The 254,527-nt window shown below is 41.7% G+C and overlaps 6 protein-coding genes across 10 annotated transcripts; 3 read left to right on the plus strand and 3 right to left on the minus strand.

Annotated features, from left to right (window-relative positions):
* The first annotated feature begins 14,244 nt into the window (after positions 1 to 14,244).
* igsf21a (immunoglobin superfamily, member 21a) lies at positions 14,245 to 188,332 on the plus strand. Of its 4 annotated transcripts, none has more exons than XM_020096487.2 (11): positions 14,245 to 14,347; positions 23,138 to 23,336; positions 79,302 to 79,414; positions 116,522 to 116,643; positions 125,921 to 126,039; positions 157,166 to 157,281; positions 169,719 to 170,199; positions 176,114 to 176,214; positions 179,067 to 179,259; positions 182,490 to 182,528; positions 187,003 to 188,332. In XM_020096487.2, exons 2-11 carry the CDS (start codon positions 23,198 to 23,200, stop codon positions 187,077 to 187,079), a joined length of 1,500 nt encoding a protein of 499 aa, XP_019952046.1. In that variant the 5' UTR covers positions 14,245 to 14,347; positions 23,138 to 23,197; the 3' UTR covers positions 187,080 to 188,332. The 4 variants fall into 4 exon arrangements, with proteins under 4 accessions (XP_019952046.1, XP_069388385.1, XP_019952048.1 ...); XM_069532284.1 differs by lacking the exon at positions 14,245 to 14,347 and adding an exon at positions 22,866 to 23,018; XM_020096489.2 differs by lacking the exon at positions 14,245 to 14,347 and having other exon boundaries at positions 22,866 to 23,336; positions 176,114 to 176,199.
* A 147-nt stretch (positions 188,333 to 188,479) lies between these two features.
* klhdc7a (kelch domain containing 7A) lies at positions 188,480 to 194,081 on the plus strand. The gene has a single exon (XM_020096622.2). It carries the CDS (start codon positions 191,075 to 191,077, stop codon positions 193,355 to 193,357), a length of 2,283 nt encoding a protein of 760 aa, XP_019952181.2. The 5' UTR covers positions 188,480 to 191,074; the 3' UTR covers positions 193,358 to 194,081.
* Positions 194,082 to 194,273: 192 nt separating this feature from the next.
* cfap107 (cilia and flagella associated protein 107) lies at positions 194,274 to 197,524 on the minus strand. The gene is made up of 4 exons (XM_020096550.2): positions 197,268 to 197,524; positions 196,029 to 196,139; positions 195,510 to 195,684; positions 194,274 to 195,286 (listed from the first exon to the last, which is right to left on the minus strand). Exons 1-4 carry the CDS (start codon positions 197,376 to 197,378, stop codon positions 195,030 to 195,032), a joined length of 654 nt encoding a protein of 217 aa, XP_019952109.2. The 5' UTR covers positions 197,379 to 197,524; the 3' UTR covers positions 194,274 to 195,029.
* Positions 197,525 to 197,838: 314 nt separating this feature from the next.
* On the minus strand, positions 197,839 to 202,585 carry aadacl4 (arylacetamide deacetylase-like 4). Of its 2 annotated transcripts, none has more exons than XM_020096925.2 (4): positions 202,411 to 202,585; positions 199,341 to 199,566; positions 198,794 to 198,857; positions 197,839 to 198,691 (listed from the first exon to the last, which is right to left on the minus strand). In XM_020096925.2, the coding sequence occupies exons 1-4, from the start codon at positions 202,531 to 202,533 to the stop codon at positions 197,908 to 197,910; spliced, it is 1,197 nt and encodes a 398-aa protein (XP_019952484.2). In that variant the 5' UTR covers positions 202,534 to 202,585; the 3' UTR covers positions 197,839 to 197,907. The 2 variants fall into 2 exon arrangements, with proteins under 2 accessions (XP_019952484.2, XP_019952483.2); XM_020096924.2 differs by lacking the exon at positions 202,411 to 202,585 and adding an exon at positions 199,987 to 200,502.
* On the plus strand, positions 202,546 to 210,801 carry dhrs3b (dehydrogenase/reductase (SDR family) member 3b). The gene is made up of 6 exons (XM_020096927.2): positions 202,546 to 203,241; positions 207,483 to 207,626; positions 207,957 to 208,076; positions 208,522 to 208,760; positions 210,074 to 210,199; positions 210,305 to 210,801. The coding sequence occupies exons 1-6, from the start codon at positions 203,047 to 203,049 to the stop codon at positions 210,387 to 210,389; spliced, it is 909 nt and encodes a 302-aa protein (XP_019952486.1). The 5' UTR covers positions 202,546 to 203,046; the 3' UTR covers positions 210,390 to 210,801.
* A 28,622-nt stretch (positions 210,802 to 239,423) lies between these two features.
* Positions 239,424 to 252,019, minus strand: lrrc38b (leucine rich repeat containing 38b). The gene is made up of 2 exons (XM_020096616.2): positions 250,968 to 252,019; positions 239,424 to 239,809 (listed from the first exon to the last, which is right to left on the minus strand). The coding sequence occupies exons 1-2, from the start codon at positions 251,593 to 251,595 to the stop codon at positions 239,562 to 239,564; spliced, it is 876 nt and encodes a 291-aa protein (XP_019952175.1). The 5' UTR covers positions 251,596 to 252,019; the 3' UTR covers positions 239,424 to 239,561.
* Between the last annotated feature and the right edge of the window lie 2,508 nt (positions 252,020 to 254,527).

Here is a 254,527-nt window from a genome sequence, read left to right on the forward strand (position 1 = left end):
GATAAAGGTTTTGGAGAATATGAGGTTTTTTGAGTTGTGACTGGTTGAGGAGGGTTTAACAATGTAATTTAAAATGTACAAGGCAAACACTTCTAATAATCCAAGAGGATGTCCTAAATTCATACAGGCAAAAGATTATAACTCGTGGGATTTGAAAAAGCTCAAACACACACACACACACATCTCCACGTTCGGGCTCATACACATGCAAGACACGCTCCATGTGGATTCCTCAGGTTGAGGAGGACGAGGTGAAATATCCAAGTCAAAGTCAATTTAACCCATTTCTGGATGACCCGCTGTCCTGATGTGGGACGGCTGAACCTTGGCTAAGTGCACGGGGCGGCGCTGTTCAAGCTGCTGAGGGCCAGTTCCGTGTGTAGCCGAGCACTGATGCCACGTTGTCCCACTTTCATAGATGGCCTTAATCTCTGCCCTTAGCTGAGGCAGATTAATCCCGACAGTGCTGACATTATCTCCTGTTCTACACTGTGACAGTGGACACAGGAGGAACTCCCCACATCCCGACTCCTCTAAGCTCCACCGCCACCTCCGACGCTGCCGGGTCTCGATCCGAAAGCCAAAGTATTAACCACGAGTGTTGGTCACAACCGTGCATCTCTGAACTGTATTTATGCACAATATTTACGTCTAAGAAGTACAGTATATTTGATTTATGGTCGCAGCGAGTAAACTATCCATTGTGCGGATTGAGCTTGTGGGTGGACTATTGCGTGTCATCGAAGCCTTTCAGAGTAATGGCACTGTAATTACTCATGGGAACCACATTAATGTGTCAGATGCATGCAATAAATGGAATTTAATGTAGAGTCCAGTATATGCTTCTCCTTCCACCCTGACTTGTCCACCGTGTTTTCAAACCACAATGTGCACGTCAAGCTAAGATGATTAAAGGTGCTGGGTGGCAAATATTTACCGTGTTGTGTGACTTGCCCTAATGATGCCGGGGCTGGAAACAAAGCAGTGGACGTCGGGGGTCCGGCTGGTGCTCCCCGACAAACATTTTCCCATTAATTATCTTTGTAATTTATAGGCCAGGAGCTGTTTGATGTACCGTGACAGATTATCATAATAATGAGGGAGTGCGGTGGACGGCAGCCCAACACGTCTTATCAGAAGAACGAAGGTTCTTCCCTTTTTATGTTGCGTTATCCTTGGCACAGTCTTCACGTCCCATTGTTCCAGAAGCTGCAGAACCGGCACATGCGCATGAGTGGATAAGAAGTGTCACAGCAAGTTCAAGGTTTTGAAATAAGTTTTTAAAAAAATGCTTTTAATTCAAATAAAACAAATGCATGAGAATTACATCAAACAAAGTTGTTTCATGAGCGACGTCACAACTTAAACATTGATCTTATGTTTTATCCCTCGTTGCCCCTAATCCTGTTGTTAGCGTCAGATGAAACTCGATAGACGTTATAGTCTCTTAATGTTACCAGCTGTCCAAGTATTTTGGGAAGTGATGACTCTGCAAAGCCATTACTTTTTTCTCAGCTAAAGGAAATGCAACTTATCTCTTGAACAATAATAACAGCCTGTCACACTCTCGCAGAGGGACAATGCAAGACATCGTAAGTGCAGTGAGCCATGCACACGTTTTAAATCTACAATCGTGTGAACAAACACACTTCTTCTTCTTCTACTTCTTCTTCTTTATCATTTCCATTTGCATCTCTGCTACTTTTACTTTATTTCAGTTTAAGGATTGTGTGTTTTCATGACCGAGAATGGTCTGCAGCATTTAAATTGAGTAGAATTGCTTTCACACCTTCCCACGCTGTAACATTTGCATTTGCATAATTTTTGGAGGAGGCACAGGCAAAATGTTTTTATTGTGTTTTTTATTTTTTCCGTCATTGCTCTTTTCTTGATTAGAGCGCTCACAGCTTGGATATGATGCTTAAGATATTCCAAACATGTGCACGTCTGTATATTAATGCAACATTCCCTATAATGTAAATCAGCATGGCCTTTGTAATTGTGACTGACTACAGGAACATCACATTTTTAGAAATGGTTTTAATCAAATCGGTTGTCTTAGACAGAGCTTACATTTATTTTTACCTGCTATGGATTTACAGCAGTTAGTTGTTATTCATAACGTAGCCGGAGGACAACCCCACACCCCACCCACCAAAATAAATTAAAGCTACTTAAAGATATGGTGCCACCAATTTTATTTTTCAGCGCAAAAAAATTGCAATTGGATTTAAACATCGAATCCTTTATTATCACCCAAATACATTGTGAAACTATTAACATTTTTAATCTCTTTAAAATATAACTTAGATTCTGAAACTTTTAATGGATCAACAACATAGAACAATAAATGATTGCTTTACTTTGACTTTGTTATTGTCTTTTTCTTTTTAAAAAGTCTTTTTTAGATTTTATTTGTATTTATTTGCTTTTATGTAATGTCTTCTAATTATTCATATTCTTTGAATCTCAGTTTACTGCTTTTGTGTGATGCTGTCCCCTTATTGCTTTTATGTCTTATTTGTTTTTATCAGTGTTGATGCATTTGTTGAGCGATCCTGTGTCTGATTTGTCAGTCGAAGCACTTTGTAAACCTTGTTTTTAAAGGTGCTTTTTAAATGAAATTATAATAATATAATAATTATTAGTTGCTTGTTCAACGTTATTTAAAATGTTTTAAGTTCAATTTAATTCAGTGTTAGTGACAAAATAACATACATTATCTCAAGGTACTTAAAATCACCAGGTACAGATCTTACATTAAAATCCCTTTCAACAAAGAAACCTCCTGCAAAACCAGACTCAGGGTGGGCGGCCGTTTGTCGAGGTGATTGCTGTAATAATAATAATAATGATAATAATAATAGGGAGAGAAATGGTGGGGCCAGGAGGAAATAAAAGGTCCAGCGGAAACAAACGAACAGTTGTGGCCCCTCAGTTTCTTGCTGTCCCTCTCAGAAGGTCAACCTTGTCTTTCTGGGCAAGCATTAGGTCAAACTGTGGCTTTTGTTGTATCTAAAATTGATAAATGGGGTGAAGGGCTCAAATGCTCCTCCTGATATCTTTCTATCTGTGGAGCCATATGGAGTCGTCCTGCACCATCCTTCACCAGCAGCAGGCTGTGGTAATGAAGACGCTTGTCCCCTGAGGAGCCTCCGTCTTTGCCATCGCGTCTCAGATTGAATCACAAACGCAGCTGTAGGACGCTTCCCCGTCTCCTCGCGGCCACAAGACCATTTCTGTCGCTGGACCGAGAGATAACTGGCTTTGCCGAGCCTGTCCTTTATGTGAATGTCAGCTTTACCATGCAGGGGCCATGACACACCAGCCCGAGCCGCCCGAGCCGCTGCCGTCTGCAATCAACCCTGCCTCGGTGGTGAACCGCCTCACAGAAGAGGAACCTTGTTCACCGTAACTCTGCAGGGAAAACAGAGATGACTCACTCTGCAGTCGAAGATCAGATCCTGAATTCTATGTTTGTTGTTCCTTTAACAATTATTATACAGCCACGTCTTTTCCTGATAAATCCACTTCATCATCTGTTCCAGATATTTCAGTAAGAGACTCATCGTTCACAGCTCTTCTTCTTAAGCTCAGGTTGTTGCTGTTGACTCAGATTGCTCTGTAAGCACTGATACAGTGTGTGTGTGTGTGTGTGTGTCACTTCATCTAAATTCCTATGTACGGCCAAGTCTGTCACTAGAGATGAAGTCAGACTTCAGTGGATGAAATTAATTGCTTTACCTCTGCAAAATTGTCTGCCAATAAATCACATGGTGAAAGGACTAATCACACACATCATGTTCATATTAACAGAAGTTGGGCTGTCATGCTTTTAAAGAAAACTGCTTTCTGTGATATGAAAAACGCAAGAAAAAGAAATACACGAGTACATGTATGGAAATACTGCGATGCAACGGCTTGCATCATGCAGCTGTGTGTTCAAGTGCTCCGTGCTGCAGCTGTGCCGCTAATATTAGCCCCTCCACACACCCACAGTCTGACAACAGACACAATAAAACTGTTTGCAATTTACTTCCACGGAGCGATGTGCGAGTTCATCCATATTCTGGTTGTGCTATTGTTTCAGTAACATCAAAGAACAACGGAGGGGGAGACAAATATCACTTTCCACTTTCTTTAAATTCTCTAAAGCCACTTCATCTATATTCACTCGATGTTGTAAGAGACGATTCGAGCTTCGTCTCGGCAGCTCCGAACATCAAGGTGGTATTAACAATCCATCAAATGGAAAAATAAAAACTGAAAGGGAGCTCTGAAAGCACATATCACCGCCATATCATCTAGTCAAAGCAGCGTGTCCCATCCAGTCTGAGTTTTCAGTTTCATCATGCACCAAAATCATTTTTACACTTCTGATAATGACATGAGAGAACTTGTGTGGGTTGGGTGTTGAGCTCTGTTTCTGAATTGTATAGCTGTGTTCAGCCTTGTGCTATCATCCATAACGTTGTTACCATCCACACAGACCGTCAGATCTGATAGTTTCAGCTAGAGTAGTGAACTTTAGAGGCACACAACGGAGTTCTCTCTCTCGGGAAAACTTGTCTTTCACTCTTTGGTCCGTGCACCTGTCGCTTGGAATCGAATTAATTTTGTGGGAAACACTGCAAATAAAGTAAAACCAGTTTATTTAGATCTGCACCGAAATGTACCAGGATGAAAGCCAGTTCAGGTTTGGCTCAAGGTCCTGTCCTCAGTAAGTTGGTCCGTTTAGAAAGAATCCCTATTTTGAAAAATTAAAATAACAGTCAGGCAGGCATGTCGATTTCTGTACTATTCAACTGTGCATGGTCCAGAGGAGGTGGAGTGTATTCATGCTAAGTGGAGCTGTAAAAACCTCTGACTTGAGCTCACCCCTCTGTCTGCCGATAAATATTTCAAAATACTGACCCAGGAGGTCATTCTGAAAGCATGCATGCATTTACATTCCCTGTGACAGTGTTTTAAACCACCAGCACTGGGTTTGCTGTCCAAACTAAATTACCATTCTCTTCATTTAGATTCACATTCTAACCTGTAAGCATTAGAACATAAACACACACACACACACACACACACACACACACACACAGGCCTTGTCCACGTGGACTAGAGGCTCAAATGCAGAGGAAAAAAGTTGTTCTGTAAAATATCTGCTTTAGCGCGAGTCCCTATAAAATTGACTTTGATGGAGACTTTGATGATTGATAGAAAACTTACTAGAACCTTAGAATGTTTAATCTCAACCTAATATTTCACAAATGTTTCCCAAACTGTGTCTTCAATTGAAATATAATTATTTACTCTTAGCATATCATTACTCTGACCTTGACCATAGTTACTACTTAACTAACCCCAATCTTAGCCTAAACCTCCACCCTAACCTTACTCTAACATTTGAAGATGTTTCCCCTGAATATTAAATCATTGAAATGATCCAAATCTTTCTTTTTGTCCCCATATTGTGACTGTTAATAAATAAATAAATGTCCCCGTCCCCTTAATTAAAATTTGACCTCGACCACACATACACGCTGCTGTCTGCCGTGTATAAACAAACATACTGTACAACATACAGATACGTTACTTTTGAAAGAAAAGCTTGTTGAATGCTGCAGATCGAGACGGAAACACAAAGCCAAGGTAAATGGCATCTTTCATTCGGCGAGCCCACCTTGAATTAATCCTATTCAAGGGTTTAGCTACAGCGTGCACAGCAGTATTCACTCAAAATAATCCATATCACTCCCACATACTTTTGCACACATGCATGCACATACACACACTTGTGGACATATCTCATGGAAACGCACACAGGTCCAATTTCTCTTATGTAACCAAGACAGAAAATCTCTTCCTTTGGATAAAATATTACTACTCTACATTTAGTTAATCCAGTTTATCTGCAAAAAGAAAAAAAGGGTCATAGATATTCTTTATTGAGACGTGTAATGAGCAGCCTCCCGTGGTCCGCAATAACAGTCTCACAGTTTAGACTTCTCATGGACATTATAATATTAAAAAAATATCAACAAAGATGATTTCTGTCTCTTTCCTTTTCATATTCTCTTCTTATAAATATTCAGCAGTCTGGTCTTAGATGTGGTTTCTGTCGGGGGGAGCACAGGTGGATAAGAATCTGTACATGAAACACAAATGAATGAAAGCGTAGCGTGACCGTCTCCAGGGCGCTATACGCACACCTTCAGCATCAACACGACCCAGGGGCAAAATGAGTGAGGGCTGCAGACTTGAGGAGTGCAAAGGAAGCTAAGAGGCGCTCTGTAAATACTCAAGGTTAAATTTCATCTTGCCCCTGAAACATACATTGTAGTGCAATGTGGAGTGGGTGCTGATGTGTTGCAATAACATGGACACAGCACAGATAACAATGGGAATATCGATATGATGTGAATCGCATGTGGTGGCTTTTACAACTCCCCAGTCCTCAACCTATTTGAGCACCTAGAGGGTATTTTTGTCTATAATGCAGTCCCCTTCACCACTGTCATCAAAATACAAATAGAGGAAATATCTGTTGGAAATATTGAGTTAAATCCCTGCGGAGCTCCAGACACTTGTAAAATATATGCCTGTGTGCATCAAAGCTGTTCTGGTTGCACACGGTGGCTCTGCACCTTACTTAGACACCTCATGTTGGTTTTCCCTTTATTTGTCGTCTGTATATTATTTGCTCAATTTCTTCGCCATTCGGTTTGAACACTCATGAACCCTGCTGTCGTTTACTCCTCGATCTTAAGTATATACAGTGAATCTGCATTTTTATGCTGCTCACTGGCTCTTCACAAGCATTTCAAGAAAAAAACAAAATTCAGTCTACTCACATGAACACTGTGGGATTAGGTGTTAGGAGTCGCCTGGTTGCTCTTGAGGGATGTGGCTGTGTTTTATTGTGTATGTTGCGTTTTTAGATCCACTTACCTTGAAATCTCTGTTAAGCTGTTTTCAGACATGACTTGCAGGTAATGTTCGAATTGGGTCCGGAGTTTACCCAGAGACAACATTTTAGCTAAACTCTATCAACAGCTATCTGCATAGGAATGCAGATAAATTAAAAAAGCGGACAACCAATTAATTTGACTATATATGTTCCGCCTCTACTCGGACTGTTTGCATGCAGGCAAACAAAGCCTGCTCAAATTTGATTGGTCAAACTACAGATAGAAACCAGAGGCCCCCAAAACTCTGTAAAATTATATAATTCATTTGAGTAATTGAAGATTTTTAAGTAAAACAGATTAACCTTTTGCATGGGTCGTCTTGTATTAGAAAAATATCATTACTCTCAGGCTCAGTTACCTCTGTGACAATAACATGAGTCTTAACAGTGTGTTCTATGTATTTAGATCCAACAGGTGCTCCAGGCTCAAGGATTTTGCTATAGGTGATGTTTCGATTAGATAATTCATCAGAGAAATTTTGTACTTATGTACTTAGCAGTGTAAATGTTACCCAACTCCTTAATGAGCCTTCTTGAATCACCTTAGATCCGAATCTCTGCTCGACTGGATTCTCATTTCACACCCAGATACAATCTTACGCCGGTGCAACGTCTGATCGCTTCAAAGATACTTCACTTGTGTGTGTGTGGAAACTCAAACTACATGTTTAGGCGAGAGATAAAGGGTCATGCAGCATTGTATTGGCAGCTCTTGTTTGATTAATAGAGTGGCAACATTCAATTTATCCTCCGTTCTACCTCATTAACTGACTACTGGATTTTCTCAGTGACTGTTCACATCTTTGCAGTTGAATGTCTTTTAAGAAAATGTACCAAGTTCAGAATGTCATTCATGAATAAAGTATAGACAATGATGCTGGACTTGAGAAAATAGAAAATGTTCTTTTATTTATCCTCTAACAGCTTTTCTTTGTCTCTGTGCATATCAACCAGCTGGAAATGTGCACATGTCACATTAAATCAACAGACCTACATTGTATAGATGCATATATCCACTACATGTTCTATTGCTATAGTCTTAGATACATTTATTATGATCCACTTTGAGTGTTATATCTCCACACCATTTCAATTTGGTTTTTAACCACTGCCCAACCACGTCCTAACTTAAACTTACTCAATGACAGGTGCAGTGTCTGTTCTGAACCTGCCTGTTTGGAATGGGCTGTTTGTTTGGCCTGTGGTGATGCTGGTTGCAGCTACCTAAGCTTCAGTAATTGTCCTGAACAAAGTACAGACCAGCTGCAGGACTCCGTTTGCAAGAACCAAGCTGCACCGCCCTTGCTCATAGAGCCGTCTATTTGAAGATCTGTGAAGCTCGACAGAACGCCACACAGCAGGATCCACGGATGTCATGTGGTCGTTGTCCTGATCACCAATGTCCCTTACGTCGATCAGCCCCAGGTGCCGAATCAATATTGAGCATATTTGACAAATTAGAAGAAGATCTCTGGAATTATTTACCTGTGCTGCAGATAACTATTATAATTTATTATTATCCTAATAAACACAACATACACAGGAGTAACATCACATGGATTGTAAAGTAGATTTAGCAGATTTAAATTTAACAGCAAATTATGCTTATTGTGATTGTGACAGTTTTCAGAATGAGCTGGTGAACGATACTGAACACTTGATCACTATTCATTCCTCTGCAATTCCATTACTCCCTCTGCCTCCAATTGAATTCTTGTAATGGCACATTGGATGCCATTGAAAAGACACTAAGTGTGCTATGAAATGCCTTTAATGTCGAGATGGATCAGCCAATTAGCCATTGTCTCCCACAGCTTGTTATTCAAATTCACCAGAGTGAAATCAAAATGGAGTGTGTCAGAAAACACCATCATTAAGTGCTGCAGCCTACCTCATGATTCCACACAGCGGCAAATCCACTTACAGAGCACGGATCATCGCACATCCTCTACTACGTCGCCAAGGAAGGAACATGAAGGTTATATGTGAGTGTTAGAAAAACACACGATGTTGATGTAGCACAAGTGTTCTGGGCTGCGGATGATATTTGGTTTCAGGTTCGGTCGCGTTCTCTTTGTTATCTGCTCGATTTTTATTCTGCACAAGACGGACAACTGAATGTTTGTCTGGTTTGGGTCGGACTTGGCTAATTTTTCTTGGTTGGGTCCAGACTGAACATTGCAGACGGAGCTGCCGTCTCTACTGATTGATGAATAGAATGAAGATTGAATCCCCAGCTGTGCCTCTACTCTCAAATAAAAGACTAACTCGGATCACCCTGACTTTCCCCATGATGCACAAACTTGAATTACTAACTGTCAGATTACAAGAGAATGAGTTGATTTGAACAGCGGAAGTCAAATAGCCTCCAAAGAACTTTCATAATAGACAATTAGCATCGTCTGTGTATCTGCTTCTTTTGAGAGCCCGTCTTTGGCCGTCTCCCCCACAGTCATGGAGCTTCAGGACTTGGCATTTGAACATGGGCCTTGGAAGTCACTGGCTAATTAGTTCCTGAGGAAGAAGCAAGAAGCAATCCATCTTTCTTAGGAAGGAAAGTGTCCACTTCTGCAGCTGTGGTCACTGCACTTTAAATTGGAATGTCTTAAACTGAGAAGACAGATAGTAAAGTAAAACAAATAATATATACTGCTGGGAAATACAGCTGGTTGAAGACCAACCAACTCCCAACTCAACTGACCAGTGAAACCCTCACTGGCTGAGGTGCTTCTCCTGAGATTCTCACATTAAGGTCGAATAATCAAATGAATATTGGGAATCTACTGGAATAACTTTACCTGAGGTCCGGACAATGGAAACTTGGAAAACTATAGATGCTGAAGTGCTTAACTGTTTTTGTTTCTGGACTTCTACATTTATAACATAAGTTAATATAACTTGGTGTTTTGCTCTGTTTCTGAATTGTATGACTGTGTGCAGAGCTTTTTGTTGCATGATGTTCGCACTATTGTCCATAAAGTCATTACCGTCCACGTAGACAATCACACCTCATAGTTTCTGCTGCATTTGTGTCTACACCTGCAAGAGATCTCGTCTCTCACTCCGAAGTCTGTGGACCTGTCAGTCAGAATGTGTTGTGGGAGAGAGCGACCTTACCTGACCAGGGAATTTGGTTGTGATTGTTTTCAATTGATTTCAAACTATTACAATAATGAAATTCAGCGCTTCAAAATTCTATCAGACAACATATTGTGTATTCTATAGTTTTTCCTTTAAAAATGAATGAGGCTCTTTTCTGTTTCTATTAAATGCAATTTAAGATACCATTCATCCTCTTCATGCTATTAAACAATAATGATTATGTTAATATTGTTGCATGTTAAGTGTGTAATTTGAGTTTCATTTTTGCTTTGATCATAATTTCATGTATTCTGCCACAGAATGAGGACGCTGTGCGTCCATTTAATATGAAAATAAGCTTTCCGCTTATTATATATGGAATAATATTATCTGGTTTTTCCAGGGCTCAAACAGAGGAAAAGAAAGATGAATATTTCCAGTGTTTTGTTCAGTGCAGTGAAAACACATTTTGTTATCTGCCGTTTACGATCATTACAAAGCCAAAGGCATTCATACTGTTAAGTTGTTTCACTGCTGCCATGAATTTAACACAATAAAATACAGTGTAAGTGAGCTGTGGTCAGAGATGCCATTCCTAAGTGCAGGGCAAGATGAAGCAATGGAGATCTGAGATGGAGACAAGCAATCAAAGGCATTAGCGAGTAATGAGTGAGTGGGTGGGGGATCTTCCCCCATCTAGAGTTATTGGAATTGGACGTCTGTGTAACTTCTAATCCTCAAAGTGGGAGTTTATAGAGGAGAAAATAAGTTTAGTGAAGAAAAAGTGTTTTTCAAGCGTGAACGTGAACGGCCTCTGAATGCAGAGAGGGGACTGCAGTGGGCCTCATCCAAATTACCTTCGCACCAATGCGCAGAAGTTAACTTTAACCGCTCAACCATTAAGCACTTAAAGGTTGGGTCTGTACGTTGTTTCTGTGTCACTCTGTAATCTAATCTGTTGAAATCCTCTTCACGTCCTGACAGCAGCTATCAGCAAGTAAAGTCTGAGAAGAGAAAGGAAAAAAAAAAAAACACAATCATTGCATTTGGTCCGAACGAAGCAGACGATCTTGAGAAGTTAGCGAGCGAGGTGTCAGGCAGTGAGTGTTCTTTTGATTTGGGGTCAAGCTCGAACTAGAGGGCTTATGGGACGGGGGTTTTGTTGCTGTTCCAGTATTACCAACCCCCGTTTTAACATCAAAGTGGGAACAGATAGAAGCTCGACATGAGATTTCATCCTGTTGTTTCAAAGCGAATATCACATTTAGCAAATTCTGCTTTTGTGGCATTAAACTAACAACTATCAGGAAGTTGCCAAAGTCTTGAATATCCACTTTGATAACCTCTCTATGACTTAAAGCCAAAAATTAGTCATAAATAAACTTAATAATTGTGTATGATTCAACTCTACCTGTATATATATATATGTGTGAGAGAGAGAGAGAACTATAGGGCTGAGAGCATAATTGGGGTAATTATAACTGTTACTTTAGTTGAACTGAATTAGCACATTTTTTTTCATTCTTTCTCCATCAGCAACTTGACACATACAAAATGAACTGAATTTAAATAAACCACTCAGAGCACTTTAAATTCTCCCATGGTTCAATATCTATATCTACCATTTTAGGGTTTGGTATCTCACTAAAGGACACTCTGATAAGCAGACTGGAGGAGGTGGGAATTGAACCAGCAACATCTTGATCAGTGGATGATTTGCTTTGCCTGCTGAGCTGCAGCCACCTCGCGATTGACTTGTTCCTAATTTGAGCGGTGACCCAGATGCTGTGGCAGCCGTCTCAAAATGATTCTGAAGACACTTGCAACAAAAAAACTGAAAATGATTGTGCCACATGCATGGGAGAGGAATTTCCTGCATTTTAATTCAAGAAACAGCTTCCAGATCAGTTTAGTTGTTGGAGCTATGAAGGTGGATGAGGACAGGAAATGATTATGAGAAGAACGGCTATTTTACAAAGCCTAAAAAGGTAGAGGGTTGTCTGCCTACAATTCTTAGTCTACGGTGATTACACACTAATGGAAACAGAATTACATCCATTTTCTCCTGATAGAGCCTTAAATCCGACACACTGGACCTTTAAAAATAAGTTACTTAATATGAGTTAATTAAAAGTTACTGAAAATTTAATGCTTTGTTAATTCAGACTCTTTCATGCTGTGAGGAAAAGCTCAGCTCAGCCTGTCTGTCACCGCACTGTAGTGGATCAGCGACGGGTCGGACTGAACCAACTCCAAGGGTGGTCCGAAACTTCCATAATTTATTAATACATTTTTTAATTTTCTTAAAAATAAGGAAAATGATCATTGGTGGGGGTGGGGACGCATTTGCTCCACTTGTTGTATTGCTCATGTGCCTATGGCTGCATGTATTTCTACAGGACAAATCTTATTTATCTTTCTGAAACTGTAAAAGTGACCTTCTGCAGGATTCAGTCAACAGAACCATGAAGCTGCACCACCGCTGCTGCACAACGAGCTGTTCACCTGTTAACTCAAAAATCCAGGAAGCTCGACTCACGGAACCCGGAGTACAGAATCCGTTTTTGTTGCTGTACTCGTGATCGACAACATCACTTCACGCGTCAATTAGTCTATTGTGACCGCCTGTTTGTTCAAAGTTCAATAAAGCTAAACCTATCACATGTTCAATTCACTGCCAAGTGTGAAGCAGATAACATGAAAGGTTCTCGAAGTACATGAGCGACACACGGGCAGAATGAATCTGGAATTATTAGATATATATACTCAATATATTTTTGCCGCATGTTACATTCACATTCATAGGAGACATCAATAGGAGACATCAGTGCTGCTCAGATGATCATTTTCCAGTATGTTTCCCTGAGCAACAGTAAAGGAAATTTAAATCGCGCCACAGTTCCTCATAATAACACACAGACCTCAGCAGGAACAGTTAGTTTCCTCAAAGTCTGCCTGCCAACTGTTTGTTTCTGCACAGAGGGACGTCTGCCACTGCTCACTGATGACTCGTGTGCAGTTGTGACAACACAGAGGGGATTAAAAGAACTTGGCTTGTGGGGGAATGTTCCACAGAAGCTAATTAGGTTGGAACCAATCTGTTCACAGGTTGCTACTGTCCACTTTTAATTTAAGGCTATATGTTTTCAGTTTGTCCTGTCACACTTTTGATTAGTCTGTGTTTGTACAGGTTGAGTCACGATACCTCCTGCGTTGTGTTGAGAGTGTTGTGATTATAGCCTCAGTGTTGTAAGGTTTGTGCGTCTCTATCTGTGTTTGCTGCTCAGCTCCATAGTAAACCCAGATAAACCCACACATAGTGCCGGCTCATGTTAGCTCTGTGCTCTGCGACCACGGGGGAAATAAATAAAGCAGAAATAGCTTGAAAGCATTCTTCAGTGTTTTTTAAAACCCGGAAAAAGACTCGACAGAATTGCCTGTTCGGTGCCTGAGAAATGTGGAGTCGGTGCTATGCTCGAGATCACAGCGGGGAAATATGTCTTATGATAAATTTGTAAAAACATCCATTTTCCAAAGTGACCATTCCCCAAGCGTGTTCCATGGCAGCGTGTGAATATGTGAAGTGTTGCAGAGCTTCGCTTCCTCTGAAGTGTTTCTGAACACAAAACATGCAAACGGCACAGAGAGACCCCGACCAACAGGATTTGGATCCCGGCAAATGGTGCTTGAGATGATTTAATCAGCGTCAAAGAAACACCCTTCCATAGAAAATATCCCATAATCAGCATTTAGCCAACATGTTGTCATGGATTTTGCCAAAACAAACAAAAAAAAAAAGGTGAGAGGGATTGTCTCACTCTCTCTTCACTCCAGCTCTCCTGTCAACAAACAGACACAAATATTTTAAAAGAAAATGTATCTCAGGGATATGTCTCATAACAAGCTGCTTATCTTAACATGTATACAGTCAGCTGTGTTTAAGTGACGAGGATCAGCCAAAGATAAGTTTATTGTGACACCATGGGATCACTCAGCCCCACTAAAGGAACCAGAGTGGTCTGACCCACCAGCGGGGGGGTTCCACTATTCACAATTTCTGGAGATACACGTTGGCCTAAAAAAAAAAACCAGGCAAATATTAATACTTTATACAACCCTGCTCACACATCATGGAGAAATCACAGAACCACACTTTTATGTAAGCGTTTGCCTCAGGAAACACTTCCCAGCAGCAAACGCTCCCCCGTGTTCCTGAGACATGTTGTAACCAGGAAGTATAAATAGACATGAAATCAACTGTGGACTCTTTTACCAGTTTTCGACCCCCGGAGCAGGAAGTAGGTGAGTAACGTGCAACATACAAACATTTCAAGAGTGAGAGCACAGGTTAGTGCTCGTTAACAGCAAATCTTCTGTCGGACAAATGAAGCGTAAACTGTTTTTCATGGTTCATCTTTTGTTTTATTCCCTTGTTACTGTTGTTGCTCCGCAGCTGAGCAGAGAAACTCTGCCCCTGGGAAAAACAACTGGTTTCATAGTAAAAAAGATTTGTGGAAAAGTTACCGCACGCAAACCAGGTTCACTTTTCATACGAGCGTGTGACTGAACTGTGAACCTGTGAGTTGGATGCACTCAATCAGCAGGAGTTCCAAATTAAACTACTTTGGGATTTTCCACCATTTTGTGGATTTTCAATCACCTGATATTTAGTTATGGTTTTAAACACAAAATCAAACATTACATTTTTATCACAGTTGAACATTTATAGAACAAAGCTATTGTTGGGGTATTTTATAGTCAAGTGTTTATCTAGGGTCATGTATGACATTAATGACCACGAGTGTTCTGCAAAGCCACTACAGGCTATGTCTCTTTTCAGTGAGTCACATGAGGCCAGTGGCTTCAGGAAATACTTGTGGCTGACAAATATGCTTTATTTCTCCCCGTCTACGTGTGGTGCAGATAAAGTGAAATTGTGCAGCTAAAGCATGTCTTTTGCTGGTTTCAACCTGGTCAACCCTGCAAGCTTGGTTGTGTCCCATTTTAAGAAGTCACCCCTAATCTCTGGTGATGGTTCAGGCGCACTGCAATGTGTTCCCCACTGGCAGACTTCTGTGCCGTCCCCCGTGCATAATATCCATGCAATTCTGCTTCTGACAGATATGTGTTGTAATCTCTTTGAAAATGAGCATTTGCAACATGTAAGAGCCTCAAAGCTGCGGGTCTGAAATGTGTGAGGGGGGGAAAGAAATGACAGAAAAACTAATATTTAAAAAAATCTCTGCCGCAAGTCTGGCAGTTTAGCCCTATTTTCCTGCAGAAAGATCTAATAGGAACATTTTTTACTTAAAACGATTCATAATGTGCTCATTAACAGTGGCAGCGGTCATTTAACAATTTAATGCATACTGTATTTATTCTCATATGACCAGCGGGTGGATTTCAACTATGCCTTGTTAAAAGAGTGTTTCAGTGAAACAGATGTGCAAACGCTGTGGAGCACGTTCAAGCCTCTGATTTTTTAAAGATGAACACAGCAGTTGTACAATAACTGTGCATACATCAGTTCCACCTGATATATTTGCAGATGTCAGTTTGAGAGATGGAATCTCTTAATCTCTGTTTGTGTTTAGGCGGATGCAGCTGAAGTCCATGGAAAGTAAAGTCAACTTTTCTTTCCAATATTTAATTTCTGACCAATAGAAACTGCAGTTTTTCTTAATAATTAGAAAAGCAATATTGATAATATTTCCCCCTCATTACATGACAGTGCAGAGCCAGTCACGTTCCACTAATGGAAATGTTGCAGTTTATATTCAGATGTGATTGTCTCATTAAATATTCCACACATGAGTCTAAACATGAAAGCCATTTGGATTCAGTAATGGAGATAATTAAAATCTACCATACCTCAGCAATCAAATTGGGCAAAATTGCAACACGGTTAATAGCTGACACATTTATATTCAGGTCAGGGTTCCAAATAAGAGGCAATTCCATCATCAGACATTTAGATATTGAGTAATAATTTCAGTAATGCACAGTATTAAAAAAGACGAGCATTGTTAAGCTGTGATATCTGATGTTCATCTATCGCTGCCGTGTTATTAAAAGGAATCCCCCCCGTAAGACGTGGATGCTCTATGAGAATAAGTTGATTGAGCTAGAACGCAGCTGCCGGGGTCTTTACACAACAAGTCGGACCGGGCTGAGGCGCCGGGTTGCGTCTGTACTTTCAACTCTGTCTGAGATCATCAGCTCTGATTGGCCCTTATCTTAATGGTTGTCGGCCGATGAAAAAAACACTTTTAGACTCTGTAATAAACGTTGTCATCTCAGGAGTAAAAATCAAATTGAAGAATATCAAGAATAAACTTGTTTGCGGCAGTTTGCTCTTGACGCTCGGCTCTGCTGCCCTTTCTCCTCTTGTCTCTCCGCTGAAAGTGCAATGCATGATGGTACATATTGCTCACTTAGTGACCATCTGGTTTACACCACTTTTCAAGATGCATTGTGAAAATGATGAGTGCACTATGTAAGGTCTAAACATTTCACAGAAAAATGGCCATCTCACGATACTGTGATTAGTGAGAGATTTTGGACACGGACCAATAAAATAGATGATTTATGTTCATAGTGCATCGCTCTATGGCGTTGGCTGTACATCGCCAGAAGGTTATAATATAAAATAACAGATTCTATAATGTCATTAAAGTTTTGCACAGTAGAAGAGGTAAAGACAGTCTTGCATGATCAAATTGTCAGTAGAAGACGTAGATCTGTAAACAATAGACACGTCATGTCCTGGTGAAGTTCAACGACGGTTCACCTATAAATCCATATCAAGCACTTCATCAATGACCCAGAGTGTGTGACTATTTTGTTATTTACTAATGTCAAACACTGATTTGTAGACTCCTCTGAATATACGAGACTCTGTGTTAATCACACAAGAGATTTCACCCAATTCACTGACACTTCATCATATCACATCATAAGTGATCTCAAATCACCACAGTGCATGTAGAGACGTTTTTGGCAGGTGATATAAAGACTCTAAATAAAAGTGTGGGCATTCACCACGTCTGCCATTTCTGCTGGAAGATACAGACCTTGTCTCCAGAGGATTAGGGATGCGATGCTTGGCCATCCTTGAATATCAGCTCATATTAGAGATTAGAGACGTTACACAGAATAAGGAATGATTTGAGGTCAGCCCTGTGCTCATTTCAATGTTCTCCCAAAGCCACAATGGATTTCTCAGTGACTAAGACAAATTTGTTCTCTGTGCTTGTACGACTGCAACATAAAAACTACAACACATTGCAATATAAGTCAGTGTGGACCTCTGTGTCCATTCAGCCTTTCTGTTTGCAGTCTCCCCTCCTCTGGACAATGTTCAGACTCCTCCTGCATGGCAGCTGTTCTTTCTACTCTGAGACCCGGCAGTTGTCTTTAGCAACAGTTCCCTCATGAATCCCCGGGTGATTTGCACTAATGCTGTGTGCAGGTGTGTGGCTGAGGAACAAACTCAAAGGTCACATCGCCGGCTTGTGTACACAACTCACCTTAGCCAGTTGATTCATGTCATCTCTGCGGCTGCTTCCAGTGACAGATGCCTCGTGAGCTGTTCCACACAGCCATGTACGTTGCAGCTGTCCTGAGGGGAAGCATTCTTAAAGGTTTATATACCAGTTGATATTTGCTTTAATACACCATCACTAAAGCTGTATATTATGTTGTTAAAGTCACTGCATGCCTAATTTGCCATAGGCAGCGTTCCCCCTGAGGAGAGAGGCAGAGGGAAGTACAGCAATTGTTCATCACTTTTGTTCAACACATTTGTATTAATACTGTTTCATAATATTTTAACTCAAGTAACGATGTTTTCAGCTGCATTTGTGGGGTTTTTTTTGTTTGTTGGCAGTATCACACAAAAAACAACTCAACCAGTTTCCATGTTATTCTGAGCAGGGGTGTGGCTGACCCACGGAAGAATCATTTAAATCCAGGTGTGGAACCGGATCAGGGGCGGATCCAGGAATTAACATTGTGAGACGGGGTGTTTTTTCAACATTCTCGTTGATTTCTCAGAGAATAATTCATCGATCTTGATGGAAAACAACAGGCATATTTAGGGGGCTGATACTTATGAGCCACTGCAGTGTAATCAGTGGATTAGGAGCTCTGCAAAAAGCAAGGAGTGATTTTTGCAGTTGGGGATACACAGGGATCCAGAATAATAGGATTTTATGGGTCTATATGTTTCAAGATCACAAGGTTGAGACGAATTTAACTTTCAAATATCAAAATATTGATATTTATATATTTAGAACTTTCTGACCAGTTACACAATCAATGGAGTTTACAAGCGCTGTCCAAGGTGCTGATCCTGTGACTCACAATCGTTGATGCACTGACTGAATTATCAAGACCGGTAATAAGACGATCCTAACCAACATAATAGGATTTGCTATTTTAACCGATAATTGCATTTTCAATTACCTGGCGGTGAAATCTGCTGTGTTCTTTTTTTGTTGTTTTTTTATTGTGTAATTTGTGTAAGGAGTGAGGCAAGAGGACAAAATATTCCCTAAGGATCCCAACTGTCTGAGCAACGACTGTAAGAACGATTTAGAAACATCCCCAAAAATATACTCAATTAAGGAGCTGAAGTGAAGCCTCTCATAAGTCGGAGAAGGTTCTGAAAATGTGTCCTCACTTTCCTGAGCCGTGAAGGGAGGAGAGAAGGGCATTGAGCTGCAACAATGCATCAAGTGTTTTTTTCTGAATCACCCTCCTGCCCCGTGAATGGCACTTGATATTAGGAACTGGTCTGAACCTATATACACTCTGTCCAGTCTGCAATATCGAGCCAATCGCGCTATCGGTGACATCAAGTGGGGCAATTCTGCATATAACAACGTTGTTGTGCAATCGCTGGATGGCATTGTCACTGAGAGATGCTCTTGAATCTGGATGGATGAAGTGTGGCTGAGGGAAAGAATAGACCACCGAATGTTTCTTTTACGATGCTGTATGAAATTGTGAATATCAACATTATTCGGCTTCTTTGCAAAGACAGAAATAAAAATAGTTTGGTAAATTGGTGACTTTGCACTCCCCCTTATGTAGCATTAAAGCTAAGCATGCAGGATAAAGGTATATTATTATTTGTTCTGTATTTACAGCAGCACAAACCTTTGCAGTAAAACTTGATGCTAATAATTCTGCCAACAGTTATTATTAAATCTCAGTTTTCTGTTTCTATCAGGTTACTGTAGTAAATTCCTGTTGTGTAAAGAAACCATTCATATAATAATTCCTATAAAATAAAAGCACTTTAATGTCGAGGCAGGGGGAAGTGTGAGTAATGCCAGAGGTTGACTAACATTAGAAAAATGCTAAATGAATAACTTGTATGAAACAGAGGAGGTTGACTGTGTTTCATGTTTATACAGTAGAACATGTTAATGTACAAGACGTAGAATCTAACTGTTGATTTTGTGAATACAATATTAATTATATGGGGCCGCACCCAAAGTTTAGAAGATTGTATTTGTTGTGTGGTCGAGGATATCCGTTGTCCTCAAATGCTGAGTTGAAGTTTTGCACAGAAGAGACAGGATTTGCATCATCTTCAAAATGCATAGTTAACTGTTGGCTGTGGCTCAGGAGGTACAGAGGGTTGTTCCCTAACTAGTCTGTGCGTTTGATCCCTAAAAGTGGTTCCAGCTCCCTTCTGAAGTGTCCTTGGGCAAGATAATGGATCCCAAATTGCCCTTAATGGCTGTGTCCGTATGAATGTGTTTGTGAATGGGTGAATGCGAGTCGTACTGTAAAGCTCTCCGAGTGCTCCTTGAGTGCAAACACTCAAATATAAATACAGCACATTTACCACTGAACTGAAATAAGAGAAACAACCACAAACTGTTGAGTTAGCTGTTCGCTTTCACTCATCTGTAATTTTCCCCATGCTAAAAATCAACAAGAGTATTTGTATGTTAAAACATCGACTCCGTGGCCTCAGGTTAAATGTAGCCTGCAGTTAAATGTGTGCTGTATAAAAACATGCAATTAGACAAGGTCCTGCTTAGCAAATGGATTCTGATGCTTGTACACAAACACAAAAGACCTGTTTCCACCGGGTTTACCCACGAGTGAGTGACCACTGATGATCTCTGCTAGTCCCCTGCGCCGTCCATGCAACACAGCAGTGCAAATCAAAGCAACAAATACTTAATGATAAGTGGAAGGTAGACGAGGAGAATGGGAGAAGACAGAGTAATCCTCTTAGATGGAGTCGCTTGTGTCTGTGTGTCAGGTTTCCTCTTCCTTGCAATTCCTCAGATTCTAAATAAAAAGTCCCCCCAAAAAAAGCAGTTTAGTGATTGGTGTCTATGGTGCAAAGAGAAGGGTAAACACACACAATCAGTGTGCACTGTACACTCGCACCAGTCGGAGAGCCCTTCTTTCCTTGCAGGCTAAGATGCCATATGGACAGCAACACGTTCAGCTCCGTTACCCCAATAAATTGTTGTTGACACTGCCCTCTAGAGATGTGGGATAGTGCATTAGCGCTGGAGACCTTAACCAAGGAAGCATCCTCTCCTCTCTGTCAGTGGAAGGAGGGAGTGTGGGAGTCTCAGGTTTCACATCGTTAGAGTAATATTTTAGATATCGTCTTATGAGGAACAGTCTGCTGGGTTTGCACTACACATCAAGAGGTCAGATTATGACCCGAGGCCTCACACCACCGAATCTCTACCTGCAAGAAAAAAAATGAAATAAAGTTTTCCCATGGTTCCTGCACAGGTAAAAGTATTACTGGGTCACTGCTGCTCAAATCAATACAAGTTTACGGCCTTGATATATTGAGTTGGCGTTGCTGAAAATGGGAAACCAATGGCTTCATTCAAGCGAATTCATATTTTTGGGAGAATGGATTTGGCACTCCGGTGGCTGTCTCCCTGAATAACTTATTGCCTGGGCTTTGAAAGAGAACGCATAGACCATTTCACAAAAGGCTTCTCGTGCTGCAAACATCATTTCACAGCAAAAAAGGGGAACAAACCTGGACTAACCCCCGCTAAGGGGATGCTGATGAGAATGATGTGGCCTCAGGCACCTGTCGAAGTGTGAGGAGGAGCTGACGATGTCTCTGACCCCATCACTCTTGAGCGCTTCTTCTAATTTTGGAGCTGACCGTAATTGTCAATAACACAACAATTAACTCTCTATTTTTTTGATTCTATCTAGACATTTATTCGGACAGTGGTGGTTTCCCCATCGGACATTTTCTGAATAATACTTTGAAGAATACAAGAAGAATGCACCTCCTGTAGTAACACGTGTCATCCTGAAGTCAAACTGTGCCGGTTACAAAAATTTACAAAAGAAATGTCCAGATAACAAAGATGATTAAATATATAATTTAATATAAATGAATGCAAAGGTCGTATAAAATAAAGTTCTTCAATAAAATATAAGTTAAAACACGAGCTGAGGTAACAAGGCTGCAAAGAGCAGACACCAGGAGGAAAAGAATTGATAAGTATGATAGATTATATGAAGATTTCACCTTGTGTTTGAGTGTTATGATAAATATGATCCAAGTATAAAGATGGTCACTTCCTCTCAGGTGAAATCCTCCTCCACACTTGAATGCACACTTGCCTGCGTGATGGACGCTGTTAAATGAGACCGACGATCGGTTTAATCTGGTCGATGAGCTCCATTACTCAGCTAATCATGAAGGTCAAAAAAGTGTTTTTAATGTTGCTGCTAGAAAATAATATGTATTTAATATGTTTACCCTCTGAACACACAGATGCTTGGAGTGGACGGGGCATTATGTAATAATGAGTCTTGATTTACTTTAAGGTGGTGGAGTGTGAAACAAATGTATGGAAGCTTGTTTCTGCCAGTGCAAGAAAAAATGTGAATGCTAAAAGAAAAAAATATGATTTCGATTTTTCAGAATTTTATATTAAATCGTGATTATGAAATGATCAGTTATTATTATGAGATAGAAAGTCATTATTTTGAGATTCTAACTCCTGCAACACAGGCTACACGGCAAAGAGAGGAAACTACGGCTCTAGTTTTAAAAGATATTAGCGAACTCCTAACATACCATTACTATGAAATTCTAATTTGTTAATCTGAGATTCTTACTCTTTATTTATTCTAATTTGTTAATTTGATATTCTAACTTCGTTATTTCAGGATTCTTATTCCCTTTTCAGATGCTAGCTCATTATTTTGAGATAGTCGTTGCTTTGCGTTAAATTGGTATCTAAAAAAAACCCCGATTTATTTTGAGATAGTATCTTAAGTCATTAGAAAGTAGTATTTTAAGGATTGTACGTCGGTGAGTTGTTATTTTAAAAAAGTTTGTCATTATAATTCTCTTGCAGGATTTTTTTTTTTTAAATCAAAGAGTTTGCTCTGGGCTTCTGTACAAAGGTGAACTGAGTCAAGCATCTTTTCATTTGCAGAACGGATAATTTAGAGTTTACCCTTTTTCCACGGAAGGCAGGTCAATCTGTTCTGATGATTAAAAACTTGATTTCTTGGTCAAGTGGACGAGCTCCGCCAGCTGCTGTCTGGATTCTTATAGATGTTATATAGACAAGAACCAATAGGATCTTTATTTAAAGCAAAAAACAAAAAAAACGTGGTTTTATGAGTAAAAGAATCCAACAGAAATAAATCGGCTTAATGGACAGAATTAGAGGGGTTTGAATCCAGGGTGGGATTAAAGGAAATTGTGTGAAATAAAAGAGCGGGTGATCGGGAAATGACTGTGCGTCTGTCTGGAGGGAGGGAGAGAGAGAGGGAGGGAGGGAGAGAGAGTGAGTGAGAGAGAGAGAGAGGGAGAGGTGACGGAGGAGCACATTTTCATCCAAACCTCCGTCTCCTCCAGAGCCGGATCTGCTCCTCGGCGCAGCGCAGCTCCCCATTGTTTAAACTGGGAGGTGGAAAAAAAATTAAAAAAAACACTCGCCTTGTGAGTCATTTTTTTTGGTGCTTTTTGGTTTTTTTTTTAATTTTCCCTTCTCTTCTCTCTCCGGTGCTCGATTCTCCGCCGCTGTATTCACTGTCAACTTCTCCGATTTCTCCTCTCAGACTTGGGGGCTGCATCATGAGTAGTTCGGGGGCGCCTCTCCATCGCCTGCTGCCTCTGGAATGGTGGGGATTACACGGCCGGGACGCGCGGAGCATGTGAACGCAGATGGAGTTTGGGATTTATTGCGAAATAAGGGAAAGATGACCGTCTTCTCGCTGTGCTTGCTCCTGTGCGCGGATCTGCTGGATTTCGCCGTCGGTGAGTCTGACCCTGTGCACATCCACATACCCCCCCCACACCACCACCCAGCCCCCCAACGCGCGCACGCAGCAGCGGGGGGGGGGGGGGGGGAGATTTGCAGCCACATCCAATGCACGCGAGCGCAACAATGGTCAAACTGTCAGTGCGCGTTGAGTGATTCATGTGTGACAGTGTAATACTAAGTGGCCATTAAACAGGACAGCCAGATGGAGGCGATCGGTGTTGTGCCCGCCTCATGCCAACTTTCCCCCCCATCTCTCTCTCTCTCTCTCTCTCTCTCTCTCTCTCTGTGGAGGGGAAGGAATCAATGCATAATGGTGGGATTCAGTTCAGGCTGCACGATGCGCGGTGATGGCGAGGGGATGCAAAGAGGAGGTGTTGCAGGAGGCCTCGTTATCTCTCTTCTTTTTTTTTTTTAAGTCTTAATTCATCCTCTTATATACGCCCCTGCGTGCAACATACATATTTTCTAGGCTATTGCAGCAGCTACTTCTGAACTGGCTGAAGCGCACTGGTCATCCTTGCGCACACCAGTTTGCGCCAGAGCTCAACAGATATGAAAGTTGCAGCCAACACCACAGTGCGTCTTTTTCCTTCTAATGCAGATTCCTGCCTTGTGCACGCTCTCCTCTGCGCTGCGGTGTCATCCGTGTTGCGTGTTCCTCTCCCCATCCTCCGTGTTTGGATGTGAAGGATGAACATCGCAACAAACACTGATCCTTTCTAACTCCTCTACGTAATGGATGTGAAGTGCTCTGAACATTCATGATGTCTTTTGAGTGTCCTTCCTCTTTTTTTTATTTGGGAGGCAGGGCTGGTTTTTTTTTTTTTTTTTTTTTACTGCAAATCAGAGCCAGACACAATCATCACCCATATTTGCAACAGATAAGGAGCTGGTGGAACAAATGTGCGCATGCTACCTCCCTGTTATGATATGGCTTGTCCTCACACATGGTCCCTGTGGTATTCTGCAGGGGCATGCTGCTCTCCGCACGCTGTCACATCATTAGGAGCTTGCATTACAAGACTGCATCGCCAGCACTTGCTCCCCGAAATGGGGACCGGCAGTGTGAGCAGGGCTGCTTCTCATGCAGCTGGAGTTGGGCTCATGCTCCCACTTTGGCGTTCGAAGGACTCCAGACGAGAGTTCACTCCTTCCTGTAACATCAGAGCGGCACACCTCCCAAAGTAACCTTTGTCTGTTTGCTGTGGATTTTGTAGTTTCGCAGTGTTTCTGACCTTCGCTGCCCCATATAGGAAATCATTATTTCAGTTGGGCTTAACATGAAGTTGTTATAAAACGCCTCTGGGTCAGCCTTGCTCAGATTAAGCTGGAACAAACACTGGCTTTGCACGGTGGAGAGTATTTCAGGTTACCTCTGTGATGCAGTCGTGCTCATTTGAAATGTTAGAAACAGTTTAGACGTCTGTGGTTTCATTATTTATTGCAGTTGAGGGACTGAGATCTTCCATGCTGAATTTAACATTGATCACCATGCAACCAAACGGTGAAAGGTACGATATAACGAGGCCGTTGGCAGGATGTGAGTTGTAGTGACTTGCGCGGTTGTTGCTGGCTTTTGTTGCCACTACTGTTTAAATCAAAGCACATCTATGCTGTGGATCGACCCCAGGATGCCACCTTTACTGTCAGCCCCCCCCCCTCCGAGTGGTTTTCTTTATATAAACCGATGGTCTGCTATCACCTTCACTTCACACCAATATTCAATCTCCCTTTGGGTTTTTCAATTTCAGTCTGGGAACGAATCTTTTATTTTGATTCCCAAAGAGAGGCAGGCCCATGGTCAGTGACTCTCATCTCTGTCTGAGAACGTCACAGGATTTTGTTTTCCACTGCAGTTTTCTTTCCTGTCAGCAAAACCTTTTGGAGAAATGATGCGTACACTGTCTGATTTTGGAACGAAACCCTGCGTGTCGTCAGATGTCTTCTTCTTTAGGAGACTTCTGCACAGCTCCCTCCTCCCATGTTACTGTTCTTACAAGCTAGCTGGTGGAACTCAGTGGTTCATTTATGTTTTTGGCAGCATCATGGTTTTAAGAACAGGTATCCAGTGACTGTTCTCCAGGATTTACTTTTATTTTTCATAGATATAAAACACATTTGTGCTCATAATACATATTAATGTCATGTTACAATTCCTCTCCCTTGGCCCCGACCCCTCGATATGAAGAGTCCTTCTCTGGGAGTGTTCTACTCCAAAGGAGCCAAAAGGGAGAGGACTGGAAATCCTTCACCTAGGAATTGAGACAACTGAATATATATATAAATAATATAAAAACTGAGAACTGGAATTGATTAATACAACTTGTTACTCTCAAACTGTTTACATGCTTGTTCTTGTTTTGACGGCGTAAATAGCGATTTTCCTGAAACGCTTCCCAAAGCGATTTAATCACATTATCATTTGCCACTGGATTAAACAAAAATAAAGAATTCATAGTTACTTTGTGTGTTTTCATACTTATATTCATGAACATTTTATCCACAGCGGTCACCATCTTGATTTGCTTCGCTGTTAGTCAAGTATTCCAGAGTTTTTGTCTACACCCTACACATCGTTTTTTGGGGGGGGTCCTGAATACTCTACGGTCGAAGGAGTGTTTGAAATGCAAGATGGCCACTACCCCCACATGACATATAGCAATGGGAAAACACTGCCCCTTCAAGGCCACGTGCAAAACAAAGGGGTGGGGCCAAGTTGTGGGAACAGAAAACACACAAAGTATTTTAAGTACATGTTGATGTTTTGCAGAACGTAAATGTGTACAACAGAAAAGCTCTTGCATCTCGTCTATCTCTCTTTACTTGTATGTCCACGTTCACAACCTGCAGCTGTGTCTTCACCCTCCAGTGCACTCGTTACGTCTGATTGACTTTTGCAGCATCACTGCAGACAAACCATTATGAGCATTGATCTCACTATAGAGTGCTCAGCCTGTAGGTCAAACATTCATACATCTAAATCAAATTCAAGAAAGTTAACAGGCATCGGATCCTGAATTGACAAAGATCACTGTAGAACTTTGGAAGATTGTAAAATCCACCCACCCAAATTTGTGAACTCCAGATGTGCTGGTAGATGTTTGTGTTGCTTTTTGCACAAAAGCATAAACCCGAACATGAAGTCCCAGAAGTCTGATCGGAAAAAATTAAGATAAATCTATATAATTATATTTTAGATCAACCGGGTCAAAGCAGCCATGCAGCTACATTGAGTGTGTCATGTCAAATTTTACATAAAAATAAAAGTGCCAGTTTTCTCAGTGTGTAACAAAATAATTATACTTTGCTAAGTCTCATTCCTATCTCATCGTGTTAAAGAATTTAATCCATTTATTTATTCGGATCTGTTCCAATGTATGTGTTAGTCCTTGTGTCATTCAGGAAGAGTGCGCACTTGTTTGCTTTCCTCTTCAAAGCTGAACCATTGATTTCACACATAACAGTTATTAATTAAAATGAAAGGTCCATGTTTAAAAAACAGACACCTGAATTTATAACATAAAAACCCCATCACGTAATGTCAACCACCTGTCAACAGTTCCCTTCATTTCAACCAACTTGCACCAAATTGCACAAATTCATACATATCAGTCAGATCCATGAATTATTCCCTGGGAAATGGGTGAAAAGGTCAAAAAAATGCAATTACACAATGTAAGATTAAAAAAATGGAAAAAAAATAAAATAATGAATCTGCCTCTTCGTCCGGATCCATGCCAAAATTGAATGGGTTCTTTCTTGGCCCATGTCCCATCCTCCCACCAAGAAATCTGTTCAGGAGTTGTGGGGATAAACAAACGGACAGCGGTGAAAACATTACCTCTGCGGTGAAGGCGATAACTGTCTGATGTCTTGATACTCAAATGTACCAAATAATGTGACATGCAGATGATGTTGCATTAGTTTATAGTTGGCTGTTGATTTCTGAGTAAGATTATATATATATATTATATTATAAAGAGAGTTACAGTGGTCGAGGCGAGAGGAAATAAGGGCGTGAATGATTTTTCTACCAGGTCATTATGTGAGATAAAAGATTTAACCTTGGCTAAATGATAAAAATGATTTGTGGGGGGGGGGGGTATTCATTTAAATTAATGAGAATTGAAATGAACAAACAGTGGTTATTTCCTGGGTTTGAGTCAAAAACGATTTTCTCTGCAGTCCTTTGCATAGGAGTTGGTGCATGTTTTTTTTTTGTTTTGTTTAGTGTTGTGTAAGGTAGATTGATTTAATGTTGTTGTGCTTATGGCTTCACAGCCTCCAGAAACAAAGAAGAGGAAACTTTGTACTGATAAAGGGACACAGTGTCTCCTCTCTCTGTGTTACAGTGTCTTTTAGGGAGGAACAGACTTGCTTCACTGAGCTTCACAGAGATTTCTTTAAGAGATTAAGAACTAAAGATTGGAGTGTTCAGAAATTGAATTGAAATTATATTAAATTGCAGCTTTTTGAAGATTTTCTTTTTCCGTACTTGCAAGAGCAGTTGGGTTGAATTATTATTATTTTTTTTTTTGTTACTGTCGGCCCAGATCATTTTACAAGATCAGTCACACCTAATAGATATCAAAAGTATCTCTAATACTTTCTCGCATTTCCCTTTTCTTTTCTTCAGAGCAAGCTGTGTCTCTCTGTGTTTTTTTTTTATTGAAAGCTACATGCATAATATCCCTTCTTGTTTACTCTGTGCAATCAATTCTGCATCTTCTCTGATATTTATGCATCTCGTTTTAATGTTTTCACAATCTGTTTTGCAGGGAATGAAATTAAAGGTTTTTTATTTTTTTCTCAGAGCAGCCTGTGCGTCGGGTCGACACCGCTGTAGGTTGAGGTCTGAACAGCTGCATCTGGGTTCAGAGAGCGACGCAGCAAAGTAAAATGTGCCCTGAGAGTTCGTGTAGATTAGGAAATGGAACGAGCGGCCTCTGGTGATTTGCTACCAGTCGAGTCCGGTTAGAATATTACAGGATAAGAAGTAAAATAATCAACGTTCATGGACTCATGTTTGCTGTGTCAGAGGTCAAAGAACAGCAGAGCATTATGGAAAAAGACTTACACACACACACACACACACACACACACACACACACACACACACACAGTATCTGTGTGTTGATCTGCTTTCAGAGAGAAAAGCTGTAAACACATCAATGATATTACAGCTACAGGTGGGAGTGGGGAGGATCTAAACGTGACACGGCATGTCTGCCGGTGACGTCCTGCAGGCTGGAGGTTTGGACCCGGTCATGTCACGTCTTGCTTCAGCAGTATTCAAGGTTGTCTCGTGGATTGTGGATCATAGCGTTATTGACGGATTTAACAGGCCTTGGATGTCTGTTGGATCTGACGGCGTCTGGTACGACACTGTGACTGTAGCGATGGCTGGTGCCCGCTTCCAGGAAGCGAGAAGAGATATTGGCAGGGAAGTGGGTTGTGGTTATGCTGCTATCTAACAATCAGCAGGCGACGCATCAGCACTGCAGCTCTCAGCTGTTATATAGGACAGATTAGGAGCCGTCGTCATTGTTGTGTTGGGCTGCTGTTTGCTTGGTCCTTCATTGTGACTCTTTAAATACATCTATATACAACATATGCACTTTACTTCCTGCAGGATCTGCTTTTACCATGTGTACTCTGAACAGCAGGAGGACACTCGAGAGTACATTATATACACAGTAGAACCAGACAGGTTGATGTCAATACAGATATTAGGGAGTCAAGATATTGGTAAAAACATTAACTTTATGATGTTGTTATAAAAACCCTAATGACAAAGACATAAAATAACACAATAAAAATATACATATTGCTGCTTATCGGAAAAACAAACTCTGATGACGTTATGTCTGTGAAAGGCTCACATCGGCCGTTTGGGATAAAGTTCCTGCACCACTGAATCTCAGGATCCCTTTTGTCTTGAATCTTTATTTAGTATTCTACTGATGTCTCTGTAACAATGGAGCCATTATTCCACACAGTGAGGTGTGTGTTTGCTATTTGTCTAAAAATATGACATTAATTGGTTTCGGGCGGCAAAAACAAAAGCACAGCTGACTTGGACCCAATGAGTGGAACATAAAACTGCTTTACATCTGTCGCTGACCTCTTACACTCACTGAGCACTTTGACCGGAATAAAGGGAGCAATCACAGACCGTGTATAGGGAGGACTCCTTTGTGAAGGTGGCTGGACTTCATCGAATAGTTTCTCTGAAGAAGAAGAAGAAGAAACTAATCCAGAGTCCAGGACTTCTCTGCACGGTAGCTTCTGTAGAAAACATGTGTACAACTATGGTCTCCTTCAGTGATCACCTTCAATTACAGTATAATTCCTCTAATACTAACCTTTAGTCTGGATCTTTTGTAACTTAAAATCCCATTTAATGTGTTGAAAGAGGCGTATTAAAACTTGAAACAGGTTGCTGACCCAGAAGCGAGACCTTTCTGTCGAAGGGCTTCAGCCTGCGTCGTGCATGTGGACCTCTGAGCTAAAAGTGAAACGACTGTTAATGAAAAATCGAAATGACCCTAAAAGGTGTTCGTGGTGTGATGTGTGATCTCTGTGCAGGACTTCAGAGAAATTCTGAAGTTTCTCATCTCATGTTTCAGAACAAGAGCGTTTTCAGTCTGTGTAATATGATGCATTTCTGAGTGCTGCTAAATATGGTGAAGGGATATAATTACAAGAGGGATTTAGTTGAATCTAGATTTGATTGGATTGCAAAAACAGGTGGGTGTGGTTGAGGGAGCTCAAAGCAATATGGAGCTGTTGAGGATTGTTGGCCTCCAGCCACACTGAGCCTCATCCAGTGGGTAGACCGAGGGATTCATAGAACCAGCACAGGCAAAATACAGTCAACCCTATCAGCTGCAAAGATGTGGTGTCCTCTGTTCCTGAACCAGGAGGCGCTGTAGAGTCAAGCTTTACCTTAATCATTACAACTATGTTACCATCGGTGAGTCCAGGTCTGGAGAAGGTGCCTTCAGTAACATCCTGTTCTCTGGTCACTCAGGTCCATCACAACACTGTCGACTTTCATAAGCAAGATCATTTGTTCTCTCAGGTCTTTGGCTGATTTTCTGTATTTAGTCTGTCTATTTGTGGAGCATGTTTCTTATTCAGCTGCCGTGTGAGTGTCGAGTGCTGTGTTGTACGACTGATTGGTTCATGGATGTGTGCTGCCTTGGATGTATGTTTCATTTTACAATATTCTTGAATTTGTAGTTGTAGTATTCACCTTTACATCTGTTTATATATATTGTCTCAGTGTGAAGCACTTTGAGTTTCCTCATCAATAGCAATAGAAACAACGTTCAATATATATATATATCAATATAATGATTGTTCACCGGGAGGAGGAAAACCACATCAGTGATCTACCTCAGGTTTGTCAGATGTTGAGTTTAAAACCAAACCTTCACTCAGGAGCAAAATTCTTTAAACTTAAAATATATAATAACATGATATTTATCAATATAGATTTTTTTCTTTTGATATAATTTTTGTCTGAATGTCCAGCCCTGAGTCATCTCTCTATCTGAAGCTGGAGTTGTACGTCCTGAGAAATGAGAAACGTTTCCTTTACTTAGAAGGGGTTTGAATATATTTTCGTTCTCGTGCGGCGTCACTGTAAAAGATCATAATCTTAGAGCATGTGATGAGCACAGACAACGGAAAAAGGCTCGGCCCAAATGTGGTCCGGCGTGCTCCTGTCTTTGGCTTGCGTGGGAGTTTGAAGCAACTCTGATTCCCTCGGCAGCTGTTGGTTTGCAGAGACAGAGAGAAGGTGGAGAAACTTTGCTCAGAGCGACTCAGATACATGTGTGATCCACAGTGAACACTACAGTGTTGTTTTCATGCATATATATCATTTTAACATCACAACCTTATTCTTCTGAAATTAGCTGCCACCATAAGCAGGGATTTCTTCACAGGCTTTATCAGCACTTTCACTCTATTCTCCTCTCACTTGTTTCTTACACGCCAATGTGGATTATGTGATTTTGCTTATCGTGTTCCAACATGGCTGCTGAGTAATAACAATTGCTCTTCCACTGTTTCCTAACATTAGGCTCCTTGTTAAAGACTCTTGAGAGGAGCCCCGTGTTCTGTACGTGACACTTATCTCGTGCATTCACGGCTCATCGTGAAGGGGGGGCTTAAGCTTCGAGGAGTGACACCGCTGAGCGATGATGATTTTATTTCATACCAACATCCGTTTTTGAAGTTTGGCTTTTCTTTGCAATCTATGAGCATTTGTTTTGGAGGAACGGGATTCTTCAGCATCACTTTGACCTCAGTTTGAAAAGATAAAACACTGAGGTTGTTTTTGTGCTGTGCTAACATACAGCATGTACAGTTTACCGAGGTTATATTCGAAAGAAACACGGATTGGTCAGCATGAGTCGCACTCGCAGTAAAATATCTGAGACAACATGAGAGATCATTTGCTTTGGCTGCTCACTGGAAAAGGGTCAAAACTAAAACTGCAGACAAAGCATTGAAATAATATACAGTAAAAGTAAAGCTCATTAGTGAATGTTAATGTACCTTTTCAGTTATGTAGAATTTTATGGAGAGATTTTATTTTGATAACTGACCAACCCCAGTAATTAAATGTATTATTAAAATATATGTAAACCCAGGATCTTTCTATCTTTCCTCTCGGGAATTACTTCTTGATATGAACAATGATTGAATTTAAAAGACTAGAAATCCCGTTATCTTACACCTAATATAATGCCCCCCGTTTAATACCTTCATATTTTCTCACTAGGTAGTAAATGCAAATATCCCAAATCGCTGCTTTTTCAGTTTTGATTTCAGCTTCTCACATCTCGAGCTGCTCGGATCCATCTCCTTGGCAGTGAATGCAGCGTCGCATAGGTTTCATAAAAAAAAAAAAAAAACCCAGATTAGGCGTGAAAAAAGGGACGAGATGGGAGAGGAGGAGGGGAAAGCTCTAATCTGCACATTGACGTCACTCTGGACGGGCTGTAGCTGTGCAGATGGAGTACGGGAGGATTGTGTGGGCTATGCATCTTATGACAGCAGATTATTTTCTTTTATGCACGCTGACTTCCTACACATGAGCCACAGAGGGACTTCCTTCCCCTCGGGGCAGCGTTTCTGCGTCTTCTACAGGAAAAAAAAATCATCAAGACATCAATCTCCAGTCAGGAGGAGCAGGTCTTAGTGAAGTTTCACAGACAGAGTCGGTCTGCGATAGGACAAGTCTTTGTGTTCCTCCTTTCACATCTGTCATTCATGATAACATTTATCTGCAAACCTTTTGATCTGCCGCAAAACTTCAGAGAATTAATCTCCTGAACACATGACATGAATTATACAATGGTGGAGCCCACTGCTGCATATGGATCACAGCCTCTCCTTTGATATCGTTGTTCTACTTCACTGTTTTTTTCAAAATGAAGCTTAATATTGCGAGGTTGCTTCATGTTTTTGGGCGATTATGATTTGCTTTACTTTAGCTGCTCGCTCCTTCCTCTTCATTGAACTCTGGACGTGATTTTTTCTTTTGTCTTAAACTGGTCCCTTACAGGAAGCAGCGCAGATGACTTCCCACCCTCCACGGTGCTGTCACATATGGAGAAATGAACCAGTTTTTTAAACGTAGTGTATATAATGTTGTTATCCTACATTTACAAACACCCATGCTTAACCTTCACATAGCAGCGTTAACGCTCATCGGGGTTATCTGCCATTTGTTTGTTTTGTTTCTTCCCCGGCCATTATCGCTGGTTAAACTACACCAAAGACTTAATTCTCCATGATATGTCTCTTAAAGGTTGTTTCCTCTCAGCTTAGGAAAGCTTATTAAGTGAAATGTGCAGAAACTGTTTGTAAACCCTTCTGGCCTTTGCTTTAGTGCGGCGGCAGGTACGGGAACGAGCTCCTGTGCTCCTCTTTTATGTTAAGCCATAACTATCAGCTCGTACAAGTCCTACAGTTTGTTGCCCCGTCAAAACACTTTACATAAAATTTTACCGTGCATGTTCCATGGCAGGGCACAGATATAGAAACCGTCTGCTGCATCTCTTCGAAGGTTTTGCGGACTCATGACTTGTAACCCCAGACGTGTCAAGTCACAGTTGAGGCTCTGTCGTCATAGCTCATCACATCATGCAGAGGCATGTGACAACTGTGCCACTAAATATCATGTGTGCTGTGTCATCGTAAGGTGTATCTGCTGCTTTCATTTATCACAAATGAAAAGAGTTTTATTTTTTCAATTATTCAATAATCATCTTCTGACGCTTTATCTGACAGATGCCCAGCTCTCTGTACCATCACACAAACCCTCCTGCAGATCTCATATCATTTCTAAATCATGTAATTTAATTCACTCTGGCTCATTTACTACACGCTATCATTTCATGTTGATTTATACTCCTGCGTTATTCAAACCATAGAACTGACCTTCATGCTTCTAATTCCCATATGGTGAGAAGGTATTTAACTCTAAAATAAGTGGTGCGGGTCATAAGGGAACAGAGTGAAGTGACTGTATCTGGAAAAAAGTTCTTAATACTCATTAGTCTAATGACTTTTTATCAGCTTAACTGTTCATTCCAATATATTTACAGCCACTCTTGATGACATTGTCACCTTCCACACTCCAGTTCAGAAGGTGGCGGTAAAGTTGTTTGCCAGTTCCCATAAAAAAACGGATTACTAGTTAAGTATTGATTTGTGTGCTATGTGTGTATATGTGTACAAAATAACTCCAAAATGCGTGGACAGAGTTTCACCAAACCTTCTGGGAGTATTACTTTGGATGGTATCTCCAGATGTTTCACTTTTGGAGCTGATTGGTCAAAGCTAAGGTCAATATGGTCCATAAAATAAATGTTTTATTTTTTATATGTGAAGTTACATCATGAAAAAAATCAGAAAATCGTGCGTCGTGCAGTGTGTGAGGTATCTATTGTGTCCAGAGTCTAGAAACCACAGAGAAATGATATTGGTTGAAAATAGTTTCATGAAAAATAATTACATCCTAAATTATTCAACATGAAACAGTTCTTTCATACAAAGTTGTCAAATCCTGGTGTGTGTTTTTTTTTTCCTGTGGAGAAAAGTGTTGTGAAATATATAATCTTGTTTCCCATGTGCTGATTGTCCCTGGACAATGGATGGCCAAGTCCAACCACTCAAGAAACTAATTTGTAGCTACTGTGTGTTATGAGAGCTGTCACTAGGTTTCAATTCTCCATATTCAGACTGGAATGAAAGTGATAAATGCGAGCAGGGAATAGGGGACTGGAACACGCACGCAAAAATCTTTGGCTCTGACGTAGCAGAGTAAAGTCAGCTCCCGGCCATGGATCAAGTTTGTGCTAAAACACCCCCACTGGATTGTACTTAATCAGACTTGGAGAGCAGCGTGGGGAAATGATGGTAATGGCGAACGATAGTAGGAGGAAAACAGCCTGGAGAGTTGTGCACTTTAAGTGTGTAATAAGTAGATTGGCATACTGGGAATCTCTCTTACTGAGCTTTCGTCATGAACTATAACTAAACTCGTGACAAAGCTAAAGGTTGTTGCTGAGAAAAAAAATGCTCTGATTGGTGTTTCTGAGGTTCTGCAGTGTGTTATTCTACATCCTGTCGTCGTGTATGTGAGGATGGAGGGAGATGTCCTCCACCGACATGTTCCTGACTGGCACAAATCAAGCTTCTTCTTTTCTTTTACAGATATAGTCTCTTACAGCCTGATTTGTTTTGTGCATGAGAAAACTGCACAGCTAAACAATTGGATGAGATTTTTTTTGTATTACTTGATATACACCGCGTGCAAAACAAGCATTGTAGAAAGTCACAATCAATTTATATTTATTATTGAAATGCTTTGCAGGTGAAAAGTCCCACTTATAGTTGAGGATTCCTTTTGAACCTCCGTAATTTTTATTCATGCAGGGGAGGAAGAGAAGCCTTTTCAGACCTTCCTGCCTCAGACTCTCAACTCCATCTTTCAATGGATGTTACATAAAACACCACAGGGAACCCTACTGTGTAGGTATACTTAAGCTGTGCAGCTGTGCTATATACCAGGGTGAAAAGAGACAAACTATGACAGAATATTTAACAATACTGGCAGATTCTTGAATATTATTGATATTAAAAAAAGCTGGTATGGGATTGACAAAATGATTTATTCGAAATAGATGAAGTCGGTTCTGACTGTGAATAAAGATGGATGCTGGATCTTTCCACTTCCCCCCCATTGAACAAATGAGGCCAGAAAGTCCCCGATTATGTGTCTGACGTCGTTTAGAGCCATAGTCTGCTCGGTGGTGATCCTGGTGTGGAGCTGTAGTATCAAGGTCCCTCTGATACGCTTTCGACCAATCGTGAATCAGTCTCAGCTGTCATTCATGACGAGAAAAGGGAGATCTATGTCCAATCCGCTAACATGGAGGTGGCAGGGTTTATGACATGTACTGAAGCCAGCCACCAGGGGGCAGCCAGGATGATTTGCCTTCACTTTTGGGGAGCAGTCACGCCGTCCTTCTTGTCTTTTCCAAAATTACAATTACTTCACTTTCATAATTTTTGCTCCGGCTCCTGAGGTTAATGCTCCTTTCACTTTGTGTCACTGTGTGTTTATGTCGTTAACTTGTCACGTCTGCGTTACATTTCTTTAAGTGTTGCTTGTACGGTGGCGAAGGTGAGCTGAATGTCTTAGTTATACTATGATAGGAAACGACAGTTCTCTGAATCAGTTTGTGGATTAAATAATGTTTCATCAGTCATGTTTGTAATTTTATCTTTTCGATGTTTTTCTCCAACTCAAGTTTGCACAGTGATGAAACAAAGAGGGTCAATTTCTGGGCAACAGAATTCTGCTTCAACAGAATTCATGGACATCTGATGCCTCAACAACAAAACAGATGTTATGTAATTAAAAATAATTTAATTATTATAAAAACATAGAGGGCAGTGTTCTTCAAACTAACAGCTGAGCACAAGTTATCAGGAGATTATTATTATTATTCTTAGTGCGACACTCGGTTTGAAGGAGGGGAGAAATCATTAGGGTTATGATGTAAGTCTTTACAGTCTTTGCAGAAGTTGTAGTCACATTTGCATAAAAAAAAATGCCACGAACCATACATTCAAATAATAAGTATGGTATAATTATTGTACAATACCTGTGATATTGTATAACATGTATGTAAAAGAGTGACTTTTTATGGTTTTCGATTGCTTATTAGAAAGTGCTAATACTTGAGCAGACAGACAAGTCACATTTTTACATTCAGGTTCAGTTAATTTAAGTCATTATCATTATTTTATTCTAATTCTTCTTATTAGTATTTCTTTTTTTTTTTCATTTTCATATGCAAAAAAAAAAAAATTAATCCGCAATATAAAATAAGCTTTTCATATCGGTACCCGGGTCTCAGGATCTCAATTTCTCCTCTGGCCATTGAAAACCTGTGTCCGCTGACCACGACAATACAATATGTAAATCATCTCCTTCTGGCACGATTCCTTCTATGAGATGGGGAAATTACTTTTTTTTTTAGAATAAGACTTTAGAATTAAATGGTTTTGTGAAGTACACATCTGTCACACTCCAGAGACGGAGCGAGGCGATGTACGTCTCATCCCCTCTATCCGTCCTCTCCATCCCATTCAGCCACTCTCCTGCTGGGACCATATACTGGCTGCTATCAGTGTTCAGGATATTAATCTCAGAATAAAGAGTAAAAGGAATCGTGCCAGTTGCAGGGCCGGCCTATTCATAATTCCTGCTCTTTACCATTTCATCTGAGGCAACACACTGGTTAATATTAATCCTATTGTTTAAGCTCCACCCATGAGGAAAGGCATCAGCTGATGAAAGGATTATACTTTACTGAGCCAGAAAAAGATCTGGCTGAAACAACACGTCCATTCTTTTGTTTATGATCATGCGCTTGTGGGACAGGAAGTTAAAATAACCCTAAAAGATAATGATACGTACACTGGAGATGTAAACAACACCTGCTCAGGTTAAATCCACATTCTGCCTCTATTTAAAATCTCAGTTTCAAAGACGAACTAAAGCTGCAGTAAACATACTCCTGGTATAATCATGTATTGCAGTAACTTGCGGGCATATCACACTTAATCATGTAGGTAAAGGTGGAAAAGTTATAAAGATTCACTGCCTCTCTTTCAAAAAACATGCGCATATGAAAATATTTACTTATTTCAAATTGAAGCAGTCTCAATTTCCAGTCGTCATTTCTTGAGAAATTGACGGAAATGTCAAAAAATGATTGCAGTGTAAACTAGATTGAAACTACTTTAAAAATACTTTCACAAGAGCTGCAACAAAATGTAATGGCTTCCTCCTCGGCCCCTTCCCCCATCCCTCCACCAAGTTCGGCACAAATTAGCTCTGGTACTTTTTTTGTGTAATCCTGCTGACAAATGCACAAACAAACCAACAGACAGAGGTGGAAACTCTTCAGTGGAAGTAATCAAGTTCACAAGTCAAACTGTTATTCTTCTGTTAATTTCAGTTCCCTTTTAATGGCTTTTATAATTCATTTAAGTGCAGAGTCCCCAGAGGCTATGATGGTAGATAGAGGAGAATTATAATGAGCAGTTTCAGATACATGCACGTGACTCAAGGGTCTGTCAGAGTTCATTCTGTAAAGTTTCTTTCAACATTTAAGAGAACTCAGATTTTACAACTAATTTTTCTTGTATCTAGTTACGGCCAAAATGTTCACTGTGTGAATACGGTGACCCCGAAGTGCAAATCATAAGAGCAAATAAGAAAACACATCATGTCACTGCAACAAATCTGAAAACACGACGGCAAAGACAAAGAAAAGGGGCAGAGAAGAAAACAAACCACCAAACACATGGAGTGCATCCATCCAATCAGAGAAGAGCCTTTTCAATAAAAAAGTACTTTCATTCCAAGTTATTACTGTTGTGATTTGTATTTTATTATAGTATTTTGCACTTCAAGGTGACACTAACAATGTGAAGTCAACTTGTGTCTGTCATTCCTGAAACGATCTCAGGAGGTCGATGTGACAGCAGAGGGTGTTGAAATGTAAGAACACGGTGGAAAAGGAGCGATAAGCGGTGGAAGGGCAGGATTACAACATGTGACCATGCGTTCACAGCCCAGTAAAGAGGGTTAAATCCTACAGTAGATTAAAAACTGAGAGCCTGTCAAGGACATAAAGTGAAGAGAGATGGAAAAAAAAAATAAAAATAAGTGGGTGTAATTATGAGGAGAGCAGTGAAGGCTGTGACTTTATCTCCACTCCCCCATGTTGTAATAAAACAAAACGAGCTTTGTGAGTTTCTTCGTACATGACGAGCTTCCTCTGAAAGACCACTTTTGCAAACGTAATTTCGCATCAAGGTTAATGAGTGTTTGTTTTGTCGCTGTGCAGAACCCGCTGCCTTGTGACCGTCCTAGAAACATATCTAATAAAACAACCATGTCACGTGTTTTTTTTAATTGTTCGATTAAATAGCAAATATTATGTGTGTAAATGTGTAAATGTGAAAACTATAATTTATACCGCTCCTACCACAGTTGCACATTTAGAGTGTCTGCATATTTACTTTTTTAAAATGAGAATTCTTATTCAATTAATTTATTCATCACATTGAAATGGTAAAAGCAAATAGCTGGAGAGCTAATCTAATGTACATTAGCAAATGAAACAGAGCATCACTTTTAAAATAGAGAGTGTACTCCAGACTGTTCTACCAGCGATATGTGTTCAGAGTTAAAGTGCCGCTGGTTTAAAGTGGGCTTCAACATCTGCCTTGGTCCAGATCTTCGGACCGAGTTTAGTGCCAACCACGACCTCAAGTGCTCTGTCCCTCTCTTGGAGCCGACTGTGCTGACGCAGCCATCACACATTCATTACATGTGAACAGCACATTATAATGATACCCATTACCGCAAGTACTGGCGTCGCATTTATTTCGAAAAAACCGCTTAGGTGTAATTTTTTCTGACATTTCTTTTGCTTCTTCACAAAAGGGTTTGGGGAATGAGACGTCTCAGTCGCAGAGGAACTAAACTGAACACATTTAACAAAAAAGCTTTTGTTCATTTCTTTTTATACAAGGTTATTATTTGGACGACTGAAAAGGATGTTTGGTATATATCATATCTTTATGTGTACGGTGCTATTATTGCAGTTTGCATTTGAACAAAATAGTTTTCATGCAATATTGCTTAATGTTCCCATTTCCTCTTGACTGTCAACGTCGGTTTCTTTTACCCACAATGACTAAGGATCCCTAAAATAACCAGGCACTTACTTTAACTCAATACTTCTCTCAGATCTCTCAGTAACAATAAGCAAGTGCCTGTTATGCTTAAACCTCCTCAAACCTAATAGGATAACAGGATTGTAAGAATGTTGAGTCGACGTGAAAACACATTTGTCATTATTACAAACATCATTATTATCAGGACCTGCAAACTCAGACTGTAAGGGTTTGATCAACATCCAGCTAAAGGCTTGTTTACGTTCAACATTAGATACGTTCATAGAATCGGACCAAGCCTTTTCTCTCTAATCTGTGTTTAGTTTGTCCGTATTTGTGCAAATCCTCTAAAAAAACACACGGATGCTGAAGAACATGGATCATCGGAAATCATGGCGGGGGCAGTGTAGCCAATAGCTCAATGGAGATGATCATCAGTGGCTGAACGTTTTGAGGAGAGACTTAAAGAATTGTTGAGCAGCTTCGGGCTTCTATATGATGTTACTTCGACCGGTCAAAGGGACAAACATCTTTCCAACCTTTTCCACCGTCGCAATTTTGTTTCCAGAAACTCACAACTCTGTGCCGGCCTTGAGTGGATGTATTGCTTAGCAACAGTGCCGACATAAAGGATGCATGGGAGGAAAGGTCAAGTTGTGGAGGTTGTTTGATTGAACCTTTGCCTTCGACAAATGGCCCCTGGGGGCTCCTAAGCACTGTTCTTACCGATAGTCAGCACTGATATTTATTTATAAGACTTTTATAAACCTTTCCAGGTTCCCTTTCAGGTTTATTGTCATTTTCACAAATGCTTTACACACACTCAGGGAAACGTTCCGGTATCACTAAGGGCCAGTCCGACCATCACAGTGGTTTGATCATGAAGCACAGTTCTTTGAATGTAAGGGGAGGGCCTGAGAAACGGTCTCCTGTTTAACTCACTGAAGCCAGGCTGCAGAATGTAGTTGGATATTTGTAAGTGTGCTCAGCAGCAGAAACAGAGGTTATGTTTTCATCACGTTTGTTTCTTGGTTATTTAGTTTTTCTGTGATTATGCAAAATCCACTGGATGGAACACACTGAAAGTTGCAGCTGCGAAAAATTAAATTTTGACTGTTTTCCCAGGGAATTATTTCTGGATCTTGAAGATACATAGTTGGGGAACTGATGTCTTGTGTGTGCTATTATGTGACTCGATTGATTTTCAGAGGACTACAGGACCTTGGTGGATCTTTGCTTTCTGCTCATTGCCTAGTTTTTACTTTATTTGCTTTGTTTATTACTCTATTTTCAACGGTAACACTTAGTTATAAATCCACAGGAACCTGCCAACATCTGGAAAATGTGTGGCTGTTTCACCATCATGACGCTTCTTCTCTTTATTGAGAGGCATTTTATCCGTTCCAGTTTTCCTCTCTTTTGGTTTAAGATGAAATAATGGATACGCGGCAGGATCTGAATGTTCTTCTTTATATCTGACTTGACCTTTTGTGCTTTATAATCACACTGAGTTCATGTTTGCAAAACAGTGCCTGACCTGATGGGTGGGTCTATAACACCGGATAAGGACACGGCTAAGAGACTCCATCTGTGTCAGTGCAAGGATAACTGCCGAGAGCTCATTTGAAATTAACCTTGTTTGTGTTAGAGGTAAGGAGAGTGGGGGGGTGGGGGTGGTGGGTGAGCATGCAGAGCCCAGTTTGGAAAATGTAGTCCCTCTGCACAACAGGGGGATAAAACATTGCGTGGTCACTGACGGAAGGAGAAAGCAGACTGTGTTGTCCCCTGTGAAGAGCAGGCCACATTCACCAGGCCTGCAGCACGGAGAGATGAGCACGTCATTTATCAAACAGCCGCATCAGCTGCAGGAACACTGTGCCTGTCATCGGAGGTGCACCTTGGCCTCTCATGTAATTAGCGAAGTGTGCCTCCTTCCTATTTTGCACACGCATTAAAAGAAGAGCTTGCACAAATGATGGGATGAAATTTAATAAACCTGGGTGATTATGCATTCTGGTGGATCTACCAGCACTAGCAATCTGCCTGGATTCAGTTTTGTGTGCGTGAATGAATCCAGTTGTCCCAATTCCTTATTCCGAGTATTTATTCATAATATTTGTTTGAGTGTTATCTGGTTGATGTTTCCACCTTGGTGGATTCCTCCACTACGCTGTGTTTAAGCCGTGACTCAGAGGAACAGTCTTTTAGTTTAATTAGATGCTGCCTTGATAAATTAGATGCAAATTTTTTGACACACTGTGGGCACATGGATGCTGTACTGTACAGTTTCATCTTTTATGTTCCGTAATCTCGTCCTTCATCTCACTTTATCTGCGCCGGTGGCATCAGAAACACTTTGTGCAGAGACCTTTTGATGGGAGTGTTTCTCAGTTAATCTGCTCACAAGGTCTGTGAAGTGTCGTTGTTCGTACGTAGATTTTCATGGTAGAACTTTTGTGCTTGTGAGGCCATAAACCAAAACTCCACTGAGCTCCTGTGTTGGTGATGTCAGAAAGAAAAATGTGAATCTGTGAATGTTTGTGAAGCAAAATAAAAGCAGACAAGTGGATTTTGATGTGTGGAATCGGGAGGTTATGATATCCCAATACTGAGAATAGTAAGAAAAAATTATTCTGTAAATGCTTCCATAATAATTTCATTTGTGATGCTGTAACTTTGTGGTTTGCACTGCAACCTGACGAGTATGAGTCATTAGAGTAGAGTTAATAATTGTTCATAAGCAAAACATTTGAGCGTTACATTAACAGCTGTTTGTACCTCTCTCTCTCTCTCTTTCCTCCCTATACTCCATTTCTTTATCACCCACTCACAAACAGAGCAGTCAGAGCAGCGACAAATTCCAGAGTGAGGACATTTTGTTGAAAGTGAGGACATTTTTGTCAGTCCTCACTTTTAAAAGGGCCGTTAAAGGGTTTCCCAGAAAGCAAAGGGACATTGACTCAATGCTGAAAGTCCATCAGTCTCATCATTGAATTTTCAAAGTAATATACCATTGAATCAATGTTGGTAAATCTTTGCTTTTTCAATGTTTAAATGCCAACATTGATTTAATTGTGATTTTTTTTTTTTTTGCTCTGCTCTAATGCATTCAACAGATTATATACAAATCTCAAATTGGTAGTTCGAATCTCTCCATAAGATTTGGTGAGCAAGCATGTACATGATGCTTCTCATGAGATGAGACTTGCTTTTAAGGTTAGGGTTATGAACTCAGTTGCTATGATGGGAGGGGTTAGACGGTGTACCTCGTGATAGTTAAGGTACAGTGTCCTAACTAAAATACAAGTACAAGAATGTGTGTGTGTGCGCCCACGTTGAATCACTACTGTTGTATGTGGGAGGTGCAGACGTGAAACTAGAGCCGGCTAAATTAATTTAGATTTCAATTTAATGCTGCTAGTATGGAGATTAACAAGCATCTTATAATTAATGGGAAAATTGCTCTATGGTTGCTCTGATCCTCATTGATCTCATGATCTATCCGCACAACACAGTGTTGGTATTAATACATCGAGTTAGTGTTAGCACATAGGGTCACATTAGTATTATTATTATTATTATACTTTTGGCTACATATTTTGCCTTACATTGAATTAAACCTTTTTGAAAGAAATTCTTGAAGCTTTCCTGAGCGAAGCAGCGTTCATCAAACAGTGAAACCTGTGCGATCCAGGCTGCCCAGGTGTCCACACAGCCTCCTCGCTGTGGTTTGATTTGTACCTTCTCTTGATCCACGTTCTTAAACCTGCTCTGGATTCATCTGGACGTGTGCGCTGCCTCGCTCCTACATTAGCGATTGCAGTTGTCACACAGCCAGACTTGGTGGTCACGGTGAGTTATCCTTATCAAGTAAGCAGAAATAATTAGTCCGTACCCACTGCTCTTTCATCTGAGACTCTTCTAAAGCTGCTCACACGGCTCACTCAGCGTGATGCAAGCTACAAAGTGGTTAATTTACTGTAAGGCTGGACCATACTGAATCGGCAGCATTGAAGCGATCGTGATAAATGACTATATTAAAAAGAATATAACATATTATTGATTTAGTTTCTATTATTATTACTGATATTATTACAATGATAACATTTCTACTATGTTCCTCATCTGAAAATGTGGTGTTAGTCTACAGCATCATTAGTTGAAATTGTTTATTGACTATTGACATTTTAAAAATGAGTCTGTGCTGTTGTTGTGAATGCTGTCAGTTCCATGTGAATGCAGGAATCAGTGTGTCCGGTGCGGCCCTGTTCTGACAATACAGTCAGAGCCTGTAAAACTGTAATCTCATATAAATTCCATGTTCCAAGGGCTCTGCCCAGACAACACTGTGATGTATGAAGTCACTGGCAGAGAAAAGGGCAGGTGACGAAGCTGCAGACTGTTTTATATTCAGAAGGCTCGGCTCCAGACTGACCTGAGTGAGTAGTAAACGCCCTTGCAGTTCAGTCACTAAGGGGACAATATACAATGAAAACAGTCTGTCCTTAGAGTAATGTCGGAATTATCTGATGTTTTATTAACTGAACACTTCCTCTAATACGTGCATGTATTAGACTTTGCCTGACAGGAGCGTTTACCGCAGTATTGACTTGAAAGTGATGTTAACCGTTTGGAATCCAGATTTTTGTCATTTAAGTGGTTTTTCCTGTGGCTTTATTAATTGGTTTTCCACTGACCTTGGCAGGACCTCTCCGCCTTAGAACAGGCGATGTCTCACTGAATGCCATCCGCGTCAATGTGGCCGCACTACTGAAAGGAGGCCGCGATGCTAGCGGTGTTATCTGAAAAGCAGGTTAGCGTTCACACTCCTTTGAAATCAGCGCACGTTCCTGAAGTTGGATATTCTTTAGGAAATTGCATAAGGGAGCAGAACAAGTGTTACTTGGAATGATGTGCTCAGAGTACAGGGAACACTCTGGTCTCCAGCCAAAGCTCTCTCCTGCTTTGGCTTCGTGTCACTGGAAAATGCCATCGTCGGTTTGCAACCCCCCCCCCCCCCCCCCACACACACACACACACACACACACACACACACACACACTAAAACGCTCCTCCATCACCAGATGTATTTCTGCTTTGAGCAGCACCCAGACAAAACCAAGCTCTTGCCAAGTGCTCTGCGGCTAAGAGTCAGCAATAGGTAATCAATAGAGATTCACAGGAGAACTTTTTGCCAGACGTCGGTGGGGGACATCACCGCTGACACTCGACTGCACAAACGGCAAAGTTCGGCGGTTACAGTCATTGCTGTTGGGGTGGGGGGGGGGGGGTTGGGGCGTCAGAGACACTTAGGTTGCTCTCTGAGGTTCGTTAACAAGTATAAAAGTAGCATTCATTTCAGTGCGTGGCTCCACGAGGCGAGTTCTTGATGTACTTCTCCTCAGGGCCACATAGGAAATAATTCATACGGCTTTATTATGCTTTCCTTGTTGTTGTACTGTTCTGCTGTTGTTCTCTAATCATATACTTATGAGGTCTTTCAGAAACTGGTCGGAGGTTGAATCATTGTCGCGGGGAGTAGCTTGACAACAGTATATTATGAGCTTGGGTGAGTTATGTTGCTACTCATGTGTGAGTGATCGTCGGAACATGTCCCAGGTCTGTTTGCTCAGGAGGGATAGGACCATTGGGGTGAAACAAGGTCTTGACGCAGCTCTACGCCATGGATTGATTCAATGCTTGATTAAACACTTGGTGGTGGAGTCTGGCAGCCTAATTTAAAATCATATGCAAATCACCTTGTTTCGTAGATTATTGCCTCTTGTGCATCCCGTCTCAAACACACACACACACACACATGCAATCTTATTGATGCATATTCATACACGCAAACTCTTGAGTATACATAAACCATATAGTTTATAACCATCCCCATTCAAACATACACAAACACAATCAAGCAGTTTAATTTCAGGGCAGAGTATCAAGTCCACACACAGCGAACAGATGCAAATTTCCTTTTTCTTTTTTTACCTGACGAGAGATGAAAAGTCTTCATTAGAGTTTTATATAAAATATCAAGGATCTATATGGATCCCTAAGGTTCTATATCATCGACCGAAGACCCATCTGTTTGATAAGGTTCCATAAAAAACTTGTGTAAGATCATAAAATGTTGCTAAACTCATTACGATTTTATTTGTTTTTATAGTTATCGGGGAAAAAAACGAACACAGGCAATTAAATTCAAGTCTTGTTTCAGACAACTAAATAAATAGCAATAAACTGCATGTAATACAAACAGTATGGATATGTGTGTGTACACAGTGATATATAAATGTGTCTATAGATGGATGGATGGGTGTTTAAATGATGCTTCAGTGCTGTGTGTGTGTTTGCAAACTGGAGGAGGCCACAGAGAAGTGTCATTAATACTGCCACGCTCCCGATCGGCAGGTTGTGTACGCTCAATATGTATAATCAATATAAATATGACGGCGGATCAGTGGCTCAGTGTTGTTGACCACAAAGTAGGACACAGAAAAGTTGCCTCACATTTATCTGCTAGCGATGCGTTGATGTAAATTACTCTTCCAAGGTCTGCAAGTCTTATTGTGGATCTTACATGTGATCTTTAATGCACCACTTTAAAAAGTTAAATTCATTGAACGCTCTACAGCTAAAATTCAATGTTTTGTTTTTACTCCTTTGAATATTGTAGTTAAAGTATTCTCTCAAAACTGAAAGATTCCAGTATTAAGTTTTTGATTGTTTTGCCAACATTGTGCATCGTTAACCTTGTTAACATTGTGTATTTCTCTATCAACCAATACAAATTGGGATTCTCACAAAATATATGTTTATAGAGTCAGGATATCTAGATCACTATTTCCAGTGGTTGATGACACTGGGGCAGCAAAGTGGCAGAAAAGAAGCGGCAACGGTTTCTATGTTGTCACATTTATCAATCTCCATCTGGATATAGATATTTTTATCCTGGTTACATTTAAACCTGTCATTAATACTCTACCAGTCAGGATCTCACCACCACTCTCGTATTATAAATATAATGGCCTATAGGAGTTCATTACTCATTCACAACCATCAACCTGATGCTGTGAATCGCCTCCTCGCTGAGAGAGCATCCATAAAGATGGATGGAGTCTCCATCACAAGAGGAGAAATGGATAATGCCACCGGCTCTGCTTCAGGTGTATTTCCTGTTTTTTTCTGTAAATTACCTCGAACACAGGCGATATTTGTTTGAAACAGGAAATGGTAAGAAAATGTTTTTTTAATGAAGAAGCAGCTTTAACATTGATGTCAATATGTTCAAGAGATTGTTTTCTAAATAAAAAAATCATCAGCCCATTAAAAGCTAATTTGTTTATCCAGGTTGAATTTAATTCATGTTTAAAATCTTCAATATTTATTGGAAAAATGTTGAGCAAAATGTTTTAATCTTAACTTAATTTGAGATTGAATTTTCACATGAATATATGCATGGGCTATTCTATCTGAATACTATTATGGTATATAAAATAGCTGCTTATTTATATTGTGTAGTTCAATGTTTTTATATAGTACAAGTACTTCTTGATGATTAATCAGTCAACAAAGAACCTTTAAGGGTTCTATTAATTGTTCCATCTGTGGAATGGGTTCTATATAGAACCTTAATGTTGGATACAGCATATGATCCAATGAGCTTTGTGGACCTTTAAGGGTCCTGTAGCTTGGTCGAGCCGTTTGAGGATCACAGTTTTCAGAGTTCACAGCGAGTCCACCGCCTCCGGCAGCATTTCCCAGCCTCCTCTCTTCCATGACACACTTTCTATGTTCAGCAGACACCAGGGATCCCTGCTCTCCCAGTAGCCACAAATATGTTTTTAATGTATGCCTGCATATAGTGTCGCTATATAAATAAAAGTTAATATTCCCATGCAAAAATAAAGGATTAATGATATTTGAATCAACAGATGTGCTGATTTAATAATATTCAACACGGAAAATTTGAAAAACATCAAAAAAATAGAAGCCAAAGACTAAGAAATGAATAATAATTGGCCACTTTTCATTGAATCTTGTCCAACGATGACATGGAAGTAGTGAAACACTTTTCATAAGCTTCATCAGAGGTAATTTCTGATGCTGTGTCACGTCACTGTTGTCAGTCTTGTCTCATTATCTTAGTCGGGATCCCATTCATGCATGTTTGATTTCCATTATCCCTGGTTTTCAATGCTAAGTGTTCGGATTGGCTGTTTGTCAGCGCCTGCTCTTCCTTTTCTTTCGAACCACCTGCTGTAATGAGCCACACTGCATCGCTCCTACCGAGAATCTGTGGAGAGTCATTAGCTTTCATTATGTGGTCTTAAGCAGCTGCATGTAAGGACAAGAAAATGTGATGACCTCAGCTCCCCCTGATGCAGCTACACATATAGGAAATCCTTTCATTTACTGAATCAATAGGTTTCTCGGCCGGAGTCGTCACATTCTGTCGTCTGCGTGTTGTCGTCAGGAGGTGCAGCCTTTTGTGGATAATGTTTTTCCCTTATGTTCTGTTTTTAATGTTTTGATTGAGGCAGATTTGTTATTTGTTGAAAGGTTTTGTATCCGGAGGCCCACCCACAGTTTACATGAACGTTGATTTATTCTCACCTCTGAGTTGCTGTCACTCAGTGTAATTATGAGTTGACACATATTTTGTTGCATAAGATTAAAAAAACATAATAGTTTGAAGTTTTAGAAGAATATTGCTTGTTGCTATCAAATATGCAAAGATTCATTTTCAGATTTCCACTTTCACATGACATTATTGGCAAAGTCGGAATGAATGTAGCGTCACACGTTCACGTTCTTATTAGTATATTTTAAGATTTACATTTTTATGATGAAAAATGTTTTGGCCATGTGACCCCGCCCTAGTTTAACCATCTAGTCGATATTCGTAATCATCACATTAAATGTCAAAGTACTATTTCTCAAGTTTATAGACTGATTTCAGAGGGAAGATTGGATTTTAAACTCTTAAATAAATCTGAAGTAGAATATTAAAACCAACTATGCCTGATACCTCCTCCTCATCCTTGTGCAGATATAATCATCAATATTCAATGAAATGTTGTTATATTGAAAGTTCTGTTGCGATAATTGTTGTTATTGATCAGCCCCAGATTAACTGTAGAATGTCAAGCCTCAGTCACATTTCTTTGTCTTTATTAACAACATCTTAATATTGATATCGGCATCAGTCCCCAAAAATCCATGTCCATCACTCTCTAGTATTGAAAGTTGCCATGGCAACAGCATATTGTAAAGATTGCTTTAACCATGGAATACGACACGTACACATGGAAACACTTTCAATGTTAGAAGTGTTATCACGCTCACAGGAAATAAGATGGAGGCAGTTTATTATCACGTAGGATAATTTTACACAGCACAAAAATATATTTTTTGATATATTTAATTTGATTTATTTAATCTTTGTCCACTTTCTTTCTGCACACGTCTTTCGAATTTGATCCCGTGCTTTAGAGGGAGAACAAGAGATAATGTGAAAAATCTGAGAATATATCTGTGGGGCCAAGATGGAGATGGATTTCTCTGAAATACAATGTTTAATGACTCATTATTGCGGTCAGCCACTGAGAATAGATGAGATAGACATTTTATCCTGATTAACGCGCCTAATGGGTTTGCCCATAAAACCAAACTGTACCTTCAGCGATGCGTGCTGAGACTGTCTCCCCGTCATATTTCCAGGTCGATAATGCATACACTAATCCATCAAGATTGACAGTGATCATTAGAATAATAAGGAGAGCAGATATTTAATATGAACTCTCTTGGTGGCTGTTGCCAGTTGAATAAAATTGCCTGAGACAAGCGGGCAACCTTGACAGCAGCAGCCAATAACTCGGTGAAATTCATCATTCACCCCCCCAAAAGTTAATCCCCCAAGATAAACTTTTTCATTTGCAAATAAATAAAGATAAATATAGATGTTTTTACTCTGGCACAAACAAGGAGACACTATCTGAGGTTCCTGCCCTCTGTCTCTCAGCAGAGGCACCTGAGACTCTGTAATGTACCAGCCATAAACAATCTATATTTACTAAAACGCTATGAACCCAGTGCTGAAGGCATAAACATAATTTGTAATGCAAGCAGCGAGGAGAAGGTGTGTGCTCGCCGCTGCGTGTCTTGTTTCCAGGTGTGAATGTTTGTTAGCAAATATGCATGTGTGTGTGTGTGCGTGTGTGTGGTTCAGAATTATGTGCCAGAGAGCTAACAAATGTTTATATATCTCCGAGCTAGTGTTATTTCAGAATCTTATTAAATATTAGTGAGGTGTACGCTTGCAAATCTGCTGCAACTCTTAGAGCTGGATTTCTCAACAAATTCTAAATACTGTGAATATTTGTGATGATGTGTGCGATTAAAAAATTAAAATAAAAAATGAGTGAGTGAGAGGCTACAGAGATTAAAGCCCCTGTGTTTTGATCAGATTTGTAATTTTGTAGGGCAGCCGTGGCTCCAGCGGCAGAGCGGATTGTCCACTGATGTTAATGTAGGTGGTTTGAGCCCTTGTTCCTCCAGTCTGCATGCTGAAGTTCCCTTGAACCCTAAACCGCGCAGCTATTCTGTCGGTGAATGTAATTTATAAATGTTCAGATTATGAATGTGAATGTGACTCGTAGTATGAAGCAGTGAAGACGAGAAAAAACTCTATATAAATGTATTTTTACCATCATTTTTATCATATATCATATATTGTTATGAATCTGTTGTCTGTTGTGACGCAACACTTTGACTGAGATATTGACGAACCAGTAATTTAAGACACTTTTCTTTTTATTTAAGAGAATTGGACTCCCTTTGCTGCTCACACTGAGCCTCTGTGACTCTGCCGAACTTTTACATTCACAAAAAGAGTGAATGAAAGGTGAAAACCCAGAGATGCATAATGTGGGCTCTTTATTCCCTGGGGAATATTACAGAGTCATTCAGAAGTAAAACCACCACCATCATTTCATGGCTAAGGTCGGCATTAGAGTTGCATTGGTAGCATAATGGAACTAATGAAACCAGTGTCCATCCATCTCTCGAGCACTGGTACTTGGATCAGCAAATGATGCTTATCGCGATGCAGATGTATTAATGAGCTGCGCTTTAACACGGTAAAATACTTTTCCAATGGGGTGTTGAGAATGGAGAGGTGAAGGACTAACTCTACCTCAGTTAGGGACGGAATAATACTGGAAGTGGGACATTTCTTCCCTTGAAAGAAAAGCAGGCGATGTGCTGTTCTCTGGCAGCGACGGCACGAGTGAACAGGAGACAAGTTGTCTTATAACTGCTGTAATGTACAGATACCACACGCACACGACTGGAATCACTGGAACTTACTCTTTTACTGCAGATTTGTTTGAAATGATGATTAATTTAATTTAAAAAAATGTACATATATAACAATTTAATTAAATTTGTTATGAATCATTTCGTTTTTTCTTATATTTAGCCAACGTTGTAATATGGCTCTGTTTTCTAATAAAGGTAAAGGGCCTATAACATTTTAGATTGTTCATATATTTTTAGAAAGACAGAAGCGGAATGAGCAGCTTCGTCACCATTACCGGTGGTGAGGAGAATTGCATTTCAGGTCACACACATTAAATCCTCTGGGTCTCTTGGCTGAAATGTCAAGCGAGACAGTGATTTAGTGTTGCTTTGAAAATTGATTTGCCAAATACAGTACTTTCTTGTTAAAATTAGCCTGTAATGTGCTGTAATTAAAATGACCCCCGTGTTAGTGCAGATAGCCCCCAGATGTAATTCATCACAAGTTCACAAAGTTTTTACACTACAGGCGGATTGTGTGATTTACGGGAGATGAATTTGGTACTAACTCCTCTGTAACTCCGTGCATTAATGGACGTAATCATTTATCTGCATGTGCATCACTGACTCAAGGACGATTTTATACGCACTTTATGCCATGACCTTTGAAATGACCTGGACATGTGGAAGCTGTGACTCACTGAGCCGCACTCATTACTACTTCATAATAGGAGTCCTCATTTACCATCTTATGTAAATGTTTATGTCTGGAAAAGTTAACCAAAACCTTTTCCTAACCAGGACCAATTCATGCTTGTAACCTAAACCTTGACCTAACCTCAATTTACATCTGACCACCAACCTTAACCAGGACCTCAGGAATGAGGCTTTGGGCTTTGGCCTCACCATCTAGCCCCCATGACGACTACTGGTCGTGACGAGGTTCGATGTTTGTACTAGAAATGGTCCTAATGGCGTTTAAAACGATGCTTCGTCGTACTTGAGTGTCTGGTAACAATCCCTTTTTACATTTGTGGTGCGGTTCATCGGAGAGAAGAACATTTAACTGCATTTAGCTTCAGCCAGATAGTTTAGCTGGATGTTTCCCTGCAAACTCCCTTTAAATTATTTTTTTGTGCCCATCACAAATGTCCACTGAGTATTTTCAAAAATTCACAAGCAGCTATATCCACGTACATCAAGACTATTTTGCAACGGTCTATAAAATAATCTTTCTGTGGAATGAATCTGAAAGATACAGTGGGAGTGAGGAGCTCTTGTCAGGGATCAGAGAAAACACAAACACTTCTTTGTGATCAATTGCATAACATTATCCCTGCAGAGCATCATAATATGACTCACCAACTTCATTTTATTTTTTAACGTCTACGCTGCTGATTGGAACTACAAAGCTTTTTAATTCCCTTTCAGCAACAATCACAGAGGGACGAGAATGAACTGGCCGACCTGTGCAAGAATCTCCAAACGATGCATGAAGAGAGAAAGAGTGATGGTTCAGATGGAGGTGACGTGAAGTCACTGTAGCTGCACCGCACAGTTCAAGAAACAACAACGCTGGAACATTTGAAGTTGCAAGAAATAATGGAAATATGAAACACAGGAATGCAGTTTGATTTACATGAGCTCTGCAAAGTTTCAGACAGACCTTTTTAAATAAGACCTCTTTTTACTTTTTTAACCTCGTTTTACTGTGAAGTGACCCAAGGATGAAACTCCCTTTTCACCATATGCCTGCAAAACCCGTAGTGCATCAGCCAGGGCTAAATATATTGCTCAAGGATACTTCCTCATTTATGGATGCACAGTGGTCAAGCTCTGGCCACTCACTTGGAATATATAGCAGCTCCACTCGCCGCTCGTCTCGGCAGAAATAACACTAAATAGGCTGATTCCTGATAACCAGGTTTAAGCCCATATGAAACCAAGCAGGATGAATGTAACCTTTCAGAAGGTTATTCACCGATACCAGTCCCATGGCTTTTTTAGAATATAAAATACAAAATAAAAGTTTTTTTTCATAAAGCACCCGTGGAAAAAAAACAAGTTACAATTTGAGGTATTTGAATAAATCTTATTCTCAGGGTCCACGTTCTCTGAGAAGTCAACAATTCATATATTCACTTTTTTTTTTTTGTGTCCTTATTTACATCTTTTTCCCTGTCACCCTAAAATACACAACATTGTTTTATTGTTGTTGATTTTGTTGGTAATAAATCGAGGACCGTGTACTCTTGATATATAATTTTCCTGAAAATGTTATGAAACCAGCAGTTTATATACAATGTGTGTCCTCGGAAAGACAATATGTTACAGATTGAGAAAAATGTCTCTACTTCCATGTATAAGGTGGCTGATCTTAGAGGCTGAGTAGGACAGTGAAACTAATTTGCACAATCAATCTGAGGCGTGCACACCCTTCCAAAAATCAGTGTTAAAAAATGTCAAGAGTCTGGAGAAATGGTGGAAAAGGCCACGGACGCCTCTGTGCTCATTGTTATCCAGCATCATTAGACCATATAAGCGCAGCGCCTGTCATGGCTGACATACATATGAAGCGCACGCGAGGGCGTAATTTGTGCTTGTGTTGGCTCCCTGTCTCGCTGTGACTGCCACCCAGTTTGGACCGCGGTAGGTCGGGGTCGGAAGTAGAATGCTGACCCTTTATAGAAATGATCGCGTCTTGACCGAGGTTTGTCATCATATCAGGACACGTCTCGGCCCGTGTAGGACACGAAGCTGGTGAGGGGATGCAATCTGATTGAGTGGCAGATATTTACGTGTGGTCTTATACCACTAACAGCAGAGTGGTCCGGCCGATTAGCTTCAGTTAAGAGTGACGTCCTTGGAGACGGTGAAAAAGCTGCTTTTTTGGCAACTGAGCATGCAGGCATGTCAAATGCCCCAATTAATCAATCCCAGTGCCAGATTGACGGCATTTGGAGTATTTAGTTTTTATCATAGCTCTCCTGCTGTTTTTCATTACATTTACTTTCACACCTTGAAATGCAACAGGAGGAGTCCCAATTAAAGCAAGAAGTCATTCTCTGCATGCACTGAGGGTCCATTAAGCTCTGCCAGCAGCACTTCAGGGTTATCTGAACCCCCGCTACATGTTCTGTGATATCTTAAACAGGTTATTATAATAGACCCCTGAACACGTGTGTGGAAAAAGACTGTTTCAGTGAATGCTGAGTGGCCAGTAATGTATTGCATCATTGTTTCTGACTGACTGCTCTACAAACACCAGCTCCTCAGATGCTGTTGGAGATATAGTGGCTGTTAGTGAGCTGAGCTTCAATGATCTCTTATCTCCCTCATTACATCCGTTTGTCTATTGCAGTGTAAACCCTGTGCACACCGGGACGGGCCTGATGGTATTTTAAATGTGCTGAGCCCAAAAAAAAAAAACAAAAAAAAAACAGAGTTACAGCTGTTTTAACCTGAGCCAGGGCACAGGTTTTAAAGCTGACACCTTTAAAATGCTGGTTCTGTGAACATGACGTTGCTGAGCTCATTCCTTTGCTATCTGACCAGTACGTAGTCAAGGTTTTCAAAATGAAGAACACTCCATGCAACTGTAATCTTCGTATAGACTGCTGCTCTAAATGATGATTATTCTATATTTGTCATGAGGAGCGTCTGACAGCTTAATCCATCCCTGAGTTCAAGCAGCCCACTCTCTTCCTCTAGTTTTCTGCCGGCCTTGATGAATCTTTACCACCTTTTGTACTTGCCTCATAACTTACCAGCCACAATGTCTGACTCTCATTCCACAGGCCTTTTTATGGTAGCCTCTGGTAAAGAATGTTCTAACACGGGAGCATTCTAAAAGCAACAGCTGTTCCTCACAACACAGATTCACGTGGCTCAGACCAAACTTTTAACACTCCATCATTTTTCACGCCAGTGTCTAATCCAACTGTTATGCAATCTGCAAACTTGTGTAATACTCTTGTTTTATAATCCTCGCTGTCACACTTTGTTTCTGTCTAACACTGGCGACAGATAGAGCTCAGCAGATTTTCAAATGCAAAACATATAGGTTAGATTTTCCTCTTCTTTTGCTTTAGCTTTTGATTTTCAAGAAAACCAGTGTTGCAAAGGTTTTTTGTTTTTTTTCACCGACACAAATTGTGTTTTGTACTGTCTTCAGATATTCTTTCTGCAGTGCCTTGCAACTTGTAAATTGTGATATGCTCAGTGTCACGGCAGAATGCACAGCGCACTGTGGGTGCCGTGGTTGGGTGGAGCTGTTGCTCAGTGGGTTGCTCCTTTAAATCAAAGAGAAAGTGTCCAAATCCAAAACACTTCAGGGTTTACGTGTCAACGTCTTTTCCAACTACATGGTTCAGTTTGACCTCACCGCCAAAACACATGCAGGTTAGATTGACTACAGACACCGAAATGTCCAAACTACATTAGAAACTGTCTCTCTGACGCTTCAAATAATAAAAGACGCATCTCTTCTCTTTGGCCAAAGGTTATTATCACAGATTATCCGAGGAGATTTTATTTTATTATCAATAGTATTTTTGATATATTACGTATTGCTGTTTTCTTGTTGTACCTTTTACTTTGTAAAGCACTTTTGTGTGAAACTTCGGCTTTACCGTCTCAGTGCCTCGAAATATGTTTATGTTGTGATTTGGCAACATTCAAATAAAATGATTCTGTATTTTGCTCTGTTTTAAGATAAAGGCTCTATATTCAACAGTGACACTGACTTGAAGAAGAGTTGACACCACGGTACCAGATGAAACGTTGGAAATACCGTTGAAATAAATTCATAAGCAAGGCAGTGCTGTGTTCATCCCTCTTCAAAGTGTGACACCTAACTGAATTATGTTAAACCAGTAATGCCCCTACTGTGGATATGAGCCCTGTTATTATGCCAGTCCAAGAGAAAAACCTTTTTCAGATATCAGGTGTGGTATCGCAGAGTGACAGGTCTAAATATCACAGGCTGCCAGAGGTGTCTCAGACTCTTGATATGATACTCTGCTCGGAGTGTGCAGGGAACAATGTCACTCACATTATTGCATCGGTGAAATATCTTGGAAACAAAAGTATTTTATGGCGCAAAGAAATAAGAGAGTGGATCCTTTCTGTTTGCACGGTGCGTCAACAAATCTGCTCAAAGGCATCGATTCTAATCTAGACTTCTTTCCTTAAGGTTTCTACTCACTCTGCATAGAAGGAATCCACACGGACTAACTAGCTATCCAAGACAATTGTGGATAATGAGCTGTCTGATGTAATTAGAGGCCTCTTAGGGCCCTTTGGCCCTGAAGGACTCACCGGAAGGCTCCCTCCTATGGAGCGCAGAGATGGACAGTGTCCAGCGTCAGGCAGAGGGATGAGAAGCAGCCCTTTTGCGTTCATCCATCACACCAACAACACACGCTTTTCCCAGCTCATTAGCGCTATACTCAGGCTCTAATGAGGAAGCAGGAGGGGTGTTGGCCGTGAGGTGGAGACATGCAGCGGTCATTTTATTTTTGTTTGAAGGTGACCATGGTATTTAATGGAGGTGCACCACTCCCAGCATGTGATCTGTCTCCCCTGAGTTCTTCAACTCTTAATTTGCTTTGTCGCTTTAGACTTATTGTCTCCTTGTGTGTCGTGGCTTCCCCGTCTCTCTCTCCCTCCTCTCTCTCTCTCTCTCTCTCTCGACTCCATCCTTCTTTTTGTCATTCACTCACTCGCGTTCTCTTTCGCTCCTGTGTCTCCTTCACCAGGGCCGAAGTGTGCGTTGGGAGCTCCTCTTATCGTGAATAATGCGCATCAACTGCAGAGGTCAAACGGAATGGGTTTTGTGAGATAATGACTGGAGTGATGGTACCTGGGCGCCACCAGATTGCGGAGAGTCTGAGCTCGTCATAAAACGACAGGGAGGAGGACGCTGGGCGCTCACTGTGTCCTTTAAGCATGTCAGTAAAGGCAATGTCAAAATAGTCCAGTTTTCCCCGCCCCTCTGCGGCTCCCCCCACCTCTTCATCCAACATCAACAATCCCTTCGTCATTTTCTTCCTCATCCAAGCAGAAAAACCCCTCAGTTCATTCTCGGGTCACATATCCATGTTCGGAATTTACAAAGTGGATCCGCGACTGAGCGGCAGCCGCATCGGACGGCTCCGTGTCATCATCCCACATCACATGCCACTCAAAGCTAATATTCATTGCATCTGTCTTCTTGTCATTGAACGACTTTGATGCCTCGCTCCTGCATTAGAAAGTCAAAGAGAGAAGATGCTCGATCCCTCTTCGGTGTCTTCTGCAGCTTTACAGCTCTGTTGACTGTTTCTCTTTCTCCGCTGCACGTTTAAAACTCAAGGAAACGTCACTTTGAGGGAATCGGGGGCATCATTCTGCCGTCTCCCCCTCTTTGCTGCTCTAAACACTGATTTTCAGCTCAAATTGCTTCCTATTAAAAGTCAATGAGCCATTGTCACATTATTATAGGCCTTGGACTTGACAGCTCACAAAGTAATCTATTAAAACCCCTGAGTCACTGTGATGTGTTTGTTGCTAACGAACAACAGTGAAATGTATATTTGGGACACAGGATATCACCTGTCACTGGGAGAGAGGGGCCCTCATTGAATAATAATTAACACCAAAAATCTAATGAATAAGTGAAATAAGAAGAGAGACTTGGAAATGCGGCACCATTTTTTATTCAGGCGGCTGCATGTGAACTGTGACTTTGCAGACAAGCAGAACAACTTGGGGAAAGAAACAGGTTGAGAACAAAGGCGGCGTGTGACAGGGCCTGTGTTTCTTCTGCTGCACCCCGGCAACCGTCACTGAGCTCGCACAGCTGCACACTTCCCACAGAGCAGCAGTGCTTGTGTCGAGATTTAACAATGAGGATTTGAAGGTGCAGTGTTTTTTTTGTTTTGATTTCAATGTGAAGTGATGATAACGTGATAATGCATGTGAGAATTGTATTGATTTTTATTTGAGTTAAACTGCAGCTTTAAAAAAAAAAAAAATCAATTTCTGAGCACATCGTAGCTTCTGGGGGGGGGGGGCGTCCAATACTTTGGGGCTTTCGGTGTAGCCTGTGGAAATCCAGGCCAAGACTCCCCACAGTTTACATAGTGTCACTAGTTTCACACAAGTGAAATGCTTCTTCTCACAAACAGTTTTTGTAAATGTTTTAGTTCCAGAAGACATTTTGGCTAATCTCCATTAACAGTTATATACATATGGATGCCGATAAATTAAAACGCTGATAGCTGATGTAACTGTCGTGCTCCACGGGGGCTGTTCACCTCAGTAGCCTGACTCCAGTGATGGGCTGTAACAAACATGCATTCACTTAATAACTGCACTTATAAGTACATCGTTCATGTATCTGTACTTTCCACTTTCAACTACATGCATTAGGAAATATCCGTACTTTACTACCTATGCCTGAATCTAACAGTGATTGGCAGTTACAAAGGTGCAGATTCAAAATGGCAGCATGATTCCTTCTCTGTATGACTCTGAGTGAGTTAGAATATGACACAAATAACACTTACTAGGAAGGAAATTCGTTTTTTCAGTTAAATATTTTCCTTCTCTTCCGGAAATAAATGTTCGTTGCCATGTTTCATTTGTGCAAACACGGTGTATTTTCAGAAACTATATTAAAGTCAAATGTGGTCGAGGCTAGTTACTGATTTTATGATTCTTACAGTGTAGGCAGTTAAAGACCTCAAAATATCTCAAACAATTACAGCTCCAAAATGGCAACATGGGCCCACCCTTCTCTTCGTGGCACACTCGGAAATTTGTATTTAACTGTAAGTGAAAAAGTTTCCCTCTCTTCAGGCAAGAAATATCCGTTGCCATGCCTCATTTGTGCAAACATGGTGTATCTCCTGAAACTAAATTAAAGAAACTGGACAGTGCTCCACTGGAGATGGTGTTCATGGTCCAGGCTCGCTGCTGATTTCTATAAATCTTGCCTCTTGCAGCTGTGTGGCTTGAACTGCTTTAATAAATTATATTGTCAGAGCTTTTCAGCGGCATGATCTATAGCATGTTGGTTCTTTGCACAGGGAAGGTCAGCGTTGGAATCATAGAGTTGTGTTTTCTTGTTGTAATACATCTGTTCCCTCATCAGACTCTTGACTATCAGCTTTTGCAATTCTCAGTGCCCGTGGCGCCGGAGCCGAACGGAAAGCGGAAGCTCCCACAGAGCAAATGTTCACACCTGATTGCGCCAGTTCCCCCGTGATGGCATCCCAGGGCCCCGGTGGGTTGGCTGACCTTGTGGACAGGTTCAGGGTTTTGCCAAGGATGCCTCGCGTGTTCCTTATTTAGACGGCTTTGCTAAAGTGGGAAACTGAGACGGATGAGCATCCTGAGTGAACATGCTGCCGGGACCCTGGGTGACAGCAGGGATTTCCATCATTTAGCTTTATGCCTCCGCTGCTCTCCCATCCTTCCCACCCCTACTGGCTTTTGATTAAACAATCCCACTTTCTGTTACTCCAAAAGATTTACAGTGAAGATAGATCAACAGTGTACACATGCAGCAATATCATACAATGCATGCAATCGTGATCCCTGCAACAGTAACAAATAAGACACGTGCCATTAAATAGATAACGGGCGTGCTGTGTCTGTCAATGAATGCACAGTTTTGTTGCATGAAAAAAAAAATACATACGTTCCACCTCAGTCCAGTTACGCTGATGGTCGTGTTATGAATTTATATGACGCGTGAGCTGCTTTGACTGTTGCTGCACCATCTGGTTTGCAGGGGGGCGGGGGGGGGAATAGAGCCTGTCCGTCACAGCGATGAGTAACGGGCACACATGGCACTAAAACATAGCGATGCTGAGCAGGAAGCTGACATCTTGACCTTCCCTGCAATTAGTATGGTCGCGGATTTGCTTGTGTGCATGTCAGTGGTTATTTAGACGGACTAATATTTTGCTCTTACCTCTGGCAGGTGTGTTTAGCGTTGCCTTTGAAACAAATTCAATTATTTTTGACGCACAAGACAAGAAAAAAAAAAAGGATAAATAACAAACACAAGTCAAAGAAAATAGCGGGAGAGTAACCAGGAGAAGAATCCATGCGTTTCACCGCCTCTATCTGTGTGACACATGTACCTGTCCTCTGCCGCTGAAAGTCCCTCATCGCACTCGCTACACACAATTATTGCCTTTCTGGAGGCGTGAAAGGAGCTGTCAGAAATAATATTGTCTTTTGAAGTTGTTTTGAAGAAAACTTTTAAGCTATTTTCTATTGACCAGTTTGTAGCCACACTCACCCGAGTATGGGACAGTTGCAGTTTAAGCTGTCAACTCTGTGATGATTTTCATTTTTATCACACCGTTACACAATTATTGGATCCAGGTCGTTTTGGGTCTTGCAGCCACCAGACCGTTTTGTTTGTTGTGTCTTAAAATATCTGCAAGAATAACCCATTGTGAATAAATAAAGGCAATATGTGTTTTCATGTATAGACAGCATATAGCTCAGTGTTACTTTTTATATATATATATATAAAAAGTATTATGATACGGCATAGCACCATTCACTACAAGTAAATTCATCTCGTGGAGTGAAAACAGAGAACATTTCACACCTCACAGTTTGACACTTAGTAGGCAACGGTTTGCTCATTGCTTCTTCTTCTCTCCCGAGGGACACCTTGTTTCTTGTACAGCCTCGCAGCACCAGACATGTGGCGCTCTGCAAGGCTCAACCTCTTCCGCTCCGCATCTGCATAGTTCAGATTTTACAGAGACGCATCCTTGGAGACGTGAATCGGTTATTTAACACGCAGCAAATTTGCAAAGTCACAGAATTAACCCCTGAAAATGAAACGGCATTTATTGACTTTACCAGATTCTTTGGTTCCCTCTCTCTATTGTTACAGTTTACAAAACAATCTGAGTCAGACCGTGGGTGTGTGTGTGAGGGAGTAGAACACACAAGTAAAAATACTGTAATTCTGCAGCCGTGTGTGACTGTTGCGTGGCCACAGGGAAAGTAAAGCTGTCTGGATGGCTTTCATATGACTTATCGATCCGTCTTCTCTTGTGTTTGACAGATCACTTTAACTTGGCTTTACTGAGAATCACTTACCTGCTCTGCAACAGGCAATAATATATTTATATACAATCAATGTGCTGTTTCATCGAAGCTGCAACGTTTTGTCGTGCCATGTTGCAATGTTAGAGAATCCCTCATCACTTATTGATGGGTTCTTTCCTGATCTGTACTGAATCCCTCCACCAGGAATTTGTGGTAATTTCCCAAGTATAGTTTTTGCATAATCCTGCGTAATAACAGACGGACACTGAAAAGTACCTCACCTCCTTGGTGGGGGTGATTACTCTGAGCCGAGAGGGATATGGATTAAAAACACCTGAGCAGTTTGTTTAGTCAAGTATCCTCAGGTCGTTCAATGTAGTTTGTCTTCCTCACAGCTTTGGAACAGTCTGTAAAACAGGAGCCGGTTTATTTCACTCAACACTGTGAAACACTGAAGTCACATGTAATGCTACTAGCAAAGTGTAATTTGCAATATATATATATATGTGTATATATAGTCAAAATAGTGATTTTCATTGAGCTTCTTGTCATTGAGAGTATGTTTTGCAGTGTGGCAGATGTGCACAGGGAATAAAATGCTAGAGACACACACACACTGTGCGTCTTCTTTGATCTCATAAACCTGACAGATGTGATTCATCCGTGCCTGTTTACAGCCATGCATTAATTTCCCCTCCCGTCCCTAACACAGTTTAGCCCAATTAACACAGTAGCTCTTTTACTAACAGTGCGAGGGGGAGATGTGCATGTGTCAGAGCGGCATTTGGCTACAGCCAAGCATCCAACGAGATCCAAAATGGAGGCACTGCTGTGAATACCAATTCCTTCCACTTCCCCTCTCTCAAGACGAGTGATAGGCTGCGCTCTCCCTCTCACTCCGTTTCTCACTTTCTTTTCCTCGCACTGCCTCGTTTCTTTCACTCGGCTACATAAACACGTCAGCTCAGAGAGGGAGATGAGGAAATGCAGGAGTGCACGATTAGAGGAATAATTGAGAGACGTAATGGAGGTGAGAATGAATGAAATTGTATAATTTTTCGAAAAATCGCTGAAATCCCCATTCAGTCTTTCTGCAATTTCAGGGGAAAACTTGAAGGTAATTCCATTACATTTTCTTCCTGCCTGCAAGTGATTGCTCTTCCCCTTAAGAATCAGTGCTGTTAGGTATAGTTGAGTCATTCCTCTATATTTGACCGCACCTCTGGGTATGAGAATTTCAAAATCCATGATATGCAGGGCAACAGCAGTAGCGTTAAGTTGCATTACTCATTCTCGCTTGTCATTGCAACAGACGGAGGGAATCACACCGATTTCCTGTAACTTCTATCATTTTATTTTGTGCCTTTAAAATCAAAAATATGTCTGATCTGATCAGATCCTGACGCTCATCTCCCTGCTCCCCCTCCCTCCTGCCGACTCCATGACTCCACATTTCCAGCCAGATCTGAAAACGACTAAAGGGATGTAGCCGCGGGACAGAAACACGTGGCTGCTTTGACTCGTCCTGCCTGCCACTCGCCTGCAGTCGGAGGGGACGTACATTCGGGCGGTGAAAAGACAGCAGCGTCACACGTGTGACACCAGAGTTAATGAAGACCGATTAATGCTACGTGTATCTGCAGCCACTGGGGAGCAATGTTGAGAGATGATCAAACCAGTATCTGTGTAATTAGTGGAAATACCCTTGGTTCAGTCAAAGATGACGGCAAACAGCCTTGGACAGAGACTGACGGTGACCGTCCCTGAAAAACACACTTTCAAACAAAGTGATAGAATGATGGAAGGAGCGGTGCTGAATAAGAGTCTGATATTATCCAGTCGATGTTCAGACATTTCGCTGACGCGTTTGTGTTTACAGACACAAGCTATCAAGGTTTCCTTTTGATATATTTGAAAATGTGATTCACTGAACAGAAAATAAACTTTAAATCAAAATCATCCCACACATAGGCTGTCATTAGTTCCTGCAGCCATCACGCCCAAAGTTAAAAGATGATTATAGAAATGTGTCGTCATTAAAATATAACGCAGGTTCTGTTTTTCCGTCCACCGCTGAGGATGAATCGCTCACCTTCATCATAAAGGGTGTTTGAGGTGAACAGTGTTGTATTTATGGCTCATTTTATCGCCCGCGTCGCCCCACTAATTTTAGGTTAATTCAGATCCCGGACACTCGGACGAGGCAGCCAAGGAGGTTATTTAATGGCCAGATTGTGATTGTGGCATGCTCTCGTCTGGACTAGTCAGTCGCCTGACCCAAATCCACAGGAGCAACTGTTGTGTTGGCTAAAGGCCACGCTGAAGAAAACAAGAACCTCCCAAACAGACATGACACGAAGATGGCTGCGGCAAAGGCCTGGGAGAGCATCACGTGACGAATGCTGAGATTTAGTGCCTTAACTTCATAGTCATGGTTTCATTTTACATATGAGACGACAATACGAATAGCAGGGGAGAGTAAAGTCTAAAATTTACAAAAAGTAAAGTTCTAAATGTATGAGAATAAAGTTGAATAATTAAATTACACTTTAGTTTCACAAATAACGATGTGTGTCAGGACTTTGGTAAGATTCATTAAGGAACTAAAAAAGATATGACGACTTTCCACTCAATTACAACTTTATTCTCATAATATTCTTCTCAAAATATCTGAATTCTTCTCTCCTATCTGACCCGTCGTCCAAAACCTTTGTGCACGAATACAAATTGCTATCGACTGTGATTATTTATAGAAGCTACATTCACCTGTTTATTCAGCTTGTTGTTTAATCTCTTTTGGATCCTTCTACTTTCAATGTAGTCGTGCTGGCGTTTTTTTGCACGATCCATACGATGACCTTAATATTTGCTGCGGTGCATGTGTACACCGGACAGGAAGTCAATGGGAAGGTCACCATTTTGGCCAGCAGGACACACATTTCCCCAGAACAGAGGAGAGGAGCTGCAGCGGCAGCCTCTAATCCTCTTTAATTTGTTTTCAGATGGGGCTTTGGAATACCAGCCTGCTCCCTAAGCAGAGATCACATAAGAACGTGGGCTGGGACAGCTGTCTCCTCTTCTGGCAGTTTTTAATACAGGTCTGCTCGCCACCACACCCCACTCTGCAATGAATAATTCTGCTGCTGAGCTGAGTAGTTACTTTATGTGGATGTTAGTCCCCAAAAACAAAAAGAGGATGCAATTCCACATCGTATAAAAGCATGGTGGTGTCAGCGCGGTGGTGTCTGGGAAAAAAAGGAGAAAGAAAATGAAAGTGGGTGGGGGTGGACATGTGTGTTGTTTTGTTTTCGTCTTTATCAGCAGTCATGTGGCCTCCTCCTCCTCCTCCTCCTCTTCCTCAGCCTCCGACACAAAACAAAGCTTGTAATTGGGTTTGGGGTGTGTCCCCTCTCTCCTTTGTTTGACGGTAAAGGTTGAATTATAAAAGGATGCTTACCTCACCTACATTCACACAGCCACGCAGAGGTGAACAGTATCAGTGAGCAGAGGACTGCCGCGGCGTCTTTGTAGCGCGTTGGTCAGAAGAAGCCGCGATTCCATTGAAGTGATGAAGCACGTCTTGAGAGACAGAGGGGGTTTAAAAGCCGCTGAAACAAAGCATGCAGGCAGTAGGTTGGCAATGCAGGCAGGGGGCTGGCAGTCCTTTAATCCTCACCGCAGCGCTGATAAATCGGCATGCGAGTTTCATTTTTATCCCCCTCACCAGTTTGCTCTTGAGTGATGAACAAACCCCCACTCGCCTTTGAGGCCTTTTGATGTAATATCCAAACCACGGATTACGGCCCCTGCGCTGGGGCCAGATTGGTGCTGAGGCACACGGGCAACAGGTGGAGGGTCGTAGAGTCCGGTTAGCTTTCAGACAGAGCCGTCAGATCACCGGGGAGAGGAGCGCAGTGGAGCTGATGCTATGTGTGCAGGTAATTCTCGTCTTGTAAATGGACTACAATGGATGAGGAAGCCGCAGCGTATGACTTGAAATTGAGCTTGATACGTGCGAGAGAAAAGGGAGAAGGAGCGAGACGAGCCAGAAGTTTCCTTTCAATTATCCGTCGGTTCACCCGCTGTATCCCATGAACACGGTTTCTCGCTGTGAATCTCCCAGAGCGATTATGTGCTTATGCTCGTGCCACTCTTTGAACTTTGGGCGATACAGAACATACAGTGATGAGTTTCTGTCGCTCTTCATCTGTGCGTCTTTTACGTCTTCTCGCTGTGTTTTTTTCTTTTTTTTTCGGTTAAGGTCACAACGTTTAAGTTACAAAAACCTTGAAAGTAAGATGGGAATAAACTGAAAAATAAGTTTTTATTCTCTGTAGGTTTCGTCCCTTTCCTAACTAATCCATCTCTCCTCTAAGTCGATGATCACAACATTAGAAAATGGTAAACTCACAGTTTTTCATTATATTTCACCATTGCTTGCTCGTTTCCCTTTAATTTTGTAAAGTCTCAACTTTACTATGCAAAGTGCCCTACACACATAAATAGGAATTAAATATAATCAGCATCGGAAATGCCTCCAATACTCAAATACAAAAATACTGGTACGGATATCAACGAGTTTAAAAAACGATCAGACCACGTCTTTAAAGGATTTTAGTTTCACTCAGATAACCAGATACACACTTATACACTTACATTAAAATTTGGAGGAGATGAGTTTGAAGTAGCAGTGAGACTCATTTCGAAGGCCATTAGTTATAAGAAATATTTCATTTAATTTGCTTAATTAACTTTTACATTTCTATGAAAACAATCACCGCTTCCTTAATTGGGGTCATTCCACTTGTTCTCTTTTGAAGAACACAACCTGCATCTCCTCTTGCTTTGGCCTTGACACTGAAATGGTTTGAATAAACTGCCTGCTGGCAATTCCATTTTGTGGTGTGGTTGACTCGGGCAAAGACGCTGTGAATAGTCAGTGAAACAACATGAAATAGCTTTGGTGTAATGGCAACAATTCCGCTATGATGAATTGACTCTGCAGTTTATGTTCCCCGCACGCTGGATGCGTTCTTCAAATCTGGCCGTTTGACATTCAGAATGGCCATTTCTCCACACCGGCCCCGTCTCTTCCCTTGTTCCCTGCCATTGCTCAGGACCTGTGGTGATGCAGGGTTCCACAGATTGAAAGCACAAACAGTGATTGATAACGCAGTGTGTCTGTCTCTGGGTTACCAGGACGACTTGCTTCCTTGGTAACAGCATCATGACTTCTTTTGAGGCCTTTATTAATATGATACCAGGTCCTGTGTGACATTTCACTCCTGTCAGCACTAGATTCGTTGTGTTTATAACTAAGTAGTGGAAAAAGTGAAAAATGTTTTTAAGGGAAAAGCCTCAAAAACAGTTTTTAGATCGTTTACCAGAGGAGCTAATGCATTCAAGATCATTTTATGATTTTACATGAACACAAACCTGTTCACTTCATGTCATGTTTCACATTTACTTGATGTTATTTTCTGAAAAGCAGCTCATGTGTTGTTGCAGTCACATGTTACTTCTTTATAGCCCAACTTCATTTTGAATAAAAATGGCACTTGAACCTGATTCAGTCCACAACATTCTTATTCAGTCCACCAAACTCCACCACATTTCACACACTCATAAATATCAGTCCCCTAAATGTGCCGGGGAAAAAAAAGCCTAATTGAATGAGTTCTCTTCTGACACACGTCGTTTCCTTTCACTAGGTTTTGTGTAAATCTGTTTTGTTGTCTTGCTTACAAACAAATGCACCAACAAACAAACAGAAGGGCTGAAAATATAACGTCCTCAGTGGAGGTAACAAATATTTCAAATATCTCTCATTCATCCATCTATTGTTGCTTGTGTGAAACATTATACATTGGACTGTGACTCCTCTTCAACTATAACAGTGTTTACTGGAAACACTAAAAACACCCACACTCGTTGTACCTCAAGCTTTTATGGAAATTGGGAATAAATAACAAAAGAAGAAATAACAGAAGATTCTTCCGTGTTATTTTAAAAGCATCACTTCCTCCAGTAGTTAAGACTCTTTGGATTTGAAAAATGTCTTCTGTGTTTCTGCTGCAGGTGCCTGCACAATTTTTCAGCCAAAGTAAACACTTGTGAGCATAGCGGACACTTTCCGCCTCAGTTCTTGTCTTGCAGCTGATTTACTTACACCAGATACACTGGATGGGACGTTATGAGTCACTCTCAGACCACCTTTCTGTATTATTCTCTGCTCGGTGGCTGCTCTCTATAATCCTGGGAACAGTTCATTCCGACATTTGTCACAAGTTTGTTTAAACTGCAGTGAAATTCATTCGAGCACCAAACAAACAGCGAGTTGCTCCCTGCAGTTGGCCTCTCAAATACAAGAGACCGGTCTAATAAAAAAACAATACAACTGCACCATCAACTCGGAAAAAAAACATTATCTCCTATATTAAGTGAAATGACAGATGAGCATCCTACACAAACTGCATAAACCCGCCTCCTGGAAATTATCTTTCTGATGAACGAAACCTACAGAACCAAATATGATGTGTAGAAAATGAAATTCATGGTCAAAGGCAACGGTTTTGTTTTGAAGCCACACATTTATTAGCAGCAGTGGATTTACATGGCGGCTGACGTTGATGGCAGATGCACACGTATGCAAATCTCCATCCACCACATAACCACTGCTTTAATCGTACATACACAGATTGAGTCTTAACTTGATGTAAACCTGTTCTGTATTAAACTAAACTCTCTTCCTAACTTTAACCAGGAGCTATGTGTACATATACATGTCCATTCAAAACGTAATTAACGGTGGAAAACTGTATTTTTCTGAAATGTTAAATATAAATATTACAAAATATTAGCAACATTTCCTGATTTTATGTCCACAAGTTTGATTTCTACTACAAGTGTTTGCTTTTACAGTTTAGTTGTACATGAACAGAATTTCTTGCAGACATGTTTGCCCTGCAGCACTTTGCCAGAAGGTTCTGCCTCCTCACTGTTCTGCACCACCCCGAGTCTCCTCAGTTAAATATGCAAGATGTGCAGGCTTCCTTCACAGCTGGGAAATGGTTTAGTCACTTGTTCATCAACTCCTGGAGATTATAGATAATAATAGATAACCTTACTTCAAGAGCACATCATTTACATTAATTGTGATGTACTTCAAAAAGTGTAGCTCGAAGGCCATGAAGGTGCACAGAAGATGAGGAATTAATCCAGACCTGTGAACACCACATGCCTCATCGAGGAACATCTCCACATATATCTGTGGATGCATAACTATCTGAGCACCTACATCTTTTGTCAAAAAGCGAAGACGCAGCAGAAGTTGGACGATTTCTCTCCAAATAGTTTGGCAGCCACATCGCAATGATTTCAAACCATTTCCAGCTGCAGTAGTGAATTTACACGATGCAGACGGATCATACTTAGGTAGGTGGAAATGCAGAGTTTCAATATTCAAGCAAAAGCTAAAATCTGATTTACTTCCTCTGACGTTTTATAAGGTTAGCTCTGTATCTATAAAACTTATGTCATTACCAGGCGGAGAGATGGGTTTAATGTGCGCCATCACCCCAGCACCACACGTGTCATTGTTTCCTGTGTATCGATCCAAAAGCTCGTGGACATTAAGACGACGCAAAAATATCTGTTGCTCATAAAAGCAAGTGAATGTAATTGTGCATTTACATCATCTCTGCCGGGCCTGCATGTCAGCATAGTTTCTTCTTTATTCTGCAGCTGTCACGTCTCATTGTTCAACAAGTCAACTTTTGATTTGGTTGTCATGCCAAACACATTATTCTCCTCCATATAAAGTTCTAATTTTCTTTTTCATCCACTGCTGTAAAAATCGTACCTTGCCATACCATCAACTATGCCTGCTGTGATCCTACCTCAGTGATAAAATGCAGAGCTCTGCAGAGCAGCCGGGCCAAGTTTCTAGCTGCTGCTGCTGCTGAGACCAGAGCATCTGTAATTCTTAAACTTAGCAATTTAAAAGATATATATATTTCACTCCAGAAGTATGAATAAACAAATGCATGCAGATTATATCAGGCTTTACAGATCTCCAAAGGAAACACACAGCTCAAGGAACATTTCCCTGGATATTCAAGTTCCCGGTTTGATCATCTGCACCAGACATGGCTGCGTGTATCATTTATTCTTCCTGGTGTGGCCGCAGAGGGTCTGGTCCTCTGAATCCTCAAAGATTCAAGTTGGTTCACATCAAACACTGTGTCTATTAGGACTGCAGCTTAGATGCATTATCAGCCTGATGGATGTGATAATTTAGGCCAGAAATAATCCAAGCAATTTCCTTAATTAAAAACTGGCGTTTCAGTTTTTTGCACTGAAGCGAGGAGAAGCCTCACCCTTCTCTGTAGGTACTGTTCTGCAGCAGAAAGCACTGTATAGGTGTAATGTATCAGCTGATGTGAAAACTGCTTAAACAACAAATTCCTTTACAACAAAAGCAATAGTTGGCTGTAAAGTATGCAACTGCTGCCGTTACAGTATAATGGGCCCTGTCACCGCAGCAGTAAACCACTTAGAGCCGTTCAGGAAGATTTAGGTGGCAAAACGACACCAACGAGGGTAAATCAGGCCTAAATGATTGTGAAGACATTGATCAACAAGAGGAATACATTATAGATGTGGGAGATCCCCGGTGGAGATAACATCAGATGAGAGAGAGAGACCGTGCCCCCCACAGCTTGAGTGTCAGGGGAGAGATAGCAAAACCAGGTGTGTTTTCAAATTTCGTGAATACAATGAACTCCGTAATGTGTTCTGAAGTGGTCTGTTAAATTATGTTGTGCGTTTGAAGTATCCTTCAAAAATGTGCTCTACGTTCCAGTGGCCCTTCTCTTCCAAAACGTGGATTTAGACGAGATATTCAGTTGGTTCCAATTTGCAAGCTCACTGCTAGAAACCTGTAAACACTTTTAAAGAAATGTCATACATCAGAAATCCCTGCACACACGTACATCAGACACAGTCTGGGCATGTATGGGGCATTTGCCAAGCTGCACCCCCGAGTACAGGGATACACCCCCTCAGGGCACAACGCACAACACTGCACCACAGGGCAAATCCCTCTTCACTGCACACACACACATCCTGGGGCACGTTCAACCTGTGTTCACCGTTTCGCTGCGGTTTCCAGGGTGAAAGGCAGGTTTCCTTGGAATGGTGTGCAGCAGGATTTGTTAATTGTGTGATTAAAAACCAGATGTCAGCCTGTGGTTTACAGTTGTACATGACGGTTGAGGTACAGTCATGCACAGATGGAGGAGAAGTGGAACACGGAAGGAGCAGAGGTTCGCTGCTTTCCAGGCCAGCTAACTGAGGCAGTGACACACACGCCACTGCATCTGACTAACTCCGTGTGGGCAGGCTGGCTGCATTTCATCTCAGGCTCCAACTCTTCTCACCAATGACATGATAATTCCACACGCCTAAGGCCCCACAGAATGAGGACCCACTGATAGGGTTCCTCGTGATTGCTATCCACTACAGCACCGTGGGCTTGTGGGAGGGCGGTGGATTACAGCGGACGGGCGCTGACACTCTTGAAGCTGAAGCGTGTCATTAAACAGTAAATCACTCTGATTGAAAAACGCATCAGCTCACCAGCTTTCTGTTTACAAAAGAAGACCTTCTCCGCAGGCGCAGATTGTGTTCTTGGCCAGAATAAATCAACAGCCAGTCATCCAGACTCTCCCTCCACGCAACACTTCCTGAGCTCAGCTTGCATGTACAGAAACAAATCACTACCTGCGACGTGTTGACTCTGCTGAACCCCCCCGCAGCGCTCGTTCATCCTCAGTAAATGTCAACACTGTTAGTTTGTTTAGGGTGATTTAATCGTTATGATGATACTTTACTTTTGCACCTTTAATCTAATTAGAGAAGCTGAATTATTGGAGCACGACGAATGTGAAAGTGGAGCAATTAATTAAGACTTAACAACAAACTATTTCAAAGAATACCGAGCAAACATCGTTTTTGGTTACCACCTTGACATTTGTGAGATGTGAGGATGCGGCGTCACAGGTAGACACCGTTTTACAACAGCGACCAATAAGCTGTCAAACGATTTGCTTGTGTGCCTGCGCTGAGTGCTCCGCCTGTAAAGCTTCGGCTGCCAGAGATGCCACATCTCAGCAATGAAGTAAAATTGCATCAAACTGAAAGGGATGAAGGCAAGAATAACAAAATAAGACCAAGTTTGGAAAACTGTTTTTTTTTTTTTACTTTGAAACAAAAATCAGATTTATCTCCCCCAAGGAGGTTATGTTGTTGTTTTGTTTGGCGGTCTGTTAGTTTGCAGGATTATGTAAAAACTATCCGACAGCTACCACAACGCTCGGTGGAAGGATACAAAATGAGTCTGGAAAGAGCAATTTAATTTTTGGTGTGCATCTGATGAAATGGGTGGATTTTGTTTCTCGTCCTGTGCAGTGTTTCAGGAGTGTGTATTCATGTCGCATGAAGGTCGCTCTCACGTGCGACAGATTCAGTGACAGGCACACATGGGAGGCGGACCAAGAAACAATTCTTTAACGTTGCAACTTTTGACATTAACACTAATTTCCTGCGGAATAATTCATTTGCATCTTGATGGAAAGAAATCCGACATATTGACTGTGAATTTATGCAATTAGGTGCAGCTCGACTGAATTAAAGGGGATTGAAGTATATACTCTGTTGAGTTATTGATAAAACATGACACTCATCGAGGAAACAATATTTTTCAGCCAAACAGTGTCTGAGTAATATTTGCACGAGTCAAAGGGAAACACTGACTGTCGCTGTCAGTCAGGACCTCCACCCCCCCGCTCAACGTTCTGCTCAAAATCCTGCTGCTCTTTTCTGCTGCTTCCAACATTCTCATGTAATATAAAATTTCATTAAGAAAGTCTCTTCATCTTCATTAATTTTTATTCACGTTCCGAGAAATAAAAAGGACGAGGCAGTAAAGGTACTTAGCTACATGATACCTGTCTGGCTCTGCGAGAGCTTTAATGGCCACTAAGTTCCCCACTTAGTGAATATTTTTTTTATGGGGAATAATGTGAATAAGATATATAACATGACCGTTCACAAAATCTATAGCCTTGTTTGCCTTAGGCTCTGTACTTTAGCGTTTCTCAGATGGGACCTGCAGAACATCGACTAAATGCTACGATTACAAATGGAGAGATTATTGCTGCCAAAACATGTAAAGCATTAATTTGTCGCACACCCCCTCACCCACCCCCATCTCACCCTCCCCCATTTAAAGCACATCTCCTGCTCACTTGCCGTAAGCTCCTGCCATGAAATCTCTCACTTGCTTTTAATAGATATAAAGTTATTAGCCCAATATATTGATCGTTATGTGTCCACACTGCTAGAGCTCCGTGCAGTCGTGGACAAAATGACTCAATATATTGTGTATTTAAAAAAATATGTTTTCCAATATAGACATTGACGCAGTTTGGCACGTTTGATTCATCATATCCTGTTTTTGTTAAAACACATGATACCTTCGTGTGTTCACTTTTTCGGAAAACAAGAGGTTCCATCTTTTCCTCAAACACACTTCTGGATGTGATAATGCCTGAATGTGTTTTAGACCAAATCAGCTGTGTTTGTTTACACACTGCTTAGAGGAAGAGAGCAAAGAAACTCTGCCGTCCATTTTTCTCATGCATTTAGCTGCACTGACATCTAAGCAAAGGTAGGCCATAGCCATAAATCACGGAGCACAATAACAGGCACATTTTGGGCCGGTCCATCATTGGCTGTGTTTTGTTTTCTCATTGCATCTTGGCAAATTGCTGTTATTAATGGAAGAAAGCATAGTTTGCACCCCTCATTAGATGTTGTTCCAACAGCGCCTCTGATGGATTAAGACAAGCCGGAGGCCTTGTCTGCCTCCACAACCACCTAATATGAGCCAATTAAATGCTATGCACTCTCTGGTCACTCCACACTGGCTTGTGCGCTCGTGTAATGATATCCAAGTGCTCTGCCTCCCTGCTAAATGACTTTTAGTTTCAAGACCAAGTGAATTATTTCAAGGATTTGCTGCAGAACCATAAGCTTAACTAAGCGACATCATGATCACATTACTGCTGAACATGACGTCTTACACCGGCTGCCCGTTGGAATCCACCTCGACTTTTATAGATCGGAGGATGGAGCTCAGACATGACAGCTCCCCAAAGGTGAAGCCAAAATCATATGGCTCACCCCCTGGTGGCTGGCGGCAGTAAATGTCAGAAAAAGTGTCATACCAAAAAGTCAGAAAACACTTTAATTGATTTTTTTTCTTCAAAGATGGTAGATAGTTTTTCCCACACATGTATTTTAAAAGTGTTTCTGGCTCAAAATTATGTCAAAACTGCTGCACCTGTATCCAGGATGTTTGGGCTCCATTTGTAAAGTGGGAGGAAGTGGAAACTTGTCTTCAGTTTTATTTACAGTCTAAGGTCTCGACTAGTGACCCAGACTATGCTTTTGCTGTTAACGCCTCCACACTGTGGAACAGTGAACCAATCAAAATCAGGCAACATTTTTTATTGTCTTTTAAACTCATCTCTAAACATTTTTTTAAACCATTTTTTATGGCTAGCTTTTATGAATGTTTTATTTCCTGTTTTATTATCCACCTGTACTCAAATTTAATATTTTCCTCTGTCTTCATTTTGTCCCCCCTCTCTTTTATGATCTCTGTTTTGTTTTTTAATTGATTGCTTTTTAATTCCCTTTGTTCTTTTTGTGAAGCGCTCTAACTTTATCAAAAGTGCTTCGTAAATAAAGTTTATTACGTATAATTTTATACCCTTATAATTTTATGATAACATTATCTCCCTCAATAACTTTTTTTCTGAGGATTTGCTGAATGTTTTCTTTTGATCGAGCAAATTTTAAAATCTTCATCCTCTTTAAATTCCTCCCCATGTGTGAGCTCTGCTGCCTCTACACCTCATGTGAGAGTCACAGCTGTGTTAGTGTTAGAATTCAAGGTAACGTCAGCCGAGCAGAATGGCTGATTCATGCAGAAGGAGCTTATCGGTAGGTGGCTGTGAGCACTCTACAAACATATCTGAAGCCTCCGTCACATGCAGGGCTTTTTAACACAGGCAGGGTCGATACTGTGCGGCGCTAGCATGAACCTGGAATGAAAGTCTATGCTGAATGTAAGCTCCGATAAAAAGACAGTGAAGAAACATGTCGGAGATTAGTGGATCTATTCGGCCTGACGCAACACTTTTATTTTCTCAAGAGGCTCAACGTGTCCTCTGTTAGAATACAATGCACAAACATGCATGTTATTGGGATTTTAATCTTGAGAGGGGGGGGGGGGGGTATTTGCTATAACACATGGAAGTAGATTAAAAGATGTTCATGTAAATGTAGCTTTTAGCTTCCAATCAGCCTGAGCACGGTGGATTAAGGGTGATGGGGTTAATGTAGAGGTGCTTTTTAATAGTTTGTTTCAAAGAAGACATATTGTGATTATAATCAGGTTCATCGATTTTATTTGAAAGGTTTACGTGCTCTAATTTCCATAAAACAAGTTGCTCTCCTCATACTGTCGCTGCAGCTCCTCCTTTCAGCCTCCAGAGAAAGCCTGGTTTGCTGTAATTGGTCCACTAGCCCACTCTGTCTTGATAGGTCTTGTAAGAAAAGGTCAGTCTACTCTCTCGCTCTATACCTGGCCTTGCTAGTGGGGCGAGTCAGACTAGCTGCTAGGTGTGATTACGCAAACATGAGACATTGTGACATCATAATGGTGCAAACGTATCGGCTGGACTACTGACGAGACGTTAAAGGAGCTTCTGGAGGGGAGAGGGGCTTATTAACTTTGCAGATCTTTTATATTGACAAAAAAAAAACGTATATAACACACAAAAAGGAAAGAAACAATGAAAAAACTTGGATTTAAGCTAACTTTATTGCAGGAGATTACGACATGGGTTAATACAAGCTGTGATATCGTCTTTTTTAATTGTGATCCAGATTTAAACCCATACGTTATCAGCAGAATAATTGAGTTGTATATTATCTGTTGAATTTAAGGAGCATCTCTGTTGGTTGAAGAAAATAAAACAGCGCACTGTGATATTTGTAAGAGCCTGCACAGTAAATAACATGTTGATCTTCAGTATCTTGAGTTGAGCCGTCTAAGTGTTGAATTATCATGAACGGATGCAGACTTACATTGACACTTTCACAGTGTTGATTTTTACGCTCCGGGTTGAATTGACACTGCTGCGTTTCCGCTGCTTGAATATGGCTCACATTAGCCTGCGTTCTCACAAGGGCACCAAGAATAACAACAGATCCTGCTGCATTGGAACACTTTCAACTGAGAATTGGCAAAAAAAAAAAATGTGTCTAATTTATGGAGTCATTTAATTGGCATCCAATGGATATTGAATTGTGTGGGAATTATGCCCTCGTTTCTTGGTATGTGCAGCCGGCAACTGCTCCAGTTTCTCATAGGGATTATATGAAATGTGAACTTCTCTGGCACAAGTGCATAACCCATGTAATTTGCTCTTTTAAAAATTCCTCATCCCTCCCTGCACGCTCCGGAGCGTTTCTCTGTCATTGGCTATGCTGCATTTCGCTCTGTGCCACATAGTCAATGACTTGTTCACAATTAATCCCTTCACCCACACAAGGAGACCACCTAGCCTCTTTGACATTATTCTGCATTGTGTGAATACCGTGCGCTAATTGCTAGCTACAAGATAGTTTTATTCATATTTATCAGTATTTAATATTTTGTAAAGGCTATTCCACAGTCTGTTGACATCAATTACATTTTTTTTTGTTATATGCATTTTCAGTTTCCACCACCTCTGTGGCAAACTCGCCAAGAGACATTCACAAGGCCGGGCTGCTCCTCTTGTGGGTTCATAGTAAGTGGTTAGGATTTTCTCTAAGAGCATCAGCTCTGTGTTAATGACATGCAGTCTCCGGAAAGGTTTATCCATTCAATTTGACTCTAGAGAGGGGATCTCTTCAGCCTGCTGATTAAATTAAGATTCTTTAATAAGCATATCTAGGTGCACTGACACGAGAGACACGCTGATCTGCGTCTACCAACGCAGATGATCTGTTTTAAAGGCGAGTAACACTTCATTTCTGCTCCTGGTTACGTAGCACTTCTCTGGTGATTATTCACGTCTGTTCTGCAATTTGTCAGCCGCTGTGCCACACGGCTCCACGACAGTACTGTGTATTGCCATATTCTACAATAAAAAGTTCACCTTGTGCAGTTTTTCATTTTCTTTTACGTTCCATTTACTACTACTATGTATACTTTTGAATTATTCAGTCAAGTCCCGTTCTACGTGATGCAGTATTTTAGATCCATCAACCTTTTGTGGGATGACGATAAAGTAAACAATCTAGACACATATATTCTTGGACTGAAGGTCTTCCAAAGGACAAATTGTCTCTTCACTGTGTCCTTCCCTGGTTCAATGTGACGTCTGTGGATGTACACAATACACAATCGACACAAAGAGCCAATAATGAATGACTGAATGTCTGAATGGACGTGGGTCACATTAAACGCTCAATTTTTATGAAAGACACAGGACAAAAGAGGATTGTGTGAAGCACTGTAGGGTTTCTTTAAGCTCTTTATGTTTGCTATTTCACTGAACCTATAACCTGTGACATTACTGCAGCTACGTGGGAGGAGAAGCTCACTACAGGGGGATTGAATCACCAACAATCAAAGAGAGCAGAGCAATTTGTCATAAAGATGTTCTCACACAAACACCACGTAATTGTGGGCGATTTTAACTTTGACATTCACTCTCTTTCAACCCATTTTGCAGTTTTTCACGTGATTTGCCTTTGATACAAACTCTGCTGGCAACAAGAAACTTTGGTAATCTTGTTTAGAGGCCATATGTGATGGACATGTTGGAGGGCAGGCTTTCAGTCTGTATCTACCCGTGTCTGCGTGAGTTTTCTGTGTCTACTCCAGCTCCCCCCACTGTCCAAAGACACGCAGATTGGTGTAAGTTGATTGGAGACTCTGAATTGTCAGTAGGTGCGATTGGTTGTCTCTGCATGTTGCTGTGCGCTGCCTCTCGCCCAGTGTCGGCAGGGATTGACTCCAGCTCCTCACCAGACCCTCAAATGAAGGATTAAACGATATGATGGATGGATGGTGCATGTGGCAGCTGATAATTGTCAGTATGCATCTGACATGTGCGTCTTGACTTTTTCAGTTGTCTACAGGTGCCTGCAGCTGGAATCATTGTGTCTTGTGCATTCATGTTGTGGCCAAACCTTCTGCACGTTGTTGGCTGAAAATGGTAAATCAAAGTGTTGTCTCCTCAGAAACAGAAGAAAACATAAATTATGTTACATCTATTTGAGCATAGCTACACACCTCCAGGTCAGTCTCTCCAAACGAGTGTGCCTGCACTGTGTCATCAGTAAAGACTCAGCAGACGACTCATTTAGTGTCAGTGCGGATTTTTTAAAGTAGAGTGCAAAAGGTTACAGCGTTAGAGGGACATGTTGCATATCAGTGTGGGTGCACGCTGTGAGTGCATCTTTCTAATGAATCCTAATAGTAAAACATTTCCATATGGTATCAGCCTCCAACTGGTGTGTTCAATCTCCTCAATTTCATAATTTCTATTCAGTTTATTTAATCAAAGAACCGCAGTGGGCTTCTAGAAACATACAAATCTTCTTGGGATTTTATCTTTTCAGTTTACAACCTGTACACCTGCTATACCCTTACTTTCTTATCAGTGAGATATTGTTGTCCTCGTAAGGTTTCAACACTTTAATTGGTCACAAGGTTCCACTTTACTTTGTTTTTACATTTACCATAAAATCCATCTGTTAAACGTGATACTATGAAAGACTGAATGTTCTGAAACTGCTGAAGTGTGTGCCGGAGGTTTGCTTGTCAGCCCACGCACCATCGCTGGCTCACTCAGCTTCAACCACATAAAGAGATGCTTTGTTTCCTCTTCTTAAATACATGTTTACAAAATGCTATGATAAAAATCTTTATGTTTTGAAACCTCACTGACCTCCGTCAGATCTTAAGTTACCTGGACCTTCATATGAATGTGTCCTCCATCCGGTTTTCATTCCACCTCTCAGGTTTCCTCATAATTCTTTGTATCCTCCATTTATTTGCTGGATAGAATCTCAAGCATACGCTGATTGTCCCCAGTTACCATTTCATTCATGTGAGTGTGTGCTGGGGAATAGTGGGACAATACCTGAAGGTTTCTGTGAAGTAGTATTAGCAGTAGCAGTACATGGTTATTCAAAGTGCTCATGATCGGTCTTAATGTAGCGAGGGCAACAATCCACATGGGACTCTGCTTTTTTAAATTTGCGTCTGTTGTCGTCGCTCAACAGTTTGTCCTCGAATCTGACACGTCTCCTTTTTGTGTCTTTCACTTTGTGTCTGTAGCTTTCATTGACGAAGACAGGTTAGATGCTGCTTGTTATGCTTGTCACCATAAAACCATCACCTGTAAAGTCCCACGAGAATCTAACAAGTTTTTTCATTTATTTGAAAATGAGGATGCTCCAGGCTTTATACAGCAAGACACGTATTTGACAGTAGATCCTCTGATTTCTAAATCTAAGAAAAATATGTGTACAAAAAAAAAAAAATCCACATTATGACAGATTCCCTCGACGGCAGCATTTCTCTTTGAAATAAATCTTCGTCCTGAACCTCACGACTTCTGTTTTGTTGATTTTGACATTTGTCATTATAGACATTTGCTGACACTGAATGAGAAATTATTCTCAGCAATTGTTAGAGTTGAGGTGGAGCTCAAAGGCCTCAGATGATAACTGGTGAAGAGATTATTTTTTATACAATCGAACATGCAGGAGAAATTCCATGCAAATATTTTAATGTGGGAAAGTTCTCTGTTTTAAGGAAAAACTGAAATTAGAGAACAACATAATCCATAATATTACTCATCATCAATAACCGTGCATGTCACATGGTCTAATCGTGATTAAACGTGGTTGCGAGCTTCTTTGTGTAAATCTCCAAACTAGCTGAAGAAGTTGTGCAGGGTCATGAGAAATGAATTTTGTGGCCTCGTTCAGTAACTACCACTGAAGTGTTATTCACCCAGATACTCCAACCCCACGAGTGTGAGGACCCCTCATGGTTCAGTCAAACGAGTCCCTGCTCTTTTATCGCAGCACAAAAACTTATGTGTTGTTCATGCAAAGTGTTTCTACTCACATTAAACTCTTCCATCTTCTCTTTCTTCCAGGATATTTGACAGTTACCATCGAGCCCCTGCCGCCTGTTGTTGTGGGAGAGACTGTCACACTCAAGTGTAACTTCAAAACTGACGGAAGGCTTCGAGAGATCGTTTGGTACAGGGTGAGTAAACCACATCGTCAGGTTCATTCAGCCCCCTGCGCTCTCCAGAGCTTTCGTTTCTCTGTGTTGGGCGTCTGAAGGAGGTCGGCGCCTGTCGTCATGTCGCATGTTTATGGCTGCGTTAGGAGAACAGCCACGTTCTGTCAATCTGCATTTGCTAGGAAACATGCTGTTATTTGGGACAGCTGTATGGGAGGCGTCAGTAGCGGTTGCTTGGGAATTTGATTTCTCAATCTGCTGGTCATCACCATTATTTCTTAATAGTTCACAGCTGGCGACTCAACACTTATCAGTTATTAAAATCCCAGTTGGCGCACTACGCTGCGTAAGTGCTGCCAATAATTAAATTACATGTTCAAGGAGAAAAAAACCAAAAAAAACCCTGTAATTGTAGTGTGTCTAAGATTTTCAGAGCTTGTGTATGATCCATAAAACTGGCAAGTTTTTTAAGAAAGTAAAATACTACAGTTAGAACCCATTAGAACTTGAATTGGGAAACAGAGGCAGCTGCTGCTGTCACGTCCTCGTCTGACCATTCGTTTTTACCCAAAAAAACAAAAAACCTCCCCCCGGGCAGATTTTCTTTGTGTTTGACTCATTTGACACTGAGTCGCTGAGCGGTGATTGGATTTGTATAATGTGGTGCAGGCACTGAAATGTTATCAGTCTTCTGTGAAACACTCGCATTCTCATGTGCAACTTGAAATACGCAAGAAGCAAAGTTTAAAGAAATACTGCATTAGAGGCAAAATCAGGACAACGATTCACATTTGTGTGCTGTGTTTAGATTTCGTATGTATTCATATTGTGTTTGGGATTTAAATTAACCTTTTGCACTTGATGCATTTGATGATTTTTTAACGTCCATAACACAACAACGTGGTGACATTCACCTCGCCTTCACCCGCCACCGTGTGCTGAAACACTGTTCATTAATGAGCGAGCGGCAGTTTATCGCTCAGGCAGGGACTCTGTCTTCAGAGTAGCTTCTGCTTTCTCACTTTTATTATTGTGAAATAAAACTGTGTCTCTGGACTCATCTTAGCAAATGCTGACCTTTCAAGGTGGGACAAAAAGAGATTTATGGCACTTTACACATTCACCTTAGCGCCATAGATCATTTTCATTGCTGTGACAATTTCATTTAATCAGGCAGGGATTGCAGAGTGTTGTTTTGCTTATATTCTGTCAGGATCCTGCAGCGTCTATTGATAGCTGTAGTTTAAATAACCACTCTAAGAATAGAGCTGCCCATATTAAGCGTTCTCACGAGGAAAGGAAGGAGGTTGTTACAGAAATCGGCCCCATCTCTCCGGTGGCCACTGCTCAGCACAACCGCTGATAAATTATAAATCAATTACTGACACTCGGCTGCCAAAGTTTCTTTAATCTCTGCCTTTTTATTTGACTAAATACTGTTGACTTCTCATTTTACCTCCTGTTCAAATGGAACTGGGGTTGATACTCACCTGGGGAATCCTCGTATCTAATCGAAACTTGGCCAATAAGACAGGGGGCTGAATTGGCTGAATATTTCAGCAACTGCTGAAATGTGCTACTAGATCCTGAAATATTCTCTTTGAGGATTTATTAATGTGTAACACTTCCAGAGTGGAGTCAGAATTAGCACGTTTTAGGATGTACTAAAGATAAATCTGATCATTTTAGAGAACCTTTCACACTAACTCAAATCCTATATCACAGCATATTCCAAACTGGAGATAAAAGTGATGGACTTGGTTTGAGTTCCCCTTGGTTTTTTTATTATATTATAACATTTAGTATTTTTCTTTTATCCCTCTAAATTTTGAATATGTTATTTTCATAGACTCTACAGATATGATCTCCGGGGGTGGGGTCATGATATTTTGGCGTGAAAGCCACACTTGCCCTTTTCAGTAAAATGTCCCCCTCAACCTTTCCATATCATTTGATATAAATGTTCCACACTGCACCTTCACCAATCATTAAAATAACCTAAAGACTAAAGTGGTGAGCTTGACTTTCACATCAGACGCTTTTCCTTAAAGTTGTGAATCACTTCTTGACAAATGTAACTCTTCTTTTCATTTCTATTGCTTGTCAAAGAAAACTAGTTAGAGTTCTTATCAGCAAACGTCCCTAAGGTTTAAATTAGAGAAAGTGACATAGCTTTGCAAACACCAATTGCAGGTATATCATAAATTAAAAAATCTGTAGAAAATTGTCTTTCCTTAGGCGGGTCTTAAAGAGACAGGAGCTAAAACCAAGTGTTTCAGACAGAGGCTGAAAAGAGGAGCTGCAGCATTAACCAGGATGAGGACAGTGATGATTTTTTTTTTGAGCATGGAAACATTTTCAAGTATTGACCCAAAATAAAATGATGAACCTGACTATGTTTCCTTCAGACTATGATTTAAAGTTACTGAAGCATGGAGGTGATACAACAAAGTTACAAACTGTACTCAGGTCATTGAAGTGCGGCACAAAGCTACAGGGAACTCTATTTGATGTGGCGACTGACGTGCTCTCATTTGTGTTTCGGGTCATTCAGGGCAGCTTAATGCGTCATCTGTCAATCATACTGAAATAATCCACAAAGTCAAAACAGGTCTTCTTTTTTTTTTTATTCGTCCAGATCAGACTGCACTTTTTATAAAGAGCAGGTGTAGACTGCACCTTTTTAAATCATGACGTCTATCTCCTGAATCTATCTTGGTCCAAGTGGATGATTGTAGTGGATGATGTATGAAACCATTATGATGCCTCTCGTTTTAGTTCGTGGAAGATGACACAAGATTAGCAGAGAGACAGGGAGTGGATGAGAGCAGCCCTCAGTAATGGATGTTGCATCGCCCTGCAGCTAATGCTTCAAGAGCAAATAAATGAAAGCCTCTAGAGTGTGTGCGATATTGCACTAAAGGCCTCACGACTGTTTTCAATGAACGCTGAATACTGGTGAGGCCATGGATTAAGCCCTACGGATGTGTAATGGCATCATGCTGTCCTCTCTGCTTTAATACCAAATAGTAATGATGGATCATTTGATAGGACGGGTGCTAATGCGCTGCCTGTTTGGGAGAAGAATGTCCTCTGCTCCTCAAAGACTCGCACACAAGCTCGTCTCACGCCGTGCTCATTTCAATCCGTGTCGTCTCAATGAATATATACATGTGGGACCGCTCCCAACGGGAAACAAGGTATGCCGTCTGACGGCGGTGGCACCAGTGGCCTCCCTGACGAGTGCCCCGTTCCGCGCTTCTTTTATTTTAAATCACTTGATCAACCAGCTCTGCTCTCCTGTTCTACTCCCCCCCCCCACTGCTCGCTCTCTCTGTCCCCATTACAGAATTCCTCCATCCTCCCCCCAACATAACTCTTCTGGGATCCTCTCTCTCACCAAGTGTCTTCCCTACAAGACACAACTAATTTACCACTGGCCTCTGCGCTATAGCCGAGCCGCCTCTCTCATATGCTCTCCCCCATCATTCAGCGGTGTCCACCTCGGTCCATTTCATTATTATGAGTCAAATTCACCTGTATTTATAATCCTGCTCTCTGCTGAATTGAGAGCTGATCTCCCCGCTGCATGTGCAGTGTGTCAGATTCACAAGGAAGCATCAACATCTGAAGAGAGAGGGAGGAAAATGCAAAATGAGGTGCGTGATAATAGAATCCACGTTTTGATTTTTAACTTGTTTTTCTAATAAGCTAAAAGAATGCATTTCACTTCGACTATTTTCATTCCCTCCCTGGAAAATAAATGACTGTGACTGTGCTGTGACACACTCTCTAAATAACTCGTACATGCTCCACTTGGCTACACATTCACTTAAATAATATATTTTGTCTGTGGTGGTGTTTTTTTTGTCCGAGGTAGAATTTCAGCTCGTGCGTGGAGAGCTTTGATTTTTAAAGAACAACAATCACAAGCAAATCACAGAAAGCGATAATCATCAGATCTGAAATGTTTTAAGACGCAGCGCTAAATGACAAAAGTGGTTTCAAGTATAATTAGCGTGAGAAATATTGAAACATCAGCTCCCGGCCTGCTTTTGAAAAGCTTACAAATTGTTCTTTGGGAATTGTCACTTTGACGTCCATTAGAATGAGTCGCTTGGATTTCCTCTCCTCCTGTGTGGGCGTGTTGGTGTTTTGTGGTGGAACAGAATCAGATCAATAGTATAGAAAGGACAATGACCAAAGACAGTCGTAAATCTCGATCATCAGCTCAGCACCATTGAAAGCTTGTCAAATTTTAATGAAGCCATCTGCCTCGACAGATTCTACTCAGAACATCACAAGTCAGATTAGCTTTACAACCTCAACCAATCAGTTGGAAAGCATTAGTTTAATGTGCCACAATTAATAGCCAACACTTTTATATTTGTGCATTAAAACATGCATTTCTTTACCTACAAATTCACCTGGTATGTTTCTGCAGAAATGATGAGCCTTATATCGCCTGACTTTAAATTTCAGTGAAGTCATTTCAGTGTTTAAAGATTTAACTGTTATTGTGTCAGCTGTTTTATTTATGTTGCATGATTTTACACCACCTGGGGACCTTTGCTGTTTCCTCTCTTGTAATTGACAATTAGTTTGGTTAAATTTAACCGTCACACACGACCTCCCAGGCTCCACCCACAACTTTCACTCTTTAGTATCGCAACAACTTCGGGGACAATCTGTCGTTGATGTAGAACAAATAGTAATCAACAAGTATGAATCCCATTAGAGAATAAGACCAGAAGAGAAATGCTCATTGGATTTACTGATTAAATCAATGCTGCCGAACATAAGATGAGAGGGTTACTTTAATACAGTGGCCCTGAGAGCTCTGTGCACCGCAACTTAAGAAAACACCTTCATCACATTAACAGCAGGTGAGCTGCAAAATCTCACAACGCAACCAAGGAGCGGAGCGCACTGGAAAGACCCACAACAAAATCAAATGCAGAAAGATGCTGGAAGTAACACAGACGACACTGGACTGTGTGACTTACACACGATATGAGCGGACGCACCGTCATCTGTGTTTCTGTTTAATGATATGTGGCGTTACAAAACCTTTTAGTTTATAGAATAAGCACAGCAGAAAATGTTTTCATTTACATTTAATAACTCAAGTTACATATATTATTGTTCTTTTATTTTCTGTATACAACTGCTGTATTAGGTTTATGACAGTATCAAGCCTCAGATCCATTTCTTTGTCAGATGGTTTGATAACGACATCTTAAGGATATTTCAGTATTAGTGTCTCCCCCAAATATCCGGTTGGTCTCTGTGATTAAATCTTGACTTTCAAAGTAAAGCACCAAGGCTCACACCTCAGACAGCAGTGCACAGTTCTTCCCTCTCGACGTATTGACATCATCTTAACAGCAGCGCAGCACTGTACACGTGTACTTAAGTGTTTGCCAGCTGTGTTTGGACACAGTCCAGCTGCCTCAGACGCTTGAGGAGAACATGATGTTTATATTTGGAAATGTGACGAAAGCTCGGCACATAAACCACTGACCTAATTACAACTGTACCGTCAACTTCCAGAGAAGAAACTTATTCTGGGATTAGAGTGAGACCCTCTGTGCCCACACACACACTCTGGACCTCTTCTTCGTCTAATACCCCAAACTCTCACAATGCCTCCGGTCGTGTTTCTCAGATTTACTTGTGGCCCACATTTTGACAAATCCCATTAAAGCTGTTGACAGTGTCAAAGCACAATATAACAGCTATGCAAATGACTTTTTTTCTTGTCACAGTCTGCCAAGAAATATAGGAGTGCATTACCTGAGGGCAGTGTGTCACTGGATTTACTGTTTCCCTTTTTTTTCCGGCCATATGTTCCCTTCAAATGCAACGGCAAAGAGATGTTACCGGATACTCCGCCGGAAAGTGGAGTGTTTTTTTTCCAGCCCCGTAATCCTGTTTCTTGACTGTGGAGAGACACAGGAGGCGTCATATGTTAAATCCGAGTTTAAAATCTTCAAGACAGGGTTGCCTGGGCAACTGGAATCTGTGAGCACGGAGGAAAGCTTGCTGTGAGTAGGTAGACACAGAGCACTCCTGCGAGGATTTCGGGTGTCCAACTTCCTGCTGTTTAATCCACTGGTGTAATTGTAGCGACTAGCGACATTGAATGACTGCATCATTCTTTGGAGGAATATAGAAATGTTCTTTATCAGTATTATTTCTTTCACAGGTGTTTATAGGGAAACATTTTCAGTTTGGAGCTTAGATTGTATCATCGAGTTAGATAATGTCTGAGCCGGCAAAAAAAAATTGTTTTGTATATAAAGGTCGACGACACATCTCCACTTCCTCCCGTTATCCAGAAGTGAAGCCCAAATATCCCAGATACAAACACAGTCATCTTGCACCCATGACATCATTTACATAGTGATCGAGAGATGGAGCGAGTGATCGAACTCCCGCCAATATTCACATTCGATCGTTTTTATAGCATCAAATGATTCGTTACAAATAAGTGTAATGTGTGTGTGTGTTTGATAACTACCTAAAACCATCTTAAAAATTGTTGATATATATTTTGACCTTTTTTGTCAAGTCCAAGTCCCATCTGCTAACATGGTGGAGGCAGGATTTATGACCTATTCTGCAGCAAGCCACCAGGGGGAGATCAAGGCTTTTTGGCTCCACATTATGTTATCCAAACTTTATTAAAAGTCTATGGTACAAACCTGTCCACGCAATAATGGATCTTTACATCCTCATGTATCCTCCAATGTAAATTAAACAAACAAAATAAGAAACTCCGGGTTCATCTGGTAATTTTCCACAACACTTAGCCCAATAAAAACAGTTTATTCATCTCTGTCCTCAGCTGTGCCTCAGTGAGCGTAGAAATGCACAAATCCTACATTACCACAGCTCCTTATCTACAAAAAAGGGCCATGGGTAGATCACTATCAGCTCCGTTAGCTAAGGTGCAGCTCAGGTTTGTGTTAAAAGGCGCCTCTGACCGTCGTGTGGCTCTGGCTCCTGCGGCATCTTCACATCCGCTCCATCATCTTCCCACAGGTCAATGAGTATTAACCTGCGTGATCAACAATGCTACACGCTGCTTATTTCCCTAAACCTTCTCTGTCTGGACATTCTTGAGTCTGCCCGCTTTTAGCTTTTCACATAACTTTATTTTCAGTGTAGGAAATATTTAGTGCGGTAACTATTTGCTTTTCCTTTGCTCTGTTATTAGGGCTCGTGCTCACTGAGTTATTCAGTTAGTGTGCCCTACTTGGCAGTGGAGTGTGTTGCTGTCGTCCGCAGACTGCTCGTTCGACTGCAGCATCATTAAAACGACAGACTGAACATTCCCCTGTCTTCTTGACTTTGCTCTGGGTTTCAACCCCTGATTATAAGTCCATCAGAAGGAGTAGCTCCACATTTATGTGGCCCTCGGAAACAGCCTTCGCTAAACACTGGAAATAGTCTCATAAAGTGAGTCAAAAGACATTGGGAAATTTGTCTCTGGAATCGGCATCGAAGCATGAACATGTAACTGTGACATATTCAGATGAATATATAAACAACACCCACAGAATGTAGCATTTGTGTAATTTAATTCAATTTCCAAGGATGAACTCTGGAGTTATTGTTGTGGTCATTATTTTCTCCATATATCTGTCCTCGATTGTCAACGTGGGGCGATTTCCCCACCAAGGCCTATCACGCTACATTCATAATAGAGCATGCTTTACATTCAGTCCAGATACAATGAAGCTCAGATTTCCTGCTTTCTGTATGTAAAACACATACAGCCTCTTTCTGTGAGTGAATATCTCCACATGGGACACACGACTGTCAAGAATTTAGAAATATTGTTTTCATATTTCATTTTAAAGATGCACTCCCTCTTCTGTAGATTTGAAAAATGTGGTCTGTCCCTTTAAACAGTGGCTCAAACCTCTGTCATCTTTATTAGCCTGCTGCTCCATGCTGAATTTGGTGCCCCGAGGGGAATGAGAGATAAGGGGATATGGATCACTGCACTGCAACCTTCCCCTTTGAGGATGTCACTGGGGCAAATAAGCAGCCTGTTATACATGGAATGATAATTATACACTTCATGTCAGCAAACTACTAGATGAGTCCCTTTTTATCCACAAATGCTAATAGCAACAAAGGGACTCATCAGTGTTGTGCCTGTCTGAGCGCGCGTGTTGCTAATGCCGGTGACGAGAGATTACAATGGGATATTTTGTCTCCATGCTGCAGCGAATGAATAATGACTGCTCATTGTGAGCATCTCCCAGAGATCCCCAGGTATCTATCAAAAGCATACTCTGTACCTAATTAATTAGGCAATACAACAAATGATTATATGGAAAAACTCTCCATGAGATCATTTGCCTTTTTCCCAACCGAGTCATTTTCTCTCCATGACAACAGGGTTAAATACATCCTAATGGTTGCAAAACTTTTTCCTCTTTATGGTAAATGTGAGCATCAGGGTTTATTATTCAAGCATCACAATTAGTGTTGCATGGTACATTTATTTTTCAATCTGTTTGTTTACTTTTCTAAATCAGAAACTGGTTAGATAACAGTGATAGTGGTGCTCGGATACTGGAGCAGATTCTATCAAATAATGAAACATCTTAATAAATTGTATATATTTCTGAATGCTTCCTTCATTGTATTTTATTAACAATGACCATCTGGCAGATAAAGAATTTAATTCTGATGCTTAAATCATCGCGTGTGATTCACTCCTCTTTTTTTTTTTTTTTTTAAATCTTCAACATGTCCTGAAAATGTATAATCTCCTGACCATAATCACACCAGATTTTTGAAACCCATTCTTCCCATCACAGAAGGATAACACCAGAAAGTGATTACTTGGCGATTAGGAGTGGATCAGAGTCTCTCCGTAACATTTGCATTAGAAGAGGAAGTCATTTCTATGCCAGAAGAGTCTTAGCAGTCGGCGCCCCCTGTGCTGCTGCGTCGCACCACACTGAGAGGTCCTCCAGGGGCACGGAGCAGGCAAAACAATTACGTATTTAGCTTTTATATATCTATTTACGTGTTTACTTCATTGCTTTTTTATTTGGATAGACTGTGATGAGACGAAACACCCGCATACCAACAAATGACATAATGCAATCCCTTGATTGCTTTGCAATTCAATTAACTCATTTATTTCTTTCAAGTTGCAAAGTCATAAACTCCAGGTCCATCAGTATTTTTTCTCGTTATCTATTATCCTATGAAATGACCGAAACCAGCAATGAACTGAACCTTGCGAGTAGTAGTAGTAGTACTACTAGTAGTACTAGTAGTAGTAGTAGTATGACATGCACTGAACTCAGAAGATCCTCCACAGTTTCTCTGGACGACGTGTGAGCAAAAATGTCAGAGTGAGAGCCTCCGGAGTTTCTGCGGACTTTGTCCACTTGACCCTTCAGTACCAAGTCTGCAGAAAGTCTGTAATCGGTGATATGCACTTACATTAAACTTTTATTTAAGAATAAATTTGTATTTTCATTTTAATAACTTAGATAAAGTTTGTGCTGAACCTGTAAAATAGCTAGACTGTTACATTTCTTTGTTGTAAGGGTTAGTGAAATCTAAAGAGTCTTATCTGCATTGGAACTCAAACATCCATTGTGGTTAGACTTTTAAAAATGTTCTTTCATGTTGTATTTCGTATTCTTGTCACGTCCTGTGTTGTATTATTCCATGTATTTAATAAAAAAACACCGTGTGACCCTGTTTATACAAGTGCTGTAGAAATACATAATATAATATTAATATTATGACATTCAGTGATTTCAGTTTTCGTGGGACATTCTTTGAATTTTATTTTTTAAATTAGTAGAATTGATGATTAAGATATCAAAACCTGTGAAGTTTATTTTTCTTATAAAAACTTGTTGAAGTACCACATCATCACTGCTCAGTCATTCAGTGAAGGTGACACTTAAGCTGAGACACTGCAGTTGTGAAGGTGACATGTTTTTATTCGTAAAGATAATTATATTTCAGCTCGTCCTGACCCAGTGCAGAAGCTTTATGTGACTGTGATGACACATCGTGTGCCTCAGCGTAATATCAAGTGACAGCCACTTTACATTTTCCACATGTACCGCTACATGCGTGTTTGCCGCTTCCCTCGGTATGATTACATTCACATAGAATATTAATAGTCCATGATGCAACATCTGTGTGGGAGCAGTAACCATTCATCACATTTCAGATGATATAGAAATAGGTCATTACAGCAATATTTGTGAATGTGAATGTTCTTATCCACACAACCTTCACAGAAATTATACAAACAAATCAATAAGGGATGAGGATAACCTAATTATCCACTGATTGACATTATCTAAATTAGCTTATGCTTTGCTAATTAGCAGATTGGTTTGAAAATATTGATTGTTATCTGCAAATTTAAATATCATCACTGAGCAGTGATCCGTATCTACATTTTTATTGTTACCTTTTATTTTCTATTCAGGATCACTGGGCTGGTTTCAGAAGAGAAACCCCCTGAATGTGTCAACACTTTGTCATGGGGCTAAATACAGGATCCAGTTATTCGCATTTAAAGGTCCAGTGTGTAAGATTTAGGTGAAAGGGAACTATTGTCAGAAATTTAATGTTTTTAAATACTTTATATTTACAATGAGAGGACCCTCTCTACGGAGGCTGCCATGTTTTTTAACATTAGTCCAGACTGAATAAACTAAACACCTTTTGAGTTTTTATGACAACTGAAGCTGCCACAGGTCCTTTTTCATGTTTGGAAGCAGAGGGTGAGGTGAGTGTGTGTAGCTGCAACATGAAATTTCAACACTAGATATCACTAAATTCTACACACTGTACCTTTAATAGAGACCTGGAGTTAATAGCTGTTATTAAAGGTTAAATGTACAAAAAACACTTACAGGACAAATTTCATCAGCATCCACCGACCTCCCGATATCCACAGCTTAATATTATTATTTAGCTTGTTATCATAACCATGCCACGCTGTGTCTAATAAAGGAATTCTGATTCTGATTCTATATCTTTACATTGAAAATAGTCATTGGGTGCAAAGATTACATATAATCTTATATTACATAATCTTCAAGGTCGTCCCGTAGGGCTGCATACACTGACTACATGGAGACACCCAACATGAGCAAGTGAAACTGAGACAGAAAATGCTTAGAAATCTGTAATCTTGAGTGACACATCTCAAACAATACATGAATATAATTTACTACAAAGAAAATTATTTATTTGCTTCTTTTCCAACTATGATGAAAACTGCAGCAACCTTATCTTTCTTGAACGTGTTCCCGCTAAATGACGAGGTTAGTCCGTGGATGATTTTTCGTTGATCCTTCAAACTAAGCTTTGACCCCATTGAACAGAAGCCTGGGGCCAAACTGTCCCTGCACAAAACCTCTCACTCTGTGAAACTGATTCTTGTTGGCAATCCATAATAAACCATCTACATTGTTATTCGGTTACACAGAACAACTCCAGGCATTCTCATCCTCGGATGAACATTTAACAGCATTACGCTGCCAATTTGAAAAAAAGAAACAGGGATTGAAATCATAGAAACTGAAGTTTTGCACAGTCGGAGCCCAACCCAGTTAATGGAATTACTGTATAAATTAAATATTAAGTGTTCTATTAATTGCTGCTGAGAAGTCCCATAATAACTTTTAATTAATAAGAAAATACAACAGATTTAGAGATATCCGGTTCAAATCTGTCTCCTATAAATTGCATTCGTATACACATTTACTTTTAGGTATGTATAAATACTTCATGTGTGGTGAAGAATTTAAGGTAAAGAGGATTATGGTTTCAAAGACATGACATGACAGCTCCCTTAAAGTCAAGCCAAAACGTCTTGATCGTAGGGCATAAATTCTGCCTCCACCATATTAGTAAATGGGACATGGACCAAACTAAAAATTGCAACACTGTCATCTGGCCCACACACCAAATGGATGAATGGCACTTGGACAGTCCGCTCCTGTTTGCCAGATCTGGGCCACAAGTAACCCATAGTAGCGTCGCATGTCAACCAAGAAGCATCCACAACTAGAACTGGACGAAATCTTGGCCCCAGTGCATTTTTATTCTGGCACAGATCCGGACAACCGCATCATCCCCAAATCATAACAGCATAGAATCCGATTCCAAATGGCATCATCAGTGCAAGATGGCAGTTATCTGCAATATTTAGGCTTCACATCTGGATAGTGGAAGGAAGTGGATATGTGCCATACAGACCGTGTATATATATATATATATATATATATATATATATACACACATATATACATATATTATGGCATGCCGTTCAGTAAATGAAACCTTTGAATATACTGAATGAAACTTTGAATATATTGAATGAAACCTTGAATATATTGAATCATCCAAGTTTCATTCCATATATTCAGACTTCATTCAATATGTTCAAGGTTTCATTCAATATATTCAAAGTTTCATTCCATATATTCAGACTTCATTCAATATATTCAAAGGTTTAATTTCCTGAACGGCATGCCATAATATATATACATATATATACAGTCTGTGGTTGCACTGTATTCTTCTGTACTCAACCCATACCTCAATATTTTCCAATCCCTAAACTGCGCCAATGTTTAAACATCATCTGAAAAAAAAAAGCAGATGTTCCACAGGAAGATCAAATATTTTGACAGAAAACAAATTAAATTCATACTCAGTGAATATTTTACACACACAGAGACTTTCAGGATCTTGCAACTTGCCATATTCTGTTGATCACCACCATGTTGATATGCTGATAATAACAACATTCATTTGCTGCTGCAAGTTGTTTGTTTAAGTGTTGGATTTGCCCTTTGCGCTGAGAAATCGCTTGCTTGATTTGTAAATACTAGATGATTTCAACAGAGCCGCCATTCACTGTGTGGGAGATAATGTAGTTTGGAATGAAGCTGCTCCTCCTGGCTGCTCAGTGCCCATGCACATTCTATATCCCTGCAAATTACACAGCAGATGATGGAGGGAGGTGTGGTTGATAAATGGGGGAGATGTGAGGACACTAAACCGCAGCAGTGTTTTGTATTGACCATATTCAGTGGTGCAAATTATGACATAAGTCCTAGAATGGTAAACATTCTAAATGACATGATGTATTGACAAGACAGTCAAACGTCACTATTGTATTTAATGGATTCATCTCTGCTTTTTACTTAGAAATGAATCACTTATCACCACCATTACCACCATTCACCATTGATGCTCTTTCCTTGTTGAACTATAAAAAGATGCTGCTGCTTCAGTGCAACAATTGGCAAGAGGAACTTTATAAATCTGGAAACGTGGAATGAATGAATTAGTAGAATTGATGATTTCAGAGTCCACAACATTTATTTACTTTCCAAAATTGTGCCCTTGATTATGATGTGAGTGCACAGAGCAGTATCCACCGGAAACACCCTTGAGTTCTCAGTGGCAATCGTAAACATCGTGGATCATACGTACCACTGCTCCCGACTAAAAAAAACAACAAAAAAAACATGACATGTTGTTTATGCGATATTTACTTGTGTTAAGGGCTTTATAGAAGTGGCCGAATCAGTGTACCTTTTTTTTTTTCCCTCCAACTGTGAGATTTCCTTGACTTATTCTTGATGATTGTGCAGCCAAGAAGAGTGTTAACAGATCAGAGATAGGCTGCGGAGTGGAGAGTTCAAAGTGACAAATCAAAGGAGGTAGCATCAGTCACTGTCCCCGCCTACAAATTCAAAAAAATTCAAGCGCGTGGTGTTAAGTGGTCGCGTAACGAAGGAGCTCGTCTCAGCCGCGTGCTTGCGGAACCGCGGTTGTGCACAAAGAGCAGGAATGCTCGTGAACAGGAAAGGTAACAGCTTCAGAGTGAAGTTGACCAAAGTGTTTCTGCCATCGTGGGTGTACGATGTGTTCTTCCTCACAGAGGAGGCTTTCAGCATAGTTCTGTTCCAAGACCTTCAACACTGGTCTTTGTTATGTGTTATGCTAAAACTAGCTAAAGAACATACTGACTACCCACTGTTATAATGTAAATGAGGCACATATTGTGGTTAACTGTCCTTAGCACAGAGAAACACTGTAGTTGCAGTTTAACTTTCTGAAAGGGAGGCCATCTTTCTTTTCACAGGCTGAACTTGAAGTAGTTCCATGTCACACCATCTCCGCCATTCAGTGGTGTTACCTGGAAACAGAACAACAGTTACAGAGGTGATAAAATTGTGTTCACACATCTTTGTTTAATTAGTTAGTTCTTTGAGTCATTTAATCAGATAAAATTTTGCTTTTAAAGAGTTTGTGTAAATAAGTGAGCCAGTGTTGCCTGATGTTGCCATCTGGCAACGCTGATCCCAGCTGATAATGGAAAATAGGTGTCTTACCCCCTGGCCACATCGTATCAGCAGGGACAACATACACAGAAAAACACCATTACACTCACTTTTACACCTATGGACAAATTAATGTCTCCAAATAATCTAAGAACAATTCTATGTACTGGGACAGCGGCAGGAGGTGGGAGTACTTAGAGAAAACCCAAGCAGACACGGAGTGAACAGGGAGATTCAGAGAAAGAAACTGGGATTCAACTACTCACTCACCACCATCATATATATTCAAATTAAAACTGGATTTGTTTTGCACAATCTAACATACAGGCATTAGAATGGTTTCAATGTCTAATGCTGATGCAAAGCCACAGCATTTCCACATTAAAAGAGACACTATGAATAATAGTATACTGTACATCGCAATGTTTAAATGATGGGTGTGAATGACCCGCTCACCAATCGGGGCAATAAAATGGACTCAGTTCGCTGATAACCAGTCCAGCTCTGCAGCCAAGGAAAACAATTAGAGAAGAGCTGCTCTTCCCCAGTGGCTTCAATGCAAGTGGAGAGAGAGATGGGTTTTGAAATAGATTTTTGTCTGTGTAAAATGAGATGCTGACCTCTAGGTCCAAGACACTCAAAGACATCAGAAGAGCGGGACAGCACACTCCCAGTGGGGCTAAAGGGTATTCATCCAGGACATCATTCTCGTGCCTGGTGTGATTCACACTACGAGCCATGACAGCTACTCTTCATGGTAGTTATCAGCAGAGAACCTCGGAGGGTATTCAGTCGAGATTGCATCTATGCAATCAAGTTCTCTCAAGTCCTTTTTTTTAAATGCCATGAGACCGAGGTAGTTGACACTGGCTCGTTCAGCCGCTGTGTAGGTGTTGAGATATAACTGTCAGCTTAATAGATTAACAACAAGGCACTTCTTAAAGATTGTCAGGTCTCGTTTAGAGAAGAAAAACATTTTCAGTTGTTTTTATTTGCCTGGTGAGTCTGTCGGGACACAAGGGACGTGTCCCAACAAATGTCAAGGTGATGGTGAATTGTCCCTGACAGTGAATATACACACCTCAAATGATCTTCCCCTTTTAACTCCCCACTGTGTTGCCAGTAAGATCGATGCAGCAGCTGTGAGCTTCTAGAATCCTGTGACTTCTGCAAAATCTTTATTACTGTGGTATACAAGACGAACCGGGACTAGTCAGGTGTCCAAAGAAGGTGTAGTACACGGATTTGGTACAGTTTGGACACATCACATATCTGTAGCAGCAGGGGAGGTTTCTGTGTATCTCAAAGATGAACTGACTCCCGAACAAGACATCCACTCATCCAGGCTTGTCGAGAATTAGCTGTAGCTAAAGAGCCAACGCCCCGATCAACTAAAGCCTGGGTGTGTTTTAGACAGGGACCCAAAATTGTGGTTTTCTATAAACTCTTGGAAAAGTCTTATCACGGCTGGCTGTATAGGGATTATCAACAAAGGGAACTTGGATCTGTTCGTAGAAGACGGTTGCTTAAAACTGATTCTCCAAATGTTTCTTCATTAGCCCCAGGAGTGTTACACTTCACCCAACTTTGTCATAAAGTTTAACTGCCGTTACACTCTGTAGAATTGTTTGTGTGGAGTTGTTTCTATGAGCGTTTCTCAAGAAAGCTGCGACCAGCCGCACCTCAAGTCAAACAAACGGCACATTCCAAACGGGCGGGTTGTGAACGGGCGCTGCACCGGTGGAGTAAATGTGCCACACTGTGTCCAACCCTTTTTGTCTGTTAATGCCAAGTATCATTTTATTTTGAAATCCCCATCAGCGGAAATGGCAGCTCACCTGTCTATTACAAATAGAAGATATCAGACAAATAACCACAAGTCCAGTTTTCTAGTTATATCAGCAAACACACAATTCGAGTAAACTTCCTGCACACTCAGGCTCTTGTGTACATTTGAACACTAGTCTGTCATTTTCCTGAATAAAATAAAAGAGACCCCATAAACATTTCAAATGATTTCATATCTGCTGCTGCTGCTCTTCATGTTCTCGAATAATCTCTCATGACTATTTGTTATTTCACCATTTACATTGAAATCATTCCAAGATGTTCGTTATTAAAATATATTCACTGAATCCCTTCATCTTGTACTCCGACCTGCTTTGTGTTAAACTTGTGAAAGGAAAACTCCTGAAATGTGAAAAATACTTTATCCCCATTATCTGAGAGCAGCTGGACGTCTGTGATATTGTACATTTTAATTTTGTCTGCACTTTAACTGTGATCTCTTTGTTCTATGACAGACACAGTAATGGACCATTATAATACCACCAACTGTGTCTATACCATTTTATACCTTTCCATCAAAAATAAAGTCTGGCTTTTCTTACATGTGTGAGGTGACGGTTGTTCAGGTTTTTATTTTATGAGTTGTGTGTGAACGAACTTATGTTGTTTTACCGTTGGAAGATTATTCCACTATGATGGTGAAAACATTATCTGTGTTATATGTCTTCAGTATTTACATTAGTTTCTATGTTTTATACTTTAAATGGATTCACTATTCATTTTTCAGGTTCATTTTGTTGATTGATGAAATCCAAATAATGATTTTGTGCTTGAATCTGTTCCAGAACAAAGGCTCCTTGTTTTTAACGGAGAACAGATGATGTTTGGTAAATCATCCTTTTTGTTCAACTTACCGCAGACTGGAGTTTGTGCAGTAATTTGTGTATTGACATTCTCAGTAGGACGGCATGTAAATATTTTAAATGCAATTTAATGCTAATGGCATGGACTGTTTAGAAAACAAATGATTTAGCCTTTTCTACATTCTGCACATTTACGTTTCTGTATTCCCACCGACATTAATCAAGTGCAAGAAGTCGCCCACATGCTCACCCATGTTTTTGCCAAGTTTATCCTCAAACCCAAATGTAATCAAAAATGCTGCTTATATTTTGTATTCTGTATATTTGACTCAAGTTATCGTTGGCCTGTTGCCATTTAGAATCACTGAACTTTTGTGCAGGGTGTGTGTGTCCTGCAGTGCACGTTCACTTTCAGCACTGGAGGTTTTTCACATGTATTAAACACTGTGGTGCCCCCCACCTCCCCCCCCCCCCCCCCCCTCCCCAACCGAGCTCCCACACAAAACCTTTCTCAAGTGCTAAACTTACATATTAATCAAGTCACCCTTAAGCCTATCTGTCATTTCGTATTTCTCAAAGCTCACATCCTGGCAGACAGACATGACATTAGCATAAAATTCACATGACTTTCTAACGCACCAGAGAAGAGACAAGGAGACGGTTCATGTTTTCTGTGAGTGTTTTGTTTACCATCGGTCTTAATGCAAGTGTGGAGCCATGTAGATAAACTTGAGCGATTAGTACATTACATTCATCTACGGCTTGAATAAATCTTTGCTGCCAAACCCTGGGAGAGCACAGCTACAGTATCAGCTCAAAAATAATGTAATGCAATTTGCAGACAATGGGAAAGTGAAGAATCTGTATGGAGCTGCAACCTTACTGATTTGGTAAAGGTGAATTCGTAGTTTCCACATCGTTGGGGTCTGTCATGGTCCTCGTGACAGAAATGAAGAGCCGGATGTTTTCTAGTTATGTTTGTGAGACTAAAAGTCAGAACGATGTCTCCAAATGAAAATCAAATGTTCCGATCACTAGACGTGTGCATAATCAATTTATAACACAATCTCCATATCGATGAGATGAGGTTTAACCTTATATAAGAGTTAGCAAACACACTCTGTTTGTTTTCTGCAGTCTGATGGGAGCAGTGAGTATCTGACCAGGAACCAATAGGAATGTTTATCGTCAATGAATATGGTCATTGTCTTATAATATTTCACGACGGAGAACATGTGACCACCAGGATCCACCAACTTTGCTGCCTTTGAGTTTAGAGTTTTAATAAGAGAAAATATCCTGTGAAGTCTTTGCTTTATATAAACGATCTTCCTTTTTGTTTTTCCAGGTTGGAAATGTTGTTTATGGGGGAAATTCTGTCTAAGCGGTCGGTCAATGTCTTCTGAGTAATTAAGTGTTTGAACAAGTAGTCGGCTCGAAGTGATTTGTGCAAAGGTTGATGTCCACTTCAGTTCACATTTCTATAACTCACTTGACTGTATCTACATCTACGGAACTAAATGGAGCATGGCAGTTAGTATTGGATGTTCTTCAGGCTGCTGCACAAGAAACCTTTTCATTCTACACCTCTTTCACAATACAACTTAATACAAGTGCACACAGTCATATATGACAAGTCATTTGTATATACACTTGAGTCTCTGCTTTGAAGTAGTAACGTGGATGTGAATTGTCTGCATAGCAAAGTCTTAACAAGTGCGTCGGCTGTAATGTGGTGTTTTATCAGCCGAGACACATTCCAGTAGCACCCAGCATCCCCCCCCCCCCCCCCCCCCACACACACACACACACACACATGCACCCCCCCACCCGCCTCTCACACACACTTTGTGCTCCAATACCTTCTGATTTACAAATTAAACACTTTGTTTAATCCCCTTTTATCCTAATGTGATCCAACCATTTAGAATCAAAAGCCGACGGAGATGTGTGTGTAATTTAGGTTTGCACAGCCTCTCCCTCTTCTGCTGATGCAGCACATGTGCGGTGGATCTCCATTGATCAGCCATGGAGGCAAAGTGTTCTATCCCTGGTCCCATTAAACAAACAGCAGCATTGACAGAGTCACTCACATATTCTCCCTCCACAGGCTAACGTTGCTATGGATCGTGATACAGTTTAAGGCCGTGGCTGCTTCAGACTGCTTGGTTGACAATGCAGCCGAACTTGACTGGTTCATGGGCTTGTCATTTATTAATAATATATTTATTATGGTCCGTGGAGTCTTGGTCTCATGGTTCTGTGTTTGTCGTTGTTCTTTACCTTCACCTCGTTACTCCTGTATTTTCCCTGCTCCGCTCTGTCGGCCCATTCGTTGATCTGTCGTCACTGACGTGTGGATGCTGCTGCTCATTGTGTTGGTTTAGTTTTCTATTTTTGTGATTGGTAGACTTTAACACCAAATTGCCTGGGATGAATTTAAAATTGAATTCATAATTTCAGTACAGTAAGATGGACAGATGAATACTAAGTAGATGGATAGTGGATTTTTTAAAGAGTCAACATGTTATAGGCCCTAGAAACATCTACAGTGAGAACAGGCAGCCCCAGTCACACAGTCGAGGCTTATTTATGTTTCCTTTGGCTCGAAAATAGATGTGTCTATTTAACAGATATGTAACCACCACTGGCCACATGCCACCTTGCATCCTTGACATTGGCATGGTTGTTAAGCAACACATCCACGGGAGAGTTTCTGACAACGACAAACAAGAAAGATGCAAAAGCCTGTTTGTCCAATAATAAGTCAAGACAAAAGTTTCTCACCAACTCGCAAAATCTCTCTGGAAAAAGTTCCACTATTGTTGAAACCGCTTCTTCGCTTCCTATGATCCTGTTGTTTGAAGTATTGTTAATACTTCAAACAACAGGACCCCCCCCCCCCACCTGTGATTTCCATGGGAACCGCTCTGTTTTATCCATATCGTCTTTCTGATTAAGATTTCAGAAGACGTGCACAAATATGGACAAACGCAGCGTGTGGAGAGAAGACTCTGTCCAGCTCCACGTCTAATTGTGATTCTGTGTTCCATGAAAAGACACAAAGGAGAAACTGTTAGTGAATAACTGTGATCTGCACCAAGCTGCACTGAAATGTCACGCTCACTGTGTGTTTTACATGTTGGCAGATGTAGAACATTAGAATATCTACAGGCCCTTACAGCAGAGTATAGATGTGTTTGTTCCGCTCGTGCACATACCTGAGAGGAAAGACTTTGTTGGCTTAAGGTGGGAAAACCGTGGCATGAATAAGGATGACAAATCCTGGTGTTGGTTTAAAGAGAAGTTCATACCCCATAGAGTAAAACTACTTCGAGGTGACCTAGTTAAGATAAAAGCGTGTGTTAATGCCTCGATTTTACATTCACCTAACAGTGGGAAGTTTTTCTTTTCTCTTCTCTTCCCTCTTTGTTGGACCAGAACTGCATAAAGAAGCCGAGCCTGGTAGATTATTGCTGCTTTACAGGCGAGTGACACAGGTTGCATCTCTCATATCCACATATTTAGATTTCCGTTTTTACAGTTTGATTTTACAGGTTGTTACCCTCGTCAAAAACCTGCTAAGCCCAAATCTCAAACTATGGAGTAGTGAGAGTGGCTGTTGGAGCGGGAGTGTGTATTCACACAGTGTTGGTGGTACACATCCCTCGAGTCTCCTTGGCATTAAAGAACGGGAGACATTTATTTTTTCTTTTGCTAATTCACTGCACCAATCAACTGTAAAATACAGTTCAGTTAAATGCCAGTATGTCCTCCGAGCTTTGCTTTCTTTCAGAGGAGTAAGAGGCTTTAGGACATTGCCAACTGATGCATTTTATAATGTTAATGAACTTGTCGGACTCTGGATGATGCACACAGAAGAAATAGCCCCCTTCACTGTGCCTGTCCTCCCTTACAACACATTGTTCTGCTAAACACTTCAATATTAAACATACCTCGGTGACAACAGAAAGGTGCGTATTAAATAAATAAGACGGGTTATCACAACAAGTGCTTTCATTAGTGGAGACTGAGATAATTAGCTCTCTGTGCAACAACAAAAGCTCCTGCTCTCTTTTTTTATTATCTTTGTTTTGGGCATTGCGCCATTGTCAACGTTTAAGCCCAGCAAAGACGTATTTTCTTTAAACTTTCAGAGGTGTTGCCTTGAAATGTGTTAAAAGTCAGAGAGCTCCCTTTCATCTAAGGTCTTCCTTATGATTATAGACAAAGCTGAGATGCTGGACCGCATTCGGAGGCCTGCATCTTAGCTGGGATTTCACACGGTCTGAGTAAACCGTTTCTCCTCACCAAAATAATAACTGAAGCATTCTGACTCTCTGAGCCAGGTTGCATCATGCAAAATTTAATCCTTTCATTTTAAAAGATGAAAACGTTGTCTCCCAAATATGTTTAGATTATTTGTACTTTGTTCTAATTTGTTAACAAAAAAGCTTTTGGAGCTCACCCCTGTTGACCGAGTCACAGCAGAGTGAGCAGGGCCACAAGTGCAAAGACTGCAGAAATCTAAGCCAAAAAACTGCCTGGCGGTGAAACAGTTTTACTGACCCCAGTCTCCATGTGAGAATTCTATTCATGTTGTGTTAGCTGTTCTTCAAAAATGCATTCAAGTTTGTGTCTGTGTCCTGTGTTAACTTCAGGGAGCTCCATTTTCAAACAATTTGATATAAAACACGATCCACGTGATGAGCAGGTCTAAGCACAGCATGTCAGATTCACTTCATTTTTTTTACCTCAGTGGAATAATCAGCGGCGACACCGTGAAGCGTGTGTTGTGTTTATGATGCGTCTGTGAGGACGTCTTCAGAGGAGCATTCTCAATTAAAAGCTACATGTTCTAATCGTGTTTGATGCAGCACTGACGTCGCCGCGCTGACATGTACACTCGAGCGGCAAATCACTCACGGATGGACTTACTCTTGATGCTGCAAGATACAACATGCGCAGCGAATATAAAGACCAGTTTTACTGCAGTTTCAAACCGAGCAGCAAAAAGAAAAAAACATTTTTAAGAATAATTTACAGTTAATTTGCACTCTTGTATCCACAGTATGGTTTGCAAGAAAAAATATGTGCATAAGCCTTATTTGAGCACATAAAGTGTATATCACTTTACTCAATTCAACCGAATAAACGCATCATTTTGATTTAAAATTACCTGGTGACAACTTGATTCACATGCAGCCGAGTGCCCTGCCAGTGCATATCAGGTATTTAAAATGTCGTGTTGTTTACTGGTTCAATTACACCGTTCAAATGGGCACATAAAAGGCAGGGATACATAAAAACCTGTTGGAATTTATGGCATCAGATAAATCTGTCAGAGCGTTTCTTTATGTATCTTTTGAAAGCTGTTAAGACATCTCTGTGGCAAGCCATTTTCTCCCAGTATCAGAAGAGCGAGCAGTGAATGTACAGCTCAAACAAACTCGCAGATAAATTGAGTTGAGAACAGTGACAGAGATAAACTGAATTGTAAAGCAGCTGCGATGCATTAATAGAGCGCTCCGACGCTCGCAGCCCTCTGCAAACATTTCCAGTGGGACAATTTTAAAAGATAGAAAATATGACTGGATCCATCAATGTGACTTAAACGCAGACTCAACCCCCAGCGAGTCTCCTCGGCCGTCTTGAATTTGATTGAAACATTTATGTACAAAAAGCAAAAAAGTGCCCGTCCATAACGTGGATGTTGAGCACCGTGCTGCTCCTGCTCAGTGAAAGTAAGTGTGTGGGCACTCTCACACACTGACATCCTGCGGCTCTTCCTTTGTTTCAGATTTGCTCATCAAACCTTGTGTGGCTGGAAAAAAAACACTGGGCCTCTGTTGTAGAAACTCTCGGTAGAAGGGGAGATTTATTTTCCTTGGTTTCACAGCCTAGCAACCGACTGATACATTTCTCTTTATGCTGACAAAGGTCAGAAATCTGTAATGCCAGAAAAGAGGCTGCATGTTGAAAGCTTTCCTTTCTGCAGGTTTTTTTTTTTAAATATCTGACTGTATTCAGGTAAGCGGCTGTCAACGAAAAGCCTCTTTTTTTCTCACTAACACCACCATATGAACGAATGCCATATAAGTCAAATAGCCGGTTTAATTTAAGATGCTCAGATAAGTCTCAAGTCTTGCAGACGTCCAACTGGAGGTAACAGGCATCGAATGAGCAAAGACCTGTGGTGGCTTTTTATTTTCTTTCCTCCACTGCAGAACCATCACAGGGATCTGAGAATAACTTTAGCCACAAGCATTTCAAGTGGCTCACGAATACGATTAACAAACTGCAGACATTTTCAAGGAGGGCTCTGTAAAACCGTTTTCTCACAAAAAATTCCTCGTGCTCCGCATCAGGGCCTCTAATGCACAATTAACACGAGAAACACACGTCAGTTGTAGGACACCAGCTCTAACCACCTATGAGACAAAAATACATCTTATTTTCCCACATACTCGTGTTTTTTTCTTCAGCAGCATTCTGCAACATAACTGTACACTAGGATTTTTTTCCCAAGGCATCTCTCTCAGTGAGGAAACAATGGCTTTTTTTCCCCCCCCACACACATGCATTTGACAGCTCTTGCTTGCAGCAAACTTCAAGAGATGTGCACAACACAAGGAAACAAACTAATGAGAGGAGATTTATGGAAGGGGGAGAGGGAGAGAGAGATGAGACGGATTCCTTTCTGCTGCACACGGCTCCCTCTTTGTCGTGTTATTATTGTCTGCTGCTTCATTAGCCTGTGCTGCTCCATCACGCAGCCTTCGAGTCCCTCAGCTCTCACCAGATGACCAAAGCCTTTAAACGTGCTTGATATTGCTTCTGTCCCCAGATGATAACACGGTCTCATTGGCTCACTAGCACTTTATTCCCCTTTATCTTTTGCAAAGCTTGCAAGCAAACATTTACACCCTGACACGCTCACATTGCTTCTTTACTCTAATGGAAACCATTGTCTTTGTTGACTGTAAAGACCAGTTCCTCGTGTGACGAACGGTGCCGATAAATCACTGGACGGCAGCAAGTGCACAAACGTTGAGGTGGCTCAGCTTGTGAGGGATACTCCACCCTACCGAGTGCTCTGTGCTGCGCTGCCGAGCTAAGATGCGTTTGGTGGTCGTCATTAGGGCCAGTTGATGGCTCATTGTGCGCAGAATGTGCCCAGGAGGAAAAGGACGGAGATCAAATGGGCAGCTTGTCTCTCAAGTCGTGTCTGATTAGTGGTTCTGTCCAGATGCCTCGCGCTGTGGGGGCACGCTGGGTCTGGCTCGCGTGTCCATCTCGGCACCAAGACTGATGCAAGGCAATGACATACACGTTTGGCACCCAGGGGCCATCATTTCCTGTACACTTGACGTCCAATGAGTACTTCACATCACAGGCCAACTGATCACAGCCAGAGGTTTGCTTCGCCACCTGCTCCAATAGGAAGCCAGCGATGGGATTTCAGTTGTTTCAGCCTGAGTGTTTCACAGATGTTGTCATGAAACCCAAGCCACAGAGGAGCTGGCTGGCCTCTGCTTGTGGTGAACATAAGTCAGAAGCAAATCTAAAATATCTGCGTGTTTAAATTCTTGGAATAGTGCGCTCGGAAATATCAGGATAAACTGTATCCATCTACTAATTCCAGAAATCTCTCCAGCCTATATGCAGCCGCACAGCAAAGCTCCTGGTTTCTGTGGACTGAGTCCTGCAGCTGGTCTTTACTCATCGTGGCTCAGTTACTGCAGGTCCCTTTTACAGATTCAGAAATTAAAGCCGCAGGCCAAACAAACAAGCAGGGTTAGACACTCCACTAGTTACATACCGTTTCAATACTTTAGCCATATCATCTTTTTTAATGTTTTTATCTCCATCTCTAGTTGAATAATGTGAATAAGAAATTATAAATATTTTAATATCCATCTGTATCATGAATCTTCTTCTCTTCCAAAAGGATAAATGCTACTCAAAACTATGCATATATTTTTTTTCAGACATTCACTCTAATTTTAGCTGTCGCCTCATGAATAACTGGATAATTTCACCTCTTCAGGCCTCTGACATTTATGCAAATAAATCTGGGAAAGATATCGGCGCAGTTCATGTGGCCGTCATCATAATGGAGTGAGTGACAATGCATCACAGGACGAGTTGTTTGGTTGGTTTGAGGGCAGCAGAAGTCACAAAGTGATCTCAGCTAACTGTCCATAACCACATGGGTTTTTTCTTCTTCCCCTCGCCCAGAGGATTAGATACTTCACCCATGGAGCAATTTACAATCAGACCTCTACCACTCGGTGTCCGATGCAACCACACCAGGGAAATGTGGAAACGGATGTGATGCTCCAGAAGGCAAACTGTTTGGAGACCATTTTATGTCAACAGAGCTGGAGTCAACATTTCCCTCTGGGGAATAATTTTATATTATAATTATTACTGCTAATGGTATCTGGATATGATAATAAGTCTTGATTTAAATGGCTAAAGAGACATTTATCTCTGGCTCAAGTGTGTGAGTGTGTATGTTAGGATGCGTGTGTGTGTGTGTTATAGCACAGACTCATCTGCAGGACTCCAGCAGATAATTGGCCTCTGTTGTGAGTGCATGGTGGTCCTGCTAACAGACACATTATAGTTAATTTCCTGCACTGCTTATCCATCTGACCTTCTGTTTACATCAAGGAAACATTAAGATTGGATTTATTTTCCTCTAATCAGCACCTTGTTGTTTTGCAAAGATACGTTTTCTATTCCCTGATGTCCTTGTACTAGCAGATGTATAGAAAACACACGGCTGCAATGAGAGTTCATGTTTATAGGGTTTTATATGTGCTCTACCTTGTTCCCGGTGCCAGTGTTGCTCATTAGCACCTTATTTGAGAATCATCAGGTCACCATTTTTTGAAGTGGAAGGCTTTTACTGTATCTCCAGCTAAGACACTTGGGGGGGAAAAGCGAGCTTTGGACGTTTCGCCCGTCTGCTACAGTGGAGTTAACTGGACAGATTAGAGGTTGTAAAACTATCACAGAGAATGGATTCACTTTAATTAAAGAGTTGTTGTTAGAAATATCATAAATCAACAGGAGTCACTGGAGGCAGCGCAGCAGATGTTTGGAAAGACGGTTTGTCCTCATGATGCACAGATATTAACAGTGTTGGTGCTTGAAACACTGAAATGTGTTTTTTGAGCTGTTATGTAAACTGTCATTGTTTTTTGATGAAACACATTAATGCTGTTTTTTATTTTCAAATTATCTAATTATAGCAATTATCTACGGTTCATGCTTATGTCTATGGCATGACATTTATATAACGACCTCTAATCAAAGGTGGACGGCCCCAAGCCACCAGCAACATATGGACGGCTGCACTTAACATCAAAACCATTCTGAAACCAAACCCTCAAACAACCACCATTTTAGAGACATTTAGACACCCCATCTGTCCCTCCGTGTCCTCCGAGATGCTGGTTCATCCTCGTCTTTCCCCCCACACACACATCGTTTGAAACTCTGGATGAGATAGTCGTCTGTGCGAGCTGTTGAGTCGGCTCAGGACGACCCTGCTCCTCAGACGGGGCTTAGCCTTGACTGTCTCAGCACTGGCCCCCTGTCGTGGGGATTCAGGCGGCTCGGGACGACTGTGGTCCTGGCTGTCAGGGAAGCTGCACTACATACATTTGTGTTGCAAAAGTGCGTGTGCTGCGACTGTGTGTGTGTCTTAACGATGTCTGTGTGGGGTTTTGGGAGAGAGAGAGAGAGAGAGAGATGGAAGGTGGGTTGGTATTTTTGGTATTTCCAGGGAGAGACACCAGCCAAAACCTAGGGTGTAGTTATGCGTTAATTTTGTGCCGTTGTTATATTTAAGTTAGGATCTAAATTAAGAGCGGCAGCACAATAAAAGTATCATGCCACCATCAAATCCTGTCTGTACCGTAGACACATGGAGACAAAGAGATAAAGCAGCGGAACATGAGATTAGTCATGTAGCGCAAATGAGAGGAAATAGAAGCATTAAATATTAAATTAGGATTTTTGTTCCTCAGTACTTAGCGTAGTTGAATGAGGAGACAAAGTCACCCTGGAAACAAGCATGGGGAGTAAATAACACAAGCCTCTGTCTGCTTCTTCACTTTCACTCGAGCATGGCTTATTAACAATGGGAGTCCATGTTACATTAAGGATTAGGAATCTGTCTCTGAGCATGAAATGAGCCCTATGCTGTGTACAGCACAGCACAGAGGAATGTTTTGACCCAACTCACACACGTGTGGATGTGCATGAAACATTAGAAGCATCAGTTCTGCATGAATCCAGCTCGTAGCCCGTTTAAACGCTGCTTCACACAGAGCAGCAAATCAGAACAGGTAAAACAAGACTGAGCAGATTGTCTAAAGTGCTCTCTCCATACAGGGATCAGTGCTGACATTAACTTTGTAAAGACTGTTCCAGTGATAAATCTTCTCACAGCGTGAAGACACAAAATGCTTTATCATAATAAACTAACTCGTAAAATGTATGAAGAAAGCAAAAAAAAAAACTTTTGTCTATTTTAGCATTCTGCCAAATTCAGCATTCTGTTGTGTGTTCACGACCTGCGTTATGATTTATGCGTTGAATAACACTCCCCATATATCCATCAACCGGCAGATGCAGATGGCGGCTCCCAGTAATCTGGAGGATGAGAAATAAAAAGCGAGGGGAGGAGGAAAACTGTGAAGCTGCAAACATATGCAGACTCGTTACGTCCACTGTGGCCCTGATGTCTTTTAACACCATCTGTTTTCCAACTTGAGCGCCCTTGTGAGCCAAACCCCATCTGTGATGTAAAGAAGAAAGTGGCAGAAAATGTTGTTGGACATCGGTTTGGTGGACAAAACTGCATCATTAGTTGGATTCAGGGTGAGGGAAATGTCTCTCAAGACGGTGACCAGTCACACTTTGCTGGCATGTTTATTGATTTGCAATTTTAACCAGATCACCCACATCATAAGTGGAACGGCAGCATTCTTGTAACCAGCTTGTTGACCGATCACACACTGATGTGCAGAAAGTGCCTGGAGGAGTTCCACACATCTCCTCGTATTAGCTGCACACTGCTCCCAGAGTGAGAGACGCCTGCTGACAACTTCCACTCAGCAATTATGTGTTGATTTCATTGTTCAGACAGTGGACAGTGTTACCCATTCTACTTCTGTAGACTTCAAACTACCACGGAGCCCAAATTTAACATCTGTAGCTCACATGATATAAGCTATATAGACTCTAACTGTACATCTTGAGCATTGAGTGCAGGTGTTCTTATATGCAATTAATATTTGCATTGGGAAGCACACGCAGTAATTAAGGGAAAGGGGCTCAGGGTCAAGTGCAGAAGCCTGAAGGTCAGATGATCCAGACAACAGGAGCTCAGAGGAGCGGAACAGAACAATGGAGGCACATGTAGTGACACATGCCTCAAAGTTGGACTGAATTCTGTATTGGTGCAGTAAAGGTATTGTGCGTTCTTGTTGTGTCGGAACCATCGTAAGAATTCGTTCCCAAACGTCGTTCAACAGATTTTGGTTTTACTGGTTACTGACATCAATCAATTATAAATTAACATAATTTTATAATTATCTTTTGCCACAGCCTATATCACACTGTTGTCACTTGTGAACTGCATGTCCATCTCTGATAATTGCTTCACAAAGTACATATCAGTCAATGCAGACGTTAACATGGACTAACATGCACATTTAAAATTATTGATATGGCTGTCCACCCGATTCTTTTTCTCTGCTCTTTGTTATCCTGCAGTTACTGGAAAAAGGTGTCATGGTGTCGTTTAAACGCTCTAAACACAAATACAACACGTTTTGTCTGCAGTGTCCATGTTGTTTTCCTGAATCCTGGCTTCACAGCGCAGGAAACAACGACTTCACAACTTGGGAAATTGGACCTTTCTGAGGAGCTTGTGAATTTGAACAGCATTTAAGGAAACTCCTTGATCCCTGTGTATTTATTTAAATGAAATGAAATAAGGTAACACTAGCTTTCATCTAAAGCATGTTGGAGGAAAGAGTATTTGTTCGCATCCGAACAAATAAAGTTTAAATATAGTTGAAAACTCTGGTTCCCTCCTACAGTCCAAAGACATGCCACTTAGTGTTAAGTGAACTGACCTGTCCAGGGTGTAACTCGCTTCTCGCCCAATCTCAGCTTGGCTGCAGCCCTGCGAGCCTTAAAGTATAGACAGTAAGGATTGTTGATTGACTGAAGATTGTTAGAATCCATTGGTTGGTAAAACAAAGCAAACCTTGTAAATCCAGAAATACACATTTTGTTTTTTAAACCGTATTTGTCTGGGACATGCTGTGTGATTTCCAGTTGATGAAAGCAACATCTGAATTCCTTAAAAATCTATTTATGCACAATATCTGTCAGGGGTCAGTCCCGATGCAGTTGAGTGAAATATATATTTGTTTCTTATTTGATTATCAAACCTAACACTTGTCAGTGGCTTGTGGGGAGTGGGAGAGCCTTTTATTACTCTACCGCACTTCCTCATATCTGTGCATTTTCAAATCTCTCTTCATTTTCCTCTTACCTCTGTCAGGCTGTGGAATAAAGACACTGTCAAAGGAAGATGTGAACATGGAGTCACTTAAAACACATTGATCAGAGAGATTAAGGACAAGCGGCCACAATGATGTTCTTCGCTCGGCGCTGCATCTCATTACCTGCCCGCCCTTGATGGAACCCTTTGATATGTAGTTGAAGTCACTATGTTACATAACGTGCCACTAATTGCTGGTTATGCAATCCTCTCTTGCACTTTAAAACTTTAAAATGCTCGGATGCTTTGTTCAGTTTCAGGTTAAATACCTGCTTTGCTGCAGATTCAAAAGATTGAATATATTTTTTAAGATCCACTACTAATAAAGACACATAGTAAATAATAATATAACAATATTTGGAGCAGAAAAGCATCTTCTTTATTTATCAGCATGGGGCATTTCCTGTGGTAATTAGAAAATGGTTAACATTTACAGCGAGCTGCCCAGAACACCCAGTTTTCTATTGTTTGCCAATCAGCTTCACTGAGCAATTTGGTTAGAAGTGCTTTGCTTAAGGGCAGCTCAGTGGTAATTGTTGAGGTGGATGAGTGATTTCTTGCCCTGATTTTCCAAGCCGCTTATGAAATATGAAAAATTCCTTAGCATTCAGTTTTATTCTGTATTTCTTTCTTTCTGAGAATCCACGTTGTAACTAAATAATAACTATTAATAGTTTAGTATAGTTTAAATCGGCAGTCTCCAACAAGTCCGACCCGTTTTGAACTCATCATCTCGTCAGTGTCATCCCACAAACATCCCTCAGAATGACAGCCATAATAACCAACTCTGGATGGCCTTGTCTCCGAGAGCTTTAGATAACACGCTTGCGTAACGCTTAACTGCCTGAATTTATACCCGCGCTGTGCCTGACCCTCACCCCGCTCCCTCCAGGGTGCAGCTGAATGCAGCTGGTCTCTTCCTGTCGGTGGCACCATTTTCATGAGGCCCCGGCTCTAATCCGTGTATGTAATCTGGCAGTTCCAGCAGCGTCCAATCACAACCTGTTTGTACTCTGTAACATTGGAATGAAAATGCCCGACAGCAGAGCGGGAGCATGTGACAGGCCAGAGAAAAAAAAATAGACTCTAATGATGATGTCCCTGCTTTAGCTTGTGTGTGCATGTAGAGAATGGTGCTGATTGAAAATTTGTCTTACACCGGAGACCCCGACATGGACACAGAGAGCCTCCTGATTGGCAAGTATTGCTACTGAACTGAAAAATTGTTATACTGACAGATTCATTTAAACATTAAACCTGATTCTAGGGATTCTAGGCAGTTATAAAAAAAATATGATCAGAGAAGTCTGTTTACGAGTTTAGAAGCAGTTTCCCTCTGGAGGTATCACCAAACTCTTTTCCTTCAAATCCGACATCCATTCCAAAATGACATAATATTGCATGACAAGCCAATCACTGCACCGATGCTAATATACATGTTTACACCGTCAGGTAGCTACCAGCCTGTATTAGCCGCGGTTTCCCGCTGAGAGTCGTGAAAGACAGAGGGAGGAGAGGAGTCTGTTGCTTGAAGCATGAAATCCCTTTAACCAGGTCCTCTGTCACTCAGCAGCCAGGATTGGAGCACAGCATGCAGGGCTGTAATTGCGCAGGTTAAGAGGAAGTGCCACCTACGCTGTGCACCAGATCTAGTGAATGAAGATCTACGTTTCAGTACATCCACACATGTATAGTCATCACTTACAGGCCTCCTCATTCCACAGGGTCACCTCAGCACCTCCCCTCTTAAGATCTAGCAGCTCTAAGTGCTGCAGACTAATAAAGTTAATACATGATGCACTTCTCTCCTGCTGCATTGTATTTTATTTGACTTATTAGACTTTTTTTTAAGTGTAACACTTGTGAAACCCTTTAGTCTGTCTTGTCACTGGTCTATCACACTTTGTGCTCCATAAAAGCAATGACAGAGAATTTCATCTCTTACCTCGCTGAGGCGTGAAGCTTTATTATTGAACCTTAGCACTCCCTTACCTCACATACAGAACTGTGCAGGGCTGCTGTTTACCTGTTTGTTGCAGTAGCTCAAACTCTAAGGCTCAGAGAGCCTGCAGCTTACTGTGCCTATGAATTGAACAGAAATGCCCTGCTGTTCCCCCCCAATGTCTCCATTTATCATCCCAAACTTGACTTGATCAAGATGTTTTAAACACGTTACCATTGAAAAGATAAGCCTTTTTGACATGCATCATTAAATTTTGTATATGATCCTGATGATACCTGACAAATGATGAACACAAATATTATAATGAAATAATAATATATTATAATAAATAAAGTAAAAGTCACTCCGTAGGAATTACATCACTAAGTCACTGGAAAGTACAACAACTATACCTCATAGATAAGAAATATGTCGGAATAATTATCGACGAGGGCACATAATATATCTAAGCTATGTTTACAAAGTGTCCTTGCCTGTGGCACATTGCACAGCCAACGCAGTATCCATCAAATCTGTGCTGAATCCAGGCTGCCTGCTGAGGAAGGTAAAAACTTTATACATGTTTTAATGAGCCACCAAGAAGGGCAGGATTTCTCGTGGTGTTGTTCTGTCTGAATATGACAGAGAGTGAGAGCGAGAGAGCTGCACAGGTCGACAGTAAGGCAACAGCTCATGACACGAAGTTAGAGATATTTTAACATGGTTGGAGTTATGATGAAACTGTGGCAGGGCCAAATTAAGACGGTGCCGCCCGAGTCTCAGTAATTAATGGACAACACTGCAGCGACGTCATGAAGCCATTGTGAAATGACATTTACAATATAAGAAAAGGTATTTTCCACTGCAGTGTATCAGCACACAGGGTAACCATGACCCCTCTGAATCTCTCGTTATTAATGTTTCTCTTGTGTACAGCAATTATTTTACAAGAAGGACAACGTCTCCCAAAGCTTCTGCCCCGTTTCCAAAAGACACTTTGTTGAATAATAATATTAGGCAAATTAGCTTGGATATGAAGAAAAGTGCCAAGCTGGTTCATGACAATGCTCTGATCATCTCTTTTGTTGCTGCTTGTCTAAGTCTTAAAATGAGACTGAATGGGAATTAATCTCATTAAGACATTATTTGAGAGCAATGCCGCTTCCCATTTTATGGAGTGTAAGACTGATAGATTCAGATCACTAAGAAATACAAGTGGAATATGAATGAACTTTTCTTGAAAAAGTACCTTTAAGACCCAAAGTGAAGGACGCTGATATTACTCAACCCTATCTTAGCATAACATTAAACTCCACGAGGTCCCTGATATCTTTGTGGGTGGAGATTAGAATATCCAGCTTGAAAAATGTGACACAAAAAGACTTGGCTGTAGTGATTTTCTGACTAGTGCCTGAAATTATGAGGCAGGATTCAGGTTAAATCTCTCACAGTTGGCCTGCAGTGTGTTAGCTGAATTTCCTCCAGTGGCTGCTGATGCAGCTGCAGCCTATAAATAGGCCCAACCCAGACAGGCAGCGGGAGGACGGCTTTGGTTAACCCCTGAGATCCAGTCCTAATCTGACCCCTGCATCATTAGAGTCAGCTCAGCTGGAAGGATGCAGGGCTCCCTCCATCTGGAGATTGTCTTGGCATTATCACATCTCAGGATAGGCACACGACCCCGGTTTTGAGCACCTTCAAACTCACCCCATTGTACTGTCGACGACTTTTCTTTTGCCCGCTGGCTGTTCCCTCAGCCAACCTTCGCTATCTGCCACAATGCAGACAGGAGAGTGGTAGGTGACTCTCCCACACCCATGTCTGTCTTTTCATATCTCCAGATGGCCGAGTGTTGAAGAGGTTTTGTGCCTCTGCGCTTCATATGCATCCCATGGCCTGGATTCAACGAGGCAGTTGTAGCAAAGCAAAGCTTCCCTGACGGTGCTTTGAATACCCTTTGATTGCAGCGAGGAGTATTCATCTCGCTCCTGCTCTCCCTCTTGTACTGCCATTTTGGCACAGAGTGGATTTTCCTTTTTTCTCTACCTCCCACTCCCTCCATTCTCACTGTTCTGTCCCTCCTGTAGTCAGTCACTCAATGCACAAACAGGTCTCTGGGGATAGGGAGACATCCACTGATGGGCAGAATTATCAGATTTATTACGCAGGGGTTTACAGGTCAGTCTTAATTAAGAGGTGAAATCATTAAGGGGGATAGATAAAGAGCGAGTGCCACAGAGATGACCTGTCTGAGGCAAAAATCTCCTCATGGCTTCCACACAACCACTTGCATTATCTGCCAGGTTTTTCAGGGGGACGATGGATCCAGTTCTAATGTCTCCAACTCATCTCAGTACTTCAGGGTCGGAGGATGTTTTCTGAATCTTTTTAGATCTCATGTTAACTGAAATGTGTAAATAAGTGCAGTCTTCAAACTACTTTGAAATACTGATGATGTGAATGTCACTGATAGTCACGTCTAATCAGAGCTAATGATTAATGATTCATTGGAACTAATGATCAATGAAATCATAAAACAACTACTATAGAATTCCCTTTAAAGAAATAATCATCAAGCATGTGGATATTTTTTACATTTCTTCTTCATGGTGTTTTTCCCCCTGGTGATCAGACCCTGACGTCTTTTCCTCTCGGACTGTGATAATAATGTTTGAGATGTGTTTCAGCTTCCAGGCTAGCAGAGGTAACTATGCAGTTAGTGTCCATCCAGGAAACTACTCTGGCATTATGTCATCAGTCTTGCCTTTCAAATAAAAGATAGTGATATAAAAGCTGTAAGAAGAGACAAGGTCACTGCATTAAGTCCCATCTAGCTCACAAACACAGCAGATATGTGTCACCTTAGACCTGAACAACTCCCACATCCGGACTTTGAACAACTTCCTTCAGGCCGTCGTGATAGTGCCCACTCAGATATTTACTGTAACTGCAACAGAAGTCATGCCCTTGTTATTAATAAGCATATTTATAAAAGTCAGTTGGAGAGTTGCCCATATGTGTTTTCATTCTTCAAACACAGAATGTATTGGTGCTAAATGTATAAGCAGTGCTGATGTAACATGCTAACAAGGTGCGCTACAGTTAATTGGTAACGAGTTGAAATTTGTCAGACCTGATTTAATATTTCAGCGCCATGTGTAAAATCCCACTGTCGCTTGTTCACAGCCTCTATTGCCTGAGGGCTGAACACTTCAGTGGCTGCTTTAGGTCACTTGATGGGCTGCTGTTGATTTGTTGAGTGTCTGCTTGCCCACACACACACTAACACACACTAACACACACATGCAGATTTACAGAAATATTTTATGATTGAGATATGTTTTGTTAACTTTATGCTTTGTCTTATTTGTAAGAAATGTCATCAACGCGGCCAGTCCTAGAGAATATCCGCAGCAACAGGACATTTGTATTCTAGTTTACAGCCTCTCTGGATAATTTTTACCCAGAGTTCAGCGCATGTGTCAGACAGAGACACAATAATCGTAAGGTGGAGGCTTAAATATTTGACTAAAAGAGAGGCTCCTATATGATCTCCCACTTTTTGCAGGTTTATAATACTTGCAAGAACAGATGGTGGCAATCCAACTGTTGACTTGCTGATTTCTGGTATTTACCACAAATCGTCCATCTTCTCAAACCTTGTTCTGCGAAAACGCTGCTTTTGCAGAGATTTCCTTCCGACTGTTTTCCTGATCATCCTTGTTCGAAGTGGTTCTCTGTGTTGCAAGTTTAGTGCTAATGTAAAACGTTAAAGTTATTATTTTAACAGCTGCTTGTATCTTTGTGATGCACAAACCTAGTGTTGGTGCTGGTGAACCAAGCAAGGAAATAATGAGCATTAATTAAAAAAAAAGAAGAAGGTTTTCTGACTTAAGTTGTTAATGGTGGCAAATTATTTTGGGACTGACAGAGACGTGAGCGGATGTGTTTTTAAAGATTGCAAATAGACAAGAGGGAAATGTTATCGTAGAGTGGAAATGCATTAATGCAGTTTTAAATCACCATTATTGTGTAAAATTGAGAAATATAGAAGAAATGAACCAGTTTCATTGACATTTATAAATGTGTGTCACTAGCTTTAATACCCTGTAGTTAACATCACTTATGTCTTATTATTGATCTTTAGTACATGTGCTGCTTTTTCCCACAGTTCCCATTATAGCTTTTAAAAGAGGAGGAACGTTGAGGCTGGTATTATTTTTAAACTCTGCAGAACGGCTCTTGCATCAGGTGTTTTACAGCCACATCAGACAGAAATGTCTCTCGCATCCCTATAGTGATGTTTTTAAAAGGTCCATTACTGTAACTGCACCGGTGGCCCAAGTCTGAGAATTTTCAGACACGGCTTTGCTTTTAGAGGCTGACCTTTCCCCATGTGTCTCCCTGTTCTGTGACTCAAACAAAGCCAAATCATTGCTCGGTGTGTACATCTTCGAGCTGATATTGAAAATACCTGCATGTCCGCAGTTCTCTCCGGTCCTTTACAAGGGTACCAAAACTTTTCTCAGCCCAGTGGCGTCACACACATCTGAAATCATTTGCTCAAGTGGAAGAAACGCCGTTGAAAACAAAAGTCTTGCAAGCAAGCGTCTTGACCTTTAATATTTTAAATCTGTAAAAATATTTAAACGCATCCCTCTTATTATTTGCAGGTGACAAAGGTAATTTATTCTCACAAACGTGCCTTTGGTTGTTTGAGTGTTGTCAACTCCCTGTGCAGTGCCAAGTGGCAAACTACGCCTGAAGCAATGCACTCTCTCTAGAGGCGAGAGGTTATAAGAGTTCCCCCACATTCCCAGGGAACAGTTGTTTACTCATATAAATACAATTTAGCTTTGTCTCTCCACGAGGTAATGTATACATTTATACATTGTACGGACTAATAATGAATTGCTCTGATGTTGTTTACCTCACTGGGGGGATTGGATCGGATCAGAACGATAGCATCTTCGCCGCAAAATGAAAGGAGAATCCCCGGCCCACCAACAATTCCCTTCTTCAAAGCGGCATTAGTGGCTCCATTAAAATCCTGTCACCTTCTTTTTTTATGGCTGTCTGTGGCTTCTGAGGAGAGAAGAAATCACAGTCATTCAAATGCTAAGTGACTTTAACTCTCCTGTGAATATTAGGAAGGGAAGAAGTGCTCCATCATCTACCATGCCCAGATAAAAATAAAAAGATGAGACCCCCCCCCACCTCTCTTCACAAACCATTACCTCTCCAGAAATCAGGCTGCTTGACACATACCTAACACCGCACTGTGTCAGTCTTCATTAAGACTCAACCATGTGCACGAAAAGAGACGGGCAGCTGTCTGTGGGACTGATGTTATCATGTTATCATGTTCAATCCCTTGCGTTTATGCTTTATAAGCAATGAGCTTATCCCGGCTGCACTGAGATAATTGAAGGCAGGGGTACTATCTCCTCTCCAGGCCATGAAACAACAGTTTATATGTAGGAGAAGCTCTGGGGGCAGACAGGGACGCCCTGTCCCATCCATCATTAGAGGAAACATCCATTAAGGCTCTGTCTTCTTTTTGCTTCACAGGTCACAGATGGAGGTACCATCAAGCAGAAGATCTTCACCTATGACGCTATGTTTAATACTAATTACTCTCACATGGAGGATTACCGCAGACGTGAGGACCTTGTGTATCAATCCACTGTCAGGTGAGCCTCAAGCTTCCATTTAAAACAAGACTACTCCTCTCTTTAACTCTCTATCTGTTATTTGCCAAACTCTAAGCTCACTATATAATCACTCCTGATGCTTTATGCACCGAGATGACCTGTCCTGCTCAGCGCCGCACAACTTCATTCCCAGCCATCTGCTCCCGGTCAGACCGGGCCAGGCGGGAGTGACCGTGGCAAAGGGGTCACTGCATTATTACATGAGGACAGGAGGCAGTGGCAAAAATCTAATCAGCAAGGATAAGACGTTCGATGTGAAAGATTTGGGCAACATCTGGCCGGGCTGGGTCTTATTCCAGCTGCAGCGGTGCATATATCAAAGGTAGCTCCACCGAGCTCAGGCACATTATCAAAGGCTCCATACACACCTGGTGTTAATATGTGGGTTTTGTGATCCGATCTCCAGTCGATGACTCACACAGGTGTGAACGCACTCAGGTCGGATATTTGAAGGCACATATGAAGGACCACCTACTCAGCTGACGTCCTCTGAGCCGCCGCAGTTTCACTATGAATCAAACCTATATTACACACACACACACACACACACACATACACACACACACACACACACACACACACAGACACAGTGTGTGCATTAACAGGTTTTACTGCGAGAGAGAACAGGAAATGGAGAAACTGTAGTAGTAGTAGGAGGTGGGGAGTCATCTGGCTGTGCTTGGCTTGATTACACATTTAAGGCGTCCTAGGGACCGTCTTCTTTTACTGCAGGCCTCAACAGTGTGGCTGCAGCTGTCTGCCCCCCCCCCCCCCCCCCCCCCCCCATTTCTTGGTCCTTTTCCTTTGGCAGATATCCGCTCTCTGAATGTACAACAACACAAAGGAAGTGCCGACCGTATGTCGCACCTACGACTTCATTTAAAACTGTAATGCGTCACACTTTGAATCCTTTTGTGATGATTCCGCTTTCATCACCTGCTTTCATCTCGTTTTTGTCCCCGTGCTTCTCTTTGATTCAGCTCATGTGCATTCCAACCTCACTGGGTTTTTTCCTCCCTTTTCGCTCCCTCTCTTTTCTCGTGTGTGATGTTGCTGCCCAGCTGAGGGTAATTTATCCGGACAATCCGACCATCCCTTTGGGAGAATAGGCATCATCACAATGAAATGGTGTACACACGTACATGCTCTCAGACAAGGAAACATGGCTGCATACACAAACAGAAACCCCCCCCCCATGCCCGGACACACACACACGCACGCACACAGCAAAAGTGACAGTCAGTCCAATACAACGCACCCAAGGGGAGGAATGTTTTCAAATGAACCAGCATCAGAGGCAGTTGTGTGCTACCTGCGCTGACCTGCATCCAGATCATGTATCACAATGCTTAGCCTGTGTTCGTCAACCTGAGAGAATCGTGCGCTCCCCCTGCCACAGTCTCACTGTTCCTCCAGTCAAAAGAAAAATTCACAATCCCACTTTCATGGTGTAACGGAGAAGCTCAGCTCGGCTAAGAAATGCAAAAAGCTGAATTTTTACTCAGCATAATCTCCCATTTCCACCTGAGAATGTTAAATCTTCTGCACAAAGCCCGAGCAGTCTGACAAATCCATTTGTACAACCTAAATGAATGCCTCAATATTCTGTATCTTTTATAAACTCAGCATTTTGTAGAGAAAATGTGTTTTTAGCTCCCCTCCCAACCTTTTGTAGAAAACATATTTCCTCACAGCAGTATTGATTATTGCGCTGTAATAGAGTAGCAATAATATGGTGTTTTTTCTCCACACTTGCCATCTTTCAATTATAAGAAAGTTTCTGAAATGACACTAATATTGACTCCGTCTCAGATTGCCTGGTTTTATCTTGACAGCTATTAGTCATCATCTTTCAAAAAATGGAAACAGCTGTTACTTGCTCTGCATTCAAGTAAATATTAAGGACCCACAGCATTCAAGCTCAAACCCCTGAGAGCGGGCGTCTCCGTTTCTCTCCCTCTAAAGATCTGTGGTCTTTAGTCACACACCAAGGTCAGCAGAAGTGGGAGATATTTCTTTAAATGTTTTGTTGTGTCTTTTATTTCCTCTCCCTTGCCTTTGGCTTTAATTCCACTTTTAAAGAAGAAGGGAAATGTTCTTAAAATGCAGCAGAATTTCTTTTGGGCATGAAATATTTCTGAAGTTGACACCAGAGACTGGAGTCCACATTATGTCTCCTGCCAACAGTGTGGTTTCTTTTAACAATGGCCATGGCTTTGAAGGCAGGAGGAAGAAGAAGGTAACTTTCTTGTGAGTATTTTAGGAAACGGCAGATTATTGTGTAGCATGTTTGAGGACTGTCCTTCACAAATTAATTGGTTGTATGTGCCATGGCCTATTTGCAATTTTAAAATATGTCCCCACATATAATGGTGCCTGATCATTTTAAGAAATTTAAAAATAAATTTCTTAAAGTTATAAGTTGTATTGAAATATGCTGGAAAACATATCTGGTTCTTTAAAAGTCTTTTGTAACCCACACTCATTGAACAGCCTGGCAGCAGAGATATTCCTCTCTTATGTTTTTGAGTGAGCATCGTCCTTCAGACCAATCACAGCTCTTTCCCACTGATGCTGTGCCAGTATCCAATCAAGAACTGGTTTCACACATTTCCAGCGAAAGAAGTCAGATGCCAGAGCCAAGAAGCCAGCAGCGCTCACTCGTCCAGAAGTTGAAACTACTGAAATCAGTGGCTATGGGAGGGGCTACCACAGGAAATTTAGATAAATTTCAAGGAGCAAGATGCTTTGGAAAACCTTCAAATTAAGGCCATGCAGAATATATTTTGTAGCACAAGATAAACACCGGTTGTGTTATATTAATATTGGTGGCTTCGCTGTGTCACAACTCCCATTATTTTTCATAATATCAATGATGCTTTGCACGGAATTTGCATGAAGTGAAAACAAACAAAAATGGAGTGAGCATGAAACAGAAAACCGAAAAGGAGAACTTTGTACCTTAAAGAGCTCTTACTTCATTTGCATGAAAAGGTTTGAAAAGTCACAGATCAGAAAACTGTGCTCTGCAAATTCTGCCTCAGACTGGTCAGCACGACAGGCTCAAACAACACCAACCTCTTTTACCACCTACGCATGAATCACGCCAAGCAGAACAAGGATTGTCAACAGATGAACCTCTAAGGTGATCAAGACAAAACCCAGACTCAGATGTTACTAAAGAAACTTTTGCCTGTGACTCACATGGCAGAGTCACAAAGATGAATGGTGCAGCTAATAAGAGATGGGCCCAGATGTATAGAATTATTGCTATTTAATTCTATGGACATTAATTGACCTATTTTGAGATTTTTGGTTATATTGCACTTTCCGATTTCATGGAGTGCAATTGAATCTTGTAGCTGTTGTAATTACCCAACATGCACTACATACCACGGGCTGTTGAAGTCGATCGCTCTCCCCCCACAGACTAAATCAGCCACATTAAATCCTAAAAACCAAAAGCTTTATTAACTCCCCGCTTCAAAACGGACAGAAAGCCAAACAACTAACTTTTTATAATCGAAAACTGTCAATCATTTAAGACAGAGCCCTCTAGTGGCTGTAGTTATTATGCCGGGAGCAAATAAGTAAAGCGACATTGTGTTATGATCATTAACCAAACTCTGGACTTTACCACAAAAGGACTTTAACATTTTAAAAAGTAAGAGTAAGCACATTTCTTATCATCGCCATGATGATGAAGCTTCTCTAACCTAAAGTATTTTAACGCAGACTACAACGTTTCTCTAAATGTACACAAAAATCATTTTTACTTAAACCTGCCATCTCCTTTTTGTGCTGAGCGTAACCATAAGGTTAGACTTTTTATTTGATTTTCAAAAGTGATTTTAGAAAGCCCTGACTCATCCATTGATGGAGTCGCATCATAGAACACTTCTGGGTCATTCTAGAGGTTTATTTAAAAAGACATTTTCGATACTCAGTTATTCCCTGTATATAAATGTCTCTCTGTCCATTTCCGTCCCTCAGCTCCCAAGAAATCACTGTGGAGCAGCTGAATACTTTTATGCAGCATCATGGAGTTAAAATGACAACAGTCATGTGAGATTTTAGAAATGACTAATCAAATCCAGTACTTGACACTGAGAGGGGCATGTCCCAAATGTCCATATGCAAACATCTCAATTTGCAGCATCTGTCAAACGCAAAGACTAAATTGACAAGTCTTGTCTCCTTCAAATTGCCTTTTGAGTAGTTTTTATTACTAAGGGAGTTTGACAGGTTGAAGGTGATCAGAAAATGAATTTATTCAGTTTTACCTCATTAGAGAAATGCTAGTGGACCTGTTATTTCACCCCTCACACTCAATTTGATGGACAACCCTTGCTTTTGTTAAACAACAAGGGACCACAGCTCAGGAAGGTGTTTCAGTAATTGATAAATATTTCCTGTGGGAAGTTGTATCAAGGATGTCTGTTTTGATTAGAGTTACAAATTAAAAGTGCTCCTTGCGAAATCTTCCTCCCCAGTTTTAGGCTAAAGGTGAGTGTGGTGTCCACTGAGGTTTCAGACGTGACAAAGACTGAATTTCCCTCTGCAGTTGGAAGTTTTGACACATTATTGTGATTTTATTTGACAAAGGACGAAAAAATAGACTTTCAAAGTGTTTATGCCAGTCAGTTGTTTGGTTGGTCGCTCCGTTCATCTTATTCTTGTGCACACAGTAGCTCTAAAAATTTGGTTAAAATGTTCAGTTGGACTGAAGGAAGAGCTGATTAGATTTTGATGGTTAAAGGTCAAGGTCACTGTGACCTCACAAAACCCTTTTTGGCCTCGTGAACACATTATTCTAAGATTGCCTCGAGAGAATTATTTAAAATCAGGCACCAAAGTTTACTTAGACTCACAGAATAACTGATTAGATCTGGATGGTCTCAGGTCAAAATCAAGGTGGCCTCACAAAACTTACTCACGAGAGATTTTTCCGGTTTTACCAGTTGTCACTTAGACTTAAAGATAGCCTGAATAGATTTTAGGGGTCAAAGGTCACAGTAACGTCATATTATTGCAAATGCATAATGACAGACCCCTGGTTGGAAGAGGCATAAGACCACAGTGTGATAATTCTTGTTAAAGGTACTGAAGGATTTTCTCACCAAGTTTATTAATGTGGTGTTTATGATAAATATTCTTAAAGAGGGGTAGGTAAATGATTTTCTTCTTGAATTGGTAATGAATGTTAAGTAATGCATAACCTATTTTATTGAACAGGGCTTTAGAATGACTGTGATCATTGAAGAGTTATTGTGATTCTTCTTCTTCTCTCAGCAAAGCCTCTGTGCTTTCTACCGTTTTATCGCTGAGCTCCCCTCCCTGCATCTGTGTGGGTTTGAATCCATGAATGCGGTGCTTAGGATGGCAAACAACAGCACCGCGGCTTTGTTGGATAAAAACAGAGAGAGATTGAGCCACATCAGCACTTCCTATAATGTAACCAGCCAGCACAAAGTCAATCACACCTCCCTTGGCACGCAGAGAATCACAGCATCATTTCCATCATTTTCTTTCATGCTCATTCCTTAAGGAAACACGGGTGATTACACACCTTTCTCTGCACGCCGTCCTCTAGGCAATTTATCTCTGCTTTCCATCAAGTGAACACTCAGTTACAGTCGAGAGTCCTCAACCATTCACCCAACATGGCTCAGGCCAGAAAGAATATCTGACAAGGTGCTAGTTAATCCGATGCAGAGATTGGACTGGACGGGCTCTCAGACACCGCTCCGTCAGGCGAGCTCTTTTTCACTCTCCATCTCAGCGCTTGCATTTGTAGGCAGGAGGAGTTCAAGAGGAAGGCCTACATAACAGGAAAGAGCTTTCAGATGCAACTCCTCAGGGACGATCGATCTCTCTTTGCGGTGTGGTGTTTTTTCTGCCCCTCCGTGGGGGCCCATTGCTATCGATCCCCACCGTGTATGTGCAGGTTTTCTTTGGTGTACAGGGGAGATTTTGTACTGTGTTGAATGTGGTTAAAAAAAAAGTCTGTTTATTCAATCACCCCTGCACTCGGTTGCTCATTCACCATATTTAAGCAGTAATATTCATTTCTGTTTGCAAGGCTGAGGGCGGTGTCCCAGCATTCACCTGGGCTTGTGTCACCGCTGATAAGCTTTTCATAAGTCACTGATTAATGAGGTACATGATTTGGAAACAAGGTAAAAGACAAAAGAACCCATGAAAGCAAACAATGAAACATGAAAAAATGATAAAAGAAGAAGCTGAGAGGAAGAAAACTCTTAACAAGAAAGGTTTCTGGGCCCAGAGCGAAGAGTTAATGGAAGATACAGAACGTATTGTCTGGCAAAATGAGGACCGTGAACAGGAGGTAGACTGAAGTCATGGACTCCACAGATAAATCCACTGCTGCTTTACTTTAGTTACAACGGGCAGGACTCAAACCACTCGTTAAAAGTTTATTAAAATGTGTTAAAAAGGTCTGTTTGTTACCACTGAATGTACTTTGTGATGGTCGCCTGCCAAGAGCTTTAGTCGCTGTTGCTTTTTAAAAGACAAAAGGTTATAAACATTAGCTGATGAACGAGACACAGCAGTAAAACGTGTGTTTGAGTCACGTGGTTTTTGTAAAGCGGTTCTCAACGGACCAGCACTTCTGAAACGCCTGACATCAAAGATTAGAGGGCGTGCTGAAAGATTAATTCCACCAGTCTTAATATTTAACAGGAGCCTCAATGTTAGGTGTTAAATCTTTCCTCTTTTCCCGCTCCTATAATTCTGATGGACACGTCTCGCTGTCAAACTTCCGGAGCAGGCGGCCCCTGAGAACTGCTGTGGTTGGGGGTTTCTTTGTGGCAAACGCTTCCACGCTTTGAATCATCTTATCTCTGTTTTCGGTTCTTTTCTTCGCGCTTGTATGGATCCACGATTGCAGGAGTCAGGATTGTGGACTGGGATTCTGGCTTTGTTTGTAAAAAACAAAGCAATGGGCCACATCAGCGTTTACTATAACAACATACCAGCCAAGACAAAGCCAATTACCTCCCACTGCCACCACCGAGAGACTCGCTGCGCTGCGCTTATCATTTTACCATGTGGCGAGGAAAAGACTTATTTCATGCTTAACCCTGAAGGAAGCGCTGGTGGAGACCAACACACTTTATATCTTGAGATAGTCTCATTTTTTTCATATAAACTTTGTCTAACATTTGTTTGTGCAGCAGAAACTTTACCTTCTCAATTCAGGTTGGAACTTTCCCTTCTTGGCACATGGTCCATCCTTTTTAGTCATGGTCAAACGTGTTCATTTTTTATTTAGACCCAAGTCAGGATAACAATGGGAGGATAATGGTGTCACTCCCAAAACACATTTGTTTAGGTTCTGTTTAATATTATATTTATTTCAAATAATTGCAGACAACCTGCTTCACGTACATGTCTGTGGTTTACCCACTGCCCAAAGACAAACAGATGGGGTTAGGATAACACTTTAAATTGAGGAGCTGTATGTTAGCTCTGTCCTGGACTGACCACCTGTCCAGCTAGGATTGGCCTCAGCCAGGGGGACATGAGGAGGGTAGGAAAAGCAGGCTATGGCCGGGGGCCCCAAGAATGGTTGGTCCACAGCATCTTGAATTCTTTGACTCTTCTATGGCCCTTTGTCATTATCTTTCTGCCAAAAGCTTCATAATTTTAAAGGTTTGCTTGGAGAAGAATGATTATCATGCATCATGTGTTCAAGATAGGGGCCCCCGCGTCCCTTTTGCCTGGGGCCCATAAAATCCCGTGAAATGGTCCTGGCTCCAGCCCACCCTCTTAAAGGTGCTGATTCAAAAAGTCCAACAAAACTACATTAGAAGTTAAAGAATATACGTGTGGATTAAAATGTTAAAGGAAACGCTAAGAAAAGAAACAAGCTGAAGTCAGTGTTATCCTTTAAGCTTTTCATGATAGGTTAAAGTGCCTTGCTCAAGGGCAGCTCAAAGACAGCTGTTGGGTGAGGAAAGAATATCCACACACACACACACATTTTGACTGCTCTCCAAAAGAGAGATCTACTCTTCTCAACACACACACACACACACACACACACACACACACACACTCACGCTCTCTCTCACTAACACAGCTGAACTCATTAAAGCCCGGGCGCTGCGAGCGCCCTGCTGCTGTTCCAACAGAGGTCCCCGTCAGAAACACCCGGGCGGCAAGGACAATTGTTCCTGTTTTGTGGGAATAAATCATAGGGGCTAAATGTGACCAGCAGTGTCTCACTTTGATTATCATTGTTGACATACCAGCCGGGTGCAGAATACAGATGGTGCTTTCTTGCTCTTTCAGAAATCCACTGTCACTGACTCACGACTGTCGTTCCTTTGCAGAATTTTACACAAACATCTTAAGGAGGAAAAAAGAAGGGACATTTATTTCTCTCTTTGTGGAACCTGAGGTTTTTAAATACGTGTAAAGAAACTTAATGAACATGAAATTAAACCTGGTTTCAGTTGTTTACCTGCTCAACCCACAGAGTTTATGTCAGCTAAAATATTGAATTAATTACTTTTTACTGTCTAATTTTTTATAATTTGAGTGATTTATTATAACACAATATCATACAGATTGCTTGTTTGGTCATCTTAAAAGACTTTTGGAAGTTTGATTTGTACAATGCTGCAAATCATTGTTAAATAACAATCATTGTTAACAATGATGCACTAATTTGGTAACAATAATTAGTTTAGGCCTAAAACTGCTAAATTATTGATAATAATGAACTTTTCCTTAATTTCACATGTGTTCATGAATAATCAATCAAGGACTCCTGTTCAATACTGGCAGTGTTGAATGAAGTTAGCATTAGAACTATAATTATAATTTTAATTAGTCTATAGTGTTATGTCATATTATTATCATTTATTTTGGTGTTAACCAGTTTAAAACCGGTAAATAGACCAAAGCCGTTGCTGTATGTGTAGAATTGTTTTTCTGACTCTCACTACTCTTTGTTGTTTTTTTAAAAGAAAGTCAAGCAGATAACAATGAACCCCAGCACATAAAGAGCATTGACACATATAATAATCACAATAAACACTCATCACAATAAAGTTTTCAGTTTAAATTGCCCCGTGACTATGGACACATTTTTCATTCAACATAAATCTTCATATCTGTTTAAGTTAACATGTTTTTCTTAATCTCTTTGTCATGTTTTCTCTGCATTACTGATAAATAAGTGCAAAGATTTGAGAACTCACAGAGTATTTCTTGTATCTCACAGGCTCCCAGAGGTGCGGATCTCGGACAACGGGCCTTACGAATGCCACGTGGGCATCTACGACCGGGCGACGAGGGAGAAGGTTGTCCTGGCTTCAGGGAATGTTTTTCTTACTGTTATGTGTGAGTACCAACTGCTGCACTGCATCACTATTTTGAAACCAAGGGAAGTCATGTTTTCGGTGAGGCCCTGCATTTAGCATTCAACATATTTCTGCCTAAAAGCTGGATGCTGGGGCGGGTACACGCGGAGAGATCGTTCAAAGTCAGCAGGCTGGACAGTGTGACAAAGACTGAAAAACAGGATGCGGTGCAGGCCTGCAGGCAGGAGCCGAACCCTCTTGATCACTACAAAAAGTGTCAGGTTTCAAGTTTTTATGTGCGGCACCGGAGGGAGGATGTTTCAAAACTGACACTGTGGGATGGATTCGCTGTTTTCCAACGCGTAGGAAAATATTCTGGTAGAAACAATTATAATCTGATGTATATTTTGTGTAAAATAATGCAAGAAGCTTTTTTATAGCTGATGCTAGTATCTGCAGTGAGCAGGTGGAGATTCACTGCCTTGCATAAAGAATGTGGATAGGTCAGCTCTTCACAACAATCTTTTTGATTATGAGTGCATCTCTTGTATCCCTGCGCTCTGCAACATTCGCCATTGTGTGATGACAAAAAAAAAAATGCATGCTCTGTTTTCTCCATTTGTGGAATGAAGCAGGAAAAAAAAACTTTAAAAAATGTTTAGTTAAGTTGATGACTTCCCAATACCAGTGATGAGTTGTTTCACACCAGCCTGGTGTGAATTTGAGAACATCCATCAGCTCTCTCTGCAGCGTGTCAAGGTTTTTGAGCGAACACATTTGAAAAATGATGTGTCACTCGGATGGATGTTGGCTCAGAGATGAAAACAATGGCACTCCAGGCAACAAGTGGATTAATCACCTTTGCCCAATGAATACCAAAGATATTTTACACAGAGGGGATTTCTCAGGTTGATATTTGTTATTGTTACTCACATTCGCCTCCTCCACGGCCGCTGCTTGTTTTCTCTTTTGTCCTGTCGTCGTGACTGTCTGAATGACAACACGAGTTAATGAACATGTTTCCTTGAAATTTAGCAGAGACAGATAGGCCTTGGGCTGCAGAACAACTGATTACATTTCAGCAGTGAGGTGGATCTGGAATAAGGTTATTGCATCCATCTATGAAATGACCAAAAATTGACTTGATTCCAAATCCTGAGGATATTTTATCAGGGGTCAAGGAATTGATGGGAATAATGTCTTTTAGCTGCAGCAGCAAATGTGGAGAAGTGTTCAGGTGCTGGTACGGGACCTCTGTCCGCCCTCCACTTTCCCAGACTTAGCCCAAACACACACTTTGTTCTTGTTTGTCTTAATCTTCTAGATCATATTTGATCTAACACTGACGAATTTTGCTTCGCTTTGCCTCTCTTGCATGTTGTAATGCTATTATCCAATATTCCATTCAATCACCGGAGAAAGTTGTGTGCCTGTAGCCCATTGCAGAGCCTGTGTTGTAATTATCATAGTCAGGTCCCTCTAAGTTCCAGCAGCAAAGACATGCTCTCCTCCATATGGTCCTATGGCTAATTAGCGGCAATGAAACTTTGCAGTGGAACACATGAGAGAGAGACACCGTGTGACAATATTACTCCATTATCACATTCTGTGCCTCTGAGAACTGCCTCAGGTTTTCATGTTTCTTATTTTTCTTTTAATTTAGATATTTCTTTCTCTTTGATTAAGCCCTTGACTGTTTTCTGCTCAGTTTGATGATCAAGCGATCCGTTTGCTGACGTCAGTGAAAGTCTTTATATCCGTGGGAGGGGATTACCCTGTTAACCGTTTCCTGTTCCAGCACCGGGTGAGAAGAGGTGAATGATGTAGTCACGGGATAGTTGGAGCACCCCTAACTCAGCTGGGTCTTAAATCACCACTCCACAAAAGAGGAAGACGAATGGCCCCTGGCATTGTGGCTAATTGCCGTCTAAACTGAAACAGAATTATTCATAACCTATTAGAGTGTCAAGTTCAGTGGGAAGTAAAGAAAAAAGTAGAGAGGAGAAAGAAATAAAATGAGAGGAAAAAAAGTTAATTAATAGGAAGCGGTACACGGAGAGTATTTTAATTTTTTAAAGGGCTTCATAAATAAGAATTACCATTTTAATGAATCCCCTGCCAAGAAATTCAATCATCCAGTTTTAAAAGGCTAAACCCTGAACTCTCGGTACCTGCGTGGCTGTCCTTCACTCGGGAAAGTTGGAAAAGTCGTTGCTTTTCTTCTCCCATTGCACAGGCATATGTTGACTTTATTAAGCCTGAGGGCACGAGGGATCTCTCACCCAAACGACCGTCATTGTCTTACTATGATGACCAATTTAGCTCAAGCTATATCCACTAATGAATTCAATAAATCATTATTATCTACTAATTCCCAGAGCTAAAGGAGAAGTGTAACGCACAATGTTTTCAACATTTACAAGCAAGGCGATATAAAAAATAATAATGGGGAGTAATACTTTTTCTTTGTTTAGGCTTTGTTTTTTTAAATGTATATCCCTTGTACAATGGCACCAACAAGCTTTTTACCCTGATAATGAGGTACATGAATATTATGAAGTAACAATACATGCTCATAACAAGGGCAATTTATTATGTACTGTGGTAGCTCAATTTTAGCCCTTAACCTGAATGAGCTGCTGTGGTGCTCCCTGCCTGTAAATGTAATTATTGTGGCATAACAGTGTGATAATTTATGACGAGGCTTTCAGGTTGTTATCGCAGCTTAAAAATCTGCATCTGAACCGAAAGAATGTGGACGAAGCGTTTACTGTGAGAAAACGCTGAAATAAACTGGTGGATGGAATCCGTATTGGGGGTATTGAATTTACTGTCAAGGCGTTCTCCCTCTCAGTCCACACAGGGTTCGTCCAACAAGATGTTAATACACACAGGGCAGAAAATTGACAATGTAATAGAGTTTGGCCTTTTGAACTCCTCCCTCTGCGTTACAGTTTGATCGAAGGGGGCTCAGCTGAACAGCGTCAAAGAAATGAATGTCCAGTAGAAAATCTAATGGAATTGTCATGTTCTTAACAAAATGCATGAACATCACAAAGAACTGTGAACAGTCTCTCATTAAGACGTCGACATTATGTTTATATTAACACATCTCAATGCTGGAGACTGTGGGTCTGCCACCAAAGTAGAAACTGGAATATTTCACTCAACAAGGTGTCGTTTCACTTCGGTTAAACTTGGAAATATGTTTAAAAAATTGTAAATCGCAGGTTGTTTATATTCAATATCCCCAGCGCAGGGTTACATAGCTTCCAACTTCATGGTCAAGTTCACACAAATTCATTTTTTACATGCAACATAAAGAGCAACTCTGATGTGTGCTGGAGGACTGCAGAGATTTTTAGCTGCAAAAAGTTTCTTCTAACAAGACTGCAAGCACTTTCTGTTTATCACACAGGGCAACAGAAAACGTTGATTTAAGTGCGAGAAATTATGGAAACGGTTCAGATCAGATTCGAAACAGCTGTTAAAGCTTTGGAGGACTATTAATCTGTGTTTTTAAATCTTTTCAATAAATCTTTTAAATGCATTTAATTTTATTTGTGAAGCAGTGGACCGGAAAGCAGCTGATATTTTGGATTTGTGATGTGATTACAGTGCAATATTTTCAGTATATTGTAATTCCAAATGTGTGGGGATAGACTTCTGACCCATCACGGATAAAATAAAACAGATATTTCATTCTGCAAACAGTGACATATCCATCCCTGTAAAGCTAAGGTCATAATTTCAGTCTTTGGCGGCTGAAAGAAATCAATACCTCTTTTCCCAACGGTGGAGATAGGGTCATTATTTGTTATTACCCAAACTGATTCCTATATGCGACGTTCCAAAGATTACAAGGAAAGGTTATTTGTCTCCTCAGAACAGATCATGACCTTGGGAAGCCAGTTCTTGGTTTGACAGTGCTGCCACTAGGATTTTCTTTCGGCAGGTTGCACTTAGTGGCCAGCCAGCGTCACCTGGTGCGCTCGGTGGCCAGTACCAACACCTGGCAGCTGGATATATGCACATTTTGCAGCAGCAGGCAGACACACAAGTGTCAGACACACGGCAGCAGGGGGCAGGTGATACGTGCCAAGGCTGCAGCCTCATGAGTAAGCCTATTTTCAGACAGAGGGATTGCACACCGCAAAAGAAAAATATGGGTCACATTGTCTGCTCATATTCTTGCAGAATTTTGACCAGAGATATTGTTTCTTAGCAAAGACCCTGGATTTTGTGTTTGCTCTTTCTGTGCAGGTTGATCTGCACGTCAGTGTCAAGCACAATGTTGATGTCTGTGTCAGGTAACCACCGGGTTGAGTAGAACATCTTTATAACACATCAGGTCAAGTAGTTGCAGAAATCCCTTTTTTCTCTCGTTTTGCAAAGGGTTGTAATTTAAAGGAAACCCGTCATGAGGCAGCAGGGCTGGTATTTATAACCCTTAGGAAGGGAGATGAGCGCTAAGGTGTAGAGGGACTAATTACCTTCTCATCCCATAAAACTAGGATTCGCTTCAATAATGGATGCCAAACTTTAATTAAGCGCTGTGTATATTTAGGTGCTCGTTTATAAATGAGTTGGATTAATGGCGCACTAGCCGAGCCCAAAGACAGCAACGCCTGCAGACACAGCAGTTTGGTGCACTAGTAGGAAGAGTTTAGTGAATGTGTGTGACTTCATGCATGCTAGTTTGCCTGCTGGTGTGTGGAGAGGCTTGTTTGGGTGGTGGAGTTTGATGGATTGCTCGGGAGCGGCCGTTCCCTCTGTGTCCTGCACTTGTTCGGGAAAGTGGAGAGAACATCTTGGCCAGAATCGACACATAAAGTGACTCAAACACAGCGGCCCCCCGATTCTCAGCCCTCAGAGAAGATGCCAATTTTGTCAGAAGCATCAGTTTGTCCTGAAGTGTTTGCCGTGCCATATTTTAGCATGCATCAGGTCACCATGGGGATTGTTGGAGAGTCCTCGATGTTATCCTCTATTACTCTCTCATTTATCCTCTGTGTCACCTTCTGGCTCATCACACTTCACGTCCTAAAGTGTGCTATCATGCAGAGGGCAACATTATTCTCAGTTTGATTTCGTGACAAAATGGTGCTTCAACTACATGGAATGGAGATAATCTTGCTGTACAGTCCTGGTCAAAGTTATCAACAGCACTGAATTTCAAGTACGTGACTCAGAATATCTGTAGAAATAAATGAACTTGTGTAAGACTTAATATAACACAAAATGTACCCGTAGATGCGACGATTGTCACCATTCACTTGCAGAACTCTCTGCAACAATCACCACCTGTAAATCTTTCTTGTGGCTTCTTGCACTCGTCTGCTGGTAGTTTGCTGAAAGACCGAAAACCTTTGCCTTGTTTTCTGACACCAGTTTGCTGATTTCATCGTTCTTCCTTTCAACATTCTTCCAACATGAGAGGAGGCAAATCAAACCCACAGCATGAAAAAACCTCCAACATGTTTCACTGGAGGTAGAGTGTATTTTTTTTCTTCTTGATGCACTTTGCGCTCCAAAAGCTGTACTTTGGTTTCCTCTATCCACAGAACACCTCCACTTAAAGACTGGAGCTTATCTATGAAAGTTTTTGAAAACACGTCTCGTGTGCTTCTCTTTCAATTCTGGTGTCTTTCTTGGCCTTGGTCCTCATCGCTCTGCGGGGTTTAGTGTGCAGCGTATGGTCTGGGCAGAAAACGCAACTCCGGATTGTTCCAGATCTTCCTGGAGCTCTTTTTGTTTTAATCTTTTTCCACAATCTATACCAAACCATTCGGAGACCTGCCTCATTGAGGATCTTCTCAGCACCGCATCCTTATGACCGTGAAACTTCCCTTAGAAAATTTAAACTGTTAGAACACGGATTTCAAGATCTTCGCTGATGGCCTTTTAGTTTTTGGAATATTTATTTTATTCATATTTCTCTGATAGCGCTCTAATTTTTTACACAGGCAAAGATACTAGAAGCAACCAACAGCTTTTTTCATGCAGTAAAACTATTTTTTTAAACTATTTTTTAATTCAGGTCAAGTGAAGTTATCTTGTTTGAGTAAGACATTTGAAATCATTTAAATTCAGTTTTGAAATATTTGATAACAAATATTGTATTAATGCAAATGTGGTTAAGTTGAATTGGATAAGCTAAATGATGTTCTCAAAATTCAGGAATGCCAATGATTTTGATTCACAAGACACAATTTTATATGGAAATGAACAACTCTTTCTTTTTATGGATGTTGCATGAGCCCCTCCCACTTCATCCCACCACCACCAGTCAGTTTTGCTGAATGGGAGCATTAACAACACGTTGGCTTGGAGCTGATTGGAGCGGCGGCGGGGCGGGGGGGGGGGGGGGGGGGGGGGAATGAAATGAATTCAAAGAGCGGATGAATTATTAAATGTTTGTCTTTGAGCTAAGCCCTGGGGTGATAATTGAGGCAAAAATAAACAACCTATGGGCTTCCTCAAGGATTTCTCTACCTAACATTGAACTGTTGGTCTGTGTGTGTGTGAGTGTGTGTTTCATTATGGAAAAAAATATGGCTCCATGTCTTTGTTCTTTGTGCAGGATGCAGTCATAAAACTTTATAGACGTGTACTTGAAATCAAAATGAATGCTTGAAGATGGGTGTGGCATGACCTGTGATACTGAGCTCTGATAGGTCGGACCATCCGCATGTTGACGGGCATTGTGATCCCATCACACGGTGGTCTCCAGTCTTTCAGATTTTTCACCCCAAAAAATGTTTCCCTTGACTTTACCCAACAAAGGATGGGGTCTTTCATTAATGTAGCAGCTGAATTAAAAACTTGATCACACAAACGGGGAACTCTGCTGCTGCCAGCGTGCTGCCAATGAGCTTCAATTGGGTTGCGGCATAAACTCGAAATCATATTTGCAGCCACATTGCATCTAATTTGAGGCTGCATTAACGACAAGCCATTTCGTACCCTCCAGCCCATTCAGTGCCTCGTTCAGTTGACATTCTCTAGGCACATATCAGCGGGGCAGTCGATACGTGGCAAGGCTGTAGCCTCATGTGTAAGCCATGAGACTTCACACTGCAAACAAAATACAAGCATCTGATCATCGACTGCTCATATTCTGTCCACTACGAGACCACAGGGGGCAATATTTTGGCCAGAGATGTTGTTTATCAGTAAAGACCTGGATTCCCTGTATGTTGGGGATTTCTGCATTGACATGCATGGTGCCATGTAGAAGTAAAGTTAAACCAAGTGGAAGCCACCAACGATCCATGGATTGCTGGCAAATCCTCAGTGGAAGTCCGGTGGGCATGAAGTAGCCACAGAGATTAAATTATTATGTGCAGTGAGCTCTGTAGAAGAGGTTTATATATTCTTATATGTCCATATCCATCCATCCGTCTATAATCTATACCACTTATCCTTTGAGGGTCACGGAGGGGGTGGATACAATCCCAGCTGTCATTGGGCGAGAGGCAGGATGCACCCTGGACAGGTTGCCCTGCGATATGAATGAGACATAAAGACAAACAGCCATATAGAGACAAACAGCCATTCACACTCATATTCACACCTTACAGGCAATTTGAAATCTCCAATTAACCTGCATGTCTTTGGACGGAGGAGGAAGCTGAAGTACCCTGAGAAAACCCACGCAGGCCCTGGACGGCCTTCAGGATCAAGCCCTGTTGGTTAATTTGCACCATCGTGCTGCACTTAATATTATATGTTCTACTCATATTCTGAGTACAGACGATATATATTCTTTTGGTTTGATCAGGATTGTTGATGTCCTGTTGTTTTTTGTTCTACATTCCAGCCTTTATAGTTTTATTTTGGTTTGGAAATCTGCTCTGTGCTTCAGTACATTATCCATTTTTCTTCCCCTCACTACACCCACTTCATGGCAAGAGACTCTGCATGCACATTAAAAGTTTGGCTTCTCACTTCCAATGTAGGCATGTCCTGAGTAGACCCTGCTGCTTCCATCACCATATGGTGCAATTGTTAAAGAGCACAAACGAGAGCTGTGCTCATTGCTGCTGCAATGAAAGTAAAACCATTGCGACATGGAGGGATGTTTATTAAACCCCGTCAGACACAGCATCTCCTGCCGGTCGTGCATTAATCATGTAGGAATGCCCCTCCCCTGGTACATAATCACAGTCATCGCGCAGCCTCAGCAGTGGGGGGGGGGCACCATGGAAAGATCAGTCTCTCTCTTCTATACGTGCTTATGGGGAATGAGGCCATTGAAGTCAATGAATGCCATCAAATAATGGTCAAGTCAAGGTTGTTATATGCATAAGCTCAAAGTTGTGGACGTGCCAGTTACATGGACACAGTGTTTTTGATGAGGGGAAAACTTTCAGCAAATCAGCATTTTTTTTCAAAGCACCACACTAAAAGGCAGAAGTATATGTCTTCAAATAGATCCAAGAGTCTTTAAACTGCTTTGGAACAACCTTGTGATGTCTTTCATGATTCCGCCCTTATTGTTTCCTTGGGCAGCCTTCCTTCCTTCATCCTGAGACGTGCATGTCTGATACCGAACACAGTGCCTTCCCTGATGTCTCCGCGTGGTTGTCTGTTCGCTGTGAAGTGCAGGTTTCAACCCTTGTGGCGCAGTCTCCCTCATTCCCTCTGCCCCCCCCGCGCCTCGCTAAGGATGTCTTCATCTCTTGCTGCGCTCTGCTCTCCACCAAGGTCCCTCCTTTTGAGTGTGGATGACTGAGGAGGCGACAGAGGAGAAACAGCTTTGCCTCCCCAGAGACGCGCTGCTGATTGTACCAAAGGATGAGAAAACCTCTTTGTCGCTCTTCCTTTTAGTTCAATATCACCTTGCTTGATAAGTCTCCTTTCCTATACCAAGCGATTCGTCTAAATATAGTTTCTGGCTTCACAAAAGCTTCTTTTTTTTTTCTTTTTTTTTAGCAAGTTCGGCAAAACTTACGAGAAAATGTTTCTTTTCCAGTGTAAAGGAATCGATTCATCCACTTAGAGAGGTTACGTGTTGTTTAACTAATTCATTTCTCAAAAGACTAACCCAAGGGCATCTGTAACTTGAAAAAAGGTCAACTAAAGAATCACTAACAGGATGTGAGGAGCTGAACCCCTCCCCACGTCTGTCATATCATCCCAGCCCTGTGGCGTAAATATATGATTTGATTTATTTTTAGTCTGGCCCACTGCGACGATAGGATTTTATGTAACTACAGGGAAATACATAGATGTGAGATCACCTGTCTGTTATTTATAGCCTATTTGCTTCGCTCTCATAACATTTATTTTGTGATGAATTTTCTTTAAGTATTCGGGCCTACGGTCTCTCCCCCCTGTGTGCTCTCCATCAACATATTTCATCATGTCAACTGTTTTGATGCATAGCTCACCAGAAGGGATCTTTTATATTATACCCACCTCCCCCCCAAAAAAACCCGGAGCAGATGACTTTTTCATTTCTTTTTAGACTTTCAAAAGAAAACATCGACAAGAAAACATAACAATGGCATTTATGGTACATTTGGCAAATGAGATCAGAACCCAGTCTTCAAACACACTGACCATCTGGACAAATGTAGTTTGAACATGACTGTGACTTTACTTTTACACATTTTTCTTGCATGTCTTCTTCCTGTTTATCTGCGAAACCTTTCGATTTCTGTCTCGTTGTCTTTCCAATTTGACATCTTCAGTGTCCTCTACATCTGTAGCTCCTCTTTTTCATCCAGAGATATTTGCATTTTCAGTTTTTGTCTTTTAAGTTTTACATCCATCACGTTAGAAACGTCATCAACACGCCCACTTGCCTCCAGTGAATTCTTCGGAAATGTTGCTGCTGCTGCTTTTACTACGGGGCTGAATGGAAAAACTTTAAGGAGGATGTCTGGAGTTCGGTGGCTGAAATGAAATGAAATAGTAATAAATGCCTCTTTTTCTTCTTTTTCTTTGTATATTCTAAGCATCTCCAACCCAGATGAGGTTTGTGAATGTCATTCAGTTTAGTCGATCTTCTTCAGTTTAGAAAGTGACTAATATTTCCAGAAGTTGTGCTGAGCACCTTTCACAGTGGTCTTAGCTCTTTGAGATTTGACACTCATCTTTTTCTGCTGCACAAAGGGCTGTGAGACAGGCGATAAATTTATGGGGAAAGAAGAAATACAGGTTTAGGCGCCCCTGAAAGCAGCCTGTGGGCATGGATCAAATGGATTTCTTCTCAGTGCGCCCATTTTTCCAAACTTGAATAGGAAACAAGAGGAGAGGAAGCTGAAGGGAAAATTGAAATGGGAAATTCATATCGTATCGGGAGTCTTATTCTGTCCTGTCAGAATCCATCAAATTAAGGGTGGGTGGGGATATGACAAAGTTGTTTTGGGATTTTCACTCAAGAGGAAAATATATGAGAAACCAGTCCTGATAAATGCATCACATTAGAACCTACCAACTACTTTGGGACATGGGCAAGTTTGTGACAATAGGCCTTTTTTTTTGTTGAAAGAAATGTTTTGTTGGAGTAATTGCAAATTTACAAAAGCATCGAAAAATAATTTAATTGAGTTTGAGAACCTTACACAGTCGGTCGCAGAGGGAGAAAACAGAAACACGTTGTTACAAGTTAAATTAAAGTGAACACTTAAAAGGTGAAATCTTCACAAGAACCAAATTTTAGTTGATTGATGATTTTGTTGTTTTGTAATATTTGTTTGAATTAACCACTAATTGGCACACTCTAGTTGTCGCCACTTTATTTCTCTCCCTCTTCTTCTTCTACGTATTATTTTAGTAGCAGTAATTGTACAAGAGGGATCTGACCCTCAAAGACTTCAGTTTCTTCATCTTATTTTATATAGGGATGGTTAACACATCCTCTTGTGTGAAATATTTGTAAATCCATTGATCGAAATCTCTCCAACAAACCCCCAGACAGAATGAAATATATGCAAATACTGTTCTGTGTTATTATGCTACTTTCACCTTGACACCAAAGCTGTCGTACATCACACACAGAAGCTATGTGGAGTTGGTTGTATGACTTGATGAGCTGTATAGTATATATATATAGTATATATATAGTATATATACGTAGTGCGTTCAGTACAGTCGTCTGCATCATGCTGATAGCAGCTCTGATAGAAGGAGGATGACTGAACTGAATCTATCCATGTTTTACCCACTAAACTGCTGCTGAGTGTTTTTAAGAGTTGAATCAAGGGCAACTGGACAAAGACGCTGAGCGGCAGAAAGGTTTCGAACCTCTGTTGTGTCGTTCTTGAGATCGTTGATGTTCCTTGGTTCGTCGGTGCTCCTGGCTGTTGTAACAACAATCGTGGACTTCCACGACCATGAGCACTAATAAATCAGTTTCCCCCGATTCCAAGAATCTTAACAAACATCTGCTGCAGTATCTGGACTAGCTACAACCCTCTTATGAGACCAAAAGGAGCATCTCCTGAAGTGGCACCTCTGCGGTGGCAGATGTACTAGACCTTCACTGCCATGGTTACAGTAATAAACATGAAGCTGGAGTGGTTTTTCATGTCAAAGTCCTGTGTTCTGCTGATCCATACATCCACCACAATGTCCTCCTAACGTGGACTGTGTTGCACTTAATACGACATCACCTTGCAACCTCCTCTAATCCCATCATGGTTACTCTGGGAGTAAGAGTGCGGTGGCACAGGTAACCTTCGGCCTCGGTTTTTCCTGGTGGACGGTCTTTACCTGACTGCTGTCTCCACAGTCACAGCACACCAGGGAGGAATGCTATCCGCAAAGCAAATTAGCTGTCAGTAAAAAAAACATGTATATACCATAATAAAGAGGGAAGAAGGAACCCACAGCTGTCAAAGCCTCAGTATTAGTGAGGCTTTATGTTCATGGAGAACCCAGATCAAAAAGGCTCACCTGCCACGGCGGCCAGTGGAAACGACACAGCGGCTGCCAGTTTTTAGCCCTTTCTTGGCGGGTTGGTGAATGTTAATTTCAAGCCCTGGTGGCACGACATGTGGCACTGGCATGGGCGGCAGTGGACAGGTGTTGCCTGTGTGGGAGCATAAAGACCTAAAACCTTGTTCCAAAACTAGATTTCCAGCCTCCGAGAGAAGCGATAAAGAAGTGATATATATGATAATTAGCTTCTTTTAAGCTTTATGATTCAGCTATTCATCCACTATACACTGGGTTGCAACATCAGACAAAATGAAGACTAAAGAGGTAAAACTTTAAAAAGCTGTATTGATTAACACCTCGCAGACGTGGGTGTGAAACTAGAGAGTAGTTCTTCACTGTATTAAGCGGAGACACTGTATCTGGGGACTCAACCACCCTTGTCTTGGCAGCATATGAGTGAAAGGTGCAATCCATGCATGGATTAAAAGACAAAAGTATTCTTAAAAATCTATACTGAGACTAATTGGAAGCAAGTGCAGATACTTTAGAACAGGATTGACAACAGGGGTAATGTGAGCTCTTTTCTTTATTCTGCTTAAAGCCTTGGGCCGGTTGTCTGGATGAGCTGCAGATGATTCATAGACATTTTGGGAAACTTGGTACTAGTCCAACCCACTTCTCAGAAACAAATGCGTAAACGTTCCTGTATCTTTGGCACAAACAAATATCTCTTTACTACGGCTGACCTTTTTACATATTTTACCTCCTTTACTCCGATATTCCAAAAGTCAGTTCATTGTTTTTTTTCGAGATCTTCTTCACTCTCCCGGTTGCATATATTTTCTATCATTTATTTATTTTTATGAAAATAAATTTGCAGGACCTTTAAACTTGTTTGACACAGGAAACCCATCTCCCTGACGAGTATCTGTTAATTGTATTATTACCATTTATTATTGCGCATTTTGTTAATGTGACAATGCAGTTATAAGTACACAGTGATTTTATAATCTACACTGAGCCAAATGGCAGTTTCATACATCTGGTAAAACAAAGTGGACGCTGTTGTGGATTACATAGTGAAAGCTAGTTCCAAGTGTCCTCAACCTTATTGTCAGAGGGTGGGGAAATAAACTTAAACCCGCTGCTGCTTGAAGGAAATCAATCCTTAACTTGCTTTTGAAAATGTTTAGTTTGCAGTATTCGCAATGAAAGGTATTTGACGGTTTTGTAGATTCCCTCAGCAAGCTGTAAAGCATTTATGGAACAGTCAATATGAATCCCCAGTGGACCTTCTGTTATTGTGACTCACAACAGTGGCAGGTAGGCCGTCCAATATTTCTGACCTGATAAGTGAATGTGCATTGCACAACATGCATTTGTCCAGAGATCCATATTCATTGAATATCAGTTGAATACCGCTCAGTGTGCATAATGGACTCTTTAGGCATTCAGCCTGCACTTAAGCTTCCTCTGATGGAGTCAGGCTCCCTCACAAAATGATGCAATCTGTACATTTGCTGGGATGCCTGGACCCTGTGTGCTCGCTTGGAGCTTTGTCTTAACAAACAGATTCTGTATTATTTTACAATGGGTGTGCTGCACATTCTGTGCATTGTTGCCATCGTGGATTTACAGATTGATGGATGTGGGCTGTTTTTTGGCCAAGGAATTAGTAGAGATTTAAGATCTGGAGGTAGCCTCAATCTCTGTTCTGATCTTGAATAATTCAATCTGTTACAGAGTAAATTGTTCAAGTGGCCACGGGCCAAAAGCAGATTTGGGTTGGAAACGGAAATAAAATCTTCATGTGGGCTGGTGGATTGTGTCTTTGAAACCAAAGAGACAAACCAGGCAGCAAATGTTTCACTGCAGTGGCTTTGCTGCCAGAGATGACACGAAATCAGCTGAGGAAATTTCTTGAATAATGCATGCTGGAGGAGTCTCTCGTAATCTCATTATGTGAGCAGCGGTGATATGATGATACATAAAAATAAAAAAAACCTTAATGTATATCACACTTTGCATTTCCAGGAGATGGGTGATTTACATTGCACTGTATTGATAATCATTTATCCTGACCATGGAAAGTAAATATCCTTTTGAAATGCATGACCCAACATTTTATGAGGTGCCAGAACTAGAGCTTGCTACAGAGCAGAGGCTCCACCTAAATCAAATTATGCAATAATGGAAAGTGGGTGCAGAGATATCTGCAACTTCATGTGTGCCAAAGTCAATATGTTTGTCAGATTGCCCCTGAAGAGAGCAACAGTGCTCCATAAATGATTCCTTGTTCCATATAATGAAGACTCTTTCAGCTGCTCCTGCTGCTGCTGCCGGTGACTTTGCCCGAGAGGATATTCTTACTTGTTCTCTGCTATTGTGACTGAATGACTGTGGAATAGAAACAGGCTCACAACCTGACTTACAGTTATAGCTGAGCTATTTCTGTCAGTGCGCAAGAGGTTGTCTCTGCCCCCGTGTTTCTGCTCCACTGATATGAGGACAAACAGACAGATTTGATCGCTCAAATTCACCCTGTTTCTTTTCAAAATGTTTGTCTAAATGTTGATTTAATTTTTTTTTCTCTTACCCTCATTTCAGGGAAGCGTAAAACTCGATTTTAAATATACTCTGAATCATACTGGATGCTCATATACAGCTCATTGTTTTTTCAATTTTGGAATGAAACAGAGTGTATTGACATCAATTTTGTAGTACAACCCATTTTAGCTTCACAAAAGTCTGCTGGGCTGTGATGAATAACAGGAACTGTGATGTCAGGTCACAAGTAATTATTCCAACTGGCTTTGAAATGAAAAGATTAAAGCGTTACAATTACTGTGATACGCTGGGAAGTGTGGCCAGAGGTTCTTGAAAAGGCAGAGGAGGGGGTAATGGGTGCAAGCAGGAAATAATGGCCCATAGTTATGTTTTATTGCTAGGCAACCTCAAGCAGCCATAGGAATTTTGACGATAGCAAAGGAGGGAGTGAGGTAGTGTAGAGCTAAACGTTCGGAAGATGTGTGTGGATTTCGACAAAAGGCAAGTTATTAGCACATTTCACAACCAGGCAATTCAAAGTGCTTTACATTAAATATAAAAGGGGTCATGACAAGACAAAAGGCTGTGGCAAAACAGGAAAGTCTTCAGATTTGATTTAAATGAATTTGGAGCACCGCTACCGATCCCTGCTTCCTAATGTTTCGTTTTTCCTCTGGGGACAGGAAGTGGACCTCAGTGGTCTGGGTGGTTCATATCGTAGCAGAAACACAAAACTGTCACATAGCTTTTAATAATTGTTCCCACGATGACGAAGGTCCTTTGCCTTAATATTGACCCAACAAAACTGACTGACAGCATTAACCCTGTATGTATTTGTTGTAATGAAGGTTCAGTGGGTTTACTGCTATAAAACTCCTATGGGCCAGATCCAAGCCTCCAATACGGACATTTAAGTTGGATGCTGTTCTTGATAAACCTGATCCCAGCTTTTTGGGCCATGATGGGTTGCGCATAATAAATGAAATGTTTGGGTGCGGATCAGCTCTGGTGACGTTTGCCAAACAACTTGCCTTTCGATACTTACAAGATGTATCTGCATAAATCACAATGCAGCGATCTAATATACAGTATACAATGTGTTCTATACCTTATTGTGCCACCGTACACTATAGCTATAGCCCATGTTAGAAACCTGGTTCTGTTATATTTCAGTTGCAACCACTTCTTCATGTTTTGAAGAGAGTTTCTGATTTAGCGGATGATGTCCAGGTCAATAAGTAATGTGTTTATATTACAGTATATATACTCCGGGAAAAACCTGCAGTGGCATCAAACTCTGGGTTGTGGCCACATGTGCATTGTGTTTGAACCCGTGAAGAACAGTGTATAGCACAGCTGAATGCCTCTGTTGTACGAATGTACAGTTTAATTCCTCTTTATACTGTTCGCACCAGGAACCATGAATCTCTGTCATAGTTTTTGACATCTAATTATGTAATTGCCCTTGTGCTCTTTCTTTAAGCTTGTTCCGGAGCCATCTTATTAAAGCCTGGACCACAGTCATACACGCGGCATTAACATGATAATACTGAACATTAGACAGAAATCAGAGCTTGTGCGGCGCTAATCTCAAACATTTGAGGGTCTAATGAATCAGTGTCAGTCTATTTATTACATGAGGTTGAGCAGCCTGTGAAGCCATCATTGTTTTGACTGCTGCGACTTTTATATAGAAGTTTCTGTCAATGTCACATTAGAGAGTTAAATGTGAAATTCCAAATTACTCAGCAGTCAATAACGGCAGATTGATCATGCATATTACTCCGGAGCAGCCACTGGTAATGTGTTGATGGGTCTGTCAATCTCTCGCTCTCTTATCATTGCAAATAAACTCAGTGTAAAATAACTTAATTTGCGAGTTTCAGTCGTTGTGTGTTATCGTACTTCGGAAAAAGGAGATATGGACGCCGTGCCTCAGTCATGCGGTTGAGATGTGTTCCTCAGCTCAGTTGAATAGGAAATAAATCATCTCAAAATCAACAATAAAAGTAAAACTATACAGACTTTACAAATATGTCAGTGGTTTGCATATGCACATCTGTCAAGACAATTGTCAGTTGGGCTTGAAGCTTGAACACCGTTCTGATATTAAAGTGGCAGATGTGGTGCTATGACTCCTTCAGCTTAACTTTGACCTGGAATAAAATCTCCACAGTTCCCTAGGGACGTCCGAGACTCTGAGCATTTATTAAATACTGTAATTTGTTTGCTTCAACATGTTATGAAAGCTCATTTAAAAGTAGGAATATTTTTTCATCTGAGCTTGATGAAAGAATCATAGACCAAAGATCATTCTTGATTCTAATTCTTGGCAGACGCTTGCACTCTACTGAGTGCCATTGTAGTTTTAAAATAGTACTCATTAAGAATACATTTGATAAAGGCTTAGTTCATGTCAAAGTTTTTTACATGTGAATTCTTGTCCTTAAACTATCTTAAACTGGAATGACATCAGCACAGCTTGTGTAAGTGCAGCTGTAAATATAGAAAAAGGAGCAACAACGCTGACAATAACATGAAGAAGAGATATTTCTGAGGATATTCTGACCCCTGCTAATGAAGCTCTGCACATTTCTCTTCATAACAAGGTCGTGACAGATAATTTCAACTTTCAACACACTGATGTCAAACGGGGAGATGTAACTCTCATGTTCCATTAATAATTTGTTCTTTAAAGGGGAGGGGGTGTTTTGTCTGGTTTGTTGACATTGACTGATGGACTTGAAGCCCCCTGATTGCAGTACTTCAGTATTAAATATACTGAATTATTTTGAGTCACATGTCTTGAGGGTCAGAAGCTGGAGTGTGGTTTAGTGTTTTCATCATTACTTTGGTCCAGGGGCTCTTGTATATCACAACATGATGCAACATATGATTATGGATAGTCAGTCTGTGATATAATATAAATACTTGCATGGGAAAAGGGTTCCCTAAAAAAAAAAAGTGAAGCAAACATGGTATCTTAGTGATGACCTATATTTAGTCTTTATTTCGTTATTTTTAAAAGAGAGCTTCATTTTGGGGAAAAAAATAAAGGATCTGTTCAGAAAATTGTTGTAAATTTGTTTTGGCAGGAAAATGAGAGAGGAGAGATCTGAGCCTGAAAATATATATCTTTTTATATACAGGTGTATCAATCATAAGCATTTGCATATAAGAGCATACCGAGTATACTTGCATATGTATTCATGCAAATGCAGTTCTGCAGACGAAGCCATGCACATGCACATTTTCAAGTACATTCACACCCACAAACTCAAATACAAAAGCACCGACAAACTCGGGGGGGTAAATCAGGGCAATCTGGTCTTCCAATGTTATTGCGTGCTGCACAGGGGAACTGGTAAAGTACTACTGGAAAAGTGCAATCAAAACTCCAGGCAGCAGGGCGCTGTGATGAAGTGGCTCTCTACATGTGCAGCTAATATGAAGACATGAAACTGCAAATTCATGACCCCTGAATGCAGAGCGCACCAGCCATGACGTCGGTTCGGGTCTTTTTCTGCCTCCATGGCTTCTCATTTTGCTGCGGAGGTCTCGCGCTGCCTGAGAATATTGGGAACATGATGATTACACAAAGAATCTGAAGCAGCAGGTGTAGTGCAGCATGGCACAATTGCTTAACCTGACTTTAACAAGGGCCACGACACATAAATCAAATGGCAGACCATGACTTTATACTTCATCCCATTTTTCCCTCTTGTTTTACTTCCATTTTACGACAGAGTATGTGACTGAATGGAATATTACATATGATCTTTATGGTTAAACCATGCAGGTACAGAGCAGGGCGTGCATCAAGCTTTTATTTTGAAATAATTCGCACATTTCTCCTTCTGATCTCTGTGTTGAGACGCTCGTCAGTTCAATGACTGTCACCACCCTTGGAGTGTCAATGAAATTTCTGACTAGTTTAGCAATTAAAGGAAACCTTGAAACAAAACCCAGCACGTCTCGAAGAGAAAGATTCACATTTAATTGAGGACGTTTGACAATCTGCTGAGTTTGAAATAACTCGAGTAGAAAATGGGATTTTTGGCTGCGGCCTCATGACAGAGTTAGCTGCCATGGGATGTTATGACACATTCTCTGAACTGTCGTGTTCAAAGATTCAATTGTCAAAATGGAAAAGTGAGAAATATGGGTCGGGAATCATTCATCAGTGTTGCAATAAATGCCAAGGATATAATTTTAAGTGTACATATCAAGCACTGCCCATTCATTTAGTTTTTCGTTCCATAGTGTTTTAAAGTATTTTGAATTAATGATCAAACGTTGAGAAACTGGAAGCTGAAAACCGGTTTCTTTATGGCGCAGGAGGAGGGCAGGATCACCAGGAAAAGAGCTGCAGCTCCATGAGAGTTCAATTTATTTTTACAATGAAAGACGTTTTCAGCTTCTATGTAAATCTAATATTTTTTACGGGCCAAAATCAGAACCAGTGCATTCATGAATATTAGAAATTGAAGATGTAATATTTCCCCATTGAAGTAATCAAATGTCATTTCCATGCAAATGGTGGATTTGTGTCGCAGGTGGAAGAAGCTGAGAGGTGCACAGCAAACTCAGTCAGTTCTTCTTCCGAGCATTAATTTTTCATTGATCAACTTTGGGAATTCTTTCTTGAGTATAAGTTGGTTTAGAGAAGCAGTAGCTATGAATGCTGACTGGTTTGGTGATGTTAGAAATGTCTGACAGCAGCTAAATGTCAAGTATGGAAGGTTTTATTCTCTGTTGAAAGAAAGAAAAGTTCTCAACCAGTTCTGAAAAACTGATTATTCGTGTCTTGTTTGACAAAATCCTTTTTATCAAACCTTCCCAGAGTGTAATACACTGCAAATAAGGCGTATTTATCTTGAGCTTCCCGTTTGAATCGTTGTGGTGCTTCATGTAATCGCCCGTGAAGCAGAAAAACAAACAAACATAAAGATAAGACAAACAAAACTGTTGTATGATGAGACAAAGCAGAGGAGAGAGCTTGGCTCAGCAGGCTTGGCTTAGTCCTTTGAGAAATTAAATCAACTTTGGTTTTGTGGATTTTTATCTTTTTTTCTTGAGGAGTGAGAAAGTCAGTCATAATATTTGCTGCGCCCAGTAAATATTGATAGATGCACCACAGCGATGGGGAAAATGCAGGTGCACCAAGTACAGGTGCCCCTCTGTGAATGATCATATCAGAGCAGAATCCAAACATCAGGGTGGACTCATCATCCCTGCAGAACTACACTGTCTTAACAGAGACTTAAGTCAAAGTTAAAAAGCGTCACGTCGGGCCGGTACTTCCAGGCTACCATGATGCAACTTTTGCATAATGTACAACTCGCAGCTCTGGCTCATCCCCTTAACGAAACTATAGGTAAAGTGAAAGCGGAGGCAGACGCTTCCTGCATGCGTTTAAAGCGGTCGACCAATCACAACAGAGTGGACCAATCAGAGAAGACTGGGCTTTATCGGGAGGTGGGGACTTAAAGAGACGGGAGCTAAAACCAAGTGTGTGAGACAGAGGCTGAAAAGAGGAGCTACAGCACGATGTGTTTTTCTGGACATTAGAGCGTTAACCTTTCCAAGTAATAACTCAGATTCAAATCATGACCTGGAACATGAGCAGAATATGTCTATTTAACAACTGAGTGGAAAGTGCACTTGGAGTTATAGTTGTAATAACAGGATTTGCTTTGTGTTCTGACTAAGGAATAATTTCTTGTTATTTAAAGCAGTAAAAGTGAGTGAATTTTATACATTCATTTTTCTTTGGGCTCATAGACGAGTCTGGAACACTCAAAACTTTTCAGAATGGAAAATCACAGGTCCACAGATCCACACGTCCGTCTGTGCTATTCATGAAGAATTTAACTCTCAAAAACTCTGTGTGGATGTGTTTCATCACATTTGACCGACGGGTCTGACAACATGAGGAAACAAGTGAAACCACGACTCACATCTGTCATTGTTTTTTAGTTCGAGTGTCACTAAATATTTATCAGGAAATACAGTATGTTATTTTTCTTTGGGGGGGGGGGTTGCAGAGTCCTGTTGATTTAGAACCAGTGAGAGAAGCATGAGATAAAACAGAAACACAGAAATATCTCATGTGAAATAACCAAAGCTGTTCTTGGCAGGAAATTGGTTTCATGGAGGAGCCCATCACTCACAGGAAGAAGCTAAATGGGAAAACTTGTTTTAAGGGCCGTTTGAGTTAAAGTCTCCAAAATGCTCACCACAAAGTTTTTTTAATTAAATCTTAATTTTTCAAGATAATATATTTTATGTGAGAGTATTACAAAACATGAGATGCAGCATGTTTCAGCGAAAACACATTTTTGCAAAGCTTTGCAAAGTCTAATAAGGAATAATTCTGCAATTTAGCTTATACATCAATCATTGGAGAACGTTCTTCCCACTGCAGAGGAACAAATGTGTTATATGTCGTGAACTTAATTTAGTTTTACAACACATAATCCTTAGGAGCAGTTTAATACAATATACTAGAATCGTAAAGTTGTAATGACAGCACACAGCTCACACCATTATAAAACATATAGCCCTCACTCATTGTAGCACATTATGTGAAAGAAAAGCCCGGCCACATTAACAGCCTTAATGCTCGGCACACTTAATCCATACGTATATCCATACAACGCAAGGGTTCAGGGCATCCACAATACAGCCTCTAAATTCGCGGCAGATAATGCATTATTTACAGGCTGTATTGTGGATGCCCCAATCACTTGCGTTGTATGGATATACACCGATCGTGTGTGGATCTAAAAGCGTCCGAAGGACTCCAAGTTAATATAAACCTTTATGGGTGAGTAGATCTACATCCCACATGCTGGAAATAAGGACCAGGTTGAAAAAAAACGAACTCCTCCTTTAAATGGACATTGTTGAAACATGCCATTAGCTATACACTATGTTCCCATTCTTCTCAGAGAAGAAAGAACCCATCAATCAAATGCAACGCAAGGGACATTATTCACACTTGATGGACCTTTTTATATCTTGATGGGTGAAGTTCAGACGTACCCTCCCATCCATGTCTTTAAGTAACCGAGTGACACTATTGAGAACACGCTCTCCATTCACTTTTCTTTTTCTTTCTTCATTACATTTCTTTCAGCCAGGAACTTGGTGTTAAACAATTACTGACCCAGGTTTGAAGCCTTTCATCAGCTTTTACTTGTGGTCAGCACAGAGAATATGGTGGGTTTAACAAAGACTGTCACAAGGCAGAGTGAGTTGATTTTTCAGGGTTTCAATAGCATTGTCCAAATGTTTTTTCAATTAATCATTCAACATTTTATATTCATTTATGCAAGGTGATTGAATCAAGGTTGAGTTTGCACTGAATGTGGTTTACATTGCAAGATTAGAAAAATCAGACAGCAAATCAATCACAATGAATTTAAAATACACATCGTAATCACAAAATGAAATATATACGATGTCCAAAGTCAAGATGGACGACTTGTTTCCACTTCCTCCCACCATCCACACATTTTTGGATGTGTGTGTTACAAAGCACAGATGAATATGAAAAATATAAACAAATATTTTGTCTTTGTAGGTGCGATCCCATGTGTGACATGAGTTGGTGGTGATCGTGAAAGTCGGCAGGTGATCGGTCCAGTGGCTCCTGAGAACTTTTTGAATTAATTAGTGTTTTTTGGGGGAAGTTCATTATTTACAGCCAAAAACAGTTGGGAAGGAGCGCTCCAGCCCAGATGGAGCATGTTTGAGTTTGTTAAAGAGTTGGCTGCTGACCCAGTAAAACAATAAAACACAGGACTAAAGTGAGAGAATCACAATAGAATACTGCGGCATACCCAAGAAATCTGATTTAAACTCAATCCAAAACCCTGGTTTAACGTGACCACCATGCTTCTCTTTTATGTTTGAAATAAAACATTTGGCAGCGTCTGTGTTCTGCCAGACAGAGTAAGAACATACAATTACAAAAGCTGCTGCCAAATTCATTTTTGAGCTCTATTTTAACAATTGTGCCGCAGCATTTACAAGCACATTCTTGATGAAGGTCCATTGTCTCAAACACACAGACCACAGCTAAGGGAAGAGATGTTACGAAGTCAAGACAAATGGTGAACGGCTGCATTCAAGAATCACTTTTATAAGAAGCACTTTTTGCCTCGGGTCCATTGCAGCCACACACACATTGTATATATGTTAAATATTAAATCTATACTTATTATTAATTACACTTCCATCAGTAAAACACATTTCACACTGTGATGACCAACATAGATATTATTTATCTATTTCACTTATCAATGGGTGAATTTTTTTTAAATAGTTTGTTAATTTTGCTAAAAATCCACTTGAACTAGTGTCGGGAACTGTATGAATAAGTATTAATGCACATTTTAAATGAGGAACCCTTGATGCATTTGTCTTGGTCATAACTGGCCCATCAGCGGCCCTTGCATGTCAGCTTGAAATATGAATTCTCCTCCCTGCCCCTGAATGCTGTGTATACTTTATTGACATTTGTGGTTCTCTCCGCTGCCCGGCTGCAGGCATGTGATGTAGATTTTCACAAAAGACTTATTTGGGAATTGTTCGTATGAGGCCAAAACTGTAAATTGAATGATGGATACTTCTCCACCTCGAGTGGTTCTCTTTGGTCTCGTATAACTCTACAGCCTCATTTTACCCCTTTGGTCTGTAAATTAGGTGTCATAAAAAGAAAAGAAAAGAAAAAGCTACCGAGCCTCACAGCCACACTCATCAAGAAATTTGTCTGGGGCGCTCAAGGCCCCGGGGACCTTAAAGGTGCATCCATGTCAGTGTCTTGTGAATTACGATGGTGCCAAAAGTGGGGGCGGGTGGCGCTGGAGAGTGCGGGAGGTAAAGGGGCCAAATCGTAACAGATTGCCAAACCTCAACCCTTTGCCCTCAAGCAAAAAAATGGACTTTAGGGATGAGGGTGCCAGTCACAACATAATTGATGCTGGGCTGGGTACAGGGTAAGTCCCATCTGCCAGCGTCTGCTATTTGGGAGACAAAAAAAAAAAGCTTTTCCTTTCGTCCTGTCTCAACTGAGCCTTCAAACTGTGCTGGCAAGACCCTCTCTCCTGTCCCCCTTGTCCTCATTATAAGCACCACGTTCGAGCCGACCCTCAGAGTGTGGCGGCCTGGTGAGAGGCTGGGGAAAACCATATAGAGCCATTACATCTCATAATTCCTGTCATATGGCAACAGAGCGACAGAGGGGGGAAAAAGCACAATCGTGTGTCTAAGCTTCTAAATCGGTGTTTTTAGTGAAAGATCTTTTTGGGTAATTTTCCTTCTATTTTCAGAGACATTTTTTTTTCTTGGCCGCCACTCTCGAGAAAACTGCCATTGCTCGGTGATGCATAAATGAAAACATGCGTTTCCCACCCGACGAGAACGCTCAAACGAATCTCTCACTCTCTTAAACACACGGAGGACACAGGTATGTGCTCGCTGCATTTTCAACAACGCCTTTATGATTAATGGGCGTCTGAACTGGGGAACTTGTTCAGTGTGACACAAGCTTTTGTCTGCGTGTGTCGTCCTCTTCCTCTTCCTGACAGCCACCAGAGTCTCTCTCCCTCTCGCTCTCTCTCTCTCTCATCTGTACCAGCGACTGCTGGCTGGTTGGCTGGGGTGGGAGGACGCGATACGAGCTGACACCGCAGCAATAACCCATGCAAATTAAAAGGGTGGGGTGTAAATGCAAATTCTGAACACACAAAAGAAAAGTGATTAAAAAGCATTTCAGTGTCTTTTATCTCGTGGCGCTGCTCGTGCTGGGGAATACGGGCTTTCAAAAAAGGCAGACTTAGGTATTAGGGAATCTTGCCAGCGCTCATTTCAACATGTCTTTTTCTCCCCCCCCTCGAGAGGACTTAGCTTTGATTGTTTTTCAGGCTGCCTTCTATCTTCCCCACTTCTAGAATCACAGCCCATCCATCTGTGTGACTTGTCAAAATGTGGGATACAAGCACACTGGCAGCGTGTTGCGTTTCACTCAGCTTAACTAATTCTGGGAATGTAAAGTGGTCTCAGACTTTTGCTCTATGTCTCCCCACCACTCAAAAAGAAGTAATTACACACACACGCATGTGAAAAGAGCTGTTTCCTTTACACAAAGATGAATGCACATTCTCTCCCGGGAACAATCTTCGCCTTTGAGCGGGAATAAAGTAGCTGTGGGGCATATGTTGTGTGCATTGCCAAGAGCTGGCAGTGTGAAAATTGTTTTGATTTTTTTCTGGATGCCAGGATCATACCCTGATCACAGGACTGGCTCGGGAACGGACCAATTAACTTCCATTCCAGACTCCACTGGGATGGATATTAGGTGAAAGAGTCAATTAAAGTGACATTTTAAAATTTCCAGTTGCTGAATTTTGCAGTAATCTGGCGTGAGCATCTTCGTTTCACATCATCATGCTTCGACTCGTGCTCGTGACTTTTGCGTGTGGGACCAATTCCAAATTTAATTCAGGAGCAGCTGAGTTAATGTGCAGCCTCACTCTCAAGTGTTCACTGTCTGTAGAATGTTTTTTTTTACTATCTTGAACAATTAATTGAAAGTTACGATAAACAAAATTGAATTAGTCTTGTTGGCAGAAGTTTTACAATTCGTAAAACACACAACATGTTAGTCTGCAGGGTGGCAGTGACAATGTTCCTTAACTGATGGTTCAAAATAAATATAATTTCTCAGCTAACGTTAGCATCTGCTCTGCATTAGGTTCCCTCTGCAGGTTCATGTATCATCTTTACAAAAGTCTGTGCTTCTGTCTTTCCAGACTGAAATGAACTAACACAGGGTCAGCAGCGTTTCCAATAGTCTCCGTTCCAGGGGCTCAAAAACTCTGACTCTGTGTGGGCGCCAGTTGTAAATGTAGGAAATGAATTAGTGTGGATGAAGCCAAGGAGACAATAACAAAATTTCTACCGAGAGATGCATCAGACAGAATCTTGTTTCACTACCTCACCTCTCCACATCCTGTTTTCCAGCTGTTTGTCTCCCTCTTTGTTCTCTCTCTGCCTTTTGTTACAGATCCGTGTTTCAGAGACACTGATATTCTTTCTCTCAAAGGCCCTAAGAGGAGGGAAACATTTTTTGGAAGTTCTTTGGGGTCCACTTGTGCCTCTTTTTGACCGTGCATTATAATTTCCAATTTCAACTCTAAAGGACCTCTCCAAATTCCGACATGAAATTGTTATGCATATTGATGACACCTTTTCACCACAAGTCCCTCTTTCCTTTCAGATGTACGACCATGAATCCAAAATGAAATGACTTTCAGTGCCTTCACTCTACCTGCTTCAACTTGCTTCAAAATTGTGCATTTTTTAATTGTGAAAATAAATTCAAGTGAAGGACCCTCCTCACAAATGTTGAGGGAAATTAGCTTTTTTTTTTAAAAAACAAAAAACAAATCTCTGCAGCGAAGCATTCACAACCAATGTTCTTTTGTGACTAAATAGCATGCATCCACATAGAAGAGTTGGTGACTCGAGCACAAGTCATGCATAAAAGCTAATATGCAGTAAACTAAGAAAAAAGGAGCAATGGCAGGCAATAGCGAGTTGTCTGAAATGGAAAACTGTGGCTAAACGACTACATTAATGTTCCTGTTGTGATTGCTATTCAAATTGACTTCTGGGTTTGTTTTGGGACAAAGATTAGCTGCTGCTCAGGTATGCCACCGTTCACCTGTAGAGGAATCAGGTCATTGGAAATAAATGAACAATAAAATAAGGTGACGGCTGCTCATTGAAACTATATTCTGTTGTTTCATCCCTGTTCTGTAGCCACTGGTTCTGTTTAGGTCACAGGGGACTGGAGCTTAGCCCAGATACATCGAGAGGGAACATTCAGAGTCTTAAGAACTGTTCATCTGATCTGCTTCAATACTGAGTATTGTTGAAGGTGAAAGGACGCTCACTGTCGTATTGGGTGCAATTTGGACACAGGAGACATTCAGCATGGTGCTGCTGTGGCTCAGATGGTAGAGCGAGTCATCCCTTCAGGTCGGCAGTTTGATTTTCCCAAGTCTGTATGACAAAATGTCCCCACTCCCCCAGATGGCTGTGTCGTTCTTGTAGAAAAGTTGCTTCCCATAGATGCACTGTGTGAAAGTGTGTGTGGATGCTTACATGAATATACACTTGAATAAACAGGCGACCAGTTCTCTGTAGCAGCAGTGGCTGGGATTCATCCATGCATGTGACGTGGATCACAACAGCACGTTCAAGACAACAGAGTCTCCAGTTTGTTGGTTCTGTGTTTCTGCTCCTTGTGCAGCAGCAGCAGGTCTTTACTCGCTGCAGCTCAATCACTGCAGGTCGCTGTTACAGTGTCAGGGAGAAATCACCACAGGCCAAACCTGCACCAGGATTGTTCGTTTCACTTCTTGTTATGCACATGAAAAAATAACAATCACACTTAGATTGTATCATTTATTTAGTTTGAAACCTCTCCAAACTCAGAATGATTACACGAGGCTCAGAATAGAAATTTACAGCCTCATCAAATACTTATCACTGAATTACTGTCGGTGGAGGTACAGGCCCGAGGATGACCTTTCTTTGCGATCCTCCCCATACACACGCCTCTTCCCTGCAATATAGAGAAACCCTCCGAGATGTGGACTTGAGGCCAGGGTGCTTAGTACAAGGGGATGCTGGGAGTGTTTCTTGTGAGTCCAGCTGTCTCCCAAGCTCTAAATCCCTTAATTATGAGGCCAGGGAGCGCAGTCTCTCGGGAGCATTGAACATGCTCCTGTTCTGCACATTCACCAATCCCATTCACAGGGGTTTTCATTTATTTATTTATATTTTTTTCTGCTTTAGAATGATAGCAGGGTAACGATGCTTGAGGACATGGAACAAAAAGGAGGTGGTAAAGGAGAGATGGAGGGAGAGATCGTTATTGATGTAACTGGCACAGCCGCACTACCAGGGACAAAAGGAAGTAAATGCTGCTTTTAACGCAGCCGTGTACAATTGCGCTCTGAACAATGGGAGGGAGTCGGGGCGGCTCGTGGGACTACATGGCCTCCCATCTTTACCCATTTGCACTGTCCTGCTTTCAATAATATTGTGGAATGTAGCCAGCAGTTTATGCAGTGGGGTTTTGGCACAGCAAGGCAAAGGTGTTTCAAGATTTGCTTCTTTAGACTAAAATGTTTTAGTGTCAAGGTGAAAACCAGCAAGGTTTCAGGAAGTTGCGTAGCTCGATAAAACTTTATTCCAATAACCTTTGAAAGAAAACGTATTAAGTTCCAGACAGGAGCTCAGAGAAGATGTAACTCTTAATCACTTGGTGTTGTGTGGGTAAGAAAGTCAAAACAACCTGTCATGGCAGATTGTTTCGAGTGCATTGCTCCGTTTGTCATTCCCCCTCAGTAACTTCTTCTCTTCACGGTTTCCTGTTTTTCTCTCCACTCTCCGTCTTCCACGCTTGCCACACAAAGCATCGCTCCGTACCCAACTCATCTGTCCCCAGCTTCACTCAACCCCCTGCGTCGCCAGTCTGCTCCTCCGATCATTCTCCTGCGTGGCGGCCGGTCATTAAACCCCCGCTCACAACTCAGCCTTCCTTCCCTGCTCTGCTCTTTCCTCTGCCCAACGGCCAATCATCCAACCCATGCTCATGGCACAGCATCCTTTGGCTCCTTCCTAAAAACCACCATTTTCTACCGCATCGGTGTTCTGAATATATATATATTAGTTTTCTTCATGTAGATTGATGCCTTAATAATCTCTTCTTGTTAATTTACAACTCTCACTTTTAGAGTTGTTTTCATGTCATTTCCTCCCTTCCCCAGTTCCATAATACATGAATGGACATTGACCTACAAAGGCTCTTACATACTATCATTGATGACAACTGTGTTTTCAGTGTATTTGTACCAATGCAAGTCCCATTTTCTGGAAGACCTTGGGTAAATTCTTTGAATTATTCACTAACGTTCACTGATTACAATTTTCTGGTCAAAGGTCGAGGTCACTGTGGCCTCATTAAACACTTTTAGCCATAGCTCAAGAATTCATTGGCTTTTTAGCATCTAAGTTAACACAAATGTCTGATTGGATAAAATGATGAAGTGATGACATTTCACATCCAAACGCGGTCAACTTCACCGCGACATCATAATGTTCTGGAAAACAGTTTTGTGGTCATTATTCGACGCCATAACTCAGGAGGAGAAGGGGAGAGTGTGGCCGTATTTCATGAAATGTGTCTGGTTGGTGGAGACGTGCGCTGAAAAAAGAAAATTGATGGACCAACTTAAAAAAAATTACTTCAATTGATGCGACACAAATTAATAGAGTTTGTTCGACATAAATTTAGCAGGTTATTCTAATACAATTGAAAATGCATTTACAATAAATGTTTGTGTTACCGTTTGATGTTATTTTTTAAGTTGGTAACAATTTTTCAGTGTAACTAGTTTCTCTGCTCTTGATATTCTCCTCTGAGACTTCCACATTCTGTCTATCAAACTATGCAGAGACTTCTATATTTCAATTTATAAGTTCCTCTCTGCCTGTTTTGTATGAGCACTAAATCAGCATCGACATACTAGGCATCGTCAAGAGGCGAAATTTAATGATTTATATGCTGTTTTTTTAAATGATTGGTATTCAGGCCTCGGTTTGCACTGAGATGCAGATGCCCCCATTTAACACACCCATTCCGCCGCACACAAAAACAAGGGATTTTTCTTTTCACGCTCAACCTTTAACAAGTGGGCGAAGACAGAGCTGCAATTAATCGAGGTATGAAAGGCTTAAACTCCATCATCGCAGACAAGCATCTTAATCCTGCACAGGGTTGTTGTGTTTGCAGCTTTGCGCCTGTAGGTCTTGGTTCCAATCATGTTAAATATTTTGCCAAGGTTTACCCCCCCCCACACACACACACACATACACACACTCACACACACACACACAGGGCAGAAAAACAATGGAGCATCAGGATCGATACGCAGCTTCCCCCTGAACTAACTCGACTGGAGTGAGGAATTATTTATCTCAGCGTCTACATGGTTGCGTTATTTTATTCTAACTTAACAGAGCAACTACAGCTTTAGAGAAGTACTTGTGTAGGGAGGTTATCGATACCGATCAGTCGAGTGGAAACTTGCAATTTGACAGTAATTATATTTAATCTCATGATGGGATTTCCCTGAGATTATCTTTGTCTGAATTGAACGTGTGTGTGTGTGTATGTGGGTTTTGGTGTTTAGGAGAGTTTTCATTTACAGAAGCTAATATGGTGAAATCGAATCATATTTGTACAACTGCAGAGAATATCTGCACTGAGGCACTTTGCAGTAAGAAATTAGGGATGTTCTGTGTTTACTGCTCTCTCTTTTGCTGCTTTATGGAATAAAGCAGTCAATGGAACTGCTTTTTGTTTTTTTTACTGGGCTGATTATATTCTCTGCATATTAGTGCAATGTGTCCTTCCACTATGAGCCACTTCACCACTTGACACTGCTCCTATGTTGAGCACTTGAGCCTGATTGGTCAGGAACAGACACCTCGGACAGCTCATCATATGCCAGGTTGAGACAAGCTTGTCAGTAAGCTAATGGGGTGTTCTAAGGTTAATTTACAACCATATGAATCCCATCAATAAGCAATTAAGAGGTGTTGAAACACAGAGGCGCCCAGGCCAGGAGCTAAATCCCCCCCCCCACACTTTTAATCAATTAATTGCTGTGACATGTCTGTTTTAAATCGCCTGATGGATTTACACATAAAAGTGACACATGAAAAAGCCAATGCACCCTGCGTGACCCCTCTCAATACCCCCCCCAACCCCCTTCTGGCTAACGGATCCTGAAATTGTGGCTTTCTTCTTTTACGCAAAACGCTTTTTGCTCCGATTAGAGCTGAGGCGGAAGTATCAGTTGAAATACTCTGACAGCATTCCCCTGTCAAACACGGAGGTGAATTCTCTGCATCTTAAAAACCTCCTCAGCTGATGGAATGGGTGAAAAGTGCCTGTGATACTCATCAAAATTCAACTGGTCCTTATGTGCAGCTGGAAATTCATCTGCTGCAGTGGCATCAGTTAAAATCTGCGTGTTGATACATCCCGGAGCCGGCATCAATGTGGTCCATGAAGTATTCACATTCATATACGAGGAGCAGAGTGCTGCATGTTGAACTGTTGATTTTCTGGGGGATGTTGGAGATTTTCCATCCCTCACCTCCTCCTCCTCCTCCTCCTCCTCCTCCTCCTCCTCACCGCGCTCTTCTCTAACGCTGTGAAGTCCCGATCACGTGTTTTCTCTTTACACTGCGTTGTGGTGGGATCCCTCGAGAGATTCACACAGAGGGTTAGTGACATGATATGTATGAGATTTTCTACCTTATTTGCCTCATCTGACTCACAAGAGCCCGGGGGGAGTTTGAACATCCTGTCCCGACCGTTCAGTTGCCTTTTTAAGTGGAGATTCTCTCAGCAGGTTCTTGCTTTCTTTTAAAATATAGATGGAATCGTTGGATAGGATAAAGCAGGTCTGCGGATTTGTTCTAGTGCACACTGCTCTCGCTCTGCTGTCGCTGTCACCAGAGCTCCACCTATATGATCAACCCAAAGATGACACGCCATCACAGAGTAATTCCTCTTGCATTTTGTGTCTGTTGGAATATTGTTTGACGAAGCTCTCTTGTCCTGTCCTCCGCAGCACCTCCAAACAACATATCAGTGGTGGCAGAGAATACTCCGGCCCCATTCAGTCGATACCAAGCCCAGAATTTCACTCTTGTCTGCACTGCAAAGGGAGGGAAACCAGCCCCATCGGTGAGTTGCTACACTGAAGACACACAATGCTGCTTGTCCACTGTTAGTCACCCTGTTTACATGAGGGAGGAACCTGAAGTGAATGTTTCTTACATGCTCTTTTCTCAGGGGTTTCCAGATATCGGCACTCACATGTTTTTCCCTTTTCCTGCTAAGTTATCTTTTAATGGTCCAGTGTGTAAGATTTAGGTGAAAGGGAACTATTAGCAGAAATCTAATGTAGAATAATCCTCATGATGTTTTCACTAGTTAATTTCATCTAAATTGTATGAATTGTAGTTTTCTTTAGCCCAGAAAAGACCCTTTATATTTAAATACTTTACATTTACATGGAGAGGACCCTCTCTATGGAGGCCGCCATGTTATTTACATTAGTCCAGACTGGACAAACTAAACACCTTTTGAGTTTTTATGACAATTAAATTCTACCACAGGTTCTTTTTCATGCACATATCTCGGAGAACAGCAGCAGCATACAATCAATTGTTTTGCTAACTTGGTAAACGTCTATTGAAATGAGTTTACCTGTTTCGCTCGCACAGCCCAACATCAGCAGAGCAGCACAGCATGAAGCAAACAAGCAAAAAAATTAACAACAGCCCCATCTGTCCCAACACGGTACACCAGAGTTACACAGTGCAGTTTCAGGAATCCAGGGGGCGCTGTGGTAACAGACAGACATGCCATTCTCCCCATTACAAGTTTGTGTACCATCAAATTGTGTTATTTCAAGGTATATAAACAACCTTTTGTCGCTTTAAGAGAATTTCCAAATGACCGAGACAGCAGCTCAATCCTTAATCTATACATCATCATTAAATGCAGATGGATTCCTCTCACAACATGCCACACACACACACAGACACACACACACACACACACAGACAGTGTATCCCTGCAGCAGTTTAAAGAAGCTGTCACCAGTGTGGCTGTTACCTTCATTACAGATTGACTTGTGATTGATTAGCAGCACTAATTTAGTCATGCAATGTAGTCATTAAAAAGCTAGATCAGATTTAGGAAACAGACACATTAGTGTTATTGATGATCACATTCTGAGTGATTAATCTAATCACGGTGACGTGATAGTAATGATCCCACACACAGTTCTCATTGTACACGCTCTTGCGTGCACACGCAGTCAAGCACGGAAAAGTACACACAAAGACACACAAACCAAAACACATGCACTTTTTAGTAAGAAAGGTATGGTCTTGCAAATATCTGAGGCGTGTGTTTCTCTGTTTTGTGGCATATGAGCTTACGAACGCTGTTTGAGAGCGGTCTCTCGCTGTTTGTTCCCACTGGGCCATTAATCATTGTCCATGGGTGTACAGTAATGGACTCCAGACCCTGAGCACGCCTATCTCATGCAATTATGAGCCCAGTGAGAGGTGAAGACAAGGTGAATATGATTTCCTTCTCCCAAGTACTTCCTGGTTGATGGTGTGCGGAGTGAGGTTCCCCCCCGTTGTGATTTCACAGGGAGCCTTAAGCCATTAAAGCTCAGAACTGCCAGATCTGTTTTTTCCAAAGCTTAATGGAGGAAAAGAGATCTGAGAGGTTTCAGCTGGTCAGAGAGCCGGGACTGTCTCTGTGTCACTGGCCAAGTCACATTGTTGATGGATACCAGCTGTGACAGAGGTGTGTGTGTGTGTGTGTGTGTGTGTGTGTGTGTGTGTGTGTGTGTGTGTGTGTGTGTGTGTGTGTGTGTGTGTGTGTGTGTGTGTGTGTGTGTGTGTGTGTGTCATTGTGACAAAATGTGTTCCTGGAGACGTCTACCGTAGCAGCAGGGCAGGTGGTGTCTGTCTGTGGTGACATTTTTTTCCTACTCTAATAGCATCACAACTGTGCCGCCTCAAAACTTTACAGGTGTGTAGTTGAGATGAAGGCAGGTGTTGTCTGAGCGAGGACACAGAGTTTAGAAGTAGAAAATAGACCATCTACTAAATTTGAGGTGAAACCACAGACAGTAGCTGTGTCTCGATTCAGGAGCTGCATCCTTGGAGGCTCGATTTGAAGGCCAGTTGCATCACTGAGGTGCGACTGGACCATTTTGAAGGCTCCTCCAGCCGACACATATGTCCTCGCATCCCTAGAAACAAAGGCGCAGATGAGTGGATCATTCACAGGCCAAATTATCCCAGGATTCATTGCGCTTCAGTTACAAACCGAGGTAATTTATGCCGTCAAGCGATGAAACATCCGATAAGAGCTGACGGTACATATATATAAAAATCTAAGGGTTAACAAAACTCTCTCATCATATCAAACTGCAGCTCTGTTGCTATAGGCACCATCAAGAAGGACGGGACAAGCTGATGACGTCGTTCAAGGAATCCTCTTGAGCCCAGGCCGCCTCATTTCGGTTCTTTGCAGCCCCTGGACTGGGACACAGCTAATGTCTTGCGATGGGATCACACTTGGGGTGGCTGTGGCTGAGGGGTAGAGCTGTTGTCCTCCACCCAGAAGGTCCAAAGTTCAATCCCCAGTCGTCTTCCCATCTGCATGCCAAAGTGTCCTTGGGCAAGATGCTGAACCCTGAATAGAACAAAAATAAGTGCTGCTAATAGATGCACTGTGTGGATGTGTGTGTGTGAATGGTTGAATGGCACACTGTGGTGTAAAGCACTTTGAGTGGTCATCAGGACTAGAAAAGATCTTTATAAATACAACCATTAACCATTTTGCTGATGGGATCTCAATGCTTGTCAATAATGTCGTCATCAGAGACAATCAAGCAGAGTGTGCACTCGCACCCACACAGTCCTGTGAAGAGGTTTACTCTGACTCTGAAAGTGAAAACACCATTGTGAAGGTTTTTTATGATCATTGTGTTCACAGCATGTTAAGTATTTGTTAACATCGTGATTGTGAGTCATTGTATGAGCTAGAAAAGCATCTGAGGACTTGAACTGACGCATCTTGCACCTCGTGCTTGGATGAAGACTAAGTCCAGCCTTGCTTGTTAGACTTATACTGTATCTATAGGCAAACAGGCAGTGTTTACACTGACATGATGCAAGAAATGAAGCAAAGTCTGCCAATCCAAAGAAAGTGAGAATGAAAGCACTTCCAACTCTGAAAGTAACTTTGCATCTGTGGGGAGTTGACCATGGCCTGTCAAAGTTGCCTTACTCTGTTGGACTAAATCAAAACTCAGTAAACAAACTCTGACAGGTTTCACGGATTTTAGAAGCACAGTCTCACCAGACTCCCTCAGTCCTGCAAACGTCTCTTTAATCTCCTTCGAGATCTTACACCACGTAGCAGGAAATATTAATTTCTAATTGACTCGGAAAAAATAAAAAGTCTAGTCCTTCAAGAAGTAAAGCTTGCTCTCAGATTTTTGTTTGGTTTATCCTCAGTGAAAGGTTTTCTAAAGTTGCACCGTTACATCGCAGCAGTTTCACTTTGTAGAAAACTGTAGTTTCATGTTGTGGGACGACTTGTCAAGCAGCGACCTACCAGGCAGCACTGGTTATGAAATAGCTCATAAAAGCAAAAATGTATTTAAAAAAAAAAAGAATGTTGTATGACAGAAAAATAAAAAACATTGTGACATCATTCTTAATCGTTATCTATACATGATTACATTTATATAACTCTAACTGTGACCATTTGTTCTATTTACGCTGTTGTCTGTGGTCACGCTGCATAACAAAACCTCATTATTGTTCTGTTTGTAAGTATTTGCCTGAACGTCGCTGCTGCACTTCTGTGACTGCAAACTTCAAACGGCTGCCTTTCCTCCTTGATGAAACTAATTTAGTCTTTGTCGGTGCCGCTGCCCGGAGGCTTGTTGCAAAATGAGCTGTTGTCAGCTCTATTTCCAATGTCATATCATTGCAAGCCCGGTCTCAACAGTGGCCCACTCTCAGAAACTGGCCTGATTCATCCAGCCAGCGTTGAACCGCTGCTAAACATTCTGTGGCATTTCTCACACTGAGCTTTGTTTCTGGTTCATTGTTGCACCTTCGTTTGTTCAGTAAAAATAAATCAGCTCCTCAATAGACTGAATATAAACATTTGTCCTTCATGTGACACGTACACATGAATTTATCTGCTGTATATTCACTTATAGAATGTGCGTTGTACTGAGTCTGTGTATAAAAACAAACAACATGATAGACCTGGAAAGTGAAGCCAAATCCTCTTGATCGCCCCCTGGTGGCTGGCTGCACTACAGGTCATAAATCCCGCCCCGTTAGTGGACAAGACGTTGAACAAAATAAAAAGTACAAGTTATTGTTGATGCGTGGGTTCTCTCTGAGTACTCTTCCACCCACAGACCAAACACAAGCAGATCGGAGTTAATTGGAGACTCTAAATTGCCCTTAGGTGTCAATGTGAGTGTGGATGGTTTGTCTCTATATGTCAGCACTGCAACGAAGTGGAAACCTGTCCAGGGTGTAACCGCATCTCGCTGAATGTCAGCTGGGCTTCGGCCCCCTGCGCCCCTCAAAGGAAAAGCTGTACAGATACTAAATGGATGCCTATTTAAGGATTTGGTCATGTTAGCGTTTCTTCACGATGTATCTTCACAGAAATCTGCTTTGTTTCCTGATTCTTGAAAATACAACGATGCATATTGTCATCCTCAGCGCTGCTAAGAATATCGCTGCAGTTAATAGAAAAGGGAAGAGAGAGAAAATAGGTAGGAAAGATGAGAGCTGCTCATTATGCTGCAGATCAGCTAGAATCCTTTCAAGTAATTAAAACAAAACAGCCGCTGAGGCAACACAATCTTTGTGCTGTAAATGATATTTTTATCGTCACATTTTCGTGTACTCTATCCTTTTTTTTTGCACCTGTTGCATTTTAATATCTAAAAGTATGTGCTGCAAAATAAATAAATAAATAATGAGCCAACATCAAAAAGGTTGTGTAGCTGGGAGAAAAGTGAGAGAGAGAAATTTGCATCTATGTGTCAGACTCTCATTTATCATGTGTACCTGAGCTCTGGACTCTGAGTCAGACCTCCGGCTTTGTACTTGGTGTACACATGTGAACAACATGCTGTCAGCTGTTGACAGCGCTGTGTTGGAACCATGTTGTCTCAGATCACTGCAGCGTTACCTTTACCTCTCTGAACAAAGGAAACACGACAGCTTTCAAACATTTAATGCGACGTGTCTTTTTATACTAAACAGAGACATGAGCTTTGTGTTTGTTTAGATAAATTTGCTTTGGCTCCCCACAAAGACAAAATATTCCCTGTTGCTATGCAACATCCCTTTGCTTCATTCCAGCATCCAGTTAATGTCTGACAATTCATTCCTCTCTAACCTGCATGGTTATGTTTGTTTTTATTGTTTGTTCCCTAACAAAGGAAGAAGCTCTGAAGGAGAAAGTATTGTAAAAAAAAAACTATAATTGTTTGTATAGCCTGGTGCCAGATCTCTTAATCACAGCACACACCTATGAAAGTCGATGTTTTTCTCCGCATACAAATCAGAATTAATCATTGGCTTTTCATCTTAATACATTGCTAGCGAGCTACCTGGTGACATCCAGTCAAAATAAAAAAACTAAAATGTACTATTCTCAAATAATCCTATTATATTTCAATATTATTAAAGATAATCAGTAATGATCGAGTGAAACCGATGAAATGATGATTACATTAAAAGTTAAAGCTGATATCTTTTTTTGTAACAAACAGTAGATTCATCATAGTCTTGATCTTGTTGTGTTAAGTTTAATACAGTTTCAACACATAATTAGATAATTTCGGTGTCTTTACATCATGTTTGTCAAAAGTCGTCCTCTCGCACAAACTTTTTGGAGAAACCCAAAATGCCAAACTCCCCTCGTGCAGTTTTGTGAGAGCTGGATGCACAATGGACCACGTGTGTGAAAAAGTGTCTGGTATTATGTTTGGAGCTGTGTCGGCATCTGACGCCACTTTAGCACGCCGCTGACATATTGGTAATAACTTCCCAGTGCCACTCATTAGAACATCCTCAGAGTACAAGCAAGCGCTGATTGAAAAGAGGGAAGATAATGACAGTTAATAATACGAAGGAAAGCTGATTAAGTCATGGCCGGGATCGTTCAGTCTGCCTCTCTCTCCTCTCTCTGCCCTCGCTCTCTCGCTCCTTCCCTTTCATTGAATCACTCTGTCACCGTGAAAATTACCAGCTTGTCCTTTTGACACCCGCCATGATTAATTGCAGCAGCATATATAGGTGTGTACGGACCATTGCGCGATTGTTACGTTCTGAAAAGCAGATTTCGGATGTTGGTGAGGTGCGGGAGGCTTGGCAGTCTGCAGAGTGCAGGTGCTTTCATCACCATCTATTCAGACAATAATGCAAAACCCTTCACATGCCATCCCAGCTTAATGTCACCACCGCCATGGCATTGTGTACGGGGCCACTGCTCCGAATTACATCTCTTTTTTTTTTCCTGCGCTAATTCATTTCAGCATGAAGAAAGTGTCTTTTTTTTCTGGATTCTTTGTCTGCACATGTTGGACTATGAAGTATTTTGGGATTTATTACAGAGGCGTGATTGATAATCACTTTATTCGGTGCAGCTACACTGTCTGGAAGAGAACAATATGACAGCCATGCCAGAAACTCTCAAAAATCCCCCTTTTACATGAGAGCAAGCACCACCTTCCAAGTGCGACTGCTGCAGCATGTATTAACCAACAGGCCAATTTGTTGATTAAAGACAATATCGTTATTTAGCTCACTGCTTATGCATCCTCGCAAAACTACAAATACACTTTTATTCCTAAATTTTTCAAGATTGTGTTTCAAGTCATCTCAGAGGTGGAGAACTGGTTTGATGTGGGTCAATGTGCTGCTCGATAAGCGTTTTAGTTTATTGTGGAGCATTGGAAAAAAATCCTCTTTTGTCAATACTCACATAAACGGATGAAAAGCATCTCAAGCAGAACCCAAGTGCCCATGTCACTTTGTGAAATGCAACCATTCACTGGAGACATGTTTCACACTGAGAGACGTCCTCAGTCCTGGCAGCTTTGTAATCACTTTTGCAAAAATTAATCAGTCTTTGCGCCGCCGTTTTATCAGAATGAAAGAAGTGATGTTTTTCTGTTATCTCTGCCTGTCAAACAAGGAAATGTGTTGAATTATATTTTAGCGAATTATTAGGTTGCTCAGAGGAATACAGAGCAAGTTTAAAGCGCTGACAGATGTCGCCGTATTCGTCGTGCTCGGATTTTAAGATGAATTGTGGATTGAGAGGCTTGTGTTGTTGCTGAGCACAACGTGAACTATTTCTCCCTCTTTTCTTCCTTCGTGTCAGGCTGCTCTAAACTCTGCAGAACATTCAAAATGCCACAAAAAATACTTTAACAACACCTTTTAACACTTTTGAAACTTTATTCCACTCAGGCAGACAATCGAATCTATTATTTGGACAATAATTGGACGGTCGATTGGAACAAGCACATCCAGTACAAATCTTTTGATGCCTGTTGGATTAACAAACCATAGAACCTTTGGAAAAAGAGAAAATCCACATACCGAAAGCTGAGTGAAAGGATTTGTTTGCTGATGTTGTTTCAAGCACGAAGTTTCTACTCCGACTTCTGATAGAGAAACAGAGTCGCCATCTTAAATACCCAAGATCCATTTTGAAAAAAATAACGTGATGTATCGGCAATACAGAAAATGTGCATTTAATCTTAGATATCATAATAATTATCCATAGAAAAATGATGCTTGCACTCGATGAAAATTCTAATAAACATGGATGAGGCTCAGGAGAACAAGGGGGGCCTTCAATTAACCAGAGGGTCGGTGGTTCGATCCCCAGCTCTTCCTGTACACGTGCTGAGGCGTCCTGAGTGGGTGAAAGTCCAATCTGCACTGTGAAGGGCTTTGAGTGGTCAATAAGACCGTAGCACACGTCTTACTTCCTATACTGGTGCTTCAGTCCCAAACACTGCAAAAAAATAAATAAATGCATGAATAAGAAAAGACAAGAAAAGTTGTGATGAGACAGAGAGAGGAGGGCTGACTGCGGCACATCCCTCAACCCCTCGAATAGTCTAATTTCTAAACGTGTCTGTTTGTATCTGAGTCTCGAGTATTTCCATCCCCACCGATATATGTGGTCTGTTCTTGGTAATGAAAGGGGAAATGAAAAAGACGCAGAACTGCAGCATAAAGATGCTGAAATCACACTTCACTCACTCGCCCGCAGCAACGTATCAGTCTTCCCATTCACTCTCGGTCTTTGATGATTCGTTCATTGATTCCTTTTCTTATAGCTCAAGAGGACAGATGGCATGAGAATCATATTTAGTCACAATGAGATCTCTATGAAACTGATGCTTGATGTTCTGCTGGAGCCAACACCTGGATAAAAGGTTTTATTTCTGACTCACCCTCGGCAGGCGCATGTTTAATCAATATTTTCTTTATGCCTGTTGATATTTATAGAAACAAATCAGTTATCTGGGCTCACATAATTTAAATCCCTATTATACCAACCCTCAGCCAACGCAGGTGTTTTTGTGTACCTGCGCCATTTTGTCCGACAAACACTACGGAGCAGGTGCGCGGCTCGTTCTAATCCGCGCTGCTGTCTCTCCACCTGCCGCGATAATTAACGACGTGTTTTAATGCACGGTGACAAAAAAGCTTCTCCGCTTTGCCAGTTGTCGAGTAGTCGGAGGAGTCGGAGGTATAGGCGCAATTGGGTCGTTCGTCTGACATTGATGTTTCTACTTCTTGTGCATTATTGGATTTTAGAGCCTGGCTCTGCTGAGCTCACGAGGTGAATGCAGATTAAGGGTCCTGGGTATTTAATGGTCTCTAATGGTGAAATTCAATAGAATGTAATTATTTGTAATAATGGCACTATGCAATAATTGTATTGAGTCACACATTTAGAGGACTGTTAATTTGAAATGTTGACAGGTAGAAACTGTAGATGTTGGAATAAGTGAAAATTGAAAAGATCTGTGACCATGGACACGGTGAAATGTGTGAGTTTGATTGCAGTATAACAGCAAAAGTTTGTAAGAATACCAGACACAACCTCCCACAGCTCAGTTGAAATCAATCAAACTTTATTCATATAGCATCTTTCAAACTATTCACATTAAATTCAAAGTGTTTTATATGTTTTTGAGGATTTAAATTAATGTAATTAAAGTTCAGAAAACATTCAAATTTTGAAACTATCGTATAGTAATGCATTTAATAATAGAAAAGTCAGCAGTGATAGAAAATATAATCAACACATACAATTATCAACATGACAAGTTTAGTAAAACAAAATACAATAAGATGAATAATAATGATAAACCATCGAATTATAAAACGCTCCTTAAAAGCCAGACTAAGAAAGTGGGTTTTTATTTTACATTTTTACTGTAACAGCTGAAAGCAGCTTCACCGAATGTTTTGGTTCTGATGATCTGATGCTTTTTTTCCTGAAACACTGAACATGAGCCTTGAAGTTAAAATCCGAGTGAAACATTACTCCTCAGCTCTGTCCGAGCGTTCAGGTCAATTGGAGTGTAACCACCTACGTTTGCACCTGAAACTTGGCTGCACTCAGCCTTTTTATTTAATATTTTATAACAGTGTCGTGTGTGTGTGTGTGTTCCAGTAAGTCCACTAATTAAAATCTAAGGTTGCACTTGTAGGCACAGTCATTAGTCATCTTTTAACAACAGACTGCACCAGTGTGAGGTCTCAGTATTTTCCTTACGTGGGTCATTTATCAGACTTGATGGGCAGAGTGGAGAAAAGAAAACTTCAGGTACTAATTCAACTTATTCTCTAACACAGGAGCAAATTAAATTTAATGAAAATCTATTGCAATGAAAAACATAAAAAAAATAGTGTTGTGCATCAACCTCTGCAGTCACATCCAGAAATGAGCAGCACAAAAGGATCCAGCTTCTGTACTGGGAGTGCACTGTAGATAGATGGGGCCACAGAGCAGTGGGAGCCTCACAGGTACAAGCACCGGGTTCTTCAGGAGTCATTAAACATTTTATCATCTTTTATTTTCTCTATTTATTTTTAAGCCACGTTTACCGACAACAATCCTGAATGCCTCTGAGCAAGGTACCCAGCCCACGTGCAGTGGATGTGCACCAGTCTGCTCTGATGGCAAGCATTAGACGGTTTTTAGAGTCGGCTATAAATACTGCGATACAACCCGGCAGCACAACGCAGCTTGTAATATAATGATGTTGCATCTGTCGCGGCAAACATAGCCGCAGCAACACGGAGGCCCCGACACAAACAGCTCCCATCCATCAGTGATTTAAAATAAAGTTGTGAGGATAAAGTTGGAATTGAATCAAACTGATGAATACGTGCGTTTAAAAGTTTCATTTGTTGTCGAATTGAGGAAGGAACACTTCTTTTCAGCTCGACATTGTAAATATGTATTGTGGTCCACGGATTAAAGAATCCATCCAGATTGCAAATGTAAAAATATCATTTGGAGTTATTCCTCAAGGGCCCGGCCTTATCCTGATTTGTTTATACTCATTAGTGCTGTTTACCCTCTGGAGGCCCAGGCCCTAGAGGTGGCACGGTATCAAAGCCAGCTCCAACCACCTCCTCACAGAAAAACCTCAAACAATACAGTGAAACGCTGTGTTTACAATAATGACTCTCTGATCTTTGGCAAATTGAACTCAAATGTCCAATGGTGCTCTGAAAGAAATGTGGATTTAGTTTTCCCCCTTTTTCTTCAGCAATGAAAATCTATAACTAAAAGAGAGAAGCCATGTTTGTTTCTAAAATATCTCCGATGCTGATATCTGCAGGTCACGTGCGGTGAATTCGTCGTAGTGAGGGATGTTGATAGACTCCTGAAATGGTGAAGAAATTCCTGAAATATTCTGGGAAAAGACTTTAAGTGGAAGCTCACGCTGCTGCAAGACTGACACAGCAGATGAGCCAATTCTGAAATCATCTTTTAAAGCTGCGCTCATCAATACTTTTATGGTCGGACGTATTATTCTGTGCATGGAACTGCACTTTTCACCACTTTCCTGTAGTGTTGGTTCGCTCTCATCGATCACCGTAGAAACACGTATCTGTTTTCAGATGAAAAACCCTGTTAAACCCACTGTACACTAACGTGGTGAACATGTTGGAGCATTTTGTAGCTGCAGAGTCGTTTATTGTGCTTAGGAGTTGGAGAAAGAAAGAAAAGAGTCATTGTCGGACGTGATGTGCCAGTTTTTGTATCTTGGCTTTCTACTGTCCCAAAGTCTACCACAGCAAATTTAAGCCATTTTCAGACGTGAGAAATTGTTCAGAAAATTGGGTCAGGACATGCTCCAGAGTGGGTTGGTGGCACAGGCAGGAGTAAGGAAGCAGGACATGATGCATTCAATGTGCTGCAGAGTTCACATTCTTTTGTTCACATCGACTCCAGCGTCTACTCTTATCGTCAGTAGCTCCAGTCGTTTTTTCCAGTTGAAGGCTTTGTCCGTCTTCTTCTTTGTTTCCTTTTAGGTTTTTCTTGTTTAACATCTGTCTCGTGTTAGAAACTTCATCAACTTGCCCACTCACTGGATTTTTTAAGAGGGGGTAGAACCATAGACGGATTATCATGACCACGGGCCCTGGACACAAACTCGCCACGGGTCCCTGCCTACACACGCAAACAGTGCGCGCGCAGAGGCGCTCTTCCCATTACGCACATAACAACACCAGGCAACACGCACACAAAATTACTTTCATCCAAACAGATCACACAGGTGCTTGTATGCATCAATTCTGTGGCTGAGACAGCTGACTAACTTATCGATAGCCACACTGAATGTTTCTATTTGTAATTTGCTTTTCCCATCAAATACCGCATCTTTTTCTGCGCTGTCATCCTCAAATCGTTTGCACTTTCTGGTGCGCTGGAGGTCATATTTGTACATCTGGCACCCACCTGGCACGGGTAAGGCTAAGTCTGTGAAAAGACCTCTCTGTGCCGATGCAAAATCACGCAGCGATATAAGAAGGCGCACAGCTGTCATGAGCTCTATGTCCGCTTTTTGGAGCTGTAAACTTGTCAGTCAGGATGGACGGAATATGCTGCACCAAGGCGGCGTCTTTAGCTTCTTTTTCTTTCCTTTGTTTTCTTTTAGCTGATCCACTGAGCGCCCGCTTCTCCATTTTAAAAACGCAACCCCCAGCGTACGTACGTCATTGTGTCATCACACATTACTGATTAATCTTATAATTTCTAAAGCCCCTATTGGTTCTGGAGCCCTGGGCACACGCCCACTTTGCCCATGCGAACAACTCAGGAGAATCTCACATACAGCCCCTCTGTATAATTTCAGGAGATTATTCATGTCTGAAAGCAGCCTGAGTGAGTTAAATGAAAGAATATAGTGTTGTGAAACATAGCTTTCCCTCTTGTTCTTTCTTTTTGTTCTCCTCTTCATCTTTTTCTCTAAACTGCTCCTTGTTCTTTCTCAGGTCTACTTCAAGCGTGATGGTGAGCTGATCGAGGTGATCTCCTACACTCTACCCTCCTCCACCGAGCAGGGCGGTGGCGCAGCGGGGGTGAGAGGAGCCAGGCCGCTCATCAGCAGGGACCTCGATGATACCAAGCTGCAGCGGTCCCTCTCCCTCCTGGACCCTGAGGGGCGATCGGCCCGTCTCTACACGGAGATCCCCCAGCGTGTGCACACCCAGGGCCAGCAGGCCTCCGAGCCCAGCCCGGCCACGGAGGTCATCCCGGAGACGGTGGTGAGCCGGGAGTTCCCCCGCTGGGTGCACAGCACGGACCCTCTCTACTACTTCAGCCACACTCACATCCCCCAGAGCGACGGCTCGGTGGTGGTGCAGGCCCGGCTCACCTGGACCCTCAATCCTCAGCTGGATAACGACGCCCTGTTCAGCTGCGAAGTCAAGCACCCAGCGCTGTCCATGCCCATGCAGACAGAGGTCACCCTGGGTGAGTGTTCACACTGACTCATTGTTTTTTCATGGTATCTCTATCAGCCGTCCTCTCATCTGTCCTCTATTCCCACCTAGAAGCACCTGTATCCACTTGCCGCACTTGGAAACCGACTGGGTCCTCTTATGTCTCCCTTGCAAATGTACTCAGAACACTGATTTTCATTTGACGCCACTTAATTGTGTTACATCGGAGCAGATTGTGAGTTTAGTGGCAAATGCAAAACTCTTGAGTGAGTGACAGGGCAATTCATTGAGCTGTCTGTTGCTAGATTGAGTTAACTCAGCACCGTTATTGAAAAAGTCAACCTGAATTAGAGAAGTCAAATGAGAATCCAGACACACTGACCAGCGTGATATCAGCGGAGAGACCATCTCAGAAATGTCGCCCTCCTTCAAACTCCGATAAGCATCTGAGCTCCTTTAGTTTAAATTTCATTACCTTTCGGTTCAAGGAGAGAAAAACTATGGGGTTTTTTATCTGTTCATCAGCAAACTATCAAAGCAGTGACGTAGACACAGAACTCAGAAAACAGGAGTCGTACTAGCTGTAGTGTGTGTGATCCAAAAGAGACAAATAGCCTCTCTGATATTTTAACTCTCTTTTAATCCAAACACAAAGATGGCTTCCAGCAGAACCCATTAACACTTCGAAGGTAATAAGTCGGCATGGCCGTTCTGGAGACGAGCCACGTAATCCTGCCACAATAAACAGAGACGTTATCTTCCATGAGATGCGAGCGGTGATTGAAAGGCGGAAAGAGGAAGGGGCTGTGGCGGCTACATGTTTGCTTGCTGCTTTGTGCGTCGCTGTCAGCGGTTTTTATCTCCCATTACCACCTTTGGTTTAATTAGAAGTGTCCCTCTTACTCTGGCGGCGAGCGGCTGTGGTCACAGTCACAGTCGACGTATAGAATCTGTCTTGAGTGGAAAGTCTTTAATAGGTTTATAAAATGTTGGTGTAGGTGTTAAAAAACAAAGAACATCACGGCCTGTTCCTGTCGTGACTCCACAGACGTAACCAAAAAACTACATGTAGAACAAATCTCCACCAACGCATCTCGGCTGATTAAAGAAAGGGAAAGAAATCCCTCGATCTGCCTTTTTATGCAGATCTGCTCCAAATGTTAATTTAATAGCAAAAGCCACGTTACGTTATTTTAGCTAAACACTGGTGGTAGTTACCGATGTTTATTTCTCACAGTGGAGGAAAGGGTTTGAAGCTCTGTTACTGTACAGTGGACTAAAAACCCTTCTCTGCCCAAGAAACCACATTTAGGATCTAGATTTTTTATTTGCTCGTCAAAACCAGTTTTTTTTATCAAGATCCATGAATTATTCCTTGAAAAATTGGTAAAAATGTCAAAAAAAACACCAAATCTTCCAAAGTTAAAGAGACACGTCCTGGATCTGCCCCTTTGTCCCCGTCCTCACCTAAACTGAATTGGTTCTTTCTTGGCCCATGTCTCATCCTTCCACCAAGTTTTTATGACGATGCTCACAAACAAACCCAGGACCACGGGTGAAAACTATTCTAATTAGAACATTTTAATGATATAATTATTCTGCACAGTAAAGCTCGATCACTTTATTTGCACCACACAGGCACTTGTGGTTTTAGGAATGTATAAAATTGCTTTCTGAGGATTCCTTGGATTTGAACTTCAATAACTGGAAGGACAGAAGCAGTAAATCTTCATCATTAGTTCAGCTTTCTTCTGATGGTGCGTTTGCAGATTGTAGCTTGAGAAAAAAAGAGGAAAGTTTAGTATTTTATTTTAATTTAAATTCTTGTGCTTTTTGCTTTGCCAAGACAATTTCCTGCCAGAGCCCATATACGCACGGTATCTGGGTAAATAGGGTGAATCTACAGGGTCTCAATTAGTGAGGAAGGGACACTCCTTTATGATGTAGCTCTTCAATCAACGCGCTTTCAGTTCACGCTGAGAGGAAGAGTGCACAGTAGATTTCCAGAGGAAAATCTCGGGCAGGATAACTCAAAGGACAATGCTGCCATCATTCTGTGTGTTTGTCTTCGTCAGCACACCCGAGGAAAAGACCTGAAAGCTACCCTGTGTGTGTGTGTGCAGCCTCAAGTCCAGTGTTTTATAATGAGGATTTTAACCTGTTACATCTACAAATACACAGTGTTTTTAATTGTCAAATAAACAAGTTAAAAAGGGAATTTGTTCGAGATTGTTTTCAGCTGTGCATTAACACACACTTATTGCAATTATGGGAGCAGAAATGTCTATGTGTATTAAAATAGATAATAATAAAGATTTCATTTTTATCGCACCTTTCACAAAGTGCTTCAAAAAGAACGAGGATGCAAAACATTAGGCCATTTAACATCACATTCAGCAAATGATAAACAAAATCTAAATTCAAAGACGGGAGATATAAAACATCTTGATTCACAGTGACAGTTTTCATAGTATTAAAAGACGTTGTAGTGCAGTGATGTTGTGTTTGTTTCTGGACGATATTTCACACCACACAAGATTATGTAGAAAACTACTGGATGGATGATGGAACTCGGTAGAAAGTTGTGTTATGTGTCAGGTAAGAACACATTCAGTCCCACTTTGGTGCAGATTTGGATCACTGGGTCAATCCAGGACTTTTATTTAATTTTCTTTAACATCGTGAGTGTAACAATGAGCAATCCAAATAAAAATCCAGATGTAGTGAATTTAAATGCGGTTTCATATTGGCACAGTTGGAGAGATGCACTCTCTGATTGTCCTTCTCGTTGTTTGTAGAATCAGTTCATTGTTTGCTTTGGCCTGCACGTTAAATTTGTTGATGATGAGAAGAATAAAGATTCCGTGCAGCTTATGCTTTCAATAATTCAATCATATCTGAGGAGTTGAGATGATGCATTTTGTCCTTTATTCAAAAACAATGGTTTCATTTGGTATAGATTATTTTCTCGCAAATGGGAAAAGAAGCTCGTAGCAGAAAATTGTCTTTTTGAAATGTAATAACTGTCACCGCACCAGCCCAAGTGGATAGAAATAAAGTAGCAGAGTCTCACATGCAAGGCGGAGGCAGCAGCCTCAGTAGGAGGTATAATGACACGAGCTGTCTCCTCCAGACAAAGTGTTGCAGTAAGGAGTCTAACAGCTCCTTGTCTCTTTCACATGTTGATGGTGACACACCCTGAGGGGGACAGCTCCTGTGAAACTGCTGCTAATTGTCAAAGGTGCTAATATTTTGACAAGCCTTTCTCTCTGGCTCGGTGTCGGAAGTCTTGAATATATCGCCACTTTTGTTCTTTTAAAGAGACGGAGGGAACATCAGCAGACATCATCTAAAGAGAGGGAGATAAAAAAGAGAAGAAGCACCCGTGGATTCATCGTAGCACATTTATATTACGCAGCTCTAAGTGCATAATTGCACTGGCTCCGTCTCAGCATACACACACACACACACACTCACACTCGGCTCTCAGGTGTGTTTGGTCAGGAAATGAAAAGGAGGTCTTCGCAGTACCCATAAGTAATAAATCTTTTAGAGATTTAATATTGCCACATGAGGCAGAGCGACAGTCTGACAATCGACCAATGTTGTATTACACTTCATGAATATTCATCGTCGGGCTCCGTGCTCGCCGTACAAATGAACCTGAATCTGGCGGCAGCTCACTGGAGACTAACAAAGTGCTTCACCTCTCCGAAACCGTGAGGCAGCGGTCTACATCCTGTGCTCCAGGATTGTATTCATGAACACGGTGCATCTTAATAATTAAGAGTAGCTTGATTTAGATTTGATTTTAGTTTTGAGATAGTGTTTATTATTCAACATTATTAGACAAGTGGTGGGATTCTCATTTCATACAGCGTACAGCAGTATAGAGATCCATTGCTTTGCCAGACTGTGATAATAAAAGAGCAGATGCTCAGTTTAGGGAAGGCGGCTGTGATTTGTGTGTGTGTGTGTGAGTGTGTGTGTGTGTGTGTGTGTGTGCGTGCATATACACAATATGGTTTTCTGTATGTGAATGCCTGTGTGAGTCTGTGTGTAAGTTGAATCCGTCAAAGACTCAGCGCTCACTGACCTCTCCACGATGCAGCGATCCTGCAGTCAGTCAGGCCTTTTAAATGCAGTTGCATGCCGGCTCAGCTTCTCTCTCATAACGGAGCCAGTCACCCAGCTAAGGCGACAGGTTCCCTTCAACTCCTTGAGTCTGCTGTGCAGCTGGGCAGACCTGTTGATGTTTTGGCTTGGGTTTAAAGCACACCTGATGCAGGGCGCACAGTTGTTTCTCTGGAGGGCATGTTAATTCTCTGCCTCCTTCCACCCCTCCTCCCTGACGTGATGAAAGTTCATTCCCACAGACTGCAGAAGTTGGGTCTCATGGGTGACGCTCTCGTGTGAACGCCACCCTCACCCTCAGAGAGTGGCTGTGCTGTGTCAATCACACCGCATGCTGCACTAATCAAAGGTGCTGACGTAGGACACCAACTGTCACGTTGGAGCAAATCCCAGAAAATCGGCCATCCTCTTCCCCGGCCATATGCCTCGCAGGCTCCATGTGACGCCGTGACACCAGTATTTAAAAATACGATTCCGTTAGTGTGTGTGGGTGGTGGAAAGATGCTTCGCACTGATATGCCAAAACTAGCCTGTGAAAAGCCATCCATCGTCGACATGAGACATTCATCCATGTCAAACTGCTCACATGATGTCTGTGGCTGGGCTGCCAGTTTGGGATGTTTTTATTTCATCTTTAGAAAAAGTTACAGAATTCTTCTTGGACTTTGCACCAGTTTGCACAGATTTTTCGGGACAAACAAATTTGTTTATACAGAAAAACAAGCTGCCTGGTGATGGGGAAATGTTTCGAAAAATTTGAATATCTGCCTGTTCCCCCCCTCAGTGTCGCTTGAATTCCCTCCAACCACTTCGTGCAACTCCAGCACATTTGTTTCTGTTTCATAACAAGATCCCTCAATGTGAAATTCAGAACATGGGCGATGCCACATGCTCAATCCTATTTACAGATATGACTGCGTAAGTCCTAATCCATTAGTCTGATGAAGGCTTGCAGTCAATTGCTGCCTAAGAAAAGGCCACGCTTCATTAGCCACATTGGACAGTTTGTTGCCAGTTTAATGGCTGAAAATTTAGGTCATTTGTCTTTTTATTTATTTATCCTTTTGTTTAACTCATCAATGAGAACGAGCGCCCAGTGTGATTTATTTATAGCTTAATTGAGGGATTCCTGGGGTGGACTTCCACGGGCGTTATCGATAGGACGCCTGCAGCTTTGAGAACTCATTGCATGTGCTGCTCAGTGCATTTGCCCAACATATGGAACGGCACAGCGTGTGAAGCACTTATATTTATGGGGAATTGTTAATCATCTCAAATGGTGCAGAGCCTGCTTCTATTGGCCTCATGCAGTAGAGTGTGCTGTTTAGCCATAATGAAATTACCAAGCTTTTATACAACATTATGCAAATCACTCATTTTATCTTGACACTACATACATGGGACAATTGTGGGCCTGCCCCCTCCGCTGCTTGCGCCCCATTGTTTTAAAGGGTCCAAACGCAAACCATTGGGAGGATGCTGTCCACACCAAGACAAGGGAATTAGCTCTCGGAGTGTCCCTTATCTCACCCCCTCCACACTCGACCCGATACACTCTCATTCTCCTCCAGTAATGACTACCTACCCAATTTAGTTCCCCTTCTCTCCGAGGAGGAATAAATCCAGCACAGTCCTTCGGATGAAAGAGCCTGCAGGTCCCTCGCCTCTTGCCCCGTGACCTTAATTGACAGGAAATTGTATTTGTCTCCCTCCCTATGTGACAAAACAGGTGTCCGGCAGGATTTGGTCTCCATGCTCAGTACGATGACCTTTGTCCCTTTGTCTCTCTTTCTCTGTTTTTGTCTTTGCAGCCGCTCCTAAGGGCCCTAAACTCTTGATGTCCCCCACTCGGGCAAAGGTGGGGGACACAGTGCGCATCACTGTCCAAGGATTCCAGGTAGGATCGCCTGGGGTAAGTGCATGGGGTGTTGAGAAAATGAAAGGCCAAGTTGGGCCTGTGTTTGAGTCTGGTGCATGTTTAGTTAGACCACTCTGTTGGGTTTGATGCATTTGTAGAGCGTGCAGTTTGTTTGGTCAAAAATGTGAATTCCCTCTGCAACATTTTGGATTACACATGTAGGCCATGCGTTTTTTCAAAGTAATCAACTTATTTATGAATGCCTGATGTCCATGTTATTTATTCTCCCAGCTCTGCTCGTCGCTGTAAATGTTCCTGCTCTCAGACTTTTCTTTCAACATAATTGCAAAGAAGAGAACAGACGTGTCACAGTCGTCCCCTGATATAAAAAATAAAAAAAACAAGTCCCTGGTGTGAATCGCCAGCAGATGGTTCTGATCTCTTTGGCAGGAGTGACACGTTGAGGCCAGGCAGCTGGAGTCAGGTGAAGAGGACTCATCCTGACATAGGGAGACGCTAAAGGCCCACAGAAAAAATCACATTTGTTCTATACTGATTCAGGAATCTCTATCACACGTCAGATTTGTATTTGTTTGATTTGATTTCACCTCCTTGCAATATCTCAATGTAAAATGTATAGGGTTTTTGTTTTTGTGCTTCTAACTGACTGCACAGACGCAAGGCACGTGTCCATATCTTCCCAAAGAACGTAATATTCTTTATTTTTTCACTGAGCAATGTTGAAACTGGTGATAATAAACAGTCTCGAGTGGCGTACAGCCTCTCAGGCCCTTTGGCAGCACAGGCATCAGATTCATCAGAAAGTAAATTTCCTCCTCTGGACCTCGGGCTTCAGGGTTTCACGAGAAGATATGATTGTGCATCATGATCGATAATTTGGCCTCTCGCAAGAAGCCAGTTTGGCCTCTGGTTTAATGTTTGAGAAATTTATTTTAGATAATCACCCGACAGTGTGGTTTTTATGTTGAATTGTTTTTTTTCTTGTCGTTGTTCTTGTTTTATGTATAATGTGTGTATTAGAATTAATAGGACAACAATGGTTTCAGCGGCGCAGTGCACAGATCATAGTTTTAATTTGGCAGGAAGGTCTCACTTATATCCTCGTTTTGTTTTTTTCATCTGTGTGACCTTTTCCCAGGAGTCCATCTCAAAACTAATTTAACCTCAGTAACGATTTAAAAACCGAGATTGGAGAAGTCTGTTATGAACATTAACATTAACTTCATGGCAAAAACAAACCAGCAAGTTGAGGGTTTTTATTTAACTAGGTCACTTCAAACTTTTGAGGGGAATTTCGTGATTAGCATGTTTAGAGCAGCTTATCTGAACTAACGAGTGTCTGATTGGTTGGGGCATGAGAGAATGATATCATTTGAATGTGGGCGTATTCCAAACAAGTGAACTAGCGTCGCTTGCTTCGGGGAAGGATTCCAAGATGCACTGACTGGAGTCAGTGATGAGGGATGTTGACATCTGATAGTAAATGGTCCCATGTGCCTCAGAAACCACAAAAGAAGAGTGAACTGTCTGTGTTTCTTTATGCATGTTTATCTTTCTTCAATAGTGTTTTAAACGTTCACTCGTACTCAGGGATGAACTCATTTAAATTAGGTGTTGACCTCATATAACTTTTTTTTACCTTGTGAACGCATATTATACGCTGAGTACGCCTTGAGAAAAATGTTTCAAATGTTCACTCAGACTCACAGACTAACTCAGTAGATTTGCGTGGTCTAAGGTCAAAGGTCAAGGACACAGTGGCCTCACAATCTACTGAACATATCTCAACTCTGCCATTGAATGCTTTTAAAATTTGACCTGTTGTCACACTGTTAAAGGTTTAGTTCAAAAGACCTCATATGAGTCTGGAAAAAAATGTGTTAAAACTGCACTGGTTGGTGGAGGCAGTGCATTTTTTCTAGTTTGGCACTGATTCGATTCTTAGCACTTTTGCCATGCACCTCTGTACTCAAGCAGGGTTAAACCAAAATGAATCAGACTGATTTATAGTACAGGGAGAACTTTGATTTTACCTACTCCAAATTGCCCCTTCTCATAGAGGAAGTGCTGGATAGAGATGTGTGCGTGAATGCTGAATGTAAAACTGCAAAGTGCTTTGAGTGGTCGTCAGAACTACAAAAGTGCAATATAAATACAGACCATTACTCTGACTCCATTGTTTGTGCATGTCAAATACTGACCTCCAAATCTTAACTTGCTCATTTCTTTAGGAACAGATTTATCCCTCTGTCATATGTCGAGTACCTCCGCTGTCCCAGTGTCATTCACTTTCCTTTGACACAAGAGTGCTGGAAACCACTTTCTGCATTTAAAAGCTCGGGGGCTTTTATTCCAAAAGTCTACAAAATGGATCGCAGAGAAGATCTATTGTGTGTCTGCCCGTGTGTGTGTGTGTTTCAAGGACAGATTGTCGTGTGAAGAAGAAGAAGCTCAGCGGTGGAACCGTGCAAGAGATTCGCCCTCTTTTTGTGTCCTCTTATTATCTATGAACATGTCAACACACTGATATGAATGAAATACTGCTTCATGGAGGGTTACACTTTTAAATTGGCAATGTGTGTGTGTGTGTGTGTGTGTGTGTGTGGGGGGGGGGGGGGGTTCTCTTGATGGCTCAGATATGTGAGGGGAAAAACTGTTGTAAAGCGAAGTGTTGATTATTAATGCATGTTGTTAACTTGTCATTGCATTAGGGGGAAAATTGGAGCTTGTATTATTCATGTATCCTTTGCGCTTAATATCTTGGCTCAGACTTACACTTGTTCCTCTCTTCCTCTTTATCTCCTCTTTTCTGCCCCTTTTCTCTTCCCTTTATTCCTTCCTCTCCATCCCACCACCACCACCACCCGGGGGCTGGGTGTTGATAGAATGAGGTGTTCCCCGAGCCCCTCCTCACCTGGACGCGGGTGGGGGGCCGCCTGCTAGATGGCAGCACCGAGCGCGAGGGGAGGGAATTGATTCTGGAGAGAGTGCCAGCCGAGCTCAACGGCTCCATGTATCGCTGCACGGCCCAGAATCCTCTAGGCTCCACGGATACGCACACTCGCCTCATAGTCTTTGGTATGTATGCACGTGCGCCCGCCTCACAACACGCCCTGCCCCCGTTCTGGAGCGGCCATTACACTGGCAGTTAAATTGAAATTTGCATTTAAGTTTGATTCATTATTTAGAAGATGATGAATATGAAACATTTTGCGACTGTACAACTTGGCTCCGCAAGAATGATCTGGAACACTTATATAATTACACAGTTAAATGTCACAGAAAATTATATAATTCTACAAAATGTATTTCATGTTTCTACAATATCTTTGAAAAATCCTTGAGAGATTTGTGTGACTGCTTTTAGGTATGAATCATTAATGCAGCTAAGTGTGTGATTAATAAGAGATCGTGTCCCTAATTGGCTCAACAACACATTCCTTTCAAGGCTGCACTTAGTGAGGATAACTATTCTCTTGTGAGGGAGTTAGTGTCAATTCCATCAGCGGCGCGTCGTCGTGTGCTGCTCTCACCCAAACACCAACTGCCAACAATGGTTTCAAAGGCTTTGATGGAATCAAAGGACTGTTGTGTTTGACAGTGTTAGAAAAACACTTTGTTCAGTGGCCCAACCGAGGTAACATGGTCATCGGAACCTGGAGGTTGTTCATGTTCTCGTGTTGATGTGGGAGCTGGATCACTCACAGGCTCTGGTGCGTCTGTGTGTCCTGCTCGTGTGGATCTGTTTACTCCGGATAGAATAGGATCTGCTGTTCTGGGCTCATACACACAGGAAACCGGAGGCTGTAATATTTAAATGAGTTCGACGTCACTGTAGTTAAATGTCTGGTGGCTTCTGTGGCCCTCTTCAGACCTGCACTTGTAAATGTGATGGCAACTTAACGGGTGGGTAAAAGCTCCCGAGTCTCTTTTGGTCATTATTATTAAATGATTATTATGTATGCATTAAGATGATTAGAGGATAGTGACGAGCAGGAGTGAGCCTCCCTTTGCACTCACATTGATTAAGGCAGAGGTGGTAAACCCCCGGCATCCGGGCTGTGTGTGGCCCGACAGTTTTTTGTTGTCTGCAATAATTCATAAATACAAAAAAAGTATTTAAAATATATATATGGTTGAGTAACAAAACACATCAAGAGAAAATATATCTATATTCAAAATTTTGATCAGCATCATTATCACTTCCATCTGACATCAGGCAGCTCAGCCAAGAAAAAAAACATCTCCAGCCTTCACATTAAATTTGTTAGAGTGATATATGCATACAATAATTTAGCCCTTGAGAATGGCCCTCGAAGGACGTTGTAAAAATCTAAATGGCCCTTGATAGTAAAAAGGTTCCCCAACCCCTTTAGATGAATGTTTTAACTTCTACAGTATTTTTAAAAATGTCTTCCTGTTCACGTTATTATTTTCTACCATTGTCCCTCAGCAGTGCTTCCAGTCGCTCTTGCATACCAGATCCAAAATATGGTGCAAGCATTGCAGCTCTATCCATAATGGCTCTGTCATGTCAGAACATCATGAAACATTTACGCAACAGAGAAGTACGTGTGAAAGTCCAGATAACTGCAGATAGATTTAAAGTGCGTCAGTGTCAGGCCCCTTGACACTTGTATCTTACAGAAGTCAAGTCAAGCAAGAAAAACAAGTGAAATATGGAAAAAAAGAAAAAGTGTGATATGCACTTCAGCCCTGAGCGTCGTTTTAACATAAATCAGGTCAACACAATTTTCATACTTGATCGACCATGACACACAGAATATTGTATCCATCTTTTTATTTTATCCTCCCGCCTGAAACAGCGAGCAGGATTTAATAAAGTATGTCACAAATGTACAAATTACTGGGCGGGTCTAATAAGAACCCACTATAAGGCGAAAGTGCCACTTTAGGGAGGTGTTACCTTGGGAGGCGTTTTGCTAGGAAGAGCTCTAATGTCTATTTAACACCCTGATGCACCCTCAGGTATCTACGTGCCTGGTATGGCCCATCTGTCTGCCTCTCTCCTTGCAGATTGCTTCCACTCACGCTCAGGGGGAGTAAATGGTGATTAAGTGACCTTGGTATTGTCCCTCGTGGCCTTGAGATGAGATTCGTCCCTCTCTGCCCGGGGGGGGGCGAAGAGGTAGACGCATCTCAGGACTCTGCTTGCTTGGCAAAGTGTTTGATATACATCATCAGGAATAATAGAGCATAATGACAGCCTGGTATAGAGACACAGTGACGATGAGCAGCGCTCACGTCTCCTTGATGTACGTCTTTAGCCACCCTCGATGATAATACCCTCTGAGATTACTGGGAAGTGAGTCAGCACCGAGGAGCCGGGCAGACTCACGCACAAGCAGACACCTAAAGTGCACACACATGCAGAAACACACAGATATGTGTGCTTATGCAAATGTCCAGGGGCAGACGAACACAAGTGTGCATATGCAAAGTGCACACACTAATTTCTCTGGTGTTCTCCGATGAGCTGCTATGGTAATGGTTGCCATGAAACCAGAGACAGACCGGCGAGACCGGAAAAAGTTTCACGTTGTGCTGTACATGAAGCGTCCACGTTCTCATATGTCAAGAATAACATCCAAAAATAGCTGGCAGAGTGGAATTTAGGGGTGTTGCTGAGTCTCTTCAAGCTCTCCTGCTTCTTGCTTTGCAATTACTTTATCCCTCTGAGAGCTCCGGAATGGAAATACATTGTCAGGGTGTGTTGTGCCTCGGAGACGTCAGCACAACTTATTAAAGGTGGAGTCGATTTCTCTCCAACGCCTTCCGCACACTGTCTGGGTGCTGCTGTAGTTGCCTGGTCTCGCTGTTGCTCTAAAGTGGCCTGGCTGCTCTGGTGTGGCGCTCCGTGTTCCCAGTTCCATTAACAGGCCCAGTCTCTCTCACTGGGGATGAGACATTCAGCACGTGATTCAGAGTGAACTCCAGAGTTCAGCTTCATTAAAAGCCACAACCTCTGTCTGAGATCACTTTCTCTACTCCTCTTCTGTCTTCCTCTTCAGGCTGCATCTGCGTTAAAACTTTTTCATTTGTAAACGGCACATCGTATCTTATCGTTTTAATCCCACACACCTCAAAACGTGGATCATGTGACTAATCATGTGCAGTGGGCATGCGTGTGGAGGTTTAACCAGAATCATACCTCATCTCTTATGCATTTTCAAACGAAATCGTGCAGTATGGATGTTGTCTTCTCGTCTCCTTCATCCACTGATTCATTCACTTTCTCAGTAAGAGCTACGACTCACTGGTGATCTCTTTCTTTTTGTCTCCTACAGAAAATCCGAGCATGATGAAAAACACACAGAATCAGAACAGTGAGTATATCCAGCTTTGTGTTTTCATTGGGATTCATCTCACGACTCCCGCTGTATCACCAGATCATCATATTTCCACAGACACTGCATGTAATGTGACAACAAAATGTAACACCGCAGTCTGTTCGGCGGGAAAAGAAAGAAAAAATGTGCATAAATCTGGCACTGATCAGTGAAGCGAATTCTCCGGGAGGCTGTGGTTTTAGCGTTCAAGGTATTGACAGGTGGATGTTTCTCATTCTGTCCTGAACGCTTTGCCCCAGATAGTCTGCGAGACGGCGTTTCAGTCACGATTCATCTTAGCCGACGTTGAGGAGCAGCGAGCGACGAGTCTCTTCCAGTGACTAACGGAGCCTGTCACTTTTGGTTGAGTGTGAGATTATTGGTGTTTCATATGTGCAGTGGTGGCTCATTTGAGGCTGCTCAGATTATCATATGTAAAGATGAGGGATTGTCAGGAGAAGCCACGGGACTGTGACAACAACCTCTCCATCTCTCCCTCTTTTCTGCCACTCCCTCTCTCTTTCTACCTCAATCTCTCCGTTTGCCTTTCCTCTCCCCTGCTCTGACTCTCTTCTCATCTCCCAGTGCCGATACCTCGTTTCCCGTTTCCCCCATTTCCCCCTCTTTCGTTCATTCTGTCCCCTCACCCCTGTGTGCCTTCTATCATATTTATATTTCGTTCTTTTCCTCTTCAGCTGCAGCTCACAATCTCTGGTTTTGATGCAAGCCTTCAGACACTTAAGCTTTATGATCAGTGTAGATTATTCTGAAGTGGAAAAAAGGTTCAATTATGGATAAACTGCCACAGTTCTGAAGCTTGTTAAATTGGCTCTTGAACTCATCAACCCTGAAATCACAGTGTGACCCTATAGATACAAGGGTTTGCTGTGTGTTCAGCATATATATTATATTTTTATCTCAATAATCCTCAGTGTTTCTATATAAAACATATCATTGGAATGCGCATTTATTGTAAATTATGACTTCAATCAATAAAACACCAGCGCTGTAGCACGTTTCTGCAGTGAGCTGCTGTTGATGAACTGGAAAATGTACTTGAATGGTATAATTGGATGGTATATAATCCCCAGTGCATATGTGTGATGCCCATGTTTGTCCCAGTGTAGAGTGTGAACAGCTTCCCAAGCAGATGGCAAGCGGAGCTGTCATTAAGCTGAACTGCCCCAGTCAGACGAGAATTCAACAGTCGTGTAGTTTGACGCGGGCGCTGCTCTTTTTCTGGCATTTCCGTCTTCAAAAATGTCCAATAATTTTGTCCCTCGTCCTCCCCCACACTCAGTGAATCAGTCCTCTCAGTCTTAACCCCCCCTCTCATCCCTCCCTTCCTCTATCTTCCCCATCTCTCCTCGTCGTACCATAGGGATGCAAAACTGAGTATGCAAATGCTGTGGTAAGTGCAGGAGCAGGTGTGTCACAGCAAGGACAGAATCGGGTCAGTGTTGACGTACAGACAACGGTTGCATGCGAGTCAAATTTGTGTACAACACGACTCCAGCAGGTCACCACCACACACAAGCACATTTGCTTAATGGCTGAATACCTCGACTTCTCTTCCGGGTGCGAACACTTCCCACCACATCCATCCATCTTTTTTAAATTCCCAGTCTCACACAAAAGTTTGGGGTTGTGATCTTATTGTGGGAAAGGCATCATCTTGGCTGAGTTGTGCAATCATAAGAGAAAATTCATTACATCTAACAAATTCTCAACGGATGGACTGCGTTCATTGAGTGAAAAATAACAATACCATAAGAGCCAGAAACGAAGCAATCTGCATTTTAAATTTTTTTTTGGCAGACATGCTACATCTGTCATTTTTTTTCCACAGCGCCATGAAAATTCTAATTGAAATCCTCGACTAGAACGGAGGTCAGATCAGCGACAGGAACCGGACGTGTCCAAGCACAATGAAAAACCTGATTTACACCGTCAGCGAAGTCAAAGTAGTCATGTTATAATACACAAAAAACAAAGTGCTGTGTTTACAGCCGGCGTTCTAAGTCCAGCACACCTGAGGTAGAGTCGGCCTTTATTAAAAAAAGAGCAAGTTGCCACAGAAATCAGTCCCAGTCGTCTAAAAAAAGATCAAGTTGGCAGAAATGCATTGAGGTCTGAGCCAAAAACAGGCAAACAGATGGCTGGGAGACTTGCATCTATGATTGTGGACTGGAAGGGGACCTCAGATGATGATCTCATGGTTCGATGAGCCCATTACAGAATGAAATGAAGTACTTATTGAGAAGAACCACTCGTTATTTCATGTTGTAAAACTTGAACTAAATATTAAATATATAAATAAAACTAGAAAGGCCCAACAAAACCACATTTAAATTCACTAGATCCAGGTTTTTATTTGGATCTGCACCAAATTGCACATACTCATAAATATTTGTCCCCTAAACATGAAGATCCATGAAATTTTGCTGCAAAATCAGGGAAATTGTTGTTAAATGCCATAACTCGCAATGTTAAAGAAAATGAAGTGGTCTGTAATTACATAGATAGTAATTACAGTACAGTTTTGCCATCCGCCCATTCACACAGGGCATCTACGAGCAGCACTTATCATCAGCTGCCGAAACAGCCATCAGGGGTAATTTGGGGTTAGGATTCTTAACCAAGAATACTTCGACTCATGAAATAGTGGAGATAGGTATTGAACCGCTGACCCTCTGCTTAGTGGACAACCGGCTCTACGTCGTGAGCCACAGCCGCCTTGAAAAACATAAATTGTTCTTATTTGGGTCATGCCCCACCCCTTGACAAACACTCATGGAAATAGATTCATTCGTTTTTGCATAATCCTACTAAACAAACACACAGAGACGAAAACATTACCTCCTTGGCAGAGGTAAAAATATAAAATATCCGTGGAGATTTACATACGTAAAACCTTGATTGTTCAAACAATCCTTCAAAACATGTTTTTATTTTTTCTTTATGATCCAACGCAACCATTTTTTCCTCATGCATATACCTGCTGGACTGCATTACTCATCATGTCTAACCTCAGATCAAATATTGACTTTAACGACTCCAGCCACACCAACATGTGCTCAGGCTCATATTGTGATAACTGCTGCAGCTGCGATCCAGACAAATAGTTGGTTATGTCAGCAGAGCCCCACCCAGTCAGTCCCATCCCTCCCACCGCAGCAGCTCCACTTCCACAGTCCTCTCTCTAACGTGTCCATAAGGGAGCAACAGAAAACAGTGGCAGCATAAAGCTGCTGTCCCTGCTGATCCCTTCTCTGTAATCTAGTGTCCCTGCTGTGGGCCTCAGAACAACAAGTTCCAAACAGAAAATAAAATAGATAAAAAGAAGCTTCACTCCTCTTTGCTCCATTTTTTTATCTGGAGATTCTTCAAATATTGGGAAAGAGTGAATTTCTTTGTGTTTGACTAAACTGCACCAAAGGCTATGTGGGGACTTTTTTTTGGTTGCTGGTGTAGTGGCAGCACTGTACTGTATATCATTATGGTGCACTTCAAAGAACCCCACACAGCAGATTTTACATTAATGAATATATCGTATGCAAAGAACAGTTTTATTGTCCTCTCAATGAACGGCGTCCGTCAAGTCAAGAAATCTTCTTTCTCCTGAAGATTTCTTGACTTGGCAGCTTGTTGTACAGTGATTTCAAGTTACTGGTACATTAAAATATGACATGGAGTGAATCCACACATTCATACACTGAAGTACAGTTATCTGTTACATTAGCAGCTTACTGACATTTTCCAGACATTTTCCAGATGGGCTAATGTCGGATTGATTTGCCTTGGAAATTTTCCTGAACTTCTCTCCTGGGTAAAATATCCAGAAAAATATCAGGGTGAGCGCACGTGAGACACAGCGGGAACATATGAGTGACTTTTCTAACACGTGAAACTGGAAGAGAACAAACGAAAGAGGACTCATAAAAGTAGAAGACAAAGACGTCCTCCTGCTGCTCTACCCAGGCTCCACCCCTCGCCTCATTGTGACGAACATTTTTTTTTTACGAGTCTGACCGAAACAATCTCCCGCTCCGAGATATTTTCCGTCCGTTCGTGTTTGAAAACAGTTGTTGAAAACTACTCTAGTTGATGTTACACATTTTATTTCATTTGCATTATGATGTTATCGACTAATTCCTTGAATATATAGAATTATATATATGTTGAATTACTTGCTGAACAATAACTTCCAAATTAATTTATATGTCAGAGAATATTGTTGTATATTATATATTTGGCCTTGATAAGCACAATATTAAAGATGCAGTGAATGGAGTAAACACATTTACAACCATGCAGGTTACTTCACACTCAATTTGAACAGGGTTATAATGCATGAAAAATGGGATTAATGTAATACAAGGTTGTTTATTAAATGTGATGTTGCTCGTATGATGAATTGGAGACTGAGGGAATGTGTCCGTTTGATCGACTGCTTCTTTGGTGTTTGCAGATGGAGCTGGCCGACAGGACGTGCTCGGACTAACGTGGATGGCTCTTGTCCTCACAGTGACAGTGGAACTGACGTGAAACCGCTCATGCAAGACACTCACTCACACACACACACACACACACACACACACATGCACATGCACATGCGCCCCCTTCTTACACAACATTCATATATCCACACATGCACACACACACAGACACACACACTTCCCACAATCCTGCAAGCCTTCTCCAGTCATCAACAGACCCTCCATGCGTCAGTCGATCAGGAAACAGCGCCGCCACAGGATGGCGCTCCACTGTTTTTGTAAGAAAATGTAACCAAGATAAATGATATCAAAAGAACAACGTGATGAACATGACAATAACCACCTCCTATATAGCCCTGCCCAGTTACACCTTTTTGTTTCTTGTCCCACGTCTGCCTGTTGATCAATAAAATCCGTTGGTTTGAAACCGAAAAAGAAAAAAGAATTTGGATTTTATTTCGATGGGTCCAAATGTCATTATTGGTGTTTGACTGAAAAAGTGGAACTGGCTCAGGCTGCGCCACCATATCAACCAACCACCTGTCTGTTACATGTCCTGGGATGAACCTGATTAGCAACACGCTGACAAAGGAGAACAAACACAGATGCTCCAAGAGAACGTTGTTTTTTTAATAATATACAGCTATTCCTTTTTTTCCCTGATGGCTCGGAATGTACAAGAGGATTTATTTGCATTGAGAAACTAGTGAAGAAATTCTCCTTTTTGAGTGTATTTTGTGTACATCCGTGTAAATATTGAAAATAATTACAGAGGTTATATGGGTTACGGTGAGGAATGGTTGCTGAGATAGTACGGAGTTCTCCACCTCACTTCTCCACCTTTGTTTGTGCGTCATTCAACACTGTTTTCAACGATGATTCTTGGCTGAAAGGACAGAAACATTAACAGACTTTCTGTTTCTCATTTGGGCTTTTTATATCTATATGGCAGGTCTCCAAGGACAGAATAAAAAAAAGAAAAAAAAAAGATCCAACATATGTCTGCTGTTTTGGGGTTGTGGTGCATGTGATGTTTGAGGATTCTTTCTCCTTTTGGTGTGTTGCAATTGACAGCACTGCAACTCATTGTCACTGGCCTGTAATCCAGTTATTTACTTGTGACATACTATCTTGAGTGACCTACATTGTGTACAATACGTAACTCTTACCCACACATTTACAGTAGTCGGATCATTTTAGCCGCCATCCCAGAGACGAGCTCACCCGAGGCAGCGTGTGTAAACAGGGTTGTTGCATTTGTTTCATTTCACCTGTATTAAAATGGAGAGATGACGAAACTCACACGCCTTGGCTTTACTTCAAACACTGTGTTTGACATGTTCAGTTGTAGATCTGCATCTTCCAGCAGATTAATGTTGGGTACAGGTGATATACTAGGATGCAGAGTTGAGGGCACTTAAAAAAAAGTTGTACTAATACTAGAGTAAAGTCAGAAACTGACATGTGTTACATGTGCATCCTGTTCAAAGGGATTTCATCATTTCTTAAAAAACAGTGAGACTGGTTCAAGATTTTGGATCCAGAAGAGTTTAACTCTGGTGAAAACTGGTTCTCCTTGCTGCTTATATCCTACAAACTTAATTTGTCTTTATTCCTGTGATATTATCATTTTTTCTCATTAAATTATGATTCTCGTAATATTCTGACTTTTCCTCATTGAATTACAACTTTATTCTTGTTATATAACTTTTTCTATTTAAATTAAATTATAAAACACGTCAATTTTATGAGTTTTTCTTGTTTATTTACAGCTTCTTTCTCGAATATCATGACTTCTGTCTCATTGAATTACATCTTTATTCTCATATAACATTACTCTCCAAATTTAAAAATGTTTTCTTCAATATGGTCCAAATACTCTCTCGTAACATACATCTCTGATACTGTGCACGCCGACATTCTGTCAGGAAACTTGATTTTATTCCTCCTCTGCCACAAGCAAATTCCCCAAATGCCTTGGTTTCGTATATTTCTGATTGTTCTGACCCTGACGAGGCTGTTGAAGGAGATTCAGACGCTGCTTTTTACCCTCTGCAGTTCACACTCACTCACACACAGTGAAGAGTAGCTTGATGCAAAGTAATCCTGCATTTTTTGGACTTCACCAGAATTTCAATTGAAGCCATTCTAAGGACACAACATGTATTAAGGGATTAAGGTTTAAACCAGGTGGGAGGTAAGAGCAGAGATTTTCAAAGCTTAAGCGAGTAGAAGGGACAGACCTATTCGTTTGGGATATCGACTCACCTTGCCAAGGTACAATCCATATTCCTGTATTCCAGAGATGAGAGCGGCACAGCACAAACATTATAACAGTCACATACACAGAATTTTATTTATTTATTTTTTGCAGTGAGGGAAGCAAAGGGCGCAAATCTTTGTCCAGCAACTGTATAGCAACTCAGCTCGCATTTTAATTTTGATTCAAGAGGCTCTTCTGTGCTTTTTTTGCTTTTATCACTCACTTTGCATTCAAGGAAGGAAAAACACTTCTGTCTCTGAATGCATTAGAGAATGTAGAAAATTGTCTCTGCTTAATCATAATAACAATGGAAGAAGTACATCATAGGTTGTTGTGCGTGTACGTACGTGAATGTGCACATTTATAGTTAATTTTTCATAATTGGTAATGTAAGGAATGACAGATGATGGTCTCAAACTACTGAATTTGATTTATTCTGTGTAAGTGACTTCATGTTTCCTCAGCCATCTCCATAGTTGTTATTGAAATATGTCAAAGAAAAGTGGTACTTGTGTTATTTTCTTGTTCAGTTACATGCTGCACACATCCTGGATGGCACAAGCAAAAAATAAGAGAGAGTAATGGCCTCTACACAATAAAGCACATGGTTGAAAATCATGATTTTCTTTCCCTTTGCTGTTCTGAATAGTTCACATGAGCTGGGAGCAATAGTGAGTATAAAAAGAAGCTGCCTCTATGGCCCATCTGTGAATTATTCACGAGTCAACCGTGCTTGCAGAATCCAGTTTCCTTTATGTCGTCTGCGGGCTCAGTTACCAGATGACTAAACAGCGCCTGTGTCAGCGAGGACACCTGACACACCCTCTGTAAGCCTCTCCACGTGATGCAACTCAAAATGCCCCCACAGAGCGTTGTTAAAACCAACACTGCTCTGCTGTTGACCACAGGAATCACTGGAGTGTGTTATCAGCGACACAAATGACAGCCTGACAGCGGTGACTGAGATGACACGGCTCCCATGTGTCAGAGATGTATGTCTGCATCTCACTATAGCGAATGGAAATGAATAACAGTCTCAGGGTTTCTCTGTAGACGCTCTTTCCAACTGGCATCCTTCAGACTGTTTTGTATTATTTACAGTGCTATGTGTGTGTTTATAATACCAAGTGCCATTTAGTTGTCCGAGAGCAATCCTCAGCTCCTTTTAAGTGCGTCTGCACTGGCACAGAGAAGGACCTTTGATCTGTGGCACGGTTGTGCAAACAGATGTATCCTGTTTATTAAGTATTTGATAAATGTCACTTATCATCCCTCCCCACCCCTTATTCAAACCATGTTTTTTACTCCAGCACCTCCGGCCGTGTGTTTGAGGAAGTTAAGGAGCGTGATCTGTCATAATAATTTTACAGACATTTTCAAAACTCCACAAAAATAGATTATGACCCGAGCCACTCCTGTTTACACCAAGCAGAAGAGAGTTAGAAGGTGTTTTGGATTGTTGTGGGAAAAGCTTGCATGAGTCATCAAATTTTCTTAACCAAATATTGATCTATTGGGTATTTCCATATTCTGTGTAAGGATAGTCATTTTGAACAGGTGGTGCGTGACAAGCACCCCGCCTCCTCAGAGGGAGGGATGCAAATAGCAGCCCTGCAGGTATCATTTTACACTTGTTCCTTTGGGTGAAGAGGAGCAGTCATCAGATCACAGCAGCTCTTACAATGAAAACCACACAGCGTGCTCCGTTCAACTGAGATGCATCGACAACAACATTGAAAAGGATCAGTCAACCGATTGTCGCCATCATCCCCGCTACAGCTATGCCCATTGCAGAGCTTTTGGGGGTCCAGCTCGACATGCAGCTACTGTTGAAACTGGGTTTCTCGTTGGCTGCGGTGCTGCTCGTTTCTTGGGCCTACAGGTTCTACAGCTCCAGGGATGCAGAGAAAATTCAGCTCTGCTCCAAAGAAGACAAAGGGGCACAAAATGCAACCTGCCGAAACTGCAAGACAACACTGGGATGTCAAAGCTCGCCACAACATGACACTGATGATGGGGGCCAGCAACCCAGACCCTCACCCACAGACTCGGCCACTGATGACCTGACATCTCACTGCGAAGAGGAAACAGCAGCAGAGAGCTGTACACACCACGAAAAGAGGGAAGATGCATCTCGTACGTCGCATAATGACCACAAGATCAGCATGAAAGTAGAGACGCAGACAACGGTTGCCACCAGTAATAATTCATCTGGATCTGCTTTGAACATTCCTGATCCAACAGAGAGTGGGATGGCCAGTGCAACAGGACGCCGCTCCCCGTGCTTTTTGCAGAAGCTGGAGGGCAGTGTGGGTGTGGGCAGGGAGTTGAGGCAGGACTTGGAGCACCAGGGTGCCTATTCCAGCTTCCTCTCCAAGGCAGAGATCAAAGTGGAGGATGCCAACGTGCTGCTGGAAGGAACAGGAGATCAGATTGTGCGTGGAAAGATATATGATTACTACGTGGAGTCTTCCTCTCACTCTGTTACTGACTCAAACACTGTGCTGGGTCAGTATGAGAGGAGCTCTGAGCCACAGCCAGTGGAGTTTGGAAGCCGTGGCAGCAGTCTGACAGAATCTCCTTCCTCTCTGAGCCCCATCGTTATGCGTGATCTGGTTTTCCCACAAAGCACTGTTGAGGATCTCTCCTCACTAGGAGGCTGCCAGCTACGGCACCCCACAAGGCCTGCACTCCTACGAAATGAGAGCTATCTGTCTGCAGCAGAGCAGTGTGAGCTTTCCATCCCCTTTGTAACTTCAGCAGTTTCAACTCCAATGATTCACTCTCTGGCCTCAACGAGCAAGGAGCCCATCTCTGTTCATGCTATGATCAATTCCTCTACAGACAGCAAAGGCCTTTGTGTGAATAAGGAGGCTGATCTGGAGACTGTAACAGGGGCTCCATTTGTACACCTTCCAGCAAAAACCCTTGATGGCACAGATTTGGAAAGCTTGAAGAGCACACTTGATCTGGGTAACTGTTTGGAGACGCTCTACCTGGCCAAAAGACATGGCCAGACCTCTTTGCAGCAAGCAGCCCTGGGGGTCATGTCAGACAACTACCTCCAGGTGCTCAGGGACCCTAATATTTATGGGCGACTAATGGCTGATGAGCGGGAACAAATCCAGAAGCAAAGAATAAGGGGAAGAAGATTCATCATGGTGGCAGATATGAACCCTCAAGACTGGACGAAGGACACAGGAGGACAGAGAGCGGAGACAGAGCCGAGGAGGACGTCCAGTGCACTCTACTATTATGATGACAACAAAGACTGCTGGCAAACCCTCGGCCTGATCCCACAGGAAGTCATCTCGAAAGCCTGCGCCATGTGCACAATGGATAACTACTTATTTGTGGCGGTGGGCTGCCAAGGCATAGACAGAGAAATGACGCCCTCAAAGCGAGTGTTTTGCTACAATCCTCTGACATCCATTTGGAAGGAGATCAGTCCCATGAATGAGGCCAGACCACGGTGCAAACTGGCAGCACTGGAGGGCTACATCTACGCCATCGGAGGGGAGTGCCTTTCCTCAGTGGAGCGCTATGACCCACGATCAGACAGATGGACATTTGTGGCTCCTCTGCCTAATGATACATTTGCTGTGGCACATCACGTCACCGTGTGCAATGGAGAGCTTTTTGTTTCTGGGGGGACTCTAAGATATATGCTGCTGCGCTACAGCCCCAAAACAAACACCTGGAGGCCAAGCCTGTTAGTTGGCAGCAAAGACAGAACTGCAGATTTGGTGGCCGTGGGGAGATTTCTGTATCGGTTTGATGTTAACCCCCGATTGGGCGTTAGTGTGTACCGCTACCATACAGTGGCTCGACTGTGGTACGAGTGCAGCTCAAGACGGCTCCTGCGCTGCCCTGTCTTTCAGTGCATCATGATGGATGACTTGATTTATTGTGTCAGCCGCCAGTTCACCATGAAGTTCGAGGCTGATGAGATCTCTCCTGCTTTCACAGATGAGGATTTGAGTGTCCTCTCTGCAGCCAAGGGCATACTTTTCCCCTTTGTCCTCTCACTGCCTGATAAGAAGCCTCGGCAGACCAGTGTGTAGCAAGACTTCAGTTTTCCATTGATGATAAGATTAGGTGATGATGGAGTATCCCTGCAGAAGCTTTACATCAACTTTCTTGTTGACTGAGTGGGTTTGGCTTCAAATGTTATCGTAACCAATGTTCTCATTTCTTTTAGTTGTTTACAAAGCTTTTGCTTCTCAAATTGTCATTTATTTGAATTGGGTATTGCACAAAGAAATGTTTGTATCTTATGCCTTGGCGTCCTGACAGTACCTCTCTCTCTTTATCTCTCTCTCTCGCTCTCCCTCTCTTCTCTCTCTCTTCTCCCTCTCTCTCCTCTGCAGAGATAATTCATAAGTGTGTCTCGAAGTAAATGAGTTCATTCAACTCTAACACATTACAGAGATTGGGCATTGTAGTCATAATCTATCACTGTGCAGCATGTAGGGCACAAATATAACTTACACAGTGGCCTGAATCCAATGCAATTATGTACAGTTGCTCTTTAAACATGACAGGATGTAAATGGTATGCCACACAATATAAATATATGGGCCTCTACAAGCGTTTGTCACAACTTTTCATCACTGTCTTTGAAGGAAGAACTGTATTATTCTGTGTTTATTGTACAAAACTAAATACCTTTGTTTTGGGGAAATACATGGATTTGCTTTTCATTGCATATAAATTTATATATTCAAGGTGCACATTAAGCCAAATGTATATTTTTTTTTATTGTTGAAGTGTTGAGAAATAACATTAACAATGAAAAATACTGACTCCTTTGTGGTTTGTACATTTGCAAACAGGTCTCTCACTGAACACTCTGGAACATTCAGTGCTTTACACACGCTGACAGGTTTGAGAGCGTGACATGCTGCTATAGCGCCATCATGTGGCTCAGGGGGCAAACACACCATTACTTTGTTGAACACAGAGGTGTCATGTGACGTGCAGGCCTCAGCAGCACAGTGGAGTGACTCTAACAGTGGGTGAAGCTGAGGGCTTCAGCTGCACTGGAAGGCAGCAGGCGGGCGGGAAAACCGGGAGGCAGACGCAGATGGTTGACCATCAAACATAAGCGTCTTTGATTCTTCCTAATTAAACACTTTGATTCCCTGTAATTAAACACCTAATGGAATGGGAGTTGGACATGTCCCTTCAGACACTGCCTTGGAAGCTTCATGGCTTCTGCTGTGCCTCAATACTCAGGTCAGCTCTGGCATCAACACTTGTTTTATCCCTTTTTTCTCGTCTTTCTGTTCTTTTCTTTTTCTCCTCCAAGTATCCAGGGAAATGCTTGACAGGCCTTCCTGAGTTTCAGATATTAAGTGTGCGGAGAGAGAAAGAATTTGCATGTAATTATCCTCTGGAAGGGTGAACATAATTCATAGCCCGCTCCCTTCTGCTTAGTCTTGCACACAGACACACACTCATATTCATGTATATAAACAGTAAAGTATACTCTCCACACAGCACACAGTGAATCTACAGTAGTTCTTGCAGCAACATAACGAGAATTATGTTTAATTCTTTCGATTGCTTCAATTGCTAATTTCCCAAATGGTCCATTCTTCTTTTTTTCTTTTTTTTAATTTAAGGAATAAAAGTGAAAAACCACAAAGCAGCACCACTTTGAGCAGGGTTTCTAAATTAACAAGCAGCGTGTGAGGTAGTTCAAAAGCTGCATCTCTAGGCCTGTTGTGACGGCTAACGTCCACTCAAACAATGATCGGGGACTTGTAGCAGCGAGCGACGTCTCAGATCCAGATCCCTGTTGTTGTGATTGGCTGCATGAAGGTGGCTGGAGAGCGCGCGTGAGGCCCTGGCAAAGCGGCTCTGGCAGAAGGCGCTAAGTGGATGACTCTGGTACGCTGACCTGTACACAGTCATTAACGGGAGGTGTGACTGCTGCTTTTCCACACGACGCCTTGCAGACCACGGCAAGCCTAAGTTGGTTGGGTGGTCTGGAAGGGAACATGGAGAAAGGGAAAGTTAACTGCCAGGTTAGTGTGGCCATTAATTACACTGGTGACTGATTTTGAACAATAAAAGGCATCCGGGGCCACACACATTTAATTGTTCATGAGCACAACTGCTTGTCCATACAAAATTAATGCCTGGATGCTTCCCCCCCATGTATAATTTTAAAACTTTGGGCGCTGGTGGCACTTTAACCTGTCGTCTTACCAGGAATTGGCTGATTAGACATCTCGGGCTGCCATGTCGAGCTTCCTGGACACCAGGGTTGCAGAGAGGGCAAAGTGTTCGTGTGCTCTCTCCCGTAGCTGTCTTCATAATGTGTGACCAAGTAATGAGAGGATGTTGGATGGCAATGGCCAAACAGCTGCTTGGATGGAAGCCCCTGGAAAACAATGTACAGCAGCCTCAATGTGCAATGGCCTTTGCTGGATTAAGATATAGAGGACACAGCCTATTCTTTTCCAATAATCTTCAAGGGGCTCACCATGTGACAGTGGCAAATTGCTCTAATTCAAATGCCCCCCAGGACTGATGATTTTACACATTTTTCACGACTGCTGAGTCCGACCAGAAACTTGCTTTCAAACCGTTTTATCACAGACCTTTATCTTGGCTCTCAATATTATGCAGAAGTGGTCACAATCTGGAGGAGAAAGCCCTGACTTGCAGGGTTGTGACAGGCATTCAATTGGTGTTAATGCCATGAATGAGCAGTTAAAGGCTGACCTCAGCTCTCAGCAGGGCATAGCCTCTCTCAGAGACGTCTGGCTTGAAGTCCCAGTGGGGCCGGTAGTCTACGCGATTGGTGCTTTCGGCCGTCTTTGGCTCTCGAGTGAACTGTGTCGAACAGAATAAACAGACATCGCAAAGAGGAAATGAGGAGAATGGGGGGGGGGGGGGGGGGGGTGCAGGGACTTGAGCAATGAGCCTAGCGCCGGGATCAGCAAAGCTCACACTTCACTATCGATCTGCGCTGTTGTACAGTGTTTCTTAGGTCATTTCTCCTGCCTGATCCTCAACCAGCAGCCCATGGCCGAACCTGGCGCTGGTGCAATTAGTCTCCTGCTCAAGCCTCTGCCACTGAGAGGCTGTGCTGATGAAGCTGAACTAAGGCTGCCTAATCACTTTGCTATAGATTTGACTATAAACTGAGGTGCTACAAAACATTTGGCAGACAACATCTCCGTACACACCTTTTACCAACATCCGTCCTGAGAGATCCGATCACAAGTGGCCAGTATGTGTGTTCACACCTGGCATTAAAATACGTCCTGAATGTGTCTCCTGTGACCATGTGTGATCAGATCTCACTTACCTGCTCTGCATGCAAATCAACACATACTTCTTTTGTGTTTGTTAAGAGAAAACCATGTTGTTTTGAGTCATTCTGAGTTTACAGACGTGTCCAATGTCACTGTGTGTGTGTGTGTGTGTGTGTGTGTGTGTGTGTGTGTGTTGGTGTGTCGACAGGGCGAGTGAAAGAGAGGTAGAGAGATCAGTCAAGAGAGTCTGAATGAATCTTGTGCAGCTGTGAAGAAAGATTTGACCAATTTAATGAAAGTATCTATCGATATTATCACTCTGATCAGTTGCTCCTGGCTTTTAGGCTCAGGGGTAAGGATGATCAAGTGTTCGTTGTAGCCCCTCCACAGCCTGGAACAGTCCAACCTTTTACAATTATAAGTTATAATTAAATATAAGCTGAAGACTCACATTACAGTAAGGCTTTTAAGTGTCCTTCAGATGTTTTTATCCACATCATTGCATTTTGATGTTATTTTTTCTTTTCATTTGTTTTGCAGCGTGTCTTCTTTATATTTTTCAGCACTTTGATCAACTGAGGCTGTTTTTAAATGCTCCATGTACTTGACGAAAACAAATCTTCACACTAGCCACAGGCTTAGAATGAACTTTTAGCCGATTTTGCATTAAAAAATAAAGGTACAATAATTACAAATGTCCTACCTGAAGTCTTTCTTCTGCCCAGTTTCCCACCAGCACTTTGTTTCCATACTTCTGCTCTATTCTCCATCCAGTCTGGGCCCATTTATCCTCCAGCTTCTCTCTGTGCTTCATACTTTACCTGGTGTCAAACAGGCCCAACCAGGTTAAATCTGCAGCCGTGTTAGAACGTGGTTAGCTGTTCAAACAGAAAACATGTAGGTGCATTCACCTGACTGCCTTAACGGCAGAGGCAGCAGAGGAGGAATAGAGTAGCTCTGTTGCCATGGATACAGCAAACACTGAAGGCGAGCAGAGTATCCTGGAAGCAAATACGAGATGGCTCACATCTGTGTTCAAAGACGATACACTCCTTAAGGCCGGGGCATGACATTTAGCTTCTAGCATTATTCTCTGTATATTGTTAAAACAGTGCCAGGAATCGTCCCCAGACTTTGTGTCCTCAGGCTACTTTTCACTTTTAGAATGAAACAGGTTTTGTTTATTGGTTTTTTGGGGTGGGTGGGGGTTGGGGGTTGTCTTCTGTGAACAGTATAGTTTTAATAAAGAACAACACTCTGCCACTGGAGGCAAGTTTTGTTTATTAAACTGTAAAACAACAGAGTAAGTAGATAAAGTACAATCACGATCCTATTTATGATCTTCACAGTGTTTTCACATAGTTAACGATGCCGTCCACAGCCAACAGTGCGGAGGGGAAGCTGAGCCAGCCCTTGTTGAAAAAGTTAATCACACCGTGGAAACCATCGGTGAGGTGTTGCCAGATGACTTCTTTTTTCAGGTCCAGCAGCCGTTTCCTGTAAAGAATCCCATCATCCCTCAGGACATCAAACTCGCAGGTGAGAATGAACGTGGGCGGGGTTTTCTGAATGACAGCATCGTCTGCCAGTAAAGGTGAGACCTCGGGCTCCAAACCAGCTTTGATGGCGTGATACACCTGCCCATCGTAGTCTGGGGTCGGTTGCTCGCTGAAGCCTCGGGCGAGACACTCGGGAGGTAGGTTGGATGGGGAGAGCCACTCCTTGTAGCGCGGCCTCACCTCAGTTGGGACGTGGATGCCCTCCAGCACATCTTGGCACACAGACATGTCTCCACTGAGGTACTGCAGGAAGTAGAAAGCCATCCGGGCACGAAACAATACGGGCACTGCGTGATTTTGCTGGTATGAGGGCAGGTTGAAATCTGCCATCTGCAGGGCTGGGTAGATGAGGAGCTGGGCGCAGGGGGATGGCAGATGTCCGTCCTCTCTCCCCGTCAGCCTTTGGCACAGTGCTGCTGCCAGGTTAGCCCCAGTGCTGTCCCCTCCAACTGCCACTCTGCGAGAGTCCACGCTGAACTCCGCCTCGGCAACAGACAGGAAATGACACGTTGCTGTCTCGCAGTCGTCCAGCTGGGCAGGGTACCTGTGCTCAGGGGCTAATCGGTACCTAAGAGGGGTGAGGGCAAAGACGGGGGGACAATATGTTGCAGTCTGGCGATTAAGGTGGAGAAATGAAATGTTTCTGTGATGGGTGGAAATGTTTACGTACCCAACAGAGACGACAGTGGTATTAGACTTCATGGCAATGTGCCGACAGACTTCATCAACAGAATCTGTTCAGGAGCAGAAGCACATCACAGTTAATACAACACAGAAATACCTCTGTCAGAACAATTTCTATTCTTCTCTCTTCCGACACTAATCCTCTTTTCTCTATTCAGGCAGCATATTATTAAAGAAGTCTGTACGATTTAATATTAAATTATATTCCTGGGTGGGAAGTAATGAACTTTAAATGAATCCTGTAGTTTATTTAGGTTTTTATTGAAAGATTTCTATAAAATTTAAATTTTATATTTCTGGTCTGGTTTCTCTGCAGGTTCACACTTAACATTCAAAAATATTCAATGTGACGAACTGTTAACAATCAAGTTGCCCAACACTTTATAAAACAAAGCAGTTAAATTCGAGCACCAACCTGACATAATACATTGAAATAAAGTATATTAATAAGAAAAAACAAAAAAAACATTGTCAACATTTGTCATGCTGAGTATTACTTTTATTTTATTTTAAGTGATGTGTACATTGTTTACCTATACTGCCCATCACCCATCCTCCTCCATGGAAATACAGGAGGCCTCTTCTCAAGCCGTCGCAAACGGATGTGGGTTCGTAGACTCGCACCGGCACCTCAGAAAACTTCAGGTCCTTCACTCGCAGACCCGCAGGAACCGGATTTAAGCGAGTCAGAAAACAGGCCGTGAACCATCGGATGAAGCCGACCTGATTGCAAAAGCCCAGACGATGCAGGATCCGGCCCTGGTGAAAGAGGAATCCGAGAATTATCAGAAGTGGGAGACAAGTCAAAAAAGAAAAGTCTGTTCTCAAAGTCAAAGTAAAAGTTATTCTCTCTGAGAAACTATATTTACCATGACAACATCAAAGAAGGGGAACACTCGACCTTGCTATTCTCGCACCTTTGTTAGACTTGATTTCTTATCTAAGAATTCTCTGATCTGAGCTTTATCAGATGCTGAAGGACAAAGAAAGGACGGCTGACAATAGCTTAAACATTCTATTTGAGTTTTTAAAATAATGCCCTGGCAGAGGCATTTTCCATTGCACTCAGGAAGAAGTTAAAGTAGTAATGAAAAAAACTTAATTATAACAAATCCAAAAACATGCAGAAAACATAAAATAATAAGCACTAATGATTCCGCAGCTGCTGCAGTTACTCACCACAATTGCTATGCCAACAAACAAGCCATGAACTATGTGCAGTTTCCCACTATTTGCAACCCCACGAGGAATGTCTGAATTCATCAGCTCCGCGTACACAAGTCCAATTACCAGAAGGAGGAAGGCTGCAACTAGAGCAGCAAAGCCAATTATTAAAATTGCCGAGCTGATGTCCATGGTGTTGCCACTCTGCTCTGCTCAAGGTGAATCATTAGGAGTAAATGTTTTATCTACCTGCTTTCAGCCTATCCACCCCTCCCACATCTGCATGCAATGCATTCTGACCTTGGCTTCACTTAATGACATGCTTGGCTGCCTGTTGCCCGGGAATAAAAAATAATTATATCCTGAAACATATTTTATGGACATGTAATCAAAGTAAATACATGTTTCCCTAAGAAACCAAGTTGTTTGAGTATAGCACCAAATATTTTATGTTAATGGAGCAGCTTTTTAATTACTCATTCACTGCCCGATCAATAGTTTTACAAACATTTGCAGGATGTTGTGCTTTTATTGAGGAAATGTCTCCTGCTGCGGGAAGCACAGAGTGACGCTCCTTTTGTCCATTGTCTCATGAAAAGAAAATGTAGTGAGATGTTAGTGGAGACTGACCAAGAACACCCTCATCTGAACTTTCATTGCTGATCTGTAGATGGCAGTGATAGCATGAGCATAAATAAACACTGCCTTCTCAATTGTACCTATTTAAATTGTTTGCATTTTGCATGCAACCTGAAGACATCTGCAGCTCTCTGCTAATCATATCTTCAATCTTGTATCTGTTTTGTTTTTTTTGCAAATCTAACAACTTATTTTGTATTGCTTTAATTCTGCTGAAAATGCAAAAGTATAAGAGTTCCCAGTGCAACTTGACTTTGGCTTTACAATTCATAAATCCCAGAAATGTCCATAAATGAAGACAACATTTTGAGTCATGTTTTCCTGGAGTTCTTAGCAGTCTCCGAGAGCCTCGCCGCCGTCCCTAAGTAGCTGAGCTGCAGCACAAAGCCACCATTGTGAGGCTGCTCTTTAAACTCTTCCCCCAGTCGCTGAAAAAGCTTCGCATTCAGCGATAGCGAGTAGAAATCACAGCGCCAGGGCCAAAAATCACAGACTGCAATCTTGTCTGAGGCCCATGAATTCACGGGACACGTTTGGGAGGCATTCATGCAGTTTTCAGTGTGTCACCCTGACAAGCTTCCGTGACCTATTTTCCTAACTGCACAGAAAGATGTGTCCTGCTGCAGAAACACTGTTAACACAAGAACAACCGATGGCCCTTTGTACATCGAGCACATAGGAGAACCCTAGAAATGTAGGGACACACATTAACATATCAGCAAAGACTTTCTGAATGAGCACTCTACCATAGTGTGTGTATTATGTGAGCTTGCATTCTACAGTGAGGCACCTACACTTGTGAATCATGAGGATGCAAATTTCTTTCAGGCTTTTCAATGTCAGAAAATTTAGAGAGAAGAGACCAGAAGGGCCCAAGGGCACGTCAGCAGCTGTGCTTGTCATTATGAGGATTGATTCCAGAGTCTCTTATGTAAAGGTGATAACTTTAAACCAAACTTTTCCCAGTATCTTGTGTTTTGAAAAGAAGTCTCTGTCTATCTTCAGAACACACTGAAAGAGCTGGGATCGAACCTACAACCTTCAAGTTAATGGGTTATGTTTTTAATCGGCTCCTGCCCCTACCCACCCAGGTGAATGCACTAATGTGTTCTTCTCGTTTGTTGTGGCGGTCTAGTTGCTCTCCGCTGCACTTTTTTCTGGAGAGTGTTATGAAGCACATTGAACTTCCGGGCGTTTGTGTGCTTATTCCTTTTTACATGTTGGAAACAACATGCAAAAGTGATTTTATATCATGCAAGAGACGTGAGCTTCTGACATGTGTGTGACACCTCACAGGACTCACTGGGAGAAAAGCAAACTCTTCTACTGACAATGGAAGAGGAGTCAATAGAGTTTTTTTAATGTGTTTACCAGCTAATTAACTCATTTTGGTGTTAATGAGGTCTATCTATCCTTCCATCTATCTATCAGTCAATCAATCTATAGCACTTTGTTTACTTATTTGAGTGTTTTGATTTCATTGGTTTTTTCTCAGTTGTGTTTGTTCAGTAAGTTGCTGTGGTTGTTTGTTTGTTTACTTCATTAATGAGGGGGCTGGACTGAGGATTAGCTGAGCTCTCAGTCATTTGGGTGAAGTTGTCAAACACCAGCGTCTGATGCTCTTCTATGACAATATATATATATATATATATATATATACAATATTTTTATTTCACATTGACTTATAACTGTCAGTGAGATTGCGACACTGGTGTTATTCTGTATGTGGAGTAACCAGGTTCAATTCCAGTCCATGAAATTACGCAGTTAAACTCATCCCTAAAGAGGTCGGGCACCCACCTGAGGCACAGTGGGGCGACGGCTGTGGGGGCCCAGAACCACAGATTGGAAACCACCGCTGTGGACAAATGGGGGTGGGGAAGAGTGCGAGTGCGCAGACGGGCACTGGAGCAAAGTATTCATCCCCACTTATCATGTCAATCAGGATTAATGCCAGTGCAAACCTCCCCTTTAGGCTCACCCAGGTCCTCTCAGTGGTGGAAGCGCAGGGGCAGAGCAGAGGCGGTGATATAAAGCAGGACGGCAACACAACGCCAGAGCGCAGCGCAGCGCACGACACTGAACGTCGTCTGGACTTGTGCTTCACGTCTCGACCAGTAGTTGACAGCCAGGCGTAATGACTGATCGCTCACACATTTCCAGATCCTGATGCATGTCGACCAGAACATGTCAGAGCTCCTCGCGGTGGCACGGTTCCGCTGTCCGAACTCCTCTCCAGTGGATTACTCCTGCAACACTTCCCGAGGCTGCAGATGATCATTGTTGTGTGCATGCGGACAAACTTGCAGCAGCAGCAGCTCACGAGTCGGTGTTTGTGAACTGCTCTCATATCTGTGTCAGGCAATACTGCGCGTAAAAGTTGCAGCGTAAACATTACAGACTTGTCGGGCTGCGCCTGTGAGCACCGTCTCCGACATGGAGCTGAAGAGCGCGTGTCGCATGTTTCTTTTCCCGGTTCAGATGTTGTATTACTTAGTCAAGGCGAGTTTGTCCTCGCTGTTGCCGAGCAGAAAGAAGGACCTGGGCAAGGAGGTGGTATTGATCACCGGGGGAGGACGCGGCATCGGACGTCATCTGGCCAAAGAGTTTGCCAAGCAGGGAGCCAGAAAGGTAATTTCACCTCACTTCAGAACACTTGTTGCGCCAACTCTTTCCACAGACGCACACCAGGGAATCGTTGCAGTTATTTTGGCACGGCACGGTTCAGTTTGTGTCACAAGCAGCTGTGGTTGGGCTGCCTCCTCCCTCCTGCAGCCTCAGGTAACCTGGTCAGCCCATCCCCCCCCCCCCCCCCCCCCCCCCCCCCCCCCCCCCCCCCCCCCTCCAGCTTGTTCCATATGTTTTCTAAAAGCACTGATCAGGACATGTAACTGCTCTAGTTGGTCTCCAGTGAGACTGGAGACACAGCCCTCAGATTGATTGTGTGTTAAGTATTGCACAACAGCGCAGGTCAACCAGAGGACAGGTCTAGATTTCTCTTATGGCTGATAAATGTGATTACGCACGATGGGCTGACGTGTATTCTGCTGAGGTCTGGAGTGAATCTGGTGCGACTGACATGGATGAAAAATGTATTATCAAAGCCATTGACTGTGTGTGTGTGTGTGTGTGTGTGTGTGTGTGTGTGTGTGTGTGTGTGTGTGTGTGTGTGTGTGTGTGTGTGTGTGTGTCTATGCGCACAAAGCTGCACTGAAACAGCTTCAAAGCTCTCTCATAAAAACAAACCGTCTCTAACCCAATGATAGTTTATTGCCATATTTAAGTCTTGTTGTAAAATCTGGCAACATAACAATACAACAATTTTTTCTTCTAGATGCTTTTTTTCTTCTAGATGCTTTTATTTATAGAGTTTGTGGAAAACAAAGTGATCCCAACACAAAAGAGTTATGGAGGAAACAGATGACATCATCTTGAGTTAGTCTAACACAAAGGTAGAAGTTCTTATCTCATTCAAACACATGGCACAAGCTTATGAGGTCAGACCTATGATGAGAAATCACTTTTACCGTCGCTGACGCTGTGATGAATCATTGTTTCTCACAGCTGCAACTAAAGATGAAGTTTACAAGCTCACGTTTTGATTTTTTTTTTGAAGATTACAATCACGATCCGTGGATATTAAAGGTCAGAGCATCCAGAACTAGAGCAAATGTCCATGTCATGGTGGCAAAATTGCAAATGAATATTCTTTGCAGAACTTTAAAAGTAATGTATTCAGTCTCAGAGAACCACCCCCCTAACAAGGAGCCATCACTTGGGCCTGAAATGCTCCACAGCTCCTCATCCCTGCAGATCAGCCTAACTTCCATTCCCATCATCATTTCCAGCCACAGTTGCTCTAACCGATCCGGTGTATGAACATTACATAGCCGAGTGCCTGATGAGCCACTGGTGTCCCTTTTAGCGATAACATGTTAATACAGAGCCGCCGTATTTTTGATCACCTCAGATGGGAGTCATCATTACACATGGAAGAAAATGTTAGTAATTTCCCCTTTAGAAAGTCACTGAGCCGCCAAGCTGAAAGGCTGCCGGTTGTAATTATCTGTTCATGGGCGACATGCACTCCACTTCTTGGATGCTCTCTCTTAAGGCGCAATTTTAGCAGCTTGAAAACATTGCTAAAAGCTCAATGAAACACTAACTGCCTGCCCCTGTCTTTCAATGCCATCTCCTCGGGGAGCGAGCAAGAAGAAACCGGTGGGTTTTAAAAGCTTTACTCTGCAGCTGCACAACAAAGGATGTCACCATGCTTTTCAGCACCCCATTGTTGGGTATTATCAAGGTGTGAAGGCTTTGAAAACAACACCTGTGGTAACGTGTATGACAATTACTCCCTGCCTGAAGAGATGCTAAAAGGAAATGGGACGGCAATTATGAATAACCTCCGTGAACTTGTGCTCACCCTGGTTTGAGCCGCTTTGTGATCGACAGCCGGAATTTCCTTTTCCCTCGGCTCGGGCTTTGGTGTTTTCATGGTGTTAGGAAGACTGACTGTGACTTTCATTTAAAAAAAAAAAAAGGATTCTGTGAGACTGGAGACCCGGGGACTCGGGTGGGTGGGCAGGTCTTCTTGTGGAGGGAACCATTGCAGAAGAAAGCTCTGAAAACAATAAACCTGAACCAAAGCATTTTCAAACATCCAAGTTCAGGGCGCTGCGAGGGGGCAGAGGAAATAGTTCACACAACTTCACACAACCTATATCTTCAAAGCTTGTTTTTCCCAGTATTTGTTTTTGTCAGCGCCAACAACAGCAAGTAAAGTGTTTGCAGAAAGCTCAGATTTTTATGTGGTTGTTAACATCGCGTAAAGAGATCACTTTAGACGAACCAGACACTGACAACAGGTTTGTGTGTGCATGCGTGTGTGTGTGTGTTGTGCTGGAGGCGGGAAGCACACCACTCCCAGCTGGGTATTGCCCTGCAACTGACCTTGCTGTCTCTGCAGTAATTAGACAGCGGCAGGCGACTGCCTCCTGAACTCCTGCTGCCCCCTCTGTGTGCTGCCTCTCCGCTGGCCCTTACAATGGGTGTGAAAAGGAGGGTTCCTACCCACCCATACATCCAGACCTCAGAGATAGAATATCACTGTATCACTGTAATTCAGCTGCAGCTACCGGGGTCATGGACACGTACAGCACATCTCGGTATCGAGCAGCATTTGCACTCTTTCTCTCTCTCTCTCTGTCCTGTTTCAAGCTTTGCAACATGAATTTGTCGATTGGGGATCTTTAACTTGCAGCACATGTTGACATCGAGTCTTGTCAGGCATCCCTAGTTAGAACAATCACAGATTTTTCACTGATACTGAAGGGGGCTAGTGCGAGGTCAACAGTTTTCTTACTGTTTCCATCCACTTTGCAATTTGGCCGGTGCTTGTTTGCTCTGAGGGTCCTGTGTGTTGTGACGAGTGATAAACCTAATGAATTAAATAACATTGCAACAGGAGAGCGCACAGTTTGAGTGCCGACTTTTAATGAGAGCTGTCAGCTTTGTTTGTAAGGCCTCAAATCCTATTAAAAGCTTTCAGTTATTTATCAAGACCTGTCTGCCTTCGCTGATTACTTAAATGGGCTTGCAAATGAAGCAAACAAAAAACCCAATCACGAGCAAGTCAAACAAGGGCCGTTTACAGAGGAAGTACTGTTCCGGATCTGATAAAGAAGCAAAGAACACATCCGGCCTGTAATCTTTGACGTCCCTGGAGCTTAACAGTGTCAGGGCTCTATCTTTGGTTCACTTCTGTCACTGTTACCATTGGATTGTTATTGGCACATGAACACTGCCTTCAGACTAGGGTTGGTCGTCCTTTGGGGTTTTTCACAATACCAGTGCTAAATCTTTATTTTAAAACAGTTCCAGTGTCTCGTGAAAAGCAAGTTCAATTTATGCAAAAGCAAATTAGAGATCATTTGGTGCAATGGATCCCTGTCGAGTGGCACATGCACGCCTTCTAAAAGTGTTGCTGAGTAAAAGTTCTCGTACAGATTCAGTTTGGCACATATACTTTAATTTCACCTCATCTTTCTTGTCATTATTAATAAACCATTAAAATCCATGCTGCCCATTGACTAGGTTTTGCACCGTTATAAAACAATGTGAATGACTGATGATTCATTGGCAGACAGACACACTCTCCCTTTTTTGTGTGTTTGTGTGTGTGTGTGTGTGTTTGGCGCACACAGCAGTCTCTCTCACTGTCTCTCAGATACACAAGATCACTTTCCAGAGGACTTTTTGCTCAAATATTAACCTTGGTCACGGGCGACCAGCCAAATCCCACACTGGCGTTCTCAGCACTTCACACACGCTATGTTTTCAGACTCCCTGACCAGAAATGACGGGGCTCATCTGCCCAACAGGCCGTGTAATCTCTTTGAGAATTTGTGTTTGAGAGACGAGGAGGTCTCATCCCCTGATTTCATTACCTTTCTCTGACCCCAGAGACTGACAGATCTAATTGCCCAATCGCTACCCCCCCCACCCCCCACCCCTCCGTCCAACCCCATGTTCCCTGCTCAAATGACCAGCCTTCATTTAGTCTCCGGGTGGATGAAGAGACAATTCATTCACACAGCAGCTCCCCCGAGCCTTTAATCTTGCTCGAAAACTATTTGTTGGAGTGAAAATGGCCTCTCTGTTCTCTGAATGAAAAGAGAATTGCTGCGCGCAGATCTCCACGTCTCCTTGCCAGAAAACAGATTTGCACAAAAACACATGTAATGTTTTGTTGACTGTTTTTGTTTCATTTAAAAGCAACATCTCACTTGATTTGCTCCTGATTTCGTCACATGATAAACAGAGAAGATTCTCTTTGTCTCTCTAACCTTTGCAATTGTTTTGTTTGCCAGGTGATCCTGTGGGGCCGGACGGAAAAATGCCTCAAAGAAACAAGTGAAGAGATTTCTCTCTCAGGAACAGAGTGCCATTACTTCCTGTGTGACGTGGCCAATCGGGAGGAGGTTTACAAGCAAGCCAAGGTGGTTAGAGAAAAGGTACGCCGTGCAGTTTCATATATAAAGATATTTTTTCGACTTGAACGTATACGAGAAATGTCTTTTGCACACACAGAGCAACACATCATAAAATATTTTCCCTGGATGCCTTGCTGTCTCCTCCGTAATGTATTGGCGCTGAGCCACTCTGTCTCCCATCTGGTGTATAGATTACACTTCATCTGAAATATCTGTATAAGAGCGGGGAATATTCCTGACAGCTCTGGTGCAGAACAACTGCATCATTTCATGAAAGCGGACAGAAAACGCATATGTTTGCCAGTGCTCTCCCTCTTTTCCTTTCCTCACTGTTGTGCTTTTGAATCTCAGGTGGGAGATGTTACAATATTAGTGAACAACGCAGCTGTGGTCCACGGCAAAAGTCTGATGGACAGCGACGACGACGCCCTTCTGAAATCCCAACACATCAACACCTTGGGACAGTTCTGGGTAAGACTTTTGTAAAGAGCAATTTATAGCAGAGGCTCACAGCTCGCATGCAGATGTAGGGGAATTCCAAACAAATGAGCCTTATCATGTTCATATTTTGATTATAGCACGACAGGATACACAGTAGGCAACGCCAGACATGCCAATCCTGTCTGCTGTTATTATTATGGCAGGTTAAGTGGGGTATTTCCAAATTGCTTCTCAGCCTGTGAAACATCAGAAGGGTTAAATGGCATTTTTATTTTGAATGGAGATCAGAAGACTTTTATATAAGCAGACAGAAATGCAATTATCAACTAAATGGTAATGGAAATTTGACCTGTGCTTACATTGTGGGCCTGTTTATCTTGTCTGCTCTTCTTTTACGCTGCTGAAACCATTTCACCTTCTCCTCCTTCCATTTTGTCTTCATTCACCCCTTCATTTGTCTCTCCTTGTGTCTCAGACTACAAAGGCCTTCCTGCCTCGAATGCTGGAGCTGCAACACGGCCATGTGGTCTGCATAAACTCCATTCTGTCCCAGTCTCCCATTCCTGGGGCCATAGATTACTGCACCTCCAAGGCCTCGTCGCTGGCTTTCATGGAAAGCCTGACGCTGGGCCTGCTGGACTGCCCCGGTGTTGGCTGCACCACGGTGCTTCCTTTCCACACCAATACAGAGATGTTCCAAGGAATGAGAGTCAGGTGAGAACACAGAAGTACCAAGTGAAGGTTGATCCTTCTCTACGATCTGGTTCTTTGTAGACATGCTACCTGCATGATTGTAGGGATGGTAATGTTGGGCCTCAGGTTATTAAGTCCATCACTTAGCTTCTGACTGAATAATCATTTAAATGTTGTACTTTAATAGTCCCTTGAAGATCAATCCTATTGATTAGGGAACCTCCAGAGTACATTATAATACTTTGTGCAATCTACCAACACTTTGCAGATTCCTTCCCTCATTGATTTGTTGCAACAAAACTACAAATATTCTTGCTCAACTCGCCCTTAGGTGAGTTTAAAACCAAAGATAGTAGGACAGAAGGCCAGTCTGTCTGCCCCCTAGTGGCTGTTTTAAATCCTTAATGAATACAGTGTACTTTGACCTTTGGACCTTTCTCAAGCAGCTGAACTCTGTAAGGTGTTAGGCATCTGTGTCACAGAGTGTTCTCGTACAGCTCGATGAGCACACGTTACCTTTTACATTGTTATGTAATAGCTTTTAGAACACCTGCACAACTGCTTGTTTATGCAACTGTCCAGTCTGACATGTGGCAGCAGTTCAGTACAAAAATCCAGCAGAGTTCAGTTAATGCTCTTATCTAACAGAGTGAAGGAAGGTGATCTTAGTGACTGCAGTGAGTAAAGTCTCAATGTTAATAAGAGGGCTCAGGGGAGAAAGGCCAGACTGGTTCAAGCTGTGTAAACGCTACAGTAACTCAGATAACCACCATTTACAACTGTGGTGAGCAGATAAGCATCTCGGAACACGTTACCACCCTGAGGTAGGTGGGCTCAAACTGAAGGAGACCATGTTTGATTCCACTTATGTTAACCAAGCTTGGTCTAAATCCGGAGCTGCAGTAAGAGCAGACTCAATGGAACCAGGAAAGTTAAAGACTTGGAAAAATGTAGCCTGGTGTTGATTTCTGCTGAGGGACGCAAAAAAATTGAATTTGGTGTTTGGCTCAGAACCAATCAATCATCGTTTGATGTCAGTATTGTGACTGACCACGTGCATCCAATATGGCTCCAATTTGCCGATCTTCCAATGGCTACTTTCAGCCAAGATGCACCGTGCAGAAATAAGAAGTGAGAACCACTACTCACAATTAGCATGGTGTTGCTAATAAAGTGCCTGTTGATAATTTGTTTGCAATGCAGCTGTTTTTTTCAAATTAAAATCTCCACCAGAGGGATTGTTGTGAGATGTGGATTCCCCTTGAAAATGCAGTTTTAATTTAATCTGAATGATCATCACTTTATCTCTAACCACTCACTACTTGCTCCTGTAGGTTTCCTCAGCTCTTTCCTCCTCTCAAACCAGAGGTGGTTGCCCAGAGGACTGTGGAAGCAGTCAGAGCGGACAGGGCCTTCCTCTACCTGCCCTGGACTATGCACGCTCTTGTCCTTCTAAAAAGGTAAACAACTCACATTTAACTTTTCCTTTCTTTTATTTTAGTCTTGTATTCATTACCATAATTTATGCTTTGTGTTTAACGTTTTGCCTCTTGTCTTTTTTTTAGCTTCATGCCACAAGTTGCACTTGAAGAAATCCACAAGTTTTCTGGGAGTTATACCTGCATGAACACATTCAAAGGCAGGACATGAACCTGGATTTCACAGAATGTGAGGGTGACCTCAACGTCTCTGGGGTACAATGAAGGGAATATGGACCTAAAGACACCTGGAGGTGCAGAAGGCCCCATAATAGTGTGAAGAAAAATACTTAGGGGACGTTCACAAGGGTTTCACTCCTGCAGGTAGAATTAATCGATAAACTGCAGGATACACTCTGGTCCCATTTATATGTGTGAGTGCACATCTGTATAGTATGGAGGACTGAATGCCATTCTCACATTGAACAGAAGCCATGCTTAGGTGTGTACCAGTAGTTATTCTGGGAGATTTTGTGACACTTTTAGTCTGTTTTTACACTTTTGTTTTTTTTTGTTTTTTTAAACCTGCCTTTTTAATGTGTCTTTGAATCAAAGCAAAGTAATAAAATGGAGTTTTAGAGACACACTGTGTTTCTTTGTGCAATGACGAAAATAGAAAGAAAAATGAGAATCCCTGGGAGGTAGACATTGTTTTGTGTCTGGATTTCGACTCCCACGGCAGTGTGATAACACCTTTGATTTATTCAGAGCATGAGATCACTGACTGTGACAGACGATGTTGTCAAAACATAAAACATACACTGGGGGGGGGGGCATGTGTATACCTGTTTGTCCTCTGCTGTCGGTAAATGGTGCAGGGGGATGGTGCTATTCTCCATAATAATAATAATGAACTCAAAATATGTTGGTCAGGACCTCCCACTCACACATACAGAGTGGTCAACCCCCCTCCCCCCATTCAGCGAAGATGGGGAGGAAGACACTGTTGTATTTACTGAGCCCTGGAAGCACAGCAGTCATCTTAAAACCTTAGTGTTGACAGCTTAGAGAGCACTCCTAAAAAACTGTTGTCTATCATGAAGACTTGTGTTAGCTTAGCTTACATCTTCTACTGCTTCATGTTTGAGACTGGTATTTATGAGTGTGTGTAATTTGGTGCAGATCCAAATAAAAGTCTGGATCTGGTGAATTTAAATGTGGTTTCTTAAGGACACTTGGGCCTTGGCGAAGGTATGTGCTCTCTGAATGTGATTAGAGTTGCTTGTGAATCTAATCGTGCTCTAAGGCTTTATCTACAGAAAATGAGATTTATTAATACCAGTCTCCTAATTACCTTTTTCACTGAGGATATCATTTACAAACAAGAAAAGCCAAGAATAGATAAAGATGAAACATCAATTCAAAACTGGTCCGTAGCCAAAGGAAATGTGCAAGGAGGTTAGTATGTGTCATGCAGTGGTAATGGTGTTTGTTATCCTTCTTGTGTGGTGTATTTGTGTTTTTTTTTGTCAAGGACCACTTGACATTTTATTTGAGGCTGTGGAATCCTGGACAGAGCAGAGAAACCTCAGCAGTATTTTCTCATGTTGCGTACTGTTGAATCTCACTTACAACCCAGATGAGTTGTTATGTGACTAAGTGACCAGTGTGTGTGTAACCAGACAAAGCTGCTGTCCTTGCAGCTGTGTGTGGCACCTGTAATTTTGAGATTAGTCAGCTGTGGAATCATGAGGGGGAATAAAACAACTGCAAGGTGTTTTCCTTTTCACATCATAGATGGAAGACAGTGCATCTGAAGTCATTAGTTAGAAAACATACAGATATAAATCAAAACTGTCCTTTCAGCTCCTTTTTCAGATGAAAAAACAATACTGCATCATTCAGAATTACCACAGTCTAAAATGTTACTGCTGTGTGCTGTGTTGCTTTTGGTCAAACAATCATCTGTCTCCAGTAAAAACCCCTTTAAATAAAGTTCCATGTTATTTTACCAAAAACTACAACACATGAAACAGATATATTGGATATGTGCTGACTTGTCAAATCAACATATAAAACACTGTTGATCCACAGACCTGCAGCAGGTCACAATAATTAAATTCTCTCTGTTTGCTGACAAATTAAAGTTCTTCTGCCTGAGACTGTAACTCGTATATTTTGATCGGAGGAAACGAGCAATGTTCAGTAAAAATGCAACCAAGGGCAGATTTGTCTTATCTGTAGGCATTACTGTTTCCTTCCTTGCTGTGAGATGAATCGTGGGGCCAGTACTCTTAATGTGGGTGTATATGCAGCATAATACATGCAGATGCAAATTTACTAAATGCTTAAAACCAGCTCATATTGAAGAGACACACCAGTAAGATGTGTGACTCTTTCTGTCAAACTCAGCGAATATCTGTCCTCTCAGTACGTGTGCAGGAAATAATATTTCACACACTGGCTCATTAAATGGGAAAACAAACAAGACTGAACTGCAGCAGCTGATCCAGAACATGTCATTGCTTGTGCATATGGAGTTGGGTATAGAAGAAGAGGGGAGATGGGGGTCCACCGACCTAGAAAAGCTGCTTGAGGGTTGATAGCCTACCAGGATTTCTTCCAATGGATTGTCCAACGATGTCCACAAGAGTTGAAATGCACAAGGACAGATGGAGGATCTGTTTCTGTTTGACGTGTGGGAAACGTTCGTTTTGTTTCACAGAGTCACTCGGTCAGTTTTGCATTGACATGTTTGCAAGGTGTCTGGTAATCTTACTGTACTTGCCCAAGGACATTCATCTCAGTTTTCCATGATGTTGTTGGCATGGTGAGTTGTTTTGTCTGGAGCAGGTGTGCTGGCTGTGCAAACTTCTTACAAAGACACACACACACATGCACTGAACTCTACAGTTCCTGGTGCATGTGTGAAATGTTAGAGTGAGACGCTCTGCAGTTTCTGCTGACCTTATCTGCCTGGCCCCTTAGTATAAAGGTTGATGATGCTTCTCACATATTGCAGACGAAAAAAACAAAATGAAAAGAAAAGAAAAATAAATCTCCAGGTGGAAAAATGAAGTCTCACACCAATGAAAAGAGTTTGTGGTGATAAAAGCCGACACCGGTGTCGGGGTGCTGGAAAAATGATCATGTTGTTTCCACTCCAGCGTTAATATACAACTTCCTGCCTCTGTCTGCAGGATTTGATGCTGTTGTGAACCCCCCCTGCTGTGTTGTGCATGTGTGAAAGGCAAACTGCGGGTAAAGTCCGTAACCAATGCTCTGGATTTCACTGGGAGGTCATATCTGAAAAAGCTATACAGTACTTCCCCAAAGAACGTTACTCTTACTGGCTAGAGTTCTTCTTCGAGCCCCAGTAATAAACACATGAAGGGATTTGAAGATCACAGATCCAGACACCCCACATCTGACCACACGTCAAAGCAAGCACACTTAACCAACAGCGAACCCATAAGAGCGGCTGTAAAAGCTTGGATAGTGCCTGCCCTTTGGCTGCCAGACAAGGCTCATAAACATTCATTTGGATCCCAGCGAACCATAAATGCCCTCCTGTGTGCTCACGATAGGGCCGCACATTGTGATCAGTAGGTGACCCGCACTGAGTGGGGAGGGGGACGAGCTTATTGCCAAGTTTGAACCCAAACCTCCTTCAAGGGCCTGTTTCTCATTCTCTGAGTGGGCCATTGCGAAAGCGGAGGGAGAAGAAGCATGTTGGGAAGGAACTAGGTCAAGAAGGCATGTAGTGCACGTATGCTGGAAGGGGAGAGCTGAAATGCTTAGAAATCTCATGGGGCAGGTTCAGAGCAAGGTTAGCCAAATATGGACTAAATCAAAGGGGGATTATCAAAGGGGGATTGGAAGGCCCTCTCCCTGCTGAAGGTGGTCAGCTCCAGGGTGACTGACCAAGCGCAGGTGGAAGCAGAGGACTCATGGGGAGAAATGAGAGGGTGTAGCTGTGTCAGCTGTGGCCACATTCCCAGGTGTCTGTGCTGGACGTGTCAGTTGTATTTAGCTTTATTTGTTCTTCGGACTTGAATGCGTCATTGGAAGTTGACAAACTTTTTCTTTCCTACCAGTGTGGTTCATTTGGAAGGACAGTCAACTGATTCATCCCCTTCGATACTGACCGAATACAAGTTTATTAAATTATTATCAGTCATCATGACCCATCATTGAGCTCCACAGAATCTCCCTCCTCTGAGAGTATTTTTCCTATATGCAGTCCAAAGATTTGTAATCCCAACGCAGGGGCTGGGAAAGTCCAATGATCCATTAAATATATTATAGATGCCTGGATCTGGAGTCCATTTAGCTTGTTGTGCAGTGATGCTGAATGCATGTAAAACCTAACCCAGTGCATGATTCTGTCATTATTCACATCACATACATGTACAGATTCTGTGACTCCCTGTTTCCTGGCAGATGTCTCACTGTGACTTTGAAGCTCAGCGAGGCTCTGCTGCGTATGACACATGCATTCCAACACACTTTCGATCCACATTCCCCCATTGTTCATTTTTATATCTGTAAACTGTGCAAAATGTTTGTCTCGTGCTATCCTTTATAAATATCGCATTTTTGGCAATCATGTGCAACAAGTCAAAACGGAGAATTCCCCACATATGCACTCAACCTCCTCACAAATCTCCTCTTGCAAATTCAAATAGGTGCTATCAGAAACTAGATGTGTGAGGAGTGGACTATTACCTGTAATAAAGCCCATCAATCTCCGGCTCTGTGAACCGGTAGATGCTGCCCAAAGCAAATAGCTGAATGAGTCTGAAGCCAGAGCCAACGAGAAGGTAGAGTGAGAGTGGAGTTTAGCAAGGCGCTATTTGTTACAACTCTTCATCCGCTTTCTCCTGACAATCTACTGTTAGCCCTCTCGCCAGTTTGTAGCCGGGTTCATCCATCACAGGGTGGGTAGTATGATAAAAAGGCTCAGCCCTAACCCACAGCAAGGAGCCAGCCGTGACGCCTCAGTTGACCTGTCGGACTGCAAGAGTTATTATACACTGTGGTGTTAAAGGTCAAAGGGAGCAGCAAGCACAGAGGGTGTCAGTCATCAAAAACACACTCACATGGACAAACAGGGCTCAGGAGATAAATGTGGGGAATGAGCTGCAGTTCATGAATGAGTAAATTCTCCAAGACACTAAACTCAGAGGGACACGTCGAGTATCGGTCTGCAGCTTGTGTCCTTGTTATCATGTTTCTACAGGTAGAGGAGAGCAGCAGAAATGATTTTGAAGTAAAATAACTTTGAACATTGGCAGCTTGTTTAATGCTATCGTGAAATATTCAATCACCTGCAGGCAGAGGTGGCTATTTAGAGAATGAAGACGTTACAGGTAGATGCCTCATACATATGCATCGGGTGGATGGAGGTGTAGTTCTACAAAACAAGGTCAAACACTTGGTAGTTGGGGCATATCTCTCCATAAATTCTATTCATCACTTGCTGCCAGCGATCTCTGCTGCGTGCAGAGAAGAGTAGAATATGTATATGCAGATCTCTGTAGGGGAAAGGAAAACTTTGTCTCTGCTATCGCACATTGTTCATTAAGGTCTGTTTCTGGAACATCTTGCCAATTGGATGTGTTCATGAAAGGGGAAGGAAGGGACAAGTGTGAAAGTGCCCAATTGCGGTCATGTTTTTTTAAATAATAGTCTGCTTTTGTTGTGGCTGTTTCTAGAATTGAAAAAGGTACCTTACATATAAAAAGGAAGATACAGAGCCGGCCCCTGATTTTAAAAGGAGCAATTTTCTTGTCCTGAGCTCCCTTATAAAAATCCCTCTGGGTCATTCACCTATACTGTGGAGCCAAGAGAGTTCTCTTTCACATGTGGTTCCCAGTGTTCTGCTTTTGAACGCTGACAGTTAACAGGGAGAAAGTGGGAGGTAAGCGCTGAGGGACAAACAAAGCAAAGTAAAGCCTGCTTTTCACTGCGAGCAGAAGGCAAACACTCAGAGGGGAAGGGTGTGGGAGGTGAAACACAGTTCACATTGCGCGGATGGGCTCAGGATATTTATAAAGCCCACCAGGCATCACGTCAGGAGAGCTCGGCTGAAAAATGTTGTTCCCAGATGGACCGTTTCAGCCAGATTTATTTATTGCAGAGCGGCTTCCTCGTAGGTTACACAACAGCGTCGCAGCACGACTGAACTCTGTGGCTCGGCGTCCGTTGCCAGCAGCCTGCCTGCCTTGCTCAAGGTGAATCAGATGTGGGTCAGATGGAGGGCACTGTCCTCTCGGCGCCCTCATCAGGGGAACTGAGCAGATATCAAGAGGTGAGGCAACCTTTTGAACGCGGCGTTGCTCTCCGCATGTCAAACGGAGACAAAACCACAGAAACACTGATAAAACTGACAGGAACAAAAATAGATGGAATATCAAGCATATTTCCTCTGCTTATTTCAAACAGCTGACAGTTAAGACACTCTCTCTTGGTTCTCTTGGCACAGAAGCTCTCGATCTATCACGGGGCTATATTACACAAACAAAGGCTCCCAAGCCCACAGCCTGCATGCAAGTCATGTGACCAGAGTTGGCGGCCTCTGTGAACTACACCTGAACTTAGCTAAATGGAAACAGACCAAACACACAGTGTGCGTCAGGATGAAAGCATCTCTCTGGAGAGCTGTTACTGTGGGTTTTGAGGGGAGAGGATGTGGGTTATCAAGCAGCGCAGGAGAGCTGCAAAAGAACGTTCCTTAAAGAGCGAGTCAGCGTTGGGCTTAGTTATATTTCTGAGCAGAAATCACACTCGAAGAAACCTCATGTTGCAGGAGTACAGTTTGCACCTAATTCTTGGCTTTATTAAAGGAGTTCCTCAGATTTTTGTGTCGTTAACTATATGGACTGCTTTCATATTTCATATTTGAGGCTGATTTCAAACAGAGGTCGGAGGAATGAAGACGAATTACATCTCCAAGTGAATGAAAATCAAATCAGTACAATCGTGCGGCGCTGTAAATTCTCTCTAGTCGTGTTTTTCTCTTGAAGCCGAAGGCATTTTAACGCTACAACCGAGGCATCTTTACCCAAAACATCCACACACAGCTCAGGTAGAGGCGAGCAGAGAGGATGTGGGAGGCAAAAACCACAGAGGCCGTCCTCCCACACATGACACACCACTGAACCTAAAAATGATTGCGTGTTGTCCAGGAACCGTGAATACTGTAGAGAGTCGATGGGAGAAATGAGCCAGTTTGTGTTTGTACCCTTCACACAGAAGCCAAGAAGAGTAATTGCCTGCTCAACACCTCGGAGGTGAAAGGTTGGCGGGGAATGCGGGGGGTGGTCGCACAGCCTGCTGTAATTAGCCTACAAAAGGACAAATGAGTCTCTCGCAAGATCGCTGTGGGCATGTCAGATCTGGACCTTACAAGATATTATCGCGGCCTTCGGAGGAGCCCGATTACACGATAGGCTGCTTTTGAAATGAGGATGGAAATACTTTGGGGAGCAGTCGTAGCTACGCACGGCTTCGATCTGGCGTTCGGAGCGCTGCATAAGAAGTTATCTAACACTCACAGACAAGCAGCTATTTATTCAGGCAGTCTCGGGTGGAAAATCAGTTCAAATAGGTTTGAGTGCTCTGCAAAGTCATTCCATAGAGTCTAACTAATCTAGACGAGGGCATCTGGGGTTCATTTGGTTGAAAGAGGGAATTATACATAAAGTAATGTGCAACACAGCTGCCCTCATGAGACGTGACTGGGTTTGGTTCATTGTAAAGCATTTCATCAAAATCATGAAAACTTCATGGCAACCTGTTTTCAATTGTCACAAAGCCCCAAGTAAGAAAGCTGCAATTTTGCACAATTGTTCAATTAGACAGTTCTACCGTATGCGGCTGAAACACACGTCTTCTGCACGATCAGACCGCGTTTCATATAACCGAGTGATCAGAACTACCCTCCCCCCCTTTCCTGCCACCGCTCTGCTGCTGGGCTTGGATGAGCCAGACTGGACTGAGATTGAACTGAGCCGAGGAATTCCAACATCTGGCTTGTATCTAAAGCTTACGGTCATTTGGATGCAGTTGATGGTTTCCAGTAGATCCACAAAGAGTGAATTGTTCAGGGTTTTGGGCCTTGTCTGCCTCGGACTCGGAGGGCGTGGTGCTCTGGCGCCTGACTGCCACAGCTGGGCCTGTCTGTCAAAGCCTCATGTGACACACAAGACGGAGTTATCCCCTCGCAGCGTGAGAATCGAGAGGGAGACCGGGGTGGTCACCGCGGGACTGGAGGGGCTTCGATGAAATGTGAGGATATGCATTAGGCCTAAATCGTCACATTAATTATATCGGGGGGGAAAAGAAAGAGGCTTGGACGGGAAATTCCGCTTTTCACAGCTTTTTACTACATTAGCGGAGGCATATGAAATCATTACGCAGAGATGACAAACGCTTGCCTCAGTCAGCTAAACCACACTCTGGTGCCCCTCCTCCCCCATCAAGGTCCCACACTACACTGCAAGTTTGACAATTGGGTTCAACACCAGGTCAAGCTCTGGGTTTGACAATGGGCCAACCAGTCTTCAATGGAAGTAAAGCAGACAGCTTTCCCACAAAGAGCTCAGTCACACAGAGGGGATTCTGGCTTAGTGGCCTCTCCTATTTAAACCACACTGACTGGAATTAAAGAAAATCTCTCTCACTGTTCGACCATGTTACCACTGCTGCTGCTGCTGCTGCCGGCCATGGACACTATCAGCAACCGTCTCAGTGCTTCACTAAATCTCTTCGCTCTCATCCTCCTACGTGTTTATTCTGCACGCGTCTCCTTTAGATGAACTTCTCGTGCGCTGATCTGAAAACAATATGTCACAGAGCGTATAGAGACGCTCCGTGAGGCTCTCCACTGTTTACTCATCTGTGTGAATCCCCCAATCAGTCCAGGCTAAAACAGATTGATCATACTTTAAACATCCCCGTGTGTTTTTGCCAAGTGCACCTGTGTTTGTGTGTTGTTGCGTTGGACGGGGTTTTCGTGCATGCGTGTGCGAGATGATACACATGAGTTTTTTCCTCCGTCTTGCTGTGTATATTCTGGTGTATGGCTGGCGAGCTCTGACTGAGGGACATGGATCTTGCACACTGAGTGTGTGAACTCTGGCTGAACCCCTGGGTGTACTGTTTCAGGCACGCTCTGACAACCTCGCCCCAATGACCCGGCTCGCGACTACACAGTTCACGGGGAGGTCCTCTACTCACGCACAGCCACCCCCTCCTCCCACTCCCACCTCTCTCTCTCCCCTCATCCCCTCTCGGTTCCCCCTGCACCCTCCTTCACCTCTCTCCGCTCTACCCTCCCTCCCTCTCTACTCTCAACTTCTCTGTCTCTCAGCTTTCATGCTGTGTTTTTTCACAACCCCTCCTGCTTTCCCTTCTCCCTCTATTTCTATCACACTGTTGTCAACAAGACAGAAACTGTCTGCCGGCTTCTGAGACAGGTCCTGCAGACCTGCCAATGGAGACAAAATGCCTTTAAATAACAGACTCTCTTAACATCCTTATCAGGCGTGTGGAATGAGCTCCCTTTGTGGATAACACAAATATTCCTTGACACAGAGGTGGCAGTTTTCAGGACAAGATGGATTCAGATTGGGAATTTAAAGTAAAACCTCTAAAAGACATGACTGATTCAATTCAGTGATGGAAAGCAAGACACTTTACTGGAGAGTTGTTCCCTGTATGCTACTTCTTGTGCTCCATATGATTTCAGTGGGATATATTCAAATATTTGCTAAATAAAATGAGTTTGCAAGTCTTAAAATCTTAAACTAACCAAACGAAACATATATGGAGCAGGTAAAATTAAACCTAAACTATTGCCCCAATTGTTAAATTAAGTATCCAGTAAAATAAACAGTCATCTTTCTGCACAATGATTAGGTTTCAACTGAGTTTTAGATAGGTGTACTTAAGTATATTTATGCACTTGTACTCACTTTTACTCAGATTATAAGATTGAATTGTAAAATCGCTGCAGTGGCTCTCAACTGCTGAGATGTAGACTAAAGGTATTTTTGAAATTCAGTGGATCTGCAGTTGCACCAGAGTTTTCCACTCCAGAGTTTAGGGCACATGTCCAGGCATAATGTAAGGAGATTTAGGATCAATGTTGTAGAAGTGGTTTAAAAAGTTCCCTGAGCTTTATCTTGTACAAAAAACCTGCAGAAATGATGTACAGCAAATTTTCCGACCTGAAAAAAAACCTAATATTTGATAAAGATTTATATCAACCCAAATAAGGATAACTACCCACTGGGAGTGAATGGCTGTGGTGGTTGTTATGCTTCTCCAAGCAAAGAGCAGAAGTCCTGATGTTGACTTGATCTGCTCTGGATAACATTACCCTTTTTTTTTCCACACTCAATGAGTCACGGGCAATTTCAACATAGCCCTCAGTGATTTCACTCATAGGAAATATGATGATTCAGTGTGTGTTTCAGTATCGTGCACACGTTGACCTATGACTTAATATTTCAGGTTTGTTTACTTTAAAGTCACAGCTATACAATGAGAGGAGCCATTAAAATGTCGTCTAAATGAGTGCGGGGAGTGAAAACAGGCCGTTCCTGCAGTCGTACGTCCTCGCGGCCGCCTGTTGTGATGGCCGATAAACAATCCCTTCATAAATCTGGAAAGTATTCCATCTCTATCAATGTGGGCCGTGGGCCGTGTGGTGTCATAGGTCTTCAAACCCCTCTCCCTGATCACCCCACCAGTCATCTCATTAACTCCCTGCCAACCTCTCCCTAACCCCTGGTACAGGCTTTACTCTTGACATTATGGGAGGGACCACTTATCCACTCAAAGGACCCATGCTGTGCTGCCTGTGCAAACTGCCTGATTAGTTGGCCACCCCTGACTTGCTGTTGGGTCTGTGAGTGTCAAATGATAGATTGTCCCTCATTTGTCTTTTTCAAAAGCCTTTATGTGCGCCTGCATGCTCCGTGTGCACAACGTCCACCTGGTGCTGGTGTTGTTTGTCGTTGCTGAATGAGCAATAAAGAACTTTTTAATGCCTCAGTCGCAGAACTGGAAAAATAAAGTGCCTTCAGTTTCTTTTATAGCGCTTGATTTCACTTTCACTGACAAGCGTGTTTTCTCTGTGTGGCCTGCGCGGGTTAGTTTTCACACTGCGGAGCTGTTTCTGTGTCCAGTGAGAATAGTAACACAAGCCCTCACAAAGACACACGGGGACGAGAGCTTTGAAAACAAACCTTCATCTGACTGTCAGGAAAATATTTATTGGCGAAGGTGGCTATCTTCACCCTCCCACCCCCGGAATGACCTCTGTTTACCCAGGGCATGGCCCCGTTCCCCGCACGCCCCACAGAACTCCTGCTGGAAATGGGTTTGTGTTACAGGGCCCCTGGGAGGCTCGCAGCAGGGGCTGGAGGCCGTCAAGAGCAGGCCCCTTCAGCCATGGACAGCTCCTCCGCTCTCGCAGAGTCAGCGAGGGAAAGACCTGAACTTGGAATGACCCCTCCAAGCAAAGTCCCCGATGGGTTCATCCACAGGCCACAGCTCCGGTTCCCCTCACCCCTAAATTTTCCTGCTTTTCTCTTTTCTTTTTTTTTGGACCTGTTTTTCCAACTAGACCAATACATTTTCCAGAGAAGTATCCCCCCCACCCCCACCCCCCTCCAACCCCCACCCCCCCTTCCTGCCTACCATCCTCCTTTCCGCCCCCCCCCCTCCCGCACAGAGTCACCCAGTTAATTCTTCTTGCTCCGCTCAGAAAGAGGAAAGGCCTTTCAAGTTTATGGCTTCACATGCTTCCTCCTCTTTACACCTGTCATCCCAAAGTGTCGGAGACGAGGGGTTTATTGTGCCCTCGTCGTGTAGGTTTTTGCACTTTTGAATCAAAGAGAGAAAGATAGAGGGAGTCTGTCACTGATTCTAACAGTGATACGACTCTGAGGTGCTTCTACACTGTGCTTGAGAATCTGTGTTTTTTGAGTATTTTACATTTGGTTGGAAACATTTGTCTCTCGCTGCTGGAATGAAAGTCGATACAGGCCAGAACTAAATCAAAGCTAAATGAGCTTAATGAGCTTAATGAGCTAAAAGACGCTAAAACGCTCGGCAGAGCTGAAGCTGCCTGTAGAGCTGCTGTATCATATTTCATATGAATATGTTGGGTTTTTTCAATTGTATACTGCAGCTCTTCGTAGTAAAAACTTTGTGTACTGGTACACGGAGGTTATGTTTTCACCCTCGTCCATTTGTTTATAGATTGTTTGTTTGTTTGTTTGTTTGTTTGTTTGTTTGTAAGGAGGATACATGTCCATGATGTCCATGAAGTATTGTGGAGGGGTGGGGCATGACCCACAGAAGAACCGGTTAAGTTTTGCCGCGGATCTATAAAAACCAGCCGTGTGTAGGGGACTGAATATCAGTTCATGTCTGCAATTCAGTGCAAATACAAAGAAAAGACCAGAACTAGTACATTTGAATGTGGTTTGTGAAGGGGACTGTTGGGCCTCGGTGGAGGTATGTGCTCTACTTGCCACTCTAGGTTGTTTGCATGTTTATTTGTTTATCGACAGGATTACACAAAAACCACTGAATGGATTTCCACAGAAAGGACGGGACATGGGCCAAGAAAGAACCCATTCATTTTAGCGTAGATCAGGACAAAGGCACGGATCTGCACGGATCTCATTCTTTCACATTGAAGATATAGAAAAAGCGTGATTTGACATTTTCACTGATTTCTCAGAGAATAATTCATGATCCTGTTGAAACAAAATCAGGCAATTTCAAAAGACTGATTTAATCCTGCAGCCGCTCCTTCAATTGGTGCAGTTAAGTATAATTTAACGGGACCGTTGAGCCTTGGTGGAGATATGGAATCTACTGAGTGACATTCCTTCACCCAGCCTCATTGTGTGTGTGTAGTTTTGAAAAACATGACAACTCACCTGTGATTATGTAACAAGATAGGGATCGGACACGTTTCATCATTGTTGCAGAGGATAATTGCCGAGAATGTAGAACACAGAGCAGATAAAGCTGCTCTATCAAATCTCACCATAAATACTTGACTCTCAGTGGTATGAACCTACAACAGCACAATCAGACAGAGCATCTACTTTTTACAAGACCCAGTTAAATGTGACATTTGTTGCCGCTTCTCTTTTTCTCTGGAGTTCCTCAAAACACCGAGTCTGAAGTTAAATTCTAATGAAAAATTCAAATCTTGACTCTTCACTGCAGCTCTGGCGCTCACAGCAGCAGACTCCTCCACAGAGCAGAGCCAGAGCGGCTGGCAGAGAACCAGACATTAGCCCTGGAGCTACATACAGACAGAGAGCTCCAGACTTCTGCCATGATTTTTGCATAATAGAGTCAATAACAGTCAATATCCTCACCTCAGTAGTCCAGCATTTATTTTACCAGCTCTCTAGCTGCAGAAATGCAAATTGAAAACTGGATCATCATTAGACGCCCTGGTAAAGAATGATTCTGTTTCCTCTTGGAGTTTGTGGGTGTGAACCTGAACGTGTGTTTATGTATCGGACTCAGTTTTGCTGTAAGATTCATTTGAATGCAAATCAGGCTTTTGTTTCAGAGTTAGCATCAACTCTCAGAGAAGTAAACAATGGCGTCTGAGTGACAGCAGCAAGGAACACATCAGGATTATTCTCACACACTCTAAGCTTCTCAGAAAAGAATGATGCCTTTGCACCTCCATGTGGTGCCATTGTGTCGTTACACATTTGCTAACGGCACTGGACCCATCGTGGTTGTCATGGGAGCAGTTCTCTCTAAAGTTCTTTTCAGTGATTGTAATTTATTTATTTCTCAAGAGCTTATTTTGTGAAGCCTTGCGGGAATATTCACACTAACTTGACTCGACTCTTTGCAGCGACTGATGAAGCTGTGAAAGAAAAAAAAACAAAACATTATTCCTTCTGATCGTTTGAAATCCACATCTCTGCTCGGTGTCAAACACGGTGCATTTGTGAGGAAGTGGCTTTTATTCAAAGAGCTAAAAACCGCCATGTGCTTGTCACTGAGCTGACACAGAGATGGAGAAAACAGCGTCGCTGCTTTAACAATAGCCGTCTTTTAAAGACTCTCTGCATCTTTGAGCTTTTGTATGAAAATGAATTTTATACTACAATTGTTTGCACCATTGAACAAGAAAATGTGTCCTTATAGCTGTGTGGATTAGAAAGCTTTTACTGCAGCCGTGTGCTCTCACAGATTCTTTTATCGTCCACTTCCCAATTTATTAAAGCTCAGTTTTTATCCCTCTGGGTCCTCACTTTAAAAAACAGGTTTGTTCGTGTAAATTTACAGAGAATATAATTTCATCTTTAAATTTAAACATTTTTATTTTTGAAAAATTAATGATTCTTGGCTTTGTTTTGTTTTTCTATTTTTGTTTTTTCATAAAGATCCACAACATCTTCTCTGAGAAATCCAGAAAAATGGAAAACAACCTATCTTTCAAAGTTTAGTGATAATCGGTCCTGTAGTTATTCTGTGATCTTGCTTGCAAACATTCATTAAAACTAACTAACCGACAGGGGGTGAACAAAATAAATACTAATACATAATCATTTTGATTCTTCCAAAATATTTTAGGACTATACACTGATCACAATTTATTGAAGTCTAATAGAATTGTGGTCATGGAAATCTTCACATTACAAAGAAAAAATTCAAATAATTGCTACAAGTAGTTAAAAATAGGCTCTACATTAAAATAAACATGACTAACTGTGTTTACTTGTAGTTGCTGTTGTGAATTTTATGATTATAACAAGAACATTTGTGACAAAATAAAGAAAAAACTTGTCTTTCCAAACTCACTCAGCACAAGGTTGTGGTGGCCGGAGGAGGGTCAATCCCTGATCTGAAGTGAGTTGATGATAAGGGGGAAAACTTTAATCTCAGATGGATCTCAGTTGAGTTAAAGGGACGAATTGAAGAGGAAAAAAAGGGGGATTACGGTTCAACCTGGCAACTGCAGCTCCATGGCTGTTTTAATGTTCTGATGTGAGGAGACGGAGGAAAACAAACCTCCTCAGAGAAGAATAGATCATTGAGGTTGATAGTTCTATTCCATAACCTTTTCAAATATGAAAAATGAAATGTAAAGCTTCCAAATGAACATTTTAAGCTCAAACCTTTTGAAATGAAAATGTGTATTAACACAGTTTCCGAAGAGAAATGTTGGTTCTGTCCAAAGCTTTTTACATCTTAGGTTAAAAACTTTATCTTTCCATGTTGTTCAGGTTCTTTACAAACAAACTTTACTGTCACTACTGGGCTTTAATTCACCTCTGCCCCCTGCTGGTCACTGGCAGGAGCTGCAACAGCTTCAGTCTCGCTGCTCACGTCACACACTTGAACTGCAGTAACCTCTGATTTACATAAACACTGAAATTAAATCTCCTGCACCGGAGCCGAGCACAGGCCCCACAAGCATGTCTTTAAAATCACAATCACACTTATTGTCATTTAGGTTTTTAAAAAATGCAAAGAATCTGCTCTGGTGTTCGGTGCATGACAAAGAAAAATAGGAGGAGGTGAAGCAAATTAAGGAAATAAGTACAATAGAATACAAGATTAAATTAAATATGTGCAATAAATTGTAGATTGAAAAGTCAATGTGAAGCATCTTTTCTCTTTTTGAGGTCTAAATTTCAAAGTTTTTGCTTCAAGTGAATTCTGTTTGATCAGATTTTCTTCTGAATCACCTTTTCGAATATAAGCAAAACATAAAATATATAATAAACAAAATATTTAAAAAAATCTTTGTAACCATCATTTAAAATTAGGACAGATTTAAAACCTTTAAATCGACCTTGATCTTATTCTGTAGTATTCAGCATAAATAGAGGGCAGGTGCAGTGACCCGGATCCGTCACTGGGTGGCAGTCCTGAGCTTGACTCGCTTCATTCATCTCAGTGGATTAATTAACAACATTTTTCAGATTTTTCACCAAATGATAATTTTAAATCAAGCGACAGCAGAGACGTTGTTAAAGTTGAAACTGTGAGTTCAAGAGAAACAATAAAAAACCTTCAGTGACAGATCAGATTCAAATTATGAGCCTTTCAGAATAAAAGTGCTAAATAATGTATTACTAGTGTTATGAATTGTATCTGAACTTTCACACTATCTTACTGAGTTAATTACTATGTCCATTGTTTATAGTCAGAAAGCTCCTGTAATCTTTGATAGATAGATAGACAGATAAATAGATAGACAGATAGAAAGATAGATAGATAGACAGATAAATAGATAGACAGATAGAAAGATAGATAGATAGATAGAAAGATAAAGATGATCTTTTTAAATGCCACTATTCTATCAATAACAGAAGTACATCCTTCACCAGCCTGATCCTATGTTATGTATGTATTATATAAGGTACTATGTACTGTAGGATCATATATTCAAGTTGTGTTGACGGCTACAACCTGTTTATTTATTCATGTGCCACATTGACCATGAAAGTTTAATTCGCCAATGACGTATTCATGTCACAATCACAAAGGAGATAAAGGAGCAGTCATTACCTCGCTCATAAAGACCTTTTCCTTCTGAAGCTCGCTGTCACATTATGGAACATGAATGCGTAATGACGCTGCTACAGGTGATGATTAATTCAGGCATGTAATTATTTCACTGTCACTGATCTGAAGTCAGAGTTTTTCTACATGTGGTGGATTCTACGTTTGCAATTCTAGGTTTGAAGTATCGAGAGGTCAGTGCACATATTTTTTAAAAATCGACAACACATGCACTGCAAATACACAAATCAGAGAAATACAAAGACACGTGCTACAAGGTGATGAGAGGACGTGTTTGTCCTCCTCACCCGAGAGGGGGCGGCAAAAATTAAGGATTGTTCAGTGTTAGGCTTGAGTCAATTAGAGGCAGGAGGAGGCGGGTCTCAGTCCACCGTGAGAAAAAAATATAGCAGGTTAAATCTGACCTTTAACCTTTGAGCAGGATCATCTCCTAATCAGCAGCTGCATCACTTCACTCTCTGAGCAGAGAGCGACCCTTTGGATGACTCACCTTTAAACAGAGTTTCTACCTCTGTCTGTTGAACTACGTGCAGCTTGAGCTAATGATATCATGCTAATATGTTCTATAAGAACAGTGCTAAAGAAATGTTAAACAGTCTCCTTATGAAAGCACAATTAAATTCACCAGATCCAGATTTTCGTTTCTATCTGCAGCAAATAATAACATGTTTGTTTGTTTTATTTATTTTTGTCAAAATTCATCCAACAATGTGAAAAAAATTCCAGGATTCACGTCAAGATTGAACAGATTATTCTCTGGACCAAAGCTGATCCGTCCACCAGGTTCATACAGTAGTTTTTTAATCTTCTTACAAACAAACATAAAAAACATTCAAACAAACAGGATGAGGCCTCCTTGGTGAAGGTCAAGGTGTTAAATAAGAATATTTCAGGAGTGCACACGCAGTTTATCACGGTCTAATACGATTGTGCAAATGGAAATATTTTTGGGAAATCACCCTGAAAAACTCAAAAAATTACGAACTTTACCAAAATAAATTCAACAAGAGTAAGAATAACATTCTTTCTTGGGTCATGCTTCACCCCCTCACAAAATTTCATGGAAATCATCGGGGCAGTTTTGGCGCAATCCTGCGAAATGACAAACCAACAAGACGAAAACACGACATCATCTGCGAAGGTCAATATATGAAAACCCACCACAGTCTAACAACCGTCTCTCTGCTGGTGGTGAACGGAGTTTTTACAGTTTGTCAGATCCTAAAGATGAGGTGTTTCAGCTTCAGTTGAGTCACTGGTCTCCTCAACAAGCTTCAGATTTAACAACCTTTGACAAAGGGTCCACCCCTTTGATCGAGCTGCACAGAACCCCCCCCCCCTTCAGCGTCTCTGCAGGATCCTCTCAGGTGACGATTGGTTTTTTGGGCACTGCTTCATTGTTGAGTATCGCTACACAAACTGATCTGTGTTGAAAGTTTTCCATCATGATATCCAGCGTCTGAATGACACTCGGTCGGTCGCTGACTGCCGCTGTAGCTCAATGCTCACAATGGCATCCGGCTTCACTCTCTAATTAGCAGAGATGAGTTAAAGGCAAAGCGCGGCCGAGGGGCCGCACGCTTATGCATGCATACCACACAACACATGAATAAGTGATGCAACAAACATGGCCTACATTATCATCAGCACGATGGATTATGAACTGTTGGAGGAACATGTCGTGAAGGATGGAGGCACAATGACAGAGCTTATCGTTTTTTCCAGCGCAAGTCACATTCATGTCTTCGTCATCTTACTGGAACAATAAAGTGCGATCATCGTTTATTTTCTTAGATGAAACTGCAGCCTTTTTTCCTTCAAGCTTTTCTTCACCATGGTCTTCAGGCACATTTTGGGGCTCAGTGACTTGCCCAAGGAAACTCCAGGATTCAGTTTCGGACCACCGACCCTCTCTACATCCTGAGCCACAGCAACATGCGTCCAGGCAGATTGATTTACTCCTGTGCAGAAACACATCCTGTTGTTTTGGAAGTGAAACTTTGGCTCACAGAGCTGATGGACACACTTCACCTGGAGAGAATCCGTTTTTTAAGTTAGCAGACTTTGAGAGAAAGTGTTGGGGCAGAATGTGTGTTTTTGTCTCACTTTCTTTTTATTTATAATTTGTTGATTTACTTGTTTTTCAGTTTTTAGTTGAAGTTATGTTTGTTAATATGGAAAAGAAGCATGATATCTGAAACAAACATTTAAACCTACAATCTAATCATTTACTCTTTAGTTGCAAAAAGAATAAATACCCCCCCCCCCCCCCCATCACTTTCACCATATTTGTGAAGTGCGTCACAGCAGCAGAACCCGTCCCGGTGTCAATTCAATTCTCATTAGACGTTCCAAGCAGAGGCCTTTGTGCGTAGTGACATCCTGTCTCCTCCTGCAGGACATCACGTCCTCCCTGCTGTGGGATAACTGGCAGTGATCGCTGAGCAAGCGTGCACTGTCTCATATTAACTGGTCACAATTAGCCGAACAGTTGCCCCGAGCGGGAATCATCCTTTTAACACGAGCGTTGAAGGGAAAAGGGGATGAACCTGTGAGTTAACATTTGACATCTCTCTACTTTGGGGCGTGTGAGTCAGCACCAGTCATGACGGTTCTGCTATCTTTAACTTTTGTCTTCAGTCCCAGTCTGTGTCTGAAATTCAAGACTCCAAATAATACATCCAAAGTTAAATTCTCTTTCACCTTTTTGTCGAGCGGCAGTGTCTTTGTGTGAATCCTGCTTCTTTTTTTTATTATTCTTGTCTCTTGTGAGAGATGCACGGCCTCCTCCCCTGCTCGGATAATCCAAACAGATGTGGACTTCCCTCATCCTCCATCAGCACTGTGGCCCCGTTCACATCATCTAATCCCAGCCATGCCTGTGACAGCAGAGTGCACCATCTGCTCCGCTCCAGCTCTCTCTTTGAGACAGGAAAACCTCCACATCTGGCCCCCCGCCTGCTCCTCCTCTCTTCCTCCTCTTTTTATATCCCCTCTGTATTCGCTCTCTCGATCACTGCAGCCGAGTGCAGCGAGGATTTAACGGCCCATCATCAAGCCTCACAGTCTTAATATATCAGTGTCGGAATCGGGGATGTGTTGGAGATTACACTAATCTCAAGTCAAGTGTTGTGTTACTTTTTATTTGTCAAACGCTTAATGTGGATTGTGATGATTCCAGGTCTTTGTATTTTCTATGAAATCAAGGAAACTGATTAAAGTTACATAAAACATGGTTCAAGAAAGAACATAATCCTTTTTTTCTCGTGTTTATTTCGGTGTAGTCTGGTGAGTGTACCACTATAGATGTTTTCAACTTTTAGTTTATACGTCATTTGTTGACTATATATTTATACGTCACCTGAGTGTAACAATCCCAGAATGTCTAAAACTGTGAATAAACACTCAGTAATCTTCTGGTTTGAAGTTTAAACTACAAGCTGATTGTTGCCTGAATATTTTAACAGTTGCATCGGATATTGATTAAAACATCAATGTGCATAATCACCTCTAATGTAATTTAACTGACAGGCCTGAACAGACACAGTCCTTTGGGTTTATTGCCTCGTCTGTCCGTCAGCTGTATGTCCCCCACCTCTCGTATTAATTGTTCCAGACACAAGGACGTGGTAAAGGAGGACAAACAAGGCTGACCTTTTCCAGGTGACTACATATAACAATTTTCCTCCGTCCTCTTGGCAGCGCTGTGAATGAACTACCGGACAGCCACGAAAACTTTGAAGGATGAGACCGAGGCTTTATCTTTTCATCCGTCAGCAGCAATTCATCATGAGCTGGCTGGTTTAAAAAGGTGGACGTGCCCTGTCGTCAAAGTGCGGGACGGGCTGCAGACGGTGTGTTTGAGTTACTGTAACAGCTGAGAGTTTACCTTGACATTCATGATGCTGCCAGAGGGAAGTGTAAACAGTGAGGATGTTCCACTGAGCCAAGCACAGAGTAGAACAAATGTGACCTGTCCCCAGTTTTCTTTTGTTCCATTTACTTTGCTGCGGCCGCCTCAGTTCAACTCATCTTTCAAGTTTAAGTAGGCCATATGAAGCCTGTACTTATTTATAGAACATCACCAAAATAAAATGTTCTCTCTGCGATTCATACACGGTTTATAAAAGTTTTTTTCCTTCTCTCTCTCGCTCTCTCTCTCTCTCTAGCTGTCAGTCACAGATTTCAGCCAATGGATTTATCCAGAGCTGGCACAGGAGTTGAAAGAGCAGATATTCAAATTTGTATTTTGTGTGGGTGTGGATGTGAGAGCAAATGGTTTTTATGTCGGCCCTGTGATACGCTGGCAATCAGTCCGGGGCGAATCGCTTTAGACGTGTAAACTCTGTGAGCTGGTGGGTTTTTCTTGTGTTTTGTTGATCCTGACTTGTATTTCGTCAAATGCTTTAACTTGCTCTTGTCCATTCAGCGTGTCAGTGTGATCTATGCTGTGACTCTTGGAAAAACTATTGTTATAAATGTTACACAAACACAAACAACTTTAACTATTTCATCATTCAGGATCATTACTGTAACACGAACATGACAAATGAGTTGGCAAAGATTCTTCCAGATGTTGCCACAATGATTTAATTCCACTGTGTCCCGATGCCATCATTTCACTGAGATTAATAACTGTGTACGTAATATCACTGGAGGGGCTTTGTGCAAATGTATCACTTTGCCGAAAACGTGATGAATGTGGAATTTATTGACCTCATTAGTCCTGGAGTGTGACAGTGAATGAGCAATGCTCAGATCCAGCCCCCCTCCTGCCTCTTCATCATTAATGTGTTTGCTGCGCTGGATTCATTCAGCCATTCAACACACATCAATCACGGTGGGCGGTGTGACTCCCACTGGGCGATCACAATAAACACTTTTGTTTTTCTAAGCAGAAGTCGGGAGCTTCTTACCGAGTTGTTGAGAGACTTCAAACATTGATCGTTGATGAATTCAATTCTCGGGATGGAGAAATATCAGTAAAATGAAATCCCTCTCACTTGAAAAATAAATTGATAATCTTGGTGTCAGAGGGATAAAAAACAATACACAAGCAGTAATATTTTATTTTACACGTATTCAAACGTTATGTGTGTGCAAAGGACGAGCTGGACTCTGAACTACAGCATCTGTCTCCTGACTACAAGGACAGAAAGTGGATACTAATGCTTTTCCCTAATGCAACATAAATCATTGTAATAATCAGACTCTGACGTACATTAGCTAAAGCGTGACGTGAACGACGGTGGATTAAAGAACCATGCTTTTGATGAACAAGGCAGATTTTGTTGCTTTCATCACTTATTTCATTTCCCTTATCTCCACATCCATCTTCAGACGTATATTGGTTGCTTTTTTGTGTGTGTGCGTATAAAGGAAATGCAATTTGAGGGTAATTGACTCCGCCAGCCTGCCAGCCTGTGTTTTGATGCAATGGATGAGCAGTTTGTCAGAAGCATGCATTGATGTCCGTGGCTACCAACGGCCGCCGTGTCCCCGATTCACCTCGACTCTCCCAGCTTTGAGGGCTTGTTCCATGGTGCTTCCCAAAAGATGTGACCGGGAGCTGGCAAACATGCATCTTCATCTTCCTTCGTGGAGTTTTCTGGAGTTATCTGTCAGAGGAAAATATTGTTGCTATTGAAAATTTAGAGGCTAACATGTTTTTCTGTTAGCCTCATATTACCTCTGTGGTACGCCAAGGTCGGAATATCATTCTACTCATATTCATTTAGGACTTCCCCAATATTCCAGATAAAACTCAGTGGATTTATCAAAAATACTTCTGCTCCGCTTGTAATACAGTTATATAATGTGTTCTCTTGCTCTGAAAGGAGCTTTCCACAGACCCACATGACATCACCAAGGGATTAGAGGGTGTCTCACATTTTAACCTTTTTGTTAATCTGCCTCTTGTGAGTCCACCAATTAGTGCGGCATGGAAATCCTTTAACAGCGGACGACCAGAAAGTGCTGATGTGTTGAAAGTGTCAAAATTCACAAAGAAAAGATGTGAAACTCTGAAGTCAAGGTTCACAGAGAGAGGCCTCAGGTGCGGCTCCTTTGGAACCTGAGCCCTCTGCTGCCAACCCCCCCCCCCCCAACTGTAAAGCACCAGGCCATTATTCATTCAGCGCTTCCTCTCTGAGGGTTGTCTTTCCCTCGTCTGTGTCCTGCTCACTTCCTGTCTCTGTAGGTCAGGAGCTGACAGTAATGAGAGACAGGTGGTAAACACATGATGAGTTCAGTAACTAAATAGAAAGATAAATAGACTTTTCCAAAACCCAATTCAGTTTCTGACAGGATTTTTTTCCTAAACCGATGCACAGTAAATTAACTCTAATTCATTTGTTGGGGTAATTTGATCCCTGAGTTCATGTCAGGTTTTTCAAATTCTGGAGTTTATGAGAATTGATATTTTCCTTTCTTTCAACACAATCGGACATTTTGAGAAAGAAGCAGCTAGTTTCATAAGTTTAATTTAAGATTACGTCACAGATATGAAGGAGGAATCAGAGTCACAACATTAGTTCCTCATATTGAAGATAAGGTGAAGAAGACAATAACTCTTGATATACTAGTATGTCTCAAACTACAGACAGAGACGGTAGGTTTCCATAGTCTTGTTTGTTTGTTGACTATAAGTTATCAGTTCCATATTGGTCTTGTTTGTACTTTTATTACAGCCAATATCTGTGATGCTGAGAAAACATATTTCAAATTATGCAAAATATTTCTCTTAGAAATAGAAATAAAAATTCTAAAGTGCGACAGAAGTAGCCTTCTATGAACGTCAACATAATTCAGACTTACCTAAATGTATTCCAGACCTCGTACGTAATATTTTACCAAATATTGTTTTCAAATTCAGACGATGCATATTAGACCGAGATTCTGAGAGTAACTCAGCAGAAGCAGATGTATCTCTTGTACTTGATGCCCTTAATGAAGGATATCCTCATCTGACCTCTCTAAACAAATCAAACAGCGAGGAGGGATGTGAAAGTCACAGATTGGTTCACGGGGGCCACACTGCTGTGGACTTTTGTATTTTTTTTCTTTTTAAATGCCAGGTCCAGTTAGTTGATGCATGGAGAGAGAGGCGAGGCAGCCACACTGAGGGCCATGCTTCCCAGCATCCCTCTCTCTCTCACTCTCTTTCTTTCTCTCTCTCTCTCTCTCCATGTTCCCGCCTCGGCGTCCAAGAGCTCGGGCCTCCGGCTGTGTAGCCATGACAACCAAATGAGGTAAATGGTTGCAGGAGAACCCTCATCACGACCACCACCCTCACAGGACTCTTTTTCAGCGGCACACAAATGTAGCATGTGCAAGTCTGCCTTGCATGTTATTCCCCGTCCATCGCAGCAGAGCCTGTTCAGAATCACAAATATCTCCATAAATTATTCTTCGCTCACTCTCTGCTGTTTGCCTCTGCGTCGTCTCTAGCCGGCGTTAAATGCCCCGAGGCTGAGGGATATTTTCATCTCTATGATTCTCCGACTTCAGATTTCTTCAGGAATGTGAGCTATCATGTTAAACCACCTCTTAAAGTCTCATAATAGCACTTAACAAAGGCACAAGCTGGGACAAAGTGTGGGGAAATGAATCATCGGCACGAGGGCTGGAAAAAGAAACGACCAAGAAGCAACTCCTCCATGCAGAGCCTCATACGAGCTGAAGAACTTGACAATGCAAAAAAAAAAAAAAAAAAAGACAGTGGAGATGAGCAGGAGAATGCCTGGCTGCAATGAGATTGCATTGCATTTCTATTCATTTTCCTCTGACTTGTTTATCCTCTCATCATGAGGCACAGAGATTGTCCAAATGCTCCCGGCTCTGAACGAAAGAAATTGTCCTCTAACAGCCTGGGTATCTGTTATGCAACGGGATGGTGTTTGATTTTCTTTTTTGTCAAGATCTCTAATTTCTCTAACACCCTTTTCCAAAAATAGTGCACCCATTTGCATACCTGCAGTGTGACAACGGTGCCGTGAGAAATAACGCTCTGTGAAGTGTTTACAGATGAGGCTCTGCCATTTGCTGCTGTGACGAGACAAAATCTGTCAGCTCTGGAAAAATCTGAGATTCACAGTTATTCATGAGTCATTACGAACAGGAGATATGGAGGTGCTGCTGTTTTCTCATTTACTGCAGGAAGCACTGAATAAAAGGTGAATATTGCTGATTGTTAACCTTGAATAAGGTTTCCTGTCCTGTACTTCATTCATGAAGTATGTTGACATATTTTAGTTCAACTTACGCAAAAACAACTGAACAGAATATTACGAAACTTGGTAGAAGGCTTCAGTAATGGTGAGGGAAGAGGTCGACACATTTCGGTGTGGATTCAGATTCATATCCAGGATTTCTTTTCACTTTCTTTAATAAGAAAGGCAACAACAGTCCACCACCATCGCCAAGGTCCGTCATTTCAACCAGGGTTCTCCAAATTACACATATTCATGTTGTTAGTCCCCTAAATGCCGACAAACAAACAAACCAAGGGACAGAAGTGAAAACATAACCTCCATCATCTGTATTCACAAACTGATTCTGTACAAATTCTTAACAAATGTAGACCAGAGGACAGAAAAATGTTTTTATTTTTATTTTTGTACCAAACATCAATATACAGCTACACATATGGTCTGTTTGACAGTGTCTGTTTGACATTTGGAAATGCATTGAACTGCAGTAACAACATCACACTCCTCTCTCACTTAATTTAGAACTGAGCCATTCTGACATTTATCTGACAAAACATAACATGGTTTTGATTTTTTTTTAGCAATGTGAGGACAAAACGTAGGAAAGCAGTCGCCCGTGTCTCTGCTTTCCAGGCCGAAATAAAAATGACAGAGTAAATAAACGCTTCATTGTGAAAGGTTTAATAGAAAAATAGACATGAATCTGAACTTTATACTGCAGGTAACTCAACAGTGCATGCTCTAATGTGCGGATATTTGTTACTTAATAAAATGAGTAAGAGAAATGAAAATGTCATGCTAACATATGCGTCAAGCTAACAGCTAAGCGAACATAATAATTTGTTAATATACAGTAACTACACAGTAGTTGAAAATGATAATGATATGTATAAAAAACTCTGATTCCTGGACTCAGGCCTGCACCTCCAGATAGCAGCTAAGCAGCTTCTCCTCTGTTCAAGGGGAAAACACTCAAAAACAGATTAAATATAATTCATCCAGCTACTCTTGAGGTATTATGCAGTCGAGTATTTGTTCTGTATCTGAACACTACAACCTGCTTTTTGTCGTGCCACCAACAGGACACTCACATTTTGCTCTCAAATGTTAATGGGAGTCGAGGCGCTAAAAGCCAAACCCTCTGTTCTCTCTGCTCTGGACGATGAGCAATAAAATATTACTTTCAGTTCACTATTATTGTCATTAAAGAGACAAATGGTTTAGTTTAAACATGAAATTCAGTGTCACTCCTATTTGAAGGAGACTGATTTCTGGGGGCACTGTAAATGTTAAAATGCAAAGTTAAAAGGCCCAAAGTTCTGCTGTGAAGTGAGATACTCTCCTCTCAAGAAAACCCAGCTCCTGGCTGACACTTCTGCACCATGGTGATGTCATGTGACACCTCAATACCCCACATTTGCATAATGCAGGCCCAGTGGCTACTCTGTCACGCCCCCTCACAAAGCCAGGTAAAGCAAGAACAACATTTCATGGTTAACCAATCACAACATGGTCGCTCCGCTGGCATTCAAGTGACTGGAGCTGAAACCAGGTGTTATAGACAGAGGCTGAAAGGAGGAGCAGCAGCGATGGACAGCATGAGGACAGTGACGTTTTCTGAAAATTAGCGCATGTAAACCTTTCCAGGTAATAAACCAAATTGAAATTATGAACCTGAGCATGAGCAGAATATGTCTCCTTTAAAGATCACACTTTATCTGATGTTAGAATTGAAATGGAGAAATCAAAAGCTTGACAGGCCTGTGCACACGCTCACGTTACAGGGAGGGGTTTGGAGAAAGGTCAGGCGGCTGTTATGAATGATTAATAGTTTGTTAATTAATTAATGTGTCTTCCAAGTGTCCCGCATGGTTTGAACTCTGGCAAATACATAACATCTACACAGTACAAATCTAACTCTGTTCATAAGGATGTGGCACTTTCAGCACAACATGTGACGACTCACATTAATGAAAACATACTGTGACAACACAAGCTGGAACCAACATATGATGTGACACATCCTTTAAAGTGACCTAGGATCGCGGTTATTACATGTGAAATCTTTGTGCTTTTTTATTGATGCTAATGATGAAAACAACAACAGAAACAACACAATAAGGCCACATTTATTTATTGTCATCTCTGCGAAATGTGCTCGGGGAGGAAGCACACTCAGGGTTATGACCTGTTCTAAAGGGACATAAGCTTTTGGATTTCTTTTTTTGTTGTTAAGCACACAGGAACGATGAGTATTTGTCCATGGCTCTTTTTTTTCTATCGTCTCCTTGTTTGCATTTAGAGGCTTGACATTCTTTCTGCTTCATATCTCAATTCTGCCAATTCTAAGATTTCAGCTATATGCGTTCTAAATCACAGAGGATTTAAATATACAGGAGCAAAATAACAAACAGAAACCTGTAAAATCCAGGGAACTGTTTTATTTAATTTAGATTGTACTGAAGTGTCACTCTTGTGAATGCAGATGATGATACAGTGTTATGAGACTTCTCAAGGATATGACATCAGCAGCTTTACCACAAGATATTGGAAGATCTTTAGTAAAATCACATAAAGCTGAGTCCATGATGTCGGCTACATATTAATTATGTCTCAAATACAACAACAGACAATTATTAAATCCTCAACAAACTAATCTCTTGCTCGCCACAATCATACATACGGTTAGGTAGCGTACTTTTAAGAGTAGCCTACTGTCAGTAAAACTGGGCACTGGCGTTAAATCAGTCCGCAAGAGAGCAAGAGAAGTCATCTGGGTGAGAGAGCAAGTAGAGTCAATGGAGTGTGGCCTACATATTTATACTAGTGTGTTAATGTATCTACATATCAAGTGATGCTACATTTTTGAAGGTGTGCATCAGGCTATAGTGTTGGTAACTGCAGTATTTGTATAGAGAAATGCAAAGCTGGCCATGGCAACACATCTAACCTGATAAACACCCAGTCGACACAAGATGCATTTAAAAGCTGAACGATGCAGCATATTCTAAAGCCGAGTACCTGGCAGCAACTGCAGCTAACGTTAGCAGTGCACCTGCAGCCAGCGACAAAGAAGTTGAACCCTTGTTGGAGAGTGTCATCGACAGAGAATCCACGTAATTAATTTGCCATTTGGATGCATCATGGCTGGAGAAAACGTTCACTGTTGGTTTGCTTGTACTTTGGTTTTATTCTTTTTTTCAGCAGGTGCATATACCACCATCTACTAGATCTGTTTTTAAATGTGTTTTACTGTGTGGGGTAGAATTACATTTTCTGGTATTGCAAGAGAGCCAATTATTGTTGCCGTAAGATACCAATACCAGATTTCAGGTAATGGTATCAAACTGATTAAAATGTGAACGGTACCCAACCTTAATCATACAGTAAATAAAGACGCTGAGTAAGACAGCTGGCTCAGTCTCAGACAGACAAGGAGAAAATGTAAAGCTTTGGAGACCTGACTGAAAGAAGTATGAGTGTACAGAGTATGATTTTGGCTGTAGCGCTGCCTTCTATTCAGGAGCTATGTCACCTACCCTCTAAATAAAAACTTCATCCACAACAAAGTCCTCACAACCAATCTCTCCTTCGCCGAAACATAATCTTTGGCAGGTGACAACAAAACCAGTCTACATAGTGTGTTTAGGGGTTTGCCAAAAATTAGGTTCACCATTTAAAGTGCGTTGTTTGACACAAGTTCTACATAGATAGATTCTACTTTAAAATCGTATTTGCCAAAACTTTCAATATAACATTTTGTGATCTTCTTTCTACACAGTTCACTGTAATCAACCTAAGGAACATACAGTATATCCTTTTGATTTATATATTAGTTTGACTGTACATAGTTTTCTTTTTGTACATACGTTTTCGATTACATAGTGAATATACTGCGTGTAGACACAAACCTGTTCTACAGCAAATCAGCTACCAAACATCTCTTTCCTTCAACAGTATTTGCCTTCGCGGGTGCTTGAGAAAGACTTTTGAATATTGGTGAGTGAATCTGTCCAAAAAAAGACACTGTGAACGGCAGGATATGCCAGCATATCATGTTGTAGGCAGTTAAACACTGAGGTTGCTGGTCGGTATGACATCCTTTCTCTTAAAGGGTCACTAAACTGATTTGCTAAACTCTGATGTCACTTTACAGGATTCAGACTCTACTGTTGGACGTCCATATGATAAGATAAGTTATTGGCTTATTAAGACTAACGCAACAGCTCTGAAAGCACTGCAGCAACACTTCATCTCAAAAAACGTTTACTCTTTCAATACAAAGGATTTAGCCTTATTCTATCTGTGGAGGCCTATAATACTGAGACAGAAGCCGTAAATTATAACCACACACTCTCACACCTGTGCTGTGGAGCTGGGCCTCACTAATTTTTGGCTCATTCCTTGGGAAAGGTCTTCGTTTCCATATTTCAGACGTCCATGTGCAAAGACAACAACTGCAACCATACCAGGGGGCGAGATCCTAGTCACCAGAAGCAACATGATACTTGTGACATGTTGCACCCTCTGCGTTTCATTCCCCTCATTGTTTGAAGTGCCCGTCCAACGGAGGCGCAAAAAAACAAGTAAGATCCTTCTCACTCTTCACTTTCTTCCTCATCCCCTTTGGTGCCTTTACTCCAGCGCTGGAAGCAGTGAACAGTTGAAGCCAGGAAGAAGCTCGTCATGATGGCCACCACCGACACTGAGATGCCAGAGAAGATGATGATGAGCAGGTCTGTTAGAGTCAGGTTTGCCTGGCACTCACGGAAGCTGTCCTTCGAGAGCTGGGTCAGCGACACGCGTCTGCCGTCCATAGGGAGGGAGCACTCCATTCCTTCCACTCCTGCACCGAACACAGGAAACCAGATAAATCAGATTTACTAAAGCCATGTTAAAGTGAATTATATCATATTTATGAACTTTTACACAAATGAAATTACATCATATCAGTGCAGTTAAGTCGTAAAAGGTCCAGTGTGTCAGATTTAGGAATTTAACAAGTATTTTAAAGTGAAACAATCATAAAAAGAGATTTCAACATTGGCAGAAACAATAAGGTCTGTGTTTTCTGAGCAGGAAAGGAAAAGAGCCACTTTTGCCTCTGTCTTAAGAGGAACACTATCCCAAGCTCCGACCTCCACTGTGGCCATGTTTGTCCTTCCAAGAAAAGTCGGGTTGAGCTATGTGGACAGTGTCAGTTACGACTTATCACTTTTTATACAGAAAGGCAGTTAAAGGATTTAAAATCTTCCTTCCCCGACACCTTTCTCACATCGAATTAGGGAAGCGCTGTCCGACTATTTCTGTAACTCTCCCAAAACCGATGATCTGACATTCACACCCACTTCATGCCGTGAATGGCCAGCTGTGCACAGGTGAAAAACTGTGCTGGGTCTGAACTTCTGTCTCTTTTAAGGGCAACACTAATAATGTCTTCCTCTGCACTTTCAAAAAGTTTCACATCTTTCCCTCTCTCTATCATCACTTGCTTTCAACTCTGTCTCCAAGTGTGGCCTTTCTAATCAGGTATTTAAGCACTTTGGATTTCCAGCCTGGTCATACCACTTCTTTTCTAGTTTACCCGGCCCTCTGTCCTATAATTCACACGACCCACACTCTTTCAGGGGTCTGAAGTTATTGGAGAAAGACACTTCAAGGTGTGTTGTTGTAACATTTCCATTCTAACAGCGTTGTGTTGTAAAAGATCTGAATTCGACAGGGCAGTCCGGTTCTCTGCCTCAGAAATGGCGCTGATTTAATAAGTAAAAGGTTTATCAGAAGGCTTCACTTATGAGAGGACGATGCACCGTGTATACAAGTACACCCACTCACAGCATGCTGCTGGTTCACTGTGGGGATGAAGTCAAAATAAGAAACTGAGGAGCAGAGTGACACTGTGTTTACAGTCTACAGTTAATATCAACTATCCGACAGTATCTCTGTGTCTTTTAACAACACCTCTTTTTTGCAGCAGAGTTTGGAGACTGGAATAAACACAAGATAAAATAATTTTCTTTTTATCGTTCAGCTACAAAAATCTAACCCCTGGGGAAACACATCCTCATAAAATCTCAAACATTTACCGTGCATGAGTAAAAGGACACCCACTGAGACAGGGGCACCTTGACCCAACCCATCTCAAGATGAGAGCATGATAAATCAGCGAGTGCCGCTCTCCGCATGTCTGCCACGTTCACGTAGTTTATTGTTGAGACATCATTTAAATGGAAAAGGACAATGACGTCGGATTATTGGATTTCAAGGGTACAGGTCCTCCAGTGAGTCTTAGTTTCTAACTCACGATGAGACGACACCGGATCATTAAGGTCAGTTTTAACTCTTGTGAGACCACGTAACTACAGTCGACAGTGTTCAAGCTCATTTTGTTATACTGACAACTTTATGAAACTTTGAATATAATGTGATACAAGAGCTAAATCATGCACTGCTCCAGGCCAGTGAATTATACATACTGAGTCTCATGGCTGTCACACTCCTAACACTGAAAACACTTTAGATGATCATCTACATTTCATCTTCGTACTGGCAATGTACTTTAGGAAAAAACTAGACATATTGATGTGAATGTGAGCTTATAGGTGGGAGGAAAATAAAGCATCGCAATGTGGGTGGCTACTTTCCACCGATGCTGCTCATGCAAATGCAAAAACCTGGCAGTACATAAATTCTGGGTCTTTGCTCAACATTCAGCACAATTTACAGTTTGCTTCACGATAATACAGCTTTTCTTATGACTGGATACAATCATTCATCAAAATACCCTAATTCAGCATTTAGATCTATGATTTCTGATGATATTTGATATCAGACATAATTATCCCCAGTTATCTAACAATAAAATAATGCGGAAAATTAAATACTTGATATATTAATATGTAAAAACTTTGTTATATTTGTATGAATAATTGGAAAAATAATAACCTGAAACCAGTTCAAACGTGTTGAGTGGCAATGGAAAAAGACATAGTGGAAATTATTGAAGGCATGGAATTGGTTTCCATGCTCCTCTGATTGACTCTCTACAGTATTAATTAGGTTTGTAACTGAACTCCTAAAGAGCTTGATAAAACTTAGTGACACTAATCCCTCAATACAAGATACAGACTCTCACATTTCGCTTAACATTCAGTTCAGTGAGGACACGAGGAATATATCAAACTGCAAAGATTACAGGACAGGACATACTTCTACATGTCAATTACACTTCATTTCAATTTAAACATGTGCTTTTGTTGTTTTTTTACCATTATGTCCAGCTTTGGTCATTTTGTTTGTTGAGTTATTAGCCCTTCATCGTATGCAACTTGTGTATCATCATTTTTCTGTTCTCCTATAGCTTCTCTCACAGCGTTCAGTGGATAAACAGACAGTTACTTAGCTTTGCCACAACCAAACATCCAACAGCTAACTGGACAATTTCCACAGAAAACTGAAGTAGCTTTGGATCAGCATCAGATCAAGTGAGTCAGCATCAAGAAAAGCGGCTCCAAACTGATGAGGAGCCAGGACCAACAATCCTGATGAAGCCAGAGATGAGCACATTGGTTCCTGGCACAATTACTGAGGCCTGTGTGCCGTATGTCAGGGGAATCACTGATGAAAACAAACACACAGCCCCACGCGTGTGAGGAAATTGCTCAGTGAAAACTGTCAGAGCGACGCTGACCTGCAGGAACAAGCCCACAAGACTTTCAGAGATGGCTAATGTCCTTTTGACATTTATGAGCTAAAGACGTTATGTTGTGATTTGTTGTGTTTTTAAAAATCTGATATCGGAAGAATTGCGTTGTGTAACTCACCATATGGCTCACACTTTAAAAGCATCAGCTCTGTTTCCAAGTTCTGTTTTTACTCAACAGGGATATTTATCCATTTGTCTGTTTCTTTTTGTTCTTTTTTTTACTGCATCGTTTCCAAAGTCTCTCACAGGATGTTATGGGCGGTGGTAATATGACCTTTTTATTATATAATTATACAAGCAGTTAGAATATATGTATTTAAATAGTTGCTATATTAGGTGTTGAGAGAGATTCAGTCAAAGAATAGGCTAATGTTTTTTTAATGAATTGTTCAACAGCAGTAAAAGCCACAAATTTCCCCTTTAGCATCACAAAACCTAGAAAATAATAATAAAATAATAAACCTAGTCAAACTTGTGTCTTACCTAAAGACACAAGTTTGACCACATGTGAATATTGGAGGCTGTCCTGTCTGTTTTGTGCCTGAGATGAATGTATTATATTCATATTCACAGCGCACTTGCAGTATAGTAAAGTAACCCATCACCTCAGAGACTTAGCCTTTGCCTTGGAGACAGTTCTGTCTGGTCTTGCCTGTCCTGAGTACTTGATTAATAACCACTGAGAATGAAATTATCCCGGTGAACACGTGGCGCTGCAGGACTTACAGCATTATTACATTTATCAAGAGCAGAGCAGAGTTAGCCAAAGAGGTCAGTTGAATTATTTGTGTTCTTTCTAACATGAGGATTTAATATTATTCTAAATATGAGCATGTGAGAAAGCTTTAAAAGTTTACTTTGCATGTCTGAAGTCAAAATTCTAGTAACAAATATGAGGGAAAATATACATATCTTCGGGGGATAGATGGACACTTTCCTCCTGAAACTACACTGGTGCCGTTCAGAACTAAAATGACACAACAATCACAGTCTTATTACTGAACCGATGTTCTATTTGGCCCAGAGCAGAATGTTCTTCCAGCATAATAATAGTTTCTATCACATTGTCTGTGACAAAATGCACAGCTTCCACGAGAGAGGATTCCCAGATTTACAGTGAACATAGAGCCTCGGATCGGAGACGGAGGAAACCTGAGGAGGCCCGAGGCCGATATGGGAGCGCTGCCATAATTACAGAAATCTGACTGTGAGCTGCTTCACGTCAAACACAATTTCGCTAACAAACATAGCCCAACAGCAAACGAAACTGATGGCTGTGAAAATGTTAATTTGTTTGACATATTCGATACACTTGTCTCCTACTTGGCAAAGAAAACTACCAAACAAACTGGATTTCAAGCAATTAAACAGAGATGGCTTTATATTGTTTGCTAGTATCTAGCTTCACGTGTTAACAACATATATGTAAAACAAAACATTAGCTAAAAAGAAACAACGATGGCAACAAAGTCTGATTCACAGGATGTGTGAACACGGCGAAATACATTTTGTTGTCTGGCGTTTTACGTAGCGAACCAGTTCTACACAGCGCTCTTCACCACAGGTCTGTTCCCTCTTGCAACATATTTCTTTTCCAAATGTAATGTTCACTTGAATGATTCCCAATAAGAGCTGCCTCACACAGGAAGAACCAAAGCAACGCAGCAAACAATGCTAACTGACAAACTGTAGCTAACGCTTACAAGCTAAAATGCCTTAATATTTGCTACACTCAAACAAGCGCTAGTAGCTAATGTTTACTATATAAAATGCCTGAATGTTTGTTACCTTCGAATAATCTTTAGTAGCTAATGTTTACTAGCTAAAATACCAAAATGCAACCATCTTGAAACAAGCTCTAGTAGCTTATGTGTATTGGCTAAAATGCTAAAGTGATTGCTACATTCGAACACGCCGCTAGTTTGGTTCGAAGATTCTCTGAAGTTTGACATCAGAAGATTTTAAAAACTTATGTCAATTTGATAAAATGTTATAAAACCCTCTACTAGAAACCACTTCTTCTTCACTACTCTAAAAACAGTACTTGCCGCTGGCAGTGCAGCACAACTGCTTTTTTGTAGCAGCGAAGACGAAGTGATTTCTTTAGGAAGGAACTTGCAGTTTTATCTGGGTGAAAATATTCTTAGTAGATGTGGTATTGCATCGGTATACGTTCGCATACGTATCAGAGATATTTCCGATCCCGGTGTCTTTGTCTGAACATCTCTAGTCGTGATTTGATGTCGATGGATTCTCTCACAGTAGAGAAGCTTCCCTCCATTATGGCTCATAAGCAAGTGTTTTACTTTTACTTTACTGTTACTTGACATCGTTCAGAGGCAAAGGACATGAACACAGCCACTAAAAGAATATATGTTAAAAAATTACATTATTTGAAAAGGCTCAACAAATGTCTAAATGTATGACACGATTAATTTAGAATCCAATTTTAATGATGCCAACAGTTCATCAATATGAGCTTTGCAAATGAGTAAACTGATAAGAGTTCATTTAAGTCCCCTGAGACCAATATGATCACAGTGAGGAGCAGCCACTCTGCAATAATTCAACACAAATCGTGGCCTTACACTATCAGGTATGTCAGCCCGCACAGCTATGTTACATTCCTGGCGCGGACAGTTGATGGATTACATTCAGGATTACAACCGGCCGAAGGGATAGGCTATCTGCTGTCTCAGCCGTGATTGATCTACCTTGCTGTGACAGACCGGTATCGGAGGCTTATTTGTCCTCCCTCTCTCAGTGTCTGTCCAGATTGATCTCTGCACCAATAGCAAAGGCAAAAATCACCACAATCTTGCAAGACTCCTGCAGGAGTTGGCATTCACGCTAAAGTCGTCACTGGTGTCTAGACGCTCCCCGTAAATAATCCCGCTCTGATAATGACTCACAAAACTGTCTCTACCCTACTTTATTAAATGAGATGAATGTGTCACTCGAGTTCGATTCTCAATAGATGTAAAAAGAACCATTATTCAGTTCAGAGTATGAAACAAATGGTGGGAGATTCACATGGGAAGAGAGCAGGAGTAGGATTAGGGAGAGGAACCGAGTGGAGAATGTGTGAAATGAATGCACTAAATGATAAGCAGTGATGTGACAGCGGGTCGAGGGTGAATCATTCAGGAGGGGATTCCTTCTGCGTGGAGACTCGCTGACATCACTGACTCACAGGCATGTTCAAAATGTCTCATCACAAAAACCCAAACACACACGGATTTATTCTTATTCCTTAAATATAAGAAATGTTAAGTCGAGCACCATTTGTTTTTCATGAAGAGAGGAAGCAGTTTGGAATTGTGACAACAATTCATAATGATGGAACAGCTAAATGTGCAGGTCTCAGCACTTTGTGCTACACACTTAACCACACGCTGGCATAAAGGGAATTATCCATCATGCATTGTGCTGCACTCTGCCAGCGAAACGGGCTCAAGCTTTGTGCCTTTTCACCTTTTATTTCTGACACTGGCAGATTATCCCTTTCTGCTTCTGTACATGCAGCAGCTGATGTAATTCTGTCCACCTTATCGCACTGTGCTCTCCCTCTGCAGCTCCATCTCACTCACATCCCGACTTTAAATAAACATTAAATTAGGCCAAGTTAAAAGAAGCTGCCTGCCTGTGTTAAAGGAATAGATATTTTTTCATTACATGCCCATGAGTGGTAAAGATCTCAAGTAACGTCATGTGGGGCGTCGAGTGTGTGCTGGTCAGCAGCATCATATTTTCAGAGCTGATTGTACCAGGCGCTAACAGGTCTCTGGGGAGCAACTTGATAGACTGTGAAAGGAAATTCAGACTTTGGACCCTGTCACATGAACTGGTACTTTGTAGTGAAACTGTTCAGGTCAAGATTAGTGTTGACGGCGATGCGACGATGAGCCCCAGCCTCAGTGTCTCAGGGGAGTCGGCCTGCCCTGCCCTGTAGGCAACTCTGGCTCCAATTACCCCGGCCAATGTGCCATAGAACTGTGTCACTCTGAATTATACATGGCCTTTGTTCATCCTTAACCCAAGAGCACTGGAGACAGCAGTGGATCATGTTTACACTCATCCCCCAATTAAAACATTTATGAACCTGGTTAGTGGCTAAACCAACAAATATAATTGGTACCAGAAAAACAAGGTTTCTCCAATTTCTATGAAGGTATTCTGTCAGTGTGAGAGTCAGATTTGAAACCATTGTATCCTGTGGCGCACATATAGGAGACAAAATACAGCCACAAGCAAAGCACTCTGCTTTTCCCTTTTCCAAAAAAAAAAGTCCTGGATTTCAGCATCTTCCTCCCACTCATCATGCTGACCTGCAGTAATCAAAGTTATGCAAACAGAAAAGTGTGCTGCGTTGTGAACTCAAAATCACAGGGGAAATCAAGATGTGAAAAATGGAATGGGAATTGGGTTTACAGCATGGGCTCCGCAGCTGCTGCATTATGCAGGCCACCAGTGAAGGAACCACAGAGATCTCTGGGTGACTTCTCTTTAATACAAATACATGTTAAATAATATTAAATTTTACTCCTGATAGCGTGCTGGTGCCACAATTTACAACTTTAACTTAACCTGCCATTTTTCCTGATTGATTAAAGTGAAACCAAAAGCATGCCAGAGCAATCCTCTGTTTGTTGTTCTTATGTTCCTATTAGAACAACATTTATTTCTTCTATATAAACTACAAGATAACCTGATTGACGTCATTTGAATGACGGGATTCAGACTTCAAATGATGACATGCTCTTCCTATTTACATTTCCTTGATTTACATTCTGCAGCATCTGCTGAAGCCTTTAAGAGACGACTGAGGACCCCTTGATTCAATCAAGTCTTTCACTGTCTTCATGTTGCATATGAATTGTTTATTACAGTTTTTATGGAGTTATTTCATTTATGTGAAGGAGCACAATGTGCCTTATTGGACAGGTTTCAATTACATTTTAATTATTTTGTGACACTTTCACCAATTTCCCTGCAAATAACGCACAGATCTCGAAAGAAATAAGGCGCATTAAGGGAAACTATAACTATAAGTGTGTGCAATTTGGTCTGGCTCATTTGAATTCAGGGGGATTGTCAGGCCTTGGTGGAGCTTTGCACTCAGCTGAGTGACATTCTCGTTATATGATGAAACCGACATGAGGATGCATCACCCACCGATGGAAAGAGCGCACTAATCTGCAGTTTAAAGAGTCATTCCTGTCTCAGTAATTGATTTCCTCTATGATGAATGAGATATTGAGTTGAAACACCCACAGCGTTGTTAGAGTTGATACATATTGAAAAGCTTATCAAGCCAACCTCATTCACTAATGAGTGCCCATCTGTTATTGTGTAACCACTTCTGATGCAGAAATCCAGAGAATAGGTCATTGCATTTTTTTCCATGACAGAGAGCACAGTCATTAAGTTAATTAGGTCTGGCGTGATGACGCTAGCATGTGTGAACTTGCCGTGTTTGTAAAGCCGTCTCACTGTAAAGCCTCCCCGCCAGTTTGTGTTTGTTCAGCAGTAGATCTGCGATCCACAGAGACTCAGTGTGACACAGATGCACTCACGTCAAGTTCATAGAAGGGAAAGGTCCACAGCAAACAAGCATCGAATGTCACAACTGGCAGATAGAGGGCGTGTTGCAGATTTTGATAACGTAGTCTAGAACTTGAACGATTCTTGGAACATCCTGACAGCAGAGTTCACTCACAGGTTGGATACAGACACACAATGAAACCACAAAGCATCCAATTCTTAACTGCATGTTCTTTATTGGCATTTTTATGTATCCCTTGAATTTAAAATCTTTTAAGATTAACAAGGGAGAGAAAGACAAAAGTCTTGTTTTGGGGGACAATATTATTTCAGTAAAACTACTCTTTGTCCTCTCTGACCTGTTAAAGAATTTGCATTATGAAGAGAAAATATATTTATTATTCCTTCTGCTAAAATGTAATCTGTCATCTAGTTCCCAGCATTTTTAGCATTAAAAAAGTACCTTCCAGACACATATTATTGGCCAAAGAAAGAAAAAGACGTAAGGTGGTCCATGCAAATAAACGTGTGTGTGCATTTTCCAGGCTAATATGGACTCATCTCTGAGGTTCATAAAGCAAACACCTACTGATGGGGATGTAAGAGCTGCGTGTGAGGTGAGATATGCCATACTAACTCAATTTGAGAGTGTGTATACGCAGGGGCCAGTTGGCAGCCATACCAGGAGCTTGGCTAGGCCCTTGGCGTCTTCCTGTTGTTGATGTCTGCCTGGCCAGCATAGCTAACGCACTTCATTACGCCTTGCAGCTGACAACGCTTAGACCTCGTGATTCATGCATTTACAGCCTTGAACTGAAGGGAATTAGTTTTTCCTGGTAGTTTATCAACTTTGCCTCCTCACAGGCCCAAACTTGTCTGTTTTTTAGGGCAGATGTAGGAAGACCAGAGGGGAAAGGAAAAGCAGTATCAATAGCACGGTACACCGTGGCCTAATTGGTAGATTTTGTTGAAGTGTCAGCAGTTTTGAACAGTCAGATAGTTTTTCTTTTAGGGCAGCTGAATTAAAGCTTTTTCCAGCCTGATCACATTAGAATTTAAATTGGATTTTCAGTATATTTTGCAAATGGAAAAAAGGCAATTCTGTCATGAAATCTACAGTGTAATTAAGGATATTCATTCAAATATCCTTAAATATTCATGTGGTTAATGTCAGTTGCCATGAATGTTTGGTTTCTTATGCGATGCACATCATTCTCACACCTCCAAAAATCATATATTGAGTGGGAAGATTTGGGCTTCGATCTCTTCTTTGTATACACTGCAGATGTCAACATTTCTTACCTGCAACAACCTTGGAACAGTGACAGAAATATAAGTCTCCAGTTCTTATCTGTGCACCTTACATACAACACCCTGAACATTATGTACTGTATTTTTAAACTGAATCATGATTTTGAAGAAACTTTGCACATGGGCACAGGCAAACAACACAAACCTCTACCTCGTCAGAATAAGCCAAAATAACGTCAAAGCTATAAAAACTGACATTAACGCTGATTAATAACTCTTATTGTTTGTGTTTTTCTTTTCCTGATCTCCCACACAACAGATTTAGTTGCTATTTCAAGGTCTCCCACTGGACTGCAGCTCGAGTGTTGTCTCCCAGTCATAAGTCACTTTGGATAAAAGCATCTGCCAAATGAGCCAATGTAAATATGATAACAGCGCAAGTTACTAGTCATGTGTGGCTGCGCTGTCAGTTCTGTTTATTTTTGCCTCCTCAGCTCCCACGTGTTGTCTCGCACTTATGAGGTAACTGCTGTCTGTGTCCTTTGTGAGGACATTTATAGTAATATACAAATGACTGACCTTAAGAATAAAGCATCTGTGGTTCCCTCTGAGCAAAATGAGGGTTAAACTGCTTCAGGCAGTTGCTTTAGCGATTTTACTGAACCAAATGATATTAACAGAGGTCCTGTGCTCCTGTAGCTTTGACTGCTGCATGAGCTAATTAGGGTGCAAGTAACCGGATCTTACCCACAGTATGATCATTCCACAGGGACATGGCAATCCCCCTTTGTCTTTTGTTTTGGTTCAAATATGCAGTCACACGGAGATTTGCACTGAAACACACTAAAATTTCAGCCCTGTTATTTAACCCTCCAGGCTGATTCGCAGCGGTAGACTTGCATGGGCCTACAGCTTAGCAAGGACAGAGGAATGAAAGGCTTTGACTTCCATTGGAAAAAGGCAAGAAATTCTTGACAATATCGTTGAATTACATTGTCCAGCAAAGTATTATATAAGTATTATATAAATATAAGCCGCAAATTGATCGATTCGACTACCACGCAAGATAGAGGTCAAAGCTTGTTTTTATGCTGAAATGTGGAACCAAAAAAAAAACAAACTCCGAGCATAAATTCCTGAGTTGGTTCACATCATATGTTGGTTAACGCTGAATTCTGAATTAGTGCTTCATTCTGACTTTCAAAAGGAATAAAAAAAAGGTAAACAAAAGATCCTAGTTTCCACCTTCAAACAAGTGCTATTGTCTCATATTACACACACTCAAACATGATGAGCTATGGGGGTGGAGGGCGAACGAGACGGAATTAGAACAGGGGAGGAGGGGGGGCGGAGGGGGTTCCCTCTCCTACAGGGAAAATATAAATAGACCAGAGAAGTGTGATGCCAATGGTTTTGCCATAATACTGTTGTATGTTGTGCTCAGATACGCTTTATTTGGGTCAAACATATGGAGAGAAAACGCTTCTTGGATGATGCTACTCACCATTTGGAAGCTTGTGACTGTTCTCCATCAGCCACGCAAACAGGCTGGCAAAGTTGCAGTTGCATACCCAGGGGTTGCCCTCCAGCCTCACCGCCCGCAGGGAGGGCAGCTGACTCAGTGCCCCCACCTTAAGGGTAGACAGTGCATTACGCTCCAGTTCCAGTTCTCTCAGAGAGGTGAGGCCCAGGAAAGCATCCTCACTCACCATGCTCAGATAAGGGTTGTTGCCCAGTCGTAGTTTGATCAGGCTACGGGACTCCCCAAATGTCCCCTTTGGGATTTCAGTCAGATTGTTGCTGCCCAGGTCCAAGAACACCAGCCTGGAAGAAGTGCTGAGTGTCCCCGGCTCTATGAGGGAGAGGGAGTTGTTCCGAAGGTCCAGGTACACCAAGTCGCTGTACAGAACCAGGAAGTCCGAGGGGATGCGGGGAATCCAGTTGTCCGCCAGCAAAAGCCTGCGTACATCCAGCGGGATCTCATTGGGAAGTCGGGTCAACCCGCGGCCGCTGCAGTCCACGGTGTGAGGATCCGGACACATGCAGGTTGCTGGGCAGTTTTCCCCCCGGGTCCATAAGACAGAGGACAACATGATGAGGATAGGTTGGAGCCAGCAGACACATGGCAACATGGTCAAGGGGGGTGGGTGGTTTAGGAGGGAAAGAGGCTCGGGTCAGGGTGACGAGGTGAAGGTGGGGGTAGAGAACAAGAGGGTGAGGGTCAGAGGGCAGGAGATCAGGACAAGGGAAGGGAAGGGGAAAGTGAAAGGGGGTGAACGGGGATCAATCCTCGTTAAGGAGCATCCTGCCGTTGTGGAGATGAAAATCGGCTCAGGAACTGTGAGGTGGCAGAGCAGCGGTGAGAACTGTTCTCCAGGAGATCATGTAGCAAGCTGTCTGGATAGAATAGCAGACCGCCTGCTTTGAGAGAGCAAAGAGAGGGAGATAGTAAAGCAGGAGGAGAGAGCGGGAGAGCAAGAAAGACGGAGCTCAGCAGAGAGGGGAGGGTGGCTCACGAGAGGTAAAAAGACACGAGCGAGCTTGAAGTGATGAGAAGCCAGGGGCACAGACGAGGGAGCGGGGGGTCGAGGAGGAGGAGGAGGTTCTGTCCGCCACGCTACCCCACAGTTGATCTGGCAGCAGTGACAGACAAAGGCAATGAGGTCTGTGACACAAAAGGATAAATGGAGCTGTGATTCAAGCATGACAGGCGAAGAGAAACACCGATGCATCCCTCCATTATTCCCAGGTCTCTGTGTAGATAAGGCTGACGATATGAAAGGAGAGAGAGAGAGAGAGAGAGAAGCCCGCGGACCTTCGCTCAAGTGTGGTAAGGTGCCCCCCCCCTGGATTATTCCCTGTCTATCTCCCAATGCCCTGCAACATGCTGTGAAAACACAGCACAGCTCAATGTTACGCTATCCAGCGCCGTGTCAAAGCTGCGTGGCCGTGGAGGGAGAATCCAAAAGTCCAGGAAGGAGCCTGGTGGATGTCGATCGCAGAGCTGAGCTGCACACAGCCATGCCAGTCCAACGTCTGCCTCTGAATCTACCATGGTTTATCTCATGCCCTCTCCCCCTCTCCTTATTTCCAGGGAGGCGTGCCTGGAACACACTGTCAACACTGTGATGTCACTTCCTATAGTGTGTTAGAAATGACATGATCAGTTGTATCTGCAAAAAAAAAAAAAGAGGACATTTCTTCATAATGTTTTGAATTCCTCTTTTAAATGCTTTCATCGATATGTCCTCGAACAAAACATGAATTAATTTTGAGGCAAATTATAGGAAGACATCTTACGTTTTCCTTTGCTTAAATATATTTATATTTACTCCACGCTCGTCAAAGAACTTCAAAATACTGCTGTTGGTTTATAAAGCAATGAACAGTTTACATTTCTGATCTACTGCTGCATTAGGAACCATCCAGGTCGTCTGGGACACGTCTGCTCCCAGAGTCAAAACCAAACATGGAGCAGGTCTGCAACTCTTTTTACTTTGTTTGTTACAGCCTTTAATTAAATCACATAATTAATAATTTCTTACTAGTTTCTTACTTTCACATTCTTTTTTTTAAATTGCATTATTTGTTGCTTTATAATTTGTCATGATGTCTTTTATATTTCATGAAAAGCCCTCGGATTCGTCCTGCTGTTGACATATGTTCTACAAATAAACTTCTCTTGCCTTTGTCATCCTTTATGTTTTTTCTCTAAGCCTCACTGGTTTAAAGGTTTTAAAGAATAAGTTGTTGAACAGTCTGTCCTTTGGAGAATCTTCATTAATTACCTCCAACAGGGAGTTTATTCTTTCACCATGTGTTTGTTGTTGTTTAGCAGGATATTGTAATTGTGTTGATCTATTCAGCTACACGCAGCATCTTCTGTCCGTCCTGGGAGAGGAAACCTCACATGTGGATCTCTGAGGTTTCTACGTTTCCTGTTAAGAGGGTTTTTTGGTAGTTTTACTCTTGTTGAGGGTTAAGAACAGAGGATGTCACACCTTGTTAAATCCTATTAAACAAATTGTGTATATATCATATATTGTGTAGTTCAGTGTAAAACATGTGTTGTATTGGTATTCGTGTCGACTGCTGGGATTGGGGTTTTAGGACAAATTATTTAGGTTATCTCACAACTTCATTTCAGCTTTTGTATTTCTACTACAAGAACAAATTGTTTGGCCTTGGAGGAGGTATTTGCTCGACTGAGTGATATTCTAGTTGCGTAGAGATATGCAACCTTTTTAATTACACAGCATTAGCCTTCACTTATCTTTTCCCCACAATGCCATGCATCAGCAGTTTTGGTGTAAACATTTTTTTTAAACCTCCAGCAGATCACCTGTCCAATTAGGAAAAAAAAATCATGTTTTTTTTCATGCATCTCTTTTTATGACCTCAATATTTTGAAACGTAAAACAGAGTTACAAGGAGCGTAAGACCATAAAACAACTATTCAGAAAGTGTATTGAATTTCACCAAATGGGATTTGCCTTTAACAGGCAAATGAAATTAGACCAAGGTTGTTGCAGGAGGCGGGTGAATTAGATCTGTGGAGATAAGGTGGCATGAAATTTCCAAGAAAGCAGCATTGTCATGGATAGTTAATTGTGTAAATCCAAGAAGAGGACGTTCATGAACAAGTTCACTCACGAGGATGAAATTACAAATATACACATCCGCCCCTCATAACAAGTAGACAGTTGGCAATAGAATCGAACTCACTTCATCACAGGTAATCTAATAATACCGCTCCTCGCTCACGGCGTTCTGAAGTCAGATGAGTCTGCAGCGTGAGGTTGACTTTGTGCCACAGGGAGAAGAAAAGCACTTTCATCAGATAGGGAGATTTTAATCACAGTCAGCATATATTAGCTGAAAAACACTTAAAGCTGAGGCAACTTCAGCTGGTTCCATGAAAACACATCACCAAGATAATTCAGTTTAGTGAATAAATGAGGGCACGAAAAGCAGATCACACCACATCTGTTTTTGTCAAAGTAGAAAACAGAACAGTTTGTGCAGGGATGTGCTCACATGAACGAAAAAGGCCAACGTCAAGCA

Source organism: Paralichthys olivaceus, chromosome 2, assembly GCF_024713975.1.
Source record: "Paralichthys olivaceus isolate ysfri-2021 chromosome 2, ASM2471397v2, whole genome shotgun sequence".
NCBI classification, from domain to species: Eukaryota; Metazoa; Chordata; class Actinopteri; order Pleuronectiformes; family Paralichthyidae; genus Paralichthys; species Paralichthys olivaceus.

What these genes read in the sequence shown, in the direction of transcription:
- cfap107 (XM_020096550.2), bottom strand. Translation starts at nt 197,378, where the DNA reads ATGAAGCACAGAGAGAAGCTGGAGGATAAATGGGCCCAGACTGGATGG. An exon ending in GGGCAGAAGAAAGACTTCAG is followed by an intron (nt 196,140 to 197,267) that starts GTAGGACATTTG and finishes TGTTCGACACAG; the next exon opens with TTCACTCGAGAGCCAAAGAC. An exon ending in GTCTAATCAGCCAATTCCTG is followed by an intron (nt 195,287 to 195,509) that starts GTAAGACGACAG and finishes GTTCCCTTCCAG; the next exon opens with ACCACCCAACCAACTTAGGC.
- igsf21a (XM_020096487.2), top strand. Translation starts at nt 23,198, where the DNA reads ATGGTGGGGATTACACGGCCGGGACGCGCGGAGCATGTGAACGCAGAT. An exon ending in GAGAGATCGTTTGGTACAGG is followed by an intron (nt 79,415 to 116,521) that starts GTGAGTAAACCA and finishes TTTGCTTCACAG; the next exon opens with GTCACAGATGGAGGTACCAT. An exon ending in CACTCGCCTCATAGTCTTTG is followed by an intron (nt 179,260 to 182,489) that starts GTATGTATGCAC and finishes TGTCTCCTACAG; the next exon opens with AAAATCCGAGCATGATGAAA.
- dhrs3b (XM_020096927.2), top strand. Translation starts at nt 203,047, where the DNA reads ATGGAGCTGAAGAGCGCGTGTCGCATGTTTCTTTTCCCGGTTCAGATG. An exon ending in TTCCAAGGAATGAGAGTCAG is followed by an intron (nt 208,761 to 210,073) that starts GTGAGAACACAG and finishes TTGCTCCTGTAG; the next exon opens with GTTTCCTCAGCTCTTTCCTC. An exon ending in GCTCTTGTCCTTCTAAAAAG is followed by an intron (nt 210,200 to 210,304) that starts GTAAACAACTCA and finishes TCTTTTTTTTAG; the next exon opens with CTTCATGCCACAAGTTGCAC.
- aadacl4 (XM_020096924.2), bottom strand. Translation starts at nt 200,163, where the DNA reads ATGGACATCAGCTCGGCAATTTTAATAATTGGCTTTGCTGCTCTAGTT. An exon ending in TTGTTGGCATAGCAATTGTG is followed by an intron (nt 199,567 to 199,986) that starts GTGAGTAACTGC and finishes CTCTTTCACCAG; the next exon opens with GGCCGGATCCTGCATCGTCT. An exon ending in ATGGGTGATGGGCAGTATAG is followed by an intron (nt 198,858 to 199,340) that starts GTAAACAATGTA and finishes GCTCCTGAACAG; the next exon opens with ATTCTGTTGATGAAGTCTGT.
- lrrc38b (XM_020096616.2), bottom strand. Translation starts at nt 251,595, where the DNA reads ATGTTGCCATGTGTCTGCTGGCTCCAACCTATCCTCATCATGTTGTCC. An exon ending in CAGTCACAAGCTTCCAAATG is followed by an intron (nt 239,810 to 250,967) that starts GTGAGTAGCATC and finishes TGTTCGGTGCAG; the next exon opens with GAGTGGAAGGAATGGAGTGC.
- klhdc7a (XM_020096622.2), top strand. Translation starts at nt 191,075, where the DNA reads ATGCCCATTGCAGAGCTTTTGGGGGTCCAGCTCGACATGCAGCTACTG.